Here is a 255051-nt window from a genome sequence, read left to right on the forward strand (position 1 = left end):
TTTATTCTGCTGAAACCAGCAGGGGCAGATAAATCCCCCGCTGAGATTAATTACTGGGAAGGGTGGATGCAAAGAGAGGAGTGCAGTTATCTTTGTGACAACTGTAAGTGGCAAGAAGAACACCAGTGGGAGTACAGAGCTATTGCCTGGATCTCTGCTGGCGACCAACAACACCCTCATCAAATTCCCAGCACCTCCCCTTGGTTCCTTACAAGAAACTACCTTGAAGCCTGTGTATTTCTACAAATACAAAACACATAATCCAAAAAAACAGGACAATTTCAGGAGGGAAATTCTGGCTTTGTTTTTAAACTAATGGATTGTTACAGCTTTTTGGTTAATAAAAATAAATAAATCTGTTTTATGGAGGTAAAAGTACCAATGTGTATAGTTAAAGAATGACAGCTTTATTCAGAAAGATGGTGATCACATTGGCAACACCTACTTAAGTCAAGGAATTGTCAGAGCTGCTCTGGGGCTCTCTTGGGGCTATCCGTGTAATCCATCATTACATGCATACTTCTCAGTTCCATTGCAGCTTTTGGTGCTAAACACTACAGTTCCCACAAACTAACCACTAATGCATCATGCACTGGTGCTAAATACTGTAAACTAAGAAACTAAGCAAGTTAAGTAGAAGAGAAAAATCACAAAGCATCCTCTCTTGTATGAAGAAAAAAAAAAGAAAAAAAAAAACGGTTTAGAAACAAAACATGAATCAAAATTACTCCAATTTTGAACTACCTGATGAATTTAGCAAAATGAAGGAAACAAGCAGAGTCAACAACACGGCTTGTCAGTATTTAATCCTCAATAAGCCTGAGGGAAAGATATCTAATTGCTCCCCTACCTGTGCCACCCCCCTCCCTCTTATGTTGATTTACCTTATCAGAAGACAGCAAGCTGCAGAGAGTCCAACAGATATTAGATTTGCTGTAAATATCTGTTTACATACTTTTATTATTAGCAACAGTAGTTTGAGAGGTCTCCATCTTAAACTTTGATCAGATGGTAAGAACTTGTCCATTTTATTTCTTGTAGAAAACAATTTCAATTCCAGTGCCATCCCAGTTGTGTAGGTCTGTTTTCAATGACTGTGAATTCAGAAGCATTATAATAAATTTCTGTGGCTTTTCTTTTCTTTTTTCTGAATGTTATCAGAAACCAACGATCACATCTACGTGGCAAATCAGAAAAGCTTCTTTATTGGAAAAAAAATGCAATAATTTTTAATACAGGTATTATATAAATTACAAAACATACTTTAAAAATCACCTCTCTGGTATACCCAAATTAATTGAAGGTTGGAGTCTCAGCGAAGCAAATAAAGTCTCTCCCAGATCATCTCTTACTTTAAAGAAGGTCATAAAAATAATCCAGGCCTTGTCCCAGTTCCCAGATGGATATTCCAGTGCCCAATTCTTTTGCAAGCTCTAAGCGCAACTGGATGGACTAAGACAAAGACACATAAAGCAATTAGCTTTTAGTCCGTGACATCAGACATTCCATGCTGCCATCTCTTCATACCATTTTCAGACTTTAAAAATAACCATCTGTGAACTAGATACTGAAAAACTTGAAGTCTGTATATCAAGTATTCTCTGGTTAGAAAGCAATCATTTAGTAAGAGACAGTTAATTGCACCAGCTAATTCAATGACCTAATACACCATAACCAGCTAAATAGACAAAATGCCATGGAAATAAATCTGATTTATGAACTATGCAAAGGACTATTCTCATTTAGGCTATCACTTCACAACTTACAGAAATCCTAACTCTTCCCAGAAATTTCCCAAGGGTAAAATAAAACTTTATCACTGAAGACAATTAGAACAACCATCAAGATCTTGTGCATACCCTTGCCTTCTCTCAAGACAGAGTCATAATTTTCATTATCAGAATTCTATTTTAGAATGATTCTGGAAGATTAATATTAAAATGTATCCTATCTGTGCTACTGCTATTGATTCAGAATTAGTTTAGCCATTGGTTTACAAGGGAACTAATGTTACAATTCACGTTCTGAACTTCTTTCAGTTCAGACAATAAAAATAATTCCTTTTGAGTCTCATTTTCAGGTTTTCTGACTTTGAAGTGCAGCATTGCTTGAACTGCACATACCACAGGGATGCTTTAAAAACTCATTTCCATAGGAAACAGAACAAAGTGTTGAGCCACCATTAATACATCTGCTGGAGCCAGACTTCATGCTTGCTTTTATCTTATTATGAACAAGTCAATTTTGAGTCGATCAACCTACCAGTGACTATAACATTAAAAAGGGGAATAAACACACCTGTGAGAGGAGAAATAAACCAACATGCAGTGTTCCACTGATCGTCCTGATCACCGTTATGTGACTATTTGATCTGCCTCAGCATACAAGTCTCAAAGTATTTCATTACAGCCTTGTTAAAATTTGAAAGAAAACCTGCTTCTGTAAATTCACCAAACACTTCAGTTGAATATGTTATTAATATAACAAGGTGTAAAGAAAGAAATCTACAGGAATAAATGTTCCTTAACCAGGCTAGGACTGACTCTAGCAGGGTTAAATCCTTCCATAAGACCAGAGAGGATGCAGCATGACAACATGCAGCACAATTTGTCTTTTCTCTGGTAGATTGGCAATGAAACTTTCTGTCACTCCAAGACAGATACTAGGAAGCACATAGTTAGACACGGTGATTAGTATCTCATATATTGTAGTATTTCCACCTGTATTAGATTAATGAAGGGAAATATAGTTGTATTAACAGAACATAAGACAATATTCCCATTCAGAAAAATGGAGCTTTAGATAATTTCACACTAGTTTAACCATACAAAATATCTCTGCTCTCTCCAAATATGATATATTGTCACTAAAGAAGCAATTCTCTTCTAATATTAAAAGCCAGAAGAGGCTTAAGATGCTGCCTTTAGCTTAATTTGAGAAAACCTAAAAATAGCTTCCTGGGAATTAAGGCAAGTAACCATTGTATCATGTATTCTCATATATTGCAGACTACTGTCTGCACAGAAATTGCATGTCCAGCCAAAAGACTTCAGTAAGGGCAAAGTTTTCAAAATACTAAATATGTTCCAGAGAAAAAGAATGGAAGATAATAGGCTGATGAAGGGCAACAGTGCGAAACAGGACCCCATTACAGAGGAAGGTGAAACCAGCACCTGTTAGCACATGACCTGTGCACTCAAACAGATCCTCTCAGAGCACTGTCTGCCCTGGTGTGTCTTATCTCAGACATGGCAAATCTTCAAAGATTCTCCAAAACCCATTATGCATTAGACAGAAAAAAAATATCTCGTACTGGAAAATGAAGCCTTGAATCATAACAACTACATCAGGGTGAATTTCTTTCACAGAAGTCTAAGCCCACTTAAGCATTTTCCAAATTGTCTCAATAATGCAAGTCCAGTAAACACTTTTTTCCTCTTACCGCCCTCTGACCTGAGAAAGTCACACCTACCTTCAGTGTTGGATAGAAGATGGCATGTTTTCCTCCTTTATTTCTGCAAAACAGGGAAAAAAAAAAAAAAAAAAACAGTAATCACAATAGCTTTAGTAGACTCTCATGGGACTTTTAGCTGGGTTTATAATTAAAAAGTTTTATTCTTTCTAATAAGAACGAAACAAAGACAGTGCTGAAGAAAACTGCTGACTTCATTGTGAAGAAGTTACCACTTTTAAAAGTAAGCATTACTATGCCACTATCAAGAGACCACTTGCAATTTAGCACCTTGTCTGAGATTTCTTACCCAGTGGTCATCCCACTCTGGAGGCTGAGGGACACTGAATTCAGATACTTTTGACATTAACGTCTGTTCAGCCCTTACTTGCCCTCTGACTACTCTAGTTACTGAGTGCAGGGTAGGGCCAAAATGTTCTCCAGTTCTCTTCCCTTTCTACTTCAGATAAAAACCTTCTACTCCTGCTCCTTTTCTACTATAGATACAAACATATCACAGTACATGAATCAAAAATGATTCATGTGGTGGGTAAAGAAAAGCAATTAAAGAAAAGCAATTAGGGGAAGCTACACCTGCACTGTGTATCTGTAAGTCAAGTATGCAATCTTTTCACTCTCCAGCCGGTCTCAGTTACAGGAATATTTGGCAGTACATCAAACAAAATATGTATTTACTCCACACAAGTGGTGTTTAAGGAGGACAACACTTAAAAGAGGTGGAAAGGCTAATAGCAAAAAACAGAGGCTCCAAGATGTCCAGAAGATGTAAACTGAAAAGGACATCTCAAGCCAGAGATGGCTTGATACAAGATCTAAGTAAATACCTTGTGATGCCTTACTGCAGCTGAGTGCAACAATATTGTAAAACTGACAGATAGTAACAGGCAGTTCTGCCTACTAAATACTTACTGGAAAAAAAAGAAAAAAGATGAAGACACTTGACTGTCAGATGCAAACTGTGAAAAATTTCCTCAAATAACCAACCATTTTTTATGTCAAACTAAATGATACCAGTATAAAATACACAGGCAAGGCAAGCTACAGTGGGCACAGATACCAAGGCTGCATTTTAACCACTAGAAATGAGAAGGATGAGTTACAGGTGGTCTCACAGCATCACTTCACCAGTTAGGCTAGGAGGGAAGGCAGAGTGCTTGGACAGACCAAGCGGACATTGCTGGTCGAATCTTTCAACTCAAGCAAATGCATACCTACCTGTACAGTGCACAGGGACAGACACCCAGCGATGACAGACATCTGTGATTATTTGTAATATATTCTGCTTCTTACGTGAAAACCATTAGCTGTGGTTTGCTTAAAGATTCACGATTTGATTTCTTAGCAACTGCAGACATGCAAGATTTCCAGGTGAGATGCTTTACTAGTGAAGCATATTTCAGGCCTACCTGCTATTCCCATCCAACGTAACTGCTCCTTTGCAAAGCAAGGTGGTGCCTGAAAAAGTGTTCCCTTATATAACCCCCTGCATTTGGCTGAACTACTGCAGACACAGTGAGCCACACAGTTGCCTGCCAAGCACTGCACACCAACTGAAATTCAGAGTGATTTTCTTACCCAGCACGTTTTACGCATCAAAAATTGTTCTTGAAAGGCCACAAACAAGAATCTCCAAAGACTGGCTTTCAAAGGCAAATGATGTAGTACTACTGACAAGCTTTCTCTTTCCAACATGTTCAGTTTGGAAGACGTTTAGGAAATGTGTTTCCAAAATGAATCCCAAACTCATGCCATTCAAACAGAGCCCTCAGATTTACTGCTTTGAGAGCAAGTTTTCATCCAGTGGTTATTGTGTCTCCAACTGGATTTTGCATTAAGATCAGTAAAACAAAGCTTTTGATTTATTTCTCTTTGGTTAACACAAAACACCTTGTAACCGTTTGACACAGACAAAGTAACCGTGCAACAGGATACCAAATAATTAAAAATGAAAGGACACAGATTCCAGTCCTGCTATACAAACACATAAAATAAATTGAAACATTGCTGACCTACAAGTAATTTTTTTTTTTTTCTGATAAGAGATACATGTAAGCTGAGAAGTTTACAACGCAGGCGAAAATTGCAGGTTGAGAGAATACTTGAAAATTAATTACAATACCTAGGTAGGGCAGGGCTTTTGTTTTTGTTCTTTTTTTTTTTTTTTCCTCAAGTTCAAAAATATCCAAAGCAAAAAGGTATTTATTAAAAAGCAATGTAGTTACATTACTGTTTTTTTTCTTAAAGCACCCCAAGATGTATTTCACTCTTAATTTCAGTGCTTCTTCTCAGCAGTCTTCAAAGCAGTAAGATTTTGTTTGTAAAATATTACTGTATTTTTGTATGTTTGTATATAACATATAGCAAATTATTACTGAGGCTTAATAAGATTTTGCTGTTTGTTTAACTCTGTTTTAAATGGATTTTTAATAGCAGCAGGAAACCTCTTGGCATTTCCTGATGAAAAAGAGAGGACAAAGAAAGTTATTAACCTTTCCCTTCATGCTCTTGGGAAAACATTCCCAGACTTTTAACAATTTCTAATGTTCACCTGATAGTCTCATTACCCTACTCCACGGTGCATTTTACTTAGTGCAATTGCTTAACCAATCTAGTCACTAGGACTTCTAAAACCAGACTCCCATTCCACAGACTTTTCTCAGAACTATATTTGGCTGAGTTACTGGTAATCACCCAATTAACTCACAATACTAATCTCAGATGCTCAGAGTAAATGACACTCAGCAGATAACTTTGATGGATAGCTTCTAAAGATATGACTCATCAGACTTCTCTTCCGAAGATTGTGTTAGCTTGGGTTATTTCATTAATCCTTCCCTGATTTAATTCTCTTGCCTGAAGCACTCTTATGCTGCAGTTCAGTGTTGACATACAGATCACAAACAACAGAATTTCCATTTGCTGAATTCAGTTGCATACTATAGTTAACTGGTAATACATTGTGTACTGGGCCATGCCTAATAATATTTGCAGAACAGTAAGCAAATAACTGTAACTCACTTTTTGTATTTGAAGTAGTGTTCAGCAATTTGTTCATCCCAGACAATTTTCGGTTTGTGCTCCTTCAAGGTTTCAATGTACCTACAAATTAAAAACATAGATATGGAATTAACTTTTCTAAAAAGCAGTTACAAAATTAAATAGCAGGCAATTCTAAAAAGCAGCTTTACCACGCTTAGATGCTGAACACTGTATCAAAATGTTCTTGCTTACAAATAATTTTCTCAGTCAATTTTCCAATTTGCCATGTTTGCATTTATAAGCTTTTTTATTTAAGCAGTGAATGAATTAACATTCATCAGATAAGAAGATGAAGACTATTCTTCAATATTTTTATAGTCTAATTCTTATATATGAAAGCATAGGAACTGAAGTCATTCCTAGGTTGTACCTAATTAGGTAGCATGAGGCTAATCAATGCACTTAATTATAAGCCACTATTATGTGATCAGAAAGGCTGTCCGGTAAAAGGGGCTTAGTTAATGTTCTAAGAATAAAATAAAAAACTATAAAGCTTGTTTAAAAGAAAAAGTTACTGTTAAGCAACTTTTAGCAAAATTTTCTTTACCACTATCTTCTTGGCATTATTTTCTTTCATGGACATTTTGAATGGGGAATAATCTACCTCATATCTACTTGGCACAAAGTGGAAACTGAAAATTACTTGTATGCAAAAACTGTGTAGGCAACTAGTGCAGAATGGTTAGTATGTTGTAAGCTGATGTTCTTTGTTCCCAGCATCATCTCAGCACAGAGACAGTGTCTCCTTGTGTCTGCATCTTCGACTGCACAATGGAAACAATGCTGCTTGCTGCCTCATGGAACTACACCAGAAGATGGCAAGCTACTAACGAGAGACCACAGCAGCATCACAGCCTCTAGCACGTTCTTCCATCTCTTCTGCAGCATTGTAACCTGCAGCTTTGGCCAGCAAGAAGGCTGAATTAACTCTGCTGACAACTTTCTTGACTACACATTAGGGGATTTATCTGGCCACGGTCACTGGTTTCTTTTTTTTCCCCTTGGGGATTATATCAGCAATTTAAATCTGAACTCCTGTTAGCAGTTGTCCATCTGTATGATGATTATATAAAACAATCAAAAGCAAACACGGTGGTCATAAGGTAGCATTAAAGATAATTTTTTCCATTAATAATGTTTCTATAAAACCTAGTAAAACTATACCTTTCAGAATGTGTCTCATTTCCCTTTAAATCTTGTTTGAAATTTCTCCCTCCTAAGATGACTATAAATTATTTCCATCAGACACTACCCTGATCCCATCAATGCTGAAATTCCATTTCACTATACAGTTAGAGAAAGAGAGAGAAAGAATTTGTATTTCTCAGTTCAAAAAAGATTCATTTTCCCCTTCCTTACTAATCTAAATTACTACTTGCAGAATTGCAGGGAATGTTTTCCTTCTTATGCTGTGGTTTGCTCATTCATGTATTGGCAAATTGTCGCCTACTGCTAGAAGGATTAGAAAAGATTTTCATTTCATATTTAGGCCAACCCAAGCATGCTATTTAAGTATCTACATAAGCAAACAAATGGTATCAGCTATTACACTATTTCTCAATACACACATGCCCAGAAACAATATGCCTTTCCAAATAGTGCAAGTTAAACCTTGGAACCTTCACATATCCCTTTGTAACAAATACAGAATTGTAAGTTGTCCCACTAGACAAATATGAAAACAGATCTACTTTTCTACATTTAAAATTTAAGGATAGCTTTTAACATCTTGTCCCATTCCAGTACAGTGACTTCAGTAATGGCAGGAGCTAACCTTTGTGCAGAATCAAAAATGAGATGTTACAGCCCAGAGTTATCACCCAAGGAACCCTGGCACACAGTTTTCTTCTTCAACACATTCCCTCACTTTGGAAGTTCTCACTTCTGTTGCTAAAAATCCCAACACGATTAAAAAATACTCAACATACATATGAACGAGCTTGAAAATTAGAAATGTAACTTGCAGCAATTATTACAGCCTATTACATGTAAGGTATGCTGTTATTTTAAAGTTGTTCAGGCATGCACCTCATTTAATGAGAACCCATCCTGACCATGCACAGAGAATTTATTTTCCTTTCTCCTGCCTCTGGGCATTTATCAACATTGTATGTAAGAGCAAAAGTGAATTAATTCATCTTCAAATCACATCCATGGGGATGATACTAGCTCCAAGCTTGACTTTTGGAAAAAATCAATATTAAGCCCAAAACTGTAACTATCATCCGATAATTTTGTGTGTCTGACTTTAAATGCATTAACTTTTTTTTTTTTTTTTTAAATTGTCTCTGTTAAGGACAACAAAAATTCAAAGTACAATGTTCAAAATAGGGAGCTCCCATTTACTTTGATTGCAACTGTGCACAGACATCTTCCAGATGTGCCATATCTCATCATCTCTGACCTATCCTATTACATGCATTGTAAGAAGGGTTACTGTGTAAAACTGCAGCACACATATTACTGCACACTTGCTTGAATCACAGTAATGCTAATCAAACATTCTTAACATGTTATGTCCTAGCTGAGGTGGTACTTGACTCAACAAACATTTGACATGTAGTTATTTCTTAAAAAATACTGGATTTAAAAGAGCAATTTTCCATCACGCTGAACCAGACAAGCATGGGATATTGGCATGCCTGGGACAGAAGAGATCCAGTTTCATTTCCACATTCTGAAAGAGGGAAAGGGATGGGCAGGGAGCTGATCACAAACAGCCTTCCTCTTTCTCTCCACCTCTCACCTCACTCCTCTCCTTTCTCGTATTCATTGCCTTTTTCCTCTCTTCTCTTTCTAATCTCTCCCTTTTTGTACTGCCACTTTCATATCCCTTCAGACTAATTTATTTTCTTCCTTGTCCGTCAGCTCTTAACTTAATAGACTTCTTTTACCAAGCTGCTTCAGCAGCTAGGGTACGATAAACACAGAAAACCTCAGCTGCCTTGCACTAGCCATTTCCCAGGAAGCTGTGACCAAAGACAAAGGAAGTCATGCTCAGTTTCTCCGCTCCTGGCCTGAAGCACAGATGAAGCACCTGGAGTGCTGATGCTTCTAATGAAGCTCCAGTGCAGAATTTCATTGGATTCATCTCTATTGAGCCTCATTTCCCCTCCGGCCACCTTCATATCTAGTTTAAAGCCCTCTAGATGAACCCTGCCAGCTCTGGGTCTACAGTCCATTTCCCCCTTTGAGACAGGTGGGACCCATCGGCAGCCATCAGGCCAGGTACCAAGGAAACCTCCCCATGATCAAAAAAAAACAAACATAAATTCCTACAACGGCACCAGCCTCTCATCCATGTATTGATCAGCCAGGCCTTCCAGGTGCACTCAGTATCCCTCCCCATCCCTGAAGGGACAGAGGAAAACACCACCTCTGCACTCACTCCATCCACTAAGTGCCCCAACCCCCTGAAGTGCTAGCCTTCAGGCTTCTCTCAGCACTTTTATTGCTGCCAGCCTGAATTATCACTAAGGGATAATAATTAGAGGGGCAAACAAGGCCAGGAAGGTTCCTGGTAATATCCCTGACCTGGGCCCCCAGGAGGCAGCGGACTTCCCTATGGGTAGGGTCTGGCCGACATATGGGGCCCTTTGTTTCCCTCAGAATCACCCATGACCATTATCTTTCTTTCCTTCTTGGTGGAGGCAGTCTTGAGGCGTGCAGTTGACCTCCTCACCCTAGACAGCCTCCTGTATGGACTTTCCCCCACACCCCCACCACACTGTCCCCCGAGCTCCCGGGCCTCAAACCTGCTGTGTGAGGGCAGCTGGGGAGGCAAGGTGGGTAGGGAGGGGGCTCCCCTGCGACGCCGAGCAGGGACCTGTTTCTGTTCCTCTCCATCTCTCAGGTCCCCTCCCTCTGCCCGACAGTGCCAGGGCTGGGGGTCCCCCGCTCTTTGGGGTGTGTCACCCTGGTGCCTTTACCTCAGGCACGGCAGGGAGTGACTCCGCAGGCCTAACTCCTGCTCACACCCCCGTAGCCCTTAATCTCCTCACCTCCTCCTTGAGCTCCGCCACCAGGCTGCTCAGCTCCTCCACCCGCCCGCACCTCACGCAGGCAGCATCTCTGTCACCCTCCAACGGCAGCGACAGGCTCAGGCACCCCTGCAGCCGGAGCCCTGAACAGCCACATGATGGGGCAGGCACTTGGCATGGGTGGCCACAGTCCTTTTGGCGAGCACTGGCCGCCTGGTGGTGGCCATGGCTGCGTTTGCTGCCTGGGAGGCAGCCAGTAGGTGTCTTACTACAAGTACAGAAGAAAACACAAACGTTACAGCCTTTCTATGCATATAGGCTTACATGTTCATGGCGCCTCTTATTCTCATTTAACTTCACAGAAGTTTTATAAAGAAAAAGCCCTGAGGGCTTACTCAGTAGCGAAGCTGGCAAATTACCCTAGGGAACCGCAAGTACAGCTGAAAGTACCCTAATGCTATCTTTTCTCAGTATAACCCAAATGGTTCTCCTTTATAAAAAGGAAAACAAAGTTATATATCGATCAGAGAATAGAAGTAATCACGTATGAGGCAGAAGAGGTGCAAATGTTTATGTATTTAAGGTTTTGACTCAAACTGGCAGATACAAGAGGAACATATGAAAATCTCCTTAAAGAAAACAAGACCTTTATTTGTAACCTAATAAATATTTCCCAGACAACACAGACATACCAGATTGAGGCAGACGGTTTGCGTATCTGTTTGGATACCTTTGATAACATGCTGCTGTTCAGCAGTCCCGTTTTATTTTGCAATGATAGAGATTTAATATTTTTGTTCTTATCCTCTGTTTGAAATGCTTAGGTGAGGCTACAAAACATGCCAATTTTCATTGCCAATTGTTTATGGTAACAGCTAGTTACTAAGTCACTGTTTGTTACACGCATTCACCTTGGGTATTTTCTATCAGAAATCTTTGTTGGGCTGACCACAGACAAAATCTCAACTTCCTAGCTGAAGCATCAGACAGTATTTCCCTTTGTATTTGTTCAGTTAGCTGTGGATTTTTCTTTCCAATTTATCCAACCTAACACATGACAGATGTGTTAGGGGTTTATAGTATTTACAGAGGTTTGGTTGTAGTAGCTGTTGCTACCTTGCAAGAATGAGTTCCTTGCCTTTAAAAGCCTGTTACGTTGTCTGGACATCTCTTTCTGCTCTAGCCGAAGGGCACCTTCCCGTCAGGCAGAAGTTAATGGTAGAAGAGTTTACTATGCTAGAACAACAAGCGGGATTCAGGCAACCTTACAGAAACACAATTCCACAAGAGCACTGAATGTAATAAGGCACAGAGTTACAGACTAGCTCACAGAACAACTCTATTTAGTCATATTTTCAGAAGTTTAGTCTGACTATTAGCTAGAGGATTTATGTGTTTGTTTTATGAACTCAGTACATGGCTCAAGTCTTCACTAAATCAGATCTTCATTTAGTCTTGACTGCCTTAGCACACATTTTTAAAAATGTGACTATTTAACAGAAGTGCGATGTTGTCTCTGGTATTCATCATGGAATTATCACCAAGTAGGCATGCGACCGGACGAACAAAGAGTGACACAATTCTCTCTCAATTTCGGAAACAGGTCACCTCGAGGTTAACACAATTCTGCTTCTAACTTATTTCTGTTACTTATTTCTGTTATTTCTGTAACTACACCAGACAGACCTCTCATTATGCGCTCACTTCTAAGCAAACATCTTCTCCCTCCTCACAGTTTTAAGTTGAAATTAAGAGGAAAAAAAAGAGAAAAAAATGGCAGATGTATAAAACAGTCAGATGTGAATCATTTAATAATTTAAAAGTTGATCTGAAGTAGATCCTCCCCTCTCTCACACTTCTTCTTTCATAATTAAAAATGTTTTCATTAGCTATCATAACTGTCTCTGCTGTACATCAGGGACAACGTGAAAAGCCTGCTTTAAAGCAGATTGTCAGACTACATTTTGCAGATGTAAGACGCACCACACTGCAAAAGCAAACTGATTTTCCTCCAAACTCAGTCCATCAGCAACACATACCAACAAACCACATATAATATTAAACCTAAAAAAAAAAAAGGAAAACCCTTTTCCTAAATGTGATTGAAAACTTGTATTACTTGTGAAAAGACAATTTCAATAAAATGTGTGCAGCTGTACTTATTACAACATCATATGTCAAATCACACAACCTGCACTTAGTTATTAAAGTACTATATTAATTTTCTATTAGATTTTATAATCAATGTAATGTTTCAACTATTCATTATGATACTAGGAAAAGGCAGGAGGGGGAGATACCGTTTTTCTAAAGTCTAGTTACAAAAGTATTACAATAAACTCGTATGAAACAGAATATTCAGCAAAAATACTTTGTTAGCAAAGTATGTGACCTTCTTGTAGGATGTCAACTTCTAAGAAAAGAACTTCCCTCATTCTGAAAAATGAGAGAATCATGGTTTTCCCACTTTTTAATTTATTCCGTTTTAAATCACTTGCCTCATTAGGCTCTCTGTACATATATTTATATATAAATATATTTGGGATTTCTTTATTATTTATTATTATTATTAATTTTCTCTCTGGACAGGATTTGTAATCTGGATCTTTTGTGGCATATGGAAAAAAAAAAAAGACAGTGTAGAGATCTGTATTAAACTGAAATCTGTCTAGGTGTCCCCACTACATGGAAAACTGCACTGGAAAAATAACCCTCTTTTCAGGACAAGCCTCAAACTACAAATGTTGTTTCAGAATGTTTATACCTGAAGATGATAGAATTCACTTTGAGCACAATGAAAGCATTGATTACTCCAACCACACTAATGCATTCTCCACCATAATCCAGGATGAGAATCATCTCAACACCAAAGATTTGAGCACATAAACTTCCATTAGAGATGAGGAAGAGTAAATGGAAGACTAATTAAATTATACTGAATAATAAATAAATAATCTTGCTGTCAAAAATATACATAACGCTTAAATTACATAACAAGCATCTACATTGAAGAAAAGAGGCTGAGTCACAGCAATGTTATTCTTACAGAATCTTGTAATACATATTAAGTGCTTCCAGGCTTCCAAGACAATGGTACATCTAAAGGAGAATTGAAAATATGTATTGTTTTGTTGAGAAGCCAATAGGTGATTTTTTTCTGAACCACTACACTGACATTACTGCAGCTTAACGTCCATCCTTTGTAGATGAAACATGGGTCCTAATAAATTCTTGTTAGATGATGTATCATAAAAGTAGAGGAATTAGTCCTTGCTAGACTGGACAACATAAATACAGAAGCTCTACTCCACCTCATCCAATAGTATGTCTTACTACAGTCTTAGACGTGACACCATCTCTCTGGTTAAAAACTACTTCTCAACATAATAAAAAATAAGCTTGTTTCAAGAATCAGCAGGTTAATCGTAAAAAGAATTTTTTGAAGATAAAAACTACTAGTTTAAGGGCACATATTTTGAAATGCTTAAGTAACCCTCAAGTGAGGTTGAAGCATTTTCAGATACAGTACTCTAAATACAATACTGTGCTCTGTTCCTCCAAGAACTGGTATTATACACAGTGCACGTGAAAAACTGAGGCTGTCAATTCCTGGATGTGAAACCGAATAAAATTCAGACACACTAATATATCTACTACTCAGCTTCAGCTGTAAATAAGAAAAAGTATAACTATGGTAGTTCTGCTGTATGGCAATTTGTTTGTTCATTTGTTTGTTTGTTTTAACAAATAAATACAAAATTAAAAGCTTTCCAGATTACCCTCTTGCTTAGAACATGCAAATCTGCTATATTAATACAGTGCTACACAGATCGCTACAAAAACTCTTTATGCTGGGTTTGGAGCCTGCTCCATGGCAGATTACAATAATTTTTATTCAGTGTATAGGAGATGTATTTTGATCAACTCCAGCTATGACTGGATGAAGGTTGAGCTACAGGCACTTGATATCCCAAATTCTTCCATGCCTGATTTAAAATTGCAGATAGAACAAAATTACATTTCTTTTCCATCCTCACCTAAAAGGTCAGATCTTTCAAATGCCAGAGAACATCCTGACTAACTCTTCCAGTTGCTTCTTGCATTTCTCCTCAACCACACCTGAATTAAAACCACCCCAGTACAAACTCAAGGTGACCAGCACCATCACCCAAAAGATTTAACAACCACAAAAGAAAGAGGGAGCATCTTTCCCTCACCCTGCATCAGGTAAGGAGCAGTGAAGTTGTTCCAAGCCCCCATCCCAGCCCTGCCTAACCTGGAGCTGGGGTTCTGTGGTTGCCAGGAGGCCTGAGCCAGGTAGGTGTTCTTTGCTTGGTAGCAAAGAAGAATGAAAGGGAATGTACGTTGGGTGCAAGCAGCAGAAGGCACAAAGGGTGGGAGAAGGATGCTGTGACTGCAGGTGAAGACCTGATAGCGGCATAGCTACCAGATGATGTTCTCTGGTCAGGCAGAGTGTAAAACTCACAGGCTGCAGGATTCTGGGTATATAAAACTGATCCAGGTCAGCAATGGCGTTAGGAGAGAAATGTTGTCTCTGTTTTCTCTCCAGAAATAGTGTAGGCCAAACAAAAGCAGTGTTATTTGCAAGGAAACAGAACTTCAGGTGATGAACAAACCTATCTACAGTAGGGGAGCACAGCATGAAATCCTATCCACTATTGGATTTCTTCTACTTCACAAGATGCTGGCAATGAGATGCTCCACTTCAAGGAGCCTCAGAAGAAGAGTGTTTAGATTCCTTAACTGGGAGTCATGCCAGGCCTGGCATTTCCACCACCAGTATCTCTGCCTGTTCCACCCTGGCCTTACTACTAGCGGGTTTTCAGTAAAACATGACCTGTGAAGGCAAAGTTGATAGAAAATGCTAAAGCATGGACATGATCTAGCTGTTTAACAGCTCTCTCCCTTCAAAGCAGTGGGAACGTTCATATCCTTCCAATCCCTTGAAGGCAGCCCCTGCTTCAATGGCCCTGCACTCTGTATTTAGGGTGTGCTTCATTCTTGTGCTATAGGAAAGGCAGCTCTAGAGGCAAGAAGGCAGCATCCCCCACTGCCCTTTGCACCTTTGCTAATCCCGAGCCTGCTGAATGCATCAAATCAAATGCTCCTGAGAACACTTTTAACTTCTGCCCAACAAACAATTTCATGACAGCATTTCCCTCATCAGGGACACAGTTCTCAGAGCCCTAAGACTGTAATTTTGAATGATGCTATCACAAACAATGCCCACTATTTACTTGGATCCATTTTTGTTTATATGTGAAAAGTGCATAGTAAATACTTTCAAAATGCAAGAATAATTATTAACTTTAAGTAAAAAAAAAGAAAGAATTCAACTCAGTAAGATCAATTGAGACAAATTATCTAAAAGAAGAATCAAAGAACTGATAAAGCTTTGATTATCTTAGTGTGCTGCTTTAGTTTGATAATATATTTTACCCATGGTCTCTTAAAACTAATGCATTCAAAAGCTATTTAAAGTTACATTCCTAAGTGGAAGCATACTGTAATATTCTCTGACTTCTACAGGTAGCAAGGACCAAAATCCAACAAGTTTTGCTCTTACTTCTGAGGTTTAACTGCCACATTCTCATTGCTGATAAATCTAGTTAAAATAGGACTACAAGGTTATTACATACATAGTTTTTGAAATTAATTTGCTGGAATGTCAATTAAATTTTGGTATTTCAACCTAGCTCTCACAAAACTGAAGAATGTTTCTAAGGCTATTCTATGTCTTTTACACATCACCTGTCACACTTCAAGTCCAACCTTGCAAGAGCTGAACACTAAATGCTTTCTGTAAGATAAAAGAAACACAGAATAGTGATAGTTTTTTGGCATGAAGTAGTTACAGATGTGCAGTAATACATTTAAATGATCAAGCATAGTACAGCAAACAGTATTACCTTCACATGAAAGAATTCATAAATTCAATTCCTGCCTGCAAGGACTGTAGTTAGAGAAGGCACCTATGCTAGATGAAAATCTATGGTACCTCAGTAAAATCCAGTGTCCTATGCAGCTATGAACTATATACCCATTTCCAGTTTTTGGGACTGAGCTAAAGAACAAAGAACATTTCTGCTGATTTTCCAGTTCCTTCTTAATACTTATCAAAGGGAGTTTTCGCCTCTCAATTGACCATATTTTAGTCACAGTTATATAGAGTTATTTAGGATTCACACCAACGGAACTACTACATGGCTTTCAGCCTTTGTTTTTTGAAAAGATAGAATGGTGACAAATTCATGGAAATAATTATTAATATCTCATAAATGATACAAATTTCACGGGGTTAGCACATTTTAAACAGGCTTTAGAATAATCTGGATGGCACTCTTGACTTGAATTGGAAATGGACTATGAAGTAATAAAACTATATTTTATCCAATTAGAGTGGAGATTTATGACTTTTAAGAAGTTATCTTCATCAGGGCAGTTAAATACTTGAGAATTTATATCTTCTGATATTTAGTTAAACTAATACTAAGTCATGTGGCAGTATGTAAAGAAAACCCAGCACTTTGCACCATGAAAAAGCAGAACATCTTCCATATCTGTGCAGTAAGTCAGACAAATATTTATGTATTTTTATTTGTTCAGTTTTTGCCAGAAAAAAACATATCTGTGCTTCCTGCTAAGATATGTTAAGATTATATTTTAAAGCAAAGAACAACGCGCGTATATTTATTCAAAATGATTTCCAAAAGAGGTGTTATTTAAATCAAATGGCAACACTTGGAGCACAAATCAAGGGACAAAATGATGCTCATACTTTTTTTTTTTTTTTTTTCCTTAAATTAACTGGAAACTTCAAAATGGAATATTGTCTTACCTCTAACAACTATGTGTACATATATACTTTTTACCATTAAATGAAGCAGACTGATTTTTCACATTAGCCATAACTGCAGTCTTCTATCAGGTATATAGCACTCTGGACACAAAGAATCTTTGGTTTTCTGAAGAAATTGCTAACTTAGAAGAACAGCGTTAATAGGAATTACACTCACAGCATCTGTGGGCTTTGTGTACATTCTAAGATTTTGTTACTGCCTGAGGAAGTTAGAAAGATACATCTTTTTGCCATGTTTGAACAATAAAAGTTTGTGTTCTGCAAATATTTGAGCGAATTCAAGACAGTAAGTGTTCACAATTAATCTGATTACACCGCCAAAGGTAAAACAGTACAGCATGTTCATAACTGAAGTGGTTCCACATGCAAATATGTGAAATTGCAAGAAGGCTTTCAAAATACTAACACTTTGCATTCCCTATACAAGTCATCCAACACATGGAGTAATCACCAGTGCAGCTGTGCAATTAATATAAGAAGTCCTTAAAACACCTACTAATTGTAAATCTGAACAAGTTAAACATTAACAAACACAATGATATGTATGTAACAGAAGGCCAAACGATAAAGACCAAAGTAAAGTTAAAGAGCAAAAACTCCTGCAAGGCACCGATTAATAAAAGCATAGTGGAAGAGACACTAATAAAGTGGGAATGAAGAAATAATGTTTTTGTTTGTTTAAAAAAAATAGAGAGAGAGAAAAAAATCTTGGGCAGACAGAGTTTATCACTTTTCCCTTTTGCTTCAGTTTTCATCAGTGAACTTTTTTTTTTTCTTTTCAAAGTCATAAAAAGCATTTGATTGTGTTAACTGAAACATGGATTCCATTGAATTAAGTCTGCTAAGATAATAAATAGGTTCACCACCACAAATAAGTCAACTTTTCTACCTTGAGGGAGGCCTGAAGGGAGAAGTAAAGCTTTCCTTCTCATTGCAAAGAGCCATTTCAAAACCATATGGCAGAGGTGCCATGTGGGAATAACTCCCTGTGCTCCACATATCTAATTATCACAAGCTCCTGCTACAGTCATATACCCAGAGAAGAGGTACGAATGACCTTGTTAAGTAAAGAAAACATAAAAAGAAGATGATTGCTAAACTAGAAGATGAAGAGAAACAGATGGGACTGTCAACTGTAAAACCGCAAAGCCCTGTGATATAAGAACATGAACAACATGGAGAACAGTACCTGCATTAGAGGAAAAAGTTCTAGCTGAAGTCACTGGAAGATTTACTGACCTATGTTTGGGATTGCCAAGGCTTTTGCTGTGCATTATTTTAATTCTTTTTCATAAGGTGGAAGGATGTAATCCACTGCAGCTATTGCAATAAACCTGAGTACTGCCTTATACATATTGCAGTCTACAATGCAGCCTTTGCACCTCTTCAGAAGCTCTTTTATTTCTGTCCCCCCACTCAGGATGGCTGCTTTCTTCTCAAATCCAGGAGTCCTGAAGACATAGGAAAAATACCTCCCCAGAATATAAAAAGGCAGGTTCTTGGCTTTTCAGTAAGCTCTGATTCCATAGCTGGTATCAGTCGATGATTACCTTTTGATCAGTTTTCTGATTGATTTTGTCACTGCCTGAACTGAAATCCCAAACACTATGTTGTGAGTAATCTTTTTTCCTCCAAAGCTCTACATCTGTGGATTATGATGATTACTGTCTTTGATCAAATGCTCAAAAAGTTTCAATACTTGGAAAAACAGGAGAACTCACAGTAATATACAACCAAGAGCCTAAACCCTAACAGAGTAACACACTGGAAAGGCCAAACCAGATTTTATCAGGCCATTTGTCCATGTGTTTATCAAGTCAAGGAAGGTCTAAATGTATCATACGTGTTATAGGTTTTAGAAGCTGACAAGAAGAGATGAAGGAAAAGGAAAAAGGGGGGAAGGGAGCAAGAGCTGTTTTTTATTCTTTATTCTGAGCAAGCAAAAGCAATTCAAATATGTTGGAAACTGGTTTGAATCCTGGGGAATGAAGAGATAGGTTATTAGACCTATTAATTCATAACCACGAAATACATTCCAATTACAAGTGGTTTCTGACCCTTTCTGTCCCCACAGCCATTGCAAGAACCTCTTTAATTACTTGCCTCTTTTGCAATAAAATACAATTAAGCCGTACTAATTATTTGACACAAGATATTTTAAGTATGGAAAAGTCTGACCAGTTGCTATAACAACACAACATAATGAGCTTGACTGGCAGGTATTACAGATTCATGCCTGTGATTGCTCCTCCCTTGTCATAATGGCTTTGAACTGCATCCCCACTTTCAAATCTATCATCTTCGTTGCTATTTGTTATTTTGTACCTACAGTAAAATACGAACATGCTGAATACAAGCACACTCAAAGAACTCATAAAACCATCAAATTGTCACAGCACTTCACACTTCAGGATGATTGCATAAACATCAAGCAATTAAGACCGAGGTGGGAAGGCTGGTGATTAAAATAAAGACTCCTTTTTGGAAACAAGTTCTTCCTCTGAAAGATAGAAGTATGGGATAAGGTTATAAATTAAACTAGACAAAAGCAATACCAACCCAACCAGAAACCACAGGGATTTTGTATAATTAAACAGTGACTTCTCCCTAGCAGCAACTAAGGAGCAACTAATATTTATGCCACGATGCATAAATATTTCTTCAGAAATGCTGTAACAGCTTTAGCAGATGTTTAGAAAAAGGTAATTTAAGGCAGATATCAGAAAATTATAAAAACTTTGCAAGTTCTGTACATGATTCTAGATGATCTTCATTGTGTCCAAAAGGATGCCTGGTCATGAAGTGAAATGAGAAACTAAGCTACCAAGTTAACAGAAAAGCAATTTTAAGGAAGCAAGACAAGATTGCAAAATTTCAGGAGCACTTTGCTCTAGCTTACATCTAAAGCAAATCAAACTGTTCACTACTTAATAGTTCCAGTCAGATTCAGATTTCATTTTTTAACACAATCAAAGAATGATGAATTCAAAAGGAATCCAAAACGCTGCTCCAATGTTACAGAATGGCAACACCATTCTGTAAAGAATTGGTTTTGTAATTTTGAGTGCAGAAGGACAATACCGAAGCTTCACAGAACTAGAAATATTGTTTCATTCCAGCAAACAGATCTGTTGTTCATAATAAAATACAAATAACATATCCAAGTTTTCTTACCTTTCCATTTGCATTACTGGATATTAAAATTATATTTGAAGCTAACTGTATTCATGTTTGCTTTTACCCACAGGCTAAACCATTCCTTGAAAAACTTTAGTTTTAACAATTAAAACTGAAGGCAAATGCTAGAATTTTACAACTATGACCCATAATTAACTACAACTTCAAACAGAACAGAGTAAAAAATTCTTGACTGATGTCTGATATTCATCATTACCACCAAACCTTTCTTTTTGACCTTGTGACTTCTTTAGCTAGTCAAACCAAATGAGGAAACATAGCAGACTGATAAAACAAGACTAAAATTCACAAGTGCTTTAGAAAACAGTACACACCTACCATTTTGCCACTATCAAATCAATCCTCTCTCTCCTTCATTGAACAAACAAGCATAACCCAGCTCTGTTCCTCTGCTAGTCAGTGTTACCGGAGTACAAATACTTGCATTTGGTTCTACAAATATTTTCAGAAGAGAATTTAGCTAAAGCATCAATTAAGAAAATATTTAAAACATTAAGATACATTAGTTACCTTAAAAAATATAGAAATAAATCCAAAATATTTAATTAGTAGTCATTACACAATTCTCCACTAAGCCAAAACTAGCTATCTTGCATTGCGTACACAGTAATAGTTTTTTTTGTTTTGTTTTGTTGTTTTTTACAATAATTACATAAATTTAAGCTTATTTCTTTCTTAGAAAGTATATGGAGTTTTAAAGATTCATATCTTAGTCTATGAACTATTTCAATACAACATATTTTAGCATTTTCATACAAAAAAATGTTAGTAGGACATATTGTAACAACTTCTGAGGTTAAAAATTTGGGCAATCTTTACCACTATAACATTAAAATGAAAGAGCACCTGATAGAACCTGGCCCATAATGCTTCAGCATTAATCACATCCATAATCATACATATGTATCATATTTAAAGAAAGGAAATGAAATGAAAAGGATCAAGGAAGGGAGGTAATAGACTGTGATCTTCTGTTTAGTTTGATTTTCACAGCTACTAAGAAAGCAATACATTTATTAGTCACACATGGAAAGTCACATCTCATGGGTGAGATCTGGTAGACTGCAGGATGCTACGACTGACTGTACTCGATCCCACCCCCACAAATACTGAAGAACATAGTCCTTAGGTATGGAAATATTTCCTCTCCATGAGGCAGTACTGAAAAATTGAAACTGAAACTTCACATCTTTTTCTGAAAATAGCCAGGATGGTGATAGTCATTAAAAGAAGCAAACAAAGAATAATTTATCTTCGGCACCTCTTGAACTTGACTAATTGACTGCTTAACTTTCACTGCCTTTGAAGTGTATTTTAATATAACTATGCAATCACTGTATGCAAAACATACTAATAACTTCCATAATTTACGTATTCCAAAGCATTATGAAGAGTAATGAACCTTGCTGTTGAGATTTATTATGCAAGATAACCTAGTCAGAAAGTTTGTCATTAAGCAGCCACTTTCCCTTAACAAAAAGTGGAAGAAGTCTTCACTAATGGAGGAAACACTATAAAATACATCTTACAGGTACATAAAGGCTACTTTAACCATTCCAGAAGTTTCTGTAAAATTATGGGAACTTCAGAAGTGTGAACAATTATTCATCAAAGGTCTCCTAAGATTTTTCAAGGTCAGGTGCGATAATGTTTATTTCACAACGGTCTAGCATCTTCTAAATGCTTCACTGGCATTATTCAATTAACCTTCAGAGCAGTCTATCTTCCACATAGAGGCAGAGATGGTAACTTATGTCACTAGTAAGGGTGATGTGTTCAAAGTCATCACAGGAATAGAGGTCTGCTGTTGTAAATAAAACGGTGGGTTTCTGTATGTAAACAACTGATTATTATCAAAATAGGATTCTGAAGTAAACTTAATGCACTGTTTTAATACAATTAAGTATGTAAAAAAAAAATAATAAAGCAACCACTCACTTGATTAACACTTTTCTTCCTAAATATTTACAAGAAGCACAACTCTTGATTAATCACCCATTTGTTCACCAGTCTGAGGATAACATCAGAAGACAAGGTAACTAGATTCCAACTTGGAGAACAAGTTTATTTCCTTCCATTAAAACTAAAAGTCAGTTATTTAAGCCAAACTTTTATACTACTTTTAATAGACTTGTAATCAACAAAAGAAGAAATTCATGGAGGGAGATAATATAAAGCAGGAGGAAGAGGAAAAAGACATCAGGATAGGAAATAAGTACAGGACTGCAAATTATAAGAACTCAGGATAAATTCAGGAAAGATGAAGCGTATATAAGACTTAGGGACTGACATGGATTGAAAAATAATTAAATTGCCAATAAGGATGGTTATTAAAATATCAATACTAAAAAAGTTAATTTACATAAATGTATGTGTTAAAAATGGGATACAAATCAAAACCAACCCTTTTCAAATTCAGTTTCATATCAGAGGTGAAAATAAAATTACTTAATTTACATCCTACATGAACTTACAGAGACAGAGGAATAAAATATCTTTTTCAATATACTAGTCCTAAGTTTGCATTTAGAAACTTGCCAAGGTTTGTGGTGATGTTATAAAGCTGAACTAGATGTTGAGAGCAAGTTTTGCTTGTATCAGTTTAGTAAATCTTGATGGAGTGAGACCTGGGAGTTGGTGCATTAGACAGCTAGCAGAGTTAAAGGGTTGCTAGCTTCCTACTCTTCCCCCTCTTTTATGGCTACAGGCAAGTTACTTATGAACACAGAATATCCCCATCATAATACAAGGTTATACTCACTTTCACAAGACATACTGAAACTTCAGACTGAACATAATACCCAGATGAAGTACTTCCAAGGCTCTTTTAGAGGATTACATAAGTACACTCAGTTCTAACCTGTATTTACTGTTCATAAAGAAATTCTGTAATTTTATAACATAGGAAAGAACCATGAAAGATTCAGTAGCAATCCTTTATTGGCCGAAGGGATTTCATCCTGTCCTGCTATGTGTATAAGCCCAATTCTTTAAATCCCCTTGCAGTAACCTATCTAGCAACCATTAGAAAATACTCTTAACTATGAAAACAATGTGGCTGATCGTGGTTTTTATATGAAGTTTTGTTTTAGTTACCTTTTTGCAGACTTTTTTATATTTAGATTTCAATATACAAGACTTAGAATCTCGAAATATCAGCTGCCTCCATTAAACTTGGTAATAAATCCAAAGGTAAAATAAGATGTAGGAAAAATCAAGTTAGGAGAGTCATACTGTCTAATGTCTAATGAGAGATTTCTCATTAGAACGAGTCTTCCCAATTGTGAGTACGTTGTAACAACTCATAAGTCCAGCTAAGCCAATTACTGAGCCATGGGAATGACTTTTGGTTAAAATTCTGACAACACAACTCCAGTACAGAAGGTTTAACGGGAAATGAAAATGAAATCTAACACCAACAAGTCTGTTTTCACTGGGCTACCTTCTGTCTATTTTTCAAAGGCACTAGGTATAGGTTAGATGCTCCACAAATAAAAAGGCAAAAAGCATGTGGCACCTAAGGTAATGCTTGACAGTAAGATATTTGGCGATTATAAGCTTTACTCTGAGTAACCACAAAAAGCCAAGTAGAGAAGCTCTAAAATTAGCATTCAAGAAGAAGCTAGTAGCTGTTGGTCAACTGTCTATCAACTAGGATGGAGTTGAATGACAGGAGCTCTGGTTGCACACTCTCGCAGCCAAGGGAAGGACGTCTGATCCTCAGCAGGCCTACCAGATGACGCAAAATAGAATCGGACAGCAAGAGCCTTGTTACAGAACCTCAGAGTGGCCCCAGAGACATTCATTATGCACTGAATGTCAAACTCGGCTTTAATTCACTAACAGAACATTAAATACATCAAAGGAAATGCTGATGAGGGACATTCTGGCATAGGCTGTCCTGCTGAGGCATGTGAGGGAAGACAATTATGTAATTTGTGGAACAGTCCCTGGCTGAGCTGGGTCAAATGCGGAAGACAACCTTGCAAAAAAATAAATATGTGGCCTGTTAAAACTGATACGTCAGACAGAACAATGCTTAAATTTAAATATGATTTCAAGGGAAATAAGAATCTACTTGGGAGGGCACACTGTTTTCTAATGCTTATACTGTGTTTAACACTCATTCTGTGGCAGCATCAGCTGATGCATTTGAACTAGTTGTACATTAAAATACTGTGCAGCATTACTATCTTTTCTTAAGTCTGAATTTATATTCTTTCATGTAATTACCAAGATAAATGTTTGTTGTTGTTTGTTTTAAATCCTCATTGTCAAATTACATGAATAAAATACTAGCTGCAGAGGTACACAGCATGAGTGGCATGCCTTCATCTCTGATTAACACACATACAGCAGCACAAGATGTGGATGTGCTGGGTCTGGCCCTCTGTCACCCTGAGCATCACCTTGCACATGGTAAGGCCTAGGTCCTAAAACGTTTTCATAGGGTTCATTTCTATTATGAATCCTAACTTTAGAAAGCTTCAGTAAGAACCAGGTGCCCAAATGCCTTGGACAATCTGGTCTGCAGACTCCAGAGCCAATACTTAAATGTACTGAGAAAAGAGAAGGTTCAGGCCTTAAGCACTGCAAATCTATCAGATTTTATGTCAAGGGTTGGTAAGGGACAGGGCAGTTATCTATGATGTCATTTAAGTATACCTACAAACTTAAAAGCACTGCAATTAATAATTAAGGTGATCATAAATTTTACACTACCCACAAAATAAATATATGTTTTCCAAATATAAAAGAAATGCATATTTCATTGCAAAGCAACATGGATTGTTGGTGGCAGTAAGAGCAGGGCTTATGCATTATTCACTGCCAAAAAAAATTCAGTGATTCAAAGGTTACCTGATGGTATTCGTGCCCTTCTGCAATGCTAAGTCTGAAGATGAGCAAAGGTGTTTGAAGCTCAAGACCACTGAAGCGCCTGCTTTTGCTGCCAGTGGCTCGCAGGGAAATACTTGCACGCAGTGCAGGCACCTCCAGAGTGGGGTCAACAGAAAGAACATGGCAAAGCTATGGCTGTGGTGGGCGGTGTTTCTTTAAACTTCACAGCCTGGCCCATGCACAGGAAAGAGCTGCATAAGAGCTGTAGTTTTGAGAGGTCTGAGCACTCCCAGATTCAGCACCCTAGCTGAAGATGTGGTATTGCTAGTGAAGAACTGCAACACTGGTCTGTAGATTTAAAGGTGAGCAAGTAAAATGACAGAACTGGAAGGCAACAACTGCTTTAATGTGAGCAGTAATCAGTGTGACCAAAGGACATAAGCATGGATCTTCTACGGCAGGCAGTGAAAAGGCAGCCTGCAAGGACTACTGGGCATACTGGTGCATCGCCAAAAGAGACAACAGCTGCTGTACGACCAAGTCAAAAACCTCTCACGACTGATAAAAGATACTGGTAGGAATCCACAGCTCTGCAACAAGTAAGGCTTGCTCATCAACTTAACAGACAAATGGATTTGTTTGGCAATAGTAAATGGTTGGTTACACAACAAAAAGAGGTAAGCTGCAGCATTTCACAAAGATCTGTGTAGCTACCTTTGCTATTCAATCTATAGACAGAAATAACCTGAAAAAGGAGAAATTAGCACAGGTACAACAATTTGCTGATTGCAGAAAAATATACTGAAATCTGTCACAGAATTTCATAACAACAAATTAAGTGGCAAGAAAATGGCAACTGAAATCTGATGCAATAAATACAAAAATAATAACTATGAGAAAAGTAAAGCACTGGTTCTGAATAAGCTGTTATCAGTCAGAAGAATGACCTTGGTGTTTCTACAGATGGTTCTCCGTGAGCATCAGCCTAGACTTGGGTCAAACAGGATGTTAGAAATTACTAAGGGAGGACCAGAGAAGCAGGAACTACAAGTGATAAACTGTTATGTTCACTCAATCAAGTACTCTGAATGCAGTTCCCAGTTCTGGTCCTTGAAAGCCTATGATGTATGAAGAACATTTTAACAGGTTATACAGCAACATTCAGCTAAAGATCACATTTAAACAGAATCTGGCCAATCTGCAGCCAATACCATTGTCTACTACACATCCCCTTGAACTAAGAAATAAATAACAAACCAGAAATCATTCATATTACGTTGCCCATATATACCACAATCAGTTAGGTGAACATAAAATTTATCTCTGTTTGAGCACCTATTTCAACTTTGTTTTCCCACAGGGCAAGTAGGTGCCACTGCAGTACAGATGTCTAGGAATTAAAAAAGTCTGAGGCACATTTCCATTAGTCATGGTTTAATCTCAATTTCTACGGAAAAAAAAAAAAAAAAACAAACGCTAATAGAACCTGTCAGTCATCAGAAAATCTGGGGGAAGGGTGGGGAGGAAGTGGGAAAGAGAAGATGCTGATTTGGCACACAAACCTTGTAGAAGACATACCAAACTCCAAGGAAAATCTAAGCAAGAGTGTTAATTTTACACTATGTAGAAAAGCATTAGAAACAGAATCAAGTTCTTAATTTTAATTGCAGCAGATCTGGCATTTTAAGGATATAATTTATCACCTTGATTGTCCAGCATACTTGAAGGATCAAGGGTTTTGAAATTCAGTAGATCATTTGGTTTTTAGAAATACTCATCATATAAATATGCTTAGAAACACCTTAAAAGGATAGAAAGCACTGGTTTGACATTTATGAATGGGTTCTGGGATTAGCACGTTAACTTGTCACCAAACATGAATATTTTTTTTCAAAATGAACATCCTTTAATACTTGGAATATAACATTACCGATAAAATATCAGTTATTTTTAATCACAGTCATGATATTTCAGCAAGCGAGCTGCAGAAAAAGTTAAATTTTCCAATCTTGCTTTGTTTTTCACTTCTCCCTTTGTGAGGACTACTAACTTTCAAACCAGACTGGTTAGTACTAAAAACTGACCCTAGAAAAGGATATTGATTGTCATTGAAATGTTGCTTAATATATAGATTTGTTAAAATGGTTTTAACTTTCTTTTAACCCTTCATCAAAAAGAAACAATGTCAAAATTATTTTCCAATTGGCACACTAAAGCAGCAGTAAACATTATTTGCAATAAAACTTCATACATAATTTAAAGAATGTAATTATAGCATACTAAAACTTTAAAGCAACCCAATATCATAAACAGAGCCAGTATTACAATGGTACCATGGCTGGATATTACGGTTGAAATTTCAGTGAGATATGCTTTGGGGATTTCTCAACTGCAAGATCGCATGCATGTGTGACAATACTTAAGATGGTGCTGTGAAAACTAAGAATTCAAAAAAGACGTGCAGACTGAGGAAAACTCTTGAAACTTGCAAGGGAGACTGAAAGACAAGATTCTTTACCTTTGAATTAAAAAATAATGAAAACAATACAAGTAACAAACTTTAGAGTTCTGCATATGTGCACTTCTTGCCACTGTGCAGCTTCAGACTATAACATAAAATAATCCTAGTATTCCTGTAAACGTACAATGCCACCAAGTTTCTGCTTACTATAACTGCTAATGCAAGCAATGTTTCTGGATGAGACACAAAACAATAAAATAATAAATATACAGTATTTTTTAAATTACATTAAATATATAAATATTGTTTATAATATAAAAAAATCCCTGTCAATAAGACCAGGCTCGTCTATCAAATGGTACATACTGAAATACCAAAAATAATCTGCATGTCATGATTTAACACCACTTTGACAGCCCTTCAGCATGAAAACTCATCCACAGGCCTGACAAAATCTGTATCAGCACTGCTTAAATCCATTACTCAACTATAACAGGTAAAGTAGGCAAACAGACAAAGGAATCTGCATTAGGTTGGTGTCAGCATAAAGCTTTGCCAGTTAAGTGGTTTTCATCAATATTTTAGGCAAATGCCAGCAAAACATTTTAGAACAGTCTATATCTTAAACTTCCCTTGGAGTAGCAACTTTTACGCCAGTCCTAACTAACTTGAGCAGACTGCAAGATGTAGAGAGAACAGGAGAAACACAAACTCAAACTTACGTCGTCTGAAAAAATGGCAGATTTCAATGCAGTTTGTTCTTTTCATTTCACTACAGAGGTGTTAAAAATACCAGCATTTTTAAGCCACTTGTCATTTTGTGTAAGTGAAAACAATATTAAAGTAGCAAACTATGTAAACATAGAAAATGAATATTATTAAAGTAATAGGATTTACGAATATAATCCAAAAGAAAAACAGAAGTTGGACAATCTAGTGTACCTTATGTTTCTTTTCTGCTTTTGCGAGCATATTTTTGCTATTTAATAGCAATCTAAAAGCTCTGATCTATGCAGTCTGTCTCCTCATAATGAACTACAATATTTATAGATTTAAATAGAAATGGATTCCAGGATCCTTGCACTGACAATCTTCATTTTGTGACAGTAATAAACAGACTCGTCATCATTTGCTTCTTTCACATACACAGCTTTGCAAATACCATATTGCTTTCACTTGTGTTAGCAAGCCTCTGCATTGCCATTCCACCCTTCTGTTTTATCCAAAAGTAACAGCACAATAAGCTTTGCAGAACATTTTCTCATTATTCTGCACTGGAGGTCACAGAACTCCCCCCCACCAACCCCAAGTAAATCTTTCAAATTTCATTTCTTCCAGTTGAATTTCCATCAGCTACCTTTGACAAGTCAGAGAATGTCACTAAGATATGAATTTTGCTTAAGGTTATGAAAAGTCACATCTCCTATGGTCTCACGGCACATACACTTTGCAGTACGCCCTCGGAGCGGCAGGTAGCCTCCCACAACAGATGCGATACCGGATCAGGTGCTGACCATCTATTCAAACAGAGCAACCTTGGCAAAGGGCTCGCTACACAAAACTCCCATTACATTTGAATCCTAAAAGATTCTAAATAAAAGAATGAATTTGACCCCCACATGAGGCTGTCTGGTAAAGACAGACAACAAGAGACAAGGGATTTTAAAAGGAGGGGTTACCTAATGGTCCTTTACTGAGAACCTAGCAGAGAAAATATTCAAAAGGATTTTTATTTTTTTTTCCCCAAGCAGAAGAGTGAAAACTATGTGCAGGATGGGAACACTGAATGAACTCTCAAAGCCTGTAATGCAAACTCTGAATAATACTAAACAAGGAAAGTGAAACCATGAGAAAAACAGAGGCGTTTAGTATTTTGTCCTCAAATATTTTGTCTCTTCTTCTACCTAAAGTGAACAGTGCTTATTTCCTTGGACTCATTACCAAGTCCCAGTGGTCATTTATTTGCTTGTTTTTCCTCCAAGTATCACAAATATCTGATCAGACAAACTGCAAAATGAAACTATAGAACAGGAACTCAGGGAGAGTGTGTGCTGTCAGTGAATTTGCAGGATCCATGCTCGTCTGGGAACTTAAACAAGTTGAAAGGTACAGTCCATTCCTGGAGAACAAGGGTTTAAACTAAGGGCTTTAAACTAAAAGAGGAGAGATTTAGAGTAGATAGGAAGAAATTTTTTACTACGAGTGGTGAGGCCCTGGTCCAGGCTGCCCAGAGAAGCTGTGGATGTCCCACCCCTGGAAGTGCTCAAGGCCAGGCTGGATGGGGCTTTGGGCAACCTGGGCTGGTGGGAGGTGTCCCTGACCATGGCAGGGGGTTGGAACTGGATGATCTTTAAGGTCCCTTCCCACCCAAACCTTTCCGTGGTTCTATGACCAGCAAAGGATGGTGAACTTCATATCCTTGTGCAGCAACAGAACCAATCGGTACTTGTGTTGTCAGTTCCACTACTTGCCAATTTTTTTTTGTTGTTGTTGTTTGGTTGTTTGTTTTTCCCTTCAAATCCTGCAGAGATTTTCCTAGTAAAGCCCCAGTTGCAGAAACACAAATTTTCTGTGAAATCTCTGAGGGAATCTCACCACATTAACAGCAAGAATTATGTTAATTAGAACTCTGGTAAGTGGAAAATAAACATCTCAAGCAACTTATTTCAAAGCGTTGTGTGAGCTGTGCTGGAGAACTTATCCATGTACTCCTTCAGTTTCATAGGAACAGGCTATTTATTACAAAGTGGACTTTTTCCCATTTATTTTGTCTAGCCATTCATGCCAGTATTTCTCAGAACTCATGCACCAGATAAGAGATGTGGTCATGGCTCACATGAGAAAGTCTGAGCACTTAACTGTGCAGCAGATGGAACCATAATTACTACCAAGTGTAATTTTCCATGCTTCACTGTTTTGAATTTAGACTGTGTGTATTTATAGCGATTTCAGAACAAGAAAAACCTGCTGAAGTCAACTGAAGCCAATTCTTTATTGGCTTAACTGAAGTCTCTGCATTGGTTCTGTTCATCTTGTTGATAAGTTTTAAGTTGATCTAATAACAGATTTCACCCCATGACTTTTCTTTGTAGAGTGGCTTTTATATTTCTTTTTTACTTACACCTTCAATTAACTTACTGTCAAGAACCCAGTGGTAATTTTCCAGAAAGCTGAAGCCTAAGTAAAGCATTTGCCGGGACAGCAGTGGTGGTTACAGGTGTTGTACTTCGCTTGTTGCAGTATTTATCACGTGGCAAGTGAGGAGTTTTGGTATGCAGCGTCTTTTACACACTTTACACTGGGAGTGTTGTCTGCGGTAGCTATGCCTACAAATATTTGTAGTGCTAACCCCCAAAATTTGCAGACTGATACAAATATTTATAAGGTGTTCACACCAATATTTGCAAAAACACTCTGAGATCACATGTTATTTCAGGGATGGAAAATTTCCATTAAACTACTGTACCAAACAGGAAGGTAAACAAAACCCCTCCAGAACAACACTATACGTGGAGACATTGTACGTGACAGTTCAACCTACATTTTTGTGCAAGAATTTCATGTTTGAACACTTAAATGTATGATGTTTGTGTTACTGTAATATTAAAATACTTATGCAAGTGCTCTTCATGTTCAGAGCTAAAAAGTGTATTTAAAGGATGGAAAATAATTCTGCTTAATTAAGTCCATACACACATGTACACAAGGATCACAACAAAATCCCTGAAAAAGTCTGAATTTTCAGCTGAACTGACACTCCAGTAATGATATCACTGAACTAGCAGTGTTGGGCTAACCACAAGTAAATGTGAAATCAGAAATTAAAACATGTAAGCTATTAAAGTTGTCAGTTCTTCCAAGACCTGACAGAGTTGTATCTTATTATCCAGTCACCTGCTCTAAATTTCAGAAATCCTGGTGAATTTACCCTATACAAGACTTACTAAATACTTCTTACCATCTTTTATTAAATACTTCTTACCACCTATGGCATTTTTAAACTTTAAAGCAGTACTTATGTTTTACTTTCTACAACTTCTTTAAAGGGCTATTATAGAGATATACAATATATTTAACAATATATTTATTTATCCTCACAAATTTCAAAATACCATTGTGTAACCTTAAGCATTTTGATTCACTGTGTTTTTGAACTGTGTCCCGTCCCCCCCCAAGATGGTTTTGTGTGATACAAAATTATAAAAGAAAAAAAAAAAAAAAAAAGACCCTACCATCCCCTAAACCTGCCTGTTTTTCTTCATCAGCTTTTCTGTGATCCTGCTGTGACTCCATGGATGGAAGTTTCATCCTTGGCTTGGAAAACTGAAAAAAGATACCCCCAAACAGTGCTTTTCTAAGAGCCTGCTTTATCTACTAAAATAAGTTATAAATATTCTCCAAACTATCAGAGTTTATTTGGAATGATGTCTCCACTCTTACATTTGGCATACAATCCACTTGCTCCTTCCGTTTCCAAACAATAATGTTAGTTAGAATTAATAAGCATTGGTTTTGATCCAGCCTATTAACATAGCACGATTGATCCACGGGGTGTTTTATAGCTTGTTAAAAGTTTATTAGCTAACGCAGACCATCAGTAAAAACTGTTTAATTGGCTAATTACTACAGCTGTTTCTGACAGTGAAGCTTGTGATTCTTCCCATACATACAGTAACATCTACTCCTGAAATCCACCTGCCTGACATTCATTTTTCATTCTTCTGCAATGTGAAGCAAACAGCAGTTTGTTTCTGCTCTCTTAACATTTATTATGAGAAACACTAGATTAGGTCAGAGCTGAAGACAGAAGAATCTTTTTTAAAAAGATGGAAAATAAACAAATAAATAAAAACCCTGCCCATGTCTTGGTTTGGTAAATAGTGACCTCCAAGTCAGTGCTACGATGAGCTGACTTGGGATTACTGCAGCATCTCAGTCTTTCTTTAGGGCTATACAGCAGCTGCTTCACAATCTCAACTCAATTAAGCAAGTATTTGCACTGGAAAACATTTAACAACCAATATTTGGTCAGCTGGAATTGTAAGAATGGTGATATTTCACAATTATTATTATTAGCTGCAATGTAGTTTTATTTGAATTCTATTTCAAGAGATAAAATTGTTTGATATGCAGGAACTTCTCATTCTCTCCATAAACAACTTGCTCTAATTGCCTGTAATATGAAGACTGTTTAAAAACATCAAGAGTGTATTTTTGCTCACCGAAACAGCTCTTAACTGTTATACATTCTGAAACAGGGTTATACTTGCAGAAATTCTTAGGGAAAGAAAATGCATATAGTGTTTATTCCTTCATCTATTCCTTCCAAGTGCTGAGAAGCTCAAGCACTGCTCTAAAGTAGGTATTTCTGTAACAGTCCTCCTTAAATGTTCTGAGTGAAAAGAAAGAGCACAAGGGCTGAGAGCAGCCTGTTACAACTTTGAATTTTCTTTATTTAAAAAGGCTCAAGTAGAATAAAAGTGGTGGTGGTAAAATATTTCTGGCAAGAACCTCCTCTGGAACATCCACTTTTGCTGCAGAAAAAAAAAAGAGGGGTCTAATTTCTTTGCAGTTATTCTTTTAGATTAATTCAGGTTCATTTTAAGACCATTCCTTGCATTCGGATTCTAGAACCTGTCTTATACACAGCATATTACTTTTTACTAGCCTTCCAATATAAACTTGATATTGACACAATGCACAAATGCACTGAAATCTAGAAAAGCTTTCTGTTTGTTGAACAACAGCAGTAGTTACAGAGCAGATTATCATCCTAGCAGATTGTTAAATCTGCTTGTTAATTATACCTTTAAGTGTTGACCAATGCTAGAAGTGAATTAGTACATTACAAAGACGTAATGTGTCTTAAACCACTGTCCTCTCAATAACGAAGTGAAAAATAATTTTAACTGCAGTTCAACTGGATAACTATATTTTAAAGTAATAGTTTATGCTACTAAAGCCTGAGTGCTTGTAAAGCTAGTGTGAGCATATCAAGTCATAAAAAACTAGGCCAGTTGCAATTTATATTGCTGCCTTAGAGTCTTACACATTACTGTAGATAATCTCTCCTAATAAATCTAAGCATTCAATTTTTAATTGTGTCCTAGTATTTCTTATCCTTGAAAAAGTCATCCTATGTGTACTTATATAGCGGGCCAAGGAAAGAGAAGAAAAAATGTAATAATTAGATATATGATTAGCACTGGCACTAGAATTTGTAGATTAAAACAAAACAAACAAAAGCAAAACAAACAAAACAAAACAAAAAACAAACAAACAAAAAAAAAAAAAAAAAAAAAAAAACAAAAAAAAAAAAACACAAACAACACCACAGTGCTAAGCTGAATCTTCTATTCCAGACCAATTCTACTCTTACTGGTTCTCTGGTCATTTCCTAGAATTCCTCTAGTGCCATGTACAGATTAGTTAGTATTTGTAAGGATCTTCATAATTTATAGACACTGAAACCTGGAAAGAGAATATTGTTCACATTTCTTCCTCTGCGAGACTGAGAGAATTCACATTTCTGCATCTCAGTTTGAGGTAAACAGAAACTCTTAAGGATTCCTAGGAGCTATGATGGTAGCTGAATAGAACTCATCTCATGCATGGTACCCATGGTACATGGTACTCTGACAGCTTTTGCGATATACAAGCCAACCAATCAAATTTTTTCTATCCAACCAAAATAATTGAGAAAAAGATGTTGCATAAGATAATTTAAACCAGTAAACAAACTAAACATTAAAATAAAACATATCCTGAAATTTACTTTCCTGTATTCTTTTTTTACAAGCCTCATAAGCCTCCTGAATACTTACAGAAATGAAAGGCTTAAAGAAATGGAGACTCAGATCCTGATTGTGGCACATCAGTACTGGGATACAAATAATTAATGCATTCCAATGCAGTATGACGGTCAACAGAGCATTCGTACAGCCAAAGAAAAGGTCACAAAATAAGTCTCTTTTTAATGCATACGGCTGTACGATAGCGCTGAATTCAGAAAATATTGAATTGCTCATGAGATAATGTGAAGGAGGAAAAAAAAAAAATGAGAAAAAGACCATTTCCACTGGAAGATTTTTTTTTTTTTCTGAGATGGAACCAAAAGGATGTGGCTGCCATGCACCAAATGCTATGGATAATCTCAGAGCAGAGCCCGCAGCCATTGACAGTGTGGGTTACATTGCAGTCTATCACCTGCACTTTTAGGACAAAAACCCTGAAAGCTTTGCAATTTCCAACGTCTTCTACCAGGGAATGGAAACCTAAAAACAAGGACCTGACAGATGGCATCTAGAGACAGAACAGCCAGCCTTATGGTATGTGTCAGAATCATGGTTTTTAATCAAACTTTGACTTTTAAGTCAAATTTCTTAAGAGCGAGCTCTGCTGAATAGGAAAGTATGCAGAGAAAAAATTCTAAAGTGGCAGTCAACAAGTCTCACGAAAGACCACACCAAACCTTTTCTAATACCATCTGTTAATACCAGATGAACACGCGGATACTGGGTTTATGCTGGCAATCATTAGCATGTTTTTCAGTTATATCTTGATAAACCCCACAAGTTGTTTAGTTGCACAGAAAATAATCCATAAAGTAAGGAGTAGGTCTAGCGAGGCCGATTAAGAAAACCCATATGGACAGGCAACTTTTGTACCATTGCAGGCTTTAAAAGGCTACTCTCTAGCCAAAGAAAGGCTATTTCTAGGCAAAGAAATAGAAGACCAAGGAAGATTGGAAACTTGAGTGAAACCCCAAGCCTGTATTTAGCAAAGACGCAATAAAATGCATCAAGGTTTTCTTGTCATTCACAGAAAGACAGATCTCATCTAAAACACGCAGCTGTTTCACAAACAAGGTGGTTGCTCATTCAGGTTTCTATTAAGAACTCCATCCGTTGTAAGGTAAGATTGAACAGCCCTTCCTGATAACCAACCAAAACTTGTACCAGCATCCACCTCGATTTTAATGAACATAACACCCTTGGCTGGTACAAAAAAAGTAACACTGTAGCGCAGTTCAACATGGCTACAGCAGAGGATAAATCCATGCTTTTTGGAACAACTTTTTAGCTATTAAATTCTGATATAAGCAAGCCACAGTTATTCTCTTTCACTAAATAAGGAAGAGTTGAGTAAAGTAGCATGCTATTACTGCGGCTGGCTGTAGAATGGGAACTGCTTTGCAAAGACTCAGTCATCTACTAGTCCAGCCACCTCCGTTTGTGAAAAATTAGGAATGATATTTGGGTGCTGAGTATTTACTAATTGTAAAAGATTGCAGTGTGAAAAACACCAGTCATCATTGCCTACCAACAAAAAATGGACAATTCAGGCACTGTATATACCTCCAATTTACCCAGAAAATGTGTCCTCAGGATAGAATCAGCACAATTCATTTAATCATCCTGATTCATAGAATAGATGAATTTACATGATCTGTTTGTAATGCCAGCTGACCTCATATGAATCAGCAGGTCTGAATGAGTATTTTTTAGTCTGTGGCTCCCGGACGGTTTGTTAGAACACAAAATCACGTGCTTGCAGCCTTTCACCTAGCCAAAAAGAAAACAGTCAAGCTGGCATTTTCTAGTTCATCATTCAGAGAGGCTTAGTACACAGGTAAGAGATGGAACTACATTACACCAGTCATTATCCATGCCTGAAATGTTTTTATTTGTCATATTCAGCTTCAGCATTACTCAAACCCCTTTCTGTCTTAGAAAATATTGACGTCCTACACAGTGCTCTACAGTACCATCACCACTAGTGACATCAGCTTTGCAATATGCATGTGCGTGCTGAATGTCAAAATCTTCACACCTAAATAAACATTGCAGGGTTTGGAGGTTGTGTTATCACTTTTGCACTGAGGAAAGGATGGGGAACCCAACCTCATGCTCAGATGTCAAGTTCATAGATGGTGCATGAATTCCGCAAATTAAAGTAATTTGGGTTGGTTACAATTCCCTGTGCAAGCATATAATTAATAAAATGGGAATAAACCTTGCTGTACAATTTGTGCCAGCACTTGCTCTAATTTCCCAGACAGCCCAGCCTCATTACCTCCAGATTTGTGCATCTCATTATGATGCTGACACTCACATTTGTGTGATTAGTGCTGAAATTACAGATTCATCCTGATTTAGTGTGGCCTTTATTGCTGTTAATTAGGCAACGAAATGTGAAAACTGTTACGGCATTTTAATTACCTGAATGCAATGAGATTTGTATGGTTAAAAAAAAAAAAAAAAAAAAAAAAAAAGAAGAGAGAAAATGCAATCTTTTCCTTGAAACAGTTGCTGGCTCTGATGGAAAGAGCTGACTAAGAGAAATCTGATGTTTTGCTCCTAGATGAGATGATCCATCGTGTCTGTATCTGTCGTGTACAATTCCTTTTTTTTTTTTTTTGTAAAATGACAGATCAAATATGCTCTTTTATTAAAGGGCATCAGAACATGGAAAATCAAAACCATGAATGGAATAAAGATGGATGAATTGGTTAATCTAAATAACTTTTTAAATATTATTTTGGCCAAGATCCTTCAAAAAAAAAAAAAAAAAAAAAAAGGAGGAACAGCCACAGTAAGCACAAGTAATGTGCAGAAGCATAACCTCAAAGAAAGGCAGCATCAAATCTCCAAGAAAAGAACCCCTGAAGTTGCTCGACTTGTGTTGAAGTAATTTTGCACAGATTGTGCCCTGAGCATGAGCCATGCCCTGTAAGAACGTGCTAGAGAAGACAGCAGGGGGCTGCCCCTATGACAGGGGACTACTGAGCTAACAAGCTGTCCTGTGACTGTTCGCTTTAGGCACACAGCTCACATGTAGACATTTGCAGGTAAACACACAAATGTACACGTCTGAGTCTTGAATGGCTCCATGCCTCTTCAGTTTAGTTAAGTACGTCCAGTATCTCTGGACGTACTTAATTATGGCAGACATGGTCTTTACAAGCACTGCTGTGAACACAGAGCATAGGAAGCCTGCAGGCTGATAATGAAATGTGCAATTTGAGGAAAGCACTGTTGTGGTCCCACAACTTTTGTCACAGACTCAGATTCGCAGAACATTATTTTCATTGTGCCCATTTAAATACATTAATAGTCTATTGTCCATTTAAATCATTCTTCAACAGCTCACCTTATGTAAGCGTTTTCTTATTTGACCATAAACACCTTTCTATACATAACACTATGATTTTGGTGATTCTGACTACCGTTTCTTAAGCCTGTCTACTCCTTTCATCATATACTGGATAAAATTTTGTGGTTTTTCTTTTTTATTTTTTTTTGATCTTGCAAAACAGTATTATGCTTATTTTTGAAAAGAAAATCAAATTGGAGCAATAGTTTTTAAACAGACAGATTTCAAGTAGATTTTAAATCAGCAAGAATCAGGAAACATGAAAAAGGACACTCTCAAAGAAATTGCAAATATAATAGATTTTATACATTTCTATCCAAACAGCAAATGCATCCATCAGTAGCCCATAACATTACAATGTAGTTGGCATGGTGTTGCTCTGAGAGCTTCTCTGGTCTCTATGCATTTATGTTCTTCTCTTAAATTATGTCCATTTACAATTTTGGATTGACAATTTTTTTATGAAATAGATAAGGAAAATATTAAATACTTTTTTTTTTTTTTTTTTTTTTTTTTACTATTCTGTAAACTTGTAATGAAACCAAATTCAAAACAGCGTGGTGAAAATACCAAAGTCTTTTTATTATTGCTAGTATTGATCTACTGACTTTTAACATGCAAAAACTTAGCATGCTTAGCCAGGTGCTCAGTATTCAGAAAGCAGAAGAAACCGTTTCAGAGAGATTTCATCCATAGTTTCTTTCATGCAGATACAATGACCAGCACCTTTTCAACCAATGAAGTCCGTTTTTTCCCCTGAATGTTGATTTGGCATAAATTCAAATTTTAATTCCATTAAAAAAAAAAAAAAAAAAAAAAAGATAATTACCTTTATATTTGCTTTAATATTCCTAAAAAAAAGAAATGGCATTCTCTTCCTTTAAAGCCAATATAGTTCACGTTGTATCTCTGGAGTCATAAGACATCACCTTTTCCTTGCATTGCCGCATGCTCATTCAGACATTCTGCTATACAACAGAAATATCATCGTATCTTGCCCTCAGTAGAGAATAATTTAGGTCCAAGTAGGAATATCTGAAAAGATTATCTGCCCCCCCACCTTCTGCCTCCCCTCTACTTTTGATACCACAGACAGTCCCCTGAACATAATTTTGACAAGTGTACCATAAAGATATTATTGAATTGACCATCTGCCTGAGGAACTAAACATGGATTAAAAAAAACAAGACAGACAGGAATAATATAAATAAATAAGGATTTGTCCAGCTATTTTTCACTCTAAAGACAGCTTCCCCCAGAAGCGTTTTACAAGAATAAGTACCACCATTTTTCAAACTGGGGTTGCAAATATTACACAATTTGCCAAAGGCTACACTAGTCAATAAGAAAATCATAAGCAGAGTCCAGTTCCTTGCTGAATTCATTAAAGTGCTAAACAAAGTCTTTAGAAAAGGAGGGCAAGAGACACATATTCTAAATATAAGCAAGAAAACAATGTTGATGGAATAAACACAAATACAGGTATACAGTCAGCATGGCAGTACTGCAGCTTTTTAAACCACTTAAAAAAGCAGAAAGATCAAAATTTGGGGAAATAGCATCTTTCTCTTACTTCCAATTCCAAGACACCTAGTAGTTGAATACACTATTAAGAAAGTGCTCAAGTACACCCCTTTACACATCATTCCTTGACACCTCAACAACCCTAAATCTAACCCCAATTATGACCCTAGCCCAACACCAAGAACACCAATTTCTCCCATCAAGAAGTGCTCACATCAGAAGCCTTTTGCTTTGACCTGAGAGACTGTTCCTATAGGAGAACCTTTAAAATTAAAAATTAGAAGGAGGTGTGAATCATGGTTGTAAACTAACCTTTAACTTCTTCTTCAGCAAAAATAATGAATACCACGTGTAATTGGGAAAAAGTTGGATTACACAGAATTAGAATGTTTCCAAGGTATTCTGTTTTTTATATTAACATGTAGATCATTCCTCATATTGATGGAAGTTCAGAGGGCAATAATACTGACCCTGAATGTGGAAATGTTACCTGTGAGGTAGGGATTTATCTATATGGTACCAAATATGGTAGCTACAGGAATGCTAATATATATCACACACACCAGACACAACATGGGAATCATCCTATAACTGAAGGGCTAGTCCTGAAAGGCAAGGGGTGGTATTGGTAATGGTAATTGGTAATTATGTGGTAATAAAGCCAGGAAGGTGCTGACCCTAGGATGGAAGGAAGCTTGCACCCTGGGGGCAGTAATTTCAAATGTAATTATTACCAAAGACGTACAAAGCCGAAGCCCCCTTGGGACCAATATACACAGAATGAAGAGGACTCCAGCTAATCCTCTAGTGAACAGGAACAGGGCATTTCACGTGTTTGAGAGGTGATTTATCCCTAGGTTAGGGGTGAGTAAATTAGAGAAAGCTATTGTGAATATATCAGCTGTAATAGAGGAATTAGAAAATAAAACTCTGGATGCGATCTAGGCACTACAAGAGGAGGTGGTGAGTCTGTCAAAGATAGCATTCCAGACTCTAAAGGTGCTGTTTCTATTGCTGCTTGCAAGGAGGGGTTCACGCTATAATTAATGCCAGTTGCTGTATGTATGTAGACCAAATGGGGCAAACTGAGACTGACCTCATAAATATTTGGGAGAAAACCAAGACCTTAAATGAGGCGACCCAAAATGACACTCCCTGGGAATTTAGAGACAGTTGGGAAAAACTGTCTGGTTGCCTGGATGGGATTGGCTCAAGTAACTATTTGTATTCTAGTAATAATAGCATTGTGCATAAAATGCCAAGTATACTCTCTGCTAATACCACTGTTAAAGGAAGTATACTTATTAGCCAGCATAATTAGCTGCAAGCTTCTGAATGTCAATTCACCATGCAAGGCTGAATGACAAAAGGGAACAATCAGTCTGACCACTGAGGTCTTTATGAATTGCAGACATTAGCAAATCTCAGTAAGAAAATGCCCTGAAGTGTATATTTGCAATTTCTCTGCTATTAGAGATTATTAAAAGTTATTCATATGCCACAGCTAGAATGGGACAAAAATAGAAAGCTTCCATAATCATCTATTATGAAGAATGAGTACCAAATGTAAAAATAATTGAAAATGAGATTGTAGGCAGCCACTGGAAAGCTAGAGTTGCCATAGCTCTAAAAATACACAATAATGTATTTGTTGGTTAGTGGCTGTAAAGGACATACAGCTGATCTGCATTAATTTATAAACACTGCATGTGACCTGGTCACTGTAACAGCTACTGCCTGCATATATCAACTTGGCTTAGTAACAGAGCTGTTGGGAAGCTAAACAGAACCATTAGATTAGCAACAATTGCCAGGTTATGAATCAATCACCCTGTAAACATCACTGATGGAAATAATAGAGGTCTTCAAGTCAAAGTTGCAAGACTTATTTTTACCTAAGCTGGAAAGCAAAGATCTAAAGGACACCCAACAGGTAGGAAGCAATTTTCCACTTTCAGCTAGGCAAGAAACACTGCAGTGACCTGCTAAGTAATCACAGTTTGCAGTTTGTACACAAGTGGATCACCCAGCTCTCACTTTACAAATGAGTTCTCCTGCAGGTGAAGGAAACAAGACTGAGTTTAGCAGAGACACTCAGGAAAACCAGAAAAGGAAACAGAAAAGCAGCCAATACACAAGCCCTCACAAAGACATCTTTGAAGAAAGTGCTTACTCTTATTTTTGGTAGAATGTTAAGTATCCTGAAATTTTCTCTTAGGAAACCTCTCTTTTTTTTTCTTTTTTTTTTTTTTCTCTCCTAGCATTAAGGGTGTGCAATGTTCAATAACATACATGGGTTCACTAACACAGATGATTCATACAGTGATCTAAATAAAATATTCTGTGTAACTGACTTAAGTATTGTGCCTGTTACCACCAACATGTTCTAGACTTGCCTAATTTTTGTACGAGCACGAGTATACACGTAACAAAACTAGTAATCTGACAATTGCTTAAACTAGAAAGGGTATTCCCAGAGGACAACTTGTCTTTCTCAAACCTTCCAAAATAGTTATTAGATAAGGAGTCACGATGCCCACTCACACATAACTAAAGCAGACACAGCTCTCATGGAAATTAATAACCATAGATAGAGTCTATGATCAGCAACCTATACTTTCACCACATTACACTGCTCATTGTTTCGCTATCATGTTGAAGAACCTTCTTAACTGCAATGAAGTGCCATTAAAAGAATAAGGTGCTAGAAGGAGAAAGAAAATGATGTGGCCTTGTGATATTCAGAGGTCACAGCAAAATTAATCAGCATGTGTTGCCATCAGTGCTATATCCAGAAGTTCATGCTGTCTAGAGGTGAAAGAATATAAAATTAAAGATGAACTGTGACTCAGAGAGAGGTCAGAAATGATCTCCTTTCAATTTATCTCTCAGCATAATATACTATGTGTAATAGAGGCCTTACCCCCTGAAGATGATGCAATAGAAAATGGGAAAAATACTTGTTATAGTATGTATGAAGGAAAAAAGACGTTTGCTGCATCTTTTAAAGTGCATATCTAGTATATACTACCTTTTATGAGACAACTTGTTGCAATCTAAAAACTAAGTTATGTGTGGCTACGTACCACTGGTACTTTGGTTTGTTTCATAAGAAAAAAGGAAAAAAAGGCTAAAGCCCAGAGAAGCCCAGCAACTCCAGAAGTATCTTCTCATTGTGAAAACTACAGAGGTGGAGCACCAGAAGGTGTTTACAGTTAACAAGAAAGACCTTTGAGACTTAAGGTTCTTAAAACCGTATTAGTGATGTCATTCAACATCAAGTCTCACAGAGCTTTATAAAAACATCATTCTGAAATGCAGCATGCTTCTACAAAGAAACTCATTAAGAATGATACACATAATCACGTTGACACTGGAAGAAACCCACTACCCAAGTGATACTGCAGGATATGCTGTCTGAGCATAAAGAAGCTTTCCTTTTCAGGTCTGGTGGAAGCTCCTGGTAAACTGCATTTCTTGCAAAGAAAGAGGGAGAACAAACCAATTAACTGCTCTTATTAGTAACAACCTCAGAATTATAGCAGAGATAACAGAGTACATTTAGGTTCTAAATTCATGATCTGGGTGTGGAAATTAAATTTTCATTTAGCGATCCAAATGGGTTATGCATAGCAGCAAATTTTGCAACAGATCTGAGTTTGCACATACTAAAAGATGTATGTGCTAATGGATGCCACGTGGACTTTAATATTTCAAGCTAGCAAAACCCTATCAGGCCCCTAACGACTTTTACCTATATCTTTTAAGGTATTTCCATACTAATTGTACATTGTTCACCAAATGCTACTTTGAAATAGCAGCCAAATATCTTAATAATAGTGTCTGATGATCGTAGCTCAATATTACAGTTAGAACAGTGCTCCTTCTTTGTAAATATTGTTTTCCATTTCCAGCAATGACGTTAAGCGATTCAAAAGCATCATTTCATGCTTCTTGCAGTATGCACAAAAAAAGACGTTAGTCTTTCTGTTCCCAGTAGCAGACGAATACACACAAAAATGTATTGCCAGTAAAGGGTGATCATGTTTTATAGATTTTAACTAGTATTTGTATCAAGCTTGAGCAGAACCCATGTAATATCACTGATACAGCGTAAGTTTAATCCCATTCACATGATTTTGCAGTACTTAGTCTCATTATAAGCAAAAGTTCCTAAGGTCAAAGGCATTGGGGAAAATGTTTCATTTCCCTTCAAACTCTGAACGTTACCTGGAATTAAACATAGTGCTTAAGTATCTGGATGCATTTAGATCTGCTCAAAAAGCATTTAATATCCTTCTGTAAATAGCAAATTCAGTCACTGAGGTGGTGCAAAGAACTCCTGCAAGTGTTATTAAATTAATACATAAAATATATATCATACTATACTCCCTATATATCTATATATATAAAATGTAATAATGAATTAAACATTGTGTATGAAGTGTTTGTATTTTCCACTATGATGAAAGCTTCTCTTTAGTCAAATATAGCTCTGGATTAATAGTTTCAGCTGCTTCTAAAAAAAAAAAAAAAGAAAAAGTACCTGACAAGTTACTACATCAATTAAATGGAACCAAGCCAAATGAGGAATATACTAATAACTTCTGGAATGAGAAATGTTAATTCTTCTACATTAACTGGCCTTTTGGGGTTTCTAATAGGCTGAATCTAGCATACTATGGGATTTTAACATTGACATGTTTCTAATGAGAGGTTAATGAATCTAATCTCTCACACTACGGTGAAACACAAGACTGGGATTCAGGGAGTCAGCTCTGATGGTGTTTGGCTGTGTTCCAGTTGAATTCACTTATTTACGAAGAAGTTTCCATCAGATGTTCCTTTTCGTACGGAAACAAAGTGACTTGGGACAAAATGGTCCCTGTGGCATGGAAGAGACTGTCAGCAGCCCAAGGAAGAGGCCAATTCTAAATTAAAATTCATTAACCTTAGCATCTGTCAGAGTTTTGAAAAATAAATAAATAAATAAAGGGGGGAATACATTAGACAGAGACAAACAGAATTACCACAGTTTCTCTGCTTCCTAGCAAACTACTTACTGAATCAACAGCCTTCATTCTCTGAGAATGGTATGAGCATTTGATAAACAGAAATATGATTCTGACTAAGTACCGTTCTTCACTGACAACTCCCTTCAACTACCTGCTATTTGAATGTGATGAATACCTTTTTTTTTTTTTTTTTTTTAACTGTCTTCCTTTTTCTGTCCCCCTGGTCCCACCCCCAAGGTTTTTTTTGTTTTGTTTTGTTTTTTTAATACCTCCCAAATTCCATTTCTTCCTTAAGGAGCATAAAAATTCAATAAGAGTTTGCAGCCATGTCACATAGAGACTTGGTGGGCAAAAGAACATGAAAACCATTTTAAAGATTATTTGTGCTAATGAAGCATCTATACATGATGAAATCGCTATGGGTGAGACAGTGCAGTCTTCATTTGTACCATGCTTTTAGAATCCACAGCTAGCTTTCTGCTACTACAAATGCAAATAATGTATGATAGAACTCCAGAAAAGAAAAAAAAAAAGTAATTAAAAAAATATTTTCCTCTGTTCAGAAGTAAGCATTTAAGAAAATGGTGGGCTTTAAAGATGAAAAACTGATAAGGAGAAAACAAGATTTCATTCTTCTCTCAACAAGCACTAAGACCAGCACTATCAATGCAAGGAAAAAAGAAAACAACACCATAAAAGGCAGGCAAAAAAATTAATTTTTTCCTTTGAAATCTACTGATTATGAGATACAGATGTATTATTAGGTAGTTATCAAATACAACTATCATAGAATCAGAGAATCTCCCAAGTAGGAAGGGACCCAGAAAGTCTCTAGTCACTTCACAATCTTGGTAGCCCTCCTTTGGGCATCCTCTAATAGTTTTATGTCCTTAAATTGTGGCACCCAACCATTTTTAAGGCATAGTTCCCAAACATGTGAAACAATATGTTAACAACAAGCCTTATCTAAAACACATTTGCAAAATAACTTTTCTTCTTCTGAATTTGTAATACCGAGTAAAATTTTGGTTTTAGGCACTGTTGAAACTTTCAAGTGGATTAACTGCTCTGCTTGAGTACCGGGAAGAGCTGATAGAATTAATGTGTAAGTACTATTTTCCTCAGGAGGCAATAATTTAGTGAGAGCAACTGAAAGATGAAGTCTGTATCTGATTCAGCAACTAATAAAGGAAGTTCGAGGTCATCTGAAGTGTGATTACTGATGCTAGTTGCCATGCAGACAGGCTTGTATATTTGGGTATCATTCTTGTCAGTTTAAATAGTATTGAGAAAATATGTTGACCTAACTTGTTTCTGGAAGAACACTGCTTGCTGTGTAACTTCATAACAACAAGTGTTTTTATCCCCTTCTTGACTCTCAGAGCAGCATAAAGCAACCAAGTGTTTTGGCCAAATTTACGTATGGTCAAGCAGAAAGCATCCCACCAGCTAGGCCTAGAAATCTACTTGCCACCAAAACACTTTTCACGCAAACCACACCCAAAGAGTCACACTGTGAGAAATGCAGACATCACGTACTCTAACCCAACTAAGCACACAATTTACGAGGTCTACAGGCACAGCAAACAGGAAATCAGATTTAATTGTTGTGTGGAGCGTGGAACTATCTCTAGCTGGACTCTCATTTAGCCAGGTAAAAAACCTTTCCCAGTTAAGCTCCATATGGATTCTCTGTAAACCAGTAACAGATATAGCTTAGAGCAGGGAGTCTTACTCTCCTTACAGCTATAGCTTGTGATTTACAGCTCTGCTAAGCCACCCACACTCAGAAAAGTTGTCATCTTTGAGAACTTCAGCCTCTGTCAAATTTGGTTTAAATTAGCCCATATATACAAAAAGCACTGCAGAGAACAACTGTGTGGACAAGATGACCAGCAGATAAAACACAAGTTAAAAGCCTTATTTCTTTAAGAAAAGGAAAAACAGTACTAATCTGGATGACTCACTGTAGAATACTCAAGATATGAAATATATCAAATGAAGCCAATAATGCATTTGAGTACATATATATTTATCTGAATATATATACAAATGAAAAATCATAAGCATCTCAAAGCAAATGGAACTGAGAAACTTCCAGAGGTTTATGAAGTGGTATTAGTGTTCACTGGCAATTCAAAAGTCAGTTAGCATTTCAATACATAATCTACAGTAATGTCCTCAAAACACACTTTTTTTTTGGCAGACTACTCTGACGAATATTTGGAATTTGTTTTTATACAATTTGTATTTCCTAGCAATTGGAAACACAATCCTACAATTTAACAGTGCCACAACATGGGTAAATAAATACATTTTATGCAAGTTATTCAGACAGTCTTACTGCTTTTCAAATGTTATATTCCTAGTCTTTGACTGTAAATGATTAGCATCCTGCTCTCATGCCTCTCTGCTTAGCTTCCTTTTAAGTTGATTCTTGCCTGGAATAAAGCTGCTTTTGAATAGAAGCAGGTTGTAGTGATCCAAAGTCTTGTAATACTTCAAATATTTGATTTATATATATATAAATACATATTATATATGTATTATATATATATATATATATATTTTAAGATTAACATGCTCTTCTGACTCCCTCACCAGATCTTGAGACTTGGATTAGCATTTGTAATTTAACTGTCCATTCACTCTGTGGGAGCTCAGGTTCCTTATTTGGGTCAGTAAACTCCAATTTTGGGGTCAAGGACATCCCTTTTCAGTGGTGCTATACTAGGAGAAGGTTTAAGCCACTCTGTAAGTGGCACAGTCCTAACAGATTGAAACATTGTAGTCTGGTAGCTTTTTCTTTCACTTTACAAGCTTGTAAAATACAAAAGATTTGGAATTATGAACAGAATCTTTTAACAAAAATACATGCTTTAGCACCAGGATAAGAGATCATCCACGGGTATGGTGAACTTTGAAAGAGATGAAAATATAAATTAGAAGATGTAGTAGAAGCTTTAAAGATTTTCAGTGCATATTTGAAGAAAATCACACATCAAATAATAAGCCGAAATAGAACATGCAGGTATAACAAGATGTTCAACACTGGTAACAGCAATGTTCCCATCAAAATGGGCCTCCACTACTGCAAAAAGGCAACATCATATGTCCTCAGTTGACAAAGATTATTCTTTTCTTGGATGGGCAACATTCAAAACTAACACTGTAAACAAACAGGAAAAAAAGACAAATAACTTTGAATCTAATCAAATAACTTCAAAATAGGTAGCAAAATAGGAATAGTCTGTAGATGTAATATTTTGTTGAATATTTATTTGAGGCAACCTTCTACTACAAAGAGGACACTGTAAAATGACTTTCCTTGTTTCACTATAATGGAGGAAAATACTGCCAGTTAATACTATTAAAGATGAGAAAGTATCAAACATTCACCTTCTCAAAGCCATCCACATTTTTCACAGTCCAAACTGAGATCCCTTGTGCCACAGTGTTCCAGGATTATTTTTAATAATCGCAAACTAAACCAACAAAAACCTCACTTGCCCAATTCCTGCATTCCCATTTCATTCTTTTAAAGACTGTTAACATGTTCAAAAGTCTCCCTTCAACAGGCTATCAAATACAGCAGAATATTCCGTCACTTCCCTTTATTCTCCCCAAGTAGTCCTGGCAACCATAAAAACAAGGGAACAAGAGGCAGAATTGCTATCTGCTGGAGGAAGGCTGAGTTCTCTGGATTACTTCATGAACTGATTATTGTACAGTCACTTGCCTGCCAGAAATTTTTACGTGAAACCAATGTTGGTAAGAAACATGTTTAGGAAGCAAAAGTACAGCTTATTCCTCATGAGAATGACATTTTCTTCTTCCCCCAGCTTTACAGAATACCTGGTAGAGGTTTTTTAGTTGTTTAAAAGATTTGCCATGTTTTTTTTCCACCTGTCAAAAATCTTCCCTGCAGTGAAATTGTCTGAAGACAAAGGGCAAAGTGACTCTATTCATGAAGATTATCTTTAGCAATTAACTAAGACAAACAGCTAATGAGTCTGAAGGTGTAATATGCAAGGCAGTTAAGTTCAGGTAGCAGGAAGAACCGTGAAGAGAAACCAGAACAATCAGGAATAGAAAAGAACAAAAGATAATAATGCCTAGGATTAATTAGATAATTGATTAAATGCATATGACTAAATTAATTCAAGAAACCAGATGAAAAGCTATTATTGGGTAAGACAAAATGTATTTGCTTTCAGCAAAAAGATCAGATGTTCCTTCTAACACCACCAAAAAAAGTAAAACAAAAAAACAAGCTCATCCCAGTTACAGTTCTCCATCTGACATCCCAGTATTCATTACACTGTCACTGCCCAGTGCTCCTGAATTGTGCATTACCAATATTTACCATTGCTCTGAGTAACATACCACAGTCTTTTTACGTTGTGGTATGTTATTTAGATACAGAAGGGCTACAAGAGCAAAAACTGTATATCAAAATTAATTCCAAGTTGTTTCGCACTGCACTAAAAATCTCAACATTTGCCAAAGTTCAAATGCATACCTCTTACCAGCAATACCCCTAAAACTAAATTACATCCGTCTGCTTTTCTAATAGTTCAAATAAAGGAGGAAAGAGATTAAATAAATTGCTAAGGTTTCACAGCAAAGTCGACAGCACTTTGAAAAGCACTAAGCACTAAGAAAAGCACGACAGCACTAAGAAAATAAAAAAGAACATTTTACTTCTATTAAAAATTCTGCCTTTTCACCAGCATGTTTGTTTTCTTTCAGAAACATAACCTTGAATTTTTATTTTAAGTGAGCCAAAAGAACACAGGTCTCTGCACAGATGCCTGTTTTTGATAAGCTTTCCTATCATTTGCTGTCCAAACTCTACTATGTTTCTAGTCTTATTAATTACAGTTTGCTTTGGAGGGGATGGGGGGAACTTTGCTCCCCTGGCAATGCGCAGTTAATTATCAGGCCTATTGATTGGAAATAAAGATTTATCAAAAATGCAAAGGAAAAGGAAACATTTACACAGCATTGTTTTCCTCAGAGACCTCTCTCTTACAATTTCAATACCTCTGTACGTATCAGAGTGAATTACACTGGACTGCTTCATTCACCTTACAAAGCATGTCCAGAAATAAGTGCTGTTTAAACTCCAAGAACAACTTCCCATCGGATCCATGTAAACAAAAATAAACTAAAATTTCAAATGACAAACAGTTTACATGTAAAACCAGAGACAGTCAGCTTCAGTTGTGCACAATGCGAGAAGGGAGTTTTAATAACTGCAGTGAACTTGGAGAAAGTGAATGAAAAGAGAGAACTTAAAATACAGCCCATGTCAAACTACACATACTAACATCAAGCTGGGGCAAACGGCACCATGACAGCTGTAGCAATTTTCTTCCAGGCTCCAGAATTACTAACTTTTTTGAAGACACTGACTTTTCCTTACTGCAGTTTTAAGATCACATCTTTTCCTATTCAAGTACAAGATCACTGAGGAGGTCTTCTGAACAAGGTGTTTTATCTTCTGCTGGACTTCCTACTGCTTACATCTATCTACTAATCCACTTCAAGATTTTAATTTTATATTCTTAACACACTCCTTTATATATATATATATATATATGTATATATATATATATATATATATGTATATATATATATATATGTATATATATATATATATATATATATATATATATATATATGTATATATATATATATATATAATATATCTTTCAGGACTACAAAACAGATCCTAACATACTTACTCTGGAAGATCTTACTGTACTTAGTAAAACACGCAATCAGTCTTCTATTATGCACCATAATAATGACCATTTCATGAAAAACTAATGGCAAATGTTTTCTTTGCAAACTGCCAGTGTTTTCCTTCAGGCAAGTTCACAATTCAATACTATACTCTTGCTTTAAAAAGAAAACACAACCAAGACACGTACACGCACACAAAACCACAAAGATTTTCAATGATTCTTAATGCCATTGCTAAATAAATGGTGCCAGTCAGCAACAGGGTTCCAGGCATATCTTATGATTGAATATTCCCATTATGGATTTACTCAAAGAAGACTCTAGGGGTAAGGAGCAAGAAAACACTTCATTTCTGTAGAGGTTTTCAGATCTGATTTAATTTTATTGATGGGGCTCTCTGTGAGCTTGACACACTACAGCCAGTGGCGCAGGGCTTCTTTGTTTTGTCTGGGGAGAGAGATTATATTTAATTCAGACTTATCAAGCACTTCAGTTTCTCTTGACCTAAATTTTAATTGATTTTCTTAAGACAAAGCTGCTTTTTGGTTTGCTGCTTCCATCAGCTTTCTTTCATGATTAGATTTGCGTAGAACAATTAAAAGAACAGCTAAAATACACCTGAGTATAATTGGTTCTAACCCAGGAAAAGTATCACACATACTGCTACATTTGGTCATAACTTTCACTCACATTGTCAATACCATAATATATTCCACCTCTATATTGAGTTTTCCTCAAACTGTCTAGTGCCTCATTACTATAAAATGAAGAATTCAGTGAAATAACTATCTAAATCCATTAAAACTAATTCAAAGCAGTGCAAGAACATGGAAAGTGACAGCTTCATTGACTTTTACCTTTTCAGGTTTATAGCTCCAAGTGATCAGCGTATTAAGCACAGACCTCTAACCCTCAACTCAGCTAGAAGCAGAACAGGAAAATAAATTCCTGGGACTCAAAGCCTGCATTCACTTAGACTACTGCTGACTCAGGGAAGTTTTGCTTTCACTCACACAGGCAAAAAAAATAATCTTGTAAAAACACTGATGTGTCTACATTTTTTTAAATACAAGGAATCACTAATGATAAGATGACCTCCTCTGGGTTTAATCATCTTAGTAAATAATTCACATTTTTATTGAAAAAAAAATCACACGTACCACCTGCCTCTCTTGCACCCCACCCAGTAATCTAAGGCTGGCAGTAGGACCATCCAGGCCTACAGACAGTACTCCTCTCATGCAATCTACATCCTCGCACACGAACGGGAAGTACGTATTCCTGCTGTAAGCTTGGCGATGCGGCTACTTTGAGCTGCACATAAATACAACTCTGGACAAGTTTTCTTTCTGCCCCAGCCATAAAGGCAGGTAAATAAAAAAGCTGATTCTATTCAGAAAACATAAGATATATGAAGAGATTCAAAGACAGCTTCTTTCTGAAATAGATAACAAAAGCTACACTAGATTTAAATATGGAAATGACATACCTCAAATGGCAAGAGGCAACTACTGAGGATATACAGACATTTTGGGCACAATCTTGTACATTCCATACAGTTTCCAAATAAGGCACTTATAATTGTTTTGTAATATTGTATCTTATTCTAAAGAAAAACTCTGCCTTGATTTTCATCTTAGTAACATTTTGAAATGCAACTCTATTTTAAGCGCACAGCTATTTTAGCTTAATATTTGTTACTCAGCATTTTTAGACTCACTTTCCTAAAGCAAGCAAAATAATTTAATGGTGGGAAAAAAAAAATCTCCTTCTGTTTCCTGGTGTTAATAATATTCGGAAATGTCTCAAAAATGTGATGAAAAATTCATTGGACCTTATACTGCTATTGAATGTTATCAGCAGAAAACCTTATTCAATCACCTGCTTTATAACACTAGGTATAACAAGCTGTTTGCCCAAAACAAAAGCTGTTAATGTTGTGGAACACACTTGCACTTCTATTACTCCAAAGACTCTGGAGCTATATGCTCCATTACTATTTTCTGTTAGTTACTCCAAGCCTATTCAGAATCTTGCATATTTCACAGGCTGGCTCTTGACTCATTTATTAAGTCCTTCCATCAGGAATTAAATCATTATGCTTACGTTGTCGCTGCCATTGCTACTTTTCTCTAGAATCGTAATAAACATAAGCATTCCTTCCTGCCCAAATGACTGGGCATAAAAACATTGAGAAATGTTTGCTGTTTCGTTTTTTTTTTTTAACAGAATCTTTTCCACTGCCTTACACAAAAAGCAATCAGTACTTTTTGTAATGCTATTACTTTTTGTAATTCTGCGTCAAAACTCTGTCAAAATGAAAGGAGGCACTTTGATTTTGTACATCAACCTTTAGTACAAATCAGAATAGAGCTTGTAAAATAAATTCTTAACACCACAATATAATCCCAAATTAACATAAGTGCTGCATTATTATTATGATATTACTGCAATTGAATAATCATTTATATAATATAATATCCTAATGATTAAGAGGTTCTTAAGAGCAGGTAGCTAACGGGGGAAAGAGTACTTTGGAAGAAGGAAGTTTGCAAGACTGAGGGGCTTGTTGACCTACTGAAGGTATCAACAAGAACTCAGGGGTAAAGATTCTGCAGAAAGGCTGAACAATTTCTTAAGCTTCGGGGGAGAGTGAAGAATTATTTACCCAAGATGTACACTTCAGAGGTGAAGAAGAAATATTGTCAGGTTCAATAGTATCAACAGAGGACACACCGGAACAAAGTGATCATAAGAGCAGCAAGCCAGCCACACCAGCTGGTTACATTCTGACAGGATTTTAATACAGAGGTAAGTTTTAATGACTACATCTTAGCAGTTCAGAAACCTGATTCTTGACAGCCAGAGGGCAGTAAACATTGCCAGAAGCACTAGAGGTGGTTTGGGGAATCACAGTCATGTAACCTTTACTTCAATTTAGCATTTCATACAAATTATGTCAGAACTAAGTATACATGGGAATGTAGCTTCCCTGCAGCTAAACAACAATGGTACTTGGTAGATTAAAGCACAAGAATGTGCTATCATCTCTGAGAGGCTCACTGTATTAACAAATAATACTTGTTGCTGCACTGCAAGTGAAAGATGAACACATCATTAAGGCAAACATAAGTTGTAGTTCCTACTGTAAAAACTCCCAAAGACAAAGCTACGTTGGGCTGTGAAAGAACAATTGTTTTCATTTCATATAATTCTGATATATAGACACATACAAAAGCACAAACACACATACATACTACTTTTTCCAGTGTGTATGAAGAAAAAGGATATTATATGGAAAGCCTGTATATCTTTTCAGCAAAATGGTAACCAAGTAGTTCTACCTTCAGATTGCATGCTGCAATAAGAACAGCCAGATATTTTATGGAAATAGAAACTCTATTGAAAATTGTTCTATGAGCTTCTTAACTAAGAAAACATTCAGTGAATGAGATCTGCCTACTTTCAGAATCTCTCTACATCACATAATTCCTATACTGAAGAAAAACACAAACATGAAACCAGCAAAGGTTTCTGCACTCTGCACATAATTTTACATATAAGCTATGCCAGTAATTTTAAGCACTAGCCTGTTGAAGACCTGCATGTGCAATAAATTTCACCACGCAAAAACTTGAAGAAACCTACAACGAAGAAGTTGATGTCCCATATAACACTTTGCTGAACATTATTTTAAAATAATTTTACTGACAGTACATCACTATCCATTGCAACATATTGAGGGTACCTTCAAGGGAGCAATGGACAAACATTCGCACTTACTACATGACCAACACTGGATTACAGCCACCAAAATAGAAGATCAATTCCCTGAGGACTGAAGGTAAGAAGCCAATAATTAAGCCATCCCTTTCTACACATAGCAACTTTTTACATAGCATGAAGCAGATACAAAAATGAGAAAGAACAGCATCAGCCTCAGGACATGAGTCTTTTCAGATTTAAAAAAATAATACTTATGAAGCTGGAGTATTAACAATGGAATAAGTGGGAGCTTTTGGAGAGGGAGGAGAGCCTCTGAATAAGCTATGCCCACTGTGGGATTCAACTGGTTGTGATACGGATGGTTTTCAAAGACTCACAGATGCTGGAAACTGAGATTTTCTTACAAGCAGCCTTGTACCAATTAAGAGGCAGAAAGCTTATTTCACACTGAACTCTCTTTTACCCCTTTTAATTCAGAAGCTTGGCCTACTTGGAAACTATTTTAATTGAACCTGTTTTACTATCACATTACTATATATGACACATATAGCAATGACTAATGCATTAAGTGTGCATGCTCGAAACGTATTTCTGGAAAAGCAAGCTTAACCACAGACAGATGCTTAACAGGAAAGGCAGCAAGTGAAAACTAATGGGATTTATGTATAAATTCAAACAGTCTCTGACACAAAGACTTTATCCAGAAGCAAGGTTCTGGTAGTTCTATGTAAAATGTCAATAACATGCCTGTTAATGAAGAACATGTTAACAGAACTATTCTTCGTATAGAACATGTTGTCCCATACTGTGCACCTACAAACAGCTAAACAATGCCTTTCACTAAAACTTAATCACAGATAACTATTAGCTAGGAGATTTTTGTCATTAAAAACAACATGCAATTACTCTATAATATAATCCAGGATATGAAAGGTCTGTGCAAAGTAAAAGTAGTCACCTTTCTAGTGTGCAGTATGTTTTCTAGAAGAAACTTCACTGCAAAAGCTGCAGTTCAGGAAATACCAAGATTCATTTACTTTGCAGATTAGTGATAGTCCAACCTGCAAAAGGAACTGCAAATTTTGTAGTGAGCTACGTTAATTGTGCTGAGTTTCAAAGAATCACAGAAAGGATTGGGTTGGAAGGGACCTTAAAAGATCATCCAGTTCCAAACCTCTGCCATGGGCAGGGACACCTCCCACCAGCCCAGGTTGCCCAAAGCCCCATCCAGCCTGGCCTTGGGCACTGTCAGGAATGGGGCAGCCACAGCTTCTCTGGGCAGCCTGTGCCAATTCCTCATCACCCTCAGAGTAAATGAGTTTATACAATTAGGCTTGCAAATCAACAGTGCTTTGACTAAATATTAAAATAGCTCCTGCCTAACCACGTTACAACCAACTTTACAGAAGACATTCGGATATACTTTCCGTATACCTTCCACTGTAAATAATGGCTTTATTCCCTTCACCCTATAGTCATTTTCTACTATCCAGCCAGACTCATACAACTCAGCAAGTGGAAAGAACTATGTCAACAGTATTATATCCCAGCAAATGGCCAACGTGAAGCATGAAGACAGTGTAGGCTAGTAAAATGATGACAAAGTGTTTGTGTAACTGAAGGCACTGACATAAAGTGGACCTTACCTTATACAACCCACACCAGATGTTATTTCAGTGCTTAACTATTTTTTTAAACACTATATTGAAATTTCTTGATATCTTAGTAATCTGTGTATGGAAGTGATCATCTCTTATGCTTTAAGGTCTGCTTCCACCTACCTGTCTGTTTTAATTTTACAAATTAGTATCAAATTTCAGAACAAACCTGATTTTCCTGCCAAATTCACATTTTTCTTGCTTTCTCTTCTGGCTTGATGCATTCTACCCATATTGTATTTCTGTGAAGCTCACTGTTTATTACATGTGGTTGTTACCCAAAACTAAAACAACCATTATCTTCTGAGAATCAATATAAAATTTCAGGCTGTCTTTGGAACACTTCCCTTTATCTTCTTATAGATTTTTGTCTCCAGGTGAGCTTACTGCAGCTTTTCCTACTCAAAAGAAACTCTGTGGCATATTGCTGTTTGAAACTAATATCAAATTTGAAAGTAACAGGTAACAACATCAGGAGCTGAGAGAAAAAATCTTTAGGTCACCTGAATGAACCTCCAAACTGATACAGAATATAAAAGAATAAAGTAGAACATTGTAACACAAAGATGACAAACTGAATGTACAAACATGGAGAGAGAAAGGAAGGAAAATTGCACAAACCTTTTTTCTCTTCTGTGTTCTGACAGGGTATCTGTGCCATCTATCTGCACTTCTGTACAAGGAACAACTGATCTTACTCTAAATGGTGAAGTACTACTTCATGCACGAATTTATCACTTTTGCCATTTCTGTGTTACCAACACATTCATATTTCTAAACAAGAATGCTTCTGAATTTCCATGTTTGTGAGAATCTCATGTATAAGTACTTATAACCAGAAAAGTCTTACCTTCCACCAAGGATTGGCTCCCCCAAAGCTCCCAAAGCAGAGTAGTCCATGCCATAGAAATTCAGCCCTAGAAGAATCTTGTTTCTCCATTTTGAATCAGGATCCAGTACTTGAACACAGGCTCGAACCCAGGGAAGCGGGGAATTTGGACCAGGTCTGTTGAGTTAGACAAAAAACAAACAAACAAAACACACATGATCATGCTGTCAGAAAAAGTACATGTTCATTCTCAATAGCCCTCTCTTTTTGCAGAGTGCAATTATAGAGAAAGCTATGGCACACAAAAAGCATTGAAAATAACCTGCAAGCCTACAAAGATTCAATGCACATACTTCAGTGGCTTAAAACTGTTGCTGCACAGAACATGCTTGTCCCACTAAAAGGTCATTCATTTCTAAGGTGTACATGAAACTTCCTATGATGGGTAAAGAAGTTACCACCTAGCACATTTACCGTCACTGAGCTTGGCCCAACTGTTTTCCAATACCATCCTCAATGTTTTTACTGTACACCAGCACAATATACAGGGACAAAATACATCATTTACTCATAGAACAACTATAAAAGCAGTGACAAGGAAGCAATACAAGTTTCAAAGACTGCTTAACATTTGTACACTTTATTTATGAATAAAACTCTAAAGGGGCAATTGCTTAGCAACAAAAAGCTCTGTTGTTAGAGAGCAGCACCTGAATATGCAGACTAGTTGAACTATCCTAAATACAGCATCAAGATACCAGTCTTACTTTCTCCCGAGCTCAGAGAATAGAGCAACAGGCTCTACTGCAAACATTCACTAATACGATAAAAGTAAAAGCACATTCCAGACTTTTAAATATCAATATTTTCTGCTCAAGGTCTTCAGAATATCTGTAACATTAAAACTGCAAGTGGTAATACAGTACAGAATTTTTGCTGTATGTACACTGCTTTTAGTATACTCAAACCAATAAAAGCAAATTTTTAAAAAAGGTGTTATTGTTGTTTTTTGTTTTTTTTTCCAAAACCTCTCTCAGAAACTACATTTATTTCAAACACAACAATGAGTGTGTTAACTGAACATTGTCTCCTACTTCAAAGTACAAAAGAATAGCAGTTCCAAGCCAGATCTAAGTAACTTAATGCAGCAGTAAAAGCATTAAGGTGTGACTGTACCATAACAGAGCCTGTAATTTTAACATGATATAAAGCATGGTGCAGCTTCACCACATAGGAAAGATGTAGCCTACAGTATGGTGTAAAACTCAAAGTGCATCCAGAGTTCCAGATGAGTTTGCACTGACTGTGTGAAAGCCCTTAGCACTTCATCTTCATAGATGTCCCATTTACCTAGAGGAAAGCTAAAACGGTTACCTCTATGCTTCATATTCCAGCAGAAGAGAGTAACAAAAGCCTGTTCTAACCTCAGTACACATTACTGCCCATGATTGTTTTCCCCTAGGGTGCTATGTTGGAAGATCTAGAGACAGGGTCTGGGGAGAGAGAGGAAAGAGGAAGGTAAATTTCAGAAGAGACATAATTGTTCTTCTATTGAACCTGCCTAGACACTATCAAAGTGCTAGAATACTATGGGTGGCAGATGTCTTAGTGATGGAACACATGCAAAAGCGATGGCATGTAAGTCTGCCAGTCTACCACAAGCATTAACTCTGGAGAAGCCACCTTCAAGCAGAAGGAATTTGAGAAGCAGAAGGAATCTGAGAAAGAATTTGTCTGCCTCAGGATGAAGCAGACAAATTACTTGTCAATTTTGCTATTCTTTTTTCCCCCACAATGATATGTACTGGATTATTTTGTACCATTATGCAGAACTGTGCCAAATAAATAAAACCAAAATATCCTAGTCTGGAAAAAATAAGTGTCACAATACTAGTAAAAGAGTAATTCTTTAGCTCAGGTACAAAGCCCTTCACAGTACTGGGTGCCAGATCCTCACTGCAGTTACACCCAAGTTATGGGCTGATTCAAAAATAAACTATCCTAACTACTAATCCAAAACTTTCCTGTCTATTACAGTTAACACACACCATCCATTTTATGGGAAAAAAAAGGTAACTCATATTGTAGGTTTCATAGCAGCGTAAATGGAAATGAGTTCCTTCAGCGTGTTTTTCCTAACGTTAGTCTTACCGTTGTGGTGTTGAATAGTCGTATGTCATGAGACTGAAGCTGTCTATTGCTGAGGCCAACTGATCAAATTCTTTCTTCGTGAACATTCCTGGCTGGTTAGTCCTTTTAAAACAAAACAAAATAATAATAATAAAAAAATACTATTGTAACAGTTGTGCTTAATTTCACCTTTGGGTTTCAAAATCTTACTTTTTTTTTCTTAAAGCACCTCAGAATGAATCTTATTTCTGTTCTTAAAATACATGTAAATTATAAAGAAAAAAAATATTCAGTGCTACTTCTGTTGCCAGTGGAAAGAATCAGACATCTACAGCACACTAAGCAAATCTGCATCACCAGCATGGCTACAATAGTGGTTGTAAGGGCTATGGACTAATCAAGTTGCTTTAGATATTAATCAGTTGAAATCTAAAGGCTTTTACAAAACTCTGAATTGCTTGGACTGTCAAACTGTCCTTGGTATTTATAAAACTAAAGGTTACCTGAGGCATACTTAAATGGATGAGTGCAGCTGTTGATAACAAAATACAAATATAAATCAAAGGTAACATCTTGATTAATCTCCTAGGCAAAGATAATTTTATCACAGAATGGTTTGGGTTGAAAGAGACCTTAAAGCCCATCCAGTTCCAAACCCCTGTCATGGGCAAGGACACCTCCCACTAAACCAAGTTGTCCCAAGCCCCATCCAACCTGGCCTTGAGCACTTGCAGGAATGGGGCATCTCCTAGGGATGTTTTTTTTTTTTTTTTTTTTTTACTGTACTTAAGAAATTTCTTCCAACAGGAAAAGGTTATGTTATTTTTTTTTTCCTTCACTTCTAAAAAGGTGATAAAAAGCAGCAGGGTAATACAAGTACAGCCTTTTAGCAAAAGGCTAAACAAACCCTTTTTTTTTTTTTTTTTTTTTTTTTTGAGGAAAAAAATAAACAAAACATTTCTTTTTCTTTTTGAGGGTAAGTAGCAGTAGTACGAAAGGAGAACTTTTATACCCATGTGTGCTACTAACAGTAGTAAGATAAGGCAAAGCAATTACCCATTTCTGAGAAACGGCTTAAGAGTTCAAGTCACTGCAAAGTATTCAGCAGGTATAATATACATGCTAACCAACATTCTCTTTTTTTTTTTTTTTTTTTAACCCCACAAATAATGGCTCATAACACAATATTAGGGAAACAAAAAAAAAACTATCAGTCTTGGAAGAAGACTCCAAAAAGGAAGAAGGTGACTAAAGTAAGTACTAGGGGTTGATTTTTCCTGCATCTTGGTGGAAATTCAGCATTTTATCCTCAGTTTGAGGAAAATACAGTCTATGAACTTCACATTCTATGAACACAGCATTCTTACTCCCCTGCACTTTTTTTTTTTTTAAACTTATTCTTCATCACAGCAGGAAACATAAGGAAGCCTTAATCACAGGGCAAAGATGGCAGTGAACAAAAGAGAAAGAAACGGTGTTCTCAGAGGGCTCTGAAGCATAAGAGACAGACAGGTAAAGTTGGGTATTCTCCTGAATAGCCTAAAAAAAAAAAAAAAAAAAAACTAAAAGCTAAACTAAAAGCGGGGCTCACAGGAGAACCCTGCAAAGAAAAAAAAAATTGGCTTAACAGCTACAAATTCTAGCACAACAGCCATTCTAACAGATTTAAACAACTGTATGAGATCCCTCTTGAGGATAGAAGGGAAGAGACTGAAGAATTTAGAACTTTCCAGTGATATCAGAAACTACTACTTGACCTACAAGTTAACAGGCAATGCCTATGTAGACAAGCTATACATTACAAGTCACTTGTAGTCCAACCTAAATGTAAAAAACAAAAGATATGCTCAGCAACAGATGCAAGTAATAGACTGGAAAAAACAACAACTTATTTTGACCCTCATCGCTTTTGGATCAGTGCATAAATTCTGCATCCAACAACATTTGCTGAATGGGTCACCAGAGCATAACAGCATTCTGCTACTGTTTTAAAAGGACACTTTCTGTTCTCCAACATTAGGAAATAAGTTAACAGAGTACAGGTAATGAAGTGGGGCAGAATAAATCATTTAACATGTCTGTCATGTTATAAGGGAGCAAAGCATGAATGATATTTGCAAGTGAGGTCAATGGACCTGACCAAATGCACACTGGATTACGTAGCTCTAATTTGTACAAAGCACAGTGGTGTTCTGGCTGTCTGAAGTTTTCAGAACCAGTTATATACTTCTCATAATGAGGAGAAATCCCGTCCCCTTTCATCTGGGGTTTTAATAAATTAACACAAACCTTCACTTCTGGAACCATTGGCAGACCTCTTTTTTTTTTTTTTTTTTTTTTTTTAATAGTTATCTGCCTGTCATTTACTGCAATTGCAAATTATAGCTGTTCTACAAGAATAAAGAAAACGAAGGACATTTTTGAAACAATGTCATGGCAACCTGGATGCCCTTAGGCAAAGCAATTCCCCATTGCAAACTCCAGCAAAACACATTTTCAGTAAATTGATTTTGATTACTTATGATGGGAAAAGCATAAAAAGTAATTATAATGTGCATTAGATATTATGGCAAGTCAGACTGCCTTACAGATTAATCTGGGTAGTATTTTAATGAAACTTGGATATGGAGGGCAGGTAATACATCCACTTTTCATATACATTGTCAAGGAATGGAAAAAAAATCAGGTTAAAATGGATGTAGTCATTCTGTGCAAAGTAAGCTTGTAACTGAACTACTTAACTACAAAGGAAAAGCATCTGAGGAGCAGAGGCATAAGTTTCCAACTTGGAACAAGTCTAGCAGCAATGAACATGCTTTGTCCATTCATGGTTGGTGTTAAAACCAACTTTTCTGCAAAAAACAAGCACCACTCACCAGCTCTGTCAGCACCAGTCAATTCTGCTCTAAGTCAAGCACATTGAGAAACTGCTCATTGGAACAGCACTAAGACTACTGGACACATGCCTTCAGAATGGTTCTGAGTCAAAAAATGGCACTTAAGGATAAAACCAATTATTTTTTCACAGCTGTTATGCTTCTCTTTTAAGGTTCTCCAATCATTCTGATGTTTAAGTTAGTCCTAAACTCATCTCAAGTACTGTTTCCAAAACACTCAGCAGTGACAGGCTCCAACAGCATTTATCAACAGTGTACAACTTACATACCAAAGACGCCTTGTTATTAAACTGCCAGCAGACAAACCTTGGTGACTTTTATTTATTTATTTATTTTTGCTTACCACGAACATCACAAACGTGAAGAGACAGAAAGCAGGTACATCAACACGAGTTATAGGAAAAGCAGATTATTTAATACATAATTTAATTCAAAAGTCTCTTTGCATGAAAATAACCCTAACCTCTGAAGTGTTTCATTTGCTTTATCTTTGAGTTTACCCAAAGACACAATTCAAAAATTACACCTCTTTGGAGTCTAACAAACATACTGGATAAAAGAGTGAAGCTGAGCACTGAATAGAGATCTGCCATATAAAGAAATCTGCTCCTACTGGCCTACATAATTTCCTACTGAAATTATGCAACACGTGTTATAAATATAAAACAATTGGGTTCAAGAAGTAAATTTGAAGCAGGAAAGAGTATTCTTATTATGCCAACTAATACTAAATCCTTTTTATTTTTTATTATTTTTTTTAAGAGCCAGAGACTTGATATAATATTTGCATTTGTATTTCTCTATCTCAATAACTGAAACAAATTTCATTCATTCAGTTTCCTTAACACTCTGCTCAGATGCACTAGTGTTCTTGTTTGATTCTTATATCAATCGTTCAACATAACTAACTATGAAGCTTCCTACCTACTAACAATAAAACCCCTGCTATTCAGGTTTGGAAATGGCCATCTAATCAAGACCAAATTTGCATCTATGTGGACTGTAAAAGTCACTCCAAGAGAAGAAATTCATCAGAGATGACATTTATAGCACACTAGTACCGCTGTAAAAACCACTAATACTGAATATACAGTAAATCATTTGTTTTACGTGAGGTCTGGATAAAATGTCCATTGTGATATATGGGACAATAACCTAGGTGCTTGATGAACTTGCGTATCTTGTTTGTCCTTTTGTAGGGAACCACTGAGTTACTGAGAGAAAACAAGCACTCTACTTTTTGAGCATAATGCTTAAGAGATGAACATTTCTAGTAAGTGTCACAGTCCATTTCTTGTACAGATTACAGCTGTCCAAGATACATCAATACTTCTACTTTAGACCAGTCCGTTTGCCTGAAAGGTAATAAAGCTTCCACTACATGCTTCAAAAAGATTCATTTCTTGGCTAAAATACTGATGTTCCTGCTGAAACATTGTTTATATGACCATTCTCCCCCATATCTAGCTAAGCCACTTTTTGCTTGACTAAGAAGCTGTGGTGGTTTCACACCGATGGCCAACCGAACCTCACCACAGAGCTCTCTTACTTCCCCCCTCCTCAAAAATGGGGAGAAAACATAAGGGGGAAAAAAAAGTCACAGGCTGAGATGGGAAAAGTTCAGTTAAAGGAAAGAAGGAAACAAAACAAGCAAAGGCTGCACAGAAGCAAAGAGAAAAATTTCTGACCCAAATTTCCATTGAACAATACAAAGAATAAATATTCCCTGAGATCATAGGTCTCATTTGTACATATCCTCTTCAATTTATTAGTATTTTTTGACAGTTGGCTTGTTTTATATATATATACACACATATACAGAGACAGAAACTGGTAGTACAGTACTTGAACATCAGACTTAGAAGAAGAAATCACATGTTTTCCTTGATATTTCTCTATACCCAGCTTAGAATTTCCCAGGCCTTTTTTACTATTCTTTCCCACCTAAATAAGCACTGGGTGGTTTGTTTCATAGCTTGGAATGTCTACTACCTGAATCTTCCAAATAGCATATGGTAGTATGTATCAAAATTCCCATTAGAGCTTTACTGATAAGTATTTCTATAAGGTTTTGACTTTGTCGTCTTTCATTTTGAAAGAATGGAAAAAAATACTTCAACCATGCAAGCCACTTTCATTTACTTTCAAATGAATCTACATTCTCAATTACTTCTTGTCTCACTATGATTACTTTCAAAATGAAATAAGATAAGGAAAAAAAGGTCTTGTAGCTGACTGCTATTCCCTGCAAGTTTGAACTGCATTCTTGTCTGTTTACCTCACCTTGTCACCTACCACGAGAGCTCTTCTTTATCCTCACTTTGAACGGTCCTTCATAATGGAAAGCTGATTGATTTTCTGTTTCCTCTATATATCTATTTCAGAAGTCATCTGCTCAGTAATGACTTAATTTTCTTGTTGCGTGTAATTCTCTGTTTTCTCTGTAAACCAGCTGTTTGCAAATCTTCCCTTCTCCCTTCTGTTCTCACCACCAGATATTAGTTTTCATAGCTCCTCACAGTTAGCTGCACTAAAGTATAATGCTATTGCATTTTATGAACAGACCACTGAATTCAGTTAATGCATGATCATGGAATACAAATTCACCGTTTCTCTCTGCACCCTGTCTGTTCTACAGCAAAGAGGAACAAGAGCTAAATAAATCTCTACCATGTGGATCATGTAATTCAGGCATTGATAATGAAGTAGTAAAACACAAACAAGTTACAATCCTAAACTACTTTCTTTTCAGCAAAAATCCTCCTGGCAGTTCTGCAACTACCCTATCTCATTTTAGGTTCACCAAAACCCTAGATGGATGATAGCTCACTGAAGTAATTCTCTTCTACCAATACTTAAAAGATAGTTCTGTGTGAATCCTGGTTTCCATGGACATTTTGCAACTAGACGCTCTGGTGTCTTATAAATGTTTCATTTACAATGCCCTCCCACTGCTTGGTCTTGAAGAAAAAGATCAGTCTTACTCAGCTGCCCAGCTGCCTGTTTTCATGAAGTGGCAGGGACCTGACTATTAAAATTCTATGCCTATGTCCACTTTGTCTGAAACTGGCCAAATGGTAAATACACTTCTGCAGAGGGATGAAGAATGGAACAGATAAAGCTTTGAGACACCTTGCTTTCTGTGAAATCAGGCTAAAAATAGAATTAATCTGTGCCTGCAATAGTATTGGATGAAGCAGGCAAGTCAACAACAGGACCCTGACACGATACTGCTGTTCAGAGGCATGAACAATAATTATAGACCTAATCCTTGCTGTCAGAAAAGAACGTGACCATACTGAATGATTAACCAAAAAGGGATTCTCAGACAGATGAAAACAGATTGAATATATAGCGTGGGCTGAATTCTGTGCAGCTGATTGGAGAGTTTAAAAAGCACTGCATGATCTGCATCTCTGACCTCCCTCCATCAGCGAGTGCATCCTTGCAGATAACATATCAAGGTTTTTACATAGATGCACGTTAGTTGGTAAGCATTTCAGAAAATGCACGTGCTTAGTATTCAAATAAGCTCACATACACTTGTAATAAACCATTCTTTTTCTCGACTTCCCTTCTGAGGACAAAAAGTTTCAAGAGTTGAAGAACTGTATACAATAATATGCCCCAAATCTCCATTGAAGCAGAACTTAAACACAGTATCCGATTACGTGGCCTACGCTTCCAGATCGATATGACAACTCAGGGACCGTACATTGCAAAACCAAAACTATTAGTTCATTGAACCATAGTGTTGAGGTACATCTGTTGCAGGAGAAACAAATAACGAATTCCAAGTTATTACACATCTTTTTCTTTGTTCATGCACCGTATGCAAGTACTGTTCCTCTTAGAATAGAGAGAAGAATCCAACTGAAAAGGTAATTCCATAAAACCAATCACCACTGCTCACATACTCTCCCAATTTCAAACCTGAGAAGTCTCAGGAGAGATGGAGGGAGAGACAAAATGGTTCTTTGCCCTCCCAGCCAAACCCCATCATCTTAACATCTCCATCCACATTTTGCTTATATAATATGAAAGACTACCATGCTGGTAACAAAGCCAAAGAAACTACATTCCAATAGACGAAAACTTTGAGAGAATGAGCAAACAAAAAATGGAAACATGAAAAACTAGCAGTTAATTTTTAATGCGCTAGAACAGCATGAATATCCCAACATAAGAGGAAAGCACAGAATACTGCAGTTGCACAAGATCTCAACATTAGCTGAAGACTGAGTTAGAGTGCAGATTTACAGGCTTCCAGCAGAAGCTAATGTATGATTGTCCACAGTAAGACAATAAGAGACATGAGTGTGTGATGTCGGAAAACAGAAATCTAAAAATCACTGGCAAAAAAAATACAGAGTAAAAATATTCTCCTTGCATCACTGAGTGCTTTTCCCATTCTTGTGTTCTTCTCAAGCACAGTCACATTACTTTGGATATAGTTTGAAGAGAATTTAAAACTCTTTTTGAAGGTTTAAAACTCATCTAACATTTGAAAAGTATTATTTATCATGTCCTCTGTAAGAAACCACTGTAAGGAAGAATGAACACTGCTAGCCAAGGAACAGCACTTCTTGCTTTTTATTTACACGTGTAGATATATTGAAAACCCTTCGGGCTTATTAATTCCCTTCCTTTTTCTCTGGATTTAAAATGCACAACAGCTACTAGAGGAAAATAGAGCTTTACATTTCCTTGTTTGCATCTGTACTGCAGGCATTTATATCGACATGATTTTAGGGTTTAATTTACTGATAACTACGGCTTTGCAAACTGAGAATTACATTTTTTTAAGAGTGTAAACAATTCCAGTTTATATTAGTAAATATAAACCAACAGGACTGGCAAACAAACTTATAAAAAGAACAAGCATAAACAACAGGCTTTTTTTTTTTAAGCCTGTTTTAGTTTTCTGGTTCAATTTCAGAGATCAGCCATTTTACACAATCATTTCTCAGTCATAAGGCTCGAGGGGATGGAATTTACTTTTTTTTTTTTTTTTTTAATGAAAGCTGATCACTTATCACAAGCTTCTCATTCTGGGACAGCACCATATAAATTCCATGTGTGTTTTCAAAAATTTCACTGACACAGATAGTATTCCTATTTGATGTATGCCACTATTGGCCCTGCAAGAAAACACTGGACAAACAGTTGTTTAAATTATTAAGCACTTCATTCGAAAACCCAACTCATTTTCTGTAAGAATGAATGTTGTGATGAATACCAGCATCACGTTGGGAAAGGGGATTCTGCATCTGTTAATGTGACATTTGTATAACTGCATGACTTTTATTGCAGATCACAAAGCCTCTGATCCAAATACTATTTTATATATTTCTAGTTTAATTCCCTGATTTCTGAGCATTTGCAACAATCTGCACTAATATTCTACCTGTAAGCCAGCTTTGCTTTTTTTAGTATTTTGGTCTCATCTATCTTTCTGGTACCTCTTGCTATTGGAATCCAAAATCCTGTCACAATTTCTGTGTGTGGCCTTGTTTGTTCACCTATTGAATTCACATTCTAGATTATAATTTAGCAGACGTACAATGTTTGAGAATACAAATTATGTTTCTACTATCAATGAAAGAATGTGACAAACCTATTAAACCAAAGACTGAACACTTAAGGACCGTGAAACAATATATACAAACTCTAGAACATCTTACTGTAAATATCAAAGGTCCTGTGCTAAAATCATCATATTAGATTTTTGAAAAATAGGAGTGGATGGTTCACACTTCAGGGCAGAGGTTGTCCCTGCAGTAATGCATCAGATTGTTGATGCACAGACCAAATGTGCAGGCTACTGCCTTTTAAATATAGACCATCAGTTGTCAAACTTCTCAGTTGCATGAAAGGGAGGACAATGTCTGACAATCTCCGCTTGGAATAGAATCACAGAATCATTAAGGTTAGAAAAGCCCTACAAGATCATCTGGTCCAACCATCCCCCTGTCACTAACGTCACCCACTAAACCATGTCCCAGCATCACGTCCGACCTTTCCTTGAATACCCACAGGGACAGTAATTCCACCACCTCCCTGGGCAACCCGTCCCAATGCCTGACTGCTCTTTCTGAGCAGAAACGTCTCCTCATTGCCAACCTGAACCTCTCCTGGTGCAACTTGAGGTCATTTCCTGTTGTCCTATCTCTGGCTATCTGCGGATAGGACAATGCATAGCTTTAAGTTACAAAACAAGCAGGCCTGGGCTAGACAATACTGAGAACCTTCTAATGGTGCAGGTAAGTGTGGGAACATTAAAATCAACCAGCGAACAAGTGTTGTTATAAGAGCTCATTAGATAAATGCCCATCAGAAGCTACTTAATTATAGCTTATTTTGCCTTAGAATAATACCCCTTTCAATACCATTCCCTACTATTCAGAATAGCAGCTTAAATTCAGAAACAAACCTCTCCAACCCTATTTATGTAGTGCCTTCAGCTGCTGCACTAATTACAGAGACATCGTATAATTCAGATGCCTTCAGAGAGCACAAGCACTGTCAGTTGTCCACAACAAAGATCATAATTTAAACTACAAAATTAGTTCATCCTAAAAACACAAGCCTGACTTTCCTTGATGCTATTAGCATTCCTGATGTTGCTCAACTTTTCTTAATGGCAAGAATCTCTTTATCAAATTCTCTGATTAGATCAGGATAGTCATTAAAAAACAAAACTAAACTAAACCTAGCCAGCTTGACAAGCACAAAAATTTTAACCAAGTGCTACAGGTTCACAACACAAAAGAGCTGGGAGTGGTCATTCACAAAAATATGAGAGCTTCACATCACTGGGGAATTGTAAATGGTAACTGACAGAAAAACAAAAATTTGCTCTATTTTGATCAGGAAACAAAATGGTATTTGCAAACCAAATGGAATTTTTCAGATCACTGAGGAATGGCACTCTTCCTTAATATACATATCCCATCCCAGCTGTTGCCTTTTCAATACTTGGTCTCCAAACAGAGAGAAACACAGGATCTGTTCTTGTCATGGAGTAGCCTACACAGTTTTCACGAAGCCAAACTAATTACCTGTGGCCCATCTGGTATAAACCAGTAACAGAAGTCAAGAACGAGAATTACGCCAACAATTACAGGTCCTGAAAAGAAAGCAAGAAATCCCAGCAGACACCTAAGGACAAATGAACCTGAAAACTGCTGTCCTGTCTTTCCATTGACAGATTCTTCCAGCTAGGGCTGAGGCACACCAGCAGTCCCATCTGTATAACCTGCAAATTCTTAAGTTACCTGAAAAATACAGTGTATCTGAAACTCTTAATCCAACATAATAAATTAACCTGTGTTAAAAACAGACATATCTGAATATCAATGAAGAAAATGTTCCTTTTGATACTTATTGTATTTACTGTTTCCATTTTGGGGAAGATAAACTGCTGTCCTTTAATGCCATTCCTGTTATGTTGCTTTATCCTCTTCAGAGGAGTCATTTACGCAATAAATGAAAATTAATTGTGTCACCATTTGGTTCTCCTAATTTCCAAACTATTCCAGTGCTTGATTGCCAGGGCTCAATGCCCAGGCAAGACAGGCTCAATAGCATAACATCATGCAAAACAAGCTTGTACCCTGGAGCATATGAACCTAATTTAAAAAAATTCTAACACACCAAATGTAGGCTTAATTCCTCCTTGCAAAGATTAAAAAGCTCATCTTTTTTCTCTATCCACCCCCCCTCCTTTTTTTTTTTTTTTTTTTGGAAAGTTGTCCAACATCACCCTGAAATTTCTGCAGTCATTGCTCTGTAGCAGCTGGCTTAGAACTGAGAGAGCCACAAACACCAGACACAGTGAGGAATATATTCCACTTCTCTTCAACCCATCATTAGTTGACCTACAGATTATTTTAACGATTCTCTCTAGTGGAATTCAAAAGCTGATGAGTGCACCTGCTTCAACACACAGGAGCACAGTCAGACCTTGGCTGTATTAATTTATATAGTGAGGCACAGTCTTTTAAAAGCCATTTACTTCTAAGAATATATTCGTTCCTCTCAAGTCCCTTCTGAATCCATACAGAACGCATTGAACTTTCATGGCTGCAGTCAGAGCCATGTGTCCTGAGCTGAAAACCCAACGAACAGCAGCAAAACCAGGCAAGTCACTGGCAAAAGAAACACAGGTAGCATTTATAGCCATTAACAAGCATCCAGATTTACTGTGGCTAGCAGAACCCAGTTTATAAAGAGAAGCGACTGGCAGATCTATTCTATAAGCCTTATACAGCAACGAAACAAAATCCACGAGCCCAATCGCGGCGGGACCAAGTATGATTCAATAGTATTACTGTAATTTTGAAGGAGGTTATTAAACTTTTCCAGTAACAGTTACTCAGAAGTAGTTAGCAGTCATCTCATACCCAGTTTCCTGCTCTCCTCAATATAAACTCATATTTCAAGCTCTATCCTGTGATCCAAGTCACACATTTTTATAAGTTCTCTAACACCCAGTAAGAAACTATTACGCCAGTCAGCTAGCCTAGACAACCCACTTAAGAGTTATTTCTATGCCTTCTCCAGTGCTGAATTTTATGAACAGAGCCTAATTTCAAAGTCTTGGTTCATAAATGTACCCTCCATATTTCTGACAGTGTCACTTCTTAGGATACTCACAGGAAGATTAACGACTACAGGAAAGATGAAGGACAGTGTGTTATTACCTACTAGGCACAACAAATAGGAAACTGCATAGTTATAAAGAGCTCTCAAATTTTCCTTCCCATGTCCTGTTTTGTGTTTATTACTTGCCCAAAGAGATTGTCTTCAAGCATCAATTTCCTTTATTAACATACAACAGGTCTGGGAGAACATACCTGGTGTATATGCTGGCTAACTATACAGTGACCATTTTGGGAATCACCTGCTTTTATGTGACTTCGCATCAAACTGGAAGGAAAAGTAAAAAACATAACATGTAGAAAGATTAGAAAAGCTCAAGAGCCTTATTGATTCCAACAAAATTAGATCACTACAGCCAGGTGTGCCACAAACACTTTAACCTTTCACAACATTAACTATAGGTATTGGTAAAAACACCAGAATCCTACTTAATAAACTCTACTCAACAATATTGTTTTTCTAACATGCTGTTATTTGAAATAACTGGTTTATTTAAAACTCCACCCCAATCTAGAAAGGGGTTTTCTGCTGTTTTGATCCCTGATATTGTTTACTTATCAAAATTTCAAGAATTTACATTCTGACCCACAGTCCTGCCTGTGAATGGTGTTAAAACTAAGTGTCTGTTCTTATTTCACTCCAGAACAAAGATATCTTAGAAGCTGTTCATAAACTGAACTGCATTTGTTTACCATAGATTATCATATGATAAACAATGGGGTAATTTTATGCTACATCAGACTTACTACTTGCTAGCAATGCTTGTAAGGAAAAAAGTGCATGTACTGGAATAGTGAACCCACCAACACATCTCTCGGTATACACAAAGTCATGGCAAGCAACTAACTGAATCTTCAGCAACTTTTAAAGATGATACTTTTGGTGAAACTAAATTCTTTCAATAATTAGAAGTGCCCATCCGTAATCAACTTTTAAGAGACTAAAATACCTATTTGCCTTTATCACACCAGGCAAAACACTGGTTCATTGGGACATCCACTGAGCTGGGCAACTACAAGGGCAACATACCATTTTCTATCATGTACCCTTTCCTTTTCCAGCACAGCATGCACGTAGCTTGTAGGAAAGTAGAAAAGTAGCACAAAGTAAAGAAAGGAACAAGTTCTCCGTCGTTGCTGACAACCTTTCAAAGATGCAGGGTAGCACAACTATGCTGATTTCCACTGCTACCTGAAAAATTCTGAATAGCAGTAATGACGATTGAATACCTTCTGGTAATTTTGGTATAGCAGCTTTGGAAAGAAAATGCTGAAGCTCTTTAAGGTACCTCTGTAATGCGCTTTTTTTTTTTTTTGGTGATGTTTATATTTTATTTTATTAAACAAACAATAAAGAATTAACTGAGTGGCTAAAATCTTTATTTTACACAAGTGGAAGTTTAGAGGTGGAAAATACTGACACCGTGTACTTAAAGAAGCTTTGACTAACAAAGAGAGAGACTATAGGTTCTTCTACTCTTACATATTCAAATATGAACATCCAAAGTTAGGGATGCTTGCTGTATTTTGAATGAGGAGCACACATTATGTTCAAATATTTGAAGATAGAAGAGAGGTTCAGGTTCCTGTGGCTTTCAAATGAAAGCAGCTGCACTACTGCTGTGCATCTCATGAAGCCAATAAAGACAAACAATTTGATATGGATTATTGCCAAGACTGAAGCAGCTTTACTGTGTTCTTCCAAAGCCTAGACTATAAAAAAGTGGAAAAATGAAAAGCATGCTTAACTACAGATTCAGCTTGCACATGTTTCACTTGCCAAGTACGAAGCTATGAGCAAGATTGTTGCACAGTACAGAAGTGTGTGCAAGCTCTTTAAACAGGTACTAAAACAGCATTATAGACAGTAGACCGAAGAACCTGAATATTTTGGCACAAATTGGAAATCCTAGTTTCCAGCCACCTCTGGTTCTGGCTGCTTAAGTGACTTCTTCAATTCAATTGTCTGGCCTTCAGTTAAAGCTCTGGAACACGTGTACTGTTGAGCATTTTCTTCCTGTATTTTTTTGAGCATTTTCTTCAGAGATTGTACCAAGTTCAGCACAGCAAAGGTAGCAATAATTTGAAATTGAGCAACAACATTTTGAAAAGAAATCATCTCAAGATGCAGGTAGCTCTCCCTCCCCCAAATCCATTGTTACACACCTCTGCTTACAACCATAAATACAGAACAATTCAAAGACTCCCCGTTATCTAAAGGTGGATTTTGATCCATAAAACTTGCAGTGAGGTCTAAGTGACACCTGATTACACAGCTGAAAACAAACATTCACTTATTCTGAACAGTCAGACAACTAGTGCCCTAAAGGAAGACACTCTGCTGCATAAACATCACCACATAAACACGAGAGAAGCTAGATAAAACTTCAGCTTCTCCAGAAAGGTTCTTTCTTTACTTCCCACTCCATCAGAAGAACCATTTTAACATCTTATTTTTCTGGAAATAGAATTTCTTCCTTCCTGAAGGTTCAGTGAACTGTAACCTTTTCCATCCTCATACAGTTCTGGGAGAATTTCAAATAAGCGTCTTTAGGAAAAGATGAAATACTTGCCCTAATTACTATTTAACTTGGAATAATCATGCTAAACAGCATGAAACTGAATAGGATGGTAATCTGTATTAGCTGCCTTCCACGCCCATTCACCCAGAATGTCCGAAAAGATGCTTAGACTAATTCCATATATGAATAACTCATGAATAACTCACCATCACAAACCATATTTTTCAGTGCATGAGGACTGCTGTTCCAAAGTTACCAGAGACAGCTAGTTTTTCCACGTCAAAATATAGGAATTTATAACCAGTCCACCTGCCCTCCTCTATCACTATTAAAAAAAGAATCAGAACTGGTATAGAACATTCCTCCTGACCTTTTTCAGGAATGTCAGACTTGTTCCTGTAACAACTACAATGAAGATTACCAAAAAAATACTACAGAATATTTGAACATAAAAACATTCCTATTTGATGCCTTAAAAAAAAAAAACACAGCACTTTAAGGCAGAAAAGAGGAAAATTGCTGAATCACATTAAAGCACTATCAAGGTTTTATAATCTTTCTAGTCTAAAAACAGTAATAAAGTAATGGCTTGAGATACTTTCTTTTTTTTTTTTTTTTCCTCAAAGCCTCTAGTATCATAATGCATATGTAAAACAAAAATACCCTCTGCAAGCAGCTTCCAATTGCTTTTAAAAACATAGTGTGAAGAAGACATAGCCTCAGTGTAATCCAAATCTGTTATCAGATTTTAAGACTTCAGACTGCTTGAAAAAGTACTTTGATTTCCAGCTTCTTCCAGTCAAAAGAGATCAACCACAGTAAGAGGCAGCAGTTAAAAATGATGGTGGGGACAGAATTGCACTTAGCTGAGAATGGATGGGAAGCAGAAAAACACTGAGATACTGTGCTTCACATACAGATGTGGCAAACTGCTCAGAACAGGGAGAAAACAGCCACAGTATCTGCTACAGAATGCTTTGTCAAAGGCATGTTTTGTCAATTTTAGACAAGTCATGAAGACTCACATCAGGCTATAAATTTAACAGTATGCGCCTCTTCAGCACTTTAGACATTATTTTGGAAATGTTTGTCTGGTATTTTAAATCACTGAGACTAACAGCAAGCCTACAAGTCTCAATCTAAGAACAGAATGCCAAAACCTGACTTCCATGTCTTCGGCTCCCTCCATTCCTTTTCTGTGACCCTTTTCCAAACATAACCAAAACAAACAAACAACAAAACAAAACAAACTATCTAGATTTCTGATTTACCTGAAACTTTAGTAGGAAGTTTTAAAAGACAAAGAAGTCTTCAAAAGTACATACCAAAATTTTCCTAGGTGTTTCTACAGCACTTTGCCATACAATGTTATTATTTTTCTAGTATTCAGCTTAAGACTTCTTTATCAAACTAAGAGCATTTTTAATCCTTTCTTCCATGCTGACAGAAAGACCTATTTATCAGTCACTTAAACAACCCCTGTTGACATACTTGAAGACTTACGTCTCCTGACACTTTTTGCTCTTTTTAATATATGAAACACAGTCCTTCAAATTTTTGTCATAGGAGGCATTACCTATTTTCAGCTGTTTTTCTTACTTTTCTCTATGCACTCCCATTTTTCCAAATCTTCCTATAGATATTACCTCACACAGTCTGCCATGAGACCTCCCAGCACTGAGAAGTGCAGACTAATTACTTTTTGGCACCCTGAAAGCTCAATGCCAACCATATCTCAATATCAAAAATGTTGCGAGTTGCTTTCCCCACAAACAGCAGCGTAGACTCAGCATTTTGAAATTCTGATCCTCTTCCAATTCAATTCCAATTTCTGTTTCTGAAATAACCTCAAGATCTGATCATATTCCATTAATTTTTTTCTGCGTTGTTGTTTGTTTATATATTTTTTTAAAACAATCTTGTACATTCTACAAAGTTAAGCCAAATCTACCTGCCACACCATCTTAGGAAAATGTTTTAGGTGACTTTCACATGACATACACTTCCCTAACACTTCTTTGGCCCAGATTTTACAGAAGTCCAGCAACCTGGATAAGTAGCCACAAGACCAGCAAAGACTGATTTTATACTGCATGTACAACAGGTCCAATATATCCAGGAAGTACTAGGTTTGTAAGGCATAAGCTACACAAGTGATCCGTGCAGTCCTAAGTGTTCTGTTCTATAGCACACGGACACATTTCTGCCAGGAAAATCTAAGGACCACACCTTGAAATAATTTCAACGTATTATTCGAATCTAGTGTTTGGGGAACCCTATGTTAAGGAAGACATAGGAAATTTAGTAGAGTCCAGAAAAGAATGATCCACGTCTAGAAATCTGACTCAGTAAAACGTTAAACAGACTTCAGCTTATTTAGTGCATGCAAGATCTGCTCGTGGGTCCCCTCTGAAATGTCATCACAGCCTGACAGTCACACATCTGCAGAGCAGACTCTTTTAAGAAAGCTGGGCACTTAATGTCAAATTCATACTGAGATCCTTTGCCTAAGAGATGAGGAAACACACCTTATATGCACTAATGCTTCTCAGTTCTTCTGAGAGACGTGAAACTGTGAGGTTAATTGTACCCGTTATCATAGACGAACACGCTTGGTTTTAATTTAAATATTACTTTGACAGACACTATCAGAAACTGGCCAGGAGATAATTCATTCTTGCTAGACCACATGCAATTTACCTGTAGTAGCATTTTTGAGAATTTCATAAGGGCAGCGATAGCCTCAAGATCTTGTTCACAACGTGCTACGTTCTTGCCAATAACCCAAATACCATGTCCTGTAAGGACATACTGCTCAATTACCTCTGGTCTGTACTAGTAAGCATTTTACTATGACACGGGTAAGAACAACAGCTATTTTGTATGCTATTACTTAAACCAAGGATCGGGGTCTCATATACTTCAAGCATTATCATGCTAGATTTTGTAAAATTAATGAAGCATAAAGCTGCCTTGTGTTACTTGAAGTTTCTTAACAACTGAATCAATCCATTTTTAAAATTGAATTCCATGTATCAATCATGATTAAAGTGCATACCAAACTCCAAAAGCAAACAAAAGCAGCAATCACTATTCTAACAGGCTTTTTACCTGTAATGGCAAACTCTCTTCGAAGAGAAAGAAACACTCATAACGGTATGTTATCGTTTAAGGTATTTCATGTGTTTACATCAGATTTTACTCCTTCTGACTTACAATTCCTTAGAACTTTAAGAGAGAAAGAATCATCTGCTATTCTTGGAGCAGCTACTGCCCTATAACCTAAAGACAGGTATTGAAAAAGGATATCAATCATGTAGGCCATAAGTTGCTTGTTACATATCCTAAGCATCAATATGCAAGTAAAAAGCAGTGTTATATTATGAAGTTAGTGATGCAACCAATGCCATTTTTTTATTGCTACTTTGTACAAAGGATTCTACTTCAGGGGAAAATAAAATTCCGAGAAAAGAGATCACTAACAACCCATCTGTAAATATGGAGTTACTTAACACAGTGTTTAGTCTAAATAACATTTTTTTAATGACTTAGTGCCTTCAAACCTGATCCTCAACTGTTATGCCATGTGGAATGTCTGTAATAAACTATAAATGCCAGAAATGCACCCAGTTAAGGTACAACCAAGTTCCATTTGCCTTTTTAACAGCAAATTTAACAGAAGTTGATACCTACATCTATGCGCTTTTTAAAGGCTGACTCCTAATTTAAACAAAACAACAAAAAACAACACCATAACAAACACAAAGCAAAAAAGTAAACAGAAAAGACTAGTACCACTACCAAACCAGAACAGAGCATAAAAGTAGTTTACTCCAGCACAGCTACTCCATTTGAAAAGAGGCTTGTGATACAAGTAATAAAAACATCCACATCCAGCTTTTGCCACTGTAGTTTCTGCATTAAAATCACTGAATTGACTCCTTCGCTAGAAAAACAATATATAGTATGTATATATATATGTGTATATATATATGTGTGTGTGTGTGTGTATGTATTTTTATATATATATATATATATATATATATATATATATATATATATATATATATATATATATAAACAAACACATTTAGAACCACATATTTAAGCCAAGAATTTTACCAAGCACAGGATTAGTCAGCACAAAGAGAGCTACCCAACATCACCAGTTATTTGGTGACCAACAAGCAGAACATGCCTGGCCACCCACTGCTGTTTTAGATCCGGTACTCACAGAGTTTCTACATGCATCTGCATCCATGCATGCTCAAAGCAATAACACTGTCTAACATTTTGAGGCAATCTGTTGAAAGACAGGCTGGAAGCCTTCAGCAAACCATCTGCACTAGCAACCATTTACATAACACAACAGCCCTAGCACCTCTTCTCAGACACGCACAACCACAAGTCTCCCATCCCAAAGGAGAGTCACTGCATAACACGCACACACTTCAGATGACAGCTTTGTCTCCTACTGTTTCTCCCTTGCAGTCCCTTATGTCTGTGGGAAAATCATACAGTTCCTGGACATCAGGTGGATGGAAGTGCTAACTATCTTATTTCATGTTTGCCAGCAAGGTAGCTCCACATGCATTCTCTGGGACAGCAAAGCTTGCTAGCAAGATTTCTGCCTCCCCATACATTCCCACCTTTTCATTAGGTCAGTGCATCTGTCTCAAGACAACATCATAAACAGATGCATTAAAAATGCTAGAGAGTTATATTCAAGGTCTGCTTCTACCCAGCCTCCCCAGGTGAGGCTTTCCTTTAGCCCAGAACATTTCAAAAGCAAACCAAGAGCCAGAGGCTTTACAGGATCCTTCGGTTATGAAAGCAACCTTCAGCTAGTGGATCTCTTAGTTTAAGTTGTTTGCAAAAGCTACATCTGAAAAGTTAAACAGATGACCCAGCATTTCCTCCCTGCATTATACAAATGATCTCATGTACAGCGATGCATTTTCCAGACTGTTTTTCCTGAAGCAAACCAGTATTTTTAGCTCTTAAAAGTGTCTCTTCTCAGACAGTATGCTGCCAGACTGCTTTGATCTTAATGCATATCAAAGAAGTATAAATTACAAATTCTTAAATAAACTGCTTACATTTAACTATGCTCTCTTTAAATTTTAATCAGGGTAGAACACAAAAGAAACGATGTTTCAGCTGCTAGGATCCCAGCTGGGTAGGGTATTCCATGTCTCCTTTATCAGTCCTTTGCCAGCTGTTGAACTCTAAAATATTATTTGATTCTTGATGATACTTATTTCCATGCCTTTTGCTGTCTTTTTGATTAACAGTCTACAGTGACTCCAACAAATAAAGGATATAAGATGCATTAAAGGACACTTCAATCGTGTGGAAGTATTAAAACCCAAAGTGAGTTTAAAGACACAAAGAAGCTGACACAGGATTTAATACACAATGGAATGTAAGCCTTGTTATCCTATAAATCAAGATTTTCAAGTAGAGCTACAATCCAAAAAGCAAAGCAAGGAAAAAAAAAATCAGGATTCTGTTTGCAGATATCATTAGGTCCAACAGATTTCTAAGCTTTAAAGCATCCATGGATTGTATACATTTTAGGATGTTTCCATAACTGATAGCTGCACTTTCAACTACCTGTTTACCCAGTAAGTTGAAGTGTTTCTTGTAGTTAATGCATTAGGAAGACATAAATGCAAGCCAAAGGTTTATATAACAGTATTAATCTAAAAGAATGTGACTAATTATTCTCCTGAGCAATCAAGGTTTATGATCAAATCCCAGAAACCTTTGGAATGCATAAAGAAACAAATTGTTTTAGAGGAATGAGACTTTTCAATTCTTTCATATGAACTATGGGTTTTATTTCCCAGGGCAAGAAAAGGAGACTACTTTACTACTCCTTTATAGATCAAGGCCATTTAAGGGCAGGCATGTAAAATATATATATATATTTTTAATATATATATATAATATATATTTTATATATATATATATATATATATTTTTATATATATTTTTTTTTTCATGTCAAAAAAATGTACCTCTGACAGACAGCTATTCCCAGCTCCATCTGTAAGAGGGCAGCTCTAAATCTCAAATAACAAAGTTGTTGCAACAGTGAACACCCTATCAGGTCAGTATTCAGGACAGCAGCAGGAGGGGCAAGGGCAATGCAAGGTCCAAACCTGGGTGTGGTGTTACACTTCTAACTAGTGCTCACAGTTACTGTAACAAGGCAAACTGACCAAGACAAAATGTGAATGCAGGGAGCTTACACTAGCTTCAAGTCCTTTATTATGGATTTAAAACATTAGACTGTAGAGACATATGTGACTGCATCTAAATAGAACAGACTTCTGTCCTTCTGGGCACAAGACTGAATCCAGTAGCAGCACTATAAAAATAAACAATAATCTTAAGGTCTGTGCTGTTCTCCACTTGCTTCCTAACACCAGGAGTGGATGCACCTTATTGTAACCATTGTTCACAGCAATTACTTAAGTTTTAACACTGCATGTATTAGCATTTTTAAAAGCATTTGTGTGATGAACTGATTGATAAAGCATTTCAGAAAAATGATTCAAGTGTTCTCCTTTGCTTTATCTGTAACAGACTACAATTAATAGCAACAGAAAATTGCTTTAAAAAAGGAACTTCAGTTGGGATGAAATGTAGATCATAAGACAGCAGCATGAAAGATTAGAATAAATGACAGACATAAAACCTAGTTATTTCTCATTATTTTTGACTCAACTGAAGCAAGAGAATCTCAAAGTATTCTGTTATCACCACTGAACACCCATGTGATGCAAAGTTGTACCACACCACAATTTTCTAAAGAAACCTGCAAAAAAATGAACAGATTGAGTAGCAGTGGCCTGCCAACATTGCAAAGGTTATCTCATGAGGAAGGATCAATTTTCCAGGATTTAGCTTCCACGTCTATATTTCTAAGTTCTGCAGTCATTCCTGTGTGATGCAAAGATTTAATACAAGAGATAACACTTTGGTTTACTTTCAGCCATGCTAGCAATTCTATTTAAAATTTCTGTGGTAGTAATGAATAACATTTTCCCAGTAGCTCTGATTACTTGCAACATGTGTGATGCCTCACCCTGATGAGGAAGTTCTGATCAGAAGCTCCCTTGTTTTTGATATCCCTCAGCATCTTCTGTAAATGCTGCAATTTCTGCCACCTCCCCACAGCTTGAGCCTTCCCTCATTATGCTGTGATGCTTACAAGAGGTTCCAGATTTACATGATGCAATAAAGAGGAGAGGCACCATGTGTAGGACTACAGTCCTGTAAATACTCAACTGACCTAACAGGAGTATGGTCTCAGGACTCATCTTCACCTGAATTGGATTTAACTCTTCACAAGAGTTGAGTGCAACGGTCTACCAAACTGCCTCAGGTTTACAGGCTGTGTATTCTGATATAGGGAGACCATGGAAAACACAGAGTACGGAGAGGAATAAGGAACAAGCCACACTAAGTCTAGAAGAAAAAAAAAACACCAGCAAAAATTGCCAGCCACACATGGAGGCAAAGGGATTTTGCATTAAATTGACTACCTCATTTTAATGGTATAAAACATTTGCACTACGCAATAGAGAAAAATAATAAAGAAAAATCCTCAGATGCTTTTACAGAAAAGAATCTGCAACCAAATTTCATCCAGCTATTGAAGAACAAAATTACAGGTGGGTATTATTCTGGACTTACTAAGTAGGCAGAAAGTATGTATGCTACATTCAGGACTCAATTTGGACAGGGCTACATCACTAACATACAGTTGAGGTGACAACAGAGTGGAGATGCCAACTGCTCTCAACACAGAAGCAGCTTTTTAGTCACCTACATGTTGTCTGAATCTTCTTAGCAGGCAGCATTTAAGCTCTGCACAGATCCTTATAGGCAGAAATGCTTTGTTTCTCCCTCTTGCTACGGGACCTCCCCACAGAACTCTGTGAAAACCTCTCTAGACCATTGCAAAGAAAAGGCCAGTTGCAGAAGATACAAGGCATTTACAAGCTTGCTCGGGCATTCCATTTTCTCAGCCTTTTTGGCACCTTGAAAATGAACGTATTCGGAAAGATTGCAACAGCCTACAAGAAATGTAGAGGCTTATCCATCACCATCCTGAAACTGCTGTTGAACTGCCATAAAGCAGTAGTGACTGTAAGCCAGTAAAACAAAGAAAGAGGATGTTGTAATTTTCTCTCTTGCTGACAAGTTTCACCTAAAAAAATACCTAATAACGGCTTTCCATTTAAGATTGACACGTGTTTCTGAATTTTCATGTGCAGATGCAAAGCTGCTGAACAGCCTGAAGAAAAAAGGAAATTTGGGAAGAAAAAAAAAAAACAACAACAACACAAACTTTCATTGCTTACCATGCTAATATTCTAAATCTTCCCTAGTTATCATTATCAGGAAGTCAACCCCTAGGAAGCCATAGACATTTGCACAGTTACAAGGAGGTGCTATTCCACTAGGTTATATTCAGAGATAAGGAACAAGAGTGATATAGGATCAGTACGTGTCCTACCAGTCACCTTTTCTGCAGTTAGTACAAACCTTTGGAACACACAGAGTTATTTTATGAGGACTGTTCCACACACATAATCCTATACGACAGGTCATGCTTTGTCACTGCTGTCCTGCATGACAGAAGTCCTCACCTTAAAAAAGTAAAAAGCCTATCTTAAACAATTATAGTTACTTGGAGTACCTTACCCAGAGTAAGAGGCCATGCCATATGCTTAACTTCAACATTTGGCCTATCTACAGTGTAACAGGGGCACTCATTGACTTCGAGGGCCAAGGAAAGGGAGATGGGAATACAAAGATTTAGAATCTGACAGTTTATGAGATAAGATAACCCCTGTTAGCACAGCTCTCTGTAAGAGATGATGTATTCCTTGCAGTATATCCTTGTAACACTATTGTGTATCATGAACACTTGTACACAGTAGGACAACAGATAGCTATGCTCACAATGCAAAGATGCCAGGCAGCTTTTCACCTGAAAGGGTACTCAAAGGTGACCAAATGTTACCAGATAGTTCTGCTGGGAGATGGATATTGGCAAAACTCCTGCTATTAAAGCTTTATAGCATTAGCATTGCCCAGACTTCAATTTGAAATGACAGCACTACAGTTCTATTACTCTGCTAATCTTCTGAATCACCCTCCACCGAAATGGCTTCAGTTCTATCTCCTCACTCTTACGTGGGTATAATCACTGATAGTCTCATCCTTCAGTGTTTCACTCGATCAATCTCCTGAAACATAGAAATACTGCAGATCCACTGGCTTTCAGAAAAAGTAGTACAATAGTACTAGAGATATACAGAGTGGAAGAATCACTGTTTTATCATATGTCTCAAAGACAATGTAGAATCTTTTATTAAAAATGCAAAACTATAAAAAAGATCCAAATTCCTTTCACATATACTGAAACTACATTCTCACTTTCCAGTTTTTGTTGGTGGTGGATTTCTTTGTCCCCCAGCAAATATAACTTAGGAAGTAAATATCCGCTATAAATATGGAAAGATAAGAATTCCTTACTGTTATTGAACCAGAAGCAGCTTATCAACTGGCATATATATCAGATTCAAATCACTGCACAAATAAGCAGAATAATTAACAATTCTAAATAGTATCCTCTTACTAAATGCATTTTTGGTACATATGAATTACCAAGTCAAAACAAATAATTTTAGAAAAAACACAGCACATACAGATTGACTTAACAACATACAGATATAATTCCTTCCTGTAGCTCTGCCTTTCTTGCTTCAAGAACAAGCATAATCTATCATTGCTGAAATTGTGCCCAGAGGCTCAGAAAGCTTTTTATATGCTACTTTTATGATATCCTTTTCACTCCTTGGCAACAAGTCATTAAGCTCCACAATTGCTTTGCTCTTCTGCTGGAAGTTCTTACCAGACATTATGGGTTAACACCACAATAGGAGGTCCTTTCACAAGTTATTTTCGTATCAAAAGTTCTAAGTTATACACAATCACATGTAGTTACTAAGACTCCACAGTGCAACATGCATGAAGACATGACTACCTCAAACTATTTTTTTCATTTAAGCAGCATAGCTACAAACAAAGCTTTGATTTTACTGCGTAACAGGCAAGCATTTCTCATCTGGAACCTGCTATTTAAATAGGAATACTCACCCTGCTGCAACTGCAGGAGGGATGACCAGTATGAGTTTTAGTTCTGCTTCATGGAGAGCTTCAGAAAGGTGAACGAGCAAGTGAATCAGCTCCCTGAAATATAAACATAGTGTTAGGGGGACAGACAGAAAACTGGTGCTACTGATTGACAAGAGCAAGTTAACAGATAACAGCAGAAATAATTTAAAAGACGCAGCTGGCAAGAGATCCAAACATGTTTTCTAGTGAATGACCATAGCAGAAGATTAAAGGCAGACTAAAAAGAGTTTACTCTCTTACAGGACTAGGAACGCTGAACTGCTGGAGATAGTTTTATTGTATCCTGTGACCTCCTTACGGCTAACACATTTTGTTGTAACCTAATGATGCATTGTTAGCACATAAAATCAGTGCATCTTATCAGAGCAGGTTACCCCTTGAAGTCATATTCAGTAAAAAGGATTAATCAATAAAAACACTGTTCTGGAACAAGCAACTGTTGAACAGAATCAAGTTGCTACTGTACTACCACACATGAGATCTGAGAATCTGTAAAGATGTTTTCACAGCAAGACATGCAGTGTTCAAGGCATGTCTCTAGAAAGAGGCCTCAAATATCTGTGATTTTTGTTGTTGTTGTTGTTGTTTGTTTTTGTTTTGTTTCTCAATATATTACTGTTTAACTACAAAATGACTTGAAAATGTCATATCTGGAAGAATCATCTCCCATATGCATAATTTAAAGATTTCTCACAAAAGCTATTTTCACATCCTTATTTCAATAGAATAATAAATTCCAAAAGTCTCTTCACAAAAACTGTTTCTAGCCTTCTCAACTTGAAGAGTATGTTAACAGCAGACTGCAGAAATGAGAAAGTTTAATGGTTATTATTTTCACCTTAAGAGAAGTCCAATGTGACCTTCAATTCACACCATAAACATAGCCCTTCTGTGTGTTTTATATCACTTACATCTTCAGAACAATATCAACTTCCCTATTTATCCATCAGCAGAGTAGATCCACAAAGGCAGGCAGCTATCAACAGGAAATTCTAGATCTGTTCAGAGCTATGCTTAAATGTTTAAACTTGAGTAGAAAGCAACTCCACAGCCCACTTCAGCAGGCTGGAAGAGCTGGAGCAGGAAAGTCAGGAAATACACAAGCAAACAAGTTGCTTGCTGTACTTACATGTATCAAACCAGATTAGACCTGAACATTCAAAAACAATTCTGGTACTGCAACATCCCTTCAAGGCAGTATCATCCTAGGAGTATTCTTCTAAAATCATTGATTTTCTGCAAAATTATCCATCATGGTAATTAACGATGTTTGACTTACACAATGTGGACTCTATTCAAATAAAGTAACCAAGTATTTTTATTTTTGCTGAAACACTTCAATACCCACTGAAAACTTCAGAGGAATGCTACAAAAAAAACCACTCTCAAACCCTTGGCAAAACCAAATAAAACAAAAAAGCAATTTTTATTACTTTCCCAATACCATCAACATTTTGTGCTTACAGTCTGCAAGTTGGGTGTGCTGAACAGCTCTTGCCAATGAACCAGGACAGTCACCTATATTTCTCATCCAGGGGGGACACAAAATTACAGGTATCAGCTCTTAGCCCATCTGCAGCACGTACTCCTACCATTCTTATGCTGGGAAAGCAACAGCTTTCCCTCCCATTCCTTACCATATTGCATTTCACATTAAGAGTGTCACTATTCAGACAAATCAATTATGGCAAAGAATCCTTTTCCATGGAAAGCATACAAAATTACAACAGTAACACATTTATCGACTCCAACATACACATCACAGCTCCCACATGACACAGTCCTATCAAAAACTATAATCAGTATTAGAACTAGCTAAGCCTTCTTTAATACTGATTCCTGTCTCACGGCTAAGTGACCTTTTAGCTAATTATGGCCAAAGTAGTACAAATATACCCTTTATAAGATGTCAAAGATGCTACTTGTAAGGTGAATTTGATCAAAGAATCAATTCCTCTAGCATTGAGATTATTCGGCACTCTTCACCAGCAGGATCTCTTCTCTACCTGGGTCCTTGTTAGCTGTAGGAACTCTGAGATCTCTGCACTGTAAAAAGTATCTTCTGACTTTAAATTGTTTAGAGGGTAAAGGGAGAGAAAGAGGGGCAAAATAGGACAAAAATATAACATAGGTGCAACATCAAGGTAACACTTTAGTTTTGGATTTAGAAGCAAGGCTGACACCACAACCCCTGCTGCAGCTTCACATATCTGCCCCAGCTCCTAACACTTTGCTGTACTGATGCAGCATAAGAAAGGCAGCTGGAATTATTTTAAACCAGATGCAAAAGAAAAAAAAGTCAAGTCAATGTTAAATCCAAGGTTCCTCCCTTCCTCTGCAAAGTCAGATGCTCGTGGTTCAGCAGGTCAGCAGAGATAAAAAAAAAAAATATATATATATATATATATATATACACACACACATGCACACACACACACACTCACAAAAGCAGTGATGCACTCACAAAAAGAGTGCACAGAAGTAGTCACACTTTTGAACTGGAAAGGCATGCAGCATAAGCAAGCCTGGCATACAGCAACTCTGCAATTGTAAACAAAGGGCAGAGATTTGAGGCCTGATACAGGGCCAGAGGCATGTTTGGGATTTCTCTTTATTTTGGAGCAAGCAGACAGGACTAACTAAAAGCAAATTCCATCAAAACAGCTTCCACCTCCCATCTTTCCTCCAACAAATCCAAGCAATATTGTTTTGGACAAAGAAAGTTAACTTCAACTAGGAGTAGGTCAGAAAGAAAAGGTATAGTAGGACAGATTCTTAAACAAGAAACCTAGATTAACATCTACCTGCTAACCTGTCAAGCCAGGTCTCTTGGCTCCAAGACCTTTATTAGCAAATCACACTGGATTAATGGTCAGACCTCATTTAGGCTCACTTCTATCTATCAGACGAGATAATTATGTAAATCAAATGTGCACTCTTCCCTCCTGCCTGAAACAGCAGTAGCAGAATGCTCAGTTATCGTGTGCTATAAATTAAAACTTTTCTGGCTCCCAGTAGTGTTTTCCAATGTTCTTACACAACATTTTCCCATATTACCACCAGTAATTTTGAAGGAACTACTGACATTTTAAACATTATAACAAAGTGCAGGGAATTAGGAATAGTATCAGTCTTCTTGAAAAGGCTACATTAAATATTTACTGGAGACTTCAGCATTGTCAAATTTTACTTCAGAGTAGTTACTAAGACATTGGCAGCTTTAAGACCCTCTTAAGCTCATTAAGGTCTACCTCAATCCGACACTGTCAGGCCTTCTATTAGTACTATCATGTGGAAGGTCAGTTTTTAAACATTCATGATTTTGAAGTATCTTGTCCCCTATGAAGTATGAACACCTCCAAATTTTCCTCACCCAAAGTTTGAGAGAAAGGGTTTTTTTGGAATTCACTTTTTCCTAACACTGCTACTCTATTGTATTTGGGACATCCTGTAACAATTTACTTTGATGCATAAAAACAAGCTGTCATTGTATTTGAAAAGCCTCACAGAAGATGCTTAAGACTGTCAGATCCTTCCCTTCAGTTACCTGACCCTTCAGAACCCTGCAACTTTCCAACTTCTGCCACTTTCTTGTGTAAGTCAGTGCTCCCTTAAATTTATGCCTTGTCAAGAAAATTGGACAGAATAAAGCTGTCTGCTTCAAGAAGAAATTGCCCTTTTGTGCCATTTCATTGCCTAGTTAATACCAGGAAACTGGAGTGAATTATGACAAATCTTTGATTAATAGATTAATTTTTTCAGGGACTAACATGAAGGATAGAACTGCCAGAAGAGCTTTTTGCTCCTATATTCCTACCAGCATTCATAAGATGTCTGAAGGTCATCTTCTGCAAGATTTGCAGCACGTGGCGTCAAAAATCATATTTTTCAGACTGATTCTGTGTGATGGCAGTGCCATCTGTCAGCTGATGCCAGACAGAGCAGAATGATGTGTACACTGTGTACACTATGAGATTTTGATGGGCACATTCATGCCTTTTTTTTTTTTTTTTTTTTTAATAACATGACCCAGGTTGGGGGGAATAAAAGAAGCAAAAAAAAATCCACATAACAAATCCACACATGAGATTAGCAAAGGAGACATTGTCCTGTCTGCTTGTTAACTAAATACACTGAGAAAGCAGAAGCTCTCCTGCTATCTCAGTATTTTTGCCATGTGTAATTTTCTAACCTTAATCACCACAGCATGAATAACTGACTTTTTTTCAATAAAATAATAAAGTCGATAAAATAATAAAATCAATAAAGTTTTAGATAAAAAAAGACAATTACATAATTAGGAAGCAGGCTTAAACAGTAAAAGGCAGTAAACTATATTAGAATTAAGATAATGTTTGTATTGGATACCTTAGTTGATTTTGATTTTTGTTCAGAAAGTAATTTCCTATGTGTTAGAATAAAAGATGTAAAGCTGAGTACTTTTTCACTGTGCAGTGATTGTCAGCAAGACAGAAGGGAGCAAAGAGCATTTCCTTGCAGTTAGATGGAGTCTTTTATCTCACAAATTTGACTTTACTTATTTGGGTATCAGTAATTAGGAGCTTCTATTCTCAGAAACCACAGGAAAGAAGGAGGTACGTACAGAGGGCTCTCCAACGTACCTGTACATTTACTGCAACCTGACCTGGTCAGTGTTAGGCCCCTACAGCTTAGGTCCACACGCACAATTCTGCACAATCCAGGTTATTCAGATGGAATAGGTGGTATTTCAGCATTTAAATCTGAGAATCTAATGCCATTTTAGACATCCAAAGGTATACAAAATACACATACACAATTGCTGTTCAAGCCTCCAGGCATCCAGGGCCCTCACATCCTACATGAGCAGCCAGAGACCAGGCTGCTTTGGTAATTTAGCATAAAGCCAGGCAGCTATATCCAGGCACATAATTCTTATTATATATTCTATATATAATAAGAATATTATATTCTATATATAATAAGAATATATAATAAAATTCTATATATATTCTATTATATTCTTATGTTATATAAAATTTACACTCAGTTTAAAAAAAATTAAATGATTATATAAGAGAAAATAGCATGAAGGACTAATATAATTTAAGGCTTCACTTTTCTGAGCATTAAAGAGCAAGAAAAAACAGCAAACCTAACCCCAAATAAGAATGATTACAACATTAAGTTTTTGTTCTTGAAAACAAAAAATGAATTAAGTTGGTTCTGCTTAACAAGATGTTAACGTAAGATACATAGTGAATCTAAGACTACATAATTTCATGTCTTGCTAGATGCCAGCAATATAACTTCCTAGCAACATTTCACTTCTGGAATACTAGCTAGGATAAACAAGAAACTGAAAGCTCTTTTTAGGCAACTACTCATTCCTTGCAAGAGAAATTTCCATTTGTTCCAACGATGCAATGAGAAACAAAAAATCAGGATTTTTTTTCTAGCAAGATGCAAAGTGCTGAAATGGAAGTAGATCAGTTTGCCTCTTCTTAAAAATTCGCAGTGATTACAGGTTCTCAAAGAGGCTGGTGAGAGACCTTATGGACTACAAGAACTTTGCAGAGAACACGCACTGTTACCTAGTTATGCAGAGACACTTACAAAACTTCATAGTCACAAGGCCTTCAGGAAGTTCATTTTTCTAGATTCCTTTGCAGCCTCATCTGTCTCAAGAGATAGTGGTACACTCATGTTTAATAGCAAATACCTCTGCCAAAAAGTATCACGGTACATCGTCTTTAGAGAGCGGATGCTGATGTTACAGCTGAAACACTGCCAAAGGAAAAGTTCTTCCTAACTGTAGATCAAGAACAAAAGTTCCATAAGCAAATCTCACTCTCTAGACACTGTCTGATAAAGAAACCTGTGCTGTAAGTATCCCTGCACCACTAAGGCAGCCCAAAAAATGGCATAATGGGTCTTTTTCATAATGGTACTAAAACCAGAAACCATTTCCATGGCTTTCTCCTCAATGTGGATACATAAAAGGAAGCACTAGAATAATTGAGTGCCATTTTATGATTTATGCATTTAATAGCTAGAACATCCACTTACTCTGGGTTTTTAAAAATGAAACGCATAATGCTCTTAAATTACTTTTTAAAAACATAGATCCCAACACCAATCCAAAAGGAGAATTTCAGAGTTCCAGTTTCCTCTGTCATTTCATAAGGTAAGCTGATAGCTGCAGCTTAACCCCAAATAGTTTTATGCACCTGAGTTGAATCTCCATAACTTGTTGTTGACTGCTTATGCAAGCTTAAGACTATTCTGTGTATTTCAGGGGAAAAAGCACCACGTGATTTTTTATTATTATTATTTTTAAACTAACACACATTCACAGTAAGTGGTAGGAATAAATTGTATTAGTTAGGCAGGTCTCCTTGTACTTTAACACAGCTCTGGAAGCAATTTGAAGGCAGACACTATCGGTGCCTAGAAGCATCATTATGATCTTTTATTCCTTTACCTAAGAATAGGTTAAGCTGTTTTCAGGTGTTTGACCTTGAAGGATTTGAAGGATCTGAATGAGGAAATCCTACACAATGTACCTAACAGTTAATACCCATGCTCCATATGGAACATATACAATTCCTGTTCTATCAAGGCTTTGCATCTCCAAAGGATAAAGGGTCATCTCTGTGTTGACACCTACCTGCCAATTGTCCCTAAATCTTCTAATGTTAAGAACATGCTGTACTAGTGGTGGCTGTTGCTTTGAAGATACAATCAGACAAGGATCATGTATGAATCACGTTACAATACTGCCACTCTGTGGACTAAAGAGGTCATGGGCTGCTCTAATTTACTGTCAGGACCAAGTGAAGCAAAGGGGCAGTCGATGCCTTACCGATTTTATCAGGACTAGTTCTGCTCTGCTATTCAAAGGGAAATTAACAGATCTCAGAGTAAAAGCACTCAATATGCAATTAAAAAATAAAAATAAAAAATCAGGCTTGACAAGATGCTAAGTTCACTTAATTCTGCCCTTAACATCTGTTCAAAGCACCTGTTCACTCCAAAAAATCACTGATAGGGAATTTCCCTGTGACACGGGATACCAAGCAATCCAGTTCTAGAGTGAGTAAGCAGCAGAGCAACTGACTGTTCTTGTAAAAACAAGAGTCCCTTCACTTACAAGTATCATGAGACAAAATTTTAATGAAGTGCTCCCCCTACTTTCACAAAATAACTGCTATTTCACACATTAGGGTAGCTTCACTTCAGCATGCTGCCTAGATTATCCTTTTTCAGAATGTTTTTCTTTGAGTAGGCAAAGCATTTTGCATCTTAAGCACCCCAACCATTTCTAAGGCAGTGGCAATAAAATGAAAGAAAACACAGGTGGGTTTACACTTGTTAAATCAAAAATGGTGTTGAACAATAAAATATGCAGTTCATAACTTTTGTTTCTACTCAGGTCTTTCTGCCAAACTTCTCCTTTAGAATTTTGGTTAGGATAATCCTGAAATCTTGCTCACAGGTGGCCACATATAATCAAGCATTACGGGCTCAGAGCAATGGAGACAGTTACCAGTCTGCTTCATGAGAATCACCCTCTTCTTCTCTAAGGTTTGGGAAATACTTCACATTCCTGTTTAACGATAACTGAAAAACACTGAATATGTAAGTGATGCTTCTAAACTTTGCCCAGATAGCATTCTGGTACCAAAGACTACAGTAACTGCGCTCATCTATGACAGTCAATTCTTAACATGCAAGATGGGACAAGCAAGATGGGACTGTTTGAACCAGCATTACTCCTGGCAAACAAAAAACATTTTAACCATGCAAGAATTAAACTCAATCTGGAACTAATAAATATGTATGTTTGATACTCGTTCACCATTTGCAGTACAGGATTCTGTTGTTTGTATGCTTACATTGGTTTTCAGGGAGCCTTAAAATTACAGCAATATAGCCTGACTTACGTTCATCTAAGTTAATTTACAAGAAAAGCATCAGTTTTACTGAATAACACTAGATAAACTGACCACTACACCCAACGTTTGGCTTGCAGTTACTATTTGCTTAAATCACTTTATTGACCGGCTTATTAGGAGATTGCAATAGGTGATCTCCGTACTGAGCTCTGGATCCATCAGCAACAACCTGGCAAATTACCCAGTTGTGAGCACAAGCATTTAGTTTAAGGTTTATTCATTCCAGTGTAAATGACAGAGCCCTTGGAAGGGCTACAAAGATTCAGCAGTTTCATTCTCCTATAAAATCAATACTTAGGAACAAAGGAACAGTAGGAGCCCCTTAATAGCACACTCCATTCCAGAAATAACTATTACATACCATCAGCCAATATTCTTAACTATAAACTATCCAATACCTATTACATACTACCAGCCATTATCCTAAACAGAATATCCTGGAGAAACCTTTTTGAAACGTTAAGTCTTCCACCGAATGCAGACTTCATTGTGGCACTTTTAGGCCATTTCTCCCTCCCAGACCTTTTAAGCACCAGAGAGCTATTAGGAATGCTGTGTTTTAAGGAATGGATGTCTGAATTTCCCAAGGCAAAATTTTCAGATTGCTGCACTGAATGATTCATTTCATCCCACATTCTGCCTTTTCCTCCTGAAGCAGCAGTTTGGAGCTTGCCTTACCTTTACTCTGTCCAAGATGTTAAGACAGCCAAAGGGCTTTTGCTCAAGGAAAATAGATTACAACATGTCAGGAAACAACTTAATATAGATAAGCCCTCTAGTTTCAGCACATACCATAAATTCAGTTTCTGTGAAACTTCACAGCAGAACTACTAAAAGGTAGATCAGCTACTCCAAAGTTTAAAGAAAATAATGTTGTGCTTGCAAAAACTGAAAGTAAGTTTCTCCCTAGGTTTTCTTCAGGTTGGGGATTTTGATTCTACTTTCAGCAAACCAAGAAGATCTCCATATAAAGTTTTGGAAGATTTCCTAATTAACTCAAAGCTGGTGCTCTTGAAAGTAACCACACTTCCAAGAACTACCCAGTAACCCATATCAATCAGTGATATAATAAAGGCCAGTGCCAGCATCTAAGTGCTGAGGCACCCTCTTCACTCTTGTACAATAGTAATATCTTGCAAAACTGAAATATAAAAAGCTAACATGGTCTGCTAGGTCCACTGTGAAGATTAATATGTTACCTCTGAGCTCTTGTAGAGTTAACTCTTCTCCTTAATTCTAAGTCAAGTGGAACAATCTCAGTTGTCCTAGTGTAAAGCGTATTTATTTACAGAATATGACAAATTCAAATCAACATGGACAAATTAAACTTTAAACAGATGTTTTACAATAGGTGATTTTTGGGAATTGCATCCTAGAGACTTGTACTTACTTTTGCTTTTGATTTCCCAGCTGACTCCAAACTTCAACTACAAAACCATCAAAGTTTTCATTCTTAAAAAAAAAAAAAAAAAAAAAAAAAGAATTGACAACAATATACAGCTCATCACTATGCTTACACTTTCATCAGAGATAATACAATAGGAGAATCTTATCAAGTAGAGATAGAGCGCTGACAGTATTAAACTAGTGGATGCTACTTAGTGTCTTTGCTAACTATTGTGCATTGTGCAAATTAATTAAAGCAAGAAGCCTTGGGCCCCTTACCAAGGTTAGTCTCTTGATAAGAGTGTGAGCCTATCTTAACTGGCAGAAACTGGTCCTGTGGATAGACAAGAGCCAAGAAGCAACTGAGTCTGCGCAGAGACAGGAGGTCAACTAGCAGTGATGAGGAAGAATCACCAACCTTCATCCCCATGACCCCTGGCAACCACCACCAGGAGACACTGCACAAGCACGGATGGGAGGAGCTTATGGAAAAGACATTCAATTTTAATACGAAGGAGGAACAGGTTATGCATATGTATAGGCACATTTTGAAACGTCATAACTCTTTACTGCATAAACCATGGCAAGTTGATGCGTCACATGTGCACAACTTTGGTGGGACTACCCCACGTGCTGCCCAGAGCTGAATAAACATACCTACTTTACAATCTTACTGATTGTGGAGTCCATTTTCCATAAGTCACTTGCTAAGCAAATCATTTGAAACCCTTTATGTGTATATTGGGGAAAAAAAGTCATGAGTTATTGAATATAAAGATATAAATATTAACCTGGCATATGCATTATTCCAAATTAATTTAGAATAATAAATATGTCCATAATTCCAGAATTTAACTTGTGAAACTTTGTTTAGCATGATCAAGGATACTGTTGGACTTGAGTACCCCTTTCTTAAGAGGCCAACTGCTACAGAAGACCTAGAATTGACATAGCAGTCACAAATTTTAAGAAAGTATTCAGTTCACCTCTACATCCATCTTCCGCTAGAGCATGTTAAAATTTCTTTACAACCTGTAACAAATGTGAAGATTCTTATTCTGATAGCAATTAGGCAGGCTCTCATCAAACAACCACTAAATTGAATGTATTTAGGGAGCAGCCTGTCTAGTCCTGCGCAGGCATAACTCTAAAGCATTAGGCTGAAGGACTGCCCAGAAAAAAAAACCCTTAGCAAACAGCATGTAGTTCTTAAAGAAAACCCTCTTTTCTTTCTTTGAAGTGTTAAGAGGCTGGGGAGACTGTTTTATCAGATTTGAACAAAACTGTACAGTAACAGACACCCAGCAAGTTATTCTTGCTATTCAAAATGACTCATTTGGTTTAGCACACTGAGTTTGAGCCTACTCCTGTAACACAAACAGCAAGCACTCATTGCACCCATGACCCTTTTTCAGCCTCTCAGTAAAATGCAATAACCAATTTAGTTCATTAATAACAAATTTATTTATTAATTTCTACTAATAAAATCAATCTGCTCACTAGATGACCTCCATGAGATGTTTATCAGGTATCCATTGCTGCCTCAATCTTGCTCAGCACATCAGCTGTCGAACAGATTTCATCAATTATGCCTTATAGCAGGCAAAAGTATGCAACTGCCAATGATAGTTTAACACGTTTATGGTGATCAGACCTCTTTAGTCTCACTTTAGACTTTTAGTCAACTGTTCTTAAGTATTGCTGTACTTCATATGTACAGGAGTTGGACACATACTAGAATATACTACTAAGAATCCTGCTGTTACTTTTTCAAATAGAATTTTATACAATACAAAATTACTAGAAATAAGAAAATACACTTTAAAGAAGGAATCGGAAAGTATACTGTTTTATAAGCATTGGTTAAAGGTCTTTTTACCTTGGCTAGCAGAACCATGTTCTTGGAAAGTTCCTCTATCTCATCTTCACTGCCAAAAACACTCTCAAAGTCTTGGTAAGTCCAGCCATCAAACAAAATTCTAGGCACTATCAAGCAAAGAAGTCCATCAGTAGTGAAAAACTAAAGATGTATTACATATACTGAAATATTTCTGCAGAAACGGAGAAGTGTAATTTTATAGCAGATACCAACAGAAGCCAGCAATCAACATACTTCATAGCTAAGATCATTGCACTTTATCAGCACTGAAATTGATAGTGCAGAACAATCTTCTTTTTTTTTTTATGGTTAATTAAGCGTTAGTGAATAATTGATGAAAGTTTTAAGAAAAGGTCTATTCAATTGACAACTGAACTATCACTTAGGGCCCCAAGTAGAATCTTTAAAGAACATCATTGAGAAACAGCAACCCTTCCGTAAATTGTGCATCTCTTCTACCACAAGAACAGCGAGAGAGAAGAGTTTGCATCAAATTCTAATTTGCTCTCATGTACATAGCCCTATATTACTTCACTCTTGAGGCTCTCAATAACCTATGACAAATTTTTATTTTGGAAAAAATGAGCATTTGAGTGTCCTCTCCCCTCCTCCCCAACGCATTTAAAGCACTAAAAATGTAGTCAGGCAAGAGTCAAGAAAATTGCTGTTGGAACAGTTGACAGGCGTGCTGACATGCACCCTGGAAATGCCAACGACTCATACAAAACTGTGTCTAGGCCCTTTCTAACTAGCAAGGACCTAAGAGTATTTCTGAAAAGTCTAGAGAGGCTTCAAAGGCGTTATCATCTGGCAGCTGAAGTAATTTAGAATATCTGACAGAGCATTCAATTTTTCTAATCTGTTCCAAGTTTCATACTACCTTCTGAAGCAAGAAGAATTTCACCAGCTTCAGCACCCTACAATATTCTTGCTATAGACAAATGTGAAGAGTTCAGCATCCCATTATCACTGTAGCAGTGTAATACATTTCCCTTGAGGTTTCAGCTTCAAGAGAAGAAAAGGGTGCAGGAAAGTCTGATTGCCTCAAATTTGGATTTTTTTCTCTCCTTTTCTTTAAAGCTGGAGCAATAAGCTGGAGGACTATTCCCCAGGTAAGCATTTCACGTTATGCGTAGAGTACCTCTCCAGAAAGGGCCCAGTGGCCATGGGTTTGTCTAGAGACAAGAAGCTACAGCAAAATATTAGGGCACCAACAGGATTAACACTTTGATTAGTTAACTATTCATAGCTAACTGCTTTTACTTTACTTTTCAGACGTCTTCTGTCTTATGGCTATGCTCAGGTGAACTCTCTTCTGTATATACCTGGAACAAAGCTTCCCCTTGGTCTGCTAGGAGTCAAAGAAGATGAAAAGTAAACACAAAAACCAGGCTCACCTATTTTGATGTTTTTGGAGTTTTTTCTGACATCTTTCATCCAGCCTGTCAAACGGTATCAAGTAAGAGAACAGCTTTTAAAATATGGATGTGTTGACAATGACGACGTATTTTGAAGCACTCTTCACATAATATAGCACAGTTTCACCGTATCTGTCTTCCTGCCACAGGCTATTACTTCATAAGCAATGCAGGGGAAACAGACTTTGATATACGGAAAGTAAAGCTATTCACCTCCACCATAGCACAACTAGTATTTACTACAATCTTACAGGAGTCTCTCCCCAAACCATCCTCCTTGCTGCTTGCAATTCTGCAGCATCACAGAAAATAACTCACTGACTAGTGCAAACAACACTTCCATAGGCACCAATCATCACTTGGGAGGAATGCATTTTGTTTGGTTAGGTTTTGTTTGTTTTTTAAATTAAGATGCTACTTTCAAGACTCATGATCACTTGCTCTTGGCAGTGTTTGCATTAGAATGAATTTGTTAGTAGGCACTAAAATAATAAGAACTTTAGCTCTTTAAGAGATTCCACAGACATTATCTTTCAATCAAGTTCAAAAACAAACTACTTAGTTATTATTTAAGAGCATACTAACTAAAACATGGAACCTGCTGTGAAGGGAAGTTATCTTCAGAGTAAATTTATCTTTCACTCACAAAACAAACTCACCCAAAGTTTCTTGTCTGTAGAGGGGAGGGGGCAGACGAACAAGTAAATAACTGCACAGTGCAAACACCAAGGACTATTTCTGTCTGTGCAGATTCTTTATTTCTTCCGTTTTCGAAAGGGGCTTTGTAGATAGTCTGCTGGAAGAACTAATCTTTCTTATTGTTTGGACAGAAACTATGAGCATTGGTGGAAGCAGGTGAGAACAGAAAAGAGCTCATTCTCAAAGAAACTTTCCAAAAATTTAATGGATTAAAATACTTCACCATGAGGCAGAGCGAGAATAATCCACATACATATATTACTGAACTACACATCGGTCCACAACAAGAACAGTAATCATATTTGTAATGCATATTCAAAGAAAAGAAAAGGAAACCTTTATCAGCATCGTGGAGCCCAGTGAACTGGAACCTCTCCTTCCCTTTTCTTCTCACTTGTAACCAGACTGGTGAGATTAGTGTAAACTTGTTTCCAAATATTTTGGAAATGTCATAGCCATGGCTGTTCCACTTGCAAAAGAAAGAAAAAAAAAAAAGTGAGAGGCTCACAAGCGAGATATACAATCCACTTTTTGACCAATAAGAACTCTAACACAAACATAATCATTTGCTAGATCCCCATTCGTTAGTTTGAGGAACCCTTATAATATGTGTTTTGTTTAAATAACAAAGATCTTTAAAAACTGACAGCTACATGTCAATCTTCAGTTTGTACAAATCCACCTGAACTAGAGAAATTTGTATGTAGATTCCAACAGACATTTGAATTTACAGGCTCTGCATTTACGTCCAACAGAAATTGAGAAAGGTAAAAGTATACGGGGTACCTATTTCTCTTTTGAGCAGTGCAAGAATGAATCAAGTAAGAAGCATTCTCTAAACAAAAGAAAGCAACATTTATTATTCAAGAGAGAATGCTTTGAATAATAGCAACTGGATAGCAAAAGAGATCAGTTTGACAGCAGTATAAAATTTTTATTGTTTATTTAGAAAGTTCAAGTTGGTAACTGAATAGTACGAGGACACTTAATACTATTGATCTAATATTACTCTACTGCAACTTCACCTGGCTTGATCATAAAGAACACATGAATACTTCTGTTTTACCGGAGACAAAACCAGAATGACCTAGATACCCTTCAAGAGGTGGGTGGGAAAACACAGGTTTGAGACCACCTGAATCCCAAGCCAGCACTTGAATAATCCTCTGACTACGTGACTGTAGACCGGAAGCTCCTACTACTACAAACATAGCGTTATAGCAGGGATGCAAGACTGCATATTAGTACTGTCTACTGCATATTTATTCAAAGCACCAATTTTGTTTTATTAACTTACAGGAGTAACATATCCCAGAACATCTCCTGAGAAGTGTCTTTCCTTCATCTTCTTGGAACAATAACTTCTGTGTTCCAGTATGATATCCTTTGCCTTTGGATCCACAACTACCAGACCCCGCTCCTGCACTGTTTTATCAGAGTGCAGCACCTGAGGCAAGAAGACAGTTTTTAGAACCGTGTGCACTAGCTACTTTCAAGAGCAGCAGACCTCAAAAAGAACAAAAAAAACGAAATGACTTTAAACTGCGGACTTTTAAAATAATGTGGAACATTTTGATTTAAAAGCAAAACTGGAAAGAGCTTGGAAATGATTTGCCAGTAAACTTACCTTGTTTGCAAGGCTAAAAAAAAATAAATCAAGAATTAATAAGATTAAACATCATTCACCACAGCTGATGACTAGTACATCCACAGCATAAAAAGCAATTCTGCAAGCAGTTTAAACATGCAATACAGTACTTTCAATGTCAGAGTGAGGGTCTAGGACAATTCCTGGCAGTTAGACACGTTTTGACATTAGCACTTTCTAAATCCTGGTCTAGGACAACAAAACATGAAAACGATGCAAAAGCAGAGAAAAAACTCCTCTTAAATATTAATAATGGCCAATCCTGCAAATCAATAAAAAGTTTGTTTCAACCCAGAAAAGTTGAAAAGGACAGTTTCAGGTAGTTTCATCAGTGAGAACAGGCTTCATTGGAAACACATGGTTGCTTTTAATACAATATGGAAAGAATGAGAATCACTTTACCATCTCTCAAAGTCTGATTAGTTTACTGCTCATGTTAAATAAGATGAGCATTCAGCTATTTATCTTACCTTTTCTTCCATTTTTTTGGTAGCACCTTTCTTTGCATCTGTTTTTGACAAGGTACCTTCAGCTAGCCAGCAAATCACAGCAAAAGAAAGTGAAGTACAGAGAAGTCTCATGGTGTTTCTCCTGATGTCAAGTTCCTCCTGCCCTGAAAATGTAAGGGTTCAAGTCTCTGCAAACAGAAAAGAATAACAGTTAAGAGAAGAAATTCAGTCTTCTTGTCTAACAAGAGTCAAGTGTTTGTGTTATCTTCTGCCCTCTAGAATCTGGCTTACTAATGCAGTTGTTTTAATACTACCTTGGCTCTTGTGGCAAAACAGAGTATTTTAAGAGATTTTTACATGTATCACAGGAAAAGCCAGTAGGATGCTAGCAGCTTTCCTTTTAAAGAACCCATAAAGAAATACAAGGTTTCACAGCTGAGGCTGCAATAAATGTCTGCTGCCCAGAATAATTACAGCACAGCTTTGCCTATTCCATAGCATGTAAGAGATACAATTTGTTTCTGCCCTACCCAACCAACAATGCACAAGCTAAATAAGAAAAAACTGCAGTGATACACACAGAACTGGGAGGAAAAAAAAAAAAAAAAAAAAGCATCCTTTCATCCTTTTGGTCTAGAAGATGAACAGCTTATCCCAGCTCCAAATAAAAGTACTGAGAATTAATAGAAAATAGTCCTGTTCAGTGCTGTGCATCTATCAGAACTTAGTTCTGTCAGGAGAAAGACTTCAAAAAAAAAAAAAAAAAAAAAAAAATGTGTCTGGCTATATTTGAGCTGCCATTCATGAGTTGCATTGGTTTTCCAGCCTAGTTCCCAGAAGCAGGTAAGATGAAAAAAGAAAAAATACTTTGCATTAGGGCAAGCAGAATAGGAGGCAAAATACCAAAATTGAGAAAAGTAATCTGCTGCTAATTGTGGAAGCCCTAAGGATCTCAATGAGATTAGCTTTCATCTATAATAAACTATCGGGTCTAGACATATATCTGTCTACCTCTCATAACTCAGATCCTAATAGAGAAGAAAAAAAATAACTTTTTCACAACTGTCTGAAGTTTAGTCAAACATATCCCTTGCTCTCTTGCTCTTAAAAAAAAAAAAAAAGATGTATGTCTGAAGAATTAACATTTCTGCTACTCCCTCTGAAGACTTACTAGATCATTTCTTCAAGTTTTATTTACTCCTTGTTCTGTTGGCACTGAGAAGGGCTGTTCAAAATCTATACAAAACATGAGGCGAGGGCTCCCACAACAGCAGACTAAGCACTCTGAAGGAGTACTGTGGCAGAAAGATCCTGGCAGAAGAAACCTAAAAGGTTAAATCAGAGTACCCAACGGAACAGAGGCCAATCCTGGTAATACTGAGATGCAATTAACAACCCAATAAACTACACATATTTGGACAAGACTGGTTTAGCACTGAGATTCTGAAAAGCAGAGAATTCTGCAATGGTCAAGGAGGTGATGGTCAAAAAATGGAGCACAGGAAGTTCCACACCAACAGGCGAAATAATGTCTCAGTGAGGGTGATGGAGCACTGGAAGAGGGTGAGGCAAAAGCTAAATTATTGTGCTACTTAAGTTTCATTATTAATTATAGCTAGTGCGTTATGCTTCTGCTTTGCCTTCAAGGTCACTAGTAATTCTCTTGTTTTCTACTTCCTAGAAGATTAGTCAAAGGAGTTTGCTCTTGATAGCATCTACTCTGTTCCATCTAGCTTGGCAGAATCTATAAACTACTGCAGAGAGGAACAATTGAGAGCCTGAATAGTCAATACAAGTCTTAACAGTTTGGACAGGATATCAATTCTTCCAGAAGCTGGTATATATTGATTCAGAGAAGTTTGATTTCACTTTCAGAAACAATTAGCAACAGTATCACTTTCCTAAAGAGAAGTTAGTGTTTAACAGGTAAAACACAACAGTTTAAAAATCCATCACTGAACTCTGATTAGACATCAAAATATGCTCATTTCCTTGACAAGATCATATCCATCCACCAGTTACTACAAGCCAACATCCACACTCCTGAGTCTATACAAAGAGCTGAGCCTGTAGCGATGGTTTCTGCCAGCAAAAGTCCAACATTGACCCTTGGTAGGAACCTTATCTTAATAAATGTTCTTTAATAAAATTGGTTTAGTGAAAACTAAGTACACATCATCACTCTACTACTAGAACATGAGTAAGTTAATCTTGAAATGTTTTTTATGGAAACTATAAGCATGAACTTTGCAAGCTTTATGCAACTAGACGTTCAAGTTTACTTCAGCAAGCCTTCCTTCAACGTTTTTTTATTTTCTTCATACTAACTAAACCAAGCAGAACACCAAGAGCTTAGCATTCTTGCTTTTTATCTGTTCTATTACAACCAACACACAAAATCAAAGATTGACTCTGCTTAGGTCCTCGTAAAACCGACACTAAAGAAAAATTCAAAATTTAAGATGATTTGTTTTAATAAATTGGTCTGAGGCCAGAGTTTCTCTAACCCAGGTGGTAACTCCTGCTTAATCAGTCTCCATGTGAAGTAACACTTTTAGGCAGGTGTTTTAAATGCAACTTTATTTTAAATAGAAAAAGCTGATATAGACTGAGGCTGCCCAAAAGATGCAGCCAAAAAAAATCTAAATAATCTTGGAGGCTGGCACAGAAACTATGTGGAAATCTGAGCAAATGTTCATATATTATTTTTAAAAGAGAAACATGGTTCTAAGTGCTGCTGTGGTAGTCTGAGGTAACACACTTTGCTTAGTAAAGCAAACCCATGATGCAAATTGTTGATGTTTTTAATTTAAACTAGAAAAAGGTAGACTCGGAGATGAAATGAGTGAAAATAAATCTGCTGCTAAGTTGTGCAAACAGCATTCCCTTTCCTCTTGGAAGCTTCTCTTCTTTAAGAGCAAGAATTGCCTCCCATATCTCCGGAGGTAGCCAAGCTTTCTCTTTTACCTCAGCGCCCTCCCGCCAGCCCGCCGAACCCGCGGGCTCCCTCAGAGCAAGCCCCAGCCGCGGCCTTACCCCGGGGCCAGCCCCTTCGGGGCCACTGGGCCACGCTTAGGACCACCCTCATGGCCACTGGGCCACCCTCAGTGCCCGTGCCGCCACCTCCCGGCTGCGGGGCAGGCTGAGAGCCGCCATCCCACCGCCCGCCTCCTTCCTTTCCTTCCTTCCCTGTCTCCCTCCCCGGTGGAGCCGCTGCCACCACCTACCGCCCGCCGCCGCCTCGGAAATGGAGGCGGGCGGCACCGCCTCCCGGCTGAGGGGAGGCGCTGAGGGGACGGTTAGGAGCTGGGCGCCATGATGACGGCGGGGTGATGAGCGGCTGAGGTGGTGGTCTAATGTCCCTGCTGTCTCAAGCCAGGCTCTCCCTGCCTCCTTCTAGCTCATAATAAATAAGTAGCGAGTTTAGGCTACACTACACGCACTGTCCTGGGGAGTAAAAATAGCATAGACCAAACCTGAGGGGGTCTTTGCATGTAGAGGGGGTCATCAAGCAATATCGCTAACTCCTGGTGTGTGGAATGTGTGTCAAGCCTCAGGTGGGCATTAACAGGCTTTAAAATAAAAGCTTGTGTTTTAAATTGAGATTTTATCATCTGTTTTGACCTACCATTTATGCTTTAACATGTAGCATGAACTTGCTGTTACTAATTTTACTGCAGTGGAAATTTTGATGTAACCCTGTTATTTCGTGGGCTGTTTATAGGGAATAAATACCATATGGGAAGACTTGATAAAAATGGTTGTGTTAACAGCATCGTGATGTAGTGGAAAACCTAGCGTGTTTGGCACTGTGCTTCCCAGCAGAAGCCTTTCTGAGACCTACTTTCTGCGTTAGTTAGAACTTGGTGTCACTTCCCAGAAGCAGAACTGCAAGTTTTCCTGATCTATCCATCTCTTTCTTTCCTTCTTATATAATTAAGATCACCATGAACATTCTTCATCATTGAATAGAAAAATAGAAGCATTTTTCCTCTGGACAAAAGTATTGTCAGTGAACCAGATGTATGGTCCTTCTGGCAAGAGCTGAGTATGTGTACGTTTCCCCTGTACCCTAAATTCTGAAATTCTCACAAGGGCTTCAGAAAGAAAACTGATGCTTATTAGCAGGTTTGGACCCACACCCTTGCAGACTAAAAAGCAAGAAAAAGGAATGTCTCATCCTATTTTTTTAGTCACCAAAACATCTCTCAAACCTTCAGCTTCCAACGAAGAAGTGGTGCCTTTTTAATCTTATAGGACTGCATAATAGGCATGCTTAAAAGTGTACATTTTTAAATACAAACTCTCCCAAATTTAAAGGGTGCATAACTCAGTACTTGAAGTCACTTACAATCTATTGGGTACTGGATTTTCTATTGTTTTGTAAATGTTGTTCATCTTTCACAAACTTTAAACATTTCCAGGATACACTGCTCAATAGCAGGAAAGACAGAGATAAGGCAGGAGGGGATGAAAAATTAGGTTTGTTTCCAGCTTCTCTATAATGAAATCTGTCATTTCCTGTGTTGCGTTCCTATTATACCCTCCTGCTGACTCTCTCATAGCCTAGTGAGGCAGATACAAAGATTTGCTGCAGGTAGTTGACATGGTACATGCTGCCTGTAATAGAATCACAGATCATTACTCTTAGATGTAACGATGCACCCGAAGTTTTAACACATCTACCAGGTATTGGAGAGTCCTTCCAGAGACTCATATTTTACCAAGGGAAAAAAAAAAAAAAAAGTGGGTGGTGGTGGTGGTAGAGGGGGTTATCTTTCTTTTACTTCTGTGTTTTCAGTCTGTACACTACTATTCCTTTGAAAAATAGTGCCTGAGTAAGATAGGACACCTGGGGGAGAGTAGAAGTGTGCTTCTTTCCTGGAGAGTAACTGTGCATACTCAGGAAAAAAAGGCTTGGAAATAAAAATGGTGTCTCAGCAAGAAATGAAGTCTATAGCCTCATTTGGAAGTCTGTAGCTAAAGAGAAAGACAGCTGAGAGAAATAGGTACAAGGAACAGAACAAGGCCTCAGAGATGAAAGGAAAAAGAAAACACTCCTATGAGCTAGAAGGAATTATATGTAGTTTATTGCAACTCACAAAGCTACCTAGCTGCCTGGCACTACCCTGCCACCATGCAGGTGACAAAGGGGAACTTGTCCATAGACCCTTTGCTCACCCTCATTTTATCTTGTCTTCTCTCTTTGAGTTTATTTTAAGCTTAAGTATTCTATTTTATGTTTTTGCATACACATGGTATTTTGAGTGCAAAACTGTTTGGGTCATTGAGATGCTTACTGTAAAGAAAAGATCTAGAAAGATCCATATCTAATTTCTAGAAATGTACGGCTTCGTGATATCAATATTATCCTAAATTTGTGTTTCTTAATCTTGAAAGCAGCACATCTGATACTCGGGAGTGGCAGAAGACATTGCTGATAAACCTATGCTCTCCATTAATAGATAATGAATGTTAGATATCAGGTAGAGAAACATGATTGAGTATACGTACAGAAGGAGAAACCAATTCTATTTTCTCCTTATATCTTTTTGCTTCCATTATGGTTAGAATGACCATGGGGAGGAGAAGAAAACTGATGGGGTGAGGGACAAATCTGACAGAAGTAACAAAGGAAAAGGAACAATTTCCCTTTTCTGTCTAGAAATTCATTAAGGTGGTAGGAAAAGCTGGCAACCCAGCTATATACCACAGTGCATGACTTCATATCCTAAGCACAAAGCTGTCCAAATTATTCTAGTGTGATTTTGGCAGATAGTCAGGTAGGGGTGAAGAGTAGCTGTAGGTAGCAGAAGAGCTGTGGCAGCACCAAGCACAGTATGGGCTGTAAATTATTCTGAGTGTTGGATGATTTCTGGTGTTAAAATTCCTCATAATGATGTGTAATCATACTCAAAAATGAATCATATTTTGGCTTCAGAAACTAAAGAGGAAGCCACACTGTGCACAGCAGTTAAAGCTCCAGAGCAGGAGATGAACTCGTCTGTAAGCCACCACTCAGGTCTAAATGTCAGGCAGAAAAAGAAATGCAGAAAAAGCTGTAGTTCCCACAAGCAGATAGATACTCACCAGATGAAACCAGTCAGGTTAATGGTATTAATTTTGTGGAGGTCAGACTGATTTTTCAAGTCTTTGTACCAAAGGATATTGAAATTCTGAAAAAGATTAAAGCAGTTTATGGATGACTTGGAGAGGATATAGACATTGTGGATTTGTTGGCAAACAAATGTGCTGTAAAGTATCTTGCATAATAGGAAAGCATTTCTTGATATTATTTCCACTTTAATGCTGATTTTTTGGAAATTGGCAATCTCTAAACATCACGTCATCTTGAGATGTATGGAACTGATGAAGTCTGGGTTCTCACAAACTGGTGTTTTGTAGATGTTGAGCTCAAACTGAAACATTTTCCAGATATATCAACTAGGTCATTTGTAAGGGGTATCTAGTGTGAACTCTGTGCTCTCTAATAACACATTGGGCTCGCATTACATTTCTTTCAGTCAGAATGCATCTAGAGACCATTACGAGCTCTCTTTCCTCTAACTGGCTGTTTATTCATGTAAAATCTTTATCTTCTCTCTACCAAAACTGTCTGAAATTGGCTAGTGAGCTCTAAATTAAGAGGAAGTAGGGGCATTCACCATAATTGCATAAGAATTTGTTGACGCAAAAAAAAAAAAAAAAAAAAAAAAAAAAAAAAAAAAGAGAGCAAGAATCTGTATAGTAAAGACTGAAATGTCAGTCAAAGGAGGTGGATATAAAATAACTGGGGAATGCGTACTGCATACTGAGTCAGTTAAAAATGAAATAGTTATAACACTAAAGAGCTCCACGTAGGTTTTCTATTTGAATATTTACTCCCCTTCTGAAACAGAATTTACAACCCATAATGTGCTTGGTACTGCCACAGCTATTCCACTAGCTGTATTTAAGTTCCTTCTTAAAAGGTTGCTTAAGTGTACCTGCACATCTTACAGCTGCAGTGTTGACTGGAATGCAGCCAGACAGAACTGATATACATAGCCTTTATGTGTCACTCTGCTCTCAAGAGTAGAAATTAGTTCAACATCTTATTTTGTTTAACTCTAATATTTGTTTTTTTGTTTGTTTGTTTTTCAGAAAAAGGAATTCCTGTGTAGTGAAATCTTAAGTTTTCAGCTTTGAAGGTAAATGGAAATTATAGTTAAACATCAGTATTTGATTATAAAACTCTGAAGAAGCACAATTTTCTTCATCTAAACTTCCTTATCCAGAGCATCTGCATTGTGCACAATTGCCACTAGCTGCACTTGGTCTACTACACCCAGGGAGGAAAGGACACATTCCTGACTACCAGATGCTATCATTTTCTCTTTCTAATAAATATCTAACTGAAAAGCACTGGTGTAAAAATGTATCCTGAAAACATGCAGAAAAGACACTTGAGAGGTGACCTGGCTGAAGTGTGCCACCACTATCTGAAAAAGAGTATCAAGTATTGCATAGCCCTTTATTTATGAGAGAAAAATATATCATTAACTTATAGGCACTGAAGCTTGATAAATTTAAGTAAGATGCGAGCTTTAAATGAGGAGCATTAACCATGGGAACAAACTACCAAGAGAAACAGTACATTTGGTACCTTTTGATGATGTCAGATAAAAACTATGCCTTTCTGGACAACGGACTGTGACTAAAATCTAGTTTTTGGCTCAATGCAGGGAAGAAAAAAAAACACACACAAAAAAAAAAAAAAAAAAAAAAAAAAAAAAAAAAGCAAAAAAAAAGAAGTGAAATAGTTTGAAGAATACAAGAAAACAGATTAAATAAATTACTGAGTGATCTCCATTAGTCCTAAATCCCATGATTCTAGAGGTCATTATAACCTGCTAAGTCTACTAATAATTTGTGTTATGACTGAACCTCTCAACACACTGTGGTTTAGGGAGACTAGGCCAGTTTTGACACCCTTTGAATCTATTTTCAACTGATGAGATTAAATGCTCTGTGCAGTCCAACCTCTTTGGTGTGTTTAAGAAAGTTTAACCTTGAAATGTTTTCCATCTCAGGAGCAGATGTGGTGTGGGACTGTGTTGCTCTGCAGGTTCATGGCCTTTGAGGGAGACATGTGGCCCTGGCCTCGCACACCTGCACGCCCAGGGTAGCATGAATTGCCATGTGTAATGCACAACAACTGCACTGCTTACCCCAGGGGGTTGTGACAGGATCTGCATGTACCAGCTCTTCTAACTATGCAAGGCTTGTGATGGAGATCCCATGCACAGCTTTTGGGGCCCATTTTTCACTGGAGGACTGAGATGCGTCCTGCGTTGGCCCGCACTGGGGAAACCATGGTCTTACGTATCCTACCATAAGGAGTCAGTACCTCCCTCTCCACACTTCAGAAATAAGATCCTAGATCCAAACTTACCTCTGAAATCCCACTTCCCTGTCAGATCTGCTGTCCCTCTCCTTCTCTCTTAGAAGTTAACACTCTGAGGCAAAACCCACACGCTCCTCCTTCACCCATCACTAAAATCCGCGGGGGCAGGGGGTGAGGCAGCGATTAGGCCGTTCCTGAGGAGACACCGACGCCTCAGCAGAAGGACCCTGCAGCTCCCGTTCACCCCTTACAGGCCGTGCCCCACAAACCAGCCCCCAACACCGGCACCGGGGAGCCGAGAGGGGCGTGAGGGGGACGTGAGGGACACACGGGGAGGGCAGGGCCGGGTCCCCGCCGCCTCCGCCCGCCAGGGGGTGCCCGAGCCTCGCCGCCCGCCGCCCGCCGGGGAGCGGGAGCCATCGCGGCGCCTGCGCGCAGCAGAGGCGGCGGCAGCGGCCTGAGGAGCCCCGCGGGGAGAAGCGGCGGTGGGGTTGCGGTGCTTTGGCGCGGCGCTGGGCGGCCGTGATCGCTCGCCACCATGCCGGCGGTGTCGAAGGGCGATGGGATGCGAGGCTTGGCCGTCTTCATCTCCGATATCCGCAACTGTGAGCGCCGGCCGGGGCGCGGTGGGGCCTGGGTTGGGCAGGGCAGGGCCGTGCCGTGCTGTGCTGCGCCGGCCGGGCGATCACCGGGTGTTTTGGGGCCGCGGTGTGGGGGGGTTCCCTCGTCCTCCCCCCCTCGGCTCCCTTCGCTGCCCCTGGCCGCCGCGCCGGGCCGCCCGCGGCTCTGCCGCCTCACGAAATGGCGACGCGCCCCGGGGGGGCGGCGGGAGATGCGGGGGGGGGAGGAGAGCTCGGGGCGGGCAGCCGAAGGCTTTCTGCTGCGGGTTTGGGGTTAATTTACGGCTCTTTTGGTCTGGTCGGCTTGATTTTGTGTGTGGGGGGGGTTGTCCCTTTGTTGTGGCCGAGGCCTCGGTGGAAAAGGGGTGCCGGGGGGCTCGGAGCCCGTCGGGGATCCCAAAGGGCGGCGGTGGGCGGCTGGGGCCGGGGTGGGCACTGGCGGTCGCCTCTCAGAGCCGCAGCCGGCTCTCGATGCAAAATGTCCCTGAAGGAAAGCAGGCCTCTGGAAGGCTGGCAGCGAGCAGGGCCTTCTCTGGGTGTGTTTACGCTTGGCTTCAGTCTGCTTTCAAATCCTGTTGTGATAGAAAGCAGCTCCTGGGATCCGCTCGCTTGTAATCGCTGAGGGAGCGTGGCCTGAGGGGAGCGGGGACCCTCTGCGTAGGGCTGTAGTGCAGAGGGCAGAGAGAAGCGTAGGGCTTGGTGGGGCTGGGGGCTGGCTGCCTTCCTTCCCAGCCCCGGGACCTGCATGAGAGAGCAGTTTAATATTAATCGAAGTCAGAGATCTAAGTGTGTGATGTGGCAAGAATTGCCTGGGGAAGGGCTAAGGTCGCTGTGGTTGGCGTGATGAAACGGCCATATATTTTGTCCACCTGCGCGGCTCCGGATTACCTGAGGCTATTTTAAAAGGAATGTCATCAAGGCTTCGTGTCTGACAGATAAACGTGGATTTGGAGAGATTTTAATGTAAAATTATGGCGATCTAGCTAGGCGCATATTAGGATAACCAAACTGGCTTGGAAATGTCTCCACCTTCAGAGGGCTTTGTGGTGATGACTTCGGAATTAATCTAGGAGCAATAGAAAAGACTGGAGAGAAAACTGGACTGATAAAATGAGACCCCTTAAATGTGCAGTTTCCTTCAACTAAATTCAGGTGATGTGGATTTATAGCCTGGTACGTAAAATTCAAGGTCCTGAATCTTCTCTACGGAAGGCGTTGTCTCAGCATTTTTTCATAACCGAGTTTCAGATCCTTAGGTTCCTTCAGACTTCGCTCTTAATGGCCTTCTGCGCATACAAAATGTGGTGTTTATCAGTTCAAGGTTACTGACTCACTCTTGTGCTTTGGCTGGTTGTTCAGTTTCCTGAACATCTTCTAGTACACCACTGTTGTGTGCCAGCTGCATGTGTAACATAGTTTCACCTGGTGATAATGTAAGACTTTGTTGCTGATGTGTTTTAGCTCTTTTGAATGACTTATTTCATTCATTTCACTAGAAGTACTATAATTTTATTCTTCAAGTATCTCTTACGTCTTGCAGTTGGTCAGTATTCCTCCACTCGTGTTTCCTTCTACTCAATTTCTCTGAAAACAAGAGAAACATTCAAGGTCTTAGGTACCTAACATAAGTTAATAGATACAGAATTACAAGATTTAAGGTAGTAGGAAGAACAAATTAGTGTTTTTTCCACAGGCTTGCCATTGTTTAGACAGTGCAGGAACCCGGATGAAACAACCACCTGTCTGTCCAGTTTGGACAGCAAACCACTCATGCTCTCTATGTCTGCAAGAGTGGCAAAGAAGTAACTGCTGTGTGAAACAAATAAGATGTTAATGCTTTATCTGTTTAAACATATACAGATAATTCTGTCCCTTTCCAGCTACTGGAAGCTGTAGTTACCTTTGTATCTTTCATCTTCATGATGAAGAAGGCAACTGCCTCTTCTAAATAGCTGTGAAAGAGCTGATAGTTCCCACTGGTAGGTGATCTAGGCAACTTACAAATAGCTGTTCAATAACACCTGCGTCTCTTCCATCAAGGGAGCTCCTAGTGTTGCCAGTTAACCATGGGCTGTATGCTGAGTAAGATTCCCAAATACACTGAAGAGCACTCTCTAGGGACTTTGCATTTTGCAAACACTGGTATTAGCTTGAGTTCCATCTTTCCCTTTTCAGTGTGGGGAGCTAGGTATTTGTCAAGAACAGAAAGTAACAGCTGCTTAGCTGACAGGATCTTTGGACATGGAGATCTAAGAAAATGTGCCTGTTCTGGGATGGGAGGGAAACAAGACACCAAGTGCAGCTTTTAGGCTCTGTTCTAGCCTGAAAATCAAACAAAATATCTGATCCGTGTACTGATGTGCCAAATACCTGCTGCTATTCTAAATTGGTCTTATTTTTGTCTTTGACTCATTCATCTCCTTTTAATAGGTGCCATCTCTTTGCCATAGGTGCCTGAATTTTTTAATTTGCCTACAATCTTTCCAGATTATAAATCGGACTTTTTTTTTCTGAAATACTTTGTGCAGATAAGGAATTTGCATCGTAGATGTTGCTGAATAATGAAAATGTAGATATGTGCTAACTGCTTAGGTGGATGTACAGCATGTTTCCATGGTAACAGCATAACACTTCAAGAGGGACTTCAGTAAATTTAGACCTTCTATCTTTATAAATATTTAATCTTACATCAAGGTTTATTTCTTGGTCATCTGTACCTACAGCATCTGCAGCGCTGAACAATGTATTCTCAAACAAATTTATTAAATTACTGATCTGGGAGTCACGCTCATCTTCCATGTCTATTTTTACAAGTCTATTACAGAACTTCAAAAAATATATTTGACAGCAACTTTCAGTTCTTACAACTCTAGCTGGTTGTGAGTTAACACTGCTGGTCTGTATTTAGTAATTAAAGGTTGGTTGTTACTTTGTTGGTTAAGCATGTTTTTAGACACCTGGGTTATCTGTTAAACTTCTTGATCTGTGTGTGAAATGCTTCTATGCCATGACTTTGAACACAAGACTGACTTTCTACCTGATTTTTAAAAGTCTGCTTAAGATATTCTGTTTTCTCAAGTCTACAAAGCTTTTTTTTTTTTTTTTTAAGAATACTACTTACAGCAAAAATTACAAAACCTTTTTAAGAAATGGAAGAGCTTCTTAATATTTTGACTTTGCCCTAGCGTATGTGATACACTAATACTCACTGACATTTTCAAAATGAAATGTTCTTTCTTCACATATCTTCACAAATATCAAGTGCATTTTTAAAACCCGACTGTAAGAAAACAAGTTATTCTGCAGTTTCTGGTATCAGAGTCTTATTTCAGGACAACTTCTTGTTGTAGGCCATGTATTTTGCATATATTTGTATTTTTGCTTGGTGGAGAGAAAAGACTTCTTAAGAAAAGTGAAAATAACATGACAGCTTGCTGGTAGAGATATGGGCTTGTCTAGAAGCTTGCCCAGGCAGATGGCTTTGTAACATATATAGAATAGTACAGCAAATAGTTTTTTAGCTCTTGTCTTTTGTAGACCCCAGAGAAGAGACAAGAAAACTAAAAGTTGAAAGCTGAACTGAAGCACGTAGTTGAGATAGCACAGGTAATTAACTCCTATATAACGTGGCCTACTAAGAAAATAGCAAGACAGGACTGTAGTGCAAAATAGATGGTGGTGATAGTGGAGCTGTAAAGCTGTGACCAGGGGTTTGATGGAGTGCCATCCAGATCTCAGCTCTGGAAGAGCACTTGTCACTGCTTGGATGAAGTGCCTCGAGCTGAAACCCAACAAAACCTGCATGCGTTACGCACACAAGCATATGGAGTCCTCTAAGAAATGCTTGTTTTTAACTCAAGTGTGCTAAATCTTTTTTGCAACTTCCCAGTACATGCACACAAAAAGTGATCTCGTTAAGGCAAGATGGTGCTTTATAAACTCTTCAGCTGTCTTTGCTGATTAAACAGCAAGATGCATCATCACAGGTCAGTTTTCTTTTTTTTTGTGAGAATGGCTTTATGCTTATCTGGTGATAAAGTTCCAAGTCATCTGTCACTCAGGCAGTTCTGTTGCAACAGCAGCCTTATCTGCCATTCACCAGGAAAACTAGGAGAGCTTGCGGTGGTGTAGGACTACTTTCTGTTATAGTATTAAAGATACTACTGGTAATCCAATCCTCCACTGTAAAATTATGAAGTCATCTACTCTTGCGCTGATGAAATGGGCCTACACAGAGGCAAAAGGTGCTTTTGCCCCAGGTTTGTAGGACAAGGCAGTTCTTGTTTTCCCTTCCTACTTTCAATAACTGTCTTACATTTTCAGTGGTACTGTAGAAGTTGGACAGAGTGAAGGAGGATTCCTTTAGTTTAGTTCTCAAAATATTTCCATATCTCTTCTTCTGTACCAAGATACCGCTCCTTTCTCCCTGGGCTATATTTTTTCCTTAAGTAAAGCCTAACAGATGTATTAAATAAGTATCTCTTACAGAATTTAACACATTAATTCCAATTTGTACTAGGCAGGGAAATTGTTCAGACCTCTTGCAGTCTGTTTTCAGTAGGTTTGCTTCACTGAATTGGGATGGGTACATTAGGTAAAGAACATCAGGTTACAGATAGGCACATGGGGGGGTTAAAAAAGGCTGGTTTGTGCAATTGGTCATATGCTGATTACCCTTTTGACTGGACAGTGTATAATGAAGTGCCCTACCCATGTGTGTGAGAGGGGCACACGTGAGCTTAAAGATCAGAGTTTGTTCTTGAGAGCAGCTACACAGTGAAAGAAACTTCACATAGGGTGAGTTGGGCACATAGGGCTTGTTCTGGTGCTGTATCAGTAACGTGGCTTTCAGAGCGTGGACTAAAGCCCCTACGTGCTCCTCTGAAGTGTAGGTTCTTAACTGCAGGGGGTATAATTCTAAAGTAGGACTTGTTTTACTTCTGTAGACAGTCAAGGACTTTGCTGTGTATGTGCAGACTACTTATCTCTCAGAAGAAATTTGAAGGCAAGTGTTATCGATTTGCTGTCTGTCCTGTTTGTCCTGGGAGGCTGTGGCCACTCCTCCAATACAGACGCTTCCCTGTCGCTGTCTGGCCAAAGAAGACCCTAGGAGAGGGTGCTATGTAGAGCTATGAGAAGCACCAGGTCTTGCATCACTTGCGACTATTTGCAGGAGAGTGATCTAAGGAAAAGCACAATTCGCATGAGATTAATCTGAGGGGGTGGGGGTGTAAAACAAAACTGGAGTTCTGCATGTGGCTTCTCTGTCTTTGCTTTCTTCTGCTTCTTGCACTGAACTCTTCTTTTTGATTTTTATTTTTTTTTTTACACTGTTGAATTTGTGTACGTTTGGCTGAGAAAAGTAGGTGAAAATGATAATCAGTAGATGAGAGGTAGTAAAGAGCTAGGATCTTTCATGCTAACATCCAACCACTCTGTCAGAGTCAATGGAATGGTATAACGACTGCTGCATTGGAGATGCTTTGGATAAAGGCAGCCCATGAGGGCTGGTAAGAGGAAGTTGAGCACTGCTGCAGAGAACATGGTGTTAGCTGCATCAGTTAATGAGCTCGCGTAGGATATAGTCCAGGTTAGATGTGACAGTGAAACGACGAGAATTTGGGTGAGCCTCAAACTGCTCTGTTGTTTGAACATGAACTGAGATGAAGAAGAGTCCACAGTGCCTTGAATTATCTCAGTGCAAATGCTGCCTTACCCTGGTGAAGGGAGTGTAACAGCACGATCTGAAAATGTCACTCAAGGAAATGGCCACTAAAATGCTGATCAGTCAAGGAAGGAGGAAGAGCTGCTTTCTGTGCCAGACTAATGTTGTGCTTCTGCTTTTGTATATCATCTTAGCCTGAAGCTTCTTTTCATAAGAGTCAAGGTCTTTCTGTCAACTGAATTGCCAGATGGATGCTTCAGTCTTCATAAAGTCACTAAGATATGAGCTTCCAGTAAGCTTTCACTTCATTTGGAGTAAAACCTGGTCTTAGTGCATGACCCTATTACATTGTTTTTCTTAACATGTGATGCCTGGTTATAGAAAACATCCATGGCAACGTTTAAAATGATTAAATTACATCAGTTAAGAGTATCTAAATTGATGGGTTTTGGAAGCTGCTGTGTTCTCTCTTGCATTTATTTCCCTTTCCTGAGGAGGACAAGGAATTAATAGATTACTGGATTACAGTAAAGCCTGTGACTCCCTGCTGTTTCACGAGAAGCGTTGTTATAGTGACCAGCCTCCAGCGACATACTGGAGGAAGAAGTCAGTTCTGTGAATCTCAGTTCACTCGTTATGCAATGTCTTGAAAATGTGAGGTCTGTAGGGGTCTTGAGTGTGATCACTAGGTCACTGATCTCTTCCGCTGCAGCAACGGATACCTAATTGCATCAGGATGTCCCAAGGCACAGCAGCCCTCAGCTGTCATTGTGCCATTCCAAATTGTTGTTTTTGTGGGGGCTGGAGGCAAGGAAGAGAGAAGGGACAGACACTTTTTTGTTTCCCTCTGATCAAATGTCTTGTGAAAGAACAGCATGTACTTACATTTTTATTCATATCAGGATGTTAACAACCATTAAGCAAAAAGCTTGTTATTCTGCAGCCTTGTACTGTTTGACTTTTTTGAACAAAACTGGAGCCACGCTAACATTTTGCAAAGGTATGGTATCTTATATTAGTTGCTTTGAATTAGTTTCACAGTGAGTTTGTAAAGGATAGCACCAGTGTCCTCCAGACATATTCGAGCGGACCTGTAATTAACTCCTTCTGATAGTTTACCCAAATGAAAGGATTCCTGCAGGCATACAGCAAGCAGACCACTCTGCTGCACTGCCCTGTGACGTGCTGCCTTTCAGCACTCTCACCTGCGGTGTTAAATAACCAGCTGTCTTGGAGATTAGGGGGAGGAGGTGGAGGATGGATTTGATGTTTTGCTTCATGAAATGCAGTAAATGATCTGCATGGGAGATGTCTAATCTATACGGTAGAGCTATAACATGACTGTTCTGCTGGCAGGTAAAAATAATAGTTTAGTATACTGATACGCAAGACTGTAGAAGTTTCATCACAAAGGCAAGAGTAAGTGCCCTCATTAGTTTTACATTAATATTTTCCTGTATTTGCATGATTTTTATTGCAGAGGTGCTAGCGGTTTTGATTTGGGCTCTCTCTTTCACCCACTTTCTGTCTCCATCCTCTGACAGAGCAGGGTTTAAGAACACGATGTAGTCCTAGCATCATGCTTGTAAGCTTTTTTTAGCAATAGGAAAGGCAAGTGGATAATCTGATTGCTTTAAGCTGCCTAAAGTGTGTTCAGATGGTGAATGTGGTGAACTTGCTCTCTGCCTGGTCATGTATTCTGCTCTCTTCTGCTGGCATTATCTCTTGTGGTAAAGCTGATAAGACTTACTACTGGGACACTAAATAAACAGCTTGCTTTTGGCAGTATTGGCTCCCTGAGTCTCCTGACCTGCAGCAGTACAAGATGGTAGCAGGAATGTGTGTCCAGGGGGAGAGCAGTGCCAAGGAATGGTCTGGAGTTGCTGTCTTTTAAGAGTAGCCTTGAACCAAACTGATTACGAAACTCCATCAACGTATTGTGCTGAAGGGAGGCTTATCGCAGTTTGACTGTGGAATCTCTCCCACCTCACTTGCCAGTCAGCTTAGATGTTCCTAATGTAGAGGCTAAGGAAAACCTAACAGATGTTTAACATCTTTGTTGGTGATATGGACAGTGGGATCGAGCACACCTTCAGCACGTTTGTGATGACACCAAGCTGTGTGGTACGGTTGGCATGCCGGAGGGAAGGGATACCATCCAGAGGGAGCTGGGCAGGCACCTCTCAGGATGGGGCTGTGTAACCTCATGAGGTTCAACAAAGCCCAGTGCAAGGTCCTGCGCCTGTGCTGGGGCAATCCCAAGCACAAATCCAGGCTGGGTGGGGAATGGATCGAGAGCAGCTCTGAGGAGAAGGAGAGAAGGTCCTGGGAGGGGGGGGGGTGTTGACAAGAAGCTCAACACGAGCCGGCAACATGCACTTGCAGCCCAGAAAGCCAACCCTGTCCTGGGCTGCACCAAAAGCAGTAGGGCCAGCAAGGAGAGGGAGGGGATTCTGCCCCTCTGCTCCACTCTCATGAGACTCCACCTGGAGCCCTGTGTTCAGCTCTGGGGACCCCAGCACAAGGAGGACGTGGAATTATTAGAACAAGTCCAGAGGAAGGACACGAAGATGATCACGGGGCTGGAGCACCTCTCCTGTGAGGACAGGTTGAGGGAGCTGAGTCACTCTGACTCTTTGTCAGGGAGTGTAGTGATAGGACAAGGAGGAATGCTTTTAAACTAAAGAAGAGGATAAATTTAGATTAGATATTTGGAATAAATTCTTTACTCTGAGGGTGGTGAGGCACTGGCACAGGCTGCCCAGAGAAGCTGTGGCTGCCCCATCCCTGGAAGTGCTCAAGGCCAGTTTGGATGGGACTTTGGGCAACCTGGGCTGGTGGGAGGTGTCCCTGCTCATGACAGGGGGTTGGAACTGGGTGGTCTTTTAAGGTCCTTCCAACCCAAACCATTCCATGATTCTAAGTTCTTATGTTTGGAAAACAGTGACAGATTTGTAACTGTCTTAAGCATCTAACAGTTCTGAAAGAACTTGAAAATGGAGGATGTGTTCTGAGTAAGAACTTTTATATTGTTCCCAAATAGATGTTCCTGGCCTCTAGAGTTTGGAGGGGAAAAAGCTGCTGCTCTTAGCCTTGATGGTATTTGTGGTGCTGCTTTCCTAAACAGAAAACTCAACTTGTCATGTCTTCAAAGCCTGTTCAATAATTGAATATGAACAGAGCAACGTGTTCTGTTGGACAAATGGCAGTGCCACAAATAGAAACCAATGCTACTTACCTTCAAGAAGCATGACAGAATGCTGGCGAGCTCTTTGTCATGCTAATCGAGCCTCCCACCCAGCGTGCTTTATAGCTCTTCACACTAATAATGGCACGGCTATAATCACAGGATCATCAGATGGCCATAGGGCAATTAAGGCTAAGAAGCAACACCATGTAACAGTTCTGACCTGTGCATAAAATCAAAATAAACCAATTAGAGGGTGGGCTTAATTATGCTGGCTGCTCGCCGTGAACAAATCAGAACCAGGTGAGTACTGGAAATATCTAAACTTCTGTACAGCAAATCTTTTGCTGTACACGTTGTCAGCGTACCAGCCTTTTAATAAAATCTTGCCTGCAGAAATTCACTCCCCTCAGTGTTTGGGTAGAACAAGTGCTTCTCTGCTCCTTAGGGAAAGAAATGCGTGCATTTGGTCAGAAATATGCTAAATGGTCTGTTTGTCTAAAAGCTAAGAACTGGTTACTGTTCTGTCTGATCACCGTGGATGCACTTGGGGCATCAGTCTTGGCTTAGGCTGTTTATCCTGAGAGCAGCAGCAGCAACAAGTTAATCCTGCTGGAGCAGGTCACTGTTTAAATGAGCCACAAGTAGCCCACTAATTCCACCCTTGAAGTACTTGCTTAGTCTTTCAGTCCTCCTGCCAAGTTAGTATTAGATTATGTCTAAACTGTTCTCTTCAAGTGAGCAGACTCGACAATCCCTTTGGTCTAACTTTTCTGTTTTCTCATTCTTCTGTGGATTTTAATGCAGAATTCCCAGCCTAGGTGCGGTGCTGTTGTTCATGCAATACTTCCTGAAGCTCTGCCCGAAGCCTGGATTACCAGGAGGTTAAGGATAGCAACTGGTTCCCTGAAGAGCTGGATGACTTTTGATGTTCACTAGTATATCTTTGTTAAACAAGATGATAATTAAAGATAAGAGTACAGCGCAGGCTAAATTTACCTTGCCTAATGAAGGCAGCAGGCAGCACAGTGGAGCCTGAAGCATGGCGGTCTGCCAGCTATGAAGTAATCGCTTGCTGAGCGCCAGGGCCCACGTTGTGGCTGGGTACCCGTTTGCTCAGGTACTCATCTCGGAGAAGGCTAACAGCAGTTGTACGCCTGTGGCTGCCTTCTTCAGAGTAGTGGGCTAAAACGTACCAGTTTGAAGTCACCTCTTTTAATAACTTGCTATGGGTATCTAATTATCATCTTGTTAGACTTGAAAAAGCCTGGATAAATGAAAGTGAGAAGGATATGGCCTGAATTCATGCGGAACGTGATCGTGTGCTCCAACTTAACTGCTGCCGTACCCATCAGTTTATCCACATGATGTTACCTTTGAGAAGTCCCTGTAAGTTGAGTAGCTTGCAGCTCAGGTAATTTCTTGAAATGGGAAGCTGCTTAACAGACTGGAAATGAGACAGGTGGAGCAATTGCCCTTGCAAGCTTTGAAAGGCAAGCTTCTAGTTCTGCAGCACAGAACTTCTTCAGCTGTTGTCAGCAGTGGTTTTATCTTCATTTTTGACCATCCTTAAGGAAGCTGAAGTATTTCTAGGCATGGCAAAAGTAAATAATGCAGAAATTCTTCACTGTTACTGTGCCTGAGTAACGTGAGGAAAACTTGTTGGTTAAACATGTTTTGTTTAATGGAGAGGGAAGATCTAGCTTCCTTCTTAGGGGAAAGGAAGATCTAGCCAAAATCGATGCTAGTTTTTTGTTGTTGTTGTTTTCTTTTTTATTATTTTCTTTATATGTGTAACAAACTGAAGCTGTATAACAAACTGAAGCTACCTGCCACTATGAGGTTTTATTTTGCTTTGTCATCCTCTTATATGAACAGTAAGTTAAGCTTGAATAAGCTTACTGTGCAATGTAACTGCTGGAGGCTTCAGGAAGTGCTGTGCTTGTGAGTTGTTGTGTTGTCTTGTTTTTGTTTTTTTTGTTAAGGTATTTCAGCTTAATTTTAACTTAAATGTTGACATTGAGAGGATATTTTGCTTGACTTTGGAATGGCTGACAATGAAATCCATTCATTAGCTTAAAAGTTATTTACACCATTTTAGTTGCACTATTAAGTGTAAAGTGAACTTTGGGAGATTAAAAAAAAAAAAATTTTTTCTTTTACTCTTGTTCTTCAGCTAACAGCAGCTTTGTTGATCTTAATAATCCCAAAGGTGACTTTCTGAGTAGCTGTAAAAGTAGCAGCTTTAACTGAAGCAGTTAGTGAGCCTGCTTGCTGAAATCCGCAACAGCTCGCTCTAGACAAGCTTCCAACAGCCTGCTAAATGAAACTTGGAAGAGATGAAGTAATTTCTTTACTTCCAGATGCTTTATGGGTGAAATCAATGTGGTAAGGAGGCACCTTAGGACTTAATCATCCACGCTGGGGCTCCAGTATGGGGAGTTAAGTTTTTATCACCAGCTGGTTGCTATGGTATTGGTGTTTTGTCAAGGTCTAGATGAGATTACATAGCGCGTTCAAAATAGAACGGCCTGAAAGAATTACTAAAAACAGGCTGTTTTTCTGTTCACGTGCTATGCAAGTTCTTGGTTTCCAATGAAACCAAAACTAAAGACCTGAGGTTGTTGTTCGGTGTGGGTCTTCCTGACAGCTCACCGTTGCAGCTGTGCGTGGGGGATTTTGTTTATTCTTTTGCTGAGGCTGCAATCTGCTTCTACCAAAGGGTGCTGACTTCACAGATTCCTAAAGTATTTTAGTCTAGCTTCCCTCAATACTCTGTTGCTTGCTTAGGACACAAAGAACACAGTTTCTAGCAGTAACTGATAACGTGTGAGTGTAATGGATAGAGAGGTTTGTGGTATTGTTTTTGTGGTTTTTTATTTTATTTTATTTTTTTTAAAGCCATGATTTTGTTTTGGGTTTAAAAAAGCTGTATGACACTGAAGTACTTGTCATGTTTCTTCCATCCCTCCCCATTTTAAGCCATTTTAAGTTTCAGTGATTATTGCCTCACTTCCTGAGGTTAGAGAAACAATTGCTAATAATTCACAGTAAATATTGCAGTGTGTTTTACCTGCAGACAGAGCCTAAAGACACAGCAAGGACCTAGCTTCTGAATTTAGGTAATTAAATATTCTACTGAAGTTCACTAACTTGAATGTATCCCAGACTGAGGTCAGTGTTCTCTGACCAGTTTATCTAACTGAAGTACACAGTCTCTGGACTCAATGGTAACATTTTAAAATGAGATATGCCCTTTGCTTGGTAAAGGGGGGAAAGAAATTGGTAGCTTTAGAAATTAAAACGTTACGCTCTTTATTATTATTATTATACTGGAACAGATTAATTGCTGAAAATAACGGAAGTATTTTCATGTTTGAAAAAGTGCTGATTGAAGGTAGCTTAGGAAACTTGGAATGCTTTTTATTTACATTAACACTTGCATCCCTTTGGCATATGTTACAAAAGACTTGCTTCTGTCTGGTAGTGAATTCCTAATGCTGACAAGTACCTTAGACATGAACACCTGGTTATCTCTGGCATGTGCACAGGACAAATAATCTAATCCAATTAAGACAGATCTAAAATCTGTGGTAGAAAACACTTTAAGCTTTAGATTCTATCAGTTGGTGTCCATTTATGCAGAGAGTATTGTTACAGCTTTAAAACCAGCTTATTTTAGGTAGGCCATGTTTAATTTGAAGAAAACTGTTGCATGAAATATTGGTTAAATTCCTGATCCAAACAGAGGCATCCTGCTGCCAGATCATCTTTGGAATGGGGAAGGGATGGGAAAGTCATTGGGCGGCATGGGAAGTTTGGACATGCAAATGTAGTACGATGTTTAAATGCCGGGAGTTGTTCTGCTTATGTGGCAGAAAGGGATGAGCGTGGAGGTGTTGTGGAGTGCTGGTCCTGATTTGCTCTTCAAGCCTTGTCCTGTACCCTCCCTGCACGGACATGGCTGTGGTTGTGATCAGAGAGGTGGTGAGGAAAGGGATTTGTCACAGTGGGGCATCTGATTGCCCCTGCAGATCAAAGTGGATCACTTTCATGCAGGGACAGGAACTTAGGTACGCAACCTTGTAGCCCAATACCCTTGTTAGAGAGTAGAGGCAGCTGCCTTTTTCTGCGGCCACTTCAGATGTTTTGGAAACTGTTAGAAAGTTAATTCCATACTGGTCTGAACTTGCAACCCAACTAGATGTCCAGTTCTGAGTTGCTGGAATGGGCTTCATTTGTTTCCCTCAAGCTTCAAGCAATTGTATATGATACCTGAGTTGGATGCTTTATCCTACCATGCTCACTTTGATAGGGGATAACTGACCCAGACCATTGTAGAATCTGTCCCTGAAAGACAAAATGCTAACAAATAATGAATTTGTTTGGTTCGGACAATTTAAGTATTACCTGGACAAGCTTGTATCAACAGAATTGAAACTGCAGCTTATTTCTGTGGTTATTAAACTCGGCATGGTAAAACCTAATACGTGTCCTTACAACCAGAAGCTGCTATGGAATATGAATTGTTAAGGAGGCTAAGGTGGTAAAGACATCTAAGAAAACGGGAGTTGTAAATACTTCTGTTTTCTAAGGTGACTTTTCTAGGATATATCAAATGTCTAGTAAACCTTAAGCATGTATCCCTTCTGTCTGAGGTCTTTCAGTCTTTGTGGCGCTCATAGTTTTATTATTGTTCCTTTTTAATGCCCATTAAGAATGTAAAGGCGTTCTTTTGAAAGCTGCTTGAATGACTATTCAATAGAGAAACAGTACATTTGCTCCTTAAGCTGAGGAGCAACAGAAGTTGTTTAGGAAGATTCGTTTCTCTTTCATACCGTTCTGCGATTCTATGATTCTTTCTTTAAGAGCACTGTCAACCTAGTAATCGAATCAGAAGTCATTCTGTTTCCTCTTCCTGTTTTACTCCAAAGAATACAGGAATTGAGGTGTTTGTGCAAGTCAGTAATAAAGACATTTCAGATTAGACTTGAAAGTCCTATATAGTTAAAGTCTGCAAGTGCAACTTTTTGAAATGTAGAGGTGTTGTTAGCTTCTCAGATTCCCCAATAAAGCAATGCTGAAGTTAACTCTGTGATGTTTCCCTTCATCTATTCCTAATGCTGCTGTGGGCTGGGGGGGAGAGCAGTAATTCCTCCTGATGTTTGTATGTTCATGCAACGTGGTTGGGTGTAAAGAAGCTTGGGGTTGGCAGAGGGCTGTAGACACTGTATCCTGATGTATGTTCTTTTGATTGCAGGCAAAAGCAAAGAAGCAGAGATAAAGAGAATAAATAAAGAACTAGCAAACATTCGGTCAAAATTTAAAGGTAAGTGACTTGACTGTTTTAAACTATAGTGTTTGCTTTCCTCATGGCATTTTTGTATGGGTTTTTGTTTTGCTTTTACATGTTCAGATTTTCTGTCAGCTGTGGACATAAGCAAAATGCTAGCACAGACTGTTCCAATAGCTACTGAAGGTGTTCTCTTAAGCACAGAGCTTCTTTGCAGTCCTGTGACTCAGCCATAAGGAAAGAAAACTCCCTCCTCTATCAAAGAGCTGAGATAGTGTTCACAAACTTTCTAATACTTTGCCACCCAACGATGTGACTACTTTACCTGTTTTTTTTCAGGAGGCCACAAACTAGTTTGAGAAAACATGAGTGGGTGTAATTATTTTTACTAAAACAGTACATGTTCAACCATCCTCCCACTCCCAACCACTTAGGGAAGTAATGTATTAAATTGTCTTCTGAAAAACTTAAGATAAAAATATGTAGTTGATAGGCCATATGTCTTGACCTCTCCTATAAGTAACAGCAGTAAAGGTTATTCATATGAAACAAAATACATGCAATGACTAATTCTATCCTCGTAAATTCCAAGAGGAAACAATTCACTTCTTAAGCAATGCATAGTAATACTCATGCTATAAGTGTGTTCAAGTTTTGTATGTGGCCTCAAATTTTAAAGATTTTGAAGGGTAATTGAGATGTTTTTAAATGAAATTCCAGCAGACGTGGCTATGGTAAACATTCTGTTTAAATAGATATGGGGCTGTGTGTGCACCTAGATAAGGCATTGCAGCGTGGAGTTCATATATGTGGCTTCAGAACTTGCTGATTTTGGATTAAGCCTTTTTTACCTTCATTTTTCTATTCTGACTTTGACTAATGTTTCTATTTGGAATGCTTTTTGCACTACCAAAGTCTGAAGTAGCTTTCCTGAACTTCATATAAATCTGTTGATTTTTTTAAAGTGCTGCATCTCATAAGGAAGTATGGCAAAGTGAAATGAATTGACAGATGAAGTAACATTAAACTTCTGTGGTTAATTTATTAAACATGTACAGTAACTTCCTAACCTGTTTTCAGTTCAATTCAGCGTCTTTATCTGCAAGACATATTAACTGTGTCTAGTATAGATCTTGCTTGGAGATTAAACTGCCTTATTAAAATGCCACCATTTTATGCTTTTACTTGGTGATGAGATCATGCAGTTGGAACTAACAAAAATGGCTGTTAATCTTGTAAACAAGTGCTTAGTAGACCCTTGAGCTATGTACTGGTTGCTCAGTGTGTGCAAAGGCGATGTCTACTGGTCACTGACTGGAGAATGGACACAAGTTTTATTCTTGGATTAAATGATGGGAAAAACAAGCTCTAGAATAGACTACACAAAGCCTGCTACTTCTGCCAAAAATCAGTCCAACATCAGTGTTAGATAGATGCTTTGCTGTGAAAAGGAAGTGAAAAATAATGGCATACGAGGGTGAATATGAGAACCTTCCTCTTTTCCCTTGGAAAGTCACTGCATTTACTCAGTTACCCTATGACAGAGGTTATTATATAAATACGTGTGTGTATATATCTGCATGTATATGTATTTTTTTGTGAATTGTCACGTACTGTTGACATGCTTGATGGGAGGGGAGAGTGAAAACATCAGTGAAACTTAAGCTTGTGACATTTAAAGATGTTTGCTGAGAGGCAAAAATTCCGTAAGGGAGTCCCAGCCAAGTCCTGTTTTGGATGTGCCTTGCAGTGCACGTATGAAGGTACTAACTTTTGTTCTATCGGAGCACCACATTCTACATCCCTAACAAGAGTGAATATGAATCTGAGAATTGTATTCATTCTGTTCCAACTTTTCCTGAACTTGACTAAAACTGGATTAATTTAAATGGTCTTGCATGCAGCAGAGATGATGAAGACCCCTGAAAGTGACGTACACCAGTTCTTGTTTTGGCTTAGTGTTTCCCACAGACTTACAGGGTATAGTTTTCTTACTTCTGCATTGTTTTTGGAAAGCAACTCAATTGATAATATAGTCAGCTGGTTATCTACTCACTGGAAGCTCTAGATTTTTAACTGGGCTCACCTCAGGGCCTAGGTGTTCTAATATTTCTTGAAATTTTTCTACCATCTGTTCAGGAAAGCTTTACTTAAAACCTCCTCTGATTTCATTCTGGGTTCTTCTAATATCATGGCAGAGGCAAACAAACAAACAAAAAACACCACAAAACAAACAAACAAAAAAGAATGCTACAGCCTTTCCTTTTACATAGATTTGTTCACTTCCAATAAAATAATTGGTGTTATTAATAAGGGGAAAATCTACGTATTTCAGCTTGTATTGTCTGAGAACTGCTTTGTGTGGAGAATACTATGTTTTCCAAAGTAGAAGAGCCTATTATGCCTGAAATTGACAGGCATAATTGGTCTATGTGCTAGAGCTAGAGATGTCTTACCTGACTCCTCCTGGTTGAGAAAAAGTGTTCTGGTGTTGATGACTTGGGTAAATTACTGCTTTGCTGTTTTTCTGTTCTGCTTGCTCTGTGAGCCCTCTTGACATTTGTACATTTGTATGTCAAGGCCTAGCACGCTGAGCCTTTGGTCGCTCAACTGTGGAACTTAGCTCATAGGTCAGTAAGTATACATACAACCTGAATACAAATAATACCTCCTTTATTGCTAGAGCATAACCTCAAGAGGGCCAATTCTGTCTCTACATGAGGCAGGCTCTTCTTATGGAAGACCTTGAATTCACCTCGATAGAAGACAGGTGAATTAGTTGTACCTGGCTTTAGAAGTTTAGTCAAGAAGAGAACAGATTTTTTACACTCTCCATGAAGGTGCCTTTTGCCCCTCTACTAACAGAGTCACCCTAGAATAGTATTCATTTTTAATTTTTCACCTTGTGTTGTAATGGAAGTTTAGATGAGTTTATACTAAGAGCATTAACTTCTAGATCTTTGCAGACAGACTACAGAAATCCCTCAGCTGAAAGATTAATAGACAAAAAGTCTGTGTCAGAGAGACTGCTCCCAGTCACAGTTGGGAAGTCCTGACAAGAGTAGCATAAACTGGCAGGGACAAGCCAATTCCAATGCAACATTCAGTCTTAATGTGGAATGTGCAAACTTGACAGGTTGTATTTTGTCCCTCTGACAACTATAGATTACAGAACCATTAAGGCTGGAAAAAACCTCCAAGATCATCCAGCCCAATTGTCCCCCTACCACCAATATTAATGACCTGTATCTGCTTTGCAGCTCTTGCTGACAGAACAAAGCCATCCTTTCTCATATTAGAGGCACATAAAAACCTGAGGAAAGCTTATGTGACTCTGATAACAAATTATGTACTATTCAGGAAGAATTTCATAGTTAAAATTTACAAGTTAGATGATAGTCGTAAGTGCAAAGAGACGTTCTCCCCATTTCAAACAGCTTCACTAGTCAACTTGCCTAATAATGGAGCAAATAATAGCTTAATTTCCAGCTATGATTTTGTAGTGCTACTGACTTCTGTTCACATGCCTTTTCTTTCCAAATCTATAATATACTGTAGTTTGCAGTCAGGCTGACTTGGTATTCTTCTGGAACATTCCTACCAACCTGTTGTAGTTGGCCTGAATTGACTAAAAGAGTCAAACAGATTCCAAACTTCCCTGCCCTTTCTGCAAAGCTGCTCTGCTGGAAGCTCTGAGCTATCTCCAAGCTTCTTTACTTGAGACTTCAGTACCAGTTCTCACCGTTTCTGAAGGTTTTTTCTGCATCTAAATATCTTTACTTAATATTTAGACAGGACAGATCATCATACAGCCTTTCCCATAGATATACTAACAATTATTTTGCCTATGTTATTCTGTCATCATGAGGTTAATGCCTGACTGGAAACTTTGCTGCAGTCACACTAATGTAGAAATTCAGTGCTTTCAGCAATGTAACTTGAAGCTACAATACCTGTTGTTTTTTTTCCTAACTTGTTTTGACTGATGGGCAGACTTCAATTTGTTTACAAAACTTTGTCAATTTTTCACTAATGAAAGTAGAAGCTCCCACCAGACTTTCTTTAGTTTGCAGTGAGCAAAAACTTCAAAAGGTGTTTTAAAAAAAAAAAAAAAAAAGAAGAAACAAAATCCAATTACTGAAGCACCTGGAGAATCTCATTGCCAACTGCGCATTCCAGTCTGCTTCAAGCATGAAGGAGGTTTCGTTCACCTCACTGCTAGTATTAAACAGGCTGTCATAAATGCAATAAGGAATCGCAGAAAACATTGCAAAGAAAATAAATGAGTCAGAGAATATACTTTGGGTACCACAGCAATCCTTGCAGTCTTAAAAAAAAAAAAAAAAAAAAAAAGTACATAATGCTTTCTGAGTGCACTTTATTAGTAAAGTGCAGTAAATAGTGTTTGAGGATTCTGGAATGAACAAAGACAAGTAATTCAGTATTATGCTACCATCAGTCATTCTGAACCTTGTCCTGTGAAGTGTGAATGAACAGGTATTCAGAGGTCACTAGTGTAACCTCTAGTACAAGTCTGCCTAGTGTGATAGAGCTTGTCCTCACTGTTCCCTTCTGCTCCCTTCTTCTCTCCTGATGGAGGAAGGTAGCAATGTAAGCCACTGTATATAACTGTAAGAAAACTTGGCAGTAATGAAGCTCTTAGTTGACTAAAATAGCATTCTCTGGTTGATATAGGTAGTTCTTCAGCTGTGTTGTATTGCTGTAGGGTAAAGCTGCTGATGGCACAGTTCATGAGGACCTGTGAAATTTTGTTCCTCAGTTTTGCAAGGTAATTCATGGCTTAAGTACCAAAATATTCAAACGTACAGACACAGTAAATTCTTCTCTAGTTAACTGATGCGGAGGAGAAATGACCATAGAAGCTTCCAGCTGTGTAGAACTGTCAATCAGGCAATGATCAGAGGCTCAAGGTGTTGTGAGTAAAGCAGTGTAGTAACTTCAGCCTGTTTACCTTGTGCATAACATCCTCTAAGCACAATTTGAACAGTTCTGTATAAATACCAGTATGTGTTCAATGAGTAATGTGAGTGAAATGTGACTCAACTTTCCCCTCATGTATACTTCTTTACTTTGTGTGGATTTTAGGTGAAAAATGTCATTCAGCTGAAGACAATGACTTGACATACTCAGAAGAAAAAACAGAAACAAAAGTCAAAATGTGGTTGAAGTGAGTTTGGACTGCTTGTTGTGTAACCGTTTGCGTCCTTGAGGGTGTGAGGAGGTGATAGCTGTGTATCTTTCTGCTGCAGGATTTCTGTGGGGGCTCTGAGTTGCATGGTTCTCCCTTGCAGACTATCCACATAAAAATAACCAGACCTTCATTAATGCTTGTTTTCCCCCTCAGTTTAAATAAGATTATTCAATTTAACCCAATTCCTTTTTATGTAGCACTGACTTTTAAAAAAAGTGTTAGTTAAATAGTTTGTATTAAGGTAAATGTATGATGGAGTCCCTTAAGATGGAGTCTCCTACTAAATAATTATGGTGTGTGCAGGGGCCTTGTGCTAATTACCTGGCTGGAGATGCAGCAGTTGGACTGGCTGAGTTGCTACAAATCATGGAAAGGGACAGCTGCAAGAAGCACAGCTGGCAGTCATGTCTCCTGTCACAGATATGTTCTCGCTTGAGCCCAACATAAGAGGCTGGTATCCTTTCCTCCCACTAGACTTCTATAATCTTCTGCATGTTGTGTTGCAGTATCTAGACCCTCACTCCGTGTAGCTGGCAAGACAGCCTCTCTCTATAAGCATGTGAATATTACTACTCTTGTTACTCTCACAGAAGTAGCTCACAAGCCTGTTACCCACCTTATGTTTGGGTTAAGCTGCTGCTTAAAATGCCCTTGTGCTCAACAGGCTGGGATGATGCTGCACATCTCTGGAAAAGCCATGCTTTTCTTGAACTGGTGCAGTGTATGTCTTGGTGCTGGGCTTGGATCTGGCTTCTGTGCTCTGAGCTCAGGAGGAATCCAGGATCTCTGTACTTCAAGTGGCTTTGTCTCTTGTTTCAGCGTGAGGAAGCTGTGTTGTTAAGGTCAGCATGTCCTTGACGGTTGCTTTAAATACTTCTGCATTAACTGAGATAAGATGAATGCAGTATAAAGAAACTACACGAGTGTAATAAAACAGAAGTTGTAGGAGTTGTGTGAAACAAAAAAAAAATCCATTTGTTTAGTTTTCAGATTATAAAATTATTTTTTTCCCATGCTTGAGCCAGACTTCAAGTCTAGCTGTCAGAGTAATAATTGCTTTGTAAAGGACATCTGCTTTCTTGAGTGAAAAATACCAGGTTTATTGATGTGTTGCTTAATTTTGATCTCTCAAAGCAAAATCTGTATACTAGTGAAACTGCCCACAGATTTATATGCTGTTTCTGCAGGCAAATGAGCTTTGGTTACCGCTTGATTCAAGCATGTTCTTTTTTCCAGAGCTGACACTGGAGCTCTTTTTTTTTTTTCTTGTTGCTTAATGGGTTTTGTGTTAGAAGAGTAGCTGCTGGATTTAAGACATCCTACTGAATCTGAGCTTTGGCTTGTGCAGAAGAAGGAACACCAATGTCAGTTCGTAATATCCGCTTTTGTTTTTAACTTCAGCTTACTTGCTTTCCCAAGATTGAGCACGTTGTCCCAAACTACACAGTAATCCATAAAAAGTCCAAGCCTCTAAATACGTGTTTTAAACAAGCTGTGTGACAGTGGATTGCTTTCCTGCCATGCTGTGTAAGCAGCCTTCCATTATTTAAGATGGGTCTGGTGTTTTAGTCACACTACTTTCATACGCCTCTTAGACAAGCAGGAGACAATCTGACAGTAAAATAATGGTGTCTTCACTGACAGAGTGAATTGTTGGAAGCAAAACCAGGCTTCAAATATCAACCGAGTTGTAGGGACGCTGTAGTAATCCTGTTTTGGTGGTAGTAGCAGTCGCTAAATACCACCTTATGAATTGGTATGGGTTATCAGTCACAAATATTCAGCCTTTTGGTTAGAGGGCTTGGACTGTATCACGTTCAGAGGAAGACAAATCTTGTCATGCCTTAAAGTTTAGATACATCCATAAAAAGCAACTTCCATCTTTTGGCTTTCAAGCTAGGAGCAGGCCTTCTGTTACGTTAACCTGCTGGACTGCTGTGCCAGCTGCACAAACAGGTCAGTGTCTGAAGTTACACAGCTGAAGTCATCTAAGGAGGAAGCGCACTGAATGCAGAGGAGCACGGATGTTTGCTGCTGTGTTTTGTATAGGTCACAACTGAAGTTCTAACTCTAAGGAATATCTAGACTTTGAGATAGCAGTCGACTGTTGGGCTGCTAGAAGGACTAGACTTGCCAGGCTTCCTCACTCTGTCCCCCAGTGAGCACCGTACAGGACCAAACTGCCTTCCCGCCCCCTCCGGCTGGCAGCAGGCTCTGTAGCTGTGTAGCAGGGTGGTTTTTAAGTGTACAGAGTAAGATTCAAAAGCAAATGCTGTGTTTTAACTCATTATCCAAGTCATGGACAGAAGGTGCTGCCTGGGAACCAAAAGGTCTTGTAAAGCATTTGTGCCTTATTCTTCCCTCTTGGAAGGCTGCCTGAAAGAGATCTAGCAAACTTTTCAGGGAAAGCAAGTAGTCTTTGAAATGCCCACTGTGCTCAAAACCTGCTGATGTGTGTTCTGGATCCTTCCTGTTTCTGCTGACTTGATTTGCAGTACTTGCAAATGTTCGTGGAAGCATTTAAAAATGAGCTGAGTTGAAAGAAATGATTGTGTATTGCAATAAAGATAACACAGAATGTGCAAAACTTCCTTCTGCTTTTGTTTTCAGGATGTTTGCTTGGGGCTGGGAAGGGCTGTGCTATTTTTGCATGGACTTCAGCAAGATGACTTGTTAGTGATGTTTAAAATAGAGCCTTTAAACTCAGTAAATGCCACATGGGTGGAGAGGAATTGAACAGTTAAAATTTCAGTAAGAACCTCAAGCAAAGGCTTCTTCAAAACACAGTTGAATTTACATGAATGTAGTGAGACCTTTGGCTGCGATGATCTTTTTTTGAATTGCACAGCTAATTAAATGGCATTTAAATAAAAGGGGGGGTGGTAGTAGATGGAAATAACATATTGGGGACTAATAAAGCTTTAAAGAGAGATCTAATGTCTGTTACTTGGCTTAATTTAAGCTTTCCTCTTAATCATAACTTTCAGATTACCTGTGCTGTATATAAGGGACAGAGGCTTTTCAAAGTAGGCGTGAAATATTTTTTTCTTGTCTTAAGGAAAAGTGTTTCAGGTACCAATTTTACAATACTGTTCTCAGTTAGCACGTGATATAGAAGGAAGCTGCTTTTTCTTTGTCAGTAGGATGATAACATTTTGAGCCTTGACTGCAGAGCATAACTTCTATCAAAGATGCCTGAAATACCTGACAATTCAAGGCCGTTGTTAATCTGAGCTCTACCAATGCTGGTAGCTTGGAAGAATATAACTCTTTAAATACCTGAATCCTGAACCTGAAAAAAAAGAATTGCCAAATCACGACAAATACTTTGTTGTGAAAGCCTGTCCAGTTCTGAGCATGCATACTTTCCTCTACTTGTGTTTTTCATTTAAACAATTGGATTGCAGTGTTCTATGCTCCCTCCTCCTTTGTGATCTCAAAAGGCAACAGCAGAGCCGTTTGGTAAAATTAGAGAATGGGTTTTATACCTGCAACTTCTGCGTAATGCTGCGCTAACAGGAAGCAACAATTGAGTCTTGGACTCGGTCTTGCAGGCTCAGGTTTCTTCCACTTATGGTAAAGTAGATATGAAGCTACTTTCTGACACCTTTTGGTCTATCTGTATCTCTGAGAGAAGTAACTAGTGATAGGAATGCTATTAAATACCATAGCAAGTCCTCAATTACATAGATCTCAGCCACTAGGGGATCAGAGGCTTAAATGGGTTCAGGGTGTTTAGTGTCCCCTTCTGTGAATCATAATTGTATCTGGTAATGGGATCCAGCATCACCTGTTCCTTAAATCATTCACCTGGAAACAGTTGGTTTGTCACTAGCTGGCATGTGCTTATCACGAAGTAATATAAAGCCCCTCTGGCTTATGCATTGATTCTTTCTTTCCCTTTCAGATCTCTTACAGAATACAAATTGAAAACCTAATACTGAGAGCCTGTAGAAACCTTTCTTATGGTAGCAGCTGAAAAATGTTTAAAAGTTAAAGTTGTCACTCTGCCTTTGTGTGTGTGTGTATATATATCTAATATATTCTGTCTTTCATAAGTAGGATGTCTTTGATTTATACGGTTCTTTTCCTTTACAATAATGCAGTGGGAGGAGGTTTCGGCTGTTGAGTACCCTCTTATCAGGAAAATAATATAATATGAAGTATTCCTTCCCCAGGTTGCAAATGTAGAAAGCTTTATTCTGCTGCTTAAGCTGTAGTTTGATAGCAACAGTGAATAGACGTACATGGCTGGGTATGTTTTTCCCTTGGGCCATACTATTTCCGAAGAAGGAAATAAATGTGTTTTTTTTTCTTAATCTGGATATCTTGTTCTGTTATGTCTAATGTTAATTCGGGTATCTAGTAAAGCAAACAGGCCAGGATTCATTTGGCTGCTGACTCAGCAGCAAAATAGCCTTATGGCAGCAAACTGTATGTGTGACTCAAAGAAAACATGATTTGGGCCAGTTTTCTGCAGAGCTGGCTGCAGTGAGAGGTTCCTGACAGGATCCAGTATGGCAGGACTTCATTACTATGAGTATCTTAGGTAACGCTGCTCCCTGTGTTTAAGGGAGATGTGATGTGCTAGATTCCACAATATGGACATAAAGGCAGCTTTTCTCTGCTTAGCATAAAAATAGCTTCAAGCTTCAAAAAGCTTATTTTTATTCATAACTGGTACATTGTCATTAAAAAAGGAAGCAACCCAAATCCTGTAAGATCAACTGCTGTCTAAAGACTAGGATTTGAAGGGTACCTCCATCCATATTAAAACTGCAATTTTATGCTTACATTTTGTTTCTCTTTTAAAATGAATCTAAATAATAATAAAAAAAAAATCCTAGCTGTCATGTATGTAGGAAAACATTGGTGGTGTTTTTTGCACAAAATGATGTAAAGAGTTTTAGTCCCAGTTAGGTCAGAGGTGTGGATCTCTTGCATTTTTTTTCAAAGTAGAGTGAACAAGAGCTCAAATAACAACTTAAAATGTGAAATTTAAGTACTGCAACAATTTTAATTCTTACCTTTCTGCTGAAATTGTGGAAATAGTGATTTGCCTCTATTGTACACTTGCACGTGGTCATATATGTTGCATATGGGACTGTACATCTGAGATTGTAAAACTCAACAGTACATTAAATTTTCATTTATTGTTCACTGAATGCCAATGCATTTTCTATTTTGTAGTGTAATGGATCGTGAATCAAATGCCAATCTTCATTGCTAGGTACACCTATGTCTTCTTACTGTGTTTAAGATACATGATATTACAGTAGAACCCTCCCGCTGGCTGGGAGGGAAAGCACGTATAGGAACGACGCAGACTTAATTGCTTTTTGTTTCCTTGCTTTCTAGGAGACAAGGCTCTGGATGGTTACAGTAAGAAAAAATATGTCTGCAAGCTGCTTTTCATCTTTCTCTTGGGGCATGACATTGACTTTGGTCACATGGAGGCTGTTAACCTGCTCAGTTCCAATAGATACACAGAAAAGCAAATTGTGAGTAACTCCATCCCTGCAAAAGATAAACCATTTTAACAGTCTGCTTCAGCTGTAGAGCCTGCAAAACAATTTTCCTCCCTCTCTCAAATGAAAGCCTTGTTTTGAATCTAGCAGTGATTTTAAAAATGTAAACACCTTTGTGCACAAGGAATCTTGCTTTATTAAGTGACTTGAGAGGTGTTGCTGTATGGTCTAAATAAATTCCACTAATTATAACAGCTAAAATATGTACTCTGTAAGGTTATTACTCCTGCTAGGTAACTGCCTTGAGTCTTGCAAGCAGGTAGAAATAGAGACTTCAGAGAAACATTAGCTACTGATAACAAACTATAATGCAAGTATGAGTTCCAGTGCAAGTACTATGTACTGGCTAGCTGTACAATATGTGAATCAGAATAGGCAAGTAACCTTTATTTTTCAGAATCTCTTTACATTTTCATAGGCAAGGTCATATTTATCACACAAGTGTCGCTTCCTAGAGTCTAAACAATAAGCCAAATTCTTCATTTGCATACAATTCAAGTATCCCTTTCATCCAAAATAATCTTTTGAGTATGTGCTGAAAGAGATTGATAGGCCTTGAGCCATCTTTCTCTAAAACATGATAAATTACAGAAACATTCAACTAATTAATCCACACGTCATCTTTCTAGCCTTCACTCTGGTGTCTGAATATCTTTCTGCACATACATTTGGTATTGCACAAGAACTATATGTCTCAAAGTATTAGTTGTGGCATTAAAAGAGAACATAACACGTCAGCTAAAATTAATTTTCCTTTTTCCTGAAACGCAGGGATATCTCTTCATCTCCGTACTAGTGAACTCCAACAGTGAGCTGATTCGCTTAATAAACAACGCGATCAAGAATGATCTGGCAAGCCGCAACCCCACCTTCATGGGGCTAGCTCTGCATTGTATTGCTAACGTGGGTAGCCGGGAGATGGCAGAAGCATTTGCTGGAGAAATTCCAAAAATACTTGTAGCTGGGTAGGTATGATGTGCCTCCTTCAAACAAAACACCAGTAAACCTTTTCAGTGACTCACTTCAACAGAAGTGGCTGAACCCATGCTTTGAGCTACTGTGCTTGCAGTACAGATAGTGACAGTCTCCAATAACTGCAGATATTCTGGTATACCTGAGCATGGAATTCCTTGTATAAGTCTAGAAATACAACATGGGAAATTAAGAATATGTCAACATCTTGTATAGGCTTTGTGTAGCAAACAATTTTTTGTTCTATATACATGTGTGGTAGTGAATGCCTCTGAAATGTCTGTTTTACTTCCCTTACCTGTCTTGAAGGAAAGAGAAATAAATGTACCTAAATAGAGGTTTAAACTATAAATCCTGTTATAAAAGCTTTTAAAAATATTCTTGACATTATAAGGCATGTGAGAATATTCTGTGGAGTGACAGTTCTTGCCTCTTCCGTTGACCATGTGAACAGCAGTTCCAGTAAGTATCAAGTAGTCACAGCCAAATCTCTAACTTTCTCTTTTTGTTGATAGGAAGTCTCTGAACAGACTAGGTAAATGTCTGGAAGTGTAGTTAACTAAACCTATAATAAAGCTTGTGATTGCAGGGTTATTTTTGTTTTGAAACTTATTTTGAAGATGCGTTCTGGGGCCCAGGCAGGCTTGCTGCTGTCCTGTCCTATTGTGTCTTTGCCAGGGTGCTGTTCCCCATGCAGCATAGCAGAGAGAACACTAGTGATGAGTCACAGATTTAATAAGCTACCCTTAAGTTCCAAAAATTTCATATAGGGTCATCAGTCAGAGCACAGCATCTTCAGTTCAGGCTTGTTTGAACTTTTGATTTTTTTATGTTCTGAGATCAGTCTTCAGGGCCTTGAAGAAGTTTGAGGCGAGGGTTTTGGCTGTGGCGGGGGGGATGTGTTTGGGTTTTGGTTTTGAACTGTGATCCCACATGATCTCATGAAAAATTGATTAGCTTCATAAAGAACAGGTCGACTGAACTCCTGGGGAAGTTTCTGAATATTTAACCAAGATCACACAATTTAAACTGCCTCTTAAAACTTCCAGTGCTAATGCTCCATAATTTATTTTAGCTGTTATGACAAATGCAATATATTTAAAACAAACAAACACACCACCACTAATTCCCTATTTTGTGAAAAGGAGCTCAGTGAACTGAAGTAGTAGCATGCTGCTCCTAAAATAATCAATTCCCGTGCCAGCAGTATGGATGGCTAGGTGAACAGACATGTGGGTTGTGTGCTTGGTAATAGACAGCTAACTTGCATGCTAGCTGTTGAGTAGTTAATGATTCATGTCTGACGTGCACAACCTATCAGGAGATCCAGCTGTACTCACATACGTAATGTGTTGGATCTTAACTATTTGACTTTAGTCCATTTGAAAGAAGCTTGTGCTTGTGGTACTTCAGTGAGAGCTTGACCCAATTAGGAGCTCTGATGATGAACCTTCAGCTCTGATGAAAAGATATGAGATGTCTCTCTAAGTAGCAAAGGGTCATTATAGATGCTGCTAAGGATATGTAATGGTTGAAAACATATCTAGTTAAACTTACTGGCCAAATTTAACAACAAATATTGTAATGCAGGAAGAACTTATTTAGCAAACTTCTGTTGAAAAGTTGCTACCACGCTAGTGCACAGATTAGCATGGTACTATCCTGTGAGTATTGCTGCGGCTTTAATTTGGGTTTAAGATATAGTGGTTATGTCTTGCAGAGATACAATGGATAGTGTGAAGCAGAGTGCTGCCTTATGCTTGCTGCGTTTGTATAGAACTTCTCCTGACCTTGTCCCCATGGGAGACTGGACGTCCAGAGTGGTACATCTCCTCAATGACCAGCACTTGGTAAATTGACTTAGTTATGTTTCTTTGGCCTATTCTATATAGAGAATGATGCCACTTCAGCTGTTAAGTATGTTATGAATTTATTTCCTCTAGTGTTTTTCAACCAGCTGGGCTGTCGTTTACTTAAGGCTTGCATAAAGAGTTGGAAGGAAAAGTTGTTCTCTTGTTAATTGCTGTATATATTCATTTCTAATAAAGTCTTGCTTACCTTAATCTTTTCTGGAAGTAAAAGGAATGGTATGCACAAGTTCTTTATTTGGTCTGACTGTAAATTAATCCTGTGCCTTGTGATCCTAAGTCATATGTATGTATCAGCAATACTGATTGTCTTAGTATTAAACTGGGACTACAATCCAAGACCTTACTTGTTAGTGCTTGAAATTCACTGTCCTGTGGTATCCGTGTTGTCATTCTTATCCTGATGGTTCAAAAAAGCCCTATTCTTCTAGATAAGAGGTTCTGTGTTTTTTCTGTCTGTCTACTTTAGAAAGGAGTCTATTTAGACCTGTGCTTCAGCAGTAATGGAAGCAATTTAGTACTCAGTAGTATAGAACATTTGTATTTTTCAAAGCCCTCTCTTCATATTGGCCTTCCAGAATCCTCTTCTGGATGAGCTGCTGCATCTAATTTTTTTCTCATGTTTCTCTTGTGTAAGAAGACAATTTGCATCCAGCCTTTAGTATAGCTATCTAAATGTGATTTTAGATATACTATCCAAACATGAGACAAAGCTAAAACAAAAGTAGAATGAAATGCTCTGTACACGTGGCGGTATCATGTCGTTGAAGGTCCTATCCAGATTTAAAGACTTGTAATTTGTCTAGCTGTTTGCAAAATAAAGGGCTTTTTAATATGGGCCTTTGTCATGGGGATTAACTTTGTTTTTCTTGTATATTAAAAGTTGCTTCAAGTGGTGTTAATAAACAGCATCCTAAACTTTTATTAAAATGATTGTACTGTTTTGTTTTTCTTTTTAGGGTGTGGTTACTGCAGCTACAAGTCTGATCACCACTTTGGCACAGAAGAACCCAGAAGAGTTTAAAACTTCTGTCTCCTTGGCGGTGTCTAGATTAAGCAGAGTGAGTCCAATGATAACCCTGACAATAATTTACTGTTGCTTAGTTTACTTGGCTTTCTAGGTCAGATTAGCTTACTGCTGCTTTTTTATTCAGTTTTCTATGTCAGATTAGTTTAGTACACCATAAGCAGTTAAGATGATTCAGTTTCACTTCATACATCTGGTTTTGTTCTAAGGTTTGTTGCTTACCTGGACAGAAAACTGTTTTAGCTTGCCCAAACTTTTTTTGGTGTAGTCCTTGCTATGCTGCATGGGTGTGTAGCAAAATGGTCTCTCAGCTACTGCTATATTGAATAATCCCAATGAGACAGTTGATAACACCAATATAACACCAAGGAGTACTTGGATCAAAGGCTGGGTCTGCAAATTTCTGCATGGAACCCTTGAAAATTACAGCCTACTCTCTTAAGTTTATTTAAGGTTCTTACAAGATGAGTTGTCTTCGTATTTTCACTTTTGAGCTGCTGCTAGAATAATATTCAGAAGTATTTGATATTCTGTAAATGGGTGTAGGGAAGCAGGAGCATGGAATGCAGGGAGAGGAGCAGAGACATTTCTATACAAATGCAGTCTTCAAGTTAGTATCTCCATGCTGGAAAACATACATTACTGTGTTGTTTTATTTTAGTCTCTGGAAGGTATTCAAGACATGGGAAGATAATACTTCACACGTGTTTTAAGCCTAAGTTTATGTAGTCTTATATCCAAAATAAATTACATACAGTTCAGAGATACTTCATTTCTCTTCAAATCTGAAGATTTTGTGTAATACTTAAAAGCAAGGGAGTCCTGAGGGAAGTGCATAGCTGTTCTGTAAAGGAGCAGCAAGGATTAGTCAGGAATCTCTTCGAGCAGAGCTAATGCCGGGCTTATGCTTACCCTAGAATCAAAGGTGGAAAAGAAATCCACAAAAAGAGGTGCTCCCTCTGAAACCTAATTTATTCTTGTCACACTTCTCTCTATTCATATAAACCTCTTCTGTGAAATCTATTGGTTCTTTGCTTTGGAGTAGGAATAGTAATGAAGATGTTAGTTCAGTGTTCCATAGAGTCTTGTATTTGAAATTCAGAGTTCACCTATCAATGGTCAGTCAAGTATAACACTATTTATTTAGGCTTTCTGTTGGTGGAATCTATGAATTGCTGAATCACAGAAAGTCAAGCTTCTAGTTAAACATTTAGATGCTATGAGATGGTTGTCTTCATTCTTAAGAAAAACAAGTATGCTTTCAGGAAGAAACTCTGTCTGCTGCTGTATGATTACAGAACCTGATGGTATACTTGATAGTATAACAATTTGCACCTAATTAACCTACTTTATTAAACATTTCCAGTGACACAGTTTTGTAAGCCTCTGTCAAAGGTGACCTACAGTGTTCTTGGGGTGATGGTCTTGATTGCAAGTCACCTAACTTCAGTAGCTGAGGTGCTCTCTGCTTATTTTACAGATTGTAACTTCTGCATCAACAGATCTTCAGGACTATACATATTACTTTGTTCCTGCTCCTTGGCTATCTGTGAAACTTCTGAGGCTCTTACAGTGCTATCCACCTCCAGGTAATGCACAAATCACAACAGTGGTCATTTCTAACACAGTGCATTATCTACAAAGAGCTGTTGTGCTGTAGTGTGACTATAACTTGGAGTGCAAGCACTGTGTTGTAAGACAAGGATACAGAAGCCTGTTCTTCCGAGTATTTCAGATTGCTCTGAGCTATTATGTTTTCTTGAATTATGTTGTTTAATTTTAAAGTGTCAAACCATCTTGCAATTTGCAAATCACTTGCAACAGCTGTTTTAAGCATACGTTAATGCTATCAACTATATTATAGCCTTGAAATATATTCCAGTGCAGATTGTGTTTGGATTTTGCTCTTACTTAAGTTAAAGTGTGGTTTAGACTTCCTGCTAACTGTACACTGTGGTTGGGGGTGGAGCAGATGAACTATTTAATGTACCAGAATATTTCAGTTTAATCTCTGCATTTAGCAAGGTGGAAGGCCTAAGATAGGAATTAGGGTGTTGAGCAAAGTGAAGTTGTCCAACGGCTTGTTCTTCTCCAGAAGACCCTGCGGTACGTGGTCGTCTCACAGAATGCCTGGAAACTATTCTTAACAAAGCACAGGAGCCACCAAAGTCAAAGAAAGTACAACACTCAAATGCGAAGAATGCTGTGCTGTTTGAGGCGATAAGTTTAATTATACATCATGACAGGTAAGCTGTGAAAACAATTGTATTGCAACAGGATTTGTCGAAATGAAAAGCCAAGGCTTTTCACTGAACAGATTTTTACTAGCTGGGGGGAAACAGAATATGAAGTTGCTTGCTAGGTTGGAACACAACCACAGCAATGGGTTTGAACATTAAAGAATGGTGTCACTGTCAGAATATTTTTTATTTATTTATTTCTTGCTTTTTGGGGGGTATTTTGTATTGAGCCCACCACTTAAAGCCATTGGCAAAGATTTGCTCACAGTATCTGAATTTTCATTTCACCAGCAGAACATTCTAGCAGACACCACCTGAGGCACTTTAAGAAATTTGCACTGCAGAAATATTCTGTATTTGATGTACTCGAATCTGTTGCTTTTAACCCTTTCACTTTCTCTCCTGTTCTGTGCAGTGAGCCAAATCTACTAGTCCGTGCCTGTAACCAGCTAGGTCAGTTCTTGCAGCACCGAGAAACTAATTTGCGTTACCTAGCACTGGAAAGCATGTGCACGCTTGCCAGCTCTGAATTCTCACATGAGGCTGTGAAAACACACATAGAAACTGTTATCAATGCATTAAAGGTAAATATTAAGTGTGCAGTCTGTTCTGAGTCTCTTCTCCCATTCCCATGTCCCATCCCTCACCTTCCCCCCAAACTTCTCCCCTCCCTCCAAGCTCCCCATCCCTGGTTAGGCTAAGTTATACTCTGGGACCAAAGGAGTTATTTTCCTTAATCATGATGTGATGGCAACAGTAGAGGTCAGCTTTAGTTTATTTCTGCAACTTATAAGTGAATCTTTTATTTGTACCTGTGGCCCCTGTAACAGTATGGTACCCTCCTCAACCTGTAGAGTGAAGCTGAAATGGTGAAATACAAGATGGAGAATGCCGAGGAAGACCTTGTCCTGATACTCTCTTGCTGGTATCAGACATTTTACCTTCACTGCAGTAGCTGATGGGGAGCAGTGAAGTAGATCAGCTTCCACTGTAGCATGTGCCGTTTTCCAAAAGCTGAGAAACCAGAAAGACAAATTCTTAGGTCAAGTTTATGTGATGAAAAAGCAGAAACCAAGAGGAAGACAGTTTTTCTTTTACATTTAGTTGCACAGTTAAGTGTTTACACGTATTGTTTCCTTCCAAGCTCATACTGTAGCATGTTAATATGTTTGTCTAACCTTAAAATAAGTGTCTGTTTCAGCTGGGCTTCTGTTGATTTGAGGCAAGTTCAAAATTAAACCTGATGATACAATTTGGCAATCTCAGCCAATTATTAGTTAAATTGTGGCCAATGGTGACAGTTACGTGGTGCAATCTCATTCATAGAACTTCATTGTGCATATGAAAAATTATTAAAATTGAATTTTACTGAGTTTTATGTCTACAGTAAGTTGCAAGTTTTCTAAATAAAGGTGAGATCTTTTGACCCCTTGCTTTTGTCTTTTTGCAGACTGAAAGAGATGTGAGCGTACGACAAAGAGCTGTAGATCTCCTGTATGCAATGTGTGACCGAAGCAATGCCCAACAGATTGTGGCTGAAATGCTGAATTATTTGGAGACTGCTGATTATTCCATTAGAGAAGAAATTGTGAGATTTTTGTAATTCCTTATTTCATAGCTGGCTTTGGTACCATATATATCACTTATTAATTGGGGTACTGTTTGTTGTAGAGATTTTTGACAGTGGTTTAAGAAAAAACAAAACAAAACACAAAAGCTGTAGTCTAATATCAAAGAATATTCTTCCATTAGGTTAAACTAATGGAGGAGGGGAGAAAAACACTTGAAAATAAGGAATTCTAAAAGCTACTCTCAGTTACAGGGCATTGTATATAGTGAAGTGAATTTTATCAGTGCTTGAGGAAATACAATCTGTAGGTCTGAGAGTTATGTACTTCTCAAGTCAACTGTCTAATAGCTTCAAAAACTAGTGTTTTATCTACTTATTCGTAGACAGAACTTCACACTTTGTATGCTCTGAGGATGCTATTTCAGCCTAAGGATTCCCCATAACAATGCCTTATGATCAGCTAAAAGGGAGGCACGATGTCAGTCTCCTTCATCCCAGCAGAAGAAAAAGTGCAAAAGGCAAAATACCCAATTAATGGCATTCCTTGAATGGTAGCCAAAATCTATGCTTACAGTAATTATTTAGTTTTACTAAGTATTAAATTTTCTTGATCAGAGGAATGAACAGAAAATACGATGTTAGTTGTTTTACTTTTTGTGCTTTCTTGTTGATGTTGGCGATCTATCCTGACTTAGAAGTCAAAAGTGAATTTCATCCTGTTAATTTACTACTCCTAAAAGAATATGCCACTACAAATATAAATGAGACCAAGTTATGTGGACATCTCTTTGTATGCAAATTGTTTTCTTCAGGATATAGGAATCTGAGACGTGGAAGAGGCAGCTGGCCTGTGCCTACCTTGAGTGTCCAATTTTTTTTTTCACAGGTCTTCAATTTCTCAATTAGCGTAGCATATTCAGATGTGTTACTAGGAAAGTATTAAGTACCTGGCAGCTGGTGTGTTCTGACACCAAATCTCAATATTGGTCTTTAGCCTTTGCTGTGGTGCAAGTTAGCTAGCAGATGCATCTGAAACTGAAGCTTTTGGGCTACCGTATGGTATCACTGGGTGTATATAAAAGTGAATCTTGATATCAAGGTTATAGTAGAAGTTAGTCAACCTTCTTAATTCTCTTATGTGTATACAGGTACTGAAAGTTGCAATTCTAGCTGAGAAGTATGCAGTGGATTATACCTGGTATGTGGATACAATATTGAATCTGATTCGCATTGCCGGTGACTATGTCAGTGAAGAAGTATGGTACCGAGTTATTCAGATTGTCATCAACCGAGATGATGTTCAAGGGTATGCAGCAAAGACCGTTTTTGAGGTGAGAATAACTGGAGCGATTAGTAAGGAAACTATATTACCTGGAAAATAATCAAAATGTAGTAAAAATAGAAACCTTTTACATTTTTTCCCCCAAATTTTCTGGATACAAGAAACCAAAACACTCAGTAATAATGTAGCAATCCTTCTGGAAGTATGTAACCATTCCTTCTGTTCAGGATCTGATAGAACTGGAATTTGAACTATTAAAGGAGAACACTTTCAAATATCTGGCCTTGTTGCTCTGACTTTACTTGGGTTGTTTGTATGGGCTTTCTACTTTCTTGTTGTTGTTCCCTTTCCTAGATGTTTATGCTGATTTTTCACTACTCATCCCTGCTATGTGCTTCTTCATGCTCAAAAGGGGCAATATCTATATCTTGGGCAACTTCAGCACATTCCTGCAAGACTTAATCTAAGTGTATTAACAGCCTTCTGATTCTTCCAAGAATGTCAGGGGAAATCTAAGCAGTTGTGGTTGTCCACAAAAGTCGCCAGTCGCCACTCCTAGGCCAGTAATGCTTAGAGATTCTTCTGTAAAATCGTGCCACCTGTTGTGCTTTTCTCATAACTGGTTCTGTAGTGCCTTGACCTGTGATCTGCTCTTCTAGGAAAGTAGAGTTGGAAACTAGACAAGGGAGTGACAGATGGAAAAAGATCTTTTTTTGAAACACTGCAGGTCAGTAGCTATTCATGTGTTCTTACAGGCCCTTCAAGCTCCAGCATGCCATGAGAATCTTGTGAAAGTAGGTGGCTACATCTTGGGAGAATTTGGAAATCTGATAGCAGGTGATCCAAGATCAAGGTAAAACACCTTTTAAAATATTTCATTGAAGTAGCAATACTTCTTTTGGGAAGAAACCATCTGTTTAATGTTTGTAAAAGCCAGTTAACAAATGAGTCAGCTCTTGATAGTAATGACATTGTAATTATCCTGTCAAAAGAAACCTAACTAATTATTTTTCTTCCTATTTTTCAGTCCCCTTATCCAATTCAACTTGCTACATTCCAAGTTTCATCTGTGCAGTGTTCCTACCCGAGCTCTGCTTCTGTCTACCTACATCAAGTTTGTGAACCTGTTTCCAGAAATCAAAACTACAATTCAAGATGTATTGCGCAGTGACAGTCAGCTAAAGAATGCAGATGTTGAGCTGCAGCAGAGAGCTGTTGAGTATTTGAGGCTCAGTACTATTGCCAGTACTGATATATTGGTAAGTACAGAAACTTTATTACGCATAACTCTAGCTGTTTCTTCTGTCAATAAGTAAACTTCACTAAACTGTAGCTGATGGATCAGAAATCTTAATGCAAAGGTCAGGACGTAGCATGGGTGCTGATCATTTTTACTGTGCCTAATTCAGCCACAGCCCTCTTGAATTTAGAGCTAAAGCCAAAGTTGTTACTTCTTTAGACAAATGACCATTTGTATTTTAATATAGCATTCTAGGTTGTCAGAGATTTGATAAGTGTTTCAAAGATGTACATATTGGATCAAGTCTTCCAACTCTCAGATGTGGAAACTTTTTTCCACTTCCGTTCCTCCACTCACTGGTCCAGTGTCTTGATGTCCTTTAGCTTTGCAATTATTGAAAAGTTAATGGCAGCTCTAAGGGTGAGCAAAAGGAAGTAACGCAGCTAAAAGAACTGTTTGACAAAGGGCATACATGACTTGAGACTAAACAGAATAATAAGTCCTCACTTAATCCTAAGCTTTTTTGATGCTTATGCTAAACTGATGCAGACTTCTCTGAAGATGTGTGAAACCTGCTTATTTCCTGGTGGGCAGGAAACTTGTAGTTTTCTGTGCATTTTTTTTTTTTTTTTTTTTGGTCTCTAAAGTTTCTGAGCGTTTTAACCTTATGCTCTTGGACTTGGCCAGCACATGGTGCTCTCAGTCTTGACAGCTAATAAATGCTTAGGTCAGACTAGATTCTTGGATAACCTTCTGTGGTTTCAGTCCAGGTCTGCTATGGTCGCTTTTTTCTTTGTTGTTATCTCTTCTCACACATGCACGTTTTTTTAGTAGCACTTTACCAAACAGGTAATATATTCCTGTTCTTGTAAACAACTGCTCTTGGAGGACTTCAGAAAATTTAAAATAATTGCTCTTTAAGGCAAGTCTAATCTACCACTGTGTACCGTACTGCATAGTCACTTTCTGTGTAGGTAATTATTTTTGCTTTTGTCTGAACCTATCTTCAAAGACTGGGAAGTTGATTTAGCTTGTTCTGTAAATACAACTAATATACTTTTTTTTTTCCCCATGTTAAGGCTACAGTGCTAGAAGAAATGCCTCCCTTTCCAGAGAGGGAATCTTCTATTTTGGCTAAACTCAAGAAGAAGAAAGGTCCAGGCACAGTTACTGACCTGGAAGAGATCAAAAAGGAGAGGAGCTCTGATATGAATGGAAGTGCTGAACCTGCCTCAGTCAATGCCAGTGCTGTTGTGAGTTTATAGTTTGTTCTTATTTCACTTATTCAGAAGGTGTGAAAGTGGGGAAAGACTCATTTCCTTAAAGTGGCTTTTTAGGAATTTAAAGCTTCTTGTCTTAAATTTCAAACTATGGGTGCTTGCTATAAAGTATTGGGAAGCATACAGCTATTCCCTGCATATGCTTGGTTGCAATTTTCCTTTGAAAATCATAGCTATGCTGTAAATGAGGCAAACTGTCTGCAATTTAAACAATACGTTTAAAAACAAAACAAAACAAAAACTTTGAAAAACATTGCTTTAACCTTAGAAACAGAGACTTCCTTGCTGGTAAAGCTGCAGTGAAGGCGAGATGATAAAATCAATATACTTCAAATTCAAGTTACTCTTTTTAAAGTATCAGCTGCTTCTGCTTTGTCTAACTTACCTACTTCTGCATTGTGTTTTTGGGTTACTGTTGTTCTTTACTAGAAGTGTACAATGCTTGCATTGATTTAAGGACATCCAAGTTGTGTTGTTTAGTCAACAGTACTATTAGAGTTCAGTTATGGTGGGCAGGGCCAGAGTCTTATTTCTTCTGAGCTGAAACTTCTCATTTTAAAGTCAGTTAATGCTGCTTGGACAAATTATTCCCATAACATAATACTTGATGCTGTTCTAATTGACAAGCATAACTTGTAAATGCAGTTGAGATGCAGTAGTATTTTAGCATGTTCCCTTCCAGTTGCCTTAAAACTTTATTCTTTAATCACTGCAGTATGTTAGAGTGCATGTTCCAAATGCAGCATGTTTTAATGGACAGAAATACCTTTCCAGCAGAAGAGATGCCAAACTTTGCATGCCAAATTGACTGAGGTGTCTGATAGATAAAAGTTTATTATGTCTTATGAGCTTCACTTTCAGGTGCAGCAATGTAAGAAATTCTGCTAAGTTACCTTCAGCACTGGTTTGGATATGACCTCCGTCATAGATGCCAAGAATATGTTCTGAATTGGAGTTCAGCTCCTTGGTTTTTGAGTTTTCTTATTAACTGATTTCTGAGAAAAACAAATAGCCAGGGAATTTCTGGTTATCCTGCATCTAATTTATTTTTTGGAGTATATGATAACTTTTGAGTTGGTTTGTATTTGAATTGAGTCTGAAATTTTTGTTCTTTTATCTCATGGTTTACATCTTCAGCATGTCTGTTGTATTTTAAGATGCTAAAATCTAATGCATGAATGCTTCATTTAACAATCTGTGCTTTGTTCTTGCACATGACCTGGGCACATATTAATGGTGCATGATTCTGTGTCCTGGTTACTTGACCTGTTCATTTTGAGCATTTTTTTTCTTTAAAATCTCACCTGTGCTTTTAGTGTTTGCAGCTTGAACTAACTACAGACCCTGCTTTTTTGCTAGCTAGGTTTTGCATTGTTTCTAAGTTTTGCCAAGCTTCAAAAACTGAGGACTAAAAAATGGTCAATTTAAGTAAAAGTCACTGCCTTTATTGCTGGATTCTTCATGAATGAAAAGCAATACCTTAAAATTTTATTCCCTATGGTACTTAATTTCTCTTGGTTTTCACAGAACCATATTGCAGATACAAGTTTTTTTTATATACAAAGCTATTAGATGGATATAGCTGTATTCAAAGAAAAAAAGAAAGCCACATCTGTAAATGACTTTAAATTGAAGCACAAGGGGATAACTACATTCATGAAGCCTTCTGCTGTCTGTTCCGTTCTTTATTTGAGGAGGGGAGGGGCATTTTGCCATAGCTTAGTTGTCTATGCAAAAAAGTCACCTGTAGTCTTGCTGTAGATTAACGCCAAAGTATCTTGTCTTCCGTAGTCTACTCCTTCTCCATCTGCGGATCTGCTGGGTCTGGGTGCAGCCCCTCTCACCAATTCAGCTCCCCCACCTTCCTCTAGTGGTAGCCTCCTGGTGGATGTATTTTCAGATTCAGCTTCTGCTGTTGCACCTCTTGCTCCTGGTTCTGACGACAACTTTGCGAGGTAATTATGTCACCCTGCAAGGTATCTGAGAAAGCATTTGTCTGCTGAAACAGGACTAGAGACAAGAAATCAAACAATAACTTCTGGTTTTGTTCCAGTTTATTGAATGCATTCCTGGGTGGTAGTTGTGCAGCAAGAGAGGTATTCCTGAACTTTGTGCTGGATATGCTACCTTTAATGAATACCTCTGCTCATGGAAAATTAGTCTGTAGTTATGAGCCTGAGAATATTAGCCACGCAGTCTTGCCTAGTTTTCATGCTGGTTTTTACTTCTTTGTTAAACTAAGCTGCTTCTGCATCTCAATTATATATCTTGAATTTGGGGGATGTCTGGCCTGACATGAATATGTTTAGACTTGTCCTGTTTCCATAAAGTATTCTTGCATCTATATACTTAACGGAAAACTGATACTGGAACAATGAGTTGGTTTATATCTGGAGATACTGGTTCTCAGAATTTCAAGATATAATGAAATTGTTCTGCTACTGTCTGACAAACAGGTGTAAAAAGAAAAACAAAACAAGCTTTTCTTTTTTAAGGGGATTTGTTACAAGTATCTTCCTAATTATATTGCTAACTGTATTGTCAAGTGCAATAATTATTAATCCCTTTAAAATTAATAGCCACTGTGGCTACACTTAAATGTTATTTGGCTAAAATGTTGAAAATAGTTTAAGATCACAGTATATATTTAAAAATATGTAATTCTTTGGCCAAGGTACATGATAGTACTGTCAAAGACCAAATTTAGAATGATGTGATGACAAATTTGCAAGGTATCTTAATATAAAAGACATAATCAGTGAAACTAAACTTCCTGAACCATTGAGAGTTTTATCAAAATTTTATACTAGGCAATATACTGTTGCAGGTTTGCAGTGATTTAAGACTTGATCCTGTATTTCTCTTGAAAGTTGATAAGTGATTTAATAATACTATACAATACCAAGACTTTAAGAAACAACACAAGTTTGTTGGAGCTTTTTCTAAAAAGTTGCCTGAAAAGGGTTTTCTCTTTCTGCTGAAGAAAGCATAGCATTGCTCAACCCCTTGGTCTGTCTGTCTGTAGGTGATGAAACACTTCTCTAATTCTATTGAGAAGTTGTCTTTCATAGTTTCCTTCCACTTTTTAATGCTGTCATCACTCTTGCTTCTAATCTGTCACTTGGGTAAGCCATTCTCTGTGTGCCCGTATATTCTTGCCTACATTTTAAATACTTGTGAGTATTGTAACTGGTATACTTGTTAACTGATTGTGCAGTTGTAGTTAGAAATGCCACTAATTTGATGAGGTCTCTGCTTCAAAGTGCACATCACAGTAGCTAATATACATCTACATTTATGGTTTTGAACTAAAACTTTTCTACTGTCACAATTAACCACCCAAAAGGGTTTGGTTAAAACGTATAAACTTAAGCTACTGAACACCTTCAGCCACCTCTTGCCTTCAGGAGGAATCCCTGGTTCCTAACAATCAGGGATGGGTGGGCTGGGGGATAGAAGAGGGAGGGGGGGGGAATCACTGCCTAAAACCTTTCTAGGTGTAATGAGCTAGGGCAGCTAATTATTTTTTCATGCATTAAACTCAGCAGTGCCGTTTTTGAGGAAGGAGGTAAAAGAAGTAACTAAGCACTAAGCTGTCTTTACTAACTCCTGCTGTCTCTGTCGCTACCACCTTTCTTCCTTTGTGCTGCCTGAACTAGCCCTGACCTGGCTTCATCTGAGGTAGTTTCTGAGGAACCAGCTGATACTGTGCATGATGCTGATGAGCTTTTTCACAAGTAAGCAATAATAAAACCTTGCAAGGCTGGGCAACTTCCAGAATATAGTTACAAAGCAAAACTATAGTATACATTGAGCTAATACCAGCAAAAGCAGACAAACATGCTGTCAGACTTGTGACTAGAACACGTCTGTAGATACTGTGCATTTTATGAGATGCTTGTGAAAACACAGCTTAGAGCTGGCTTTTATGAGTCAGTGCTATCACCAAGTGCTCTAAAATAAGGCAATGACAGTTGTATATTAAGCTTTGCAACTATTCACAAAAAAAGGAAAAAAGGGTAAACTATTAAAAGTATCGATATTTGGAAGTATGTTTTAAGTGCCTTGTATGAAAAAGGCCAATGTTTGCTGACCACCTCTTCTACTTTAAGTGAAGGGTGACAGACAGAAGGACTGAAATCACTACAGAATGTGCTTCTCTCAAAATGACTGAAAAAAATACAGCTCCCAAGTCAACATGTACGTGATACAGAACTGATAAAAACAAGGGAACTCTTTTTTTCTTTCAGGTTGAAACAGTCAAAGCTTCCAACTTTTGAATTCTGCGCCAGCCTAATGAATTTCAGAAGTTGTCAAGAATATGAATAAGAAAAATCCTAGTCTGTTGCCTGGTCCTTAATAGTGTGTGTGTGTGTGTGTGTGTAGCATATTGTGGCTTCCTTTGTAGTTTCTCAGGCATCCTATCAGATAGAAATTTCAGTTATTTTAGTGTCCTGCAAGTGGTGATTTAGGTTGTAAAATGGATTTGTCTCTTTTTAACTGCAGTTTTCTGCAAAAGCCTCTCTCGCAGACTGATGCCCTCTAGGTTAACAACAATCTTCATCCACTCTGTAAACCCTGAATTGTGTGGTTCTGAATTTTGTTTAATGTGTCTTAATTTAAAACACATTTGCCCTCTCTTCCTCTAGGTTTGTGTGTAAAAATAACGGAGTCTTATTTGAAAATCAATTGCTACAAATTGGATTGAAATCTGAATTTCGACAGAACCTGGGTAAGCTTTCAGAAAGAGTGGCTGTCCGCATTATCAACCCAAAAATCAGCACGAGGTTGAGGATAGGGCTTAGTTTTTGTGTGCTGAAGAGGGGAATGTAATTTCAGGCCTAACCTGTCTTTCTAAACCTTGCTGTTTGTGTGTCACTGGCATCTGTGTGAGTTCTTTTCTTAAACCTTTCAGTTGTTTTGGTATCTGAGATGAAATGGGAGCCTAAGTTGTTCCGAGTTCCACTTCTTACTGCCTAGTTCTAAGGCCCATACAGCCAGAGTTTTATAAAGGGACCGTTCTCCAGATTTTTTTGTATCCTATGGTAGAGCTTATGGTAATACTATGAAGCACAATATTTTTTAGACATTTTTCTCCTAATATATTAATGTACAAGATAGTGAAAGTATCTAGTGAGGAGCTTGGAATCGAGCACTGTCCAGAAATAGGATTGCTTGCTTCACCCCTTCTGCATTACTTTTGGTACTGCAGTAATCTTTTTTACAGAGATGGTAGCATTTTCCAGCAACTGGAAGATTTCATACAGGCAGTTAAATAATTAGTGGGACACAGAGGTCTCTTGGTTTGTTTTAATGTGTTATTTTATTTTGAGCTGTGAATATCTTGGTAAGATAAAGCATGTAAATTATGCTTGATTTTAAAAGTTGTTTCAAAGAAGTGTAGAAAAACAATGTATTAAATACTTGAGGCACAATAGTCCAGTATGATCACATGCGGTGTGCCTAAAACTTCTGCTGTCTTTCTTTTTTTTCTAGGACGTATGTTCATATTCTATGGTAATAAGACATCAACACAGTTCTTGAATTTTACTCCAACAGTAATCTGCTCAGATGACCTTCAGCCAAATATCCTTAAATGCAGTACCAATTGCCTGTTCTTTGGGATTTGTGTTTTATGCTACACTTAAGTGTAATAAAGCTTGCTGGATCAGGACTTCACGTCCTCAAACATGAAGTAGGAACTTGCTGATATCTTTCTAAACTTCTTATAGAAAGAACAAATTTTGAGCAGTGATGGAAGAATCTCCTTAAAGTTCTGCTTACAGAAACACCTTTTACACTTGAAATAAGGGGGTGTAATTCTGAATAAATATATAATGTAACTCGGTAGCTTTCTCCATTGTCATGAGGTAGCTGAGATATAGACATGGTATTCTTCAAGTGCTGCATTAGCAGATGACTTCTGACTTGAGCTGTAGGTAGAAGAATGCATGTACTCAAAGATGACAGTACTGTAAAATAAGCTTTTACTTTACAGTTTTTCCCTTTAATGCTTTATATTGCAAAAAAAAAGACATGGGCTTTGAATTTTCAGTAGAATACAGAGAATCAACAGACACTATGTTAATTCTTCCTGCAGTTTACCAGTAATACTCACTTCTTTTAAATTTTTTGGTAAGTTATCAGTTCATTGACCATTTTCCTTAGCCACTTTTCATGCCTGAATCTTCAGACAAAGCCTGTTGACCCCACAGTGGATGGAGGTGCACAGGTTCAACAGGTTGTGAACATTGAATGTGTGTCAGACTTCATGGAAGCTCCAATCCTGAACATTCAATTCAGGTAAAAACGAAGTAGTTCAATGCTATTGAATTAATTAAATGAAAGATTTTTTGTTGTTTTGGACCTCTGACTGAAGTGCAGAATATAGAGTCTCAAGATCAAGTCTGTTCTCCAACGTGATGGTGACAGGACGAGGGGGAATGGGCTTAAGTTGCGCCAGGGGAGTTTTAGGTTGGATCTTAGGAAGAACTTCTTTACCGAAAGGGTTGTTAGACATTGGAACAGGCTGCCCAGGGAAGTGGTGGAGTCACCATCCCTGGAAGTCTTTAAAAGACGTTTAGATGTAGAGCTTAGGGATATGGTTTAGTGGGGACTGCTAGTGTTAGGTCAGAGGTTGGACTCGATGATCTTGAGGTCTCTTCCAACCTGGGAATTCTGTGATTCTGTGTGATTCTGTGAAGATCCAAAGCTATCTTGGGTATATGATTTACCTGAAAATGTGACCTAACAAAGTTTTAATGTACTGGAGGAGGGTGGAAACCCACTTGTAACAATATAGTTGAAGGAAAAAATATCATAAAGAAGCAACTACTGGTTAAAAAAAAAAAAAAAAGTCTCCATGTTTGCTATCTCTGCTATGCATATAAAACAATCATCTTGGCATTTGTTCCAGACATCTTGATGGGGAATATATACAGTAACTTTCTGGCAACTAAGAACACTTCTGCAAAAAATTTCTGGATAAGAAATGTATGTAGTGAAAATTAGAATCTTGTTATATCATCTCAGCATCAACCTTTGAGAAGGAATCATTTACAGTCTTGGTTTCTGTCCTCCATTCTGTTGTTTGAGTCTAAGCTGTTTTTATTGGTGTTTTCATAGGAGAATCTTTTCACTCCCTTGATGGGGTACTATCTAGAAGGATAGCAACCTATGTTGAAATATATTCTTATTAGAAATTCCTTCAACTTGCCTTCACGTGCCATTTAAGCAGAACAAATAAAATAAATCTGTCAGCAGATTAAAACTACATCTTGGAAATAACATCATCTGCAGTTCTTGGATTTTAATCATCAGACAACTGCAACTCAGAGTTCATTCTCAATTGCTTGGTTTATTTAGGCTGTGAAACTGCTGGCACTTTGTACTACACATACCATGTTCTGTCTGTTCTGTATGCAGGTACGGGGGAACATTCCAAAATCTTTCAGTAAAATTACCCATCACGCTGAATAAATTTTTTCAGCCAACAGAGATGTCTTCTCAAGACTTTTTCCAGCGTTGGAAGCAGCTGAGCAAGTAAGGCTGTGTCTGTATTTGGGCTTGAGGCTTTTGTGGTGGGCCAAGAAAAAGCAAAACCAGTGTACTGTGAATATAGCTGATACAGTGCTCCACTTCTTGCTTGGTCCTGAGAATTATAAACTCTCCTAAAAATAACTTTCCTAAGTTATTTAGTTGCTATTGAATGATACTGTATGTATTACACGTTATATGAGGTATTCATCTTTCTTTGTCTTGCAGTCCTAAACAAGAAGTACAGAATATCTTTAAAGCAAAACACCCAATGGATGCAGAGATCACAAAAGCAAAGGTTGGTGGTAGTACAGTATTTCTAACCTTGTAGTGTAAGGGTAGTGGTATAAGCAAGCTCTGTTCCTTTTAGTTGAAAGAGCTATCAGATCATCCTGTTAAAGCATAAGTCTGTGTGTAACAGACTTTTGGCAGGGCTGGGTTGGAAGGATTGTTCCTCAGTATGGCTTGAACTAATTGTAGTTTTTAACAGCAGTTGGAAATTTTATTTATGTTTTATTTATTTATAAATATGATTATTTATGAAAATGTGGAGTCTGTTTAAAACTGAATTAGAAGAAAAAGCCTTAATTTATTCTAGGGTTACTAGTGAGAGAAGAAAACAGAATAGCACTAAGACCTCTTGTAGAGCTGTCTGCCTTAGGCAAAGCAGAAGTGACTGCTGTAAGGCAGGAATGGCTTTATCAAAAAGAGGGGAGTTTTACGTTTAATCTAACTAATTTCTCAGTAATTTGCCAGAAGAACATATTCAGGGGCAACTCAGTATCAGGCATCACTCTTTCACTCAAAATTTCTGTTGTGTTGTACATCGGTATTGAAAAGCTCATTAATGTCTTGAACACTTCAAATTAGTCTACTGGTTGTTTTGCTAATGAGCGGTGGCTGTGCTTGGGTAGACTCGTTATTGTTGTCCTGCTTTCCTGACATTTAAATCTTCTGGGTCTCTTTCACAGATAATTGGCTTTGGATCGGCCCTACTTGAGGAGGTCGATCCCAATCCTGCTAACTTTGTTGGTGCTGGTATCATACATACAAAAACTACTCAGATTGGATGCTTGCTGCGCCTTGAACCCAACCTCCAGGCACAGGTATCTGTTTCTGTATCTACAGCTTAAATACAAGTTCTTGTCTGCACTAAATAATTAAAAAAAAAAAAAAAAAAAGTATATATCTGAAATTCCTTAAGGTTATTTAGTGAGAAGTGTATTTTGTAATTGCTAATTGTGACTGTAGGCTCTAATAAGAAATGAAATTGCAACAGCTGATTCTGGCATACCTTTGTAAGCTGTTGCTTCAGAGAAATTCTTTTCCATGTACATATCACGCTGTTATTCCAGACTCCGTGGATTCTCATCTTCCCTTGAAGGCTGGGAATACTTAATGTTTTCATTTTTTTGCACCTTGGATAAGAATAACTCTAATTCCCTTTGCCAATTAAAAATAATAAAAGAATAATGTAGCTAAAAAGTAAAATGTACACAAATGAACACAAAATTGTTAAATCAGAGGAATATTATTTTCAGAAGTATTTGGATAGAGATTTTATCAAAAGATAATTGAGGGCCAAAAGTAAGTTTTGGGTAGTAAGTCCCCTTTTTTCTGAACAAGTGGATGTGAAGAGTTTATAGACTTTTCCACAACGCTTATTCCTCTTAAAGGAAAAAATGCTGTACATCAGGTTGTCAGTAGAGCTTAAACCCATCAGAATAATGGTAACTTTCCCAATGAGGGTTTGAAGACTTGCTCCATCCTATGCTTTGAAAGAGCTACATTGCTCAGTGACTGCCTGCTTCTGAATGTTCTAACTTGGTCTTTTTCTTACCAACTCTAACAAAAGAAGTGAATAGTAACTGGTTAACTTTCACTAGTTGTTTAATACCAAACGATATTTAAAAAAATATTTTGTGTTCTTTTTCAGATGTATAGGCTCACACTACGAACAAGTAAAGAAGCTGTATCTCAGAGATTATGTGAATTGCTGTCAGAACAGTTTTAATACTAACCATGACAGTTTTGTTTTTCCATTTATATCATTGTCATCATACTTGCAAATAAATGTCTTGTACATCACTGTCTGAGTACTGCAATGTTAACAAATACCAGCTCCCTGCCTTAATAGGACTTGCCCCTTGTTTGAAATTGTGATTAGAAAATGTACAGTACAGGGAAGTGACTTTTTACATAAAAAGTGGCTTTTAGTATGTTACACAAAGGGTGGAAGGGTTGTCTTTGTGCTCCTTTTATTGCAGAGGTTCGACTTTTAAACTTGTTAAAGGGAAGTTGATTTTGATAGGGTGACCAAGGGTTTCAACTGGAAAAGATTAGTAACGTTTCTCTCTTACTGCCTTTAGCAGGTACTCCCTCTGCTCTGAGCTGAAAGAAACCAGTGTAATGCTGCTCGGTAGGGTTAATGCCAGATATACATGTAGAGTTAAAAACCTTGTAATGTTAAACATTGCCACAAGTTTTGTACTGGATGGGAAGGGCAGATTCCAAGGTGTTTGATTTAAATAGACATTTATGTTGAATGTCGCCAATCTGTGTTGTATTTGAAAAATGATACAGGTCCAGAGTCTTAAAGTATTAATCTTATAATCCTTTATGTCTTACTGTTTTCTGATCTTTGGAAAGTGGATTGAACACAAAAGCTATTCTTAATCCTTCTGCTTATCTCAAATAATGAGGTGAGCTTCTCTGATAGGTAGTGAATGAGTACATGCTTGTTGGGTCAAACCGAAGTTAAATATTCTGTTCTGTTTTTTTCTGCTACCCATCAGATTTAGCAAGCAGCAGTCCCAATGATGTGATATAACTAACTGCAGAGAGTAAGGGTTCTCATCAGTGTGGTGTTGTATAAAAGGAAAACAGGGAAGAAACATGCCCTTTAAGGCTAAGGCATGCACTTTGCTAGACAAAAATCTAATTTTAAACTTTTTTTTTTTCCCCAGTGTATAATAATGTTAAAGCTTGAGGGGCTGAATAACTGCTATCTGTATAGTTTTCTGTCTGTCAGTGGTGGTAAAAATATCCAACGTGGTGTAAAGATCTATGTTGAGACTGAGCTAGAAAAGCTGAAAATGTTCAGCTTACATAGTGGTTTTTACAACCAAAACCTCTGTAGCTTGTTCCAGATCATCAAACTCTGCAGCCTCTCTGCACAACTCAGTGGGCGGAATTTTGGCTCACATTCTTGAAGCTTTGAGATGCACCAGAGGCTGCCAGAACGAGCAGGTGAGGTTGTGCAGTTAGAAACTGTGGGCAGTTGTCAGTGAGGCAGTACTACAGGTCAGGATGAACCAAGAGGTCAGCTGCTGCTGACGTGAGAAGTGAACCTCGGATTAAGGTTGTTTGAAGGAAGCCCGGGACTGTTGTCTCAGCACATACAGCCAAGTCTGCCCTTGAAATAAAAGCTTCAAGTGATAGTGCTGGTGATGACAGTGAGAATCAGGCCCTGCTGCCCAGTGCAAAGGAGGGGACAGGATTCTCCTTGGTTGAGTGTGCCTTGCTTTCCTTCAGTGCTTTGAGTTGAAGATGAAACTAGGTGATTACAGTTTGGTGCAGTGGAAGGCTAATGGTTGTGCTTGAGTACCAGTGAAAAATGAGAGGAACAAAGGTTTGGGTGTGGTGTGTGATTTTGTTGCTTTGTTTTGCTTTTTTCCAGAAATGGTTGGTAATTTATGGATGTTATGTCTGAAAACTTGTCTATTGACCTGGTCTTTCTGAAAAAAGTTCTCTTAAACAATTGGCCCTCTTGTGGCCTCCCACGCAGCTAATCACAACTCTCTGGTCACAAATATTGTCTTTGAAAAATCTTCATACACGTTTCCTACACTCAAGTTGGGTAGTTGGCAGAGTACTACTGGAGTACCTACATTCTGTCCTTTGGAGGCTGTATGATCTTTACTAATCCCATGATCTTAACCATGTTGGCTACTGTGTTAAAAATCTGATGTGCTGAACTAAAGGGAGTCTTAGCAGAGACAGGGAGTAGCTTCTTTCATTTTTTTCCAGATCCTGTTGTACATCTGTTCCTCTGAGTATGTTCTGTGCCCTCATTAAAGGACATCTTGAGACACACTGTACTATATTAGTTCACTTAGCTTTGGTTCCAGCTGTGCTAAATAAAAATGTGCATTAAAAATATGGGTAGGAGGGGGGTAAGGGAAAGCATCTTTTCAATGGTGACTGTATTAAGCTTATGACTGTTCACGTTTTGTATTAGTTGTCAGCTCAGTGAAGCCATGAGCAGAACAGTGAACAAATTAAGGATAAATACTTGATTTTTTTTTTTTTTTTTTTGTGAATGATGGTTAACTTACCAAAGTGATGTATCCTCTCAAGCAGACAAAGTAATTTCTGCAGTAAACAGTGTTATTGTTTTCAAGTACAGTATTTTCAGGCATTGACATGTGAAAATAACTGAATAGCAAAACAGGTAGCATTTGTTCATTCTTGACCTACACTCCTGTATGTAACATTTATGGTGATTGTCTTATTTGTATAAAACAAAGTTCTGTCAAATTAAGTGGAGAATTTTCATATAGAAGACTATATATTAGACTATATTCATCAGAAGAACATATTAAGATAAATAAATGATTAGAACAGTAATCAGACTGTCCTTTTTTGTCTGGGGAAATGGGAGCATAAAGAATACTTGCCCAGAATGGTTGTTTCATTCTGAACATAATGTTATGGACCAACAATTGACGTAGGATGGTTAATTCTTTCCTACAAATGACTGACTACAGGGTTGTGTTTGGTTCAGTCTTACCTGTCCTGCAAATCTCTGGTTCCCCACTGAGTTTGGGTTTCTGTATGGATTATTTTTGTCACATGTTATAAATATTCTGCTGTAAAAACTTGATGTAAAACCTGTCTTCCTCTATGTTTGTATGTTTAACAGCTGACCATATCACTATTAACAGTACATGCTACCGTAAACTGGTGTAACTCCTCAGAATAATAACTTTAAACCTATGTTCACAGCTGCTTTTTGGATTTCAGCTTGTTTCAAAACAGTGGTTCTTTACTTGTTTCCATTCATTGCAGGCTACAAATACCAATGTACGTGGCATCTCACACACAGCTTTCCATGTTACTCTATTTGAACGATGGGGTAAGCCAGAAGCCGCAAAAGCACACGCCCCTATCACACCGAGGCAGGACATGTAAAAGGTTGATGTTGCTGTAAAAGAAGAGAGTACCTGAACAGCTAAATAGCTTCACTCGAACTTTGCATGTATGCTTCAGGTTCTTCTTACTTCTCTAAAACTTACTTTAAAATAAACAAAAAAAAAAAGCCCCTGGGCATTATGAACTTCTGTGCAACTTTTTCTCAAATGAATTGCAGATGGGTGATAGTAAAAAAAAAAAAAATAAAAATGCTAAAGAAATACTCACTACTAGCAGCAAGTAGAAGTTGCTTGGGTGAGCAACTGCCTCTTGTTTGAGCATCATGGTCTGGTAAGTACTCTTTGATACTTAAACTTCTGCCAGAGAATTGCCCTACAAATTTCTTCTTTGTCCAAAAGCCCCTAGAAACATCTGTTAATTACATCTTCAGAAACGCATTAAGGGTGCAGGGAGAAGCCTTCTCCCAGTAAGGCTGAGTCACACAGTACCTTACTGTCTGCCAGCAGCTGTGTATGAACAAGCACAAACACTGTGCCCACTTCCAAAGGAACGGCAGCGGCTCACCGCAGCCATCTCTTCTTGGATTGTGCAGTGATGGGCTACCCCCAGGTCCTAGCTCAAGTGTACAACCTAACCCTATTTTCAGTTAAAATAATTAGCCAGACAATAAGAAACAATTTAACAAATTCAATTCCTTCTACTTTATTTGGAAGTCAAATTTCTGTTATTGCACAGTGCACAGGCCAGTGTTCAGCCTCTAGTTAAATATCACCCTGAGCATGGCCAGACTGTCTCTGACGTTGTCGCTCCCTACCCCTGCCCATTCTTCTTTCTCCCTACCCTTTCCCCCTCCCCTCAAAATTAGGAATAATTTATCATGTAGTTAACTTCATTGACACTCCAGGTAGCTGCTCAGGAAGCCTCTGCAAGGCTAACCATATAATCAATACAAAAGAACTCCCAGCCAGGAGCAATCCCTGTGGAAGTATGTAGTTGTAATTAGCATTTAATAAAATTAAGAATATATCTGTATCTGAGGCTATCTGGAGGTCTGGCTATTGTATGCAGGTGTCAAAGTTGCAAACGCAGCCACCAAACACGGTGATTTCCTTAACAAGCCTTTTTTGGGGGTTATCTGGATCTTCACATGGTAGCTGGAATTCCTTCTTATAAAGTCGAAGAGGCCTACAACAGCCGCATGCTGTGGTGACCTCCATGGTCTCAGCATTCAACCTGTTTGGAAGAGAGGGAGGATCGGTTACGACTTGGATACAGCTTTTTAGGTTTTGTTCATGAATGTATTCTGTGAATGGAACAGTCGTGCAAGGTGTGCAGAAGCCATTCATCCAGCTCACACTGTGCCATTAACCAGCACTGCAAGATGCATAAAAAGTGGAACAAGCCAATCCTTTGGGCTTGTATGGAAAAGGTATTTAGGTAAGAATATCTGTAAATAAGGGAAAAGTCTGCATCATTTTCAGTAAGAACAAAACTTTTCTTTTTAATTGCAGCTTTCTTGTAGTGATAGTGATAAACCTTAGTAGTGCTTAAAAACAAAAAAGCAAACAAACAAACAAAACAAACCTTCAGGTTTAACAGCCCTTTTGAAAACTCGGGACCCAAAGGTGATAATTAGTTTTCAAAACGCTGGGGGACAGCTGAGCTCACCTAGCTCTTAGCTTCAGGATTAATTTAAATTGGTTATAGTAAAAGCAAAACGCTTAATTGTTTTCCTATTCTGGAACATATTCATTCCCAGCAGTGCATGCAACTGCTTTTAACTTTTTTCTCAAATAAATAAGAACTCTAATAGTGCTGCAAGCAGAGTTTACTTTTATTGAAGCTGTCATTCCCTGTTTGAGCAAGCAGAACTGCAGAGACATCACGTTTGTAGCTGTAAAGCATCCCTGTAAAATAACCTGAGAATACTGTGAGGCAATGGGAATGACCTGAAGGATTTAGGTGGGATAAATATTTTGGGTTACATTCTTGATTTTTGGAAAGTAGTTATTGGTAGTCTGACTAAAAAAAACAAAAAACAAACAAACAAAAAACTTAAGTGAGGAGACATTCCCTGTTTAATCTGTTGGTCTCTACAGACTAATTGACCTGTATTAGTGCTAGCTCTAGCCAGCTGGCCTATAGTGCCACACTATTGCTAGATAAATACCACAAAGCTTTTTCTCACTGAATTATAAAGGAGAGGTAGTTGACAAAGATCAGTATTCATAGATAAGAAAGAACTTCACTGTATTTATGATACAGAAGCTCTCAAGTATCCTTACGTTGTTGAAGATGGACACGATCCTTCACATCGGCTCAAAGTGATGTTAGCAGAACAGCCTTTGTAAGTTATTTTTTCTTCATATTCGACTTTTAGGCAATTCTCTGTCAAACATTAAAAAAATAAAAATGTATCTTAGTCTTCTAGTGTGACTTTTGATGGATGCTGAAAGCCTCTGTACTCAGTTTCCTGCAAAACCGTTCCTATTGCATGACTTCAGAGGGACTGAAGGAGGATTGACAAGTCACCAGTAAGTAACATGGCAAGAGAAGGTTTTTAGGAACTGAAACTGTGAGATGGTGACATAGCGGGACAGCTATGAAAATACACACAGCTGGAAATAGAAATGAGAAAAACAAAACAAAACAAAACAAAAAAAAACAGAAAAATCTGTTAATAATGGAATGCGAATTAAGTCCAGGAGGAAAAAGCCCTAATCCACTGATGAGAAAGCAAAGATGCAAATAAAACCATTAGCTGGCTAATTCCAGCAGAATTATTTCTGGTTCGCAGACTTGGTAATAGATGTGACTTACTTGAAACATGCTTAATTAGCTCATTTTAAGGATTTATTTATTTCTAGGCATATTTTATAAAGTTTATAATAACATAAGTCAAAATTTCATAATTCAAATCTCTAAATAGAACGCATAATGCTACTTGGAAGGTAATGGTGTTATGTATTGATCTTGCACTTTTTCTGGTCATGTCCTGACTTGAAGCAAGACACTAGGCATCGTATGAAGCAAAAAGTTGAATGAAAGTGAAGTTTTCAAATGAGCTGAAGAGGTTAAAGGTTGTGGTTTGTACCCCTTAACATGAAGAATACTGCGAAGGCAGTTTATGTACCCTACACTGCTCCTGCAGCATGCTCTGTCAAGCACATTCAGGTTCCTAGCTTGAAGCAGGTTATGGATGAAAGCCAAGTGTTGTTGAGGGGGCTCAGTTATACTGTAGGGGGTTTAGAAAAAGGCAGCTAATGGCACACCACACTAATGTGCTGTCTTCTGCCCGTATCTTGTAAAGTTGGTAAGAGAGGCTCTAACCTTCATTTAAGCTCTAACCTTGCTTTCTAGACTGAAAGGTATTGTTGATCTGTGAGACTGACAAGTATGTGAATTGCTCAGTTGAGGGCAGACAAATGTGCAGAGAAAGGAGAATTTGTACACAACTCTGAATTTATGAACTGAACCCCAGGAGGCACTCACTGCCTGTTAACAGCAAGGACCTAACCTGGTAATGGTATGGTTGGGAAGGCAGAGTTCGAAAGAACTATCTTCAAAACTGAATGCAAATAAAAGCCAAAGCAGGCAGCAAAACATAAATATATTTGGGAATATGAGGGAAAGCCCTTCTGCTTAGGGGAGTTCCTAATTGTATTCCTGTTCTGTGAGGTGAAAATTGTGAGGAGGCAGGGAAAGAAGGGCCAAAAATAGTTGCACAATAGAAAGAATCCCATCTTCTTGTATCAAACCACCATTTCCTGATGCTTGTGCATTCATCCAATTCCGGTTTCTACTATTAAATATATATATATATATATATATATATATATATATATATATATATATATATATATATATATATAATTGAGCTGTTTGGTACTGCATTATTTGTGTAAAGTGGGATGAAGGACAGACTGTGCATTCAAGTGCTTGCTTCTGGGCATGCTCCCACTGCACAATTCTGACCTTCCTTGTGGCTGAGCTGGCTGACCTGGATGAGCTGCTCTCTGCTGACAAAGTTAATGGAGGAGACAGGGACAGGAGGGTGAGCTAAGGTGATTGCGCCCACTGTTACACATTGAGTCACATCACTATTTGAGAGCAGTTCACTGCAAACAGTTTCCTTAGTTGACTTTTGGGGATCCTGTGTGTAAATCAGTTTTGTGCAGTGAGACTTGACAGATGACTGTTGGGATGACTTGAGTGTGGTGTTCTGCTTTGTTCAAATTTTGTTGCTGTTAGTAATAAGCTTATGGTTCAGTTGCTCTGATCGTAGTGAAGGAATGGCAGACTGCGTGTGAAGATTCATAGCAGCTAAGGAAATAGCAAATAGGTTAGTGAAAATTTTCGAATGCTTCAAACAAATATTTATAATCTCGTTATCAAGCAGTGTAGAAAAGGGCAGACCTATGAGGCCATAACTCTTGAAAAAGATCAGGCAAGTGAAGGCAGTAACATGTTGGAGGTGAGGTTCCCTTTCTTTAGGAATTAAACAAATGAAAAGGACAATGGATAGAGACAGTGGTGCGTGCGTGACAGTAGAGAAGGAACAGTTACAGGAAGAGAAAGCAGTATGATATGGTTGCGGTACACCTTCCAGATCATTTCTCCTTTCTTTGTGGAACTAACCCAAAAGGGAATGCAGGAAGTAGCTGAAATTGAGATGTCAATTCTCTCCTGGGTCCTCAAACAGCAATTTTAAGACATAAAAATATATAAATATAAAAATAAAAACCATAAAAACAGCAATTAAGACATATAAACATCCATAAAACATTACCACCAAAAACAAAATAACAAACCAACAAACCACACAGGAAATTCTACTTCCATTCACAGATTGAAATATGCACCGTTCATTTCAGTTTATTCTTAGAAGGGTTAATGCATACCCTAGAAGTGCTGAATGAAAACTGCTTCACTGCCTGTTACCAGCAGCAGAAACTAGGTATCTGTGCACTCACACCAGTGCTCCTGACTCCAGCCCTGTAGGTTATAAAGTAGGAAAGCTTCAGTTCAAACCAGTAGGAATGATGCTGCACCTCCCTTTCAAAAAAGTTACGAAGAATTATAAAGAGTGTGCTATGCTTCAGTCCAAAACTGCTAGGTTTTATTTACGCACAGGTGCAAAAGACCATTACTGTACCTAGCCAACACTGGAAAAAAATTACCAGTGGAGAAGGTATCAAAAAATTCAAAAAGAAAAAAAAAAAAAAAGAAAAAAAAAAGCGTTTTCAGAAAGTGTATGAGAGTTAATAGAAGGACTGTACAATGAGGTAAGGCAATAGTTTGTCTAAATAAGTGGTGTCTTTCTTACACCATTAAAATAAGATTTTTAAATAGAAATAGATTCTATGACTTTCTCCGTGGTAAGTGTCCTGTCAGCCTGAACTCGTGTTTCTTAGTGTATGCATCAATGCATTGCAGGAAGCCTGCTGGTATGAAAACAATGACACCAAGACAACTATAGGTATTAGAAAGTAAAATGCAGTAATGATAAAAGAGGAAGATACAGTCAACGTGTACAAGCAAAATGTGACGTAGCAAAAAAATATGAAATGTCCCAAAAATTAATAAGTATGAAACAAAAGATGTACTAAGCAACAAAGCAGGATAAACTAAAGAAATACTTTACCTTGTGGTACTGCAGTTGGTCTAACAGAAGACAGGGATGTTGAAAGTTCAGATGTAACAGAAAGAGACGATGTGGTACGCATGGTAGTTAGTGTAGTTGTTCGGATAGAAGTCTGTTCAACAGAAGGGGTCTCTGTAGAAGCAGTGGTAACAAAACTAGGAGGAAACACAGTTGTTGTAGGTAATACTCTTGGGATCACAACTGGGGTGGATTTGGAAGAGACAGCAGTTGGAAGTGCTACTGAAAATGTTTCGCCACGTGGAGTAAAAGAAACTGTGGTGTTTGGTGAGGGGGAAGAATAAGTGGTACTCTCAGAGGAGGTAAAAGTGGGAATAAAGGCTGTAGGCATGGGCTTTGTTGGGGGCGACGGGGAGGAGGCTGTGGAAGGGGCGGCAGATGGCAGCCTGGTGCTGAGAGGGCTGCTGGGGGCAGGCGACGTCCTGGGCACTGGCACTGCTGGGCTGCTGGCGGGGCTGGCCTCGCTGGGCACGGACGTCCTGGAGGTGCTGCTGGCAGACGTGGCCGGGGTGGTCTTCTCCGTGCTCACGGGCGGCACGATGTGAGGCACCGTTGTCTCTTTTGGGGTGGAGGCTGCCGGGAGGAAAGCACAGGGGGACTGAGGGTGGCAGGGCAGGAGGGGCAGGCAGAGGAGGAGCACTTGTTCTGGGCAGATGCTCCAGGACAGCCCCAAAGGCAAGGAAGGTAGGGGTGTGCAGCCCTGAGTCACGCTGGGCAAAACAGAGGAACGGGCCAGGGGCTGCTGCCCTTCCCCTCCCCATCTTGATTCTCCCCACAAAGGTGGTGCAAGGACAGTGTCCCACGGCTGCCCTACAGCAGCTCAGCACCCTCTGCTCCTGTCTGAAAGAAGAACCAAAATGAAGGCCAGCCTATGGTGAGTTCACTACAGCTGGATTTAAGCCTCATTAAGTCCCTCATTTGTTCATCCTCAGGAAGGAACTAGAAAGCAGCTGGAAGGGTAAGAGAGAGAAAACATTCAGGCATAAAAATACACAGTGCAAGACCTGAAGAAAAACAAGAAACCAACAACCAAGTGAAGCAAAGGCAATCACTGCCCACCTCCCACCAGCACACCCAGGCCCAGCCAGGCTCTGAGGAATGGCTCGTTCTGAAACCTGCAACCCTCATCGTCTTGCTGAGCGTTTCGGTGTACGGTAAGGAACGGCTCGCTGGGCTCTTGCTGTAAGCACTGCCAGGTCTGTCCCCTCCCTGTCTCTTGCTCAGCCCGAGCCCAATTGCTTGGGAGCAGACAGAGAAACAGAGAAGGTCTTTGTCATGGTTTTAATGTTGATACACTCCATTTCCATCACGGTATTGTCTACAGTGATACGTTTTCAATTTTGGATGGGCATACTGTTGAGAAAACACATTTCAGCTGCTGCTGAGCAGTGCTCACACCAAGTCAAGGACTTCTCTACTTCTGATGCTGCCCTGCCAGCGAGGAGCCTGGGGGTGCACAAGGAGCTGGGAGGGAACATAGCCAGAACAGGGGGCAGCACAAACTCACCCAGGGGCTCTTCCGCACCATTTGACATCAGGATGAGAGATAAATATTGGGATGAAGGGGGAGGAAAGAGGAACAGAAAGAATAATGGCATTTGTGTTCCCAGTGAAGGGCAGGCAGAGCAGAGGGAAGGCAGCAGGGAGCCTTACCTGGCTGTGAGGAGCTCGGCACTGCTGAGGACACAGTTGAGAGAGGGAAGGACGTAGATGAGGGCAGCGGGCTGGTTTTGGCTGTGGAGGGTGCGGAGGACGCAGGCGACTCTGTGGGAGCACTGGTCCTCGGGGGAGAGGGCTTGGGCCTCAGGGTCGTAGGCGTGGGCTTTGGCCGGGAGCTTGGGGGCGACGGGGAGGAGGCTGTGGAAGGGGCGGCAGATGGCAGCCTGGTGCTGAGAGGGCTGCTGGGGGCAGGCGACGTCCTGGGCACTGGCACTGCTGGGCTGCTGGCGGGGCTGGCCTCGCTGGGCACGGACGTCCTGGAGGTGCTGCTGGCAGACGTGGCCGGGGTGGTCTTCTCCGTGCTCACGGGCGGCACGATGTGAGGCACCGTTGTCTCTTTTGGGGTGGAGGCTGCCGGGAGGAAAGCACAGGGGGACTGAGGGTGGCAGGGCAGGAGGGGCAGGCAGAGGAGGAGCACTTGTTCTGGGCAGATGCTCCAGGACAGCCCCAAAGGCAAGGAAGGTAGGGGTGTGCAGCCCTGAGTCACGCTGGGCAAAACAGAGGAACGGGCCAGGGGCTGCTGCCCTTCCCTTCCCCATCCTGCTTCTTCCCACAAAGGTGGCATAAGGATAGGGCCCAAGGGCTGACCTCCAACAACTCAGCACCCTCTGCATCTCTCTGGAGAAGAAGCTAAAATGAAAGTCAGAAGTGATTTGGATGTTAGGAAGAACTTCTTTACTGAAAGGGTTGTGAGGCATTGGAATGGGCTGCCCAGGGAAGTGGCTGAGTCAACATTCCTGGAGATCTTTAAAAGACATTTAGATGTAGAGCTTCGTGATATGGTTTAGTGGAGGACTTGCTAGTCTTAGGTCAGAGGTTGGACAAGGTGACCATGGAGGTCTCTTCAAACATAGGTGATTCTGTGATTCTCTGCTGCTGAGCAGTGCTCACATCGAGTCAAGCACTTCTCTGCTTCCGATGCTGCCCTGCCAGTGAGGAGCCTGGGGGTGCACAAGGAGCTGGCAGGGAACACAGTCAGAACAGGGGGCCCAAACTCACCCAGGGGCTGTTCCACACCGTTTGACATCAGGATGAAAGATAAATGTTGGGGTAAAGGGAGAGGAAAGAAGAATATAAAGAATAATGGCATTTGTGTTCCCAGTGAAGGGCAGGCAGAGCAGAGGGAAGGCAGCAGGGAGCCTTACCTGGCTGTGAGGAGCTCGGCACCGCTGAGGACACAGTTGAGAGCGGGGAGGACGTAGATGAGGGCAGCGGGCTGGTTTTGGCTGTGGAGGGTGCGGAGGACGCAGGCGACTCTGTGGGAGCACTGGTCCTCGGGGGAGAGGGCTTGGGCCTCAGGGTCGTAGGCGTGGGCTTTGGCTGGGAGCTTGGGGGCGACGGGGAGGAGGCTGTGGAAGGGGCGGCAGATGGCAGCCTGGTGCTGAGAGGGCTGCTGGGGGCAGGCGACGTCCTGGGCACTGGCACTGCTGGGCTGCTGGCGGGGCTGGCCTCGCTGGGCACGGACGTCCTGGAGGTGCTGCTGGCAGACGTGGCCGGGGTGGTCTTCTCCGTGCTCACGGGCGGCACGATGTGAGGCACCGTTGTCTCTTTTGGGGTGGAGGCTGCCGGGAGGAAAGCACAGGGGGACTGAGGGTGGCAGAGGGTGACAGCACCCCAGGGCTGCCCTCCAGCAACTCAGCACCCTCTCCATCTCTCTGGAAGAGGAGCATCTCAGTGTGTGTCGCTCAGGCCCAGGACAATGGCATGGGATATCAGCTGCCTGCTGCAAGCTGGGACTGTGTGACTCAAGAGAGAAACCTGTGCTGCAGCACAATGCCCCCAGAACCTCGAGGAAGAGGAAGCTGTCAGGGCCAAGGAGAAGGCCACCCATGGTGAGTTCACACTGGCTGGTGGTTGAGACCCATTCAATCTCTCTCCCACTCCCCCACAGCAGGAAGAGGGCCACGTACCAGAAAGGCAAGAGAGAGGAAAAATTAATGCGTCAGAACTTGGATTGTACAAGAAATGAAGGAAAGACAAGAAAAAGAAACCCCCAAGTGAAGCAAAGGCAATCGTTCCCCACCTCCCACCAGCACACCCAGGCCCAGCCAGGCTCTGAGGAATGGCTCGTTCTGAAACCTGCAACCCTCATCCTCTTGCTGAGCGTTTCGGTGTACGGTAAGGAATGGCTCGCTGGGCTCTTGCTGTAAGCTCTGCCACCTCTGTCCCCTCCCTGCCTCTTGCCCACCCCAAGCCCACTTGCTCTGGAGAAGACAGACAAACAGAGAAGTTCTTTGTCATGGTTTTCAGCTGTGATACACTCCATTTTCATCACAGTATCGTCTACAGTGAGGTATTTTCAATTTCGGATGTGTAAAATGTTGAGAAAGCATTGTTGGTTTAGGTGTTGGTGAGCAGTGCTTACACAAAGTCAAGGACTTCTCTGCTTCTGATGCTGCCCTGCCAGTGAGGAGCCTGGAAATTCACAGGGAGCTGGGAGGGGACTCACCCAGGGGCTGTTCCACACCATTTGACATCAGGATGAGAGATAAATGTTGTGGTGAAGGGGGAGGAAAGGGGAATAGAAAGAATAATGGCATTTGTGTTCCCAGTTGTCCTGGTTTCAGTTAGGAAAGAGTTAATTTTCTTACTAGTAGCTGCTAGAATGCTGTGTTTTGGCTTAGGATGAGAAGAGTGCTGATAACACCCTGATGTTTTAATTGTTGCAGAGCAGTGCTTACACCAAGCCAAGGACGTCTCAGCTTCTTCCTCTGTCCTGCCTACGGTCAGGCTGGGGGTGCAGCAGGAGCTGGGAGGGGACAGAGCCAGCACAGGGGGCCCAAACTAGCCAAAGGGGTATTCCATACCATCTGACGTCATGCTGAACAATAGATAGGGGTGGCTAGCCGGGGGAGGGTGAGCGAATGGCTGTGTGGTGTTTTGCTGCCGGCCAGGTTACACCACAACACCAGTAAAGGGCAGGCAGAGCAGAGGGAAGGCAGCAGGGAGCCTTACCTGGCTGTGAGGAGCTCGGCACCGCTGAGGACACAGTTGAGAGCGGGAAGGACGTAGATGAGGGCAGCGGGCTGGTTTTGGCTGTGGAGGGTGCGGAGGACGCAGGCGACTCTGTGGGAGCACTGGTCCTCGGGGGAGAGGGCTTGGGCCTCAGGGTCGTAGGCGTGGGCTTTGGCCGGGAGCTTGGGGGCGACGGGGAGGAGGCTGTGGAAGGGGCGGCAGATGGCAGCCTGGTGCTGAGAGGGCTGCTGGGGGCAGGCGACGTCCTGGGCACTGGCACTGCTGGGCTGCTGGCGGGGCTGGCCTCGCTGGGCACGGACGTCCTGGAGGTGCTGCTGGCAGACGTGGCCGGGGTGGTCTTCTCCGTGCTCACGGGCGGCACGATGTGAGGCACCGTTGTCTCTTTTGGGGTGGAGGCTGCCGGGAGGAAAGCACAGGGGGACTGAGGGTGGCTGAGGGTGACAGCACCCTGAGGCTGCCCTCCAGCAACTCAGCACCCTCTCCATCTCTCTGGAAGAGGAGCATCTCAGTGTGTGTCACTCAGGCCCAGGACAATGGCATGGGATATCAGCTGCCTGCTGCAAGCCGGGACTGTGTGACTCAAGAGAGAAACCTGTGCTACAGCACAATGCCCCCAGAACCTCGAGGAAGAGGAAGCTGTCAGGGCCAAGGAGAAGGCCACCCATGGTGAGTTCACCCTGGCTGGTGGCTGAGCCCCATTCAATCTCTCTCTCACTCTCGCTCAGCAGGAAAAAGGCCAAATAACAGAAAGTCAAGAGAGTGGAAAACCTTGCACATCAAAACATGGACACTGGGAGAGCTGAAGGAAAATCAAGTGAAAGAAACCAACCCCTAAGTGAAGCAAAGGCAATCACTGCCCACCTCCCACCAGCACACCCAGACCCAGCCAGGCTCTGAGGAATGGCTCGTTCTGAAACCTGCAACTCTCATCGTCTTGCTGAGCATTTTGGTGTATGGTAAGGAATGGCTCGCTGGGCTCTTGTTGTATGCTCTGCCAGCTCTGTCCCCTCCCTAGCTCTTGCCCACCTTTACCCTACTTAGCGAGGGGTAGAGAAATTTGTTTGCTCATCTCTGGGGCCCCCATCCCAGGAGGGACTTGGATGTATGAGAACTCCAGAGGACTAGCAATGACTTCTGCCTTCTCTGTCTGCACCTGTGGGTGCAGCCCATCAGGACCCATCGATGTATGGATGTCCAGCTTGCTTAATCAGTCCTTAACACAGCTGTCATGAGCCGAGGCAAACTCCTTTATTTCAGCTTCCTCTGGGGTCTCAGGGGTACAGGGCTCCTTGGGAGAGTCTCTGGCATATGGACATAGACAAAGAAGGCATTCCATAACTTGTTTTCTCTTTATCTTCTGTCACCAGGGCACCCACCTCATTCATTATTGGGCCTGCATTGCCTCTAGAGTTAGTTTTATCCGCAATGTATTTAAGAAGCCCTTTCTGTTGTCCTTGACTCCTCTTGCAGGGTTTAATTCTAAGGAGGCCTTAGCTTTCCTAGTTGCCTCCCTATATCCTCTAACAGCCTTATTCCTCCCAAGAGGCCAACCCCTCCCTCCATGACCTGTAGACTCTCCTATTCCACTTAAGTCTGCCCAGCAGTTCCCTGTTTAACCATGCAGGTCTCCTGGCTCTCTTCCCTGACTTCCTACTTGTTGGGATGCTCTGATCTTGAGCTTGGAAGCAGCAGTCCTTGAACACTAACCAACTGTCTTGGTCCCCTTTTCCTTCAAGTACCTTATCCCATGGAATTTCCCCTAGCAAATGCTGGAAAAGGCCGAAGTCGGCCCTACTGAAGTCCACGGTTGTGATTCTGCTCGGTACCCTGTTCCTGCCACATGAGATCCTAAACTCCACCATCTCATGGCTGCTGCAGCCAACGTTGCCCTCAACCTTCACTGCTTCAACCAGCCCCATCTTGTTCGTGAGGACAAGATCCAGCAGCGCTCCTCTCGTCGTTGGCACATCCACTATTTGCATCAGGAAGTTACCCTCAGTACACTGAAGGAACCTCCTGGACTGCAGATGGCTGGCTGAGTAGGCCTTCCAGCAAATGTCAGGGTAGTTAAAATCCCCCACAATAACCAGGGCCTGTGCTCATGAAGATGCTACCAGCTGCCTGTAAATGGCCTCGCCATCTTCCCCATCCGGATCTGGTGGCCTGTAATAGACACCCCCAACAGTATTCCCCATGCCAGCCTGCCCCTTAATTGCCATCCACAGACTCTCAACTCGCTCCTCATCCACCCCGGACAGTACTCAATACATTTCAGTTGCTCTCTCACATAAAGCGCAACTCCGCCACCTCGCCTTGCCGGCCTGTTTTTCCTGAGCAGGACATACCCATCCACGGCCACATTCCAGTCATGAGCTGTCCCACCACGTCTCTGTAATCACCACCAGATCATAATCTCCTGACTGAACATGCATTTCTAACTTCTCCTGCTTATTCCCCATGCTCCATGCATTGGTGTACAGGCACTTCAGGGAGTGAGCTGAGCACGCCGATTTCACCCTAGGGAGGTGGGAGGTCTCACAGTCTTCATCACTGCTAGGGCATGCAAGCCCAGCTACGACCCCCTCCCCCTTCAGATCTAGTTAAAAGCTCTCCAAATGAGCCCTGCTGATTCCTGTCCCAAAACCCTTTTGCCCCTGTGAGATAAACCTTTCCTGTGTATTACTTTCAGGCCTGGAGTCTTATAAAACCACACATTATCAAAGAACCCGAAGCTCTGCCCGTAACACCAGTCACATAGCCAATCATTTATGGACTGGATCCTTCTATTCCATCCCATGTCATCACCCCAGAATGGAAGGAGGGAAGAGGAAAAGGACTTGTGCCCCAGGCTCTTTCACAAACCGTCCCAAGGCCTTGAAATCTTTCTTCATTCCCCACAGACTAGAGGAGGCAGCTTCCCATCTGGAAGATCAGCAGCGGGTAATAGCATGTTGAGCACACCAGGCTGGGAAGCGTCCCTGATCCAAGCTCCAGGTAGACTGCAGACTCCCCTTCGATGAGGGTCAACTCTGCATATCGGGCCCTCCATTCCACTCAGAAGGAATCTCCTACTACAATTACCCTTCTTTCTTTCTTTTTGGAGGCAGTCATGAGGAATGGTGCCAACTGCCTCTTCCTACGTAACCTCGTAGGTTGCCCTTCCACAACATCATTGCCTACCTATCCCTCAAGATCCAGGGCCTCAAACCTATTACCAAGGGACACCTGAAAAAGAGAGGTAGATAGCGAGAGGGGTTGCCCATGATGCTGAACTGGGACTTGCTCTTGCTTCTACCCCTCTTTCTCGTTTTGGACCCCTACCTCTGCCTGACAGCAACAGAGCTGAGGCTCCACCACCCTCTGGGGGGTATCCCCTGGTGCCCTTTTCTCAGGCATGCCAAGGAACACAGGGGGCCAAACTCACCCAGGGGCTGTTCCACACCATTTGACATCAGGTTGAGCAATAAATGTTGGGGTAAAGGGAGAGGAAAGAGGAATAGGAAGAATAATGGCATTTGTGTTCCCAGTGAAGGGCAGGCAGAGCAGAGGGAAGGCAGCAGGGAGCCTTACCTGGCTGTGAGGAGCTCAGCACTGCTGAGGACACAGTTGAGAGCGGGGAGGACGCAGATGAGGGCAGCGGGCTGGTTTTGGCTGTGGAGGGTGCGGAGGACGCAGGCGACTCTGTGGGAGCACTGGTCCTCGGGGGAGAGGGCTTGGGCCTCAGGGTCGTAGGCGTGGGCTTTGGCCGGGAGCTTGGGGGCGACGGGGAGGAGGCTGTGGAAGGGGCGGCAGATGGCAGCCTGGTGCTGAGAGGGCTGCTGGGGGCAGGCGACGTCCTGGGCACTGGCACTGCTGGGCTGCTGGCGGGGCTGGCCTCGCTGGGCACGGACGTCCTGGAGGTGCTGCTGGCAGACGTGGCCGGGGTGGTCTTCTCCGTGCTCACGGGCGGCACGATGTGAGGCACCGTTGTCTCTTTTGGGGTGGAGGCTGCCGGGAGGAAAACACAGGGGGACTGAGGGTGGCTGAGGGTGACAGCACCCTGAGGCTGCCCTCCAGCAACTCAGCACCCTCTCCATCTCTCTGGAAGAGGAACATCTCAGTGTCTCTCTGTTAGGGCCGAAGACTATGGCACGTGATATCAGCTGCCTGCTGCAAGCCGGGACTGTGTGATTCAAGAGACCTGTGCTGCAGCACAATGACCAAAGAACCTCGAGGAAGAGGAGGCTGTCAGGGCCAAGGAGAAGGCCACCCATGGTGAGTTCACCCTGGCTGGTTGCTGAGCCCCATTCAATCTCTCTCCCACTCCCCCACAGCAGGAAGAGGGCCACGTACCAGAAAGGCAAGAGAGAGGAAAAATTAATGCGTCAGAACTTGGATTGTACAAGAAATGAAGGAAAAACAAGAAAAAGAAACCCCCAAGTGAAGCAAAGGCAATCACTCCCCACCTCCCACCAGCACACCCAGGCCCAGCCAGGCTCTGAGGAATGGCTCATTCTGAAACCTGCAACCCTCATCGTCTTGCTGAGCGTTTTGGCATACGATAAGGAATGGCTCGCTGGGCTCTTGCTGTAAGCTCTGCCACCTCTGTCCCCTCCCTGTCTCTTGCTCAGCCCGAGCCCAATTGCTTGGGAGCAGACAGACAAACAGAGAAGGTCTTTGTCATGGTTTTCAGCTGTGATACGCTCCGTTTTTATCACAGTATTGTCTACAGTGAGGTGTTTTCAATTTTGGATGTGTAAAATGTTGAGAAAACATTGTTGGTTGAGGTGTTGGTGAGCAGTGCTTACACAAAGTCAAGGACTTCTCTGCTTCTGATGCTGCCCTGCCAGTGAGGAGCCTGGAAATTCACAGGGAGCTGGGAGGGAACACAGCCAGGGGCTGTTCCACACCATTTGACATCAGGATGAGAGATAAATGTTGGGATGAAGGAGGAGGAAAGAGGAACAGAAAGAATAATGGCATTTGTGTTCCCAGTGAAGGGCAGGCAGAGCAGAGGGAAGGCAGCAGGGAGCCTTACCTGGCTGTGAGGAGCTCGGCACTGCTGAGGACACTGTTGAGAGCGGGAAGGACGTAGATGAGGGCAGCGGGCTGGTTTTGGCTGTGGAGGGTGCGGAGGACGCAGGCGACTCTGTGGGAGCACTGGTCCTCGGGGGAGAGGGCTTGGGCCTCAGGGTCGTAGGCGTGGGCTTTGGCCGGGAGCTTGGGGGCGACGGGGAGGAGGCTGTGGAAGGGGCGGCAGATGGCAGCCTGGTGCTGAGAGGGCTGCTGGGGGCAGGCGACGTCCTGGGCACTGGCACTGCTGGGCTGCTGGCGGGGCTGGCCTCGCTGGGCACGGACGTCCTGGAGGTGCTGCTGGCAGACGTGGCCGGGGTGGTCTTCTCCGTGCTCACGGGCGGCACGATGTGAGGCACCGTTGTCTCTTTCGGGGTGGAGGCTGCCGGGAGGAAAGCACAGGGGGACTGAGGGTAACAGGGCAGGAGGGGCAGACAGAGGAGGAGCTCTGCTTCTGGGCAGGACAGTCCTGGAGGCAAGGAAGGTAGAAGCATGCAGCCCTGAGTCACGCTGGGCAAGGGGGAGGAGTGGGCCAGTGGCTGCTGACCTTCCCTTCCCCGTCCTGGTTCTTCCCACAAGGGTGGCACAAGGACAGGGTCCCAGGGCTGCCCTCCAGCAGCTCAGCACCCTCTGCTTCTGCCTGGAAGAGGAGCCAAAATGACAGCGATATGTCCTAGTTTCAGCTAGGACAGAGTTAATTTTCCTGTTAGCTGGTATGGTGCTGTGTTTGGGATTTAGGATGAGAATAATGTTGATAACACACTGATATTTTAATTGTTGCAGGGCAGTGCTTACAATAAGCCAAGGACTTTTCAGCTTCTAACACTGTCCTGGTCATGGGCAGGCTGGGGGCACAGTAGGAGCTGGGAGGGGACAGACCCAGAACACCCAAAGTAGCCAGAGGGGTATTCCATCCCGTTTGACGCCATACTGAACAGTTATATGGGGTGGCTGGCTGGGGTGGGAGAACCAGCTGCTCGGGGTTAGGTTGCGCATCATTCAGCAGGTAGTCAGCAGTTGCATTTTGCATCACTTGTTTTGTACACATTAGTGGTAGTAGTAGTAATCATTATTATTACTTTTCCTTTCTTTTCTGTTGTAATAAAATATCTTTATCTCATCCCACAGGCATCATTTCTTTTTGACTCCCTCTCCCATCCCAGAGATGGAGTGGAGGATAACTGAACGGCTGTGTGGTGCTTAGCTGCCGCCTGGGTTAAACCACAATGCCACGCTATCATGATTTCATCCCATGAGCCTGCTAAGCCCCACTCACGCACTTGTACACTCCCCTTCAGGAGGAAAGGGGCTGACAACCAGAAAAGCAAGATGGAGGAAGAATTCATGCATCAAAACACAGATGGTGCAAGAACTGAAGAAAAAGACAAGGAAAAGAAACCAATGCTGAAGTGAAGCAAAGGCAATCTCTCCCCACCTCCTACCAGCACACCCAGGCCCAGCAAGGCTCTGAGGAATGGCTTGTTCTGAAACCTGCAGCCCTCATCGTCTTGCTGAGTGTTTTGGTGTACGGTAAGGAATGGCTCGCTGGGCTCTTGTTGTATGCTCTGCCAGCTCTGTCCCCTCCCTGTCTCTTGCCCACCCTGAGCCCACTTCCTGGACACCAGATAGAGGGCCTCTGTCATAGTTTTCATCTGTAATACAGTTCATTTTCATCACATAACTTCTGTGGCGAAGTGTTTCTGATTTAGCACGGGCATACTGTCGTGAAAATGCTGACATTTCAGCTGCTGCTGAGCAGTGCTCACACCAAGTCAAGGACTTCTCTGATTCCGATGCTGCCCTGCCAGCGAGAAGCCTGGGGATGCACAAGGAGCTGGGAGGGAACACAGTCAGAACAGGGGGCCCAAACTCACCCAGGGGCTGTTCCACACCATTTGACATCAGGTTGAGAGTTAAATGTTGGGATGAAGGGGGAGGAAAGAGGAATAGAAAGAATAATGGCATTTGTGTTCCCAGTGAAGGGCAGGCAGAGCAGAGGGAAGGCAGCAGGGAGCCTTACCTGGCTGTGAGGAGCTCGGCACCGCTGAGGACACAGTTGAGAGCGGGGAGGATGTAGATGAGGGCAGCGGGCTGGTTTTGGCTGTGGAGGGTGCGGAGGACGCAGGCGACTCTGTGGGAGCACTGGTCCTCGGGGGAGAGGGCTTGGGCCTCAGGGTCGTAGGCGTGGGCTTTGGCCGGGAGCTTGGGGGCGACGGGGAGGAGGCTGTGGAAGGGGCGGCAGATGGCAGCCTGGTGCTGAGAGGGCTGCTGGGGGCAGGCGACGTCCTGGGCACTGGCACTGCTGGGCTGCTGGCGGGGCTGGCCTCGCTGGGCACGGACGTCCTGGAGGTGCTGCTGGCAGACGTGGCCGGGGTGGTCTTCTCCGTGCTCACGGGCGGCACGATGTGAGGCACCGTTGTCTCTTTTGGGGTGGAGGCTGCCGGGAGGAAAGCACAGGGGGACTGAGGGTGGCAGGGCAGGAGGGGCAGGCAGAGGAGGAGCACTTGTTCTGGGCAGATGCTCCAGGACAGCCCCAAAGGCAAGGAAGGTAGGGGTGTGCAGCCCTGAGTCACGCTGGGCAAAACAGAGGAACGGGCCAGGGGCTGCTGCCCTTCCCTTCCCCATCCTGCTTCTTCCCACAAAGGTGGCATAAGGATAGGGCCCAAGGGCTGACCTCCAACAACTCAGCACCCTCTGCATCTCTCTGGAGAAGAAGCTAAAATGAAAGTCAGAAGTGATTTCTGTATTTTATCCCAAGAGCCTGCTAAGCCCCACTCACACTCTTGTTTGCTCCCCCTCAGCAGGAAAGTGACTAAGAATGGAAAAAGCAAATGACTGGAAGAATTCATGAGTCAACACACTGACAGTAGGAGAACTGAATGAAAAACCAGAAAAAGAAACCCCCAAGTGAAGCAAAGGCAATCACTGCCCACCTCCCACCAGCACACCCAGGCCCAGCCAGGCTCTGAGGAATGGCTCGTTCTGAAACCTGCAACCCTCATCGTCTTGCTGAGCGTTTTGGCATACGGTAAGGAATGGCTCGCTGGGCTCTTGTTGTATGCTCTGCCAGCTCTGTCCCCTCCCTGTCTCTTGTTCAGCCCGAGCCCAATTGCTTGGGAGCAGACAGAGAAACAGAGAAGGTCTTTGTCATGGTTTTCAGCTGTGATACACTCCGTTTTCATCACAATGTCATCTATGGTGATGCATTTTTGATTTGTGTGGTCAGTTTTGGGCCCCTCACTGCAAGAAAGACATCGAGGTGCTCGAGCAACTCCAGATAAAGGCAACAAAGCTGGTGAGGGGTCTGGAGAACAAGTCTTATGAGGAGCAGCTGAGGGAGCTGGGATTGTTCAGCCTGGAGAAGAGGAGGCTCAAGGGCGGCCTTATCACACTCTACAGGTACCTTAAAGGAGGCTGTAGCAAGGTGGGGGGGGCTCTATTCTCCCATGTACCTGGTGACAGGACGAGGGGGAATGGGCTAAAGTTGAGCCAGGAGAGGTAGAGGTTGGATATTAGGAAGAACTTCTTTACTGAAAGGGTTGTGAGGCATTGAAATTTGCTGCCCAGGGAAGTGGCTGAGTCACTGTCCCTGGAGGTCTTTAAAAGACATTTAGATGTAGAGCTTCGTGATATGGTTTAGTGGAGGACTTGCTAGTCTTAGGTCAGAGGTTGGACAAGGTGACCATGGAGGTCTCTTCAAACATAGGTGATTCTGTGATTCTCTGCTGCTGAGCAGTGCTCACATCGAGTCAAGCACTTCTCTGCTTCCGATGCTGCCCTGCCAGTGAGGAGCCTGGGGGTGCACAAGGAGCTGGCAGGGAACACAGTCAGAACAGGGGGCCCAAACTCACCCAGGGGCTGTTCCACACCGTTTGACATCAGGATGAAAGATAAATGTTGCCATGAAGAGGGAGGAAAGAGGGATAGAAAGAATAATGGCATTTGTGTTCCCTACAAAGAGCAAGCAGAGCAGAGGGAAGGCAGCAGGGAGCCTTACCTGGCTGTGAGGAGCTCGGCACCGCTGAGGACACAGTTGAGAGCGGGGAGGATGTAGATGAGGGCAGCGGGCTGGTTTTGGCTGTGGAGGGTGCGGAGGACGCAGGCGACTCTGTGGGAGCACTGGTCCTCGGGGGAGAGGGCTTGGGCCTCAGGGTCGTAGGCGTGGGCTTTGGCCGGGAGCTTGGGGGCGACGGGGAGGAGGCTGTGGAAGGGGCGGCAGATGGCAGCCTGGTGCTGAGAGGGCTGCTGGGGGCAGGCGACGTCCTGGGCACTGGCACTGCTGGGCTGCTGGCGGGGCTGGCCTCGCTGGGCACGGACGTCCTGGAGGTGCTGCTGGCAGACGTGGCCGGGGTGGTCTTCTCCGTGCTCACGGGCGGCACGATGTGAGGCACCGTTGTCTCTTTTGGGGTGGAGGCTGCCGGGAGGAAAACACAGGGGGACTGAGGGTGGCTGAGGGTGACAGCACCCCAAGGCTTCCCTCCAGCAACTCAACACCCTCTCTGTCTCCCTGGGGCCAGATGGGATCCCCCCAAGGGTACAGAGGGACCTGGCAGAAGTGCTCCCCAAGCCTCTTTCCATCAGTTACCAGCACTCCTGGCTACCACGGACAGCCCCGTTGACTGGCAGCTAGCAAACGGGACACTCAGCTCCAGGAAGGGCCGAGGACGTGGGGAACTACAGGCCCATGAGAGTGACCTTGGTGTTGGGGAGCTCGTGGAGCAGATTATCTGCAGTGCCGTCACCCTGCACTTGCAGGATACCCAGGTGATCAGGCCCAGCCAGCATAGGTTTATCAAAGGCAGGTCCCACTTGATGAACCTGATCTCATTCTACAAGTTGAGGTGCTCAGTGGATGAGAGATGTGGTCTACCTAGGCTTCAGGAAGGCTTTTGATACCGATTCCCACAGGCTTCTCCTGAAGAATCTGGCATCCCAAGGCCTGGATGGGTATATGCTTCGGTGGACTAAAAGAGTTGGGCCCAAAGAGTAACGGAGGTAAATCCAGTTGGTGGCTGGTCACAAGTGGTGTCAAACACGGCTCAGCGCTGGGGCCAGTTCTTTCTAAGGTCAATGATCTGGATGAGGGGATGGAGTGCACCCTCAGGTTGCAGATGACACCAAGTTAGGTGCAAGTGTTGATCTGCTCGAGGGTAGGAGGGATCTGGAGGGATCTGGACAAGCAGGGCCAATGGGCCAAGGCCAATGGGATGAAGTTCAACAAGGGCAAGGGCCAGGTCCTGCACTTGGGGCACAACAACCCCAAGCAGCGCTACAGGCTGGGGGCAGAGTGGCTGGAAAGCTGTTGGTGGGAGGGGACCTGGGGGATTGTTCAACAGCTGGCTGAATGGGAGCCAGTGGTGGGATCAGGTGGTCAAGAAGGCCAACGGCATCCTGGCTTGTGTCAGAAACAGCGTGGCCAGCAGGGCTAGGGAAGTGACTGTCCCTCTGTACCCGGCTCTGGTGAGGCCGCACCTCAAGTATTGGGTTTGCTTTCGGGGCCCTCAGTACAAGAAAGACATCGAGGCCCTGGAGAGTGTCCAGGGAAGGGCTACAAAGCTGGTGAAGGGTCTGGAGAACAGGTCCTACGAGGAGCTGCGGAGGGAGGTGGGGATGTTTAGCCTGAAGAAAAGGTGGCTCGGGGGAAAACCTTATAGAACTCTACAATGACCTTAAAGGAGGTTGTATTGAGGTATGGATCAAGCTCTTCTCCCAAGCAGCGTGTGATAAGACGAGGGTAAATGGCCACAGTGTTTCCTGGGAGAGGTTATGGTTAGCTATTAGGAGACATTTCTTTATGCAAAGAGCTATTTGGCAGTGGAACGGGATACCCAGGGAAGAGGTGGAGTCACTGTCCTGGGAAGTCATCCAGATGTGTAGATGCAGAAGGCAGTAGCATGGTTTTCTGGTGGACTTGTCAGTACCAGGTTAAAGGCTGAAGTTGGTGATCTTTGAAATCTTTTCCAACCTGAATAATTCTAGGATTCAAGGATTCTGTAATCCTTATTCTCCAGGTGGCCAAAATTCACACGAGCTATTCCATACCATTTGATATCAAGCTGAGCAACGGAAGTTGGGATAAAGAACTTCAAAAAGGGGACACAGGTCACAGAGAGAAAATGCCAAAAGCAGCAGGCAGAGAGGATGGCTGTCAAGGGGTTTGCATTTCCCTGTACAAAATAAAGTGAGAACTGGCAAGGGTGGGCAGAGCAGAGGGAAGGCAGCAGGGAGCCTTACCTGGCTGTGAGGAGCTCGGCACCGCTGAGGACACAGTTGAGAGCGGGGAGGACGTAGATGAGGGCAGCGGGCTGGTTTTGGCTGTGGAGGGTGCGGAGGACGCAGACGACTCTGTGGGAGCACTGGTCCTCGGGGGAGAGGGCTTGGGCCTCAGGGTCGTAGGCGTGGGCTTTGGCCGGGAGCTTGGGGGCGACAGGGAGGAGGCTGTGGAAGGGGCGGCAGATGGCAGCCTGGTGCTGAGAGGGCTGCTGGGGGCAGGCGACGTCCTGGGCACTGGCACTGCTGGGCTGCTGGCGGGGCTGGCCTCGCTGGGCACGGACGTCCTGGAGGTGCTGCTGGCAGACGTGGCCGGGGTGGTCTTCTCCGTGCTCATGGGTGGCAATGTAGTTTTGGAGGCTGTCAGGTGGAAATTGCTAGTCAGTTGTTATTTTTAGAGCAAGAGCTGAAGGGAAGTGAAATGGGCAATTCTAACGTAAACATCTCCTCTTGGGGGTAAGGATACCGCACCTCAGTGACTCTTTTTTTTTCTATAGAATATAACAAAGAGATCTATGATGCCCAGCATGTCCCGTCCTGTCCCATCCTGCTACCCCCCAGCATGGCCAGGTAGTCATGATTTATTAGGATGCCCTCCATCAGTTCATCTTTCTGCTCTTTCCTTAATTCTTTAGAAGGGAAAAAGTATCTCTACTTTCATTTTTCCACATGTTTAGAAGTAGTTTATCATGTGTCTATTTCAGAACATGCTGGGATGGTTTCCTGGGAGAGTTGATGCTATTGATGGGACAGGCATATGCCCTGGGTGACTCTTTACTCTCTCCTGACCAGAGCACTCACCTGTTACTACTTTACTAGTTGGAGTCTTAGCTCTGGTTGGCTCCCTTGCTACAAAGAAAGGGATGAGAGAAAACAATGGTTGAGTCTTGGAAAGGATCCTAGGCAAAGCATGTTGTGGGATCTCCTCAAAGAAGGTATCCTGTTTGACACCAGGAAGACCTGGGCATTTGTAGCCCCATAGGTCTAAGTGGGAGAAGTGTACCCTGGAGTTTGAGCGTGCACATTCTTGCCCACCCTCCACTGGTGATAATTTTGCACCCAGGGTCAACATCTGTCTTTATGTATGGTGCAAGGAGTTGGCACTTATTGGCCCATCTTTATCATGGGTGTGTCGGGGCCTGGGCTTCCTTTGGGTGGAGAGCATCCTTGTTTTCTGTCTCTCGCCCCAAATTTTCCCGGAGTTGTCATCTTCCACTCTCCACTGCCTTCTCTCCCCACTGCTGTGCATTCTCAGGGTACCACTGTAAGGGGAGGAGTTGTGTTAACTAGTCTCCAATTACTAGTTGCAGGGCCGGAACTCACAGAGGTCTGTACCCTGATGAAGTCCTGTGCCCCAGAGCCAAACCCCTGAAGCAGCAGCGGAGAAGGATGGCCAATGTGACTGCCAGTCCCAGGACGTGCCTGAGTTGCAGGAATACCATGGCAAGGGCAGTAGGAAGAAGAAATTAATACTAAAAGTGAAACCTGTGCAGAGAACTCCACTTAGAAGAGAAGGGTGGGAGCTGAAAGGAGCAGGCAGCAGCAGCAGGAAGAGCAAGAGGGACCTTACCGGGATGTGATGGTCTCAGCCGTGTTGAGGGCAGGGCAGATGAGGAGGAAGAAACAGATGAGGTTGAGGTGACAGGTAAAGAGCTGGGGCTCGGAGACGTCTTTGTCAGTGGGACTTCTGGACTGCTGGCAGGGCTAGCTTCTCTGGAAACAGAGGTCTGGGAGGTACTGCTGGCCAATGTCACAGGTGTGGTCTTCTGCGTGATGAATTGTGGCACAGTGTGTGGCACAGTTGGCCTTTTGTGGGTGACAGCTACCGGGAGGAAAGCACAAGTCGATAGAGGGTGGTGGAGCTAGAGGGGAAGGTGACAGGGGTGGGCAGTTCCGTGCCAGAAGCCATGGGCTGGCACTGGGACAAGAAAGGCACAATCTCTCCTGCTGGGCAAGAGGGAGGAATGGCCCAGTGGCTCTGGCCCTCACTTTCCCCTTTCTGCTTCTCCCTAGGAATGCAGGGCAAGAACTGGGCCAATTCAGCACCCTCTGCCTCTTTCTGGACCTCATGAGGGAAGATGAAGAGCCTCTCCCGATGTGTGTGTCTCCCTTGAAGGCACTCCGGGCTAGGCATGGGCATCCCATGGGAAAGCTGGGTAAGTGAAACAGAGTTGTAGGCTAATGGCAGCTCTCAGGTTCTTCTTACTCACCTACTGAGATTCGGTGGTGTAGAGTGGTTGCTTCAGTTCCCTCACTCTCTGTAAAGTAAGGGTAAGTGGACATTTAGTAATGGTTGATATCTGAGAAGGTGCCTAGTTAAAGTGGGTTGCGATGCTTCCTCAGACTAAGCTGTAATTGTTGGCACAAGAAGACCTGGATGTATGCACCCCAACAGTAAGGATGGGAGATGTGTGGACTGGGAGAGAGCGTGTGCCTGCCCTCCCACTACAACTGACTTCTCCCTGCACACTGTCCCAGCTTCTGATGTCAGAATACAGCATCAGAGGAGGCTGTGCTTGTTGACCTACAGAGTACCTGACAACCCAAAGCGTAAGTCCTTTTGTGATAGATAGGATTTATGATTTTCAGAGAAGTTGTTACAATGGCATGGGGGAACACACATTCCACCATCTGTAAGGTTTTCAAAACTCACTTTGAAGCACAAAGTGATTTTGCCTTAATTTGGAGGAATTGGTAGAATATGGTCTCCAAGAGAAATGTTAGGTTTAAAGATCTTATTGGATGTCTGATGCTTGTTCCATCGAGGGACACCATAATATCTATTTTTGTCACACTCCTTCAGACACCCATGCCCTTTCCTACTTGCCATGTTAAAGACATCTAGTAAGAATGCCTGTTTTTATTACAAGGAATCCATTGACATGTTTTTTGAGTGATGGTTTCACATGACAGATATCAATCAGTATTTACCTACTGTTGTTAGTTCAGGCTGGCTGGAAGTTGCAATCTGAGATGTAGTATGAGAAGGTATAGAGGTGGTTGTCATTTCCTTTTTTGTAGGAGTCTCGAAGAGTGGTGTAGTGACCCTTACTTTTTCTGTCTCTGTTGAAGCAGTGGTTGATGAGGCAGTAGGTGTAGATATCGGCTTACTGGATGTGGTCCTTTTTGTTGAGGTAGTTATGGAGGGTGTAGTGACAGTTGTGGTCATACTTGGTGTAGTAAAAACCAATGTTGTATGTTCTTTTGGAGTAAAAGTAAAGAATATAATGTGAGTAATAAATTTACTTAAACCCGTATTCCAGAAAACCAAATTTTGCTCTTGCTCTTTCCAATGCTTTGTGTAATTGTTTGTATTTGTGCTCTCATAATCTTGCCATACATTTTCCACTTGTATTTGTTTTCTCATCTCAGATATTTCTTTGATCTCATTTTGTGTGTTTTTCCTGTGCTAGATTATTTTTCATATAATTTTTCTAAGAAGTTAGCTTTGATGACTTATTAGCTACAGTCTGTATGACTTAGCTAATGACAAGATTAGCCAATGAAGTTATGTTCTGAATTGGCCACAGTTTCAGCTTCTCAATTTGTATTACAAAATCAGATAACATCATACCATAGGACTTCACTTGTCCCAGTGCTCAAGTCACCTGGCACAATGACAGCCCTTGAAGTTTTGTTTTAACTCCTGTGGTAACTCTTTTCATTTCTACTTTCTCTGATAGCCTGGGTCCAGGATAGATTTTTAGTTGAACTGCATGTCTGTGGTAAGTTGTATCCTATTATTAGTCTCCTCATAACTGAACTAACTGTAGAACGGGCTGAACAGGCTGAAACTAAGCTAATAAATCCAACTGGAGTTGAGGTGGCTCACTGCTTATAGAACTTCTAATGCGCTTCTCTGGTGAGTCACACGTAAGTTATTTTGGTTGCATTTTTAACTATTATCTATATCCTTTCTCTTTCCAGGCACTTTCCATTTACGCTTCTGAACATTTCTGGTTTGCAAACTCCTTTCTCGAAGCCTGCTTTGCCTACCTCATAATTTGCAGCCTTATGCTTGGACGTTGAGGCAGCTTGCAATACCTAGCAGCTTCTTAGTAGAGTGATGTCTAAACTATGTATAGAATGGGTTTGGTGTAATTTATTTTAGACAGAAACGCTAACAACCTACCAGTTGTTGACTTTATTGTGACAAGAGGTGTTGCTGATGAAGTTCTTGGAATGGTGATTTTTGAGGTTATTGGTGGACTCATGGTCTCAGTTGATACAGTAGATGCAGAAGAGGTAATAGCAGGTGATGCTGGTAGCACAGTTGCGGGTGATGTGACTGCAGTAGAGCTTCTTGTTATGTTAGGCTGCACTGTTGTTACTACGGGAAAAATCAAAATCAGAGGATAATAAATAGTTCTTAATAATCTATTATAAATATGCCTCTATAAATTTATTTTTTTCAAGTAAAAAACCAAACAATTACTTGTAGTAACAATTATTAATAGCTACTACCTTAATTTTAAATGAAATATTTGGGAAAAGCTTTCTATCTATTCCTTTGCAATTATCTGCAGTATATACACTGAACAGGAATTTTTACAGCTTATTCAGACAGCCATCAGCATAACTTTTTCCCAATACTTTTCATCTTCATGGAAATTAATGTAATTTCTAACAAATTAAAGATCAGTATATACATATTTCTTTCGTGGATCAGGCTGTTCGGGCTTGGTACACATGAGTTTCCATGAAGACCTTCTTAAACTGACCCAGTGTTATAAGGTCAGCCACCATTAAAAATTGTGGTGATTTTTTGGTGTGATTTCTGTGTATCAGAAACAAAACAGAAATCGTTTTTGACTTAGAGAGGTATTTCACTGTTGATATCTGGAAGTGCCTAAGTGTACTCAGGGAACACTGTTCTCTCAATAATTTCCTTTCCCAATTTAAGATTTCTAACAAATGTTAGAATAAAATGTGATAATTACAATAGTGAGTAGTTTTTCATTATTGCATCTTAAGCATGTGAAACTGGTGATGTCATCATATCAAGCAAAAAAGGATACTAGTTATCTCAGAAACACATATAACAATGTACATCACTGTGTAAGTACTTGTTTTAGCCAACTGCTTAACTAACCTGTCAAAGGTGAAGTTTCAGGTGTAGTACTAATGCTTTCATATCCTGTTGGATAAAGGTAGAACAGGTTAAATTTGTGAGTGGAAACATATTAAAAATATTCCAAATAAGGCTAATTTCAGACTGGGAGAAAAATAAAGATCTTTCCAAGGATTGTGTTACTTAGTGAAATCATCCTGAAAATGTTTGCTACTACTTACTTCAGTGGGGGGCTTAAACAATAATGAAAAAGTTAATACACCTCACAATAATAATACACGAGCATATTTTTGCTGCCTGCCTTATGTCTCTTACGGATAAGGGTACTCTCTGAATTTATTTTTTTTTAATGTGTAAATGAGATCACTAGCTGAGATTCCAGTTTCACAGGCTATAATTCTGTAAAACGAAAAAAAAATTGTCCTTGAGGTCATTTTTTTAAATCTGCATGGAAATCCAAACTGTGCAGCTGGACTCTATTCACAACATTATTTAGTAAGACAAGTTTTCAGAGTAGCACACCATACGGTAATAAATCTTAAGTTAAAATAATTAAAACAAACATACAAACAAAACCAAACAATTTAAAGAGAATTGCTATGCAAAGTCCACTAGCTAGGTCTGATTCCTTTCTTCATGTTTTCTTTGTTTAAGGAGGGCATTGAATGTATCTGGGACCTATACTTTCATCTTTACTTCATATAGATTAGAACATCAATGAACTTTCAGGAACACCCATATTTTGAGAAGTACTCATACAATTAACAGAATTTTTCACCTTCCTGATTAAAATCAGTCAGGGTCATCCAGCTTCTCTATTGTAGCATTCCTTATCCTAATCCATATTTTAATTAGTTATTTTCATTACTTTATTTATCAACCAAAGTTTTACATACTAGCAGTACACTAATAAGATTCTTTTGAAGAAGAGTTATACTAGGATGAACACTCACTGTTAATTGAGAGGTACTAGGAAAAATACTTCTTTGAGAACACACCAAGGTTTTAGTTACTGTACAAAAAGACAATGAGTATGTAGGTCCCTACTTACCACATGGCATGCATTTTTCCGTCTCATAGTCAAAATATTCATCATGAGAGCAGTTGTAACAGCCTGAAGAAAGGAGAAACTTGTGTTACCTTCCTCAGAGAACTGCATATAGTCTATACTATGTGTATAATCTAACTAATCTTTCTTTTATGAAGAGATTGTATTGATTGCAACTTAATATATTTAGGCAACCACCTCCAACATAATCCTCAGAAGGATCGATATATGTAGTTTTTTTTTTTCGTACTCCAACTATATCTATTTGTCTAACAGAAATAATACTCATAATAGATAATACATATATTTTCTTACATAAATAGAGCAAATTCTTTTAATTTGGTGCGCATCAGAGGATTTCTCTTCAAGCTAACCCGAGGTCAATACAAAATTAGGTATAGTACAGGCAATTACACTGATCATGCATCTAAAGCAGTAGTAGTAAGGTAAAGATCAGCAAAACTGCTTTAAAGACAACACCAATTAGAGCACGACTATTTAACAGTGGCACGACTGAAAATAATTATCTTACTGCTTTGTGGTTTGAAATAGCATAGCTTCAATTACCTTCAATGTTGACATATTTGTAGTTTTGGTTTGGACAATTACAGGGCCTGTAATGCCAGGTGCAGTTGTCATTGTTGTAGGCATAGGATAAAGCACCTCCACTTCCTGTGTTTTTATGAGAATTGTAATACTCACAATAGACAGCTAAAAAGGACAAAAAACATGAGAGAAGTCAGAATTTTGCAAATTAATGACATTATTTTCAAAGTACTTAATGGAGGACAAAATTAATCAATGGCTTGAATCAAAAATTTTGTCACTGGAATTATCACTATCTGATGTAAAATGAAATGTATGCTTTAGTGAGATGAGTCAGTTTCTTTTTCTGTGAACAGACTATGCAGACATTTCCACAATTTCTAATGTATAATACAGTGAGTGCGTGAAAGAAACCATCAAAGATGACAAGCTTAGCATTGATTTATAACACTCATCCTCTTTTTTCCTCCATGTATGGTGTTCTGGGACACACTGATATTTTCCTGTTTTACAGTGTTCCAGCCAGCACAGCTGTCTTTATTCCCTTGACATCCACACAGATAGTGAATTCATCACAGCTAAAAGAAAACATTTTTTTACAGTTTCATATCCCATCTTCTTACAAACTGACTATTCACTGTACAGTAGCAGCAGAAAAAATATGCTGCCTTCTGTGATCACTTATCTTCTCATTATTCCACGGTAAAAACAGACATAATATTTTGGTTAATTTAGCACAAATGAAAAGTACAGAGTTCAAACTTCACGTTACTGAAATCAACTATTGGCCCATACAGAAAACATACCCTCTGAGGTGTGTATGTAAGCAATTTCCTTTGTTACCATATTAATATACTCACGATAAAAATAATCGTCTCTTAAACTGATTAAAGAAAGCTTAAAGAAACTTACGGCAAAACTCAGGGGTCCTCCAGTCAATGCAGATACCTTTATCTAAGCATGCCATCGCATATACCGCAATGGCATCACACATGCATTCACAATCCCCTCCAATGTCACAGCCACATGAGTCTCGAACGCAGGCCTCGTAATAGGGCATACGATTCACCTGCATTGGAAAATTAAGTCATGAATTTTCTAGGATTCATTGCTTTCTACAAGTACCTAACAGGAGGCTGTAAGGTATTCTTACCTTATTGTGACAGGCAGAAAAGACTTGGCTGTTGATGATGGAACATGTCTTTTCCGCCCAAGCCTTACGGTAAGGGTTCTTACTACATGGGTCCACTACAAAGTATACGTCCCCACAGAGAGGATTCTCCTTCCAAGAGTTCACAAATTCCAACTCATTTGATGCCACATACTTGCTTCGGGTTTCAAAATCATCTTTCATATTGCCATTATAGTTCCCACACAGACCACAAATAGTTTCCTGCATAAAATGAAAACATGGTAAGTTACTTTCCCTCTCAGTTACTGACATTTTTTCCTGTGCATCACTGGTGACTGTGATCTACAAATACTCTCTCATATGTTCTTAGCCCCTTGTGCATGAGGTCCTGTTCATGAGTGGATGCCCTGCTCTTCTAAAGTGTAATTTGTCTTTGTCATCATTTAGAGATCAAATTCAAGCAAAACATGCAGTTGTTGTATAAAATACAAGCTCTTTAACTCAAAAAGTTCCCGTCACGCAGAAGGGTAATCACATAAAGTCAGACTTTTTCAGACATAATGATTCAGAAAATGAATTGTTAGTAGAATCTCTGAAAAACCTTTGTAATCATAGACAGTCAAGACAACTGTCATCAAACTGGCAGGTCAATCTGAACTGAAGGATAGTTTACTGAGGAAGTTATTCTGCAATACCTGTGTTTCCCTGGAGATCTTGATGAAGAAGTTCATGTGCTTATTCCAGATAAGGGTCATGTTGTATTTTCCTGGGATAATGATATCAAACATCAGGTGGAGAGCATTCTTTTTCACACTGTATCGCACTAAAGGATTTTCCCCAGAAACAGAGAAGGTTTCATCTCGCAGTACAAGCGTCAGGTTCTGGAAGAAAAATTATGTGTATGTTACTACTTACCAAGTTTCAGTATTTTTCTTACTTTCTATGTCACGCATGTTGAAGGTCAGATACTGTGCTGCTACAGACCATCTTGTCATTCCTGTTTATTCTACAGTAGCCAGATACTGCTGAATAACTTTCTGTCATCAGTGATGGAGATCTTAAAAGGTAGTTGAGTTTCCTTGGGTTGTCACCCTATCTCAAAATAATTGTCTTTTGTTTCTTTTTTTTTTTTTTTAATGTATATGCAAATCTCCATAGAAATATTAAATATATAAATATATACACAACTGTCCTCATTATTCTCAGTGTTACCTACACTGGCATTTGGTGGAAATAGTATGGGAATCTATATGAAGCCAACAGAGTACAGGAGGTACATCTTCATGTATTCTTAGAAATAAAATATAAAAAATTACAGAGAAAATAGATCTATCACTAGAGCTCTGTTACTATCTCCTACTCTCAAGTGTACTCTTACAAACCCTGTTGTAGTGCAGTGTTTCAGAGTCTAGTAATAAACAGAAAGGTTTGTCTGGAAAATGCACTTATCAAGCTGGCTCCTGAGCAAACAATAAACTTTTTCAGCACAGCACTGATGAGCTGGAACTGCCACTATTCAGTAACCTGGCAAATGTGTACTGCTTGTAGTGACTGTTTAGTGGGATAAAATCTCATCTGTCCCTATACTTCTCTCTGTCTGATAGTGAAGACTAAAATGAGCTGATGCTACTGGGCATTACTGTTCAACTACATCCAAGGGCAAAAATTATCTGATTTTGGAAGCTGTCAGACAGCAGTAGAAATGAGGATAATTGCTCATTACTTTAATTTCAAAGATGTATCTCAGGTAAAACAGTAGCGATCTGGATATATTTTGAATTGGTGGTTATTACCTGGACTATGAAATCTGGAGAGGTTTTGTGTGTCATCCATTATAAGAATTCCTCAATTTTATACTAGTGTTTTCTTAGACTGAGTTTGGTGAAAAAAATAATCTTTTGACAGAGCCCACTGTTGAGTAGGTAAGGTTCAAAGTTTTGTGCCTTCTACATAGGGAAGAAGTTTGAGGACTGAAACACTGACATGAGAACTGATAAAAATGATGGCAGTTTCTATTAACAATGAAGCTCCAGGTTAAGTACATAATTTCACATATAAAGACACCACTTTGAAGACATATCTGAAGTTTCCAAAATTGAAGCAAGTATGGGCTTAAATGACTATTCTGCTGGATAACAGAAAAAGATCTTACCCCAAGGTAAATGCTGATGGATCTAGAGCATGTAACCCCTGATTTCCCACAGATGACATTCTCAGTAATGATTTTAAAAGAAGAATGAGGTCTATTAACACTGCAGCCGTCCTAAAAAAAAAAAAAATACATGCAAAAAGACCTAATAAACTCTATGTCTGAAGTGTAACAAAGTAAAGAAAGCTTAAACATGTCATGGCTGTGATTCTGCCTTTCAACACAGCAAGCCATCTCTATCTGATATTCTCATTCTCATGTGAGAGACAGCCCATCTGTGAATGTCTTAAAATTCACTGTTGGCTACTAAAATATAGGTTCTAGAATATTTTACAACTTTCATAGCTGAACCATTCTATTCTTTGCAGAACCCACACCTTTGTAGGTAGAAAGGAAAGAGTTACTGGGGTATCATGCTTTAGCTATTTCATTGTTTTGGGAGGTATCAGTGATGACCTCTGATTTGGTGGTCAAAATGACATCACTTCACTGAAAGACATAGTTGACTGGTAGAGAATATGTTACATATCTATGACTTTATATGTTATTTAATTGGTTGCACATATAAAATCACCTTAAGTGTTTAGAAAGATTCAGAGTGCTATATTGGATAAAATACATCCTATGATATTTTCACCAGCCATTTAAATCAATGTATTCCTTGATGCTAAGATATAGCCAAAAGAAGCAGTAAGATCCAGGTTACCATAGCTAATATGTATTCACAGTTGCCATCAAAAACAAAACGCTGTCCATCAAAAGTGGTGATGTGGCCTTCTCCATAAAGATTACACGTTGAAGAACACTTTGATTTCTGAACACATTTCCATTTGCCTTTTCTGCAAGTGCTGGGAGTGAGAAGAGAAACTATACTCAGATTTCACAGGAGTAGCACCTTAACCTACATCTTCTTACATACATACATTTTTATAGATAAGACATTCATTTAATTGAGTTGTGTACACTGTGACCAAGTCACAATTAATGTAAGGTATAAATACATAAATAAAAGTCATGGATTGCTGAGAAAATTAATTCATGATAAAGAAATCTTCACTCTCTTTTTCTTTCTTTTCCATTAAAGAAAAATACAAGCTCATTTCTTTTTGCTATTAATGAAAATAGATATCTGTGTTTTGTGCCGTTTGGGTGCTGCTGGTTTTTTATACTAGATTAGAAACTGGAAAATGAATAAAGTACCTTGATAATGTTGCTAAGGAGATGGAAGCAATCTTTTTGGGAGGTTGTTTATATCTACAGAGAAGGAAGACAGTGCCCTCATCTTTATTTAGTTGTTAATCCTTGTGGATCTGTTAATCCTCAACCTTACAGAGTTTACATTTATATGCCCTACAAAGGATGCCCTTATTCCTTGGATATAGAGGTGGAAGAAATATCCCTGAAGCCAGTACAGCTGACTAGTAGACCATGACTCATTTGTACATAAATATTGCCAAGTGTTAAGCTTCTCTTTATTTAAGGAATATAGTGCTTCGTCATTATATTCCTTCAGTTTAGCTTTCAGCTTTTGCTATTTCCTACTCTCCTATCAACTGAATGCTTTTGTTATATAGTTGTATGGCTGAGTGAAACAGAGGTTCAGGAATAGAAAGTGGTGTGACCCTTACCAGATTTCACATTCAGTTTGGATTTGTTCACCTCTTCCATACGCAAGGCCACCATATTCACAAGGACAATCCTCAGCTGGAACACACTTGCCATCAAGATTTTCGTATAGCCCATCAGCGCAGACACATCCTGATTCACATTTAGTAGGTATCTAGTAAAGATCAACAGATTGCAAAATGAAAAAGAATGTAAAATGTATTTTATCTTGTACGTGACAGGTGTCAAGAATGAATCCGTGCTCAGTTTCTAGTTTTCTAGTTTCACTGAAGTTATAAGATATACCTGTTGTGTGAGATAGTAAACATACTTGAAGACTGAAAAATTTCTTTTATTTCTACAGACTTTTCTTTCGTTCCGTTCAGACAAACAGAGCACAATATAAGTTTCTTTATACCATGGAACACTATTACATTACAATGTTCCAGTCAGTCTTTTTCCTTAGTATGAAAGCAAAAGAAAACCCTATCAGGATAGACCAGAAGTCCACCTAGCTTAGGTATCTTGAACCCTACAACCATCGACACCAGATATTTGTGAAAGAATCGAACAGAAAGCTACATGTTCTGTCAGTTTCTAGCAACATGTAGCTTACGAAGCCAGAGGTGATAGTGAAGGATTATATTATCCTTAATGGATTTTTATTCTATTTGTTTCATATAATTTAATTCAGTAATCCATTTAATTTAATTCCCTTAATCCCTTTTTGAATGTGTGTATGTTTTTACTGTCTACTGTCCATAGAAAGAAGGTTGGTGCTCAATTATATATGTTAGAAGAAGTATCTCCTTTCATTTCTCTAGAAGGAACTGAATCCTGCCCAGATTTCTCACGTTCTAGGTAACTACCAGAACATTCTTCCTCTCCCCTAGAGGATTAATATCCTAGGGCTGTGAAACTCACACATTCAATTCCAGTAGCCAGCATCTGACAGGTAGGGGCACATGTAGCTCCATACTTGTTTTCTAAGTTGTCAGAACATGATATATATTTCTTAGGAGCTCTGCAGCTTTCTATAAAAAAAGAAAGCAAAACAAACATAGGAAACTGTGAAGTAGAAATTTTATAGCAGAAAAGAATATGTTACAAAGTAAACCACATCAGACCCATACCTGCAGGATTTTGAGGTTTGCCAGTGCAACTGAGCCTCCCATTAACACAGTAGCTAGGGGGAAAAAAAATAGAAAAAAAAAATCAGTGCAGTTCTCTCCTAAGAAAGAAATACAGATTTTCTGCAAAATGACAACTTGTTTTTCACCACTGAAGGTGTTTCATTTGTGTTAGTAGTACCTCCCCATCCTCCAGAACAGAACATGGATCAGTTTGCCCCTTTTTGCTTTTAGCGCACAGTAGCATCAGTTTAGAAAGTGAAGGGTGAGCCATCTTGCTGTTTGTATACAGCAGTACAAATGTGGTTGGCAAAGTCTCCTACTATCTTTGACTAGAAATAATCAGATTTTACCTATTATTTTCTAATTTTCTACCATATCCAAGCTTAAGGTTTGTCAAATATTTTCCGTTTAAGAATCTCTTCATTTTAGGAAGTGACAAAAAAGATACCTTAAAAAATACTCCTTTGCTATTAAAATAACAGAAACCATACTGTTTTTGGCTGGAATGGAATTCATATTCTTCATAGCAGCTTGTTTAGTGCTATGTTTTGGATTTGTGATCAAAATAGTGTTGATAACTGACCAATGTATTGGTTTGTTATATAGCTATTATATATATAACATATATATATATGTTATATTTATAACATATATATAACACATATATATAACATATATATATATATATATATATATATGTATAAAACTGTTGCTGAACAATCTCGAGGCCTTCTCTGTTTCTTAAGCTGCCCCACCAACAAGTAGGCTGGGGGTGCACAAGAAGTTGGGAGCAGACACACCTGGGACAGCTGACCAAAGAGATATTCCATACCACATGACACTGTGCTCAGCAGTGAATTTGGGGTAAAGAAGGAAGAAGTGGGGACAGACGGAGTTATGGCATTTGTCTTCCCAAATAATCACTATGTGTGACAAAGCCTTGTTTTCCTGGAAATTGCTGAATATCTGCCTGTTGATGGGAAGTAGTAAATTCCTTATTTTGCTTTGCTTATGCACACTACTCTGCTTATTAAGTAAGCTTATTTTTGCTTATTAATAGCAAAGGAAGTTATTAAACTGTCTTTATCTTGATCCATGAATTTTCCTGTTTTGCCTTCTGATTCTCTCCCTCATCCCACTAAGGAGGAGTGAATGAGCAGCTCTTTAGTGCTTAGCTTCTTACTATGGTTAATCCACAGAGGCCCCATGAAGACATCTTTTCATTTGAAATTAGTTGATCCTTAAATACTTACCAGGTAATCCCACCACTCATTGTTGACTGATCAGGTAGGATGTACTTCCTATCTTCTAAGTAACAGGGACAGTGAGATTTACGAACACACTCATTCTTGTGGTTCAAATATGTTCCTTTCGGACAATGGCAGCCTTCAATAGGGATGTCAGTTGGATGACATTCCAGGGCACGGTAGGAGAGTGACAAGCATGTCCTGTCGCATGCCTGAGTGTTGTAGCTGAATGTTTGATTGCCTGTACAGGGAATGGCTATAAAACAGGAGAAGAGCGTATGTTACACTTCATTTTCTTATCCTCTTTGCTGTGAAAGATCACTGCACTCAGAGTAAAATGCCACATATATTCTGTCAATAGCTTCAATGCTTAAGGCTACCTATGGCTTCTCTTCCTGAGGATGTGGAGCTGTAGTAAACAGTATTACAGAGCAGGGCTTAACAACAGCCATGTGGTTGTTTCGTTTTTTTCAAGGTTAAATATCTTGTTGCCTCTTTGTGTATCTTGGAATGAAACGACGCAAAAGGAAGCTTTGCAGAAATACCAATGTATTTTTACACAACTGTGAAATTTGTGTCAATCTCTAAGATGCAGAATAGCCAAAATCACATCTGCAACCAATCTTTCATTGTTTTTCCTAACCCTATACAATAACACAATACAGTTTTATCTGTCTATTCCACCACTTAACTATCAAGTCCTGGAAGCATCCACATGTTTATCTTAAAGCATGTGAATAAAGTTTTTGATAAAAGTCTTAAAATAACAGTCCTTTTCTGAAACAGACTAGCAGGGTATTTGTAAGTTCGATATCTGCTAACCCACTTCTGCTTTCTTCTTTTTTCCATCAATTACTTTCTGCATTACTCTTAAGATGATGTGGACACTGCTTAGAATACTGTTGTATCATTTATGATTTTTTGTTGTGTTCTGACACATCTGTGAAGTCACCAGTTCATATGAATGTGGCTTTTACACATACTAGTTGGTCTGCTTAAACAGTATATAGTTATTTTCTAATGACTAATGTAGTTTTAAAATATGTTCTCATCCTTTCTCAGTTTTTGTGATAGAAAATTCATGTTTGATTCACTTAAATGGAAAGAAATAGACCTCTATGCATGCAATAATCTGATGGCTGACCTGAGGTTGTTCAGTTACTTACTGCAATTGTCCATACTCTCTCTCCAGTTTTCAAGGATTAAACCCATCGAACTGCATGTTCGTGCATACGATCCCAGAGCAGAACAAATATAAGGGAAGGTCTCTTCGTAATTACAGGCTTGGTAGACGCATCTCTGAAACCCAACATATGGAAACTATTCTGTTACTGGGAAGCAGACATTTGGAAGTGCTAAACATGCTGAACTACTCAGGTAACTCAAGCAAAACACATATTATTGCATAACTAAAATTGATGAAAACGATCGGGTTAATTGTCTGATTGATATGAAGAAAATATACTCAGTACCTAGAAGATACTTTTGTATATTCACCGCTTTTCAATTTTAATTCTCAAAATGTTTCACAGAGATTGGCAAATGTAACGAGCTCAATTATGCGCCAGGGAAAAACAATACTTTACAGAGTTAAAGTTTTTGACATGGAAAATTGCAGCATAAGCAAAACTATTTTCTTATTCTTAGAATCACAGAATATCCCAAGTGAGAAAGGATCCACAGGGATCATGGAGTCCAACTCCTGGCTCCACACAGGACCACAATATGTCTGAGAGTGCTGTCCATATAATCTTAGGGATGAGATTGGCAGTCTATGGTCAAACACACTTCCAGCGTAGTGGAGACAAAAACATGCTTGTTTCTTAGCCTCTATGCATTGCTGATCCCAATGAGTGGCATATTATATATAAGCACAATGTGGTCCATATTTGGATGCCCTCTGTACTCCATGTATAGTAATTCCTACCTTGTAGAAAGGAATGGGGTTCACCACAGTATGGCACTTCTCAAACACTGTACCTTTCTTTGTAAGAATGGAGCAATGAGTCTCAGCAGATATTTCTAAGAAAAACAAAGCCATGGACATTAAACACCAGTGAAAGTTAGGAAAAAGAAGATTAGGAGATTTTGCCCTGCCAGTTACAGAATTCGAGGCTTGGAAGGGATCTCAAAGGCTCATCTGCTCAATACCCCTGCCAAGAAACACCAGGAATGCTTACATTAGTGTTGACTAACATCTGACTAACCTATTACTAATTACCTCCAATAATTCAGATTTCTTAACATCCCAGGCAATCTGTTAAAATGCTTTGGTATCACAGAATCATTTAAGTTGGAAAAGACCTTCAAGATCATCAAATTCAACAAACAAATTATTATGAGTTCATGATTAGAAAATTTATCTAATAGAAAAACTGAATATATTGCAGATTGTGTCTTTTCTACCAGTGATGTGGAGGATACTATTATTTTATTTTTAGAAGATATGAAAACTACTAAATCTCCATTCATTTTTCTCCTTGTTAAATTCTCCTTTTAGTGTATTTGTCCCATTTTATCCTTGGTCCCACACTGTAGACCACAGATTATTCTTGCTGGCCTTCTCTGGACTCCCTCCCTAAAGCTGGTTCTGCTTTTCTCAAACCATAGTTTTACTTTCTAACAGCAAAAGTAGGCATGCTACTCTAGCTGAGCTGTTGGCAATGATGGATTCAACAAAAGGACAACTTCATATGTCTTGCAAGACTATGGTTTAGCTCAAGCAGCTCAGCTGGGTGCCTTTTAATACCAACAGCTGCAGGGACTTGAGAAGGTAAAGCCTGGATTTCAGATACTGTACTGCTGAACAACAGTCTAAGACATTCATGGATGTTACAATTTCACTGGAAATATCAACAAAAACTCTCATTCATTATCTCAATCCCAGATCTCTAGAATGAGATCTAGTGAGTTTTCACCACATATACATTCCACAAATCAGAAATGTCTTCTTGGTGACAGAATTTGTGATATTCAATTGTCTCAGCCTACGCTTCTCTCAAATCCTCTTTGGGTTTATGGAAGTGGCAGACAAAGCTAGCTGGAGAGATTGGTTAACTTACTGTTCAGCTGACTCAAAGCACAAGGGTCAGTCTCTCTCTCTAAAGCAGGATTGCAGTTTCCTGCCCTCCAGGAATCTACAAACAGGGAAGCTGTTCCTTCAGTGATATCCATGCTAGTCATGAAGTCATCTGTAGTGTCTCCATTGTAATTGCCACACAAACCTAATAACATTAGAAATGCAAAGGATGACTGAACACCAAAAAATGCATACACAACAGTCTATGTTTCATTCTTCTACAATAGTGAAAAAATTTGTCAGAAGCTCTAGATGCATGTCACTGAATATTTTAGGTCAAGTCGCCAAAGAATCTTGATTACGTTTGCATTCAGCCACTAAGCCTCCCTCTAACTTCTCAGGTTAACATTATCCACTTCTACTCTATGACACCAAAGCACACAAAAAGTTTTGTCTTGTTTTTGGATAAAAACATTTTCAGTGGTTTTAAACTAGAAAAAAAGAGAAAGGTCATGAAATACTTTTGCATGTTTTCTTATGTATATAAAATCTGTAATGACAAGAATATACATTTAGACTTTTTTTAAACATTCAAAGCCTCTCTAATTCCCCTCAGAAAACTAGAATGCAGGTTGTGCCTTTGCAGTTAATGTTGCTACACAATAAACACAGACTATATCTAATCATTTTACTGGCCCTTTTCTGGACCTGCTCTCCAACAGGTCCATGTCTCTTTTGTGCTGGGGGCCCCAGACCTAGGTATAGTAGTTCAGGTGCCGTCTCAGGAGAGCAGAGTAGATGGGGAGAATCACTTCCCTTGCCCTGCTGGCCATGCTGCTGTTGATGCAGCTCAGGATATGGTTGGCTTTCTAGGCTGCAACTGCGCCTTGCCAGCTTGTGTTGAGCTTCTCATCTGCCAGTACCCCAAGGTCCTCTGCAGGGCTGCTCTCAATCCATTTATCACCCAGTATATAGTTATGTTTCAGACTGACCCAACCCTGGTGCAGGAACTTGCACTTGGCCTTGTTGAACTTGATGAGGTTCACATAGACCCACCTCTCAAGAACATTATTATACTACATGTGAAAAACGTCTCCCATCAAACTCCATTGATTATTTTTAAAGTTGTGCTAGGAATTTATTTTTCCCTGACATCTGTTTCCCAATGCAGCTTTTTTTTTTTTTTTTTTTTTTTTTTTTAATCTAGAGAAGAATGGTTATTCCTTAAAGGCTGAATATTGAGCTTTCAAAATTACACTCTGTACATTCTCCCCTTCACATGGGGACTCGATTTCTTACCCAGGGTTCTGCCTTTGAACTGTGATCCAACTTTCACATAGGCCTGGAACACAGGTGATGTTTGAACTAGAATTTCCAGATCAAACACTGTATGTATTTGAATGAACATCGAGGACTGTCTGAAAATAGTGATGTCTCCTAAAAGAATAAGAATATTTTTAAATAGAGATTTTGAAGCATAGGAATACTGCTACAGATTTTAATGCATATATATGTATATATTGCATATATTTTTAATGCATATATAAATGTTCTAGCATTCTGTCTACACATCTTCTCCATCCACATACAACTTTTGACAGAGGGACAGATGAATAGGGAAAGATTTTAACCTTCCTCTAAAACCACTGCTATTGGCAATTACTAGAGAAAAGAAGCTGAGTTGTGTGTTGTAAAACAGATACTTAATACAATACAAATTTTACTTATATTCCCTTTTCTTTACCTGATCTGTAAGGTAGCCGTTTAAGTTCATCATCATCAGTAAGGAGTTCATTCTGAGAAATCACAATTTTGTCCTGTATGAAAAGGACATAGAATCAGAAGCAAATAGCTGTACTGATGGTATTTATATTTTTCTTTATTTTAGCAAGTGTGTTGTCAAGGACCTACATATTAGAAAGAGACTGATTCAGGCTTTTTCTCATGTTATTCCATCCTGCTTTCAGTTTTCACTTTGAAAATACTGTAGTTTTCTTCACAGCAACTCTAATTTCATAAGTTGATTTGGCAACACAGATCTTTAATGTGTATGCATACACTGGAGCTTATGTATAATATCTATTTCCCATAATTTTTCATCTCAGGTTACTAGCAATGACTTTACATATTTATTTTACTATCCTGGTTACTGAAGAGCTGGATAGAACCTGTGGAGGGATTGCTTACCTTCGTAGACAGGTAAATTATAGCACTAAGTGATGTTTCAGAATGAGAATAACCAGACTTTTCATATACAGCCATTAGGGTTCCATTGTTTGGAAGGCTTGAACTCTGAAGGAAAATAAAGAAAATGTAAGTCTGTCAGAGTAGAAATTATTTGTGAAACAAATGCATATCATAGAAACACCTCAGCTTGTGTTCCAAGAAGATACTGAAGGTAGACTAAAAGTATATTAATTTGATTTTGTGTGTTTCTACATTTCAGGAAATTACCTTCATAAGAATATAAGTGCAAACTCCATGGAACCTGTATGATCTAGAATCAAATGTGGTAACAAAGGAGCCTCCTTCCAGTGAACACCTTCCAGGGCAGGGCAAGTCTTTGCAATTCCATTGACCCATTGTACATTTACTGAGGAAAAAAAGAAATTTGGTGTAAGATTATTCTCATACCAGGTCACTGTTTATAAGCAAAGAGAATTTGATTATCTGTTCTGGAAGTTTTGCTATAACTGATCAACATGATAAATCAGTTGTATACACTATTTAACATATATATATAAACTGAATTTTTATTTCCACTATTTTGAAATTTTTCTTCACTTTCATTCTAAAATCTCAGCAACTTGCCAGTGGTGGAAGATAAAATTTTTATCACTTTTCCCTTCACACTTTCCGTGCTTTAATTTTCTGCGTGTAAGTATATGAGCTGAAGTTTTTTTTATCTGAATTTAAAGCTGCTGAACTCTGGTATGGACTGCTATAAAATTTGCTGAATGGGTTACCCATGAAAAGCACACTTACTCTTTTAGTTCTGAGGCCACTTTCCAGATTTTATCCTCTACTTTATTTATCTGAATGATGACAGCAAGAGAAGTAACACAACAAAAATGTCATTCTGCATTTAATATAATTTCCAAATTTAAAAAATATTGTCTTAAATAATTATTTTCTGTTGCAGAACCAAAATACAGTTTTAAGGACTGATTTGGTGATTAAAACTGCTGAGATAGCCAGGAAGAAGTATATTTTTTATATTTGTTTTGTACTAACTAATTCTACCTCCACTTCTATAGGAGGTAATGTTATTGTTTTGTATGGCCTCCTTCAAGCATTTATATTTCTGCAGATGAATCATGAAATAAAACATGTGCATCTTAAATTAAAAATGTGTAGTTTGTGACACTCAAAGAAGGTGACCTCAGAGATGATTTCACACATTTGCAGCTGTCTTCAGAAGAGTTAGGATACATTTTTCAGTCACTTGGAACCCATTGCTACTCACCACGTCCTACACGCTGCTTTCATTGTCTCACCAGGAGCATATGTTTCCCCATTCAGTGTACATGGGCACTGATTAAGGTGAACACATGTTCGATTCTTTGAGATGTCATCAAGAACAGTTCCTGCCAAAGAAGGCAAACAACAGAAATACTTTTCTATATCATTATTTAACACTAAAGCTATTATAACTTGTATGTCCTCCAAAATCAGCTTGCAAATGCTATTCTTGCACAGCCACTGCCTATAGTTAGAAATACAATGTGGAGGAAATTTTCCCTTATAATTAAAATAAAACTGACTCTTTACAAGTGATAATGAACTTTGGCTAATTTGTTACATGAAAGTGCAGGTAATTAATTGTCTTAATTTGAACTTAGCCCGAAGTAACACTACGCCTGAAGTTTATTTTTTCCAAATTTTCACTATGGTGCTCTAACTAAGTTGAGAATTTTGGGACGGACACAATCTAGTTCCTAAGTCTAGTTTTAAATGTGTATCTCACACCATGTTATTTATCGCTACTATAAAGTGATGGTAATAACATAAATACCCATATCACAATAACCTTGGGGAATATTTCAGTTCCAGAAATTCAGTTCTGGCTTCAGCTTCAGGAAATAATGAACATGACAGTCATAATTATAGTTTTTCTATGCTTGTTCATCTTGAACTACTTTAAAGGAGCTTTATAAAATGCCTATAATATTGCAGAATTTCTCTGAGGTACTCTGCCTCTTGCTGGTGCTCTGAAAGGCTAGATACCTCTTTAGGAGAGGAAATGAACTATATCTTACTCAATTTGCATTATACTACAGAAATATAAGAAGGCAGCATACAATTATCCCATTGCATACTATGGTCATCTGAGGAAAATGCGTTTATGACTATGTTCTAGCAAATAGTGACCAAGGATCTTTAATGACCATGACTATTCAAGACTCCAGTTAAATCATGTTCTCTCAGAAATGGCAGTGCTAGCAGCACAATGCCAGTTTACTGTTTTAGAAGTCTATTCCATTTGACTATAGATATATGCCAAAAATATTTGCATGGGTCTTTTATGATGAGTACAGAAATGATACCTTCTGGACAAAAGCAGCCATAGGTACAGTGACTGGAACAGCTGTATTCTGGGTTGGAACAGGTTTTAATACACGGAGAACCACATTCTTCATAGATCTGGTTAGCAGAACATTTTCCCACAGCTGCAACAACCGACACTGTAAGTGTTAAGGCTTCTAAAGCATAAACATAGAAGAATCTCTCATCTGCCACAGAGGATGGAGAAGACCTTGTGATTACTAGCATTAACGTTCTGTTACCCCATCTAAGTACTCAGTTTATCATTGGAATATTCTTCATCATCATCACCATTCTAGCCTTTATTAATTTCTCATGGCAGACTTACTAGAAAATCCTTTCAGAAACCTGAAAAAGTTTCAGAAGCAGAAGCTTGAAGAATAGTAAGCAGGTAAATTAAATTTTCACAGTATCACGAAATATCCAAAGCTGGAGGGGACCCACATAATCATTGAGTCCAATTCCTGGCTCCAATACACAGGACTACCTAAAAATTAAACCATCTGCCTGAGAGCATTGTCCAAATGATTCTTGAACTCCAAGAACTTCTGTGGTATTCAAAGGACTTAAAGCATATAACTCTTTATCTTCTGTATAGTTTCTGTTTCTCAGGCATTAACTGCTTTTCAGAATTCAATTATCTAGCAATAATACTAGGATATGGAACTTAAAATACATGTTTTATTATGTATTAAATTCAAGCAGAGTTTTTTCACCATCTGAAAGAGGAAAGTGAGGTGGGGAAAGGGGACATTAGAGACAAGGTTGACAAAGAAACAATTAAAACTTAAAAGTTCATTAAATTTGTATGTTTGAAATATATTAGCAAATTTGAAGATTCTCAGCTTCGTTTTTGGAAAAAAAAAAAAAAAAAAAGGTTCACAGTCACCACCTGGCACTCTCCTGCCCCTTTTTTTTTTCCTTTCCTTTTTTAGCTTTGCATTTTATCACTTTACTACCAATCTTTGTAATGGTCTATTGGTTATATGAAAACTGCTATGACTTTGAGACGACCGTGATTTTACTGTAATTATTAAGTCTTACTGTACCGTTCTGTAAATTTACATAGTGCCTTACTAATATTTATCAATGTTTACAAAATCCCCTGAAGAATTTATAATTCTGAAGGTTTAAAACCTATTGCAGACCAAACAAAAAATAAAATGGGTTACCAACATATATGACGGATAATGTTGGATAGGAGGAGAAGAAAAATTATTTCAGAAGGAAGGGCATGTTAAAGATTTGGGGATAATAATGGAAATGAGTAGGGAAAGTTTTCAGTAAGAGGAAAGAATGAAAAAATCTCATTGTTAAATAGAAAACAAAAAATGAAGAGCCATGCCAGCGCATATGAAGATCAAGAAGAAAACAGAAAAAAACAGTATGGGAGATGCTGGTAGGGCAAAATGATGCAAGGCCTTGAAAGTAAAAATGGGCTTTCACTATTCTTATGCTAAAATCGTAATGGTAGCCAATCTCAAAGATTATCTCAAAAGAATTGATTTTTTTCAATGGGTAAAGAGAAGTATGTTCCAATCAAAGCATTTATTTTTACCAATTTCTACTCTTCAATATAAATATATATAAAGGATAAATACAAATATAATTAAAAAATGTGTTCTTGAAGGACAATATGACGTTAAGCTTGGTCATTTTGAAACTTCCTTTTTGTTGGCATGAGCTGCATTGTCAGGCAGTTTAGTATGTGAATTAGTTTAGAAATAACATCAGATTCAGTTACTTTTGACTCTTTCGTGATCATAATGATCTTTTATAAAACAATGAATCATGCTCCATAATACTGACTATAGGTTTAAGTTTCAGGTAGATCTTGTAAAAAGTGAATCAGAACTTTGATAACAAACAGGCATTTGAAAAAAAACAAACAAAAGTGTGTCAAGTCATGTACAGCTTGGAGAATAATGGAAGATTTGGTTTCTATTTGCTTCCTGTCAGTAATTGTAATTAAGAAGGCTGAACACCTGAAAATGGACTAGTGAAAAGCTATGAATAAAAGGGCTATAGCAATTGCTAGCGAAAAAGTTCAAATGCTTCAGAGCCTATTTAAAAGTTGTCTCTGTTCATTGGCTACTTTACCAAGTAGGATAATCAAAGTACTATATTAAGAGAAAATAGCCTCCTGTCAGAAATTCAACTCTTTTCACATGGTGGATATTTCCCTCCTTTATGACACTGATCTACACCTAAGAGCTACTTTTCACACTTCCTCTTTCTCCTTTGATATTTCCATGCTTTCCTTCTCAATGCCTTACCAAATACCACTTTTGTTTTTTTAAAGAAATATTTTCTGCTTGATTTATGACAGAAGAGACTTTTCTCTCAGTCTATTTTGAATTCCAGTTAAGAATCATTCTCCCTCTATGTAATACATAGCAAGATTAAGTACAATCCATGTGAATATGCATTAGAACTTCTTTACAGTGAGGGTCACAGAGCACTGGAACAGGCTGCCCGGAGAGACTGGGGAGTCTGCTTCTCTGGAGATATTCAAGGCTCACCTGGATGCTTTCCTGCTCAACCTACTGTAGAGAACCTACTTTTAGCAGGGGGTTGGACTTGATGATTTCCAGAGGTCCCTTCCAACCTTTATGATTCTGTGATTCTGTGAATAAAATATCTGCACTTACAGCAGAAGTTTTCAGTTCTCCAGTTGAGCACCACTTGATGGGACATAGCACATTGCCTTGAATACTCTGACAGTGTAGAGCAAGTACAATTCTTTTGTCCTGGCTCACTGCAGTCCTGCATATCAAGCTGACAACGAATGACAAACCCATCCTTTGGCACACTGCAGGTTGGTGACACTAGGTTAAGTAGCTGAGAGCAGATCATGGCCTAAATAAAAAAAAAAAAAAAAAGAAAAAAAAAAAAGTTCCTAGTAGTATTTTTCCCATCTGAAAACCACAATTGGAAATCACTGCTAGTTATGATTTTACTGTTGCCTTTTTTCCCCCCTACAGTTTTGTAATATACATTTGGCTTAAAATGCATTACAAGTTCACAAATGGAAGGGAATATAAATGTGCTGTATAATAGAAAAATCTTGATATGCGGAATTAGTTCCACTTCTCATTAAGTTGAAAAGTAGTCATTGTTTCAGTACCATCAATCTCCCTACGAATGGCTGAGACATTGCAATATGCTGTCTCATGGTGAGTCAGTAGGGAGAGGAATGTGTTCCAGGACAAACATCAATATGTGGAGATAGCAACATGCATTCTCCGTTATGCATGCAATTGATACCTCTGTATTGCCTCTGATGTTGCCTACTGAAGTTTAACATGTCAAAGAGAAACAACATAAAAAGGTTAAACTTGTTATCCAACAGAAATTATTCACCAGATCAAAGTAATTTTCTCAGTGTGAATACAAGTAATATTGGTAAAGCTGTTCTTCACAGGGCTCAGGACAGTCTGGTCCTTGCAGGACCCACAGAAATTCCTGTTCTCTGTGGAAATTATGATTTGAATTTCCTTGGTCAAACAACTTAAGAAGATCATCCTACTAAATAAGACTTGGTTCTTGTATCTGCAAATTCAAAGAAATGTAAGCACTTTGTTCTTTGCTGCTACCAAGTGCCCTCGGTCAAACCATATTTATTTGGATGCATCATGTTGCAGGTATGCTGATTTTCTTCTCATCTAAGACTGGAAGTGATACAGCTGATAGTGGTTGACCCTGTTGTGAATGGTGTTACCTGGCAATACATGTATGTTTAAAGTACTATTGAATGTCTTCATGTCTGTACAGCTCATAATGTCAGATTGTTAGTTGTTAAGTACGAAGTTCATTAAAGCTTCACTGAGTTCCATGAATTTCCTGTGTTGACCTGCACTGATTTTCAGAAGGCTGTGAGCTGAATGCTGGTGGATTTATACAAGTGATATAAATCCAGCTTCAGTAATGCCCCTGGGCCTTTTTTGAAATGTATTTTGATGCAAAGAACTCCTTTCCTTTACTGTATCATGCTATACAACTTCTAACTTCATCCGTTTTAATGAAAGTGAGCTTTATGAAACCATTGCCTCTCTATTGGTAGTATCTAATTTGTCTTTCTATCACTCTTGAAAATCTTGCTACAGAAAATCCAAGATCTTTCTTACGTATTTTTTGTGGGGAATGGCAGGAATCGGTATCTCCTCAGACAGGCAGATCTCTGATGGATCATCCATTTTTTGTAATGCAGCATATTTGTATGCATCCAGCAATTTTCCTGTAAATTGAAGGGTTATAATTTGTCAGGAGAAAGCCATGTGGATTTGTTTATTTGTTGTGATGTAGTAAAATCCAGATACTACTCTTTGGCTGTAAAAGGTTCTATTAAGTCTAATTTCTGATAACAACTATCTCTTTTGCCCTTTACCTGCATTCTATTCAGTAAAACATACTTTTACCACCTTGATCATCTCTCTGGGCTATTACCTAATTTAGCACATCTACTACCCTACAAGACAGCAGCTGCTACTGTTTTTCTGCCAATTACACAATCTTTTGCCAGCTACTAATTCATGCCTCATTACCCTATTCACTATTCTGTATAACCCCCAAAATGTGGGGTTAAACTCATTACAACCTGAAAAAATATCGTAGCCTTCTCAGAACTCTTTCTTGCATACAGAACACTGTACTGCATTTGGCAACATTAATTTAGTTAGATCTGCCCTTAGATCTTACCTTCACTCACAAAGTCATTTAGTTCATAACCATCATAATTTCCACACATTCCACAGGTTTTTCCCATATACTTTTTTTCAGTCAAAACCTAAAATAAAATAAAACAAAACATTTATAAGAATTGCACTAATTAAAATAATCTACACAGTGTTACCTTTCTGAAACAAATGCAGTTCAAGAATCCAATTAAAGCAGTTCCTTCTCATTAATTTCAATGACTTGACTGAGGGGGAGAGTTTTGGAAGCAGTAACTTATTTTCCTGATGAGCACATAGTGCCTGCTGTGATTTTATTTATTGATTTAATAAAATAATAAGATTCTAAGACAGTTGCAGGAAACTGAGGGTAGGATAATATTCTAAGTAGCTGAAAGGAAAATAAAAGTTTTCTTTTGTAAGTTTGTTGACAGAGCACAAATTCCAGGTTCTGACTGTATGTAGAATATGGTATATACCTGTCACAGAAGTATTTCCTGTTGTATATGTGACAGCAACGGTGGAAATCTCACAGACATTTATTACACATTAACCTGTTTTATCAGATTTACCAATTCAAAATTGTCTTTTGTGGCATTAGTATTACAGCTCAGGCAGAGAAAACTTATGCTCTTCTCTAAAATATATCAAGCATTTGGGGGCAAAATATGAAAAGATTCAGAAAAAAAGGACAAATACAAAGGAGCTCTTATGAGCACTATATATTTGTAAACAAAAGATGTCCAGGGGAAGCACACTGTAAATAACATAACACTGTTAAATTCTACAAAACTTCAATTCAACTTCAACTTCAATTCAGCTTCAAAGAACTTCAACTTCAATTACTTCAACTTCCCTTTAGCAAAATATTTAAGCTATTGGAATAGACTGATGAATGCACAGAATTCAAAGAAATGTCCACAGATCTCAACACTGGTGGCTTTAGTTACCTACCAATGCTGGAAGTGAAAGGATATGAAGGCATAAAAAGCAAAGTTGCTTATTTCAAGGTTAATGGATGAAACAGGAGAAGAATACCCAAAAAGTGATCACAGGCAAAAAGCACCTATTAAAACTAAAGAGACCTTGTCATTCCAGTAAGTCCATGAGAATTTTGTTTTACAAAAACATTTTACTAACCATGAGATAGTCCTCGTTGTTCCACATGACAACTAGCTCCATCTCCATCAGCTTGGCCACGAGGCGGATGCTGCGGCCGTAAGGGGCTATTTGAATTCCGTTGTTAGCATACGGCAACTTAATGACACTGTAATGAGGGAGAAGAGAAACCAATTCTCTCATACCTCTGGTGTTGGATGTCTCTTTTTAGACATAGTACACACTGTAATCCTAGTATTTGTAGCAACAAGAAATAGAGTTTTTCTCCTTTGTAACTGTAACATTTCAAGTCTGCAAACTTAAAAAGGTTAAAGAAAACCATAATGGGGATACTGTAGCAGAATTAGGTTTTCAGCCTTGCAGCTGAAATCTAACATTACAAAGCAACAACATTAAAGAAAAACTTATTTTGCTAAGTACTTGGTAAATATGTGACACAACCACAGAAACATAGGTTGTATGGGCCCTTCTATGGTTACCCATGCCAACTTCCCACCTTACCACAGGACTTTCAGCGACATTAGCCCATGTCAGTCATTGTGTTTAGTTGCTGTGAACGCAAGACAACAATTTAAAATGCAGACCACTGGGTTAGACCTAGAGATTTCTATATTTCTCCTGGAAAATAAACTAATAGAGGACATCCTTCTAAATACAGTTTGCTAAAATTAAGATACAGCTGCAAGTCATCTTTTTGTGCTGATGGTTATTGTATTTAACTGAGTGAGTATAACAAAATACAGACAACCCTTAGGCAACTATTTCCCATATCTGCATGTACCCACAGACCAAAAAATAAAATAAATCAATGCTGCCTATCTGATAAAAGTGCTGAAAACTTCCCTGGATGAGTGTTCCTGTCTGGGAACAATTTGTCTAGAAGAAAGAGCAATGTGGAACCCAAGGGTTCCCATCAATTCAATTCCTCAATAAAACAGCTGTTTTCTGAAGACAGTAATCCTTGGATAATGTAAACAGTCCGTGGTCTCATACACAAGAACTTCTTTGAAAGCCCCTTCAATACTTTTCACTTTGTTGAAAACAACATTTGTCAATTTCTCTTGTACTCTAGATATGTGTTACCCTTTAGCACAGAGGGCTCAGAATTACCTAAGTCTCAAATCAAATGCATAACACAGGAATTTAAATATTGCCGTACCTACTAAAGCATATAAACTGTTTCAGCTGTGCTTAAAGTAGAGTCTTAAATTCTTGTAAGTAGACTATTATTAGTGAGGCGACCATAGTTCCAACGTGAAAACTGCTTTGGTTAGTTTATCCCTTTGCCTACACAAATGTACTCTATGTTTGATTCAAATAATTGCTGAAATGAAATACTTGAGATTCTATAGGAAGAAATGGGAGTAACCTGTGTTAACTTCTATAATTTCATTAATTTCCAATACGCTTCTGCACTGAAACTGCTGTATAGCTCCTTGCCTTTTTTAAACACTACTTCCACTTTCATCTCAGTATCTTACCCAACACTCCTGACAAAAATGCTTTCTTTCTCAACAATGATGACAGAAGGTCCCAGCTCAATAATGATCCTCGCAATCTTTTTGTCCAGCCCACGGCGGAACTGAACATTGAAATCTGGGCTGGATTCATCACATACAGTTGCAAAGATGTAGTTGCAGGTCCCGGTGAAGTCATACTGGTATTTATCAAAGGTTGAAAAGTGCCCTCCACCCCAGGTAGAACAGGAATCCTTGCTCATAACTATAAACGAGAAAGACAGATTTAGGTCTCCTTACAGTACGTTTATTCATTCTGATTGCCATTTCAAACATACTATCAGGAAAATCTAGTAAGTTTCTACCCATATTAATTATGTGAACAACAAGCTAGTGACTCTTCTGTAACCTCAAAATTTTATTTCAACTCAGGAAGCGAAACAATTGTTGGAGTAAGAGCAATACCCTTTCATTGAACGCAAGCAAAACTCCCTGGCTTCCTTTTAGCTTGGGAGACGCCATTCCATCTCCTTCTTGGGTGATAAAAAGGTTTACTATCTTATTGTAGTCTGCACAATCTGTTTGTAAAGGCAACAACTTTCTATTGTAGAGACATCTTAGGATCTCAGATACACCATTTATGGGGCTATCTATGGCTATCTAAGCATCACGAATCATTGTACGGTCAGATCATTAGATATCCAAAGACAGTATACAAAGCTCCACTTTAAGTCCCCACTCTTTCTGCTCTCTTTTTGTGTGACAAAGTTCAAGCCAGCTTTGTAAATACATGGAATGTTTTAATCACTTTTCATTTTTAAGAAGTAATCGCTATTTGTCGGAAGGGACAGCATAAAGGAGGTTGAATTGAATCATAAAGGAGAGATACAACTCCAGCACTTGATGTTACAGACACTTCTATACCTACTTAAAGCACTTGAGCAGTCCCTCTGAAGCTGAAAGAACTACTGAAATAAGTAAAATCATATCTTTTGTTATGCATTTCCAGACTTACATCATTGCTTTTCATTGTTTAATGATTTTGCTTATGCAGGTTTATTAAGCACAGGTATCTTAGATTACATCTTTGAAGCTGAAACTATCAGGTCAGTTTTGCAAAGTCTACCTGCAACTTATATTCACTGTTTCAAAGCTGAAATATATTTTTTAAAGAGTGATGTAATCTCTGTAGAATGCTACTATTTTTATTCAGGTTGTGTAGAAAAAAAAACTGTCTTCCAGTGAGCTGTTACCTGCTGGCAAAAAGTACTCCTCTTCCATACTTCTGTGCTGTCCAGAACGTCTAACTGGAAAATAGGAATTGGCTAATTGTTATCATTGATCCTTCATGTTCAAACCTAGCCAATTCAGAGTTGTGCTTAACTGATACTGACCAACAAACCCCAGCTTTCTCAGAGTGTGCCAGGGAATGATTACCTGGGGTTATACAATGGTCAGAGTGCAATAGGTGTTTGTTTCTACATATAAAGGAGTGCCTTCAGAATGTAGTTTATTTGTTTTTATTTACATCTTATCAGAGAAAAGTAACAAATGGGAATGTGAATAATTCAAGATAGTCTAAAATGAGATTATATATATTTGCGCCAGGGGTGTTTTAGGTTGGATATTAGGAAGAACTTCTTTACCGAGAGGGTTTTAGGCATTGGAATGGGTTGCCCAGAGAAGTGGTGGAGTCACCATCCCTGGAGGTCTTTAAAAGATGTTTAGATGTTGAACTTAGTGATGTGGTTTAGTGGAGGACTTGTTAGCGTTAGGTCAGAGGTTGGACTCGATGATCTTGAGGTCTCTTCCAATCTAGACAATTCTGTGATTGTCTTTTGAGTTCAGTTTTTATTATAGCAATATCTAGGGATTTTCTTTTAATTTGTGTATACCTGTGCCTTACTCTTCATCTTGTTTTATGAACTGACAGAAGACAGGGAAAAGTTGCTGAATTCTTTTAATTGTTTTTCCCTTTAGCATGAACTAATGTAGATTTCCATACAGCTTTTTCATTTACAAGCTGAAAGAGAGACCACACAGCACAAGCCACTCTTTGTTGCTTTGGCCTAAAAAAAATGCCTCTCCTATTAAGTTTGCATTTTATATCATTCTTTTTTGTTGTTGCTGTTCTACACCTCTGCAGTTTCCCCAAACTAGATTAAGAATTTCATTGTCAACCACTGAAATGCAGGAACTGTGGAAGTACTCAAAGTTGCGTTTTGACAGAATGTACTAGAAAAGCATCATATTTTAACATAAGATGTGAAGATCATTGATTACTAGGAAGAATGTCAGTAAACAGAATATGGTGGAAAAATTGTTCAGAATATTAGAACTGATACCCACATTTATTTCAGAAAGTGTGCTTTCAGAAGGGTTATATCCTTCTGTATCCTGTCTTAGCAGAACAGCACCTCATGTAAAATACAGTCTATCATCTCAGCAAGTTGATATGTATTTATTCTTTTCAGAGTTGCGAAAACTAGATGTTTAACGAATGAAATGTAAAATCAAAAAGTCAGTGCTTCACGTTTCTTCAGAACATATGAAGTGTTGCACTTGTTCTGCCCAAGGGTTGATGTAGATCAGTATTTTCTTTCCAGTAGTGATCTTTAAGAGACTGCCCAAGGGAACAGTACCATCAAGTCATTCACATATAGTTCCCTAGGTACTTTCTCAGTCTCCAATTATTTTCAATTTGGGGGATTTTCTGAGGCAATTGGAATTTGCATATTCCCTTTGGACTCTGGCTTCAAGTACTTGTTTCAGCCTCCTCTTTAACCCAAATGAAACTTCTTTGTAACTGAAAATACCACTGTTGTCAAAAGATACAATTTTAATTATAGAGCAGTTCTGATTGCTAACTATTTTAGTAATTAGAATTATAATGTACTACTTGCTTTGCGCTTTGGCACAAATATATTACCATCTTTCATAGTTTTTAGACTCAGAAGGACTAGCACAAATTTGCAATAAGTAGGTGGCTGGAGTTAACTTTGCTTAGAGAAGATGATGCATGCACACAAACTTTCTTAGGAGTTCAGGGGGAATTTTTGTGAAATTAATCAGGACTCATAGAACAATAGCTGCAGTTGAATGTTGGAGTGGAGATCTGTCTGGATCAGTGGATACCCTGACACCCTGCTGGCTACAGAAGAGAGGAAGAACAATCCCATATTCTGATCCTTTATTTGTGCATAAATTTGTTGTAATCTACAATCTTTAAAATAATCTCATAGATTTAAGTGTATACATAGAATCAACTTTCTCACTTCCACGATTTTGGAAATGATTCAAAAGACTCAATTTCCTAAATTCTTAGATAATATTAGACAGTGAACTGCAGGAAGGAAAATCAAACAGCTAACAAAAATTCAATAGCAAATTTAGAAATTTGGATTCCATCATTTGAAAGTCAATGTAACTGCTCATAACTCCTCTATCCTTAGGAATCAAACTCAGTATGGCAGACCACAGCATTTTCCAATTAGTGTCAAACTTACCGTAGCCAGATGAAACATTTTACCACCTTTTTAATAGGAAAATACTTCATTTATAATTTAAAAAAATAATACTTTAAAACAATAATACTTTAAAACAAATGCTCCTTGAGGCAAGGCAAGGACTTATTTTTAATGTGTTTTGTACAATGTCTTTTGCAATATTGGACTGTAGTTGAATGCAGTTTTTACTCATAGTTGCAACATGAACATTAAATAATAGGTCAGACACTTACTTCTTTGCAGAGTTTCTTTCTGTTTTTGGAGAAAATATTGGGGCCAATAATTTCCTTCAAAAGCTGTAAGGTGAAAAACAATATAGATAAATTGTCCTCTAAGCACAAGGATTTTTCTTTACATTTATTTTGCTTTATTTTTAAATATCATACAAGTCAAAGTAGGGGCAGCATATACAAATTGTGTCTTGACACACAAATCCCAATGGCAATTCTAGTGGAAAACCACATACTTCAGCTTGTAATAGAAAATTCTTCTGCAACTGATAAAATGTTACCAACAGCTGCCAGAAATCCTATGTAATATGGGATTTCCTGTACTTAAGCCTCAAATCCTGTGTTCCTTGTTAAAAACACATGGGATAAATCTTTTTGCATGTTTTTGAATTCTTAGTCCACCATCTGGGCAGAAGCAGTGGAGGAAAGAGCCAAAACTGGAAAAAATATGGAAAAAACAACGTCCCATGTGTTCTTCACAAGTATCATGGGATTTGCAGCTGAAGAGTGAGAAACCCCCAGACCTAGTTGCTTCTTTAGCTGTTCCTGTTCAGGCAGAACGATGAAAGCTGTTACCTGCTCCTTTCCACATACCTCTTTACAGTCTGTCTAGTTATGAAAAGCCAAGGAATGTTTAGCAAACGTGGTGTATGATACCTTTTCTGTCACATAACGAGACTTCCTGCATGTGCAGAACAGCAGTGTGTCCTCATACATACCCAAAGGTTCTCTCTACTAGCAGCTTGCTTCCTGCCAAGGAACTAAGAAGAGTCTAAGATGTTGAAAACTGCTCCTACAGCCCATCAATAAGCGCCACTCCCTGCACGGGTACACAGGTAGTGTATGCAAGGAACCAGCTTTCATGCAGTCAATAGCTGGATGGTAACAAAGGAAACTATAAGAAAGAGGACCCAGGCATGCTTCAGAAATGTGTTACTCATTTTTTTAAAGTTTGTCAGGTCTGGTATATCTTGGATAATAGAAGCAAATATCCTGTAGAAAGCACATAATTCTTCATTATATGTTTCAAATCTTTTGCAACAGAGAAAATATGAAGGTATATTATGACAAAAGGCTTCTCTAATCACTGATACCATGCCAGGTCTACACACATTTATACACCGCAGAGTTCTGTTGTTTCCATAAGGAAACACTGAAGAGAATAAAAGCCCTTATGGAGCTCCTCAACTGTAACAGACTCTTTAGGCAATTTCACACTGCACTGTTGAATGTGAGGTAATATTTATAATATGGTACATAGCATGCTTCTGTCTCTGTCCTTACATGTTCCTAATGAGCCATGCATTACAGTTTAGTACACCTCAAAGAAAAAGACAATGAGTTTGCATGGCTGTTGAGCAAACACTCACCACATCGTTAGTTGTTGTATATTTTGAACCCCTTAAGTTTGATATTTCCATTTTTTCTATTATTGTTCTACTGTTTTATTATAATCCAATCTATTATTGTTGGATTAACAGTTTTGCTATCACTGCAGTTTAATCCCAAACTACAGACACTACATTCAAGGGGTATATGAGTGCATATACCAGAGGATATTTGATTTACAAGAATTGGATATGCCTAAAGCATTATTTTAAGTGAAATTTAACTAAAGAACTTGATGTAAAACAGTATGTCTAAAACTGTATGGGCAAATATTTTAGATCAGAACAAGCATTGTATTGATTTAGAAAGCTTATTTGTTAGCTGTTCAAGCATAAAATTTATAAGTCTAAGCATGCCAAACTGTTGCAAAATTTTACAAATACTCCAGGGTTGGTATTTAGATTAAAAAAAAAAAAAAAAAAAAAAGAGAATGTAATAATTATCCCAGATTACATGTAAGTGTGCAAGGTTTACATTAAAAATATCTAATGCTATGACATCCACCTTAATATTTTGCTGAAAGAATGGCAAGTAAAACAAATACATTGAAAAAGCTTTCCTGGTAGTAAATGATATTTCCAAACCACTGAAATGATCCTTACTGACATTTTACTATAAGTACTGTATTACCCTTTCAGAAAGGGGATGATTTTCAGTTGTCGTGAAATACTTCATTTTGAATTAGTTCAATAGAACTTTAAACAGACTTTCACTTTTCCTAGACAAAGGAAGTTTTATTTTCAATTCCTACTTTCTTCTAGTTGGTTGGACTTCCTTGAGACTTAAATCTGTCAAAGCACAGTTTCTGTGCAGGCAGCCTGTCTGTTTCTTTATAGGAATGTAATCCAGATGGGAACCTGACTTACTGTGAAGAAATAAGACATTTTGATCCTATCCTACACTTACTATCAGACATCCCTATGCAAAAAAAGAATTTGATGTTGTAACAACTTGAAGTATTTTATATCAGCTAAATGAATGAAAACAAAACATTTTGATTTGATGAAAAACATTAAAATAAAACCTTTTTTATATCTCAAAACAGAAACAATTGGGGAATTTTGTTGTTTGAAGGATTCAATTTTTATCATCTCTTTGACCATAACAGGTATCTCTTTGACCATAACATAAATAAATAAATAAATAAAATGTTGAAATATCAGAAATTCTGGAAAAGAGGTAATTTAAAAATATTAAAAAAATAAATTTATTATTATTATTATTAAATTTTAAATTTGAAAAAGATTTTAAGAGGTATTTATTTTAAAATAAATTATGTAAATCTATAATATATGAATTATAATTTATAATACATAAATTATATAAATCTAAAATGAAATTTAACAGCAAGAGCAGTGTTAAAGTCAGCTGTATTACCAACAATCAGTTGCATGTGTTCATGATTATTCCTGTTCAATGTGAAATTGTCTCTTGCAATGCACAGTGGCTGAGTAGCATAAATTAAGGTAACTTTCTGGTTACATACTTAGTGCATAAAAATACCTTGACTGTACATAAACATCTCTTAAGGATCCATGCAGAGTTTTAACTATTGAAATAGTTAAAATGATGAAGTCACAACAAAATCAATGATTTCACATCTATTTAAGCAAAAGCTAAAACTAACAGTTTTAATCTGGTTTTAAATGTCTTCTCTTTTCTTTCTTTCCTTTTTTTTTTTTTTTTTAATTAGTCTAATGCACATTTATTGCTTTTTTTGAGTTATCAAAGGAAAGAAAAAGTGGGTTTTCAGTCTTCCATGAGACTTCACATAAGAAATATATGCTCTTACAATGAATTTTTACATTTCTGGTTATAGACTCCTGATGCAGAATTTGGATCCATGAAGAGAAGAACTGGAGATCTTGCTTTAATTTAACTCATGCTAAAGAGACAGGACTTGAATCTATAGCTAGAAACAATGACTATCCTTCCTGTTTGCAGATTTTAGAACATAAGAATCAACATCTTATGGTCCATATATGTGTCCAAAAATGGTCAGATTTCAGAGCTTACTTAACAGAATTAAATATATTTGTTTTCATGGTCTCAAACCTACCATGCTATTTCACAGCCTAAGAATGTTGATAGCTCACAAAGTAAAAAGACTGCTTTGCTACTTTACATCCTCTTTCTAGATTTTTATGTTTAAATTCAACTGAAGTTCCATCCTAGACAACACAATCCTTTATAAGGTGAGGCCCTATTTATAATTGCTAACTTTATAGAGAAAGCTTGGGGTTGAGTAGGGGTTTATAGTAATTTTCCAGCTGATTGAGAAGATTAATGCTTATAGTAAATATATCTACTCACCTAATACATGAAATCATGTATGTTAAAAACCTGCAGGCACTGGCATTTGGGGCTAGTACCCAGTGTTCAGGTGCTTGACTTGATCTTGGATACAATGGTGCTAATAAAGTGAATGGAGTTAAACTTGATTTATAACAATATGACTGAGATCAGAAATTGGCTCTGAGAGTTTACAAAAGGGCTCAGTTGCTTTTTTTTTTTTTTTTAAATCTAGTGCTGCAGTGATTTAAGAGTAATACGTGCCCTCAAGCAATTAGAACTATATGGTCCATTAAATGTAGTAAAAACAATACAGAAGAAATAAACTTTTTCAAAGTAAAGTAAGTGAAGAATGCTCTTTAGCAGCTTGCAACACGTTCTTGAAATTAGCACTGTAACAACTGATAATTACAGAGAACTTAGAGGAGAGATAAAAAAAACTAATGTTATCTTAGACAATGCCAAATGATTGGCAAAGGCAGCTCGCTCTCAAAGAATCTGTTGAAAACACTATAGGAAGAGGAACGAGTAAGGTAGAGTAACTACAGACTCAATAAACTTATTCGTCAAGTCTTCGTTAAAAATTACATGGCCATCTGATACTCACATGGGTTGGATCAAAAAGGAGCCCTTTAAAAGACTGAAGAATTATACTGAATAATATATGAAAGGATACTTAAGAGTCATGTAAAAATCTAATACATGGAATGATTCGCCTATTTTCCAACTATTCCAAACCATGCCATAACATAGCTCATACTTAAAACTTTTTGCAGTTTGCATAACAAAGGAAAAAGATCTTAATAGTTCTATACAGTCTCTTCTATACAGCTTCCCCAATGACATCACTAGGGCACTGAATCATGAACACCTGAAAGATGAAGGCACTCTGCAGCTTAGAAACAAAACATAAGTGTATTAAAAATATTTCCTGTATCCAGGAAGTGTATTATAATTTCTGCATTTCATACCAGTTTTAGATCATGATCCAACAGAACCACTAGTAACTGTATTTAAAAAAAAAATAAAGGAAAGAATTGTTTTATTTCCATCATGAATTTCTTAAATATGCGGTCACACTAACATGCAGTGAGGTAGAAGAAAATGTGTAAACTTCATTCTGCTACTCATCAGAAAGGTGAGCAAGACTATGTTGTAATATTACAATGGAGTTTCCCACTTCGTTTCAATACATGTGTGTTTTCCTTTAAATCTTATACAGAGAAGGAGGATAGACATCTTAGACTTACCAGCACATTGCAGAAAACTGCAGAAGACAAGCAACAGTTCTGTCAGAAACATGATGCATGCCCTAACTGGAGAGGTTTTTTCCAGTACCTTCCTCTGTTCCAAAATGGGCAGTACTGCTGCTGCCACTCTCAAGGCTTACCTCTTCAAGCCTGGATGCTTTATATACAGGATTGCAATGCCCTCCCTCATTCCCACAGCTTTCAGAAATTGTAGCAGCAGAGTACCCGCCAAACAGGATCTCCTCTTTATCAAACTCAACACACCTAAATGCCATTTAGAAAGAGGGGGAAAAAAAAACAACAACAAAAAAAAAACAACCACCCACCAAACCTTCTCCAGTTTGTTATCATTCTTACAACACTGTTATAATGACTTCTGTTTGTAAAAGCTCAAATACATTTAGCTTAATTTACTGAACAAATTTGAAGTCATACCCCCAAAGCAATCGAGATCAATAATACGCAAATTATGATCGCAATCTGATAAGGACAGGAATAATATTGGACAAGCACACAAAATGGAAGAATGAATTGCAGGAGTTTAAGAACTGCTACAAAGAATGTTTGGATAAACAATGGCATGAATGAACAGAGATCCAGATCTCTCTCTTTTTTTTTTTTTTTTTTTTTTTAAATTAATTCTTCAATCAAATTTTATTCATTCTCCTTACTGGTTGTGTTCGTTTCTCCCTTGTGTGACTTTTCAGGCAGAATGATAAACTCTGCCTCAGTAAAATGGGCTGTCCATGGTACAACCACAGCTTCTTTCCTGAGCTTGGGGAGCAGGGGAATCTCAGAAAGTTCTTGAACACCACCTTAGCACTGCCAAGGACAGAGGACAACCCTTATCACAGAATTGGGAAAGCCACTGCATTGCAGTGCTCTGGCATATGGCAAGTTCATCTTCTCCAACATCCAAAAGAACAGTTCCAGTTCTGTTACAATGCTTGAATCCCACCACATCAGAGTCAAAACGCTGAACACTCTGGATATGTCTGCTGTATGACTGCCACTCACAAACTGTCAGAATACAGACAGAACTTCACTTGCTTGTCATTTCTCACTAGCACAGTCATTATCTCAGGAAAAAATAACTTTCCCCATAAAATACAAAAGATATGGATTACCTCTCCATATGAATCTCTTCAGCTTTTCGTGTTTCACCTATGCAATACTTAATTATGCAACTCATTACGTTTCTGGGTTCCTATTGCTCTGTCCTCCTCTGGTGTTATGCCTTTGCTTAAAAAGTGGCTCCTCACCATGTTCTTAGAGTTACCCCTTCTGAGTAATGGGAAGACGTGCAGGAGAGATGGTAAAAATCCCTTAATATAATTGCAAACCTGGCTCAGCCTAGTTGTAATTAAAATAGAAGCATTAAATTTTAATTGAAATTAAGGTCTGGCTTCATTTTCTTGCTCCTTCTTTCCCTTTCCCTCCTTTCAACTGGAGGGTAGAACAAATGTCTGTTCATAATAGAATTGAAAGCCCAAATTCCATTTTCTGTTGAAATTTTTCTGTATCTGCATTATGATGAAACAAAGTAAATGAACAAGATTAACATAAAATATTTTCAGTGGGAAAAAAAAAATGTTTAGTCAAAACCTTGGCATTTCAGAAAGAATTTTATACTTGGCCACATCTATATACAGATCATTAACATATCCCATGATTTCAGCTGGATGGTGAACCTGTAGTATTAGAAGCATCCACCTATCAGAAGGCAAGAATGTCATCACCTTTCACTCTGATACCTGATCCATCTTTTTTTTTTTTTTTTTTTTTTTAACATATCCTTTTCACGGATTTCACCTCAGTACAGTTAAAATAATTGAACATTTAAAATTAAATGTAATAATAAGAGGATCACCATTAAATTCCAATATTTAAATCTTGTATGTGGCTTTCAGGGAGCTCCCTTCTGGGATGCAGGAGGTTATAGCAGCACCTACAAATATATTTCATCAGTCAAGTCAGGACTATTGGTCAAAAATATTCCTCACAGTCCTGCAGCAAATGCTATAAGTCCTCAATAACAGGATAATTATTTTATATAGAACAGATTTGTGGAAAATGGCTATCCAGTTACATAAAAAAAGCTATTTAGAGGTATTTATCCATTTTTTTTGGGGGGGGTATTTTTTCTTTTTCTTTTATGAGAGGATGACACTCTTAATTAATGTTGTATTTTTTTCCATGCCATCATTGTAACTAATTTATTAATATCATAACACTCAGTAGTCAATGTTATTCAGGTGAGCAGAGATTATGCTGGCTGTATACATGTATATTGCTCAGTAAATGTTTCTCAGTAGCTAGCTATAGTTCACTTTCCAGCACGATGTATAATTCTGCAATATTTTGAAATATCAAAAAAATTTATGTTAAACCAGAAATTATACATATTGAGAGAGCCAAAACAAGTTAGCTAAGTAACAGACCATTTTGCACTGTACAACTTAACTAGAAAATTATATATGTCTACTTCTAGGATATTTTGATGCTTTTAGGATCGCTAAGAAAACATTCCACTCTCAGTAATACACCCTTTTTTGTGTATCATTTTAGCAGCCCTGCATATGTTTGGATAAATTGCTATGTATCTTTATAAACTGTCAAACCAAAATACACCATGTGGTTAGACCCTAGGTCTTGTGGGTATTTAAGTAATTTCCAACTTGGTAGCTTGTGCCTGTGAAATTCCATTGTTCTTTTTAGTATGTATAGATACTGGCTGCAGCTTGGTAACAATCCAACTCAGCAGCTGATCTGTTTGTTGTTATGTTTTTTCTTTGAGGTGCATTATTTTTCTTTATTATTAAATTTTGAATCATCATAAGATATATCAGTTTAACATGAGACTATTAAGATCATACATATTTTAACTTCCAAATTATTCCAGATGACTGGTGTTTAAACAAATATTCCAGAATTCTGATGATAGCACCGTTTATGCTCAATGAATACAACCTTTAAAATCTCAGACATGCAGTTTCAGAATAAGGTAAAATAAGGCTCTTGAACAAAACAGGGTTATATTTATTCTTGATGACTGAGACATTCACTATGACTGGTAGGGCAGATAAGGAAGTTTTGTCATTCCAGGGAAAACTCAGTATCTGGCAATGTTTTGTAGCACCTACTCTGCTATGAAGAGTCAAAAGGCATTCCTACGCTACTGGTGTGTAGAATTAATGGAAATGGTTAACTTGTAGAGGTTTTTTGGTATAGATTGTGCCAAGGTAGCACCATGTTCTATTATCGTAGCTTAAATATATACATTTGAACATATCTGGTATGAATACAGGCTTGGAAAAAAAAGTTTGAAATATTTCAGAAAAAAATATCAAATTTCAAAACTTGGAAAATAGGATTGCCACATGAAAAGGACTTCAAACCAATTCTGCTGTCTAAGGCAGAAACACTAAATGCCTATTGTGATAACTAAATATATGCTGACTGCATCTGCCATGAAAAATTTGCAAATTATTAATGTAAACAGAACTTAGCAACACACTGAACAAAGCTTTAAGGAGTAAATGAATGACAAATTTGTCATAGCCATGGACAACCAAAAAAGAACTGAGTAGCTGTTTCTGTGTTGTTGTAGACAAAGGTGGGGTATTTTTGACTTCTCTACTACAGTGGAAAGGAGTTAGAAGGACATATTCCTAGACTGTAAAACATACTGCCATATAAGTGTTCTTCTGCTCTCACAAAAATAAAATCAAATAGAATAAAATAAAATAAAATAACTGAAAAATTACAGGAAAACAGTGAATGGTGAGTATTAAGTACTTTACATATGATTTTTTGAATAAAGGCTAAAAAAATCAGTATTACAAACATATGACAGGAAGGAAGAGGAATGCAAAGAATGTCAGAATGAGAAGGCAAAGTCTTTTGTGTTCTACCTTATACAAATTTCATCAGCAATCCATTATTTCAAAATTAACCAAAAAATCAACATAGGTGGAAAAGACAAGTTCCCATTTGGTCTGCTTGTTTCTCTTCTTTCACAAAGCTGAGTCAGGGAACAAAGGACCACATATACTGCTAAGCTTACTGCACACCTCAGAGGTTCCTATGTGGTTGTCCAAAAAGCAGGCAGGCAATCAGGCAGGCAGCCAGCTGGTTGCCCCTGCTGCCAAGCTGCTTTCTGAAGAAACTGACACTAAAAGAGATACATATTCAGATAACTTTCCAAAAGTGGTAATTATTTTTTTAATTTTTTTTAGCTGAGAAATAGTTACAAAAAAAATGTAACCAGATTTGGCCTTGTTTATATCACACCTTTAGAATCCCCTGATACTTAGGACTATTCTGTGTGCCTTTCCACTCCCATCTCTTCATGCTCTTTGCACCCTTCAACCCCCTCCCCAAGCAGCACCTAAGAGAAGCCTCATGTGACTGTACCATTAGAGACTAAATAACCCACCTTCTGATTTTAGTACAAATCCATGCTTCCTGCTTTCCTTCCAGTCACCAAAATCACACAAATTATTTTCCTTGGTATCTAGACAATGTTCTTCAATTCTGGAATTCATAAGACAGTCTTCAAAACACGTGAGACGCATCACCTACAACCAGAAAAAATACTACTGAGGGGACCATTAGGGCTGACATTCACCTGGAGCTAACTCTGTCTTTGAGCATTTGATTATAGGTATTTAAATATAAATTTCATATAAGAATGTAAGTTATGCTTTGTTGCAATGTACAGAGATATAGTGGCTATGGGTGTTGTGCAGGATTTCAGTTCTTGTTTCAAAGTGCATGTAAATGGAAATTGAATATAAACTAAGAAATACAGAGTGTGTGTATGAAAAACAGGGAGCGCTCTTTCAGTGTTCCAAAAGTACTCTTGTACTTCAATGACTGTAAAGTCAAGTCTTTCCCACATACTTGTTTAGAAAAAAACAAAAACAAAGTAGAAAATCATTTAAAATACATGCCTCCAAAGTGGTAAAAACTTCATCAGTTGGAACTTAACTTTTAATTACAGCTTTTTGGGGACAATGGCCAGAGACCTCCCCGTGTTGGCTTTATGCCTCTGGCATTCACTTTGATGAATATGTCAAATACTGTAGCTGTGGGGACCTCAGCTGGTGTCATTCACTCTTTGTATCCTGCCAGCACAAGAGGCTGGGAAAGCCTGCCCCTCCCACAGCTCTCTGAAGCATATCTGCAGGCCTGAAGACAAACTTGGACAAAATATTTGAAGTGTTTCTGAGCCCTGAGTAAAACACGTGGGAAAAAATAAAATAAAAAATCCAAAGCCGACCAACAATGAAGCAAGGCCTGCCACTGTGAGAGAGAGCTCCCGAATGATACCATGTTATCCTTCCTGTGCACAGGAAGGCATGCAAGGCAAGCTTAATTTTCTCCCACGCTCTGTCCTGTACTCATGAACTCCGTGTTGTTGATGATAGATTTAAAGCAGTTTGGATTCTGATTGCTGAAGTAGTCTGGGCTGCAGAGTTTGTTCTTTAACACCTAGTTCTAGTCAATCTAGTGATAGGCATGACAGTAAAACATGGAATGAATGATACAACTGTGGAAAGAGAAATTGTAGAGGAAACATCTCCATTATTTGTGTCTTTATTTTTTCTCCTGATACCTACACATGGCCTTTGAAAATTTCCTTCAAACATTATCATTATGAGGAAAATCTGTGCAGAATATCTTAAAAACAAATTCATCTTCTAGCAATTAACTAGTCTGTGGAAGAAGATATTCTCTCATTTCATTTACTTACAGCACTGGGAATAAAGGCACTTCTTGTCATTGCTTCACGTGAGATCATTTGTGATGATGTCACGACTCTACAGCCAGATTAGAGTTTATGATGGACTTGGTGTGCTCCTCTTTTTACCCAAATAGAAAATGTCACAAATTACATTTTTAATTCCTTATATATTTTTTTTCCTCTTGGCTGTACTAGCATGGAGAACATTTATCTTGTGATCAAAATTTGGGGAGGCGCAGGTAACCGTTTTTTCAGCTTTTAGGCTTTAGCAATTAATGTGTATTCCTCTTCTAAGGGAAGCTTGGAGATCACCATGAATCATATATCAGCAATGTTCCTGGGCAGCATGCATTTTGATCCCATACAACAACAGAGCAAGGGAACAGAAACCATTTAACATGAAAGCAGGTATGGTTCAAATGTTTCTAGCTTAGTTAGAACTCAGTTAAATATGTCAGATGAGCAAAAACAAGGCCAAATTCTCCTAACCAATAGCCTCATAATTGCCATGCTAAATCTGTAGTTTGCAATTAAAGTTCAAACTGGATTTAGGCAAAATAAAGTTATTTGCTACTTGTTACATCACAACTCTATTAATTAAATAATTAGATTTTATTATCAGATAAAGAATGAAAAATAAATATACTGTGTGTACCAAGAATCCATTAAGTACACGCTTTGACCTCTACTGGTAAGGAAGTAAAATAAAACTTGTATTTATACAAATATTAAGAGCCAGGAACAGGAAGTCAGTAGTAATCACATGTTTACATTGCACTTTAATGTGTGTGCATTTTAGAAAAGCTAGTCTCTAATTGATGCTATTATAATGCATCTGCTAAGATAATACCTTTGAGCATATACTTTTGTTTACCCTTTACTTGATACATTTTGATCCTTTTTGTTTTTATGCACATTTTGTTTGACAAAAAAAAAAAAAAGGTGCTCAGTTTGTAAAAGCTCTTTGAATGATGAAATCATGTTAGAACAGATTTCATTTATATATGACTTATATCTGCTTCTGAAATCTGGAAACCTCTTTCCAGTTCTAAATAAAGGAAGTTATGGAGAGAATGAAGCAAAGCTAAGGATGTAAAAAGTGTAAAGTGATTACTGAAGGTAGTTTCCATGCATACAGCATCAAGAATAAATGCCAACAGTTTTTCTATGGCCATGAGAGCACTACCTAAGGAGAAAAGTAAAGAGAATGCACGCATACAAACATGAGCTCTTCTGCAGCAAGAATGAACAACCTACATCACTTTGACATATCTCTACTTTTGAATAGTAGAATGACAAATACATCAGCTGGCAACTTGCATCCCGATTACAGCTGTCTAATCCCCTGGTCCTGAGAGCTATGTTTCTGTCATGTCTGCTTCCATAAGCTGATCATTTAATGTAGTAAGACTTCATTGCAGGGAGACTGGCAGCCATTTTGTGCTGGTATTCATGTAGAATAAGGATGTCAGCACCAGATCCTCTCACAAAGACGTGCCAATTTCTGTTCTTATGTTTCACCTTAACACATGCAACAAATTCAGATGTAAAAGCTCTTTGTTTCTGTGTATGATGAAATGTAATCTATATGCTATTATCAGTCACACAGTTATACTAAGAAGAGTTTTTCTCACAGGGAAAAAAGAACACAATTTAAAAATTCTGTGCAAATGCACATACATTTTTAATATTCTGAGGATCCTAAAGCAGATCAAACGATGTAGGAAGAATCAGTTGGAAAGTGAGAACTAAATATCAAATTGTCTTGTCTTGGCAGTTTTACTTTTCAGTTTTTAAACTGTGCATAATGTACTACTGAATTGCTACATTGTGCCATGAAGTTATATCTCTAATTCCTCAAACTTGTATTTACTCCCTTTCAGATCATGGGTGTCTCACACGCATATGTACAGGCAAAATATAAAAAATATTTCAAGGAGCTTAGGTAGGATCTACTTAATTACAGTCCTTGCATTTGTGAGTATGACTACTCCCTTGCACTCTTTGTTAAAGTAACTGCTACATAACTAGTAGGTAGTCTCAATGATTTGTTCTCAAACTCTGTTAGTCCAGACTTGCTTTCCTTTCAGGTACATGCTCCACTACTTGACTCAGAATCTCCAGTTTCTCATTGTTTTCAGTGTAAGAGCAAGGAGAGGGAGGAATAACAAAAACATGCCCGTATGTTATATAACTGAAATACAATACAAACAAAGCATCTGCCAAATGTGCTTTCTAAGGTGCAATATGCTGCTACTTCCCTAAGAAGTCAGATCATTTATTACTAAATGCATCTAAGATCTCATCTGCTTAAGATTTTTTCCAAATAAGCTAGATCACTTCAACTATTTTAACAAAGCTTAACATATTTTCCACCTGCTAAAACTTACTGTATTATATAAACAAACATATGTATGCATGCACACATACACACTGCTCTTTTGGATTTTTCTGGCCAGCCCAGAAAACAGCACTGCAGTCAGATTTGATGACAGCCCTATATAGGACTGAAAACTTTGACCAATCCAAATGCTTAATGTGGCCCAACACATGTGGAAAAACAAAACAAAAAAAAAAAAAAAAGAGGCAGATTTTGTTTCCCTGATGTAATTCTGGTATGATGTCCACAATTCTATTTGAGTTAACGTCACAGTTGTTCCAAGGCCTGTGACTGCTAACCAGTATAAAATATACTTATCTTAGTTTCTTAATCAGTAGAGTACTTGCTTGTTGAGAGTATGTGGTATATGAGAACTTGAAATTGCCTGTGGGAAATCTGGCAAGTTGAACTGCTCCTGTATTTACATATTTTTAATTAAACAAAACTAATACTCTCATGAGGAGTACTGGCAGCTGTTGAAGTCTGGGATAAAACTCCCAAGCTCTTTAAAGATATTATTCTGTAAGTCTGAAAAGCAGTGGAAAATTCGTATCTGAAAAGTACCAGAATGTAAAGACCATTTTCAAAACAAAAGGGGAACTTAAGCATTTCTTTTTTCATCTTTATCTATCTTCCACACATTTCCCAGTAGAACCCATTTTATTTGTGCTTCATTGATCTTACCTCAACGTTTGCATATACTCTCAATTACTACCACCCTCCTCACTGTGTGTGGCAGAGTGGTGCCTATGTAAACATGAGGATTTAAAGAACTGTTGCATATTCTTTGCCCCCACTATGGAAGCTTATGTTTCTGGTTACTTTGGGGTTTGGTAACCTCTAAGTTTTCAGTAAGCAGACATTGTAAAGTGTATGTTCTATACAGAGATAGAAAAGGATGGGAAGACTGTTATGCTGTCTTCTCCTGCAAGAACCACAAATATATATGTAAGGGAATTTAATCCTTAGAGCATCCTTACTGACTTTTGTTAGGCTTCATATAGGGAGCTGGGCTTTGAAGGCACCTTTATTCTGAGGACTAAGTCAAATTCAGCTTCAAACAGCATATTCCATTTGTATGAATCACAAATGCTCTATCATACCTTCTGGTACATCCCTTTCATGACCTTGTTTGACTTTATTCCTATAATGCATCAAGAAACAAAGGTACTCTTCAATCCTATTCTTTCACAAAGGCAAGACAGATATTTGTCACATGGTTCTTGTCTAGAGCTGCTGTTTTACAAAGACCATGAAATGTAATAGAAACATTGAGGTCAAGGCCTTGCAGATAATACACAAGTAGCAGGCAGTCCTTCTCACTGCCATATTAAATAGGTTCTTGGATAAGCTTATTCCTCCTATAGGCTAGCTTATTGAAAAGACTACCAACATTTGCCAGAAGAGCATTGCTAATAACTACAGCCTTTTTCCACAGCTTTCAAGAGACTTTTAGGAATATTTACCTCATATAAGGGAGTCTGCTGAAGATAAGGACTAGGACATGCAACCAGATTTTAAATTGTATGGGAAGGCAGTACAGATAACAAAGGACTACCTAATACAGACACACACACACACATATATACGTAAAACAAATGATATATTTGTAATAGATTGATGAGGAGGTGCTCTGCAGCATTGTGCATTGGCTGCCACTTTTCACGTACTAAAAACTTTATGTCCAGATATATTTATTCTTTCTCTGGAAGCAATGGGATAAGGCCATGTTATTGTCTGGAAAGATGTTTAGTAGCCTTATACCGGATGAGATAAAGCCACCGGACTGCTGAAGGTACACTGCATGAAGGTTCTTTCCAATTTCACAGATAAGAACAGTACACTTAGGACACTGCTGTCTGTATTACTATATTGAGTTGCATCACTGAGATTATAACTCCAAAGGTCTTTTTTTTTTTTTTTTTTTAAACAGTATGTGAAAATGACCATGATTGAAATTCTTGCAGGCAAGAATAAAAATCAAAAAGTATCTCAACAGTGAGAAACATAATTTATCTTATCAGAACATCCTTAAGTGTTAGAGGCTTTGAAATACCAACTGCAATGCTCACCAATTCGTACAAATATAACAATTTATGAATGGAAGTTAACTTCACATTGCTTCTTGTCAGTAAAGATATGCAGTCCTGTTCCTTCCATATTGCCTTTCTACATATTGAATCCATTTTGAAGCATAATAGATTTCGACCAGTCATGTGTTCAATTTAACCAAAAAAATGTTCACTCAGATACTGGCAAAGAGTGAAGGAAGAAAATCTCTCACTAGACTATGTACTGTTATGTATCGTCATTTAAAATGTCCACTTTATTCAGGAACAGTAATTAAGACAGCTCCCAGACTATCTTTCACAGAATTAGAAACAGGAAAAATAACGAGGTAAGACTTTCCGGATTTGATAACAATGATGATCCACATAAAGACAGTAGTATACCTTGAGGTGGCTAAAGATTGACGTACAGTTGAATGCCTCAATGAACTAGGGATCCGTTGTTTGATCACCCATACAAAATGATATTGTACCCAAGTGTAGCAACAAAAAAGCAAAATGATAGCACAAGAACTCCGGGAAATTACACAAGTTATTAGCGAGCTGGTTTGGAAGCATCTGTGACTTGTGACCTTAACAAATAACTGCTGCTTTTGCCAGGATCAAGCATCCAAGTATGTCAACAACTTACTTTTAGTAAAGACACTCATGAAATCACAAGTTGGAGACGTATCTCCAAGACAGAGTTTTCTTTTTTTTTTTTTTTTTTTAAATTGGAAATTACTTTTCATGGGGCACTCAAAACTTCTGGGTCGTACCGTGCTTTGTTGATATCTTCACATTGAAATCATCTGAGAATGAAATTGCTGGACATCATCAGAAAGTTTTTGAACCATATGACACTCACCTGCGAGTAGAGCGGGTAAACTCAGTTTGTAATGTCCTGAAGTCAAAATCCTAGCATTAAGTTCAAACGTTTTTTGTGTTTCTCTATTTTTATCACAATTTCCTACTTCAAATTACAAAAGTTGCTGAAGTTCTCCCCTGCCTCTTTGACACTAGAGTTCCATGGATATCAATGCAAAAATAAGCAGAAGCATTCAAAAACATCAACAACTGACTGAGATATGGTTCTACTCTTTCTAGTATGACAATCCAAGATCTTTAGTGATTTTCTGTGACAATTTGACATTGGAACTGCTCTCAGCCTCTCCTAACTAGATAAGCCTGACGCACTTAAAGCTTACTAACCAAGAACACTGATGTGAACTGAACAAAAATAGTAAAATAAAACAAATATTGTAATTGTGGCTCTGGGGGCTTGTTTGAAGTTAGCGTGGAGTGAAATACAGTGTTAAAGAGTAAATTTCTCTCTCCCCAAGGCCTACTCAGCTCTTCCAGTTGTGTCTTTATGCTACAGAACATTATACTAAATATATATCCTCCATTGCATGCTTGTTTACAAGCCATAAATAAATAGATAAAATCAGTCGTGAACATACCGCACTGACTCCTGTGACACATTCAAGCAGACTCAAGTCTTGAAAATTACTCAGTTTCAAAAGTACAGTGAGCTCATGCAGGTGTGAAGGGGTGCCTGATTAAGAAAATATCTGGTGAATTCAAAATAATTTAACCCATAAACTCATAATGAAGTACCTTTACCACAGGCTATCCTCAAAGAGGGTGGCAAATCACTTAAGCTATGTTAAAAGCACCACATCCAAACATGATGCAAATTAAAATTGTTAGCCAGAAGTTATGCCTGCCAAGTCAGAACTACTGCAAGCACAGAGGAAGTGATAAACAACAAAATAACTTTCCAAGATACTGTGTATGAGTCACTTATTTTTCAGTATTCCTCTGGAAAACGATCCAAATTCTCATCATGTAAGAAAGACTTCTATCGATTCTAAACAATTCATAGGCCCCTTCTAACAGATAGAAAATAAAAAGAAACAAACAACCAAACAACAAAAACCCCCAAACTTCCTGATATTCCTAGAATTTTACTTGTCATAACTTAGATTTTAGCATCTTTTCAAACATCCTTCAGCTATGGTTAGTGACTCACAGGGCGGTGTGTTTCGTAACAGCAGTGCCTTCACCTCATGGGCTCTGGGACTTAACCAGCACCAGCTGCGTCTGAGCCGCCGATGTTGTGAGCAGGCTGTGGGCCTGCCATTGTGACTTCCTCATTAAAACCAAGTTTTCCTGAAAAAAAGGAAAAAAAAAAAAGTGACTAGAAAAATTACAATATTAAATGGGGAGACTTCACATGTTTTTGATTAAAAAAAAAAAGGAGAGGACTGCAACAAATCCTCACTCACAGCGTCCTCACGGCCCAGCCTTTCTCCCTGAGGCACGTTTCCTCCCCAGGAAACCTCCTTGGCCTCTGTTGCCCTCCGTGCAGCTCCCTCTGTGCTCCCAGGATCTCTCCCCTCAGAGGCTCAGGGGTCATTTTTGCTTCCTGCTCTTCCCAACAGTTGCTCTAAGCCTTGCGCTAGGGGCCTCCTCACAGCACAGGTTCGTTCTAGAACCTTCTGCAGCCCTGCTTGTGCCTGGTTTCCCTCAGGGAAAGCCCCGCCCCTTCCTCAGGATCACAGCTGCCTTGAGGGAACAGGGCTGATTTCTTCTGCCAGCCAGCCACCCTCTTTTAGGGCTGCATACTATAAAATTCAGGCTAAATGGCAAACAAGTGCATAAAATCTGTACTGTTCCGCATAGTTTGAAAAAACTAATTGGGGGTGGTGATGGACTAATATGATTTGCCAGAGGTTTGTGTGACTTTTTGCTTCACCTGCAAATACCAGAGGGGTCCCTGATAGTGTATCTCAGTGGGGAAACATGCTAAGGTTAGCCTTAAAACCTGCCTCTTGTTTCTGTGCGCTGAGAGGAATTATGTTTTGTCAGAGGATGGGGAGCTGTCTCAATGTGATTTTGCTTCAAGCAGTCCCTGAGGGAAGTTCCTGGCCTCTGAAGGGCAAGTGAGGTGCTCCCCTGAGAAGTGACCATGCTCTGAGCCCTCCTTTCAGCGGTAGCTCAGTGGCATATCCCACAAGTGGCTATTCTGCAGTCAGTGGTCATCATTTCATCTGTAATGCCTGTGGTCAGCCTGTCTGAGCTCCCTGAAGCCATCACTCAGAGGGAACACTTGCTGTGATTCAAGTAGTCTGCAGTGGCACTGAGCATACCCTTGCTGGCTGCTTAAGCAAAGGTAGGAATGGCACATAACCATTGGGCAAGATCATAGTTTGTCTAAAATGTCTAAATTCGGTTAAAAAAACATCTATCTGTGATGCCTGTGTGAGCTGGTGGAAGTTTGTTTCAGGCCTGGGTTTATTTTTTTAGCCACAGTGCATTGCCACTGCTGTTACACTTCTGTTTGTTTTGCACCTCAAGTGCAGCAACCTGACTGATTTTAACACCAAATTTTACTACTGTGGTTTTAAAATCAGTCCTGAACTCAGTGAATATTTAGATATCTCAAAAAAAAAAAAAAAAAAAAAAAAAAGCCAATAAACTTGGTAAAACATTAAGTGTCTCTTGATAGAAAACAAATTCTGACATCTATCAAAGGTTTAGTTGTATTTACAGCTGTATTTCTATAATTTCAATGACAGTACATCCTTCTTGTGAACAAAAACCCCACCCAGCCATGTTTGTTCAGTTTGATTTGACCCTAAAGCTTCTTTATTGGTAGCTTGCAATTACGAAGCTTTTTATTGCAATGCAAATAGATATAGAGTGTCAAACAGAATTCAGTAATGGGATTGATGTAGTCTATTTTGATTATTAAAGTATTAATTATCATTTTCCTTAAGTTCTTTGCTGTAATTTGTTCAAAAGTATATATAAAATAAACTTTTAAAAGTTGATTTTAAAAGCTTTAAAATCAACTTACCTGTGATATGTCAAGAAGTAGCATCTTTTTGGTGTAATTTATATTAAGCACATTAAGAAATTATGTTCTCTTGAGCTCTAGGCAAAGAGCAGAAAAATAAAACATACAAATTTCTAAAACTATTTTTCATTTTGTAGACCAGTCTTTTTTTTTTTTTTTCTTCCTCCTTCTCTTAGCTATAAGTATTGTTGCTTTAAATCTGTGGGGGGCAACATGTACTTTGCTATGTCTGGACTTCAGGATTCTGAGTATGATAACAATCTCCAGTGTCACCTTTATATCAAGGACTCCAATAAAATTTTTAATGTTTGCTCTTAACCGCATTTCCAGGACTTCAATTCCGCAATCAATGTACAATATGTTTACATACTACTAGTACTCAGTGAGTCACTGTATCGTATTTGCATTCAGTGATGATGTTAATAATGACAGATTGTAATGTCTTTGCAAGTTCCATTTGGTTCTTTTATTTTTTATTGTTATTATTTATCTCATCTTGTACCTATTGTGTCTGAAGAAACTTCCTGGATGCTTCTATAGATTTTGTTAGAAGGAGTAAATTGAAGCCTCTAAAGCAGAGCAAATGTGGAGAGAACATCTGCGTGCCATGTTTTGGTACTACTCCTTTTGGGGCAGTTGCTGAACTGCTTATAGGAGAGCTTTCAGAGTACGGCACTGCCTACCTGAGATAAGAACCAAGTAAAGTTGTTGTTTTCTTTAGCACTTTTAATAGATTTTGCTGATTAATTTGTGCTCTCTGGATCCAAGCAGGTTCTGTGATTTTTATTTAAAAGTAAGTGGGGAAAGAAAGACTGTCATTATATATATATATACTATATATACACTTTATCGGGCATTATCTAGACAACTATTTATTTTTTTCATTAAAGAGGCTATGTGGTTGGACTTAACTAGTATGGGATTTATGAGGATGGGAACTCTTTTCCTACAGCACAACAGTAATTTATAAACAGGGGCCATTCTCTGTCAGTGGGATTAAAAAAAACAAAAAACTTTTTGCTGTGAGAGTGGTCTTTTAATATTTCTCACATAAAGTGTCATCCACATATGTCTTATTTAATAATCTTAAACGATCTTCAAAGTTTAACCCTACAAGGGTTAGAAGTAACGCTAGCAGGTGGATAAAAACATCTAAAAATCACAGAACGGTTGAGGTGGAAAGAGAAGTCTGGGGATCATCTGGTCCAACCCCTGCTCAAGCAGGGCCACTCAGAGCTGGTTGCCCAGGACTCATGGTCAACTTGGTGTCCACCATGACCTCCAGGTGTCTTTCTGCAGAGCTGCTTTCCAGCTGGGTGCCCCCCAGGATGTGTTGGTGCCTGCTGTTGTTCCTCCCTGAGTTCAAGACTCTGCACTTCTCCTCTTGAACTTGGTGAGGTTCCTGTCTGCCTTCTTCTCTAGATTATCTGTCAGAGTTGCTCTGGATGGCAGCACGACCCTCTGGTGCATCAACCAGTCCTCTCAGTTTTGTGTCATCTGCAGCCTCGCTGAGGGTATGCTCTGCCCCATCATCTATACTATTAACGAAGATATTAAACTGAATTCCCTGGAAACTGCTGTCAGGCAAAGCACTGAACACTCTCCTTATATATTAAGTATTCTTTTTAGGTTTAATTGTTCAAAGTTATTTTGATTTGTTTTTACAATTCCAAACAACTGTCTCTGTATTTTTTTAGTAAGTATAACAGGAGTAGTTCTTTAAAGAGAATTATTACCATTGGTTGTTCAAATACTTAAAAACTTATTTTATTTTCTCTAATAATCTTTTCTTCTGGCTGTCTGAGGTCATGACTTCTGGCCTAGATCCCAGCAGTCCTCCCTCAGCTCTCTTCTATCCTCATCCCTTTTTTGTGCCAAGGCTTCCCTTATTCTGCACCATACAAAAATGTTAGACACACCGCTACCTCCTACTGCCCAGATGCCAGACAGAAGAAAGGACTGCAGTCAGTGGGATGCTACTGATTAGAAAGAAGTTGATGTCTCTAGGGCAAGGCAGACAAACTGTCACAGCAGTCAGAGATGCTAGGCAGCATTCTGTAGAAGGTCCAGACCTAGTGATCATCGGCAGAGCTTGGTCTAAATTCCCTGCTCTAAAATCACGTGATTCAGATGCTATTTCCATTTTAATGCAGACTTTTTTTGCAAGGGCTAAAATGACTTGATACTAATTTGCAAGATTTGGTTTATCTGCCTTCCCCTGAGCTGCACAGCAAGGTGACTTCTCCTTTAGGGTAGGATGTTATCATTTAATCTCTTCTATTCCCTGCTTTCGTTATTAACTCCCACTGCCACCCACCCTGCTTCTTTACACATCTTTAGCAGTGTTTAATTAACACTGATCTGCCAGGCATTAAGAAACTTTATTGGTTTTGTGTGCTCACCAAAAGATGAGGATAGCAGAAGCAAAGATAGCACTAAAAGCACATATTGTTTTACTGTTTGTTTGACTGCTAAGAGCTTATGGCAGGACCCTATGTTTCCCAGGGTACCCTTAACAGCCATTTGCCAACAAAAACTGACCGACTACTTCTTTGCACCAGTCTGTCATACAGAAAACTAGATACAGGCTTACCATTGTTTTATTCACTTTGAGGACCTGTCATCCTGCTTTAACACCAAAAGCAAAGCCTGATATAACAGCCATCTTCTTCCAGTGCCCTGTTTCTTTGCTGTTAATGCAATCCATGTGGTTTCTGTGTTGTCTCTGCTGTGTACGCCTTTGTGTAATTTGTGTGGGCACCACAGATCTGCAGCCTGAGAACAACAACTGTTCCTGACAACAACTTTATGCTGCATCTTCATATGTGGTAACAACTGAGGAAATGTTTGTCATTTTGAGATTTGTGCCTTTCAAGACAAGGAGGATTGGCAGCCATTCTGAATAACAACATTTATTGTAGTCCCAAAGCCTGTTAGAATGGTAGCCCGCTATCATGTTTCTTTGGGGTCAGTTTATAACAAAAGGTTGGCATCATCAGTGTACTGCACAGTTTATAAACATGTACAAATGTGATTGCTAGGATGGAAAGAAACAAAATTGATTTGCACTGCATCCTCTGAACATCCCCTCAGAAGAGTGTATAATACTGTACAGCTGCATCTTTTCAAGAAAAGAAGTCTCTAAAATTGCAGGAGTAAGTGATCTATTATGCTAAACAAAGAAGCAATTTGGAAAAAATTAATCCTTTCATTAGGCACAGCAAGCACTTACAATGCAAAGGAGGAGGATATATTTTTACTGTTCTGGTTTATTGGGTACAAGATAAATAGGTAATTAAAATGGTACTTAGTGATACTTCAGTTTCACATTAGTTCATTTGTTTGGGGGTCTTCATTTCTGCATGAAAGGCTTGGGCAGGACTTTCACTTGCCAAGCAGCCTAGGAGAGGAGTGTCATTCTGTGTCATGCTAATTCATAGGAAAATGCTGTCTTCAGAAATTTGGGTTGGAAATATGTACATGGCCTCTAATCATGTTTTTCTGTGAGCAGAAGTCAAAATGATTTGATAAATGGCTTCTTGCAGCCAATAATATAGCTAAATTTTCCCTTGTCTGGCTATAGGCAAGAGTTTTCCAGTTTCTCCTGCTGTGGGTCCGGAAATCCGTTTTATCATGGAGAGAATCCGTGTGCCTTGGCAGGTCTGCAGTTCAAACTTGATCGCCCACCCAGAACTCCCTATTGAAATCCTCCGGGAGACTTGGCTGCTTCTGCATGCACTCTACTGTCCCTTAATTGATTAATATTGCTTCATTTATAACATTCTGTAGGCAGAGGTGACATTTGTATGGTTACGTTTGGATGGTGTTTGAAATATTGCTGAGTACAGAATGGCTATCACATTTGACAGCACAGTTACAGCACTACCCGTATTTTATATGCAATTGTGAAAAGTGATTTGGGGATTTCTGAGTCTGAAAGCCAAAAAATTCTTTCTTCAGTCCGTGTACAAATTAATTATTTGGGGGGGGGGGAGGAGGGAGGAGGAGGGGAGTTTTGCAAGTTTCCACGTTTATCTTTGAAAGTAACAGGCAGAAAATGGACCTGGCATATGTTAGACAAGCTCTACTGCTTCGTAGGAGTCATTCCCTGGATTATCACAGGTTTAGCATAATGACATTTATCTACCTGTAAATATATGTTTATGCATATGAACATATTGCAGTTGTTGATGGAAGAACTGCAGAAACGTGACTGGCACTTTCCTGATAAGTAGTAAGCAATAGGTTGCTGTATACTTTACTGGCAGGTGAAGAGCAGCTGTGCCTTGTGATAAGTGTTTGGATTGTTTTGAATTCCTGCTTGTACGTGAACAAGGAAGTTTTTTGGAGAAATCTCACCATCAAATTATTGAATTTACCTTCTTTAATTTAAATTTATTCATTATTAATAAATATCAGAAAAAGAAACAAATAGCTTTTTGTTTGTTTTTAAAAAAAGCAAACACAATTTCAGTGAAAATTATATTAAAAAAAAAAAAAGATATTTAGTGTGCTCTATTATTATGACTTCTAAATATTGCTATGTTTATTTACTTTTTTAACCAAGCTTAAGAGCAATGAATCAAGGCCTGCTTTGCATCCACATTCCAGTTCTGGAGTCACTGTCCCTTCAGTATTGTCCTTGGGCCCAGATGGAGCTTCAAAAGGAAGGTGCAGCTCTGTAAGTCTCAGTCAGCAGGGAGTTTCTGGGGGTAGGGGCACTTAGTCTTCATTCCTTCAGGAACATCACAGTTGTTGTGGAGCTGGACCTCCAAATGAAGGAGGCACGGGAAGGGTTCAGACTGTGCAGAATCAGGAAGGATGACAGAGATCAACTGGATCTTCCCTGAGAGCTAGCAGCTTCAGGAGCCGGATCCTTCCTCCTTTCTCTGTGATGGGGGAGCAGGACAGCCCACACCTATGCATTTGGAAGATGGAACCTGCCATTATGACAAAGGATGGAAGCTGGTGACTTCGCACTGGTAGGAAGGCTCTTGCCCCACCTCATGATTCGCACTCACAGAACAGGTTCACTGCTCTCGTAGCTGGTGGGAGCTGGGAGTGCCAGCAAATGGAGCATCTCCGATGGCTCACCCTGAGGGACTGGAAGGAGGGGCCAAGTGATCATGGGTAAAGACTCCTTGCTGCAGGGGTTGAAGGAGACAAAATCTGCCAACCTGATTTCTTGTTCAGGGAGGTTTGCTGCTTGATGAACATTTGCAGTTGGGATGTTGTGGAGAAGCTGCCAAAGCTTGCCTTGCCCTTTGACTACTATGCCCTGCTGCTCTTCCATGTAGGTGCCAATGATACCACCAGGAGTTATGTGGAAGTATCAGACTAAACATCTTTGGGGCAGTGATCAAGGGCATGGGGATGCAGCTGTTGACAGGAGAACTGAATTTAGTAGTGAAAGATAAGATGAGTGGTGATTATAAAGGAGCAAGTAGCAAATATCAGAAATAAAGGACCAGAATTTGCCTGAGGTAGCGTTCAGGTAATGATCTTACTTAATAAATATTTTTCGTCTGTTTGCAATGAGATATTTCTATTTTTGAAATATTTAGTGATGTTCTTTAAAGTGCTATAGTGAATAAGGCAAGCAGAACAATTTTAAGCTATAAACAGTCATGGGATATATTCCAACCCTACAGAAAACAAACAAAAACAATGAAATTGTTTTGGAAAAAACAAAATGAAATGCCACCACAAATAAAAGATGCTGATTAAAAAATGAAAAAATATATACTCAATATAAAATACTGTACATTGGTATCTAATAATGTTAAAGAAAAATAGTAGTGGTATGCTTACTTCACTGTCAAGATCTGGATGAATTTTAAAGAAACATACTTGTTATCATAAGCAATAATAGTATTTTAATTTTCTTGTTAAATCAAGAACTGTGTTGTCATTGAGTGCTCTGATTGGGTCATCATCAGTTGCTGATTGTTATTTTCGTTGATCATCATTTATGGAGAGGTACTAGCCTTATGTTTTTAAAAATTAGCATCTTCTCCATTGTCTCCCTGGACTAACTATAGATGAAAAGTAAAATTAAGATCTAATTTAAAATGTTATTTCAAAACCAAAACTGTAATTATAGCCTAATTATTAACCATGCAACCTTAAATCTTATAAATAGGATGTGCTTAAATACATCAATGCAAAAGTTGAAGTCATAATATACTTCTGAGAAACTAGTAGAAGAAGGAACATAAACCCTCTTTTTTCCTATGTTCTTGGGGGAAAAACAAATAGTAGAAAGATAATCAATGAGTCAGTTGTCTACTGACACATTATCTTGGTTTTCTGTTTTCTCTAGAACAGTTAATCCGCCCAAAGGAAAGGATGTCAATGTTCCCATTTATTGACTTTATATCTACTAGCAAATTAAAGTAGCATATTTTTTGTAGGATGACTTAAGCCCATTTGGGATGGGATGGGAAATCAGTCATCCAAGTTGAGAGGCAGCTATAGTCTGGAAATTCCTATGCAATTTCTGTTCCTGAGGAAGCATCATTTTGCAGGAAGGATGTGCCTGTGACTACTAGTAGAATGTGTTAATTTGTTTGATACGGGGTCAGAGTGCCCTGAGAAACTTGTTCATATTGTAGTCACTACAGAGATGCACTACACGCTGCTAGTAGACCATCTCCATTAGACAGGAAAACAAAAAAAAAAAAAAAAAACTGTCTGCAGACAAAATGATGTTATTTATGCAAATCATATTCATCAACTAAGTTTCATATCTGACTTTTCTGTGCCTGCAAAGTTTCTGATAGGGAGCAGCAAGGTGATTTTTACAGAACTCAGCCGAAATCTGCTTCTGAGCCACCATAATGGTTGTTAAAGCCAAATGAACACTTTGGAAAAAATGTCCAGATGACCATCTTTTCTTTCTCACAGCTCAAAAACTGGACAATAACACTGTTATGGTGAAATTTGAAGGTGCTTGGCTAAAAATCAAAGAAAATGGTAGCATAATGCTGCTTATATAGAATGAAGTATGTTCCAGGCAGCTGGATAGTTCTGAGTAATGAAGAGCCGTGTGCCCGTAATAAGTTGTATGCGCCATTGTGCAGCAGACAGGTAGGCTCTGTGTTATGGCTTTTCACGGTTTGAGCAGGTCTTTCGTGATAGCTGGCTTGGTTCCAAACACCTACACTTAAACTTTTAATGTCAGGTCTTGTGTAACTTTGTAATTGTTCATAAATTAAGGCTTTTGTTGCAAGATGTAGGCTGCATTAAGAATGTCAACGAGAAATATGGCATGGGTTTTACAAAAAAATATGCTACTAGTTCATGGGTGAGTCATTTCTTTCTGTCATTTCAGGAGCTTAAAACAACACTGGGTATCTGGGGCTGGTATTGAGACAGGGTTTTAACCTTTTCCCCATGTGTTTATTTCTATTGCTTTAATAGATAGCAAACATTCTGTAATCTTGGAGTCCAACATGATAAGATTCTTTACTTTTCCCCTAACCATCATGGCCATCTAGCCTGCAACGTATGGTTTAATGTAGAGAAGAAAATAATAATAACTGTCCATGTTTTCATAGTGATTAGATTTCATGGATAAACTTTTGCTGTGTGTAGAGTCTGAGTGAACATGCTCTACGTGGCAGGTTTTTGTGGAAAATGGGAACAGCCTCTCCCTTGTCAAGAGATATAGCAGCTCCATGAATACCCCCTCATTTTTTAGAGCTTGAAAAGTAGGCAAAGGACTTGAAAAGTAGGTGAAGAAACTCCCAGACATTGGCCAGTGAACAGTCCTGCTGCTGGTCTTAGAAGAGACAGGTCACAGATGTGCATTCACTTTTCTCAGTGTACCTTGTGTGTGGAATAAATGGGGAAAGCTTTGTGTGAATAGAGCAAGATGCTCTGCATCCCTGCTGAGCATTAAAAAAAAAAAAAAAAAAAAGCAATTTACAGCACCTGAAAATTGTAGATTTCTGTCATTTCGTATGAATTGTCCCATGATCTATAAAGTAGAAAGCATTTTGATGTTAACTTTATCACAACTGAGCAGGATTTTATTTGCAAAAACATATTCCTGAGATATAAAATAAGAGTATTCTGCTATTCTTAACTGTTTATGGTCAAATAGGGCCAGTAATCCACATTAGTATAGTATTTTCTGTGTGATGGCAGTTTGGAAATAATAAAAAGAACACAGAGCAAGATAGAAAAGATCTTTTTCTGCAGTTCTTATAATTACCCCTAATAGGCGAGCAGAATCACTGTTCATAATGTCAAGCAATGCCAGGCAATCTGTTCTGAGGCAGGGAATAACTCTTTATTTTTTTTACTGATGGGAACATTTGGCATTTGCAGTTGCCAGACTATACATATGTTGGCACCAGATAAATTCTCATTATGCTTCTTGAATATTTTCTGCCCACTGAATGACTTGTGGCTGAAAGCAAATCTGAAGAACTCCTGTTTTCTCCGAGAAGTTCATCAGAAAGACAGTTCTGTTCCCTACTGAGTCTGTGGGAATACAACCCCTCCTGCCCTGCTCACCATCAGGCTGCCTCTAGTCTGTGCAGCATCACTCCCTTTTCCTCCCATTGTGATCCTGTGCAGCGAGATTAATGGAACCAGAAATGAAGTGAAGGAAGAGGAGCACAGTTCTGGGGCTTCTTGGGACAGGCACTCATCTGGGAGGTGGAAGGACCTCCGCTGCTCACGTTACGGTTCAACAATTTTATATCATACTTTCAGTTAGGAGTAATTCTGGAATCTGTGCCTGTATTTCACTATCATCAGTATTATTACAATTTGTGCATATTGGGCGTCAGCTTAAAAAAGATTAAATTATGTGTCCTAGTGGACTTCACGTAACACCAGGCTAGAGAGGTTCATCAGCAGGAGAGCACAGCTATATTTCTGTGCACAGCAAGTAGTGCTAAACACTGACAGATCTCAGGACTTAAAACCTGAAACCTATACCTTGAAAGATGAGTTTACACTCATTTTTTTCATTGTAGCTGCTTCTCAGTGGGGGTGCTGCTTACTTCTGTGTGTGTATCTGTTCGACACCAATTCTTAGGTCAGGAAATTGGAAATTCATGTTTCTGAGGATTACATTATAAGAAATTACTTATGTAAGCAAATCATACTTTTTTTTTTTTTTTTTCCCATAGTTGTCATGGCAGATTTTACTGACAGAAAGAAAGGGAAATCTTACTCCTGATAGTTACTTGTAACACACTATCTTACTTGTCTTAATTAGTCTCATGGTGGTGTTTCTGACTTCTACCTATACCGTGCCAGGGCAAGCAATACATGCAACAATGTGGTGCAAAGTTGGCTTCATGTCTTTTTTTTTTTTTTTTTTTTTCCCGTCTTCGTTTGAGATCAGCTGCATCACTGTCTTTGACAATCACTCCCTGAGCTAGATCTGCATGCTCATATTGCTTCTAATTATCTTTTGTTTTCTAATTATAGCTTCACTGGGTGGTAGTAGAGCTCCTGCCCTTCAGGGATTGCCATTGTGTTGCTGCTCCAGGCATGTCATGATTCCAGAAAGTAAAATGCATGTTCGCTTTCCTCTGGGAGTAGCAGCTTGTTTTTATTTTGGAGCAAAGTCAGTCTCACCTTTAACAAATGCAGTAACATTGCAGAGGGTTTTCACAGCCAGCATTACTTGCTTCTACAGTGTGATGGCTCCTTTTTTTCTCTCTGAGTCATGCTGTCCTCTCCTGGGAAACAGTTACCGCCTGTATGTATCTGCCCACTGTGTCAGGCAGAAGGAGAAACTTAAAACTTTCCAGTCATCATTATTCTTCCATTTATCTGAGGCAAAAAAAACTGAACTGGTTTAATTTAAATACCGTAATTCTCAAGAAAATACCCCAGATTAGATCATGGAGGCGATCTCAATGAACATTAATTAGTTGTCTCATGGCACTGAATCTGGACAATTAATCATTGCATGGGGAAGTGCCTGCAAAGCGTGATTCTGGATGCTTGGAAAGGCCATATTTGAAAGCCCTCCTGTTACTCACATTTCAAGGAAGGCTGTGCCAACCAGCTTTTCCTACTGGTAGTACTCTGAGCACTTCCCCAGAGAGGCTGCTTGCTGGTGATTGCAACAGACTCCCAGCAGGTCTGTGGCTGTAGAGCTGTGAACAATGCCAGGAGAGAAAGTTGGTTAATAAGTTACAGTGCCCTCAGGTTAGTTTATTGTGAGTGACCTGGATCATGGTGCGTGCTTTACGATGCAGTGGTTCGCAGCGTCTTGTTTCAGGTGCCCACTTTGAAGTACACTGGGATATAGGCAGTCCAAAGGCGATGGGAAACCGGCAGCTCATGTACATTACTGCAGAAAAGTAAATAGCAAACTTTGAGAGGTCACAGACTGTTTTATTGCTTTTTATTTTTTTTTCTTCAGGATTCTGGAATTTGGGCAGTACAATTGGCTGACAGAGGAGCTAATTAGAGGTCACGCAGGGCATGAGACTGGCAACTGTCACCCTCCGAAGGGAACAAGCTTGAGTCTGTATTCATTGGTCTGGCCTGGGAATACAGGGTGCAAACATAATGATGAAGAGAGACTGATTCTGCTGTTTGCAGATTTCCTTCTCCTTCCTCTTCCCTTGGTCAGTGATTTTCTACCAGGAGAAGGTCCTTATTATTTTCCATTTTCTGTGCAATGTCTCTATTTTCTCAGCCCCACCATATGTTGGCAGTAAATTTTGACAGGATACTGCTGCTTTATGTTTATTCAAATAGTTTCATCTTTGGAACACAGTATAAAGGCTGTCTGGTGCTTACACTTTCCCACAGTGCGAGGGAGGAAGTGGTGTTAGTTTCCCTGTATAGGTGAAGAAATGGAGAAGTGACTCATCTGAGATTGCACAGCCTGTTGGCATTACTGCTAGAGAGATGGCTCGGTGCAAAACTGTTTCTGAGAACGATACTTCTGTGGAAAGAATTCACCTTTTCAGTAGGAAAGCAGCATTCTTCTGATCAGACTTGCTTAGAATATCCTTTCCAAGTGCCTCATCTCCATACTAATCAGTTCCATCCCCAAATTTCTGACACAGCTAATCCCCTGCTGAAGCTGGGGCTTCTGTCTGCAGTGATGCTTTTGGTATTTGTCTTCTTCCAGTCAAGCTTTTTGTCCATCATCACTCGCCCCACGTGCCTGCTTGCTTTATATCTGCTGAGAGAAGTGCATTGCAGAGGAGGTGGCTGCTAGATGTGAGTGCTGGAGTGGTGCATCAGGTGACAGAGCTGCCTGACCTGGCAGCTTGGGTGCCATGCTGGGAAAAACATCCTGCTTCTTAATTTTATGGTTTACAAATAAGGGTGTGATTTCAGAGGTTCAGTGTGTTTCCTCACATCAGCTGGTCTTTGAAAATCATGTTCCCTGTCTGAGGCAATGAAAGGTAAAACAGGTTAGCTTAAATGACTGAATAAATTGTAGAATTTAATGTACGACTGATAGTACTGTATAAATTACTTTGTTTTACCCCACAGCTCCACTGATTCAACTTACTCTGTCACCTAGCATCTGTTCTTTGTTCCCCAGTGGTGGGGAGCGGGAGAGGTGGAAGAGCATGACAGGCAGCTTTATCAGTCACCGCTTGCCTCTGGAGTGAACGCTGTCACAGTGAGAAGCTGCAAGCAGCTGCTGCAGCGAGCACTGTGCTGCAGTGAATCAGTGAACTGAGCACAGCTAATCACAGTGAACCCCGCTGTTAAGAATTACACAGGAAGATCCCTTCGCTCAGCCACAGCTGCTGAGGCACTGCTAGTTCTTATTCAGCAGAACTGGAAGTCCCAGCTCTTGCCTCCACCTGCACAGTGGGTCCAGTGAGTTTGCAGAGAGAAACCAGGGTTTCCTTTAAGTAGCTCAGCTCTGGAGCCAGGAAGTCTGGGGAGGAGCTGCAGATACTCCTGTTCTGGTATGTGGAGGCAGATGGAACTGATTGCTCAAGCACCCTTGGCCTGCAATGATCTGAAAACATCACAAATAACATGTTTTCTCTCTAAGCCAGTTCTGAATTGGTGTCTCAGTGCAGTGAGTAATAGGCCTGCCAGGGTTCTGTCTTCAGGGGCACGATATTCTTCTGTCAACCAATCCTGCAGGTGACAAGACATTTTCAGATTGCTGCCCAAACTGTTTTGTATTGTTGCTCACCAGGCTTAATAGCTTATGTGCTTAACACCAAATCTAACTGTATGCTAGTGGTGATGTATTAGAATATAGGAATTATTCCCAGCGTGAAGTATTTTTTATTATTATTTTTAACTTTACTTTCTTCATTCTTGGTAGTTGCCCTAATATTTCTAAGCAAAAATAATAGCTAGTTCTAGTGGAGGAATTCCAGATATCTGGACACAAGATAGTGTGTAAGTGGATTTCACTGAAAATCTCTGCAGGAATATGTGTGTGTATAAATATACATACAGACTTAAAATCATGATTTCTCTTGTATCTTCTTGAGCAGGGGTGGGACCAGATGACCTCCAGAGGTCTCTTCCCACCTCAACCATCCTGTGCTTCTTCTTGGGAAATTATTAGAGTGTTGTAAAACAGACAACTCTCTGGTAGTTTGTATTATGTCCAATTAGATGCAAGGATTAATATAAAATATTATTCTGGAGTGCATGTGTTGAAAGCACAGTTCTGCTGCCACCTTTTTGTCTGTGCTGGCTTGCTAGTTTGCTTTCATGTTATCTTTCAGGAAATCTGGCAGCCCCAGATATTCACACCTCTTAGCCATTTGGATTGGATCTGAATCTGAATCCCTTTGAATGGATTAAGGACAGTATTGTCCACCAGTCATTTGAGGATGGTTATGTGTATTTTTACAGGCTCAGTTCCAGTAATTAGTCTGGTCAATCTATGATACAGGAAACTCTGAATTAGTTAAATATGAGGCAGTAAAAGGCATGCTGATCTTCACTGGGTTCTGTTCTTGGAGGTGGAGGGCACTAGGAAAAAGCTATGTGTGTTTGTTATTAAGCAGTGCTGTGGAACAGCTCCTGAATAGTGCAGGAATGCAGTGAGGCCATGCCCTGGCAAGACATCAGTTATTCCCAGTGTTTGGCTCAGTCTTGGTCTGTCATTGCTGAGGTACAGGATAAAACACCTGAAGTCTAAGGGCCTTGGGAAAAAATGTCAGCTGGCAGTCAGTGAATAGTTGTTGAAACTAAATAAGGCAGCTGAAACACTGCATTGGGGTGCAGAATTTATGGTGTGTGAGCCAAAAATAGGGTCCTTTTAGGGGATGCTAACTTGCACATAGTTTTTCTCTAACCATTGATTAAAAAGAGTAATTTAGGAGCGTTAGCTCTCCTAAACCAAGTGTATTCCTTCCTCTTTCACTGTTTATCATTACAGACCAAATACAGCTATTGTACAGAACATCTCTAAAGTTTGCTTCATTTGGTGTAGTGAAGAAAACAGGAGGCATCAGCCCAATGATAGTGTAACACTGCAAAAGTATGCCTTTGTGTACAATATGTCAACCTTATACCATGCATTGTTTAATTGCAATGTACAAGGCCTAGACCATACTAAAGAATTGCTAGCTATCAGCTATAAGAAAACTTAGAGTTTCAGACAGTGGCAAATGTCTTTAGCCTGAAATCTGCAGTTATACTGTCTTCTCTAAAGTAGTAGGGAAAAAAAAAAGAAAAAAAAAGAAAAAAAAAAAAAACACGTTTAAACCAAAAATTCCAAACCAATGAGAGGCAGTGAAGAATTTTATGCACCATGTCCATTTTTTAACCAACCGATTTTAGTTAATTGATACATATGTATAAACTATTTTCATTAGTGTTATTTTTATTTCCAGAAATACTTTAAAATATTATTTTATACAGAGACAAACCAACACGTTTCCCATTATTTTTAACCTACACTAGAAGATTGATACAACCCTCTTTTTAGTAGGATTATTTATGAATTATTGCATGGCTTAACACCTATCTTTAGAAATAGAATAGTTATTTTAAAATTCTGTGATTCAGGTCCTGAGTTGTTCAGCATGGATGGATTGAGAGAAAATAAGTTTACAAAATAGTTTTTGTATGTGAAAGTGTCATACTTTTGTATGTGAAAGTGTCATAACGAATTATTCTGTATGTAGAAATTTGTATGGGTTTTGAATCAGATGCAGTGCTGTCTCTGTAAATTCCCTGTATGCACCTTGTTCACTGTCACAAATGACCAGATCTTTGATCTGCCATTAGGCTGAGATTCAGTATTTTCCTTCTCTTTCTTTCAGCCTTCTGGTGTGGTCAGGTTGTGTATGGTGCTGTGTTTGTTGCTGTTTGTTGCATTGGAATGCAACAAAAGCTCCTAAGGCAAAGGACTCTATTTTAAGCAAAATGAAAAGAGCAAGAATATGTATATAGTGACCATAGTTTTTCTGATTACAGATCTTTGCCTTGAATCATTTTCCTAAAAAGAAGTAATGATGCCACCTACTGGTCGAGGACAGACCACTTCTGGGATCAGGTACTTGGTAATGAAACATATATATTCTGGTGAGTTGCAAGTCTCTTTTTCCAATATTTGAGTCATTGATCTTTGTCGCAAATACTCCACTGAGGCAATTACTTCTGTGTGCAGTCAATGGGTTATGACGAATTGCATCAGTAAATGGTGTAAAGGAGTTTAACAAAATATTAATATTTAATATGATCTTCGTTGTCATTTAATTGGTGAAACTAGTGTTAATACATTTTTTCCTTGGAAAAGTGTAGTAATAGAATCAATTACTTGCTACCCCTGTGCCTCAGTCAGGAGGTCTTTTTCATCACCACTTGAATGACAAACTGAGTTTTCTATGTCTCCTGACTTAAATCGGAGGTCTCAGCAGAGGAGCCATCATTTTTGAACCAAAGCCAACAGATCCCTCAGACCCTGCTGCTCTTTCTTTTAGTACTCTTATTTTTAATGAATGTTGTAACATACTCCAGGAAGCTGTGAGTATGCTGTTTCTTTGCAAGGAGCCGGAACAAGACTGTTACAGAAGCAGTTGTCATGTTCTTCTTTACTATTGAAATATGTGCTGTTTATATATGCCTGACCAGTGGAATTATCTGGAAGAATACAGAAAAACCATCTCTGTCTCTCTGACACTTTAAAGTTAGATGCAGGACCTGGCAAGTTAATCCTTATGGTTTCTCTTAATATATCTTAGAAGAACAGATCGCATTCCTCTTCTCAGTTAGAGGGAAATTTCTCTTGAGACTGCCTTCACCCTAGTTTGAAGAGACAGATTTTGAATCCATTCTCTTAAGCCCTTTGCAGAATGACTCTTGCTTTGACTCATTTCTTCTCCATAAGCTTGGATCCATTTTAAGTCTTATTTGTCTTGTTTCCCCAAGTATTAGCTGCTATCTCAGTACAATTCCTGGAACTGCAGAAAAAAATGAAAAACTCGTGTGTGCACCAGAGTACTACATCACCTGATGGAAATCTGAAATTCTGTTCATCTGTACTAACAGATGATCAGCTGAAACTGGAAAATGTTACAAGGAAAATGTATAAGAAAAAGGATTCACTAAACAGGCCTTTCTCCTTATTTGAAATAGTTTTTATTATAGTCCCATTTGACTTCTGTGCTTGCTGCGTTCTGAACACCATGTAAATGATGTTGTTCTTCCTATTTTCAGAAGACTGCTGATCACAAGGAGACAGATGAAGGAAATTTCTCATTTTGACCTTGCTGACTTTTGCTGATTTTATGTAGGTCCCAGGATGCTGTTTGTGGAAAGCCCAGGCCTCTTGAAGGCCATGGAAATGCTTTTTCATGAGTAACCACACGGGGGCACTGAAGGGCGTAACATTACAGCATTTTCTCTCTGAAAAAGCATTATTTCTGATGAAGTTGATCATCTGTATCAGCTGCAGGATGAAGTGAGGTGCTCTGGATGGGAATGGAATGTTAAAAATTTATCCTCTGGGATAAATTCTGTCACTGGCCACCACTGAAGAGTGTCTGGCTCCATCCTCCATATGTCCACCTTTATCAGGTGTCAATTTACATTTATTAAACCCTCGCTCAGAACCTTCTTTTCTCCAGGCTGAATAGTCCCGGAAATCTTGGCCTCTCTTGATAAGGGCTATGCTCCATTTCTTTAATCATGTTACGAGCCATTCTTGGACTCTCTCTGTGATGTCCATGCCTGTCCTGTCCTGTCCTGAGCAGCCCAGAACTGGACATAGTACTCCAGGTGTGGCCTCACCAGTGCTGAGCATCAGGGAGGAATCACCTCCCTCAGCTTGCTGGCCGTAGAAGAGAATAGAATAGTTCAGTTGGAAGGGACCTTCCAATGTCATCTAGCCTGACCACTTCCAGGCTAATCAAAATTTAAAGCATAGTAAAGAGGGCATTATCCAAATGCCTCTGGAACACTGATAGGCAAGGGGCTTCAACCACCTCTCTAGAAAGCCTGTTCCAGTATTTCACCACCCTCATGGCAAAGAAGTTTTCCTAATGTCCAGGCTGAACCTCCCCCAGTGCAGCTTTGTGCCGTTCCCTTGTGTTCACTGGTTATTAGGGAGAAGAGGTTGCCTCTTAGGCTGCTTTCCTCTAAACTAGCCAACTCAAGTGTCCTCAGCCTCTCCTCATAGGACATACTTTCAAGCCCTATTACTAGACCAACTGCTCTCCTCTGGATACTTTCAGGGACCTTTTTATCCTTTTTATACTATGGAGCCCAGAACTGCACACAATCTTTAAGGTGGGGTTGCACCAATGCTAAATACAGAGGGAGAATCACCTCCTGACTGGCTGTTTATGCTGGGTTTAATGCATCCTAAAATGCCATTTGCCCTTTGGCTGCCAGGCACGCTGCTGGCTCACTTTGAGCCTGTTGCTGACCAGCACCCCCAGATCCCTTCTTGCTGAGCTGCCCTGCAGCCACCCATCTCCCAGTCTGTTCCCATGTCCGGCATTACTCTGTCCCAGGTGCAGCACCTGGCAATTTCTTTTGTTGAATTACTTGCCATTGCTTATTACCCAGTGCTTCCTTTGCAAAGCCTCTCTTCCTAAAACCTGCCAGTTTAGTACCATCTGCAACCTTGCTGTGGATACGTTGCAGTCCTGTATCTAGGTTATTGACAAAAATGTCAGGTCTGGCCCTGGAATTGAGCCCTGGGGAACACCTGGGAATGCCCTGTGCAATGCAGCCAAGAATACCGCTAACCTTAGCGGCAAGGGCACGTTGCTGACTCTTGTTGAACTTGGTGTCCACCAGGACCCCCAGGTCCTGTTCTGCGAGGCAGCTTTGCAGCTGGCCACCCCCCAGCATGTCCTGGTGCCTGGGGTTGTTTGTCCCCAAGTGCAGGACTCCGCACTTCTCCTTGCTGAACTTTGTGAGGTTCCTGTCAGTTCTGTGGAGAGGCTTGTGAGGCAGGATGACTATTTGATTTTTCCCTCGTGGGTGCTGCTGACAGGACTGCTGCTGAGCAAATCCAGCATCCCTGTTCAGCGCAGGGAAAGGGTCCATCAGAAGTTCACAGAGGTGTACAAGTCCTTCCCAGCTTTGGGCCCAGGAACTTCAACTTCAGCAGAGACTGTCTCAGAGCCTGGGGGCAACTCTGAGCCACACAAGCCCTCCAGAGTCCTTGTCCCCAAGCTGCAACCAGCCAGAGCCTGCTCCTGTTCCTTTGTCACATCTCGTGGTGGAGGACAGGGCCCAGAGGCTCCTGGCCAGACGAGGGAGGCCAGGCTGGGCCTGTGGGATGGTGCCAGGTGCCCCAGGTCACCCAGCTTGTACCAGAGCCCTGCTCTTTGGCCGTGCGATTTGGACGCCCTTCTGTGGCAAAGACTCAGAACTGCAACCCTCTTTTAGGCTTCGTGCACACCCCAGGCATCCCCATCGCCACATAAATCTGCGTTTATTTGGGGGAGGTGTCCCCCGAGTCCTAAAGCCCTTTGTAGGAGACACAGGCTGAACACAGCTCCCTGGAAGGGCCGTGAGCTGGCAGATGCCCCGCAGAGAGGGGAGGAAAGAAGGGGTTAAGGAAGAGAGGGAGGGACAGGCTCCAGTTAGCAGATGTCCAGGGCTGAAAGTAGGTCACCTATTTCTGCCTGGGAAGGGATTTGAAAGTCGATGCTCCATCGATGTGCAAACAAAGCCAAGTAGTAAGGCAAGGAATAAAACTGAATGTTGGAAGCTTGTCAGAAATCCTCTGAGTACACAGGGCTGCTCTAACACACCAGACAGCTATTAATTAAGGCTATCTAATAAAAAATGTACTTTACCTGCATATGCATATATACAGTCACATATGAAGGAAAGGCTAATAATAATAATAACAAATAGTGAAATTAAAAAATAATAAAATCTTTGAAACCTATAAACTCCAGAAAAGCAGAATTTCTCTCATTGCGCACATACAAGGTTTGGGCAGATGTGGGCTTAATTCTGGTTTTCTCTCAGTAACCTTGGACACAGTATTTAGCCCTAGGTTCTCAAGGCTAAGTACTAGCCTCTGTTGATGCCTTTGTCACGGCAGCCAGGGAAGCCAGAATTGGCAAACAATTCTGAGGTTGTGATCCTTCGTGTGCCCATGATATAAAAGAGGTTAAATAGTATTGCCCAAGTATATCATGGGGTCTCTGCAAAACATTCCCTATCTCAGAGGTTGGACCTCTATAAATTGTTAATTGTGAACTTACACTTTTTAGGAACCTAATCCTGGCAGTTCTCGTATTTGCATACATGGGGACAGCAGGTTAGGGTGGGTAGGAAATGCAGGGGGAGCACAGGAAAGCTAATCCACAGAAAGTGGATTTCTCTGGCCAGGTCAGTATAGGGTCATGTTGCAACTATTTACAGTGTCTAATTCAGGAAAAAAATAAACTCGAGAACAAATTCTGACTGACATAAAAACAGCTTCTCTAGCCAGTTCAGCTTCAGTGTGCCTAGGTGTCTAGCACGTACTAATTGCTCCTGAGATGCCATTGTCATAAAAAATATTGGAGTTACTGCAACACAAAAGATCTTTCAGGTTAAAAAAAAAAAAAAAAAAAAAAAAAGAAAGACAAAAGACATTACTTTGTACAATTTGTTCAGCAAACAAAATATTTCTTAAATTTCTGTAGTTTTTATCAGTAGCTGAGGCATCAATGAGAAACTTCTGAAAGAGTTTCGATGCTGCAGAAGACACGTGTGTGGTTTTCTGTTTGGTTGGGAAGGGTATACCACAGAACAGTTATCAAGCACTCTTTAGAGCTTTCTAGTGCAGAGTCTCCCAAGGCCAATTTCAAAACCCTTTTCCACTGATGTCCTTCTATTTATTTCATATCAACTGCATGACTCTGGGGAAAGAATCTGTCAGCTGGAATCTTCTAGCACAGCAGATTAAATCAGCTTGCTAAAACCTAGATTAGGGAGGTGAGGAAATGTTTCACATTTGCTACAAGCCAAATCCTTAGTGAGATAGTTTGAATTTGGAAACATTTGCTCATGAAAATCTCATCTGGGGTGGAAGACTGCCCTTGATATTCAGGTTTCTACCTTAATCCATCCCCTGGTTAGCTTGAGGTCTGTTTGCTCTGGATATGGCATCCTTGGTGTACCCCTGACTCTTTTTCCTAATTTTAAAAGGGTTAAATAGGACTGCCAAAGGGGGTCATGAAGTCTCTGCAAGGTATTTCCTATCTCAGAGGTTGGAACTTCACGAACAACTAGTTGCAATCACTTACCTTTTAGGAACCTAATCCATTTCACTGCTATTCCTCCTGTTTGCATATGTGCACCATGCTATGGGGACAGCAGATTAGGACAGATGTGAAAAGAGCGGAGCTGGGATACAGAAAACATCTTTGTTTTCCTAGAAGAAGAAACACCATGAAGGTAATTGCTCCACCTTGTTTTTCCTCTGTGCTAATTTAATCAGTTTAGCTACTAAAAGATGGACTTAAGTTGATCATAGTGGTCTTTTCTGGCCTTCAAACAAAGAAATGTTGTCTTTCCTCTGTTTATTTCTCTCTGAAACAAGGCAGTGAAAAGCAGAGACAAATTCTGGTTTTAATGTTGCAGTATGTAAACCCCATGCAAGTTTTCATCCTGACCATTTTGGGGATGGCACCTCTTTTTTATGGTGGAACTGAAAGGGGAGAAAGAGAAGGGAGAGGGAAGGCTTGCAGCAAAAATAAATTGCAACTGGTGCTTATGACATACACTTGATTAGATGATTATTCCCTGGGCTCACAATCCTCTTTTTCAGTCCTATGCTGCAGTTTCACAGAGATATGAAATCAGTAGTTACTGGGCAGCTGTATGTTAGCTAGTTGGAAAGTGACACAATATATGCACTTGGCATGCTTGGAAAGCACGTTTCTTTTCCCGGGAAAAGTACCATAAAGGTAATTTCTCTACCTTGTTTTTCCCCTGTGCTTGTTTAATCAGCTTAGCTATTAAAAGATAACAAGGGTTTAGGACTATCATTAGCCCAGAGTGGTCATGTGGTTGTACTGGTAATTAGCACTGCTGTTGAACTCAGTATTGTTTAATAGGTAACTACAAAAGCAGTACCAACTGTACATCTATACAAGCAAGAAAAAATGAACGCCTTCTCTTCTTTAATTAATATTCAGTTATTTGTTTAGCTGTGTTTTTTTTCCTTTTTTGTCTCCTCTGTGACATTAGTATGTATATACAAAGCATTTAACTGCTTGAAATGGGATTAGGACACTACAGTCTAAAATTGCAGTCCCGCGATCCTCCTGCTCAGCTGCTGTGTAAGCTTTAAGGTGTCAAAAATCCCTGTGAGGGCTCTGAGAGGGCCAGATATCTCACATCTGAATCACAACACAGAAAGTCTGTTTTGCTTGTCTGAGACTCCAGGAGTTCAGCTTGGTTGCTATCCTGAGTTCTAGGCATGCTTCCAGGTCACTGGACTCTTCTCAGCTCCCAGCCCTTGGCTATATTTGCTTTTGAAGCACAGCCAAAGGGAGAAGAAATGAAGATGGGTGCTCCTCATGTACAACAGTCTAGGGCTTAGCTCACTCAGTGAGGTTGTGGCACAACAGGCACAAATTCCCTTCTTTGCCTGTGGGAATTTCAACCTGCACCTCTCAAATGTCCCCATAATAACCACCAGGTAACAAACTCTCCTGAGGAGAGCCCCAAGTTCTGCCAGCTGTCAGGGCAAGAAGAGCACTGCTGTAGTCCAGTCACCAAAGGCAATTTCTCTGTGTCTGCAAATATATTTTGTTGGAGATTACTTAATGGATATTTAATTAAATTATGTTCACTTGTTTTCATAGTGTGACTTGGGTCTTAGCTTCAAATGCTAGAGACATTAATAGATTGCTACAAAGAGCTGAAGAAAAGAGAAGACTATGACCTCAGGAGGTGATGGACTGAGAGGGGGGTGACATACAGATATGCTAGGAAGTACTTTATGTGACTTCTGCATTATATCTAGCCCAAGAAATTAATTCACAAGACTTCTAGAAACAAACAAACAAACAAAAACCCTACATCTGGTTAATCAGCATCACAATTCTATAATAATAATAATAATACTTTGAAGGGAAGTTACCATAGAAAGAACTAGGATGCAAGCAGCAAAGAAACACTGCAGTGGGACTGTGGAGAGGATTTTGATGTAAAATAATGCAAGGATTCAAGTATAAGAAAATTAATGCAATTAGTGGCATCATGCAATTGTATCTGCAAAGTCCTAACTTTGTTCAGCAGAGAAGTGATTTGGAGCATACTGACTGTACAAGGGATCTGTGTTAACTGGAAAGGAAAAAATCTTTGTTGACAAAGGTGCTGCCAGGACACTTGCCTAACTGTTGAGCTACCTTGTGATCCACAGCAAGGAAGGCCACACTCCTGTGTCTCTAGTTTCACTTCACTGTTTAATTATTTCTCACTGAAGAGGCTGTCTCTTTTAACTGATTTGTATGATATATATAATAGCTAACCCTTTGGCTCTATTGCATTATTGTAAATACTCACTGCATGTGGTTTGTTTCCAAGAGCCTTCCAAATTTAAAAGGAAGCAAAAACCTATGAACTATGCAAGTAGCTGAAGATAGATGCAATATTTTTGACAAGTGTCAGGCAAGAAGTTGCAACAAATACAGATGAAATCCTGTAATAACTTAATACCAGACTGTTGTGCTGCAAATTTTCTTTATTGTCACATGTTACATTACAGGAGTTATCAAGAGGGAAACTAGAAATGTTGGCAGCTGCACAGAAGGTTAGACAGGGATTTTGTCATCCATAGAGGGTTAACATTTCTTAGGAGGACTCTAACCAGAGCCTTCATTTTATCACTCTTCTCCAAGACAATCTGCATGTGCTGCTTGCAGCCCAGCAGTGAGATAGAAGCAAGCTACTTAATGTTTGTCTCTTTGATATACCAGAAGCATTCATTTTCCATGGAAATCTGGATTTCTGTAGAAATTCATCCCAGCACTGTGGTTCAGCTACCTTATCAAAAACAGCAAGCAATGAAGCAAAAGAACAGACAATGACAATAGACAAGAATCAGCAGATAGGAACTCTCCCTGGCAGCAACAGAAGATGACAACATCCTTCTGCTATTCCTCCATATCAGTAGGTTAATCCAGAATGAGAGGGCAAGATAAATATCACTAGAACGATCAAGAAGCAGAATATAAAAGTTCAAGCTTTATGCTGTACACTGCAGATCCTGAAGGGGAAGTGCCAGGCTCATCTTGTGAGATAATGTGTTTTTATGACTGTAGATTGCAAGAAGATGCACATCCTTGGTGGACTTCATTTATGGGCCATTTTGGTCAGACTGGAAAAGGGAAGTTGTCATTTGAGAAATTATGGGCTATGCTGTGTTCTGTTTCCCTAGGCTAGTCTGGTGTCTCATTCAGCCTGGCTTCACACAATGCAAATGCATCCATGTCCACATGAGTGGCCGTGTGTTCCTCGAAGTTAGTTTGTACCTATATTGTCCAATTTCAACTCAATTGAAAAGGGTTGAAATCTCACCAATATACTTGTGCATGTCATCTGGAGCTTGATGTGGAGGGACAAAATTGAGCCTGTTTACCAGCAATGATATGGTGGGCTGGTTTGCAGGTCTTTTGGGGTTCAGCACAGCACATGCTGTCTCTTGTCAAAAGTGGGTGTTGGGGTAAATGTTACAGGAGATAGGGAGCTGAAATTACTGTGGGAGGGGAGAATATAGGGGACAGAGTACATGTCGCTTGGAGGCTATACTTAGTTATTTCTGCTGCTTACAGTATAACCTGGTTTATTACCAGGACCTAATTTGGTGTCTGGTGTTAATAATTAATGTAACAAGGCCTTCCCCTGTTACCCTTGATTTCTAATTAACAGTGCTATAAGTATTTTCAATTGGAAATAAAGTGTTGGCCTTTTATTTGGACAAAACCAACAGGTCATTGCTCCAAGGAAACCACCCTGACACTTACATGGGTTTGGTGGTAGCACCAGGGAACAATGTTCAAGATCATCAGGCTTCCTCTTCTGCACCCTTTTTACCATATAGTAAGGTACAGGGAGCCTCCAACAGACTTCGCGAAATTGCCTTGTTCTGCACAAATAGCTTTTAACCATGTACACCACTGTTTCCTTGATGATTGTTTTGGGTCCCTTCCAACTCAGGATATTCTGTGATTCTACGATCCTCTGAGAAGATGGGAGAACCATCCTGCAGATAGAGCTGGGGTTAATTAGCCAGGATTTTTCCCTCGTGGGGCTTCTCCACTCCTTTGGCCACCCAGCAGCCCACATGTTGTGCCCATACTCTGTGGCCAGCAGATCTCCAAAGCTAACAAGTTCTGTTTGCTTTTTGCTCCTAGGTGATAAGCCATATTTTTTTCGCATCAGCTCCCAGGTGAATGCTGGGGAGGTGGGAAAAAATATGTGAGGACGGGGGAGGATAATCAGTACTGATCTAACCCTCCCATGGTGACAGGAGGGGGCTGACTAAAGGGCCAGGTGAAAATTGAATGAGTTGGTGCCAAAGCTTCCCTCCGTGCCTGTGCTTTCCATCAGGACTACAAGGATGGTGTGGAGGTCCCACCCTGGTCCCCAGCAGTTTTTCCTTAGAAATGCTGATAGGATCAGTGTTAGAAATGAGATTAGACGACCGAATTTGAACATTTTGTTTTAACTAGATGGATTAACTTTTGTGTTTGGTACAGCCAAGCATCCACGTTCCCCCTCAGCAGCATAACCATGAAGTCATTGTTCAGAAATGCTTCTTCCCTCTTCTTAAAGCTCCTTAGTCTTCACAATTTTAATAAGCTGTTGGGCTAAACATTAAGTCATTAAAATTCTTTAAAGATTTTTCTTTCTTCTCTCTTGAACTGTGAGGAGGATAAAGGGTTTTGTAAGGGTTGTGGTGTTATGGCTAAATTAGAGGTGTTTGTGTCTCAGCTGACCTTCCCCTACAATTGTTACTTTCTTGTTGAATTAACACAGCTGCAGGACTTCTTTGGTGCAAGGCGCCCAGTCATTCAACTCTTTCTAGGTCTGTTTCCTAAGTATAACTTGTCAGGACCTAGAAGAGTTAATTACAACCAAATTCAGACGGGTTTAGACTACAGCTTCATTGTATGCCTGATTTGCTTCAGGCCACGTGCTGCCAGTGGGGAGGTTCAGCTCCAGACCTCTGCACAGGTGCTAGCACTGCCTTGCAGGCACTGGTGCTTCCCTGTTCCTCTGGGGGGAAACCAGTCTGCAAGCTGGGCAAACTGGAAATGAAAAGCTCTTTGTAGGGTCCCTCAGCTAGGTTGCTAGATTCCTGGAGAATACAAAGGGAAGAAAATGGGCTGATATAGCCAGGACCATGGTGCTCCTCGTATACGCCATGCACAGCCTGACGTGTAGCAACAGCAGCAGCTATTGTCAAATTGTGGTGAAAGGGTACAGTCCTGCTCTCCTCCTCTGGTGTCACGTCTAGCCACGGGGTGAGCTGGTTTGGCAGGTTACCCTGCTGCTTGGGAAGACGAGCTTGTTTTCCAAGGAGTGGCGGCAGAGCTGCTGAATCACAGCAGCAGGCAGCAAACGTGGCACCTGTGCAGTAGGGCCTGCCAGCCCCCGACAGCTTCAGGATGTGGTAAGAGCTATGGCTGAGGGGTTAATGGTACGTGGTGATGAAATGTGCTTGTTTTCAGCTGATGGGGTGATGGTTACTGAGCAGGCTGTTCATTGCTGTATTTGCATTCTACTGTATGTTGAGGAAGTGGCCAACTTGTATGATTAGAGGGATCCAGAAGAAGCCTCTGGAAGTGCCCCAGGCAGCTACCATCACAAAGTTAAGATACTGACATTTACAATATCAGGAACTACCCATTTAGTAAAACATTACAAAGCTTCAGGTCACAGACCATGACTGTAAGTTCTGAGTTTCCCTGGCAGCAGTCAGTTGTAGTACTTACAAATATGAAGCAATGTAAAAACAAAGTATATATAAAGCAACTTGCTAGTAGCTGCTGCTGCTAATGTCCGAAACTTTTCCAGAATGGAGAAGGCA

At 39.2% G+C, this 255051-nt stretch overlaps 3 protein-coding genes across 12 annotated transcripts; 1 reads left to right on the forward strand and 2 right to left on the reverse strand.

Annotated features, from left to right (window-relative positions):
- Positions 1 to 1027: 1027 nt before the first annotated feature.
- CHID1 (chitinase domain containing 1) lies at positions 1028 to 106866 on the reverse strand. 5 transcript variants are annotated; one of them, XM_032188472.1, is made up of 13 exons: positions 106811 to 106866; positions 98398 to 98564; positions 97577 to 97726; positions 96616 to 96748; positions 95560 to 95604; positions 94163 to 94269; positions 92288 to 92349; positions 82922 to 83014; positions 58679 to 58780; positions 56549 to 56704; positions 6491 to 6571; positions 3473 to 3515; positions 1028 to 1452 (listed from the first exon to the last, which is right to left on the reverse strand). In XM_032188472.1, the coding sequence occupies exons 2-13, from the start codon at positions 98506 to 98508 to the stop codon at positions 1354 to 1356; spliced, it is 1182 nt and encodes a 393-aa protein (XP_032044363.1). In that variant the 5' UTR covers positions 98509 to 98564; positions 106811 to 106866; the 3' UTR covers positions 1028 to 1353. The 5 variants fall into 5 exon arrangements, with proteins under 5 accessions (XP_032044363.1, XP_032044365.1, XP_032044364.1 ...); XM_032188474.1 differs by lacking the exon at positions 106811 to 106866 and adding an exon at positions 104467 to 104512; XM_032188473.1 differs by lacking the exon at positions 106811 to 106866 and adding an exon at positions 101604 to 101616.
- A 325-nt stretch (positions 106867 to 107191) lies between these two features.
- Positions 107192 to 156620, forward strand: AP2A2 (adaptor related protein complex 2 subunit alpha 2). 6 transcript variants are annotated; one of them, XM_032189429.1, is made up of 23 exons: positions 107192 to 107367; positions 121495 to 121563; positions 132098 to 132240; positions 133039 to 133232; positions 134960 to 135089; positions 136067 to 136168; positions 137615 to 137723; positions 138230 to 138380; positions 138790 to 138958; positions 139825 to 139962; positions 141093 to 141275; positions 141982 to 142079; positions 142254 to 142485; positions 143546 to 143719; positions 145538 to 145701; positions 147406 to 147483; positions 148396 to 148478; positions 149243 to 149332; positions 149926 to 150049; positions 151172 to 151288; positions 151511 to 151580; positions 152254 to 152388; positions 153219 to 156620. In XM_032189429.1, the coding sequence occupies exons 1-23, from the start codon at positions 107301 to 107303 to the stop codon at positions 153294 to 153296; spliced, it is 2898 nt and encodes a 965-aa protein (XP_032045320.1). In that variant the 5' UTR covers positions 107192 to 107300; the 3' UTR covers positions 153297 to 156620. The 6 variants fall into 6 exon arrangements, with proteins under 6 accessions (XP_032045320.1, XP_032045322.1, XP_032045323.1 ...); XM_032189427.1 differs by lacking the exon at positions 107192 to 107367 and adding an exon at positions 113922 to 114047; XM_032189428.1 differs by lacking the exon at positions 107192 to 107367 and adding an exon at positions 113922 to 114047 and having other exon boundaries at positions 138233 to 138380.
- A 21455-nt stretch (positions 156621 to 178075) lies between these two features.
- On the reverse strand, positions 178076 to 207122 carry MUC6 (mucin 6, oligomeric mucus/gel-forming). The gene is made up of 29 exons (XM_032188040.1): positions 206884 to 207122; positions 205424 to 205550; positions 204309 to 204396; positions 203738 to 203847; positions 202262 to 202469; positions 199613 to 199735; positions 198532 to 198652; positions 197520 to 197658; positions 197253 to 197357; positions 196810 to 196882; positions 196365 to 196502; positions 195109 to 195270; positions 193974 to 194068; positions 193213 to 193345; positions 192053 to 192302; positions 190800 to 190852; positions 190591 to 190700; positions 189690 to 189841; positions 188768 to 188909; positions 188065 to 188175; positions 186608 to 186793; positions 185934 to 186173; positions 185693 to 185849; positions 184802 to 184945; positions 184234 to 184300; positions 182248 to 182417; positions 181051 to 181316; positions 180330 to 180373; positions 178076 to 178475 (listed from the first exon to the last, which is right to left on the reverse strand). The coding sequence occupies exons 1-29, from the start codon at positions 207120 to 207122 to the stop codon at positions 178076 to 178078; spliced, it is 4353 nt and encodes a 1450-aa protein (XP_032043931.1).
- Between the last annotated feature and the right edge of the window lie 47929 nt (positions 207123 to 255051).

Source organism: Aythya fuligula, chromosome 5, assembly GCF_009819795.1.
Source record: "Aythya fuligula isolate bAytFul2 chromosome 5, bAytFul2.pri, whole genome shotgun sequence".
Lineage (NCBI taxonomy): Eukaryota > Metazoa > Chordata > Aves > Anseriformes > Anatidae > Aythya > Aythya fuligula.

Bases quoted from the DNA above. Each gene is read 5' to 3' on its own strand.
- CHID1 (XM_032188472.1), bottom strand. From the start codon at position 98,508: ATGAGACTTCTCTGTACTTCACTTTCTTTTGCTGTGATTTGCTGGCTA. The intron at 58,781-82,921 runs GTGAGTATTCCT...TTGTTTTAAAAG, and splicing joins CCTCCTGCAGTTGCAGCAGG to GACTAACCAGCCAGGAATGT. The intron at 3,516-6,490 runs GTGAGTTACAGT...CCTGTTTTGCAG, and splicing joins CACTACTTCAAATACAAAAA to AAATAAAGGAGGAAAACATG.
- AP2A2 (XM_032189427.1), top strand. From the start codon at position 113,951: ATGTTAACAACCATTAAGCAAAAAGCTTGTTATTCTGCAGCCTTGTAC. The intron at 121,564-132,097 runs GTAAGTGACTTG...CTTGCTTTCTAG, and splicing joins CATTCGGTCAAAATTTAAAG to GAGACAAGGCTCTGGATGGT. The intron at 143,720-145,537 runs GTGAGTTTATAG...TGTCTTCCGTAG, and splicing joins CAGTCAATGCCAGTGCTGTT to TCTACTCCTTCTCCATCTGC.
- MUC6 (XM_032188040.1), bottom strand. From the start codon at position 207,122: ATGAGCAAGGATTCCTGTTCTACCTGGGGTGGAGGGCACTTTTCAACC. The intron at 190,701-190,799 runs GTATGGGTCTGA...CTTTTTTTATAG, and splicing joins CAAACCTCAAAATCCTGCAG to AAAGCTGCAGAGCTCCTAAG. The intron at 180,374-181,050 runs GTAGGTAAATAC...CTTACTTTACAG, and splicing joins GCCAGCCTGAACTAACAACA to AGAGTGAGGGAACTGAAGCA.